The 228,779-nt window shown below is 39.7% G+C and overlaps 9 protein-coding genes across 11 annotated transcripts in view; 5 read left to right on the forward strand and 4 right to left on the reverse strand.

The window, feature by feature from the left end:
- Positions 1-4,938, forward strand: part of LOC135475127 (trifunctional purine biosynthetic protein adenosine-3-like) — a 22,236-nt gene extending 17,298 nt beyond the window's left edge. For both annotated transcript variants that reach the window (XM_064754885.1, XM_064754887.1), the window contains exons 17-21: positions 407-514; positions 2,059-2,195; positions 2,488-2,605; positions 3,457-3,596; positions 4,311-4,938. In XM_064754885.1, coding sequence (XP_064610955.1) covers positions 407-514; positions 2,059-2,195; positions 2,488-2,605; positions 3,457-3,596; positions 4,311-4,496 — 689 coding nt within the window. In that variant the 3' untranslated portion in view covers positions 4,497-4,938. The remainder of the gene's footprint in view (positions 1-406; positions 515-2,058; positions 2,196-2,487; positions 2,606-3,456; positions 3,597-4,310) is intronic.
- Positions 4,939-5,350: 412 nt separating this feature from the next.
- Positions 5,351-28,848, reverse strand: LOC135474695 (complement C1r-A subcomponent-like). The gene is given in 19 exon segments (XM_064754252.1): positions 5,351-5,823; positions 5,825-5,883; positions 5,886-6,330; positions 7,100-7,221; positions 8,614-8,746; positions 8,749-8,754; positions 9,454-9,590; positions 10,264-10,463; positions 11,687-11,802; positions 14,745-14,904; positions 16,503-16,560; positions 19,262-19,420; positions 21,423-21,623; positions 22,873-23,052; positions 23,604-23,709; positions 24,343-24,461; positions 24,984-25,177; positions 27,394-27,568; positions 28,326-28,848. Coding segments are annotated over 19 exon segments (2,823 nt in total). The 5' UTR covers positions 28,408-28,848; the 3' UTR covers positions 5,351-5,652.
- A 6,630-nt stretch (positions 28,849-35,478) lies between these two features.
- On the forward strand, positions 35,479-66,090 carry LOC135475602 (ATP-dependent DNA/RNA helicase DHX36-like). The gene is made up of 25 exons (XM_064755529.1): positions 35,479-35,497; positions 35,597-35,775; positions 36,103-36,562; positions 37,345-37,484; positions 39,468-39,542; positions 41,377-41,472; positions 41,792-41,871; positions 42,408-42,482; positions 44,091-44,257; positions 45,889-45,970; positions 48,610-48,735; positions 49,456-49,558; positions 51,514-51,601; positions 54,162-54,282; positions 54,574-54,717; positions 55,466-55,583; positions 57,343-57,441; positions 58,157-58,330; positions 60,569-60,655; positions 60,973-61,050; positions 62,188-62,287; positions 62,512-62,608; positions 64,172-64,295; positions 64,699-64,851; positions 65,063-66,090. The coding sequence occupies exons 1-25, from the start codon at positions 35,479-35,481 to the stop codon at positions 65,240-65,242; spliced, it is 3,165 nt and encodes a 1,054-aa protein (XP_064611599.1). The 3' UTR covers positions 65,243-66,090.
- Positions 66,091-69,485: 3,395 nt separating this feature from the next.
- LOC135474686 (leucine-rich repeat-containing protein 4B-like) lies at positions 69,486-75,573 on the reverse strand. The gene is made up of 2 exons (XM_064754243.1): positions 75,495-75,573; positions 69,486-73,171 (listed from the first exon to the last, which is right to left on the reverse strand). Exon 2 carries the CDS (start codon positions 73,131-73,133, stop codon positions 71,199-71,201), a length of 1,935 nt encoding a protein of 644 aa, XP_064610313.1. The 5' UTR covers positions 73,134-73,171; positions 75,495-75,573; the 3' UTR covers positions 69,486-71,198.
- Positions 75,574-75,827: 254 nt separating this feature from the next.
- Positions 75,828-111,402, forward strand: LOC135475603 (calsyntenin-1-like). The gene is made up of 18 exons (XM_064755530.1): positions 75,828-76,015; positions 80,398-80,547; positions 97,620-97,821; positions 98,877-99,085; positions 99,391-99,531; positions 99,923-100,114; positions 101,367-101,642; positions 101,908-102,107; positions 102,407-102,536; positions 103,037-103,191; positions 103,677-103,828; positions 104,267-104,300; positions 104,495-104,749; positions 105,131-105,338; positions 105,876-106,021; positions 107,673-107,805; positions 108,321-108,523; positions 108,780-111,402. The coding sequence occupies exons 1-18, from the start codon at positions 75,946-75,948 to the stop codon at positions 108,948-108,950; spliced, it is 3,027 nt and encodes a 1,008-aa protein (XP_064611600.1). The 5' UTR covers positions 75,828-75,945; the 3' UTR covers positions 108,951-111,402.
- A 2,485-nt stretch (positions 111,403-113,887) lies between these two features.
- On the reverse strand, positions 113,888-165,544 carry LOC135475604 (multidrug resistance-associated protein 1-like). Its single transcript, XM_064755532.1, has 30 exons — positions 165,422-165,544; positions 157,691-157,873; positions 156,610-156,735; positions 154,960-155,088; positions 154,162-154,281; positions 153,665-153,726; positions 149,580-149,717; positions 148,075-148,359; positions 147,471-147,648; positions 146,221-146,541; positions 144,489-144,626; positions 143,981-144,127; positions 142,324-142,408; positions 140,486-140,552; positions 137,659-137,785; positions 135,778-135,954; positions 134,838-135,005; positions 134,468-134,660; positions 133,635-133,725; positions 133,167-133,347; positions 132,405-132,636; positions 129,886-130,196; positions 128,748-128,947; positions 126,853-126,979; positions 125,724-125,825; positions 124,667-124,813; positions 123,955-124,113; positions 121,697-121,863; positions 118,517-118,711; positions 113,888-116,558 (listed from the first exon to the last, which is right to left on the reverse strand). The coding sequence occupies exons 1-30, from the start codon at positions 165,461-165,463 to the stop codon at positions 116,447-116,449; spliced, it is 4,710 nt and encodes a 1,569-aa protein (XP_064611602.1). The 5' UTR covers positions 165,464-165,544; the 3' UTR covers positions 113,888-116,446.
- Positions 165,545-173,031: 7,487 nt separating this feature from the next.
- Positions 173,032-178,751, reverse strand: LOC135474694 (pre-mRNA-splicing factor SPF27-like). The gene is made up of 7 exons (XM_064754251.1): positions 178,673-178,751; positions 178,295-178,387; positions 177,653-177,723; positions 177,012-177,113; positions 174,861-174,971; positions 173,482-173,562; positions 173,032-173,264 (listed from the first exon to the last, which is right to left on the reverse strand). The coding sequence occupies exons 1-7, from the start codon at positions 178,748-178,750 to the stop codon at positions 173,069-173,071; spliced, it is 732 nt and encodes a 243-aa protein (XP_064610321.1). The 5' UTR covers position 178,751; the 3' UTR covers positions 173,032-173,068.
- Positions 178,752-182,909: 4,158 nt separating this feature from the next.
- LOC135474689 (uncharacterized) lies at positions 182,910-201,967 on the forward strand. 2 transcript variants are annotated; one of them, XM_064754246.1, is made up of 9 exons: positions 182,910-183,175; positions 184,149-184,308; positions 185,065-185,204; positions 185,816-186,001; positions 187,493-187,609; positions 188,293-188,379; positions 188,848-188,865; positions 189,730-189,868; positions 200,780-201,967. In XM_064754246.1, the coding sequence occupies exons 1-9, from the start codon at positions 183,083-183,085 to the stop codon at positions 200,869-200,871; spliced, it is 1,032 nt and encodes a 343-aa protein (XP_064610316.1). In that variant the 5' UTR covers positions 182,910-183,082; the 3' UTR covers positions 200,872-201,967. The 2 variants fall into 2 exon arrangements, with proteins under 2 accessions (XP_064610316.1, XP_064610317.1); XM_064754247.1 differs by lacking the exon at positions 188,848-188,865 and having other exon boundaries at positions 182,912-183,175.
- An 8,302-nt stretch (positions 201,968-210,269) lies between these two features.
- LOC135474687 (6-phosphogluconate dehydrogenase, decarboxylating-like) lies at positions 210,270-223,341 on the forward strand. The gene is made up of 14 exons (XM_064754244.1): positions 210,270-210,342; positions 213,788-213,863; positions 214,212-214,391; positions 215,468-215,533; positions 215,991-216,109; positions 216,595-216,661; positions 216,870-217,004; positions 217,329-217,451; positions 218,118-218,181; positions 219,188-219,318; positions 220,221-220,354; positions 221,690-221,789; positions 221,985-222,107; positions 222,860-223,341. Exons 1-14 carry the CDS (start codon positions 210,329-210,331, stop codon positions 222,977-222,979), a joined length of 1,452 nt encoding a protein of 483 aa, XP_064610314.1. The 5' UTR covers positions 210,270-210,328; the 3' UTR covers positions 222,980-223,341.
- Positions 223,342-228,779: the final 5,438 nt, after the last annotated feature.

Below are 228,779 nucleotides of genomic sequence, written 5' to 3' on the forward strand. Positions count from 1 at the left end.
TGTGGGATAGGTAGTGGATCATAGTCTCAGTGGTTAAAGTGCTTGCTTTTTCTGTCACTAGGACTCAGGAGGTGGGTGTTCAAACCTGGCATTGCACATTGAATTTGTGGATTCTCAGCTCTCACTTCATGTGTAAAACGTGGGAAAGTTTGTCAGTAACTTGCCAAAGGTCAGCGGTTTAACCCAGGCACTCTCGTTAAAGGGTTAATGGGTATTATCTCTGTGTCAGCCGGTCTGTCCAGCAATAAAATGCCATGTAGGTCCTGCCTCAAAGCCAGCAGCATTTGAGAGATGTTCACACCAACCAACATGCATTAACATCCAAAGCCTTTAGTTGTTGTTGTTGAAGAATTACGATGTATTTTTGTGTTAACTTTTATAAGACTCCCACTTCTTATTTCTGTAGGAGAGACAAAAGTGAGAATTCAACACCTGAAGGAAGCTTTGGAGGGAGCATGGCCTAGCGAACAACCAGTCAGGAAGAAACGTGTAGGGGTACTGATCTCTGGGTCAGGTAAGTCTTAGGGTCAGGCAATAGAGCATGGCCTAGCGAGCAACCATTCAGGAAGAAACATGTAGGGGTACTGATCTCTGGGTCAGGTAAGTCTTAGGGTCAGGCAATAGAGTGACCAGGGATGCATCCCTAACCAGGTCATACCGAGTCTGAAAATAGTAATTAGTGGTCCAGGTGTCATTTCTGGTGTGTTATTCACAGTGCTTGTATGAAGCAGGAGACAGAAATACAGTGTCTTGATATTTATTTTATTTTATTTTTTTTGTACTGGGAACAAACCAACCAGTAACTGTTGCACATGCATATAGCCCTGATTTGACCCAGTCGGCTTCACTGTGCCTAGTGTACAGGTCAGATTGAGGTATATTGTACTGTTTTGGTGGTCATCTTTATGGGGAGTCATCGTAAGATTTTCCGCATGTTTTCAATGATAACCGCTTTATAGCCGGTAAACATTTACAGATAAATGAACATTTCTTGTGACTCATGAGACACAAATTCATGGAAATTTTTTTTAGAATGCTGTAGCTAAAGAGAAATCAACAAAATCAGAAAAAGTGTATATAGAGCATCCATTTTATTGATGGATTAGGATTGTGTAATTCAGAAATCAGAAGGTATAAGATGGGAACATAAGATGGAAGCGTCACCGTGAAGACTTCAAGATCGATTATGTTTACTTACTGCAGTTGAATTCAACTTCAAACTGAGTAAACTACTTACACGTTTCTTTTGGTACATGAAAATATAACTTATATTTAAGTATGCAATAGTGGGAACAGCTGTAGGGTGGCTAGGCTGATGGGCTGCTTTTTTCTAATGTTTTTGGGCTAACCTACATGTACTCAAAACATGAAAACAGATAACTTGACTGAAATTACAGAAGGTGAAGTACTAGTATTTGGAAAATATTATTGTCCAAAAATATTAGAGTCAGCAACAGGGAATGTAATGTCAAACAAAATGTTAGGGGTGGTATCTTAAAAAGTACTGCTGCAGGTATTGAACTTGGGGTTTGTACACATGTAGAGCACAATAATACAAGGGGGATAATCCAGACTTGATTCTGTGTGTTCATATTAAATACTGTAAATTACCAAATCCCTAACTACTGTATTGTGTATTAATATCAAAGTTAAACAAAATGTTATGGGTGGTATCTCAAAAAGTACATGTATTGACCTAAAGTTTTACATGCATATAAAGCACAATGACACAAGGAGGATGTTCCATCACTGATGCTCTGTGTGCATGTTAATTACCATAAATTACCAAATTCACAATTTCAGTACGTTATTTATTGAGCTGAAGGTTTGCATTCATGTGTCTCCTACAGTCGAACTGTTTCCTACCATTCTAAATTTTGATGGATCTGAGAGTCCATTGGCTATGATATGAGAAATTAGTAAACCCTTCCCCAATAAACATGTTACGTCTTGTTATTTAAATGGAATAACCAAAGTTAAAAACAAAACTAAACTTATAGTTTAATTAATGAGAATTTACATGTAGCACCAAATCTTATGAAGCATCGTTTCCACCAGGTACAAACTTACAGGCATTGATAGACCACGTCAAATCCGCTGGGAGTGAGGCAGCGGCTGAGATTGCCCTTGTCATCTCCAACAAGGCTGGAGTGGCTGGCCTGGATAGGGCAGAGAGAGCAGGCATTCCCACACAGGTGAGCAGGCATACACACAGGTGAACATCCATTGCCACTCAGGTGAGCTGGCATTTCCTCAAAAAGTGAACAGGTGAATCTGCTGAGAGTGAGAGGGTGGTGTGAGGTGTGGAGATGTAACCTGACATGTATGATGACCAGGTAGTGATCTAAAGTCATCGCACTGCTGGCAAAAATTTTCGGGCAAATGACATTCTAGAATGCCTACAGTACTGCTCATGAATGTCACACTGAGTTCTCCTCGGTGTCACTTGTAGTCTTTATTCTCATTGTCTTATCATGATTTGTTCAGGTGATCAGTCATAAGTCCTATGAGTCGCGCGAAGCCTTTGACAGAGCGGTAGACAAAACATTGCGGGATGCAGACGTTGAAATTGTGTGTTTGGCAGGGTTTATGCGAATTTTGTCAGGTAAGTTTTGCTGTGATTATCAAAGACTTATTTGCAAATGTTGCCTTATTGTTTCCTTAAGGGATACATGAAATGCTTTGGTTTTCTTTCTTAATGTGCAGGTTATCACGTGTAATAACATATAACAGTACAAACAAAGTTTTCACATTTTGCTTTTGGGGGTGAACAAGGCTGCAGAGTACAGTTTTCTGAAGGCCCCAGCAGTCAGTCCGGAAATTAAGTATCTTGCAGAGTTGATGTCAACAATGATCCCTGTTTAAAAAGAACTGGGGTGGACAGACTCAATGGGTCTGGCCGAATTGGGGCGAGGCTATGGTAAACAGACAGAATGGGGGCGAGGCTATGGTAAACAGACAGAATGGGGGCGAGGCTATGGTAGACAGACAGAATGGGGGCAGGTGTAGGGGCACAGAGGGCGTTAAGCGGGCCCAAGGAAGCCATGCAGAATCTTTGTACATGTCATCTTGCCCACAATGCAACCACTCAGTTCACTAGGCTCGGGTCACCTCAAGGTTACCAAAATCCAAAATTAAATTTTTTTAGCAAAAATTCTGGGGCATAATTTTCTTCGTTTGGCATAGAAACATAATCATTGTTTTGTAGTTCCTTTTCATGTAACCTTTAAATGCTTTTTTGCTGGTGGTCTATACTTGGTAAATTTTGAGAGTTCTCACACCATACGGTGGCTCACTCTCAAAGTTGCCATCCCGTGACAAGTAGATGGACAAGAAAATGCTGGAACCAAACCCAGAATGATGGTAACATTTTATGTGGTTTTCTCCTTGACTCTCTTATTTACTGTTATTGTTTATTATATATGTAAAGCTCTGTTTGATTGGAAATATTTTCAGGTGAATTTGTGGGGAAGTGGCGTGGACGGATGTTGAATATTCACCCTTCTCTCCTACCCTCCTTCAAAGGGGGTCATGCACACAGAGACGTTCTGGCCGCAGGTGTCCGCATTTCAGGATGTACTGTTCATTTTGTGGCTGTAAGTTTTGGGTTTATCGTAGAACTGTGCTTTAATCCTCAGAACATTGCCAGTTTGATATTTGTGGCGTTTGTGGCGTTTGTGGCGTTTCATATTTTCATAAACAGATACGTTAATCAGATGGGTTGAAGACTGTGTTGGTGTTGAAGTCTCTTAACGCGTGGTATCAGGTTGTATCATTAGTTTCTTTATGGTGGTCAGAAGATAGCCTATTTAAATTCTGTCAGCGTTTTAAAAATGCATATAAAGTTGAAGATTATCTACAGTAACTTCACGTGGAAATTTTCTTTACAGTCACAAATTTTTCTTCCTTTGTTGTCTACTCTGTGTTATCTCTGGACATCAGTGTCCTTAGAGGTTTAGGCTTGATATGAGTACATACCAGGCGCAAGGTATTATTGATCTATACTCATTCAGTATTTATGCTATATGTAGCTGCCATGGCAATAATAATTGGAACCCCACTACTATGACAGTGTTCTAGACGTGCATTCATTGCGGCGGTCTTTTTTTCATACAGGTGAAATCTTATCCAGTGATTTCATTGTATCCATGATGTCACACTTTGTGTATTTGGTATTTTGTATTCTCTGCAGACTTGATCTCCCCCACAGTGGTAGCAGGGTCTGTATATGACAACAGGGATAAACGGGCATATACATCGGCCAATCAGCTTTCACAACAGGTGCAAGCTTAATTTATTTGTTGTTTCAGGAGGAGGTGGACGCCGGCGCTATTGTGGCTCAAGACTCAGTACCGGTGTACCCGACTGACACAGAGGAGAGCTTAGCCGAAAGGGTGAAGACTATAGAACATGTCGTGTACCCTCGAGCCCTCGATCTAGTGGTCAGGGAACAGGCTGTTTTGGGACCTGACAATAAGATTATCTGGAAAAGTTGAAACTTTTCATTTTTTCATGGATCATCTATCATTGGAACTGGAATACTCCTCAGTCGGTTGACAGAAGCTGAATGTGTTCATGATGGAAGTGTTTTTACCCTACTGAAGTCACTGAGGAATAGAACCAGAATATATTCTCAATCGACCAACCATGTTTTTTGTCTCATCCAGCCACCAATTAGAATTTCTGTTGTATCTTACTTTGGGCATGCGGAGAAACACCCAGATGAAAAAGTATTGTCAGTATGGCGGTCCAAAAGTGACTCTTCGTCTGTGTGTGTGTGTATTTCTGCACAAGTCTTGCTGTAGAATGTAATGCGAGGGTGATACACGTATTCGCTGTTCTTCAAGGCCTCCAGGGCTAACACGCTGACATATTGGTACCTTATATGCTCACGCAATGGTACATATATCTTCTTTGCTTGAATTAAATGCTGTGTTCTCCCGGTTTAATATCTGAGTTATTATTCGGCATTAGTGTCGTTTTCCAAGTCTCTTATAGAAAGACAATCCTAGTCTGCGAAAGTATGGCATACAACGACCCTAGTTAAATTATGAGGTTCCGTCTAACTTCACAGTAAAGCAAGATTCACAAGAAACGATTTGCCCGATAGACTTGACGAATTCATTCGATTCCCAACGTGAGAACGGTCACTTGAATTAAGTCAAGAACTGCAAATAATATAAAATAAGGAGAGCTTCTCTTCTCTTCGGTCGACCTGTCGATAGGACAGCCACTCCGTGTGAGCAAGGCTGAAGGAGAAGGAAGTCGTTCACACGTCCATTATCGTTGAAGTCCTTATAATGGAATTTGCCCTACTGAAAACAGTCCATGAAACAATGATGTGGCACAATTACAATCAGTACAATTTATTAGACCATGTGGGAAGGTATCCAATAGAGATTCTGAGGATGAGTAAAGATAAGGGCCACTTGCGTATACTGGTGTGGTGTACTGGTTGAAAATCTTGAAACCATACCAGACTGTCATGATGCTTTATTCTTTATAATGTAAATTCGGTACTTGTTTTATAAGTACAGTTTTTCTACCAGTCTTGTTCTTGCTTTGCTTTGATTACAGTGAAAAAGAGTTCCAGTACCGAGCTCCAAACTGGTATCGTAAAGACGAACGGAGCACCCATAGAGACTGGAACAACTAGTCAATTATTTCGTGAATCCACTTGAAGTATCTACCGACGTTTGTGTAGTAGCCATAAGACTGGGCCCTGTCACAACCAATGCCCCAGGACACGATGCCCACAAGGGAGAACTGGTTACCGGACTTGACTACAAATCCACCCCCGCTGTCACCAGTGCATGAGTCCCCCACGGTTAGCGGTAGGGTAACCAGCGCAAATCATGTTGTCCGCCAACGAACTATTCTTGGCGTTTTTGTGCACAAGGTTTTTTCACGAATGGGCAGCTTGACTTCTAGCAAATACAAAGGCTTGAGGCCGGTCTCTGAGATCAGTCCGCACCCAGCCACGTACCCCGACCCTTGTACCCTTATGAACCGAGTCTCCAGGAAGGATAAGGGCTGAAGACATATTGGCATGATCTGGGAGTTGAAGCGAATCTTCTCTTTCACCTTGATCAGGGCTATGTCGTTGTTGAATGTCTCCGTGGCATGGTCGTATTCTGGATGGACGATGACCTCATCCACGGACATCTCCACGCCCCCAGATCCGCGGCAGTGGTTGGTGCCCAGGAAGATCTTCGTCGTGTCTTTCCCAAACAGAGGTTTGTTTGTGTACTGAGATAGAGACTGGATGCAGTGGGCAGCGGTGAGAATCCACTTCTCGTCAATGATCGAACCCCCACAAAACGCGGTAGGCTGCAAAACGACCAAATTTCGTACTTACATCAAGTAACTGTGCAGTTAAACATGTTGATGAGCAGTATACCCCTATACAACATATGAGTCCTTGAAGCATTATACATTCCATTAACAAAATACTAGTCTAGATATACTCCATTGCTGTATTGTGATGTCATTTAATATACTAACACATTAAAACAGTGCAATGGTACAAGGCCTCAAGGATGCTTAGTCCACCAGCAGAATCTCGGTTTATACAGGAATACGGTATCATAAAAGACTTAAAGCACTGAGAGTGAAACCAGAGCAGCGACGATATTGTGACGGAAAATGGCCACACGCAACCGGTGAAATACGGCATCTTCTCAATTACTTATCACCACCGTCATTAACATTACATTTTTCATGAGGCGTTCGCTTCGAACCTAGCTTTTCCTTCGGGTTTTAATCAAGGAATTTATAGCCCTGATTTTCGCACTACATGTACATGGTTATACTTCAAAGCTGTCATTTACTTGTGTTTGTACAGCGTCGTCGGGTTATGTACAAATACATCGCGGGTACCAGGAGCAGGATATAAACATAGCAAAGGTGAATTGGGATAAATACACGAAATTGAGAAAGATAGTATTTGGAACGGAATTATTCCTTAGTAAATCCTGTCATCTTGTGACGCCCCAAAACGTATTTACGAATCAAAGAGCTCTTGTTAAGTTTCTGAAGGTTGACAAGTGCAGGACGAACGTATCCAGAATCCGCGCATAAGTGCTTCAGTAGTACTTACAGTTACTGTATCGTAGAGGAGGGCAAACCAAGGGTAAGAACCATCAAGCGCCCGCCGTCCGCTTGTGATCCTGGGGCCCACTTGTACCCCTCCAGGCAAGGCAAACTTTGGCCGACCACAGGCTGCAGGACAAGCAAAAATATAAGGCATCATCACTAATTTTATGCTAACTGACCCTCTGTAAGTTTCAAGACTAAGATAATTTTTACATCCGGCATTATTAGCAATTGGTTAGTTTTTGATTATTCTTTGTCTCTTCACTAAAATATACACTGACAAATATTATTTCTCGTACACAGAGTTTGGTCAGCTGCAGCCTTTTCATGTCACGAAGTAACATTGTCCAGACCTCATATTCATGACAAAAATGCCAGTGGCCAGTCACAGCCTTCATGACAGAAAGTAAAATTGGCCATTTGTCGTTCTCGTGACAAGAATTAGCATTGGCCAGTCGCCCTCTTGTGACAAAAAGTAACAGCCAATTCTAAAACCGCAGTCGAATCAGCGAAGTGTGGATTAGATGTCACAAAGGCATGTCGCCCGAGTTCCCTTTATTGTTCCATTTATTGTAGCATAGATTAAGTACATTATAATAAAAGGTACAAAGTGATGATTTTGGCAAATTACTGACTTTCAAAAATTTAGTTATTTCAGCATAGATTAAGTACCGTATAATACCCTTTACATGGACCCAACAACTTTCTATTTTGGAGGATTTATTAAATGTAAATAACAAAGATCGGACATCGCTTAAAATAAACAGTGAGCATATAAACAGTGAGCATATATGTGATTTTAAAAGAAATGACATCAGACCAGATACACTAATAAGTATCCCACATATACATGTAGCTTAATAAACAACCGTTTCATTTCTATCATATCTCATACTCAAGATATCGCAGTTCAAAGTAAAGCAAAATCGCGCATATAAGAAAATCGAAAACGGTTCCATGTTATCACTTTTAACGTTGATCGAGTTATTTCTATAGCCGACAAGCAGGACGTTGCGCGAACCATTTTGCTTTATTTATCTTGTAGGCATATATATTAGCGTGAGTTACGTTTGACGCGACATCGTGTTTCCTGTTCAAAATATCTTGTAATATCTCAAGGCCTCGTAAAAAATTTCGGATTAAAAGTTGATTTTTAGTGTTACCCAGCAAGTCAGAACCAACAGGTCGTGGAAGTATAGGTTTCCTTGCACCACTATCGAAACACCTAGGTTATATCGTTGGTTGTCTTTTTCGGAAACATTGGGGATAACTGGGAACATTGCCCGCCTGAAGCAAACAAAGAGGTAGTCCAAAAGAACTGCACCTTAAAGGCTGCAGAGAAACGTGTGTTTTTCACAGTCTGGAACCGGCCTTTGTTGGTGGGAAGTGTTCAGCAATTACGTCCGAACTTACACTGAAAGTTAAGTGTCAATGTATGAAACTTAATACATGGTACAACGATTAATGCACGTTGAACAACCGACTCTGCTCTTCAAAAATAATATTCTGCTATCTTACTGGCGATCACTGCTGATCCGATGACGTCGAGCCAAGCCGACCTTCGCTGCACACAGTTAACTCCCCTTACGGACGCACGTGTACTTGCCACTGTCGGACGTCTCCAGGAAGGACACTTGAAGATAGGTTGTTCACCAGTGTCTGAAATACAGAATGTAGCGTTAAAACAGACATTCGTATGTCAACCGTCGACCAATAAGGATGTTCCAGGTCAATAATCGCAAAGCCAATTTCCAAAACGATGTATAACATAAACCATTAAAAACTAATGAAGTATATGAAGTACGAAAATAGGACGGAATCATGCAAAGATAACAGTCAGCAGTTTTTAATGATGTTGGAAACACGCAAGGTATTTTCTAGGTGAGTTAACGAAATCAGTATTCAAGGACTAAGGGCGCACTATGACAAAACCTGGGCGGGGAGGGTGGTTGTGGTTCAGCCCTTGCACAACTTGCATAAGTTCCCCATGTATGTTTTGCGAATGTTTCCGGGTTTCAGGAAACATTACTTATTGTCAACTGTACAATATTAATTTCTAATTCAATAACGATTTCCTTTGTTCTTGTTTTTCTGTTGTTTTTTGTTGTTTTTTTGCATCATCCCGCTTAACTGGTTCCGCCAGCCTATACACGCCTCTGTATGAGATACATCTGATCATGGTAACCATCATTATCTCAATCATCGATAATAATAATTCATTTATATTGCCTACGAATATCATAAGGTAGACCTTCATTAATTGACTAGAAAATATAACCACACTGATAACCATATAACACAATGAAAATTTTTGGATTTAAACCCACAGAGAGTCAAGCGAACTAGGAAAATGCTTACCTGGAAACGCTTACTGTCTTGAATTGGAACGTCATCCTTTTCCCAGTGATATGCTCTTCCACCATTAGCCTTACAAGCGAACAAATGACTGTTTTTTCCAGCTCTTTCTGAGGAACTTTGGGGTGCAGCGGTGAATTCTACAACATTCGAGGAGCGTTTAAATGTGATATTCCATACGGAATTCAGCATCACAAGTTAATTACCAAAGACAAGATGTTAAGTACTGCAAAGCTATCATGATATCTGTCAGCAAGCGGGTTAAGTTTACATTATATTACACAGTGCACGAAGCCATTTCTAACTGAACCCAGTCATAAACTTTTATCACTGGAAATTGCAATTTTAACACATTTGTGTTAACATTTTTCAAGTGGTCAAAATCTTCTTTTCTAGGGCACCAATATAACCTCTCAACTCATATTTGAAATTTTTACTTGTGTGAGAAAAAGACTGTGTGGAATGGGCCTAACGAAATCGTGACAAATCCCAATGGTGGAACATCCTTGGAACATAGGTGTAAATTCACAGCTACTTAATTTATATTCCATATTTTCATTATGTTCACATCCATTAGTATCACTAGCACTTCATCTTGCCACAGCGTTTCTGTTACCAAGGAAGAATAAAAAGTGAAAGGCACTCAGGAAGCGGTAACCTGCGGAAAGGCTAATTTCGAAATTCCCACACTTCAGACAATCAGACAATATTGCGTATTTCTGTCCTCTCTACCAATGACCACGAAGAGTAAAAAAAAAATATTCTGGATAAATCCAATACGGATGAGCGCTCTAAAGTGTTGGATAGACTGACCCAGGAAGCACGGCGCATCTGTTGTCACCCAAGCGTCATGGTGGACATTTTCAATACCGTCATCAGCCACACAGGTGTATTTGCCAGCGTTGTCCTCCGTTAGGTGTGGAATCACGAGTACACCACCATCGTGGACGTCAATATTCAAGTTCCTGGTGCTCACCCCAGACGAAATTAGAGGTGTATCTTCGTTAAAAAACCTGCAACGAAGAGAATTCATGATCTTTGCCAAGTTTGTACGATATTCCTGAAGTCCAACCATGACCCATTAGATCCATTTTGATGTGGTGGCATTCAAATATCTGAGAACCAGCAAACCAGGTAGGTCCTATTTTTTAACGGGTGGTAATGCTTTCATTTAAGGTAGTTGTGGCATAAATGAACAGAGGTCAGTTAATGACTTTCATAACAAGAACAATTTCTTCTTTTTTAATCATACTGGGCTTTAACGCCGTTGTCCAGAAGTGTTCACTTGTATGACATCGGTTAAGTTTTGTGGGTGGAGGAAACCGGAGAGTCCGGAGTAAACCACTGCCATGCACCAGGTATCGGTTAAACCGTCTGACATGTACTGAACATAAAGTCCGCCACAAAATCTGAAGTAATCCCCACAGTAGTTTTCCAAAGGTGTTCCAAAAATGCTTAAAAAATTCTCTAATTAACAACAGGATAAATAGCAAATGGTCGTCACTACCTTGCCACTCATTTGGTGACGCCATAACCAAAGCAACTAACCTAAGACCTATATAACCAAAACAATTGTCGTGAGACCTTTACAGGCAAACAAGACGGCTCTCCTATGAAAATAATCATGATCTGTCGGAAATATAGCAGGTTTATGTCCGCAGTTTAATGTTCCTGGTTAGTGCTGCATGAGGAGGCTGGTCTACAAGTGGATATGATCTAACAACACGCCCAAATACTCCCCCCCCCCCCAAATTTAAGTTTTGTTCTTTTGATCGTGCGTTACACACAACAAGGGAACCACTTATTGAAAATTGTTGATTGATGATTTTTGTAAACATGTATGTTTTCAGACCTAATGTGATATATGTACACCATAAGGCGCCGAGATAGCGCATCCAACCCAACTTGATGTACAACAGCGTATGAAGAGTTCCAACGAAGGGACAAAATTCTGTACAAGATGAAAAGATGAAAGATGAAAGAACTATATGCTCTTGTGTCCTATCTGGCATAGGTGAAGAATTTTTTTGCAAACTTGTTGGATTTGGATTCACATCCGAATCACCATATGACAAATGTAATCGGTTGGTGGTTTAGTTTTGCAATGCTACGCCTGGGATCTATAGGTCATCTTGCCAATTCTTATTGAAATTGATACATTTCGCATCCACCCAAACTGTGCAGTATCCTGCTGATACCATGTTGTAAATCACGCCAAATATTTTGTCTTACTCACCAGCGAATGTCAGCTTCCTCTCTATTCACCTGACACTGTAACGTGACTGTGGTGTCAGTGGGCAAGCCGGTGCGGTTTTGAGGAGCATGGATAAATCGGAGTCGCTCTTCTTCTCCCTGCAACGTATGAATGGATATATGTAATACTAAACCTTATTCAGGGCCGGACGTCAACCGGAAAATCCATGGCGAATCTTACTCGTCCAGGATATTGGGACAACCTAATTGTTAATGTGGTAGTCACCGGAATATTTTTACAATTTATTAGAACATTTTAGCAGTTGACTTCGTTACTATGCTCCGCTTACATAAGGTATCGTGATATTTACTGGGTATATATATGCCTTTGACATAGTGTGCTTATGTTTTCTCGTAACGTCTTACCAAAGATGGCAAAGGTAAATTAACTAAAAAGGCAAATAGCCGTAACTGGGTGAGGTAAGGATCTTTCTCTCTCAACATGCCGTGAGTGGGTGAGGTAAGAAGCTTCCTCCCTTAACATGCTGTGACTGGGTGAGGTAAGAAGCTTCCTCTTTCGACATGCCGTGACTGGGTGAGGTAAGAAGCTTCCTCTTTCGACATGCCTTAACTGGGTGAGGTAAGAAGCTTCCTCTTTCGACATGCCGTGACTGGATGAGGTAAGAAGCTTCCTCTCTCAACATGCAATGACTGGGTGAGGTAAGAAGCTTCCTCTCTCAACATGCCATGACTGGATGAGGTAAGAAGCTTCCACACTCAGCGTGCCATGACTGGGTGAGGGTAAGAAGCTTCTTCTAGCTCTCAACATGCTGTGACTGGGTGAGGTAAGAAGCTTCCTCTCTCAACAAGCCGTGACTGGGTGGGAAAAGAAACTTCCTCTATCAGCATGCCGTGTCTGGATGAGGTAAGAATCTTCTTCCTGGAAGTACAGTAACTGGTGAGGTAAGAAGCTTCCTCCTCAACATACCGTGACTGGGTGAGGGTAAGAAGCTTCCTCTCTCACAATGACGTGACTGGATGAGGTGAGAAGCTTCCTCTCTCAACATGCCGTGACTGGGTGATCCTACAAGCTCCCTCTCTCAACATACCGTGACTGGATGAGGTAAGACGCTCCCTCTCTCAGCATACCGTGAGTGGGTGAGGTAAGAAGAAGCTTCCTATCTCGACATGCCGTGACTGGGTGATTTATTTATTTATTTGAATGGTGTTTTACGCCGTACCGGTACTCAAGAACATTTCACTCATACCACGGCGGCCAGCATTATGGTGGAGGTAAGAAGCTTCCTCTTTCAACATGCCGCGACCGGGTGAGGGTAAGAAGCTTCCTCTCTCAACATGCCGAGACTGGGTGAGGGTAAGAAGCTTCCTCTCTCAACATGCCGAGACTGGGTGAGGGTAAGAAGCTTCCTCTCTCACAATGACGTGACTGGATGAGGTGAGAAGCTTCCTCTTTCAACATGCCGCGACCGGGTGAGGGTAAGAAGCTTCCTCTCTCAACATGCCGAGACTGGGTGATTTATTTATTTATTTGAATGGTGTTTTACGCCGTACCGGTACTCAAGAACATTTCACTCATACCACGGCGGCCAGCATTATGATGGAGGTAAGAAGCTTCCTCTTTCAACATGCCGCGACCGGGTGAGGGTAAGAAGCTTCCTCTCTCAACATGCCGAGACTGGGTGAGGGTAAGAAGCTTCCTCTCTCAACATGGCGTGAGTGGGTGAGGTAAGAAGCTTCCTCTTTCAACATACCGTGACCGGGTGAGGGTAAGAAGCTTCCTCTCTCAACATGGCGCGAGTGGGTGAGGTAAGAAGCTTCCTCTCTCAACATGCCGTGAGTGGGTGAGGTAAGAAGCTTCCTCTCTCAACATGCCGTGAGTGGGTGAGGTAAGAAGCTTCCTCTTTCAACAAGCCGTGAGTGGGTGAGGTAAGAAGCTTCCTCTCTCAACATGCCGTGAGTGGGTGAGGTAAGAAGCTTTCTCTCTCAACATGCCGTGAGTGGGTGAGGGTAAGAAGCTTCCTCTTTCAACAAGCCGTGAGTGGGTGAGGTAAGAAGCTTCCTCTCTCAACATGCCGTGAGTGGGTGAGGTAAGAAGCTTCCTCTTTCAACAAGCCGTGAGTGGGTGAGGTAAGAAGCTTCCTCTCTCAACATGCCGTGACTGGGGGAGGTAAGAAGCTTCCTGTCTCAACATGCTGCGACTAGGTGAGGTAAGAAGCTTCCTCTTTCAACAAGCCGTGACCGGGTGAGGGTAAGAAGCTTCCTCTCAACATGGCGTGACTGGATGAAGTAAAAAGCTTCCTCTCTTATCATGCCATTACTGGTTGAAACAGCAAGTTTCCTCTCTCAACATGCCGTGACTGGATGAGGTAAGAAGCTTCCTGTCTCAACATGCCGTGACTGGGTGAGGTAAGAAGCTTCCTCTCTCAACATGCCGCGACCGGGTGAGGGTAAGAAGCTTCCTCTCTCAACATGGCGTGACTGGATGAAGTAAAAAGCTTCCTCTCTTATCATGCCATTACTGGTTGAAACAGCAAGTTTCCTCTCTCAACATGCCGTGACTGGGTGAGGTAAGAAGCTTCCTCTCTCAACATGCCGTGACTGGATGAAGTAAGAATTTAGCTTTCTCTCTCAACATGCCGTGACTGGGGGAGGTAAGAAGCTTCCTCACTCAACAAGCCGTGACTGGGTGAGGGTAAGAAGCTTCCTCTCTCAACATGACGTGACTGGATGAAGTAAAAAGCTTCCTCTCTTATCATGCCATTACTGGTTGAAACAACAAGTTTCCTCTCTCAACATGCCGTGACTGGGTGAGGTAAGAAGCTTCCTCTTTCGACATGCCGTGACTGGATGAAGTAAGAATTTAGCTTGCTCTCCCAACATGCCGTGACTAGGTCAGGCAACAAGCCCCCTCTCTAAATATGCCGTTACTGGGTGAAGTAAGAAGCTTCCTCTCTCAACATGCCCTGACTGGGTGAGGTAAGAGACTTCCTCTCTCAATATGCCGTGACTGGGTGAGGTAAGAAGCGTTGCGTGCGCTGTAAGGAGTATGTAGGATTATGGATATAACTCTTTTCACAAACCCTTTCATCACAATACAGGCCCGCGAACTCTGGCAGACAACTACAGAAAAACATTTCGGGCAGCTGGTTACAGGTGCCTCCGTTAAGACAGGGATCTGCACTACAGTCTGCCGGCTTCTTTTCACATCTCGGTCCTGAGTAGGGTGGAGGACAGTCACACCTACAGAAATATATGCTACCAGGTGAGTATCGCCACATCTTCTATACGTTATTTCCACATGGATTAACTAAAACCTTTATAAAATATGTCTTTGATTCATGCCAATGTGTCTCTTTAAAACGAACAGTAAGTTATTTAGTCAAATTAAAGTGAATTCTCGAGAAATCTCACTAAATAGACGCGAGATCCGCCTTAATTTACTACAATGTTTTTTTTAGAGTCTCAATATCAACACGCAAATTGTCTTCGCAATATTGCTGTATTAGCTATATTTTGTGACCTAAATTTGCTTAGTTTTAAAATAACATCCCCATGAGTCTAAAAACAAACTGAAAGCGAATGCTTACTGCACTTTAATAGCAAGGGAATATTGATCAAATGTTTAGTAAAACAAAATTTAGCCCTTGGTGCGGATATCGCCAATATCGGGATTATTTTCTGGGTATCCAATTTAACTAAACTTAATACAAGGTATGAGAGAGAATGAAGACAGTTATTATCAATGCCATTTGATCAGCAAAGCAGTATATCTGTACGCTTGAGAGACAAACTAATGATATGTTCTATAAAGGGGTCCTTGCATGAGGAGTGAGGTGGCATGTTCAGCTCTCGCCACTGGGCTGCGGATGTAACTAAAGCTTTGTTCTCACTGAGACGACAATCTCCGACCAGCTTTTCCTGACCCCCCCCCCCCCCCCCGGCTTTTCATGCGCAAACCCACTTGCCCCCCCCCCCCCAATCCCCACAGTCCGCCTGTCCAGCATGAGCTGGACTTCAGCTCACAGCGACCGCATCGGTGGGTCATTGCGCCGTGCTTGAGTGCTAATCCCCTCGATCACGAAAGCCCCTATTGTATTAGATTAAATATATGGGCAACGTTTAAAGACTGTAGTCATCTTGATGAACTGACTAGACATGCATCATGTACAGACTTATAGGCCTACTGACACCATGTAGATGTCTAAACATGTAGACATCACGTGAATGTAAAGACATGTACACACACCATATAGACGTATAGACATGTACCGACATCATTTAGATGCATGGACATGTACAGATATCATGTAGATGTATGGACATGCACAGACACCATGTAGATGTATATACATGTACAAACATCATGTAGATGTATACACATGTACAGATATCATGTAGATGTATAGACATGTACAGACATCATGTAGCTGTATAGACATTACAGACATCATGTAGATAAGAGACATGCACAGAAATCATGTGGATGTATGGACATGTCCAGACACCATGTAAATGTTTAGACATGTGCTGACATCATGCAGATGTACAGACATGTACAGACACCATGTAGATGTATAGACATTGACAGACATCGTTTAGATGTATAGACATGTAAAGAGGTTATGTAGATGTATAGACCTGCACAAGCATCATGTAGATATATAGACATGTACTGACACCATGCAGATGTACAGACACGTACAGACATCATGTAGATGTATAGACATGTACAGACATCGCGTAAATGTACATACATCATGTAGATGTATAAGATTTACAGACATCATGCAGATGTATAGACATATACAGACATTATGTAGATGTATAGCACCACTTACATCGGTCCCTTGATTTGCTGTGTGCATTTGCCGCCATTTTCACACTCCAAGTAGCATTCTAAAAATAATATAAAATCCATTTAGTTGTTGATGAAGCAGTCAGAGAGGTTTCTCACTTCTAGATGACGGATCCTCTTCATTTCTCAAAGAAACTCCCTAGTTCATTTTTGTGCTATTGCGTGGTTAAGGCTAACCTTATCTAAACCAACTGACTTAAAAGATTCGGAAATGTAAATTCAAAAGTTTCGTGAAAAGTAGGCTTAAACTGACTTGGCCATCAACTTCGATATCAACGGCTTGAAACGATCATTTCTAAAGCTTCCACTTAATGTTTTAATGTTGCCTTTTACACATAATAAAATAACCTACTGACATAAGATTTTGCTTGCGCTCACAACCGAGGCAAGCAGGTACATACAGCCATTATCTCCTGCTCTAAAAGATTACAGTGCAGGTACCTGTCAACTGGTTTAAGTCAGACAGGGTATTAGTCAAGAGCTCCCTCATTGTGGTCATTGTACACAACATGAAATTTTCATCTGAACAAGTACACAAGTCTGCATGTACACTTACTGATGAAACCCGTCTCATCTGTTCATGCACTTACTGATGAAACCCGTCTCATCTGTTCATGCACTTACTGATGAAACCCGTCTCATCTGTTCATGCACTTACTGATGAAACCCGTCTCATCTGTTCATGCACTTACTGATGGAATCTGTCTCATCTGTTCATGCACTTACTGATGGAATCTGTCTTGTGTATTCAAACAGTTACTGATGGAATCTGTCTCGTCTGTTCATACACTTACTGATGAAACCCGTCTCATCTGTTCATGCACTTACTGATGGAATCTGTCTTGTGTATTCAAACAGTTACTGATGGAATCTGTCTCGTCTGTTCATACACTTACTGATGAAACCCGTCTCATCTGTTCATGCACTTACTGATGGAATCTGTCTTGTGTATTCAAACAGATCACTTCATACCTTTACACATGGAATTTGTCTGTTATGTTCATACACTTACTGATGGATACTGTGTCGTCTGTTCATACACTTACTGATGGAATCTCTCTCGTCTATTCATACACTTACAGATGGAATCTGTCTTGTGTATTCAAACACTTACTGATGGCATCTGTTAGATCAGTTCATACCTTTACACATGGAATTTGTCTGTTATGTTTATACACTTACTGATGGAATCTCTCTCGCCTGTTCATACACTTACTGATGGAATCTGTCTCGTCTATTCATACACTTACTGATGAAATCTGTCTTGTGTATTCAAACACTTACTGATGGCATCTGTTAGATCAGTTCACACCTTTACACATGGAATTTGTCTGTTATGTTTATACACTTACTGATGGAATCTCTCTCGTCTGTTCATACACTTACAGATGGAATCTGTCTTGTGTATTCAAACACTTACTGATGGCATCTGTTGGATCAGTTCATACCTTTACACATGGAATTTGTCTGTTATGTTTATACACTTACTGATGGAATCTCTCTCGTCTGTTCATACACTTACAGATGGAATCTGTCTTGTGTATTCAAACACTTACTGATGGCATCTGTTAGATCAGTTCACACCTTTACACATGGAATTTGTCTGTTATGTTTATACACTTACTGATGGAATCTCTCTCGTCTGTTCATACACTTACAGATGGAATCTGTCTTGTGTATTCAAACACTTACTGATGGCATCTGTTGGATCAGTTCATACCTTTACACATGGAATTTGTCTGTTATGTTCATACACTTACTGATGGAATCTCTCGTCTATTCATACACTTACTGATGGATACTGTGTCGTCTGTTCATACACTTACTGATGGATACTGTGTCGACTGTTCATACACTTACTAATGGAATCTCTCGTCTATTCATACACTTACTGATGGATACTGTGTCGTCTGTTCATACACTTACTGATGGATACTGTGTCGTCCGTTCATACACTTACTGATGGATACTGTGTCGTCTGTTCATACACTTACTGATGGAATCTCTCTCGTCTGTTCATACACTTACTGGTGGATACTGTGTCGTCTGTTCATACACTTACTGATGGAATCTGTCTTGTGTATTCAAACACTTACTGATGGCATCTGTTAGATCAGTTCACACCTTTACACATGGAATTTGTCTGTTATGTTCATACACTTACTGATGGATACTGTGTCGTCTGTTCATACACTTACTGATGGATACTGTGTCGTCTGTTCATACACTTACTGATGGAATCTCTCTCGTCTGTTCATACACTTACTGATGGATACTGTGTCGTCTGTTCATACACTTACTGATGGATACTGTGTCGTCTGTTCATACACTTACTGATGGAATCTCTCTCGTCTGTTCATACACTTACTGATGGATACTGTGTCGTCTGTTCATACACTTACAGATGGAATCTGTCTTGTGTATTCAAACACTTACTGATGGCATCTGTTAGATCAGTTCATACCTTTACACATGGAATTTGTCTGTTATGTTTATACACTTACTGATGGAATCTCTCTCGTCTATTCATACACTTACTGATGGAATCTCTCTCGTCTATTCATACACTTACTGATGGAATCTCTCTCGTCTATTCATACACTTACTGATGGATACTGTGTCGTCTGTTCATATACTTACTGATGGAATCTCTCTCGTCTGTTCATACACTTACTGATGGAATCTGTCTCGTCTGTTCATACACTTACAGATGGAATCTGTCTCATATTCTCGTGTACTTACTGATGGAATCTGTTTCGCTTACGAAACTATACGTCACTGCAAAACCGACATCTGAGACAGTCATGTCAGAGATAAACCTGATGATGACGGTGTTCCCTGCCGACGTAATGGACGTGTTCGATGCCATCTGTTGACCGCAGAAGCTCCCCAAGGGGAAATCTGAAAGAAACGATGTCAATAGAACCCTTCATTAACTAAGCAAACATTAACCTTTACAATGGTAAGACAACAATGTGTGATGTTTATCTAAAATCATCATTAACAGATTAAAGTGTTAATAGTCAACTGCTTTAGTGCTAACAGTGGTAAGTGTGTGATGTCTATCTATCATTACCAGATTAAAGTGCTAACGGTGGTTAGTGTGTGATGTTGATTTAATATCATCATTACCAGATTAAAGTGCTAACAGTGGTTAGTGTGTAATGTTGATCTAACATCATCATTACCAGACTAAAGTGCTAACAATGGTTAGTGTGTGATGTTTATCTAACATCATCATTACCAGATTAAAGTGCTAACGGTGGTTAGTGTGTAATGTTGATCTAACATCACCATTACCAGACTAAAGTGCTAACAGTGGATAGTGTGTGATGTTGATCTAACATCATCATTACCAGATTAAAGTGCTAACAGTGGTTAGTGTGTGATGTTGATCTAACATCATCATTACCAGACTAAAGTGCTAACAGTGAATAGTGTGTGATGTTGATCTAACATCATCATTACCAGACTAAAGTGCTAACGCTGGTTAATGTGTGATGTTGATCTAACATCATCATTACCAGGCTAAAGTGCTAACGGTGGTTAGTGTGTGATGTTGATTTAACATCACCATTACCAGACTAAAGTGCTAACAGTGGATAGTGTGTGATGTTGATGTAACATCATCATTACCAGACTAAAGTGCTAACGCTGGTTAGTGTGTGATGTTGATCTAACATCGTCATTACCAGACTAAAGTGCTAACAGTGGTTAGTGTGTGATGTTGACCTAACATCATCATTACCAGATTAAAGTGCTAACGGTGGTTAGTGTGTAATGTTGATCTAACATCATCATTACCAGACTAAAGTGCTAACAGTGGTTAGTGTGTGATGTTGATCTAACATTGTCATTACCAGATTAAAGTGCTAACGGTGGTTAGTATGTGATGTTGATCTAACATCATCATTACCAGATTAAAGTGCTAACTGTGGTTAGTGTGCGATGTTGATCTAACATCGTCATTACCAGACTAAAGTGCTAACAGTGGTTAGTGTGTGATGTTGATCTAACATCATCATTAACAGACTAAAGTGCTAACAGTGGTTAGTGTGTGATGTTGATCTAACATCATCATTACCAGACTAAAGTGCTAACTGTGGTTAGTGTGTGATGTTGATCTAACATCATCATTATCAGACTAAAGTGCTAACAGAGGTAAGTGTGTGTTGTTTATCTGAAATTACCATTAATAGGCTAAAGTGCTAATTAACAGTGGTAATTGTGTGATACTGACCCAAAATTGTAATTAACATACTACAGAGCTAAGAGTGGTAATTGCGTGTCGTTTATCTAAAATCATCATTAACAGACTAAAATGCTAACAGTGGTAATAGTGTGATACTGATCCAAAATTATAATTAACATACTACAGAGCTAACAGTGGTAATTGCGTGTCGTTTATCTAAAATCATCATTAACAGACTAAAATGCTAACAGTGGTAATAGTGTGATACTGATCCAAAATTATAATTAACATACTACAGAGCTAACAGTGGTAATTGTGTGTTGTTTATCTAGATCATCATTAACAGACTAAAGTGCTAACAGTAGTAATTGTGTGAAGTTGATCCAAAATTATCATTAACATACTACAGAGCTAACAGTAGTAATTGTGTGTTGTTTATCTAGATCATCATTAACAGACTAAAGTGCTAACAGTAGTAATTGTGTGATGTTGATCCAAAATTATCATTAACATACTACAGAGCTAACAGTAGTAAGTGTGACGTGATAGTTATCTAAAACCCTCCTTAACTGAGAAAGACCTTCAGAGTGGTATTATAACAGTGCATGATATTTATTTAATACATCGTTAATAGGTAAACTTTTACATAATAAAAACTACACACATCTTATGACACGCCTTTAGTGAGCCGAAATTGCTTCTCGATCTTACCGTCTGTGGCGCCGTCGTAAATTATTAGAGAATCATATACACAATTCTCACTCTTCTCCAAGTGGAACTCATCAAAGACAAGCTGGACGAACTTGCCCGGGGGTGCTCGGATCACGTACACACACATCTTGTTGTGAAGGTAAAGGCTGGGGTACCCTGGGGAGGTCAAGATACCCTCGCTCTCCAACGTCCGACTACAGTCTGTAGGGTCAGAGAGTAGTGTTCGTCTAAACAAAGTGAGTGACAGCAATACAGCTGCTATGTAATATACACGACATGGCCTGGATCAAGATGAAAAGTGTCTAACCTGTACTAGAAGTGTCCCGAGAGTTTTACTTGAGGAATTTACTTCATTACCATACATGCACAATACACTCATAGTCTGTAATAAAATTTAGGTTCACATGTACAATCTTCAAAGACGCCTCAACTGCGATTTCAGGGCACTCTCTGGATACTATCAGTTTAACCCAGCCTTATGTTTACCATGGGTACTATTGGCTTAAGGCATTTGACAATACAGCGAGAAGCTGTCGGTTAAAATGTTTGGCAATACTTATTATGAAATGCAATGAACTCAACCGGCATCACATATAGGAGCCTACACTGTCAGTTAGGTCTGTCAGTTAGGATGATTTGACAACTGCTGTTGTCCGATTTCTGCCAACTCCCAGCATAAGGTGATAACACAACAATGAGCTTCATACCTGGGTCGGGGCCAGCACGGCGCAATGGCGTAGGAGCCTCTCACCACTGCGGTCGCGGTGAGTTCAAATCCAGCTCGTGCTGGCTTCCTCTCCAGCCCTACGTGGAAGGTATGACAGCAATCTGCAAATGGTCGTGGATTTCCCCCGGGCACTGTCCGGTGTTCTCTCACAATAAAGCTGGCCGCCTTCATACAAGTGAAATTTTCTTGACTACGGCATAAAACACCAATCAAATAAATAAATAAAGCATACCTGAGTCACTTACGCAACACAATTGTCTTCTGCCCTCCAATTATACAGTAAGGGCCTGTAAATTTGGGCAAGCATAGCTGTCGCTGTAACACATACTGAAGTTAAATAACTGTCGCTGTAACACATACTGAAGTTACGTAATTGTCATTGTAACATACTGAAGTTACAGAACTGTCGCTTTAACGCATACTGAAGTTACATAACTGTCGTTGTAACACATACACAGGCGATACATTGTCGAAAGAGTTGTGCCTATCATTACGTCACGCACGCTGGTAGAACGGGTCCCTTCTGGTAACTTCTGTCGTCTTGCTCAACACGCAAGGACTACGTGAAAGGACCCTGAAACTATCACCTTAATTAAATACGTTCCAGCTCCGACCATACGCGACGAAACTTACCCGTGTCGCCTTGTACAACACCCAAGGGCGCCGTGAATAAGATGTAGACATGGAACTGTACGTGATCCGATCATGCGCCAGAAAACTTACCCTTATCCCCTTGTGCCACACCCAGAAGCGCCGTGGACGGGTCCAGGAAGTTGTAGGAGACGTTGAAGCCGTTTTGAGTGTACGTTGCGTCAGTGGTGTACACCAGGAGCAAATCTCGCCCGGTAGAACGTGTGACTGAGGGACGGCTTGACCCACAAAACACACCAATGTTCCCACTCTCTGATCAAAAAACCCAGAAAAAGAAGCGTTCATATTAATAACGCCAGTCGTTCAAATGGCTTCTGAAGGCAAAGGTACGTACAACATTCGATCAGTTTGTTCAGTTAGCAGGATACCTTTTCTCTCTGTACAGACAGATAACTAAATGTGTTTAGCTCACAATCTCTGTACGGTATAGGATAACACCATATACAGAGGTTATTGCCTGGTAAGGTTGAAGTAACAACAAACACGTCCTTCAACAAAATCACCAGAAGCAGTGAATATATTGTTTCGCTCTTTGTCAGTGTAGTCATTTTTAACCAACAAATGTATAAGCCTTTAAGGAACACCCTGTTCTGTCTGTTAACACTACTCCAGATATGGGAGCAAAAGCCAAAAGCAATCAGACAGGCGCGGTTTTAGATAAATCCATACCCAGCTCCATATCACTGTTCTTCGGGTCTCGTACACAATGCTGTGGAAATCAGCAGATCGTAAAGGCGTTTTATCATCATACTACGACAAACATGAACCCATATTGCTTTGTGAAAAGGCCTTGATTTGCAAACCTTTGGTGGGCCCATCGAAGATCTCCACACTGTCGTACTGGCAGTAACTGGATGGCTCCACGTGGAAGAAGGTAAACATCAGTTCAACTACCTTACCCTCAGGGGCCTGTTCAGGGGGAAACATTTCGTCACGTAGTATACATTAGATTTACAACCTTCAAGAAACGTTTGTGTTACAAGAATTTTAAAATTGTTATTTCCATACTCACATTTCCATGCATGTATAAAGCAAGAACATATGGGGAAACCGATGTAGAGTGAATGTTTAATGAAGGTGTTTACAATTCGTTCAAGAATATTAAATTAAACATCAGTTTACTGGTATTTACATATACGTCGAGGAAAGATAATTTAAAGAAACAATACCTTATTTTTGCCTTGGGAGCATATTACTACAAAATATCTTTGCCTTCAATCTCAGGATGAGTACGACGCAAAACACCAATCAAATCAATCTATCTCAAGACGATGGCTGGTTTTGTTACGTGATTCCAGATTGTAATATCTTATCTCTGTGAGGTGCTGTGAGGGTGTTCAGCTACACGACATTTTCTTTTAAAGCGTTTTGGAATATTTGTTATCAGCAGAAAGCTATTTCTACATACATGACACTTTCTCTTAAAGCGTTTTGGAATATCTGTTATCAGCAGAAAACTATTTCTAAGTTCCTTTGGGGTTGTCCCCTGGTACAGTATGAGTGACATTTTCTATTTTCTCGTTTACTGTGGGATCAACTTGCCGTAAATTTGTAGGTGCAGTAAGTATTCGCGTTTGCCGGTAATGGGAAGTTCGGACTGATCAGGTATCCGGGGACCGTGGATACTGTCCGGTTACAATCTGAGCCGCGATCAATCCGCGCTGAAACAGAGAACATCGACATTTAGACAAGGTCAATGATCAAGCAGTACTACGCTAGCTCCCTTCTTCTTGTGTAAGTAAAAAAACGGACTGTAGAATTGTTTTTCAAGTATTCATGGTGCTTTTTCCATGAAGTTATGTTGTGGTAAATGGCTCTTTGGCCAAAAGATACTTTATGAGGGATCTTGCCAGACGAAATCTCACTAAAGGAAGCAAAATTAGAATAAAGGATTTTGCTTAACCCATTTGATTTCCTGTCGTAACATAAAGTACTTGGGTTTGACTGGAAAACAAGCATTGAGCGTAAACATATGAACCTTGCAATGGGCTGTCAATATTGCGCGCAATTTAGTCTTAGTCAATGATTCATCTAAAAGAACAAATAGACATAATTCTTTTATTGTTTTCAATGTTTTCAAATGATTATTACATGAAGTTTAAACATGCCACAAAAAAGCCATAGATAGTTTCTTAAACATTTTTCACTATATTACTATAGTTAATAAAACTAAACACTCTTACACTTAATCTGCTTCGGACCTGTCAGCGTTGAGTACGCCAGTTCAAACCCCAACCCGCCATAGGAAGCGTCTGAGCTGAAGACAACTAGCGCCTGGTTGCCTGACGTCTCTACCGCAAACCGACTTGTGCCACAGAATCTCCCCAGGGTCTGTCCGTCAGGCTGTCCCCCATCGTATATAAGGACGTGATCAAACCTGTCATAAAACCAAGGACCCTACATGTAAGGCAATGCTCTACCAAAATCCATACTTTGATCATTATCTATAATAATCCTAAATAAGGCTTTTGTCTTGTCTACATGTTTATATGCGATGTACAAACCGACAACATAATGTTGAATTTTTACACACACCTACACAGGTGTATATTTCCCACAATGATCACGAATTTACACAACTGTAAATATACTGCCCCACATGCATGAGTTAATGAGATGCAGTTAAAATTCTGAGAAAGTCATATCGGCTGATTCAGCCGGTGAGTTTTAACGTCCAAAGCAAATCTCAGTAGAACGGGTGTCACAGTTCATGTAAAGCGAAATCTCGCTTCTAAACGTGAACTGTCTTCAAAATGATAGGGATAACACGTGAACACAGGTCTGTCTGGTAACACAGAAATCTCGCTCTAGAGGGTGATTTCACCATACTTAAAATTCACGTCCACAATCGTTTCCTACACCCATATGATGAAAAGAACCACCCTCATAGAAATGAAATATTCTTCCCTTGATGTCCACTTACGAAGACGGACACACTGAAGACAAGTACGTCATGGCACCATGGTCAAGTGCGTCTTTTTGCATGGCTCATTCACGTAAAGTACCCTCTGTATTTGTCGGAGATGCGCCATTGACCATTACTGAGATAAACCAGCAGCAAAATCAAGCTATAAATACAACATTACGTAAATAACACCCAAATTTGTGTGGTTTTGCACAACAGCAAGCTGAAAATTTGAAGATTCGCGAAAGGAACCGAAACTGATTAAATGCACATCCTTGTCCACTGTGACGTTGCAGAACATTTGTAGCGGTACCGTGTCTTGTTCGCAGTTCTTCTCATTTATTGAACCGTATCAAAATGTTTCAGTGTTCATTGAATTTCTCATTAATAACATCTATGTGAAATTCGTATATGGTATAGGTATTCCAATGGGTATAAATTATGACCCCCTTGTGCCCTCTGTATATCGTCTTATATACAACAGAAACTATTAAGGAGTAATCCTCACCAGGCCCGTTCTCATTTACTGATAAAACAGTATGTTGATATTAAAATCATCCATATATAGCAAAGGCAAAGACATTTACTCAGCTTCGCTGTATTTAAAGGAAACCACAGACTCTCCATATGGTATGTCTTATCTGGACCGATATTTGTACCAAGACCAAAACGGTTTTCTCTCTCGCAGACTTTAGGACAAGACCCACATCTGTAGCTTCAATTCTGACTGTGAAAATTATCTTTACTTGGACAGCAATATACTGAAGGCCCTGCATATAGCGTGTGCAAATCCTGTGTGTTGTGTCACAATTTTAACCCACGATGGTTATTCCATCACACGCCTTCACTCTAATCTTCGTAAGTTGTACAATAAATATATATCTCTTGTAAGTAAATATGGAATGAGCGTCCATGCAGAATCTCTGGCGCTCCTTGTGTCTGTGTTTGTGTTTAATTCCACTTAACCCGGGTGAGGGGGCTGTCTGTTTATCGTGTTGAATTAGAACGCCACGTTAAATATACGAACAGTTGCAATCAAAGCACATCTGAGATCGACATTTTATAATCGACAACTCATTTACTAGCATGGTATACAATTTGAATGCTTATTTCACTCATTCGCCTAAAACATACCTTGCGTCTGTACAACATCACTGAAAACTGAAAGCTGACTGCTTTCATGATCTTTCATGATTCTTTTCATGATTTCGTCCTAATTTCGTACTTTATATACAGTCATAATTTTTTGGCAGCTTGTTTCTAACGTCATTTTGGGAATTGACCTTGCGATTATTGACCTGATACGTTAATCCTGACTGAGGATTGGTATTCGAATGTCTGTTTGAACGCATAGTTTTATAACATTATAACTCGAAAATTAGCGATGAGAAAATAAATTTACGACGCTTTGTGAACATCTTCCAACCTGAAGTTATTTTGTGAGCGCAGAAAAGGAACATTTAAATAATGGCAGTTGGTTAATTCTGGAAAGAAAACGAGCATTGTCCATAACTGTGCAATGCGTGGTGGGCCTACTTACACACGTGGTGCTTTCAGGCGTGTTACTTACATGCGTGGTAGATAAACGCGTGGTACTTACACACGTGGTACTCTCAGGCGTGGTACTTACATGCGTGGTACATAAACCCGTGGGTCTTACACGTGATACTTAAACGCATGGTACTTACACACATCCCAGGGTTTCCTCTACTTGGATTATCACTGAGGTGATGTTTATACGGGAACCAGAGGGTGCCGTTAGCCTCCACCTGCAGGTGACGTTGGCGGGGTATATCACAGGGTAGGAAGGACTGGTAAACGTACCACTGCCCACCTGGATGTCGACAATTGATGAGGGACACGCTGAAAGGAAAGACGTCATGGAATCGTGCATTGTGAGGTGTATCTGACACAACAAACAGACTCTCGCCTAGGCCATCATCGCCATAGCAAGCCAGTCCCTGACCAAAAAAGTCACTAGCTCTATTCAAGCTAACGCTATTAAGGTTATGGCTATAAGTCACGAAGTTTGTCAGAAGAATGGCGATGGACAGTGGATTTTCCCAGACTCTTCTCTCTTCCCTGCATCCATACTACTGCCTGAAGTCATATAAGGGAAGAAGCCTACTAGGTAAAGCCCCAAACTGTTAATTCCGTTAATACCGTTAATTCCTTGGTACATACACGTATGCTCAATAGATGGGTTGCAATGGCAGCCATCTTGGAGCCATACTCTAACAGTAGACACCCAGTGAGCAATACTCAGTCTTACATCAAAGATGGCTGTCATTGCAAGACACCTATAGGATAGAGCCAAAACTCTTGACCTGTAGATCCTGTTAGGGTTTAGACAATAAGTTGGAGTTGTTCCTACAGTCCTGTTGTAACTATAAAGCAACGTTCGCGTGATGACATTTGACGAATGCTATAATTGCATGAAATAACGCGTGTCCTATAATTCTATTCGACTTTTTGAGTCAAAAATCGCAACTTGTGAACGCGGTTTTATTCTGAGAACATTGAAATCGAAACCATCTATGTAAATATACACAGGGCCCTACATAATCAGCTGAACTTGGAACTCAGTATAAGTTAAATAGTAGTTTAAATAATTGTTTACCTGCTTTTGCGGATGGGTTGCCAATGACAGTAAAGACGAATGAAGAACAGAGCAGCAACACATGTAACATCGGTATCTCCATCTTGTAAACTAATACAAGAGGGTAAAATAACATAGGGGTGTCAGCTGTGTCAATAGATACTACCTCGGCCTTTTCCGGTAACTGCGCTGGTGGCCAGTAGGATAAACTTGAAAATCAACGGACTCCATTTTGCACAGTTATAGATCTAAGCTATAATCAAAACAGACATCAGTGTTAGGTGAATGTCAAAACAGCCACCGCTGGCATCACATTGCTTTTTCACAGAAATTCACAGAGTAACATGAGCCATATATTTTTTTTTATAAGGACAGACATATATACACTTCCTTGCCGTAGATGTACCTTTTCCGCACGTGAACATCCCCTTTGGAAGTCAGTGGCTAATTTAGTGGCTTAAACCATCCTTGTCTCTTAGTTGACGAGATGCTATAATGTGTCGTATTTTTGTACGGTGTGGAACTGTCAGTAATCTATTAGACATAAAACAAACCTCATTAATCTAAGTAAAAGGTCAGACTGAAGTGTATTGTCTTGGTGTGGGCATATGTACAGATCCTGTTTATGAGCTTACTTCCTATACGGATATTAACGTACTTAATTGCCCTTATAGGTCACACCGTTACCAGAGCTGACATGTGCGCAATTCGTCGTCATCTTGTTGAGCTGCTGTTACAATGGTCGATCGACAAATGATTTCAGTTTTGGCCGTATATTATAAATCTGCGACATTACTGTTCTAATGATTGGTCTTTCACTTCAGACATTTCACATGTTTGCACCTTAAGCTTCACGGTCAAGCCCTAGTTCAAGACTACGTTTTTAGTCTATTGCTGACCGGCTTCTGAGATATCTCTGGCACAAATCACAATTTAGGGTATAACCGTAGATGCACGGGATCACTTTCACGATGCAGTATATGGGCGAAATAGATCTGCATGAACCTTAATCTAATTAAGTTGTTAAAAAAAGACTTATCTGCTGCAGTTCACAAACAATGATTAAATTTATTAATCGTACATGACTACAAATACACGATGTTATACATCTTTTCCAATTGCGTCCCGCCATATCTCTGTTAAACAAAACAAAACGCATCTAACTTAAACTGGAGAACTTTAGAAACTATACAAATCACCCACAACCCCTCACCCCCAACCCCTCCGCAAATTCGGCCTACGGTATTCAAACAAATGCACCGGTACAATATTTCCCAAAATGACAGTGGAGCTTTTGATCCAGAGTAAAGTGAAGTTCATCACTACCACCACACACACAGTTTAAAGTCCTCATCCTGTTCGGAATAAGAGGACAGAGTGCTTTCCCTTCCAAACCCAGATCGGATTATAGTTCCGGTAACTGGATACAACCTTTTATTCACATGCTGTCCCGCATTGCACTATCAACTGCACCCCCCTCCCCCATTTCCTCCACTTTCCCCCTATGCTCCCCACCTCCCATCCCTCCAGACATCCCGCGACTTCGACCATTGTTGTTACATAACACCAAGCTTGTACACATGCGTATTGGATGCTGTGCGAGTTACTAACTAATATGACAGATTCCTAGATACTAATGCCTGTATGTTATGGGCTACATTTTATGCATCATTATGTAAATGATGTTCAATACGTGAAATAAATCAGAGTTCCACCCCACCCCCAACTCATTCAGCTGGTTAATGTGACGCAGTAGCACTGTCGATTGGTCCTTGAAGAAGATTTGAATCCAGTGTTCGAAAGGGTTTTATCGTATTTAGTCCGTCATCACGCCAGCTTATTCTGTTAAATATAGCAAATACATTCTAGTCCTGAAACACAAAGATTGCATTCGGGACCTCCGTTGTCGAGTAGCCTCCCACCAATGCCAGTCCTCTTTCTATAGGCTTCCACTACGGCCTTACGTGGGAACTTCTGCCAGCAACCTGTAACCTGTTGTGGGATTCCCACCGGATTCTCATCGGCTTTGCCGGGTTTCCTCCCACCATAATGCTGGCCGCCGTCGCTTAAATGCAATATTCTTGAGTTCGGAGTAAAACACCAATCAAATACATAAAAGATTGTATTAGACTCACTGGATATTATGCTGAATATGACAGGATTATGTTTTAATAACAGAATACATTCTTAAATGACAGATATAACACACTTTCTGCTAAACTTCACAGATTATATTTTGAATGTATCCGTTGACCTCTAATTGAGAGCCGACGTATGCGCGATAAATTCTGGACAATGCTTTAATCAGTATTCGAATAAAATAATAAAATAAATGGAAACCTAATTCCATTTTAGAAATGTCGAAGTGGTTGGCTAAAAATCTCATTTTATAACTATTCGAGTATCACCGTGGAGGTGTAGACAGACATACATGTAACATCTTCAACATCTCTTACGGTAAGGCAATATAGGCTACAAGCATAAGACGGATAGAAAAGAGCATTTTACAATTACACATGTATACGCCAAACCAATCAAGGATAGTGTTGTTATTTTGGGCGAAATTATCTCATAGATGATTGGTACAAATAAATTTTGTCATTCCAAATGATGAACAGTGCGCGGTCAATTCAGAACCGTGCATGCGTTCTTTAAACTTTCTAGCCAACTGCAGGCATGGACACGTCTACATGCGCCAATCTTGTATTTTTATAGGAAGAGAGTTAATGTATTGGTCTAGTGTTTGGTACCGAACTAAAAGTACCAAAACACCAGTTGTCTGTATGCATAGCTCCGCCGTGGGCCATAGGGCAGTGCCATAATTACGTCTCTATGGTTAGCTTTAGGTAGACAAACTCATCCATGTTCCGATTCTTATACATAGATCTTCAGCAAACAGCTGTGCCCTGATTGCATCAGTGGTTAAGCATGTATTACACTTACAGGTTATTAACGATCTCGGAGTTATACGCAGATTCACACACCGGTAATTCTCGACTTAAAAAAAAAACGGAAATTCCTCGAAGCAGAATTAAATGGGCATAGATGTGGAAATAATCTAGCTTCATCTGAGTGTATTCGTATCTCTATCTGACAAGTTGAGTCAAACAATCAGTGCCAGTTCATCACAATTAGACAACCTTCAGAGCGGATAAAGTGAACTGAATGGTTAATTTTCCTACCAGCTGTCCTTATTAACATGATGATAAAGTCTGTGAAATCATATCGTGAGCTATGAATATTTTTTTATTTATGTGATTTTTGTGTTACGCCTCATCTACTCAAGAATATTTCACGCACTTTTACGATTGCGCCCAGTTTTATCGGTCCAAAAACAATAACAAAAACGGAGTAGGCCTACTTGGGGGTAGGCCTAGTTAAACCATCGACCTTAAGCAAGTTACTGACGAACTTTGTCACGTGTAATGTACAGATATCCACAGCACTTTAGTGCTAAGACTAGCCGCTGGTTTTCAACGAACGAAAACGCCCCCTGGACATTCAGACTTCCCCACCAATAAAAAGGACGCAGTTATACAGGCCAAAGTTCCTTGTGTAGGTTGAGGCTATATCGGCCTACATATAAGTGAAAATATTCTTGAGTACGGCGTAAAACACCAAACAAAAAAAAGGAAATAATAAACTAAGTATCGTTAAACATTGAGGATCCGGTCTTTTGTCGAACAATAGTTGTGGAATTGGGTAAAGTTGTCAGTCGAGCAACTCTGTTGCGAGAGATATGGAGAGAAACAGCGCCAAATGCCATAGCCTCATTAGCTTCGCCGAGTCTCAAAACGGGTTAGGCTACTATTTTTAATTACAAAGATCATTCCGTAAAACTTAGAACTGCGTGTTACTCGTAGAGTTAACTGTAGAGTTAGTACCCTACTCCGCAACTACATAAACATAGTATAACACCATATACTGGACCTATAGGTACAATGTAAAGACAAACTTCTTCGATATACTTTTCGTAAATGTTTTCGTAAATCACGTCACCTTATGGTACTATAACCCAAATAACATTATTAATGAAACAGTGACGGAAAATTTGATTTATGAAATTTTGGTGAGGGTGAAAACCTGGCCAAATTATCTGCCCTTGCTGAGAGCTCTTCGGTATTCGGGGTACATTTAGGACTTCTCGAAAGTGAAATCTCGACCATGAGAATTCCTTCTTAATAATCCCAGACGTCAAGCTGAATGATTTCGCAGCTTGGAGGATATCGTAGGCTGAATTTAGCAATTTCTGTGTCAGGTAGTTTTTCCTTTTCTGAGATTCTTACTGTTTAATTATGTGCTTTTGTCTTCCACACTTAGTACTTACTCACGAAATTTGGCATCGGGATGGTTGATTCATATTTACTTTAGTTTAGGCAGATAAATATCAGAAATTGTTGAAAGTAGACCTCCAGGTTTAATTTAATTGCATTTACAGTACAGTAGTTAAAATATCACGATCACTCCTAGCATGCCGAGGAAACCATCGAGCCGGAGTTTTGATGTTTGTCTTTGGGTTTCTTTCTACAAGGTAGTTCAACGAGCACACATTGTGTGGGTTTTACTAAGGATACATGTTGGAACATTCATAGCATATGTTTGATGGAGGGCTCCAAACGGTCAATGTATTCTCCCCTACGGCCAGGCGAAAGCACGTTGTGGTAGGGCTAGTCTAGACGTAGAATTGAGCTACATGTAGATTACAAGTGTAATTGATACTCATTAAGTGTGGCAGAATTTTGTTTGGCAAAGGATGGCCCTGTAACCAATGTCAGAGTGGGCTTCGTTTCAAAACCTGATGCAGCTACCTGTCCGTGTTAAATATGTAGAGACTGCCAGTACAGTCGTTCACTTTAAGCATCACAAAGGAATCTCGGATCCATGCGACCGTGGAAATAACAGGTCAACGGAAGTCACGTGTAACAGAAGTCTCTGCAACCTTAAGGCATATGTATTTGATAGATAATTTTTCAGCCAAATGCCGTGGCGCAGTGCCACGGACACTGCATCAAATTTTTCCATGAATCACACTCTGGAGTTGGTTTGGGGCCATTCTTAGCCGAACAAAATGTCATGGCAATCTTGAACTACAAATCTGACAGACCAAACAAAGGAGATAACCCAGTGAAAACAGCTTCCCAGATCAGCATTAGTGATAAGTTTTTCGGACATTCAAGAAATAGGCCAGAAATGTAATTAGATTGCCTAGTATTGTATATTTCTGGATAGCTTGATTGTGATTGATGTCCACATAGTAGTTTCTGTGTTGTGGTCACTGTGTACATGTAGCTGACTCCTCTGAATACCTGTCTATATACCCATCCAGTCTGTCGTTCCCGTCTTTAGACCGGCCCGTTTTGAATCAAAAACTTAACTTTGTAACCATGTCATTTGAGGAGAATTGCTGTGGAACATCCTTAGTTTGCAACCTGAAACTGATTTGAAAGCTGATATTTAATGCATGCACAGTCGATCTTAATGAACTCTTAATGAATATTTTTAATATTCGACGATCATAGTGTTAGTGTCAAAATAAACAGTGGACCAGACATTGCAATAATTTTCCATTGAATAATGTTACAGTTTAAAGAGTAAAATGGACAAGACAGGATTAAAATCATACATGTATAATTCAGTACAGTTGAACAATAGTTGTTGTTCTTTTAAACTGACATGTATTATTGTCAACTTGCCCTAACATTTAAGATTCTAATTCGCTTTCCAAAAATGGAATTTTGTTCACGACAGGCCACATTTGGGTACCTCACTTACCCGCAGCAATGGCAGCAGATGCCAGAGTGAAAGATAACAGGGGAAGGTATAGGTGAATGAACAACAAATTAGTGGATGATGCTCTGAGAACTGTACCTGAAAATAAGTGGAATTCAGGTGACAACAACAACAATGTGCACAGTGGTTGAGACTTTCTTGGTATCAAATCAAGTGTATTGTGGCAAGAGTTGTGAAATTGCCAACTTACATCCAGCTGTATGTTGGTTTTTCTTTGATTATCTGTATCAAACAGTATGTTGTCATTTAATGTCACTTTACTGCTGAATGAGAACATTTCAGTGGCCTAATCATTAGAGATCAGGTTCAAACCCAGGTTGGGTCATACCAAAGACTAAAAAAGGCACTTGTTGCTGCCTCACTTGGCACTCATCTCTGAGAGGTTAGAGCAGGGAAACAGGGCTGGTTGGCCCAGTGTCAGTATAAAATGTGACTGGGTGGGGTGTTATGTCTGGTGTCTGGCATGATACTGCAGTTGGGGCAGCCCTTTGGAGCATGTACTCGTCTAGGCATGCTAGATGTGTAGTATCAAAAGTAATATCTAACTGAGCCAGTGAGATATGTATTTTTATCAGTGAGGGAAATCCTAATATTTCACCTTTATATAAATTATAAATTACATTATTTAATATTGAAAGTACATTGATATGCTTTCAAAATGTATTTACAGATTGGCTTGTGATGTCATTCAGGGGTGGTGGTCGTCGAGGCCATGGAGGAGGGGGTAGAGGGTATCACCGTCACGGAGGCTCCAGGTGGGGGGAGGAGGAGGACCATCACTCTCATGCAGATCACCGTGGTAAATCTGCAGATACAAATGTGTTCTAATTACTAGATGAACTGTCATCTGTCATCTAATGTGGAAAACAGATAATAAAACCTCTCAAGGCTGATTTGTTTATAATGATAAGAACATGAGATTGCTGCTGATGCACATAGTACCTCTGCTTAATATACAGTTTCCATGGAGGAGAAAATAATAATAATATCTTAATTTATCAAAGGTAGCTTGGCCAGTTTACAATGAAACTGTTCTTCCCCAAGGCCTTCACAGAGAAAACAAATATATAGGATACATGTACTTCAGAGTCCAATCAAAATTACATCAGTATATATAAAACAAGTTAAAGCACCGTGCAGTTTGAAAAGAGAAGCTATATACATTCATACATTCAAAAACATCAATACCAATAGTGCTGTCCTTGCAACTGTGCCAACCAGTAGAAGAAGTAAGGTAGTGGGAGACGGTCCATTACTGATCCTTTCCTACCCCCTCTGCTGGCTGGAACCCCCAACACACATGTACAGAGAAACAAACCAAGTGACTGTGAAATGGGATTTCTTTTTTCCTATCTGTTTAGTTGACAACAGTAATTTTATTTAAATGTTGGCATTCAGCTTCAGTAAAAATTGCTCACTTCTTGCTTTTTTATTCTATTACGAGCTATGATCTTATTTGAACTATTCCCTTCCATACCTTCACAATCTGCTTCTTGTCACAGGGGGCTGGAGAGGTTCAAGGAGAGGGTATACCAGGGGTCATGACAGAGGTGAGGGGTCAGGGGGTCATTCAGGAAGAGGTCGTGGCCATGGGCCACCTCCAGGGCTGAAGGGAAGGGAGATTGGTATGTGGTACGCCAGGCGTGGGAAAGTTCGCAAGGAAGAAAAAGAACTAGCAGAGGTATGAACCAGTCTGAAAGTTGTGACTTTAAATTAGGCTTAAAATTCCATCTTAACCAATTAGACTTAGTCATGGATCTTCATGGATGACCCATCTCGCAGCTAATTGGCCAGTTTCTGGACAAATTTTGTTTTGTCAGGAAAGATGTAGCATTTTGTGCTTTTCAGGACTTAACTTTTATGAAAAGATTTTGTGATTTAAAAAAAGAAAGAAAGAAAAACAACAGCAGGCTTCTTCTGTATTGTAAGTGCTACGGTTGGCATACTTGCAGTACTGGTGACAAATACTGTTTGGACAAGTAACATATTATGTCTTTGGTCTTTGCAGAGGCAGTTTGTCCCGCTGGATGACCACAGGGAACAACATATCCGCCGACTTTTACACGATATTCAGACTTCAGAATCTGTTCCTCCTCAGCCACAAAGGTCCTATAAAGATATCACTTCCGACTGCAGCAAATCATACTCAGGCAGTTTTCCTCAAGGTACAACTAGGAGTTCAAAACCTGAGGTGGCCGATCACAGGTCTGTCCCAGACTCCTGGTGGGATGATAAAGAAGACATGGAACTATTGGCTGATAGTGACAAAACCCAAAGCCAGTCAAGCATAAAGAGAGAAGATGTGCAAACTGCAGCAATAGAATCACAGCACAAAGCTGAAACATCTGAGATGAAGACAGAAAACCAAGAAGATGTGGACATGGAGGCTGACTCTGAAATCTCCAAAGTTTACAGATTTATCAAAGACGAAGACTTCATACCTCTGAACACTGGTTCAGAGGATATAGGTATTTATGATCTGTCAAATGTTGACTGTCACTATATTTGTAATGACTTTCACCAACTGCTTTTTTAATGGTGTGTAATCTTCACTCTGAATATTGATTCATTCACTGATTGATTTATTTACTTATGTTTTACATTGTACCCAAGAATATTTCACTTATACGATGACAGACAGCATTATGGTGGGAGGAAAACCGGGCAGAGCCTGGTGGAAACTCACGACCATCCGCAGGTTGCTGGTAGACCTTCCCATTTATGGCAGGAGAGGGAGCCAGCATGAGCTTCAGAGCGATCGCATTGGTGAGAGTCTCCTGGGTCATTACGCTGCTCTAACCAACTAAGCCACGGAGCACCCCCTTTTACTGATTGAGTATTATTGCTTCTTGTCAAATCATTGTATTAAGTATTGTTTTGGGAAGAGAAAGCACTAATTTAAATCCACTGTATTACTTCTAATCAGTACCTCTGTACATGTACATATTAAAATCAACAGTTGTACATTTACCCAACTTAAGGTTTGGAATTGTATTTTCTGAAATATTAAGTAATGGTAATTAGGTTGGGGTGCTTTGTTTTTGTATATAGAACAGTTTTTTTCTCTTTGATATATTTTGCTTTCATGCAGAGCTAATGGATGCTGATATTTATCTATAAGTGTTTACATTCATATTTATGTGGATGTTTGACCTTTTTTCACCTTAACCCTTGATGCAAATTATGATTAGTGGAACTTTTCACATCAGTATGTGTTGTGCTTTTTTTATTTTTTGACAATTTCTCCCAGAAATGGACCAGTTTACTATCACAAGAGACCCATATATCGACCAGAAATTGTTGAAGGATATTGAAGAAAGCCGACAGAGCTCTCGTTATCAGAGAATGTTGGAGTTCAGGAAAAAGCTTCCATCATTCTCCATGAGAGAGGTAATAAAAAAGAGATAGGAAGATCTGATGTATGTTGACATAATTCTAAGATTTTACTGGAGATTTGTTGCAATCATTGAAAAACCAGCTGAATTTTTGCTTTTATTTTAAATTAGCGCAAATAATTAGCTTTCACAAATATCAACTTTGCCTATGCAAGTGTTACTGTCAAACAGTTTGCAGTAAAGTTGGTGAAATTAATAAAATGTGACTGGGTTTCAGCATTTCTCAAAATTTAGAATCATTTTAACAATATAAATAATACAGGTGCAAATTTTCTGAAACGTAATAGTTTGATCTATTCTTGAAAATTTTAATTTTGTTAGCAAAGAAGGATGTTTTGCCAAACGTGCTCACTCCCTCAGCAGTGATGGCACATTCTGACTTTTAATTTCTTTTTACCTTACCTTCATCCTTATTCATCCTTATATGTTACATGTCATAGTTACCGCCTGAGGTGTGCAAGCTAGATGATCACCCAGTCAAGGCTGTCTTTTGTCACAGAGGTAGCGAAGTGACCAAGGTGACAAAAGACGGTCAAGAATGGGTGATCATTTATCTTGGAAACCAAAACCATAGGTGGTAACTGACTTACACAGTGGTTTCATTGTTTGGCAAGTGATGCGTTTCATGAAATTGCCGTTTTAGCGACTAAAGCAGGACAAATTTTTCTAAAGGTTAATAAAATTCACCTTAATTAATACCTATGCAGCGCACATGTATGGGCCTGTGAAACTATGTATTTCACTAGTATATTAGCAATGTTGATGTGGTCTTATATGAAGCTCTTAAGATGTTGTCCATTACACATTGTGCCATGACAAACTACATAGGTTCACCACATACTTTTACTTCGTATTATCATTTATGTTAGCATTAACCAACTTAATGTAAGTTTTTCAAACAGAGTTTAAAGGTACCCATTAAGTTAACGTACCTTAGCCTGAAAGAATGCTGCAGATTTCTGTGTTTATATAGACTTCAAACACTTTTTACCAGCAGAGCTTGATCCATTGAAGAATTCAAGGAAAATGATATTTCTCAACATGGGAATTTCTCTGAATAAACACCACAGGCCAAAAAAAAATCCCCAGCAATGTAGTATGTACTGCTTTAAACATATGAACTTGTGCAGATACATGAAACAACTCATTTAGAAGCTTTAATAGATGTGTTATGCTCAATGGAGTGTTGTTGTTGTTGAAAAGTGTCAGTACCAAGAAAAAATAGTACAGTGGTATAATGATGGCCTTTCCTGGCTTCCTTAGAAGGGTGTAACGGAACCAGCTTTCTGGCGCTTATACTGGCAGTAGCAAACAAGGAATTCCCAACAGCTCAGATGTTAGTGAGCTGGACTACAGTCATAAAGATCCCATTTCAAATCCCGATGAATGAAGCAGCCAATTTTTAAATGGAATGTTTGAAATTAGTACGTCACTTGAACATCTGGTATGCATCACTTGAACACCCAGTACACATCACTTGAACACCCAGTACACATCACTTGAACACCCAGTACACATCACTTGAACACCCGGCATACATCACTTGAACACCCAGTACACATCACTTGAACACCCAGTACACATCACTTGAACACCCAGTACACATCACTTGAACACCCAGTACACATCACTTGAACACCCGGCATACATCACTTGAACACCCAGTACACATCACTTGAACACCCAATACACATCACTTGAACACCCAGTACACATCACTTGAACACCCGGCATACATCACTTGAACACCCAGTACACATCACTTGAACACCCAGTACACATCACTTGAACACCCAGTACACATCACTTGAACACCCGGCATACATCACTTGAACATTTGTGATCAGCTAGCAAATTGGTGGATACGCAGGATGAATGACCCGTGGCGAACAATGAAGCCAGTGTGTAGTGTTTTAAAACGTCTCATTTGTTTTCTCCTGAGTTACCTCTTTAAAACATTGCTATTCATTCATTTCAGAAAATTTTGGAAGTTGTTTGTGGAAGCCAGGTAACTGTGATCAGTGGAGAAACAGGGTGTGGGAAAACCACTCAGGTAAAGTGTCGTCATGATTTTCTTGAATCCCTGTGTTTGTTAGTGTACTTGTGAAGTGTGGTTCCCCCGAGTTACATGTATCATGTTTACATTGTACTTAGTTATCACAGTAAAGTATATTGTGCTTAGTTATCACAGTAAAGTATATTGTACTTAGTTATCACAGTAAAGTATATTGTGCTAGCTATCACAGTACAGTACAATTGCACTTAGTTATCACAGTAAAACACATTGTGCTTAGTTATCACAGTAAAGTACATTGTGCTTAGTTATCACAGTAAAGTATATTGTGCTTAGTTATCACAGTAAAGTATATTGTGGTAGCCATCACAATAAAGTACATTGTGGTAGCTGTCACAGTAAAATACATTGCGCTTAGTTATCACAGTAAAATACATTGTGCTTAGTTATCACAGTAAAGTACATTGTGCTTAGTTATCACAGTAAAGTAGGTTGTACTTAATTATCACAGGAAAGAACATTTTGCTTAGTTATCACAGTAAAGTACATTGTGCTAGCTATCACAGTAAAGTACATTGTGCTAGCTATCACGGTAAAGTACAGTAAATTACATTGTGCTAGCTATCACAGTAAAGTACAGTAAAGTACATTGTGCTAGCTATCACAGTAAAGTACAATGTGCTTATTTATCACAGTAATGTACATTGTGCTTAGTTATCACAGTAAAATACATTGTGCATAGTTATCACAGTAAAAGTACACTGCTTAGTTTTCACAGTAAACAACATTGTGCTTAGTTATCACAGTAAAGTACATTGCACTTAGTTATCACAGTAAAGTTCATTGCACTTAGTTATCACAGTAAAGTACATTGCACTTAGTTATCACAGTAAAGTACACTGTGCTTAGTTATCACAGTAAAGTGCACTGTGCTAAGTTATCACAGTAAAGTACATTGTGCTTAGTTATTACAGTAAAGTACAATGTGCTTAGTTATCACAGTAAAGTATATTGTGCTTAGTTATCACAGTAAAAGTTGAGAAATTCCTCTGCCCTCTAAAACAAGGATGAAAACGAATGCTCCATCTTCCCTATTTAACACTTTAAGGTAAATATTGTAGAAGACTGTTGTGAATATTGCTTCACTGTTGTGAAGATTAAATGGTTTACACATATGCACATACCTCTGGAAATTTATGCTGATACATGTACATTTATTTTATTTACTTACTCAATTGGTGTTTTACGCCATACTCAAGAATAATTCACTGATATGACAGCGACCAGCATTAATATTGGGAGGAAACCGGGCAGAGCCTGGAGGAAACCCACAACCATCTGTTGATTGCTGGCAGACCTTCACACGTTGAAAATAAATTATGGGTGAGGAATATTTATCCATGGTAACATTATCTCTACATTTTTTCTACAGTTTCTCTCTGTTTTCACTATAATATTTCCTTGTTTTCGTTACATTTTCACTTCTGTGTCTCCACCTTTTCACTATGGTATCACTTCACATTTATTACATTTTCACTACCGGGTCTGTACATTTTCACTACCGGGTCTGTACATTTTTACTACATTGTCTCTACATTTTCATTACAGTGTCTCTACATTTTCATTATGGTGTCTCTATTTTTGCTAAAATAACTCTACATTTTCACACAAAGTATTTCAATGCATTTTCACTTCAGTATTTCTGTTTTTCCTACATGTTTACAACAGTATCTCTACATTTTCATTTCAATGTTTCTATATTTTCAATGCGTTATCTCTACAGTTTTACCAAAGTGTCAGCACAAGTTTGCTACATTATCTCTACAATTTCTGTGAACTTTGCCTATGTCTGTGTCTACTGCTTTGTTCCCAGGTAGCACAGTTCATTCTGGATGATTTCATAGACAAGGGGAAGGGGTCTGCCTGCCATGTTGTATGTACCCAGCCCAGGAGAATCAGTGCCGTCTCTGTAAGTGTACTATGTCAGACATACATAAACAACCTATACATGTGGTATCACTGGAGTAGTTCTGTGTGTAAGCATACACGTACTGGATTAGTCCCATACATGTGATATCACTAGAGTGGTTCTCTCCCAAATTATATGTGTGTTGGAGGAGACCTATACATGTGATATCACTGGAGTAATTGCATAGACCCATACATGTACATTTTGCATTGTACATGTAATATCACTGGAGTATTCACAAAGGGCTATCTGCTGGGATTGCCGCCACAGTAAACAATGTAGTTGTTTCTTGCTTGACTAGAGGCTTGCCCTGTTTTAGGTGGCTGAGCGTGTAGCTGATGAGAGAGCCGAAGCCTGTGGTAACAAAAACAGTGTTGGCTATCAGATCAGACTGGAAAGGTGAGCAAGGCTAAGTTTGTTCACATTGGAATCATTTCTTCTATTTTAATGTACCTCAGATAATGCTGAACTTTAAATCTCAAACAGACTGTAAATGTATATTTATGTGATTGTTGTTTTGAGCCATATGCAAGAATAGCTTAGTTATCTTTTAGTCAGGAGGTGTATTCTTGAATATGGCATAAACACCAGTGAAATTAAAGTGGAGAAAAAATATGAAGTATAGAAACACCAGTGAAACTGAAGAAATTAGAGAAATGAAATAATGTGAAGTATTATTACAGAAAAAGTAGAAAAGGCTGTTTTGGGTGTAGGCATGGTGGCAGTGTGTAGTGCCAAGGGTCAGGCCTATCCAGACAGGTTCTTTGTTTTATTCACGGCTGAACCACACTCAATCCTAAGCAGAAATTTCTGTCTATTGCACAATGTCACCTGCCCATATGTACTGTACATTGCATCCCCTCATAGCTAATTATTCTTATACAAGTTTTAGTAATGTTAATCATATTATCATTTGCTACACGATCTCTTTTCAGTAAGATGCCACGAGCACAAGGCTCTATACTGTACTGCACAACGGGTATTCTGCTGAAGTGGCTGGAGAGTGATCCGTAAGTGTTTTGTTCTTGTGTGAACAGTATCCACTCAGCTCACTATGAGTATTCTGCTGAAGTGGCAGGAGAGTGATCTGTAAGTGTTTTGTTCTTGTGTAAACAGTGTCCACTCAGATTACGACTTGTATTCTGCTGAAGTGGCTGGAGAGTGATCCGTAAGTGTTTTGTTCTTGTGTAAACAGTGTCCACTCAGATTACGACTTGTATTCTGCTGAAGTGGCTGGAGAGTGATCCGTAAGTGTTTTGTTCTTGTGTGAACAGTGTCCACTCAGATGACGACTTGTATTCTGCTGAAGTGGCTGGAGACTGATCCGTAAGTGTTTTGTTCTTGTGTGAACAGTATCCACTCAGCTCACTATGAGTATTCTGCTGAAGTGGCAGGAGAGTGATCTGTAAGTGTTTTGTTCTTGTGTGAACAGTATCCACTCAGATGACGACTTGTATTCTGCTGAAGTGGCTGGAGAGTGATCCGTAAGTGTTTTGTTCTTGTGTGAACAGTGTCCACTCAGATGACGACTTGTATTCTGCTGAAGTGGCTGGAGAGTGATCCGTAAGTGTTTTGTTCTTGTGTAAACAGTATCCACTCAGATCACGACTTGTATTGTGCTGAAGTGGCTGGAGAGTGATCCGTAAGTGTTTTGTTCTTGTGTAAACAGTATCCACTCAGATCACGACTTGTATTCTGTTGAAGTGGCTGGAGAGTGATCCGTAAGTGTTTTGTTCTTGTGTAAACAGTGTCCACTCAGATGACGACTTGTATTGTGCTGAAGTGGCTGGAGAGTGATCCGTAAGTGTTTTGTTCTTGTGTAAACAGTATCCACTCAGATCACGACGGGTATTCTGTTGAAGTGGCTGGAGAGTGATCCGTAAGTGTTTTGTTCTTGTGTAAACAGTGTCCACTCAGATCACGACTTGTATTCTGTTGAAGTGGCTGGAGAGTGATCTGTAAGTGTTTTGTTCTTGTGTAAACAGTGTCCACTCAGATCACGACTTGTATTCTGCTGAAGTGGCTGGAGAGTGATCCGTAAGTGTTTTGTTCTTGTGTAAACAGTGTCCACTCAGATCACTATGGGTATTGTGCTGAAGTGGCTGGAGAGTGATCCGTAAGTGTTTTGTTCTTGTGTAAACAGTGTCCACTCAGATCACTATGGGTATTGTGCTGAAGTGGCTGGAGAGTGATCCGTAAGTGTTTTGTTCTTGTGTAAACAGTGTCCACTCAGATCACTATGGGTATTGTGCTGAAGTGGCTAGAGAGTGATCTGTAAGTGTTTTGTTCTTGTGTGAACAGTGTCCTCTCAGATGACGACTTGTATTCTGCTGAAGTGGCTGGAGAGTGATCCGTAAGTGTTTTGTTCTTGTGTAAACAGTATCCACTCAGATCACGACGGGTATTCTGCTGAAGTGGCTGGAGAGTGATCTGTAAGTGTTTTGTTCTTGTGTGTCACATATATTTTCACACCTGAAAGTTCAAGGGTCATTTGTTGACAGGTGTTGAGGTTTCAGCCTGGACTGAATCCAGTTGTTCTACATAAGGATGAATAGAGTTAATCTTGCATACACCTAGCTCAGTATTGTGAGACAACCTGGATTGTTTTTTTTTTGTAGACTGCTTCTGCGAGCAAGTCACATTGTGCTGGATGAGATCCACGAGAGAGATTTGCTGTCTGACTTCCTCATCATCATTCTCAAGGACATCCTTCCGCGGCGATCAGACTTGAAACTTGTTCTTATGAGCGCTACTCTGAATGCTGAGATGTTCTCACAATACTTCGGTGAGTTCTGTATTTCGTCATCTTATGGTCTCTTGATACTTTAATAATGATGGTCTTAGTCGAGAGTAAAATAATAGGGCTGCACCAAATTACTTCCCTTGAGGCCACCTGGTTTTATGGGAGTAAGTTGTGGTTAGGTGAGACCTAAAAAATGGATCGTGGCAACTTTCGGAGTTAGAGTGGTGTAGTCCGTCAAATACCTGTATTGTACCAAAGGTGACTAAACATCAACTTCTCTCAACATTTGTGCAAGGCTCAATGGCTGATGTTTTTTCACATTCTGTCGCCTAGAAAATATTTCACTCCTATGACATAACCTACATACAGCACATGCTTTACTAGACAAGGTCCCACTTCTGGCCGTTTCATGCCTCAAAACTTAATCTCGTGTTACATCTTAGTCCCTGTCATGTAACAAGGGAGATAATTCAGAGCAGGCCCATTGAGACTTAAGGCCAGGCTAAAATCTGGGCCAAGTTTGCATGTAGTAACTGTTATTCAATACACTTATGAATATCTTAGCCCTTGTGTTTTATTGATTTCAGGGTACATACTGAAGGTGAATTATTTGCTTTCAACCTAGTGAACTATTGAAAGGTTTTTAATGTGACCGGGGGAATTTGGTGACATCACATTTCATCATTGCCCTCCTGTTTCTTCATTGTGTTCAAACATGAGGCATTGGGTTCACAAAGCGATCTTTTATAGAAGAAAGTCAAAATTTCAAATCACTTGAAAAGTGTTATTTCTGATGCCGGAAACTCAAAATATCGCAGGACAAGTTATTGAACAACAAATTTCAGCTAAAATGTAAACAGAAAGGAACATACCAAGTTTAATGATGAAAATTATGACTTAAGTCTAAGATCGCTTTGTCATCCTGGGTCCAGAGGCCCACCTTGACTCAAATGGTTAATGTGCTAGCTCTTTGTGACTTACAAGCCCTTTGCCCAGTAAGGCCGCATGCTCAAATCAAGCTCTCGCTTTTTCGGCCACAGTTGTAAGCAGGGGTGTTAATAAGGTACCTGACCAAGATCAGTGGTTAACACCCGTTTCCTCCACCTATAAATGTTACCTCCATCATATACATGTAAGTGAAACATTCCTGAGCCTGGCACTAAGCACTGATAAATCAAATCAAATCAATCAATCAATCAGCCAGTTTTTAGTGAAACATTCCTGAGCTTGGCATTATGCACTATAAAACAAATCAAACCAATCGATCAATCAGCCAGTTTTTAGTGAAACGTTCCTGAGCCTGGCACTAAGCACTGATAAATCAAATCAATCAATCAATCAGCCGGTTTTCAGTGAAACATTCCTGAGCTTGGCATTATGCACTATAAAACAAATCAAACCAATCGATCAATCAGCCAGTTTTTAGCGAAACGTTTCTGAGCCTGGCATTAAGCACCAATAAATCAAATCAATCAATCCATCAGTCAGCCAGTTTTCAGTGAAACATTCCTGAGCCTGGCATTAAGCACTGATTAATCAAATCAAATCAATCAATCAGTCAGCCAGTTTTTAGTGAAACATTCCTGAGTCTGGCATTAAGCACCAATAAATCAAATCAAATCAATCAATCAATCAATCAGTCAGTCTTCAGTTAAGTTGTGCTCTACTTATAGGTAACTGTCCCATGCTGAACATCCCAGGCTTTACTTATCCTGTACAAGAGCTGTATTTGGAAGACATCTTGGAAGTCACCAGGTAATGTATACATGTCCTTGATTATCTCTGGCTGCAAGGGCATTATGTGTGAAGCTTGGAATGTTATGAAATTTTGCCCTGAAATGAAAGATAGTTTGATGATTTTTCAGACTGGCACATTTACATCTGCACATGAGCAAGTCATGAACTGTTAAAAGATCATTGACCAAAATGTGGTGTAAAAGCCTATGTTAGAATTCACAAACGCAGAAGGGGTCTTGAAAATGCTGTGGTCTTTCAGTTCATCCTGTCTGCCTTTGTGAATGTGATATCTAACAGGCCATTTTAATAAGTCTTCCAGAGACCTGCTGATGGTTGTGGGTTTCCCCTAGGCTCTTCCCGGTTTCCCTCACCATAATGTGATTGTGTCATGTAGCTCTCGGTGATTAAAGAAAGCTGTCATCACCCATCTTAACTTTTGTTCATCTCTCTACGACTTCTCCCGGCTGTGAATTCTGTGTAGTCTTTCAGACATGCACCTTGTTAGGAGACCTGCTATCTACTCAGCTTACGTTGTGTTTTGTTGTTGTTAATGTTGTTGTTTTTTTCTGTTTTGTCATTTTTATTCACTTAAAAAGTGGTGTATGCATGTTCTTTCTGTCTTTTTTATCCTGAGCTGTTTGATTAACAGCTGATATAACAAAAAGCATGTATAACAGAAAGGTATGCCTCTTTGAGTATTTCTCTGCCTTTGGCAACCAAACATCTCTGGCAACCTACATACATGTAATTGGGCTTGCCATCATACAACTTCTTATAATACAACTTCTTATAATACGTATGCTATGAGTTATGTAAGTGGCATGGAGTATATGGGTCATTTTGATCACATTTTTCTACATGTATGTAGGCTAATAAAAGCTAATCCATCCAGTTCGATTGTCACCAAGATCAAATCCTGAATATACAGGCAGATATTAAAGCTTTCCTCAGGCTTGAAATAGCCACATGATTTTCACCAGTGACAGGCAAATAGTAAACTTACTGCTGGGGGACAAGTAAACCATGCCTGAGCAAATTACCATACTAAATCATGAAACATGCACTGGAGTTTGATACCCATTGATTAAACCTTCTGTTTGGGGAAATCAGTATTTTGCATGTTCCTAACTTGACAATAACTCAGACATTCTCTGCAGGCTGAATATGTCCAACTCTTGATACACCCGACTCACACGATTGATGGATAAGCTAGATGAAATTACTGAATTCTCCATAGTAAATCAGTTTTCAGATACTATATGTTATTGCAAAGGCACATGTACCACCACCCACAGCTGTGGAGAATTCTTATATTGTGATCATTCATCATCTCAGTATTTTGTAGTTTTTCACCATAAAATAGACATAGCAAGGGCTGCTGTCATTTTGCTTACTGTCACCAGTTGTGCTAACACTGCCTTACCAAATATTGTTCTAATATAGCTCTCTCTCTCTTTCAACTCCACGGATATCTTTGAAGTCTGCAATGTTGAAGGTGTCACGTAGGATCCAGTTTCTGTCACATGCAGACTTTGTCATTTCATAAAGAGAGAAGCTAATGCAATAAAATGCAGATATCACTATAATAAAACAAGCCACATTTGACACTCATACATATTTCAGATTTATACTTTGAATGTATGTGAACAAAGAATGAAAAAATGCGATTTGTACAGGTATAATTCAGTGAAGACAGGTGAAAAAATATTTTACTTGTCACCTAAGACAGGTAAAATTTTTTAAACATTTTGAGCCCTGTTTCCTTGTTGTATACAAAGATTTTATAGTTATAGCTATCTAGAATGACTTCACAAACCTAGGAGCTCTACCCTACCATTGGTATTAAACAATGTGACTACAAGCGTTGTGTGTTAGCAGCCCTGCTCATCCTCATCCTGCATGGGTGTAAGCATTTGGCCGAGCTGGCTGTACAGACTTCCGGGAATTTGCCAAACATAGCAGGACCTTCTGATTTTAAGAGACTCTGTCATTCAGATTGTGAGAAGATATTTTCATAATAAATCTGACTTTGTTAAGGAAGAATAATGCAAAATCACAATATTTGTTTTCAAGCAATGACGCTCAAGCAATAATTCCAAGTTACTGCAGTTTCCTGCCCAACATGTACGCATTGTGACATGGGCAGCCGTTTTCACCTCCCTGCTCACAAATGTGTGGTCCAAAATGTATCAGTTTAACACTTAAACTAACCACAAAATCCAATTTAGTGCATCATTATCTGACTATCCAGTATAAGAAACCACACTGACAAGCGAGAGGTTTTTTGATGTGACAGCTAGTTATCATGTGATGCTTTCAGCGCTAGTGATTGGCCAAGTTCATAAGGGCTTCTACAACATGGCTACTTGAAATGTCTGTCAGTGCCATATTCCTGATGCTGAACTTTATCATCGCAGGTTGAAAAACTTTGTAGATTTTTTACACATTTTTCTGTGATAATTGTGTACTTTGTATATACAGTGGCAGACTTTATGTTCACTTTAATTTGGATAGATTTTGTACAAAGAGCATACAATATCCTGTCCACATTGGTTAATTTTCTCACAATAGAAAGAATACAATAGTGTAAGTCTTGTACACAAGTTGATGAGATGGAGAATTGGTAATTTTTTTTATTTCTTTATACAATTGTTCAGCTACCAACCCAACATGGCATCTCAACCACAACGGAGGTCATATAGCAGAAAGGCGAGAGAAATGCGTCTGCAGGAAGACGATGAGAAGATGGAGCTTGAGGACTGGTTTTATTCCTTAAAAGGGAAGTGAGTTGTCTTCTTTGTATGACTGAGATGAGATGCCTAGATGTTTTAGCACGTCAACCAATCAGGAAAAAAATGTTTCAGCAAGGAATTGTTGAATAAGTTTATATATTAAATAGTTTATTTCTTAATATTAAGCAAGCTGCATGGAAGACAAACCTTGACTCAAATTTCTGTAACTTTTCTCCTGATAAGCATTGTGAATTTTGCTCTGTGTAGGAGTGTTTGTAGATTTTCAATGTTAAGCATCTATGTACACATGCATGTCATTTGAGAAATAATGACTCTTTATTGAGTTGTGGTTAATTTTAGACTGGTAAATGTGGGAGAGTTGAAATTTTAGAATGTGGCACTGCAAAAATAACTATTAGTTTATTTTATTATTTATTTATTTTATTTATTTGACACAAAATGACGCAAAAAACGTAGGGCAAATTGCACAAACCTTCCTCCCCCATTTCCAAGTATGACCTGAAGCATGCATCGCTGATTTTAGACCCATTGACGTTCAGTATTGCATGTAGTAGGAAAATCCAAAATATAATAGAATGCTGGTTCAATCAGTTAAAACAAAAAGTTAATTGACCACAGACCAATGAAGTCACAGTCTTGGTTTGTAAACACATGTATATCTGGAGGTTAAATTGTCTAAGCTTGTTGATTTTCTCCAGACCCTCCTCCACTCATGAATCTGACCGTCCAATAATGCTTGTTTGTTTTCAGTTATTCTTTCAGCACCCTGGAGGCATTGATGAACATGGATTACAAGAAGATTGATTTAGATCTGATCATGACACTTATTGATCATATCTGTACACATAAAGGGGTAAGTACAAAAGTTACTTTGATTGATCACTTCAAACACTGATTGATCACTTCTTTATCTGAAATTTTACTTAGTTACTTAATCCAAGGTGGGGCACTCCAGCATGGAGCAATGACCCAGGATCCTCCCACCAAGGCGGTTGCTGAGTGTTCAAGTCCAGCTCATGCTGGCTTCCTCTCCGACTGCACGTGGGAAGGTCTGCCAGCAGTCTGCAAATTGTCGTGGGTTTCCCACATGTTCTACTCGGTTTCCTCCCACCTTAATGCTGGCTGCTGTTGTATAAGTGAAACATTCTTGAGTATGGTGTAAAAATCAATTATTATCAAATAAATTTATAAATGAATTTGAAAACTCCAGGAAATTCCTACATATGAGAAATGCTTAAATTATTGTAATTTAGCATGATAAAAAGGTCACGAGAACAGTAATGACAGAATGGTCAACTCAACCAAAGTTGTGTAATAACACTGAATGATCAGCTCAGCAAGAGTAACGTAAACTGTAGTGTGTACTAAACCTGAAAGATCAACTTAAGTAGAGTGACATAAACGGTTGTGTGTACTAAACCAGAAAGCTCAACCTAAGTAGAGTGATATAAACAGTTGCGTGTACCAAACCTGAAGGATCAACCTAAGTAGAGTGACATGAACATTTGTGTGTACTAAACCTGAAGGATCGACCTAAGTAGGGTGACATGAACTGTTGTTTGTACTAAACTTGAAGGATCAACCTAAGTAGAGTGACATGAACAGTTGTGTGTACTAAACCTGAAGGATCAACCTAAGTAGAGTGACATGAACAGTTGTGTGTACTAAACCTGAAGGATCAACCTAAGTAGAGTGACATGAACAGTTGTGTGTACTAAACCTGAAGGATCAACCCAAGTAGAGTGAAATGAACAGCTTTGTGTACTAAACCTGAAGGATCAACCTAAGTAGAGTGACACAGACGGTTGTGTGTACTAAACCTGAAGGATCAACTTAAGTAGAGTGATATGAACAGTTGTACTAAACCTGAAGGATCAACCTAAGTAGACTGACATAAACAGTTGTGTGTACTAAACCTGAAGGATCAACTTAAGTAGAGTGACATGAACAGTTGTGTGTACTAAACCTGAAGGATCAACCTAAGTAGAGTGACATAAACAGTTGTGTGTACTAAACCTGAAGGATCAACCTAAGTAGACTGACATAAACAGTTGTGTGTACTAAACCTGAAGGATCAACTTAAGTAGAGTGACATGAACAGTTGTGTGTACTAAACCTGAAGGATCAACCTAAGTAGAGTGACATGAACAGTTGTGTGTACTAAACCTGGAGGATCAACTTAAGTAGAGTGACATGAACAGTTGTGTGTACTAAACCTGAAGGATCAACCTAAGTAGAGTGACATGAACAGTTGTGTGTACTAAACCTGAAGGATCAACCTAAGAAAAGTGACATGAACAGTTGTGTGTACTAAACCTGAAGGATCAACCTAAGTAAAGTGACATGAACAGTTGTGTGTACTAAACCTGAAGGATCAACCTAAGTAGAGTGACATGAACAGTTGTGTGTACTAAACCTGGAGGATCAACTTAAGTAGAGTGACATGAACAGTTGTGTGTACTAAACCTGAAGGATCAACCTAAGTAGAGTGACATGAACGGTTGTGTGTACTAAACCTGAAGGATCAACCTAAGAAAAGTGACATGAACAGTTGTGTGTACTAAACCTGAAGGATCAACCTAAGTAAAGTGACATGAACAGTTGTGTGTACTAAACCTGAAGGATCAACCTAATTAGAGTGACATGAACTGTTGTGTGTACTAAACCTGATGGATCAACCTAAGTAGAGTGACATGAATGGTTGTGTGTAATAAAAATGAATGGTCCACTAAGCACTGGTTGTGTAAACAGTGCTAAATAATCATGTAGACCATAGTGTGTAATTAAAAACCATGCTTGTTTTTACAGGATGGGGCAATCCTGATCTTTGTTCCTGGTTGGGATGAGATCAGTAAACTGAATGATCAACTAAGCAGGAGTCCAAAATATTGCTCAGGTACAGGTACTTAAAGTGAATGACAGCATCTGGCTAATGTTTATGTCCACTGAAAGACTACCTTTTAGAATATCTGAAACAGACAATAAATATTTTGTTAGATATTTTTTCAACCCAGAAAAAGTTCAGTGAAGCTTCGTCTTTACACAGCTTCAAGCACATCTCCATTATCGAGAGCAAGGTGATGTCAAGTTTACTCTAGGACTCTAACGTCAAAGGTAATTTCCATACAGTAGTCAAAGCAGCAGCCTATGGCAGATAAATGTTGTGAACTTCGGCGATAAAGGTTCAAGTTATAAATATAGTTTTCTGGGAAATTTGACATTTTGGAAGAATATTTCTTCCACTGGTTGAACTGTTGATACAGTAGGAACTCCAGTGACCCTGTTTAAAAAGCCTAGCCGCAGATGCACAGCCGGGATAAGCACCACTGAGGCTGATCTAGACATTTGATTTTCGCTTTATTTTATGCTCCAGTTTTGTAGCGATGGCTTCTAAGATAAAAGCAGTTCTGACCCAGTTATTGCAGACATCATTGCGGAGAAAATACCTCGGCTTGAACATTGAACATGGTATTTCAATAATTTTATTGTATTTTATAAAAGAAATTAGATTGAAAACATCCCTTGTGTGCGAGAAAGATGAAGGAGCAAAATTTATATTCTTCAAGCAGTTGTAATAAATTCAGAGAAAAAAAAATGATATCATAAGACTTTGGTAATTTTAAGGGTTGTCTGGTGAGATGCCGCCTTCAACATTGCTACTGAAATTTGCACTGACTCTGATATTTGTTATTTAGAAACTGCTGACTTAAAAAATACTAACAGGAGCGACATAAAATGTATTTTAGGGAGATGAATTTGGGTTGTGACAGTATGCTGCTGTTTGACATAATTTCACAAGGCATGAATGACCAGGTGTAATCAAGTATTTTCTCCTGTCCTCTTTTACACATAGATTCAACAAGGCATGAATGACCAGGTGTAATTAAGTATTTTCTCCTGTCCACATTTACACAGATTCCACAAGGCATGAATGACCAGGTGTAATCAAGTATTTTCTCCTGTCCTGTTTTACACATAGATTCCAGAAGGCATGAATGACCAGGTGTAATCAAGTATTTTCTCCTGTCCTCTTTTGCACAGATTCAACAAGGCATGAATGACCAGGTGTAATCAAGTATTTTCTCCTGTCCTCTTTTACACAGATACCACAAGGCATGAATGACCAGGTGTAATCAAGTATTTTCTCCTGTCCACTTTTACACATAGATTCCACAAGGCATGAATGACCAGGTGTAATCAAGTATTTTCTCCTGTCCACATTTACACAGATTCCACAAGGCATGAATGACTAGGTGTAATCAAGTATTTTCTCCTGTCCACATTTACAGAGATTCCACAAGGCATGAATGACCAGGTGTAATCAAGTATTTTCTCCTGTCCACATTTACACAGATTCAACAAGGCATGAATGACCAGGTGTAATCAAGTATTTTCTCCTGTCCACATTTACACAGATTCCACAAGGCATGAATGACCAGGTGTAATCAAGTATTTTCTCCCGTCCTCTTTTACACATAGATTCCAGAAGGTATGAATGACCAGGTGTAATCAAGTATTTTCTCCTGTCCTCTTTTACACATAGATTCCACAAGGCATGAATGACCAGGTGTAATCAAGTATTTTCTCCTGTCCACATTTACAGAGATTCCACAAGGCATGAATGACCAGGTGTAATCAAGTATTTTCTCCTGTCCACATTTACACAGATTCCACAATGCATGAATGACGAGGTGTAATCGACCAGGTGTAATCAAGTATTTTCTCCTGTCCACATTTACACAGATTCCACAAGGCATGAATGACCAGGTGTAATCAAGTATTTTCTCATGTCCACATTTACACAGATTCCACAAGGCATGAATGACCAGGTGTAATCAAGTATTTTCTCCTGTCCTCTTTTGCACAGATTCAACAAGGCATGAATGACCAGGTGTAATCAAGTATTTTCTCCTGTCCTCTTTTGCACAGATTCCACAAGGCATGAATGACCAGGTGTAATCAAGTGTTTTCTCCTGTCCACATTTACACAGATTCCACAAGGCATGAATGACGAGGTGTAATCAAACATGTTCTTCTCTTCTCGTCTACAACTACCCTAAATGACCTAAAATTACACCCACAAAAGTGCATTTCTTGAGGCTAATAAATGTCACGAAATATTATTTTTTGTGCTGAAGCTTTTCCATTAAAATATTATACCGTGTTCCAAGCATACTTTAAAACATCTTTCTAAAAATAATAGAACTCTCAGAATGACGAAAAATGGGCAAGTTAGCCTTGAATGAGATTTATGGTCATTTAGGATAGATTTTGCAAGGCATAAAGGACCAGATGTGATCAAGCAATCTTTTTTCTTCTCTTTAAAAGTTACATATTGCAAGGCATAAACAAAGATGTGTAATTAATCATTTTTTCTGTCCTCATGTAAATCCAGATTTGGCAAGGGCGTACATGACGAACTGAAATGAAGCATTTTCTTCTCTCCTTGTTTTCAGATTGGTTTTGCATCATACCTTTACATTCACTGATGCCAACAGCTAATCAGAGAAAAGTATTTGACCGGCCGCCGCAAGGTGTAAGAAAAATTGTCATAGCCACGAACATTGCTGAGACCAGGTGAGTTGTTCAGCTGAACAAACCTCTCAGAGAAGGTATGAAAGCAGCATCTCAGATATCACAAACATGTTTCCAGATCTGTTTCCATTACACCTGGGTGATTATGGTTAAATATGGCTGTGTGAAGTATGTCCATAACAAAAAGGCAAATGATTGATTTTGGTTATGTATGGTTTGTTCAATACCGTCTGTGATGAAAAGGTAAATGTACCAATATTTCACAATATCAAGCAGTTCCTCTACGATGGCGACATGTATATTGCAATATGATCTGTTCAATTTGTTTTCCAGTATCACCATCGATGATGTTGTCTATGTAATAGACTGTGGGAAAATAAAGGTGAAGAATTTTGTGCCGGAGTCTAACCTGACAACGCTGGAGCCTCACTGGGTATCTGTCGCTAATGCTCGTCAGAGGCGGGGCAGGGCAGGCAGGTAGGTAATGGGGGCACAAATATGGGTAGAGGACATGTAGATGGTATATGGTATATAGATATGGTGTGTATACAAGATACTGTAGACAGAAGTCAATATGGTATAGAGTGGTAAACAGTGACACAAGTAGTCATCATAAGAAAGGGGAACAACTCATTGTTGTCATGTTAGTCACACTCCTGTTACATCGTGTACACGTAGCTGGGGGTAGTTTACAGTTTCACTGCTAACCATGGAAGACTAGCATTATTTAAGAGTCTTCCTCTCCAGACACTCAAAAGAACAATATTAATGCTGTTTATTGACGAATACTTCATCTCCACATATGTGTAGTAAGCTAAATGTAGAGATGACGGACATCTAAAATTTTACTGTCGGGAACCATGTTTGCTCAGACTGGTTAAACGTCTGTGTCATCACTGATCATCAGGGTATTGATGTATGACGTATCAAAATTGTAGGTATGTATGCTTGGTGTTTAATGTTCAAAATTGTGCATATCCTATGTATAAGGAAAAGTTAATATGTAAATGTATTCAAATCATTGATCATTTATTTTACGTTCACAATTGGCAACTGTATGTGCAGGTAGTCTTTAAATTGAACTTTCATAATTTATAATATTGCATTGAAATTTTACTGAATAAATGGGTAATACCAGTATTTATAATGACGTCATAGTTGGGTTATGCCAGTATATGTGTGGAGTTGAGTAATTTTGTTAGTTGTCACTGGTGGATGTTGACAGGGTACAGCCTGGAGAGTGTTATCACATGTTCACCAGACTGAAACTCTCACAGATGGAGGAATATCTGAAACCTGAGATACTGAGAACCAGGCTGGAGGAAATTTGTCTACAGATAAAGGTAAGTGGTTTTACACCAAAATGCATTTCTGACCCCTAGAATGCCTTCTTCTTCTCAACAATATTTCCAAAACCAGAATGTATTCATGAACCAGAATGTGCCCTCTAACCCCTGCTCGAATTCCATCTCCTTACCAAGAATCTATTTCCACAACCAGAATCTATCCTTGTGCCAGAATGGGTTCCGCGCCAGAGTGTCTTCTTATCAGTGTCTTCTGCCTCCCTTCCCAGAATCTATTTCCCCGACAAGAATTTGTTACTTGGTCGTACACTGTACAGTCAAACCTGTACTTACGGGAACCAGTATTTAGTATCTAGCTGTCCTAAGTGGTCATTCTCTGCCGCGACCGAACCAATTTCCGTGTTAAACAACCTGTGATATGCCTTTCGTCTCCCTTCGCTGGCCATACTGGGTTGACTGTATATAGAGAAGGTAATGCTGAAATTATGTGAATTTTCAGTCATTCACAAAATTCATGTGCTTTATAAATGTGACGTGGGAAATGAACGAAACACACACACAACTTGTGGTGGCGAGGTCTTCATGTGTATAATTTTATACACTGGTCCCGTGAATAACCCTGTGAACATAAACACAGAATGTGACATAAGTAATGTTACACAGATATGTTCATTTCAAACAAATGCAACAAAGAATTCGTGTAGATTAGAGAATAATGCATATTTAAGTATCTTTACCCCAGAGCCCTGGTTATTAGTTATTATTGTATATACAGTTACTATTATACACAGTCTCATATACACAGTTGTACACAGTAAATGTTGGCAAAGTGTGCGCACCATTATATTTTGTCAACACAAACTATAAAGCCGAACACATAAAAGTATAGCAATATTGTTGTAAACGATATGATAAAGAAATTATCAGACAAATCATGATAAACTTAATTACCCCTGTTGACCAGGAACACACCAGGAGATACACAGTGTGTCCAGCCCAGAATACCGGTACATGACACAGTCAAGACATCTGTGTCTACCTAAATACACAAACATTAATTGTGTAAAGCAAAGTAACCATTAAATGGTACTAGAGACAAGAAATCCTAATTGGGCAATTTTGATATGAATCACGACAGCTGAATTAACAGATATATGTGGTAAGTCAGCTATAATTGTACGACAGTTCAGTTAAACATATCATCACATAGCTGCATTGAAAACTACATGTCCAATAGTGGTAATACCAAGTCATGACGAAATTCAAGATAGAACGAACCATTTATTGCGATGAAAGTAATAGAAAAGTCTACAGAATAACATAACGTTATGATGCAGAAATAGGTAAATGACATTGAACATGTCATGATCACCCGTGCAACTTGTGCACCGGTTTGAACTTTCCGCCAGCAGTAGCCATGTTATTCGGTGGTAGCCATCTTTACCTAGCACAAGCGAAATGTTGTCACACTAACTGTTATAAATAACACACAAATGCAGCTTATCAGGACTACACAAGAACGCTAACGAACACTAACTAAAGCTCATCATTATATGGACAGAATCATGTAAACAATATGGTTTCTACTTAGAAGATATGGCTTAGAACTTGGCAGTAAAATAATATAAAGCACTCCTTTCAGAATAGCTGCAGACGATAGAGTGGTGAGGAGTGACGTCATACAAACAGCATCATAACATCAATTTTCTGCTCTGCACTGTCGTGACTATTTAAAAGGCAAGTGACAGACTATGATTTTACATTTTGATACTACCAATGTATATATGATGTTTTTCAGCTATTGAAGCTGGGTAAAATTGAACCCTTCATCAGTAAAGCCTTGGAACCACCATCTATGGAAGCTCTTCACTCTGCCCTGATCAATCTTGAGGAGCTGGTAAGTCATTGTCCTCTGATTGGCACATGCAGAACTCTGATAGGCCCTGACATTCACACAGAACTTTATGATAGGCTCTGATAGGGACAAACAACATTCTTTGGTAGGCACAGACAGAGCTGTCTGATAGGCACAGACAGAACTGTATGATAGGCACAGACAGAACTGTCTGATATGCACACACAGAATTGTCTGATAGGCACACACAGAATTGTCTGATAGGCACACACAGAACTGTCTGATAGGCACACACAGAACTGTCTGTTTGGCACACGCAGAACTTTCTGATTGGCTCTGATTAATACAGACATGCATAAGACATGACGTGTGATAGCCTCTGATTGACATACCTAGAACTCTTTTCATTGGTAAACAGGCCTTAGTTAAGACTTACAGACAAACCTACAGTCTGTAATGAGTCATTAATTTCAGCAAAGATGTATCTTATTTTTTGTGGCACTCATTTTTTCTTATTTCTCATGGGTTATCCTAAATAACTACAAGCCCTTCAAATCACTATTGTCAATCGATACATTTTTTTATGCATATATATTAAGAAATGTATACCATAAAGCTCAGATATAATCCTCATTAAAATCCCAGTTTGTGTATGCTGAAATGTCAGAATATCGTCATATAATGTTACTAAAGTTTAATGATGTATGAAAAGCCAGTAGAGCCAGTCATCTTCATTGTGCTGATCATTTCCCTTCAGAATGCCTTGGACCATGAGGAGAACCTGTTACCCCTGGGGTACCACCTTGCTCGTATGCCCGTCGACCCCCATGTGGGCAAGATGATTCTGTTTGGGGCAATGTTCTGTTGCTTGGACCCTGTATTGACCGTGGCTGCCAGTCTGGGTTTTAAGGATGCCTTCACGATTCCACTGGTCTGTTAATAGTCTGAAATTATACTGTATACATGTGCGTATCATTACCTTGCATTCTCACATGTGTTTTTGTGAGAAAAGGAAAAACAGATGATTCTGTTTGAGGCGATGTTCTGCTGCTTGGACCCTATATTGACTGTGGCTGCCAGTCTGGGTTTTAAGGATGCCTTCACGATTCCACTGGTCTGTTAATAGTCTGAAATTATACTGTATACATGTGCGTATCATTACCTTGCATTCTCACATGTGTTTTTGTGAGAAAAGGAAAAACAGATGATTCTGTTTGGGGCGATGTTCTGCTGCTTGGACCCTGTATTGACCGTGGCTGCCAGTCTGGGTTTTAAAGATGCCTTCACGATTCCACTGGTCTGTTAATAGTCTGAAATTATACTGTATACATGTGCGTATCATTACCTTGTATTCTCACATGTGTTTTTGTGAGAAAAGGAAAAACAGATGATTCTGTTTGGGGTGATGTTCTGCTGCTTGGACCCTGTATTGACCGTGACTGCCAGTCTGGGTTTTAAAGATGCCTTCACGATTCCACTGGTCTGTTAATAGTCTGAAATTATACTGTATACATGTGCGTATCATTACCTTGCATTCTCACATGTGTTTTTGTGAGAAAAGGAAAAACAGATGATTCTGTTTGGGGCAATGTTCTGCTGCTTGGACCCTGTATTGACCGTGGCTGCCAGTCTGGGTTTTAAGGATGCCTTCACGATTCCACTGGTCTGTTAATAGTCTGAAATTATACTGTATACATGTGCGTATCATTACCTTGCATTCTCACATGTGTTTTTGTGAGAAAAGGAAAAACAGATGATTCTGTTTGGGGCGATGTTCTGCTGCTTGGACCCTGTATTGACCGTGGCTGCCAGTCTGGGTTTTAAGGATGCCTTCACGATTCCACTGGTCTGTTAATAGTCTGAAATTATACTGTATACATGTGCGTATCATTACCTTGCATTCTCACATGTGTTTTTGTGAGAAAAGGAAAAACAGATGATTCTGTTTGGGGCGATGTTCTGTTGCTTGGACCCTGTATTGACCGTGGCTGCCAGTCTGGGTTTTAAAGATGCCTTCACGATTCCACTGGTCTGTTAATAGTCTGAAATTATACTGTATACATGTGCGTATCATTACCTTGCATTCTCACATGTGTTTTTGTGAGAAAAGGAAAAACAGATGATTCTGTTTGGGGTGATGTTCTGCTGCTTGGACCCTGCATTGACCGTGGCTGCCAGTCTGGGTTTTAAAGATGCCTTCACGATTCCACTGGTCTGTTAATAGTCTGAAATTATACTGTATACATGTGCGTATCATTACCTTGCATTCTCACATGTGTTTTTGTGAGAAAAGGAAAAACAGATGATTCTGTTTGGGGTGATGTTCTGTTGCTTGGACCCTGTATTGACCGTGGCTGCCAGTCTGGGTTTTAAAGATGCCTTCACGATTCCACTGGTCTGTTAATAGTCTGAAATTATACTGTATACATGTGCGTATCATTACCTTGCATTCTCACATGTGTTTTTGTGAGAAAAGGAAAAACAGATGATTCTGTTTGGGGCGATGTTCTGCTGCTTGGACCCTGTATTGACTGTGGCTGCCAGTCTGGGTTTTAAAGATGCCTTCACGATTCCACTGGTCTGTTAATAGTCTGAAATTACACTGTATACATGTACGTATCATTACCTTGCATTCTCACATGTGTTTTTGTGAGAAAAGGAAAAACAGATGATTCTGTTTGGGACGATGTTCTGCTGCTTGGACCCTGTATTGACTGTGGCTGCCAGTCTGGGTTTTAAAGATGCCTTCACGATTCCACTGGTCTGTTAATAGTCTGAAATTATACTGTATACACGTGCATATCATTACCTTGCATTCTCACATGTGTTTTTGTGAGAAAAGGAATGAAGAATGGAGGGTACTTGAGGTATGAGGTTACTTAATACAGTGAAATCCTCATATTTCCTGATCATTTAACTGCTCACAACAACTGCATTGATATTTGTTCTTCAGAGATATTGAACGTCACAAGATGCATAATTCTAAGTTTTTCTTGAGTGCCTAAACTGCTATAGTATAAAAGATGTATTAGGTAGAGATATTGAGCCAGAAAACAGCCTCCTGACGCTACACAAGGAGAATTGCCTGTGTTGTCCAAACTGGTAAAGAGCATATTAGGATAATGGTACATATTCTCATGAGGTTGAACTGTGTACATTGATTTCCCAGGGCAAAGAGAAGGAAGCAGATAGAAGGAGAAAAGAGCTGTCCAAAGACAGTAAAAGTGATCACATCCTCCTCATTAATGCTTTTCAGGTAAGCTGACGAATCAGTATGTTAAAGCTTGGGTGCACATACACTTATCTGGATGTTTTGTGGCAGCTCAGTATGTAAATCATTTGTTACCATGGTACGTGTATTTACGTGTTCATGTAATGTTACTCAGGGTTCGTGAAAAAATTCTTGATTTACCAATACCTATATCCTGTTGAAATGTTTATGTAATTTTGGTACCCATCTAAATTTAAGCTTATTTCCACACTTTACAGGCATGTACAATTTAACATGTAAAGCTTGTAAGTAAAAGTCAGGTAGGTTGAAGACTTGAAATCATGATATGCTTGTGTATTCAGGGTTGGGAGAGGGCGAAATCGAGGGGGACAGATCGCCAGTACTGCTGGGACAACTTCCTGTCAGCTAACACATTACGAGTAAGTCACTAAGTACTGTGGACAGAGGAGCCCACGTGAATCACAGGATCTCATTGGCTGAACTGTCTGTATGGTATCTGGTGGGACCACTAACCCATTACCAGTGAGGTTGTATGTTTGTAGCCAGCTCCAGAGCCTGTTACCGGGGAGGTTGTATGTTTGTAGCCAGCTCCAGAGCCTGTTACCGGGAGGTTGCATGTTTGTAGCCAGCTCCAGAGCCTGTTACCGGGGAGGTTGCATGTTTGTAGCCAGCTCCAGAGCCTGTTACCGGGGAGGTTGCATGTTTGTAGCCAGCTCCAGAGCCTGTAACCAAGGAGGTTGTATGTTTGTAGCCAGCTCCAGAGCCTGTAACCAAGGAGGTTGTATGTTTTTAGCCAGCTCCAGAGCCTGTAACCGGGGAGGTTGTATGTTTGTAGCCAGCTCCAGAGCCTGTAACTGGGGAGGTTGTATGTTTGTAGCCAGCACCAGAGCCTGTTACCGGGGAGGTTGTATGTTTGTAGCCAGCTCCAGAGCCTGTTACCGGGGAGGTTGCATGTTTGTAGTCAGCTCCAGAGCCTGTTACCGGGGAGGTTGCATGTTTGTCGCCAGCTCCAGAGCCTGTTACCGGGGAGGTTGCATGTTTGTAGCCAGCTCCAGAGCCTGTAACCAAGGAGGTGGTATGTTTGTAGCCAGCTCCAGAGCCTGTAACCAAGGAGGTTGTATGTTTTTAGCCAGCTCCAGAGCCTGTAACCGGGGAGGTTGTATGTTTGTAGCCAGCACCAGAGCCTGTAACCGGGGAGGTTGTATGTTTGTAGCCAGCACCAGAGCCTGTTACCGGGGAGGTTGTATGTTTGTAGCCAGCTCCAGAGCTTGTTACCGGGGAGGTTGTATGTTTGTAGCCAGCTCTAGATCCTGTTACCACAGAGGTTGTGTGTTTGTAGCCAGCTCCAGAGCCTGTTGTCAGCGAGGTTGTGTGTTTGACAGTCAGAGGCTGCTCCTAGAATTTCCAAGATATAGAATTTGATGTAGTGTATTTCTCTTAAAGACATTTGTTTGTTTGGAATCGTTTACATTTAATCAACTTTATTATATACACAAATTTTGGGCATATTTTTTGCTATCGTATATTTTTCTTTAAGGTGTATATTATCATTGTAGATGCTTGGTGACATGAAGAAACAGTTTATGGAGCTTCTGAAGGATTTAGGCTTTGTAAATAGTCGTAGTCCTAAAGAAGAAACCAGCAATATTAACTCAGGTATGACAAGAGCTGCATTCCTGTGCTTTTGTAAGAAAAAAATCAGAAAGCAGTACTTTCCAATAATAAATTGGAAAAAAACTGAATTTACTATCGATGTTTAACTGTAGATTTAACTTGTTGTAAAATGTAAATGTTAGATGTACTCTGCATTTTTACAGGTTATTGAGTGTAGAGGAGTTCTGCTTTTGCATGGTGCTGAAGCTTTTGATTGTTGTCTTCAGGTAATTATGGCCTAATTAAGGCTGTGATTTGTGCTGGACTCTACCCAAATGTGGCCAAAATCTCAAAGTCTCCCAATCCTCATTCTAAAGGCTTCAGGTATGTCATGCGTATCTTCAGATGTATTTAGAGATTTTTGTCCCAAGATAACATTAACATTCCAAACTGCATAAATAGATACTGGGTGATTTCCATCACGAAAAACCATGGAAATAAGAAAACTTACTCCTACATCTTATATCCTAATACACCAACTCACCAATGCTTTCTCATTGGTGTATATTGAATGTATATTCAATCTGTACAAATCTTTTTGATATGTTCACTAGTGAAGATAACGATACATATTTGTGGTAGGCCAAGATTTAGGCCTGAGTCATGCCATACCTACATGTAAGACCTAGAAGTCTGCAATGTTGGTACAATAGACTCTCTGTAAACCAACCGCACTCGGGACAGAACAGAAATGTCGGTTTAGACAAAATGTCGGTGTATTAAACATGGGCAAGAAGCATACAACAACAACATGTGTATTGTACATACACATACGTTTAATTAAATTTGTTAAGAGCACAGTGATGCAACAAACTATGGAGAGAACCTGATCTGTACTATACTTTAGTACGTACGCATAATTATCTTACAAAAAATCGATCCAGGATAGATTGTTGCATCTTCATGCGCTGGCAGACTATCATCTCTTCAGTGAAGGAGATAATGATTGGGATGTGACCCAACAACCGCTGGTCTTTTGCTGCAGAAAAATTCCTCAGCATTCGTAAATTTATGTTTGAATGTTTTGTAAGCTTGGATAAGTTGAACTTAATCACTCAAGTTCATTTCCACATGGTGACGCTTCGCTGGTCTGCAGGCCATGGTCGGATGTTGTCAGGGCATTAGCAGGGGAAATTGTGACGGCAACTGTTGTTTGAGACATTTTTATTCAGTCACTGAGCTACTTAGTGTCGGACTCATCTTTCACTCAAAGTGTGGCTAAACTCTGGTACTCCTGTACAGTAAAAAGACAGGAGATCACCACCTGCTGAAGTAGGCAGAGTTCACATAAGCAGATTATCTCCCTTCCCACTGATTTTCAGTCACCTGGCCAGCAGGCAAGTTCAAGCCAAACTCGGACTCCATCAGACGTCATGTGACACACTGCGTCGGATTAGACAAGACAGATTAACACACACTGGAAATGTTTGTGCTACAAACCACTGTCAGTGTTCAGAATAGACAAAGAGTCGGTTTATTGAAGGCAATTAACATTATACTCAAATGGAGCAGAAGACGGACCACAAAATGTTGTCAATTTTGACAAGATGTCAGTTAATTAAGATGTCATTGTCCACTGTACATCTTAGGCTTGGTGTGCATCATAAGCAGATGGACAGGTCTATATCCACATTTTAAATGTACAACGTGGTGGGATGTTATGTCTGGTGTCTTCTATATTGTATTCTACTGAGGCAGCACCATACAGATTTCGGGATGGGAAAAAGTCTGCTTCATTGTCATGATTTGACAGAAATTTTGCTGAATGTAATGTTTAATAATCTGTTAAAAAAAAACAGATGTAAATCATAGATAAAAGAATGATGTAAGGTGGTGACTACAATTCTGTAATCTGAATAATGTTGATGTTTGTTTCTTTCTTCCTAGACCAACACTTTTTTGTACCAAAACTGACAGAAGAGTTACTCTCCATCCTAAATCTGTAAATGCCAATGAGAAAGTGTTTGAATCAAAATGGTTCATATTTCATCAAAAGTTGAAAACAAATTCGGTAAGTGAATGACTGGTAAGAATAAAGCTGGACTAAGTCACTGGTTTATTGCATATACTTTGTAGAGTCTGGCACACTTCTGTGATGCCGTGTTCTACTGATCTGAAGTTTCATACATGTGCATGCATGCTCAAGCTTCGGAACATCAAAGTTTGCACCACTTATCATGACATGACCTTTAATGTATGCACGTGTAAAAGAAATGGTGAGGGAAAGGAAATTGTTGACTATAAAATTCTGTTGAATTATAAGGCTTAATAATGCTCATATTGAATTGGTGTGCTATTAATGACATGTACAATAATTCACAAAGACATTCATGATAAAAGAAAAATTTTGATATTGGAAGGGTTCTTCTATCGGATTAATGATATTAAATTCACTGTACATTTTACTTTCACAGATAAACCTTCATGACTGCTCGATGGTAGCACCTTACCCTCTCCTGTTCTTTGGGGGTGACATTGACATCCGCAGGGACCGAGAACAAGACTGCGTTGCAGTGGACGACTGGATACTGTTCAGAGCTTCACCTAGCATAGCCAAGCTTGTCATTGTAAGTAACTGTACATGCATACAAAGACAGATGACAAAAGTAGCAGGGTTTATTGCCTTCATTTTATCATTATATTTTATCTTTATATTTTAAATGTCATGCATTTGAATTCTTTGAAACCTGAAATATGAAAGATTTAGTGATACAGTGAACGTTATCACATTGATATTTTTGGAAAATTTAATTTGACATTGAGTTGTTTATTTTCCAGGACTTAAGACGTGAACTCGACCGTGTGCTGGAAGAAAAGATTTCTAAACCAGGCCCAACAACATGGGATAAAAAGACTAAAGAGGGAGCTGTGATGAGGGCGATTGTTGACCTGATCTCCATGGAGGATGATCTCTATCTCCAGGGAGGGTCAAGTGGAGGGGGCGCCAACTGGAGATAATGAACGAGTGGTATATAGGCACTGGACTGTGCAGGATTGTGACATCTTCAGAATAGGGCCAACGTCAGCAAAATGTAGACATGTAGGCTGGAAGAGTGAATGGAAAAGCTTTAGACTGCCAGGTGGTCAAAGAATTGATGAATGAATATGCTTCTGATGGCTACCTTGATTGCAGCTTTGAAATCTGACAAGGAACTGGAGTGACAGCAGATTAACTGGACCTTCATAGACAGGAGTTCTGTTCCAGCTTCAGCTTTGGTGCACCTGGATTGTCTGCTCCAGTCTATGATGAATTAAACCCGAACCTACAAGTCCCAAGTTTAATTTAGTTGCTTCTTGTTGTCCCACCAAAGGGAACCTGTAGGTTATGGAAGGGTTAGCGTCATCCGTCATGCAGAAGTTGTGTTGACAACAATTTGACTACACCTCAACCAATTACATGTACCTGCAGTCATTGCCTCCTGTTGCTCTCACAAGACCATGAAACACAGAACAGTTGGAATGGCCTGTCAGGATTGTGGTTATTCAGTATTGGTGCTGTGCATTATCTACGTACATTCTAGCAGGGGGTGGAAACAGACCAAATCGGCCATAAACATTTGTTTTCATGTGCGTGAATCAACCTTTAATCTGGAATGGGATGGGCCATGTTTGAGAGGCCCACAAATACGATGTTACGCCACTCACACTTCACGTTCATATGTTCAGTGACTGCACTGCACAGCACGTAACTCGCTGTACAACAGTCATATTCAACCTGCATATTCTTGTCTTGACAGTTTAATACTTGTGCGGTATTTATTACTTCTTAGAATACAATAAAGCAAATCAACACAATATTTATGAAATGCTGTCATCAGGACTTAAATCATTCATTCAGTGCATGTAAAAACGAGCTTCACTTCATCGTTGTGAAAGAATACTCTTTCAGTTTGAATGTACAGGATGTGGAATGGAATTAATCGTGTCTACTTTCATGAAGGTTCATCTACCTTATGAAATTGACACTCAAAAAAGATTGGTTTTATTGCTTACTTACATTAGGCTTGATGTAACTTTTGACAGGGGCTCATGGACCCAGTCTTGGTATGTACAGGTATATATAGCTATGCCTGACTGAATGACACCAGACACAATACCCAAGGGTATAGTATGAAGTCTGACACCAACTCGACCACTGCTTAGCATACATATTCTCTTCTGCTGAACCTCACGTCTGTTAGGGAAGTTCCATGGCTCGGATGTTTGGGTATTGGGTATGGCCAGACTGGGGATTGAACCCTATACAAGGCTCACACGTTACCACTTGACAGCATTCTGTTGCTTTACCAGCTCCACCAACAACCTCTGAGAATAAGTCACCATATGTTGTTACAGCTTGTCACAGACCCTGTCCTTCAAAGATTTTTTCACACCAAATGTGCTAATAGAAGATCCATTATGCCATATACAAGACGAGGCCTTAGGTTTGCTTGCAAAGCGAAAATGCTAACAGTAGAAATCCTGCAATGCATGTACAGCCAATGATTGCCAGGAATGATGATCAATATTATTACTTTTCTGGATTGGTCTTCACAGTTAATTCATCTTTTCGCCCCGCAAGTGATACCCCAAGCTTAATGAAAAATGTTGTCAAATGTGAAGCAGACTTTGCCAAAGGATAGTTTTATTAATTCGCCTGTGTCTTTTTTTTTTTTTGTGTCAATCATGTACTCAAGAATTTTCCACATGCGATATAGAAGATGGCATTCAGTCTTAAGGATAGGATGGAGGAAACTGGTGTACATGGGGTAAATCTCTGACCGTCAACATGTTATTGACACACTTTTCTACAGAATTACGTACACACCTATATACCATATATAATCAACTGCTTATTATTATTATGAACACTTGGCAAACAGAGATGTGAGAATATAAAAATTCTCTGTTCAAGTCAGGTATTGAACCCACACTTTGGGTATCTGCAGTTTGTAAGTCACACACATCACAATTGAGCCCTGCAATACTCCCCTGAGCATACATCTACAGTTAGTTTCAAGCAAAACATGCCATGAGACAATATTTTCTTGGGTCATTGTTTTTTTTTTTCACGTATAAACATACAAAGTTTTGAAAGCAGGGATGGATTTACATATGTTTAATGTAACACATACATACATATGCAGTCCAGTCTACAACTTCTAGGTCTATACTGTAGTAGAAAAAGTAGTGTGAATTTTTATGCATAATCAGTTCATTTTCAAGCAAGTTTACAAGACCTGTGGCTCACTTGTCTTTGGTGCTCAGTGAAGCACCACTAGATAAAAGAGCAGTGGAAATTCATCCTGCAACAGGAGGCACATTACATGCACTCTAAGGACTCCTTTATCGTCATGTGGCTGAAAAATTGTTAAGTATGACATTAAACCCTAAGCACTCACTCACTCACTCACAAGACCAGTTTCACCTTAGCAGTCTAGTCCTTTGATACCGAGACAATCTAATGCATCTACTTGGACTGAAAATCAAGAACCTGAGTCATTGGCTTATGTCTAGTATTTCAAGCAGTATTTCACATACATGTATATGCAATTGCAGGTACTCGTAGATGTACATGCAACTTCAACGTACATGTACATGCATATAGAAAGTGTCTAATATATATACCATAGTTCCGAGAAGCACTTCAAAAAATTTTGATCCGATAACAAGGCTACCAAAGAACCTGCCTGTAGAAGTCACACAAATATCAGACATGATTGTGGTGAACCAAGAAAATAGCTGAAATTTACTATCATAGCCCAAAAAGGCCGGGGTCCAAGGGCCGCCTAGGCGCCGGAAGCTAGAAAAATCTGCGGAAAACAGGTAAATTAATCGAAACTGAACAAAGAAAAAGCGGAATTCCGCTAAAAAGCGGAAAAAAAATCATGTCTGAAATATGAAACTTCAGCTTGATACATAAAGTACTTTCAATTCAATAAGGATTTTAATACAAAAACAAAAAAAAAAAAAAAGATGCGAGTCAGGAATCTTGTATTTATGATAATTAATATGCACACAACTGAAGCATCGATGATGGAACATTCCCTTTGTCATGTTTGTGTCATTGTGCTTTACATGTATGTACAATACTCAATAACTCAGTACATGCAATAGGCCTACTTTTGAAGATACCAGCCTTAACATTCACCTTACAATGGTTCCAATACACAAGTTCGGAATTTTGTCATTAACATTAATTAATATGAACACAGAGCATCAAAACTATAAAACATCCCCCTTGTGCCCTTATGCTTTACATGTATACAAAACCTGAGCTCAATATATGCAGTACATTTAAGAAACTACCCATAACGTTTACCTTAACATTGCCTAAGATGTTACTGTATACTGACGCTAATGCTAGCGATATGGCATAACCTGAGCCTGTACTTTGTACTGGCTCACTGCCTAAGCCAGAAAGGCCTGTCTCCTTAAAATGAACCGCACAGAAAGATTTATGAAAGTACACCTTTCAAACTAAAAATTAAATGTTAGTGATACATTACTACATATTAATTAATACAGATCCATCTTGTATAATGTGAGGCTCACCAAGACCTTGATTATATATACCCATAGTCCTATAGGGGTTCCATCCAAGAGCTTGAATAAAAAAGGCAAATTTTTTTTTACGTCAATAAGAAAATTTAACAACTAATATGTGCATAGCACAACATACAATTCTTTATGTCAATATTCCCGATTAGAAATTCCTATGAGTCTTATATCTCATTCAGCACATTAAACGCATAAACTGTTAGCAATAAAAAAGGCTTGTTAAAGACAAAGACAGAAACAACTACATGCCTGTATCAAAAATATTTGTGAATTTAAAAAAAGCATCATGATTGCACTCACTAACTAATGCACACCACAAGCCAGATAAAGCTTGAATTAAAGTCATGGGGTCAGTTATTGTGTGGAGGTTATTACATGTACCAATGAACCAGAACTCTCTCTGGTATCAAAGACATCAAATCACTTCAAAATCCTTTCATTCAAAACAGGAAATGGCAGACTTTAGCTATCACATGGAAGATTAAAAAAGTAAGGCACATGAAGCATAGCCAATGACAAAATGACAGTTACATTAGTGGTTGTATAAAGACGTCTTTTTTTCGACAAGCTGCAGAAATAAATGTTGGTTTGAAATATTCAGAAGTGAAATTCTTTAGTTTTAAACCTTTAAGGTTATGAATACCTCAAAAACAGCAGGGACCCGAGAGCCCATGTAATCACATAATAGTAATTTCCACAGGCACAATATATATTTGTGGAACATTTCATATATATTTATGGTGTGTTGTCTATCACTGTCAACAGCGCCATACTCGTACGTGTCTGATTCAGGTACACCTGTGTGACATCACAGTGAAACCATTATCACATGTATATGATGCACAACAGGTGACATCATTTGAGCAGTTTCATCATGTGTTGATGTCATTGTGTAGCAATCATTACAATTCATATCAAAAGAGAGTTCACAACTTTCACCTGCACAATTGATGGCACTTGTACGCCAGTAGAATATTTACAGTCATACATCTCAATACTCTCATCCTAACAACTCAGGTAGACCACATGTACATGCTAAACTACATCATCAAAAATATACACTTTTACATTCTGTGATATATGGTGGGTTGAAATAATATATACTCTTTACATTACTTACACTATAGGTCAAATTTAGAAATGCATTTAAATACCTATGTTGCACCTTGAATTCTGAACTCATCTGATAGCAGAACATGTCATCAAAGTCTTTGGTCTAAAGTATGTATATACCATACTACATATAGGTACAAGAAAACTACCCTATATGACGACAAATTTCGTCCATGACAAGCTTGCCCATTTTCCTGATTCTGAAAGTTCTATTGATTTTAGAAAGGTGTTTTGAGGTTTGCTTGGGACGTGGGATGATATTCAAGTGGAGAATTGTAAGTTTCAGCACCAAAAATAATAAATTTTTGCGTGCGAAATTTGAAGTCATTTAGGATATTCAAACTATCACATATATATCTATTAGAGCCTTTATGTACATGAAGATATATTTTTGAATTGGACATTCTGAAGTTGAGCAGCCAAGAGAATGCATTTTATGTTCAAAAATCATACTATTTTTCAGGCATATTTTAAAGTACTAAATATACACGTAACCTTAATTCTGTCACTGCTAGACATCTTGCTTACACAGTCACATATTGGCCTCCTATGATTTATTGTATTACAGAGAATAAAAAATATAATCTTTTGTACAGGCATTTTTCCCAGTGCATAGGTAAAAGTTCACAGACCTCAAATAATGTATTCAATATTTTAGCATATATTTCACTGAAAAATTACATCTTCCACTTGTTATGGATACGTCCTTTCATCGTATCATTCATATAAAGATCAAGACAGCCAATGAAAAGCAAGTTGCTTATCAGGAAAATCGTCTCTAAAAATACATGTTTGATACTGGTCCGCTTCGAACCTTTGACCTTAGTTGCGAGAGTGAAAATTATTTTAGTATATATGGTGAAGAACACTTTCACTGAAGCTTAACACTGTACTCCAGATTATGTCACTTATATGACGGCTGTCCAATTTCCAGATGGAGGTAAACACAGTCCAGAGAGACCACCTTCCCTTTTGTAGATGCCTTCAAGCTGTTAATTTGGTGCCCAATCAGAGCCTTAATTAAGTACATACTGCCACTGATCAAAGTCCCCAGCAGAATGGGCCAGTCATACTGCTGAGGGCTTCATTGGTGCTTCTTAATTGTGAACTTTATTTTACTCCATAGATATACATATACAGCTGCAGTTACATACCATATGTGGTAGAAAACCACCAGAGCCCAGCATTAAACGTAGGGAACTGATGATCAGATACTAGACATTGGAACGTGTAACATGGCCTACATAAGCATGGTGGAATGTTAGACAAAAGTTATAGTTTTAACTGTTTCGGTAGACTCTTGAGTGTCCACATCTGTAGAGACGGAGATGGTCGATATCGTCTGAGCTCCCATGTCACCTGTCCCACAGAACTCCTTAATCGACTGTACCCCACATTTCACCTGTTCCATCCCCATGACAACCCCAGCTCGGACACGATTTGCTGCGTTACTGCTCGATGATCGAATGGTATCAATGTATTGTGACCCAGATGATTTAATTGTCATGACCTGATGACGAACACGCTCAATGTTGCGCTCAACTCCATGTCTTAGGCGCCAGCGCACGTCATCCAAAGTTTCCCGAATGTTCTCAGGGAATTCCGCAGCAAATTTGTCATAATCCTCGCCAGTAGGTGTGCGACACTTGCCTGGCGATGTCCCTGTAGATAACAGTGGTGATGTGCCAGGGACCTGTGAATCATCATCCTCATCTCCATCTAAATTATCATCAAAATCTCTCACAGTAGAGGTGCCCTCACTTTCTACATCCATCACCTCTGATGCACCCTTGTTCTCATCAGTTTCATCAACAGACTTTTTCTCTGTTTGACTGCGACATCTGTTAACAATGTATGAAATAAGGCCAATGAAAAATCCACACACAATGAAAGCACTTGTTAGCTCTGCTGAAAACAGAAGACTCCCGGAATAGGCGACAGGCAGTCCAGTGTGTACAGACACTGTGACATGGACAGTGTCATTTCCAGCAGGGTTTATAGCAGTACATGTGTAGTTCCCACTTAGAGCTCCTCGCATTCCATTCACAGTGATTTGCCCATGAACAGGTGATGTCACATGGGTGCGCTGCAAATGATCACTAAAAACATACAAGTTATCTGAAAAAACTTGAACAAGCTCAGACTGATCTAGAAGGTGATAATCCGACGGGTGACCAAAGAAGTCACCAACAGGTAATGTCCACAGGATGGCTGGTTTGGGGAAACCCTCTGCCTGACAGGTCAAGCTGAATTTAGAGTTGTAAATAACATCTACAGATTCTGACACTGATATAATAACAGGCACTGAGCAGTTCACTGCATCCATGGACAATTCCGTCAAAACTTTGCTTCTGTATTTCTGTGGAGACCGGCACAGTGGTGGGCTTTGCATAGATGGTGCAGATGATGTATGAAGCAGTCTGACTAATGGTCCCACAGAACAAGAACAATCCCAGGGATTACTATGAAGATTAACATTTTTAAGCCTTGCAAAATCAGCTACTACTTCTTCAGGCACAGCCTTGAGGTTGTTATTTGAGACATCTAAACTTTCCAGAGCACTGAGATTCACAAACTGTTCATGATGGAGAAAAGAGATTTTGTTATCACAGAGATTAAGCAGCTTCAACTTGCCTTGTCCAGAGAATAACTCCAAGGGTAAATTTTTGATCAAGTTTTCTTGCAACATTACAGATTCTAAACTATGTAACTGAGCAAACAACTGAGATGGCATCTTGTGAATCTGATTGCCACTGAGATCAAGATGACGAAGAGCTGATAACTCGGAGAAGAAATCTTCCACAAATGTCTGAATACCATTGTTTGAAAGACTGAGGTAACTTAGATTTGTATTTCGATAAAAGGGAAGGTTCTTCTGTGATACAGCTGGTATAAAATAGCGATGAATTTCTAGGTGAATCAGTCCCTCAAAATGAATGAGCAGTGAAAGCTCTTCAGAGCTGCCTTTGCTAATCTTCAGGCATTTCTCATCTGGTGAAAACTGTCTAGGCCCCAGAATGCCATGCCCTGAGGGGACCAGACCCCTCGGGCAGATTGTACAACTATCTGTCACATTACAGCCACATTTTAAATTCTCTCCACAGAATGGAGCACATTTACTTCCAGGCAGCAGCCACAATATCACTGCAGCAAGCAAGGCCTCTCCAAGGGAGGTCACCAAAAACTTCATCATCATTGGTAACTTCCCTTTGCTGTCTCCACTCCTTTTACATTCTGAAATGAAATGGAAAATATCTTGACAAATATGTATGAAGGTAAAATACTGAGATTTTAAATTATTATTTTTGGCTGCTACTAGCATGCATGGCTACATATTTTACAAGTATCATCGTGGTCACAACAACTAAGCCTACAACTGATATATGGAACATGGCCTCAGAATGTTAAAGCTCCGTTTAAGTTGACCCATGTCAAACAGTTCTATCTGCTTAGTACATGTAATATATGTGCATGTGGTTTTGGGTAACCTGATCTGAATTCAACTTGACTAAGTGACTGACTGCTTGGTATTACATGCCACTTTCAACATTACTGCCATCATATTACAATAGTGTCTCCCATAACACGATAATATCGATAAATGCAGACTGATCCCAATTCCAAAATTTCTCTTTCTGACACTGGACATCATCACTTGTAACTGAACATTGCCAATATACTATGCACATGGCCATTAAGTACCAGTACTTTAATTTTATTGATTTATTTTGTGTTTTACAGCATACTTAAGCATATTTCATTTAATTTTATTGATTTATGTGGTGTTTTACAGCATACTTAAGAATATTTTATTTACACAATGGTGACCAGCATTATGGTGAGAGGAAACCGAGCAGAACAGCCAGCATGAGCTGGGCTTGAACTCACAGTGGTCACACTGGTGAGAGATCCTGGGTCCTTGCGTCATGTTGGCATGCTAACCCCTTTGACCAGCTAATTTTAAGTTTATTTTACCGTTTCAGTGTACTGAACCTAGGTATCCTGATAATATGGTGAAAGCTTTAATTTTTTAGCCACTGCATTGGTTTTGTTCAAGTTAAATAAACATTTAAAATCTCTGTACTTAACCTACTGGTCTGCTGTCAGCTCATGGTCTAAGATCTATTCACAATTAAGATTGCAATATATTTTAGTTTAATGATAAAACCATGTGATTTGATTTGACTGATGTTTTTTTTATTATTCTTGGGTAAAGTACCATACTAATTGTAGGCCTAATGACTGGTGGCTAGGCAGCAGGCAATGTTGTCAGACAAAAGGGTCTGGGATTTGAATGAATGAAGATGCAGAGAACCTTTCAATGTGACCATCACTGAACATGGAAAACTTTCCTCGGATGACCAAACTTTTGAATTGTCCCTTAATACCTCAACAATGTACTCGACATGGTTTCACTCCTAGGATGGCCGTCAGTTTGACAAGTGGAAGACGCCAGAATGCCTGGTACTTGGCAGGTAAAACCACCAGCATTTGGAACGTAAATACAAGCCTTTCCACATGTGACACATAATTTTCACCTGCAGGGCAAGTTCAGTTTATGTATACCACACATACCTTGTTGGTAGAAGGCAAGTGATCTCTTGAATTTACATAAGACCACCTAACTAACTCTATGAATGCTGATAACCTCTGACCCAGAGAATTGTGGTAGCAGAGAACAATTCTCTGACCGAGACTGGGACTAGAGCGAGTACTACCTTGATCCTTAAATTCATGTCTTTTACTGGCACAAGGCTTGTTCGATGACAAAGCATTTGGCCTATACCTTCACCGAGTACAAATTTAATATTGTATTTTATTTATTTATTTATTTGATTGATGTCTTACACCATACTCAAGAATATTTCACTTATACGACGGGGCCAGCATTATGGTGGGTACGGCCGTAGAGGAAGCCAGCATGAGCTGGACTTGAACTCACAGCGACCGCATTGGTGAGAGACTGCTGGGTCATTACGCTGCGCTAGTGCGCTAACCAACTGAGCCACGGAGGACCCCTTTAATATTGTAAGCATCAAGACTCCAACAATGCTACGCCTGTATAAGACAGAGCGTTGAAGTCTTTAGGGATAAATACAAATCAGTCTGATTAATATGTGCAACTCTGAGTAGCACAAGTTCCAGTATTGGCCTTTCGTTTTATATTAGAGCATGTTTGTACATGGCTTTTAACCAAAATTATCTTCGGGTAACAAGTTTCATGAAACTGTCTGATCACACGATACAAATCAACACCATTTACGAGAACCATTATCCCCAAACATACAGAAAGCTGACAAAATAGTACTATTGGGTATTTCCCATCGTTTTACAACAGTAAAATCGGAATTTGTCAATTTTTGACAGGTCATTTCTCCTGTGTTGTTGGTGTAATGGACAAGTTTTTCTTACTGCAAAAGTCAATGCATTATACAGGAACAAACATTATTTTTCAATGTTCGCTTGATTCGCTTTCTTATTGGAATGTGTGTTACGGTGTTGAAAAAAAAAACCCGAAGGGTTGGCATGTTTCTAGTGAAAACAAAGAATCCCCCACCTGTTGTATAGCATCATCATCCACTTTGTCACCTGAAATACCGGAACTTGCGCACCAATGTATCGGAGTTTCTTCCGGCTGTTACATCTAGTGAACGTGTCTCCACCACCAGGTGTCAAATGGATTGACATGGGAAAGCAGAAGAATAAATTAGTAAACTACCTCTTTTCTTCACAAATGCTGCACCCCTAAATAGTTTTAACACGTGTTTTGTAGCACAAGTCGGGTAGTAGTGAACGCAGTGGGCGCACCCGTTTGTCATTTGGTGAGACCCCGCCTGGAATATATCGGAATAGCGGAAGAGCAAATTAACATATTCTCGACCATCACGAAATTTGTCGGCCATATTGTGAGGGAATTTGATACATCAACTGGGTTAGCAGGAGCTGGTTTTACTACCAAGAGGATATCGCAGACTCTCAGAAGCGCATTTACCACAACTGGTGGCAACATGTTTAGAATAGGGATAGGAGTGTGTTGGATTTTTATAGTTTATGTCGGAAATTCTCAAGGAATCTCGGGTAAGTCGGTCGGCTCTGTTCATATCAAAGGCGCAGGTGTTCGTCAAATCGGCGACTGTTTTTGTGTGTTGTTGTTGAAATTATGTCTCGATAATCTATTTTTCCCCTAAACTGTCTATCAGATCCTGTTTTATTCAAACACAAACAAATACTGTATCACTCGTTTCGTACTGCTTCTTATGGTCCCACGTTGTGAACTCTAATACAACGATATTTTCAAGAGTCGAACTAAAACGTATTCATGTGTCAACAAGCGTGTCTGGAAATTTTTTTTTTTTTACATTTCATTATTATTTTGGGGGTACATCCTTTTGTTATGGGCGTAGTTAAGTGTCCGGAGACCCTCTTGAGATCCGTTTTGTTTTATATTTGCTCTTTTCTCGTTGATTGAAGGAAAGAAAGCATCCAGATGTATGTATTGTAATCTTTTGTGACAAATATTAAATTTACGGATCTGTTACAATGTCTGGTTATTGTGTGGTTCTGCTGAGTTAACAAAGTTCATAAAACAAAATGCTGTTAATTCCTATGTTGGGTAGAAATCTGCTATTTAGTGGTGACAGTTTGCAGGCATGTATCACTTTACAGTCCTTTTATGGATGACTCTTATACCTCTTGATTATTATTTATATATAATAATATTTTTGATATTTGATATATTTGATGTAAATATAGGGCCTATGAGAGACACAACTTCACGGTAGTTCTGAGTGAGGGCAGTAGCACATATACTGGAAGTTGGGGTTAGAACTCTTCCAGTAGACAGCCTTGGCACATGAGCGTTGGACGAAGGAAGCATTTTCTGACCCCAACTCCTACCTTACAAATTCGTGTAGACAATGAGAGAAGGAAGATGATTTTTTTTTTTTCAAATTTTACTTAATAAATGCAAAGTAAACTAAAGTAGCCAGCCTTCCCATAATCTGTTTTTCCTAATGCAAAACATTTTGTGGCCCTCGCAAGATTTCCACTAGTCTGAGTACATTGACTGTTGCCTCCAGGCCATGACCTACTTGGACTAGATTTCCATATGAATTTTGCCTATTTAGAGTCAAACTATACCACATTGTTCAGTGAATCCAGAAATACAAATGAAATTCCCATCTACAGCCTTATGTGAGAAACAGATGGTATTGTAATGAGTGATCAACATGATTAACAGAAAATCAATGAACATCTAGCTATCAAAGTACATGTCATCCATTGTGAAACAACATTTTCCATTGAAAAATTTCCTAATGAATGATGGTTTCATATTTGAGAAGTAAGTTGTTTGAATGGTTTGATATTTCTATGAACAAGGCAAAAAGTATGTTATGTGTGAAGTTGTCAGTTAAGATGGTGATATAACTGAACAGATTTATGTGGTGGTGTTTTTCTTTGTTTTGTAATGTTGTGTCGTCAGGGTTTACCATGCTTTTTAATTGATATATGTAAATCATTATTTTTGGAGGGTGAATTGAGAAAATACACTTAGTCTGCCACTTCAATGAACCATTCTTCCCAGAGTCTTTAGACACAAATGCACTGTGATTTAGATCAGCTATAATAACTACATGTATGTTCAGGATTTGATACTTAAGTTAATACTTACATTTGTATTTAGGTTATATTTAGGGCTAACTAAAAAAGTGCTTAGCAAACATGTTGATGGCTTGAGTATACTACGGTGAGGTAGGACAGACTGGTGGTAAATTACATTGACCCATTCTTCTACCTGTCCAGTAGCTAAAACCACCCTTAACCAGCTTAACATGGTAAATGGATTAACTGGCCATTGTAAGACTGTTTATGTTAACCCCAGGTGACCGTCTCAGTGTGACACAGGGCAGTTGAATTGGGACCAACTCATACAGCTATTGTCCTCCAGAATAAGATCGTAAATCGTATTAGATCTCATATGTTCATCTGGTGCAAAATCTTGGGCACACCATTGAACAGCTTAATCATAAGATTAATACATAGTGAACGACAAGGTGTTTCTTGGATAGGTTTTATTCAGTTGTCAGTGTTAAAGGATGATTAGTGTTCAGTAATAATCTATAAGGTATCATATTTGTATTTTTGATAATATGCTGAAGAAAATTTCATTTTTTGGACATAGAAATGTTTATTGTTGTAATGAAATATAGAAAACAGGTTGGTGATTTGAATCGTGACTTAAGTATTTAATGGTTTACTGATAATATACAAATGTACTTATTATTCAGAGACTTTTGTTCAGTTTTGGGCTTTGCCCTACTAGAATGCTTTTTCTCATTTAAACACATCTATCAAAATAGCTGATTTTTCATTTTTTCAAGCGAATTTTGTTTTACATTATGATGCTGGCGAATGTGCCTTGCATTTAGATTAACTGACCTTACAACCTAAACTGTGACACAAGGATTCAAGTTTAGAATTTTATTTCTTTATTTGCTTTTTTCATTTTGTGATTATTAATTACTGAGCAGTTACTGGTGTTTATTCATTACAAACTTGTTCATGGTTTTTTATATCTTTTGTTTCATTTTGAATAAGTAGGCATTTATATTTATTCCATGTTTACTTTAAACTGAAGTTGATATATAATCAACATTGCAAGTGCAGTATATTAATCTCTTCCTTATTAATGTGTAGACTCTGATGATATGTGTATGAATTTGAATCATAATGTATGTCACATGTCGTTGACCAAATTAGAAAAAGAATTAACCTTATGAATTGTATAGTTTCAACACTCCTGTATAAACTTTTTGTCGCCTAAATGGTGATATTTTGTGTCGTGTGGATTTACGAGATTCCCCAAATGAAAATTTATTAGAAAGATATGAAGGCGGTAAAGTAAGACATCAGATCATTTTTCTGAGACTGGAGAACCACTGCTTGTGAAAAGCTGTATTGAAATATTATTGTGTCATGATAGGCATGTTTTTTCGCTAATTTACACAGCAAGACTGGAAGTAATTTTCCCCATACCCACAATATTAAAAATGTTGTGACCTGTGCAAAACAGTTGTACTGTTACAGAATACTGAATGTGGTTAACATGGTAATAGGCATGACAAGGAACTTGTTATTTTTTTAATATTTTAAGGAAGAGTACTGAAAATGTCCCCATAAACTGTGTAATTAGGTGATCAGTGAAGCAGTGTAATAAGTTGTAGTGTAAAATGGTGGCAGTTTTAGTGTTGAAGACTAATGCAGTTCATACTTTTAAATGTATGCACTGTATTTTTAGATGTACATGTATATGTAACATGAATGTGTGTTGAATGTGACATACTAGTTTCTAAGGCGATGGGCAAGCTTTTTTGGAAGGCATTTATTTATCTGTATGAAGAATGGATCAAAATATTCTGTGTACGTGTAGTTTACACATCAACAGGAAAAGATAGGAGAAACCATAAAAATTCCCCATGGAAGTTTGTACTTGTCAGATTATATTTCATTTGTCATGATGTCATTATTACGATAATAAACTAAATTTTCTATGTCATGTAAGGCGAATCTGGGTGCTATGAAAAAATGTATAGTGGAACAAGATTTCTGATTGTAGAGATCATGAGCAGGATGTGTTGTTATTTCTGTCACAGAAAGTCCTGTAATGTTTGGCCTTGTATGGCATTTAAAGGTGCAGCTTTGATATGCATCATGAGCACATATTTTTTTTTTTTTACCCTGTGGATAGGGAAAGAGAAACACCCAAAAAGTATTATGTGGCATCTGTGTAATGAGTGACATGAAAATCAGATACAAGTAATTAAGGTCTTTTGTATATTTGTAGTATGCTTAGCTAAGCATGACGAAGAAATGTTATTGTAGAAATCCTGGCATCATTGTGATTTTGTATTAACACCTACACACATCTTATTTAGAAATAGAACCTAGAGAAATTAGCTGAAGCTGATGACATACATGAAGACCAGCTGTTCATCAACATACATGTACTTAATTAGAATTGAATGAAGTGACTGTCATCTGTCGGGAAGCACAAAGCCGAGTGTACGATATCTTATTAATTCAGGATACAAATTAATGAGTTGTCTTTGTCTTCCATCCTTATCATGAATAACTTTTACCGTAAGTAACCAGGTGTAAAGGTGAAGGTTCTGAATGTGTTAGTGGAAAGGGTCATCTGGATTAAAATTAACACAAATGCATGCTGTTATTTCCACGGCCTGTTGCAAATTTAAAATAATCTCAAACATTAATTGTCATACATATAAATGCACTGTGGTACACACATTACATGATATATAATGGGGTGTGTAATACATTTATTTTTTATAATACAGATGTGTAATTGATTTTCTTATTGATTTAGAAGTACTTTATGGCTGCAGCAAATTTTTTTGATGACACCCACAAAGATATAATTTAGCGTGATTTTGTAATTTCAGAGGCTAACCGTTTTGACCCACGCATAATCTCAAAAAATGTTGATGAGAGAGGGGCTCCGCTGTTTCACGGGGTGATAGGAGAGAATGAGAAGGTTGTGGTGCTGGATGAACCCTTAACGGCCAAGGATGACGATGAAATGGGCGAAGCAAGTAAGTATTCACAAGAATACAGTGGACATGTCATAGAAGACATTGCAGTGCACATAATGTGTTCTGACTTTTGACTTACTGATTAACCATGTTAACGTGGTGCGTCAAATTGACTTTGTTGAATGAAAATATCACCAATGCAATTTATGGAATTTGCAAAATGCGACAAATATCAGCATGTGAACACCACTTACAAAATAGAATAAAATGTAATACTATTTTGACAAGGCGATTCTACTTGTAAATGCGCTCTATCCGTTAGTTCTACCAAAGTTAACTTTTAAGATTTTAAAAGAAAAATTAAACTTGCCCAGGAGTCAGTGTTTGGTTCTGTTTTTCTAGTGATAATGAATCTCCACTTGTACATTGTAAATGAATATGTATGATGTAGCCTTCTGCTACATGGACCGGTAAGTGATGGAGAGATACATACAGAACACATATGCGTATGTATGGGAGCAGTCTCATTTACAAAATCCTGTAGACTTGTCAGAGCCACGGTGGGTGAATGTAGATGTACAGGGATGGGGAGTTTGTAGGATGTCAGAACATGCAACTTAAGCAACTTTTTTTGTAGTCTGTTTAACTGTATATGTATGCAGGATGTGTATGTTGAAGTAAAAAAGCTGGAGGTTGGACAGAAGTAGGCCAGCTTGACATTCATCAGGCCATCCCAGTCTGGTCTGGCCAGTAATTCAACTCAGACAAACCTGTATTTACGTATGTAATGTAAATACCTGCTTTCGTTACCACATGGTGGTGAACAGACTTAAAGTCAGGTAGTCTGTGCTAGACTAGGCCGTTTACATGCAAGCCTTTAACATCTCCCCATTTATGGACTTTACAAAGTTTGAATGCTTGATGCTATTGACAGCATTGATTTATACCTGTACATGTATGTCCTGTTTTTTTTTAACCTTCATTATTTGAGAGAAATAGATGTACACCTATCTAGTTGCTGATGACATTATATTCTCCAACCAAATCAGCTGTTTATCAACATCCTATGTATGTATGTGTGTATATATATATATATATGCATGTTTTAGTGGATCCATTGTCACATCCTTTTCATCTTTCTAGAGACTTGATCATACATGTTACACAGGATAAGAATCATTTTACGCGTACAAGATACATGTATGAGATACATGTGTACAGTTGTATATCATCTGGTTGTAATGAATGGAATGGCGAGGAGTGTATATGTAAATCATTTCAACAGGTGTGTCTTCCAGTGATTGTTAAACTGACAGTAATATCAAGCAAAAACCTTGAAGAAAATACATATACATGCATTTGACCTTTGAAACATTGCTGTGATCTGGGTGACATATGATACGAATGTTTTCATGTATCACCTACATGTTTATGTACTGTAATAATTGTGGAGCAACAGCTTTAGTGATGGAGCAGGTGCACTATCCCCGCGCGGCAATTGCAGGTGTGCTCTCCAGACTTCCAAACACCTGACACATCAAACTTTATCTTTGCTTACGAAATAAACAGTGTCTTTCTGTGACATTTTGTAGTCTATGTTGCATTGTTAATGTCAATATTCTGTTCTAACACCTCACCATTTGTCCACATTTTAAGAACCGTAAGTTCAGGGGAAAAAAAATGTTAAAAATCACCTTCATGATGTAGGTCCTTGGATGCTTTAGGTACATGTAAATTTTAGGGGGGAGACCATTCCTACTGAGGGAGAAAAAGAATCTAAAACATACACGCAGTCCTACATATTCAAGGTGCCAGATGGTTTTGTTCCTTTCACCATTATCTATGTATCCCCACAAAGTTTATCATTCTTGGCCAGTTGATAAATCCATTTTCTACACAAAAGGGGTCAGTATTGTAGGCAGATGATAGCTGTTGGCTTCCATTAACCCTACCTGTACTGTAATGTATATGATACACAGGTTACAGGGTTCAGGATGTTTGGTCCTTCATTTGTTTTTAAGACCTCGCAATAAAGTTGGTATCATTTGACACCTTTACTTCGTACATGTATTTGATGACTGTATTTTTTGTTAAGGTCATCACTTTAAGAACTCAAAATAAGGAACATTTAGATCCCTGGGTTATCATTTTTGTGTGAAGAGATTTGTACATGTAATCACACCCTCCTCACAGATGTGACCCTAGCAGCACAAAAAGTTTGCTGGACCATGCAGAATTAACATGACACATACAGTGTATCTGTCATCCAGACTGGATTCACAAGAGAAAGAACCTTACTGCCTGAAGACATTATGTAATAGGCAGGATAACTCAGATGTGGGATTGGACAAGCCGCTGCGCCAAACTGAACTGAACCGAACAGATCGGGGGAACAAAATATGTCTTCACATTCAGATGTACACTATATGCAAAAATTTGACAGAGCTACTAGACCTCAGTATAAACTGGAAAGATAAAAGGGTCAGCTCAGCATGTGCAAAGTAAAATGAACTCTTGCTTGTTTTATCTTATGTAATGGACCCCTTAAGTGGCCTCTGACTTATATAGCTTACTGACTGTAGTGGTTCCCGGTCCATACCACATATATAGATCTATCTGTGTGGTTCACTTCTCAAGCATTTCCTGTACTACTGAGATTTGTGGGCTCCCCTCCACAACGACCAAGTATCCCTAGTGTAGCATTCTGTTTTCAGTTCACATGTACTCACAAGTTGCTACTTCAGGGAGTGAAGCAGTGCTCCAGCCAGTAGTCAGCATTACCAAATATTTTGTACTTTACATTGTCAAATTAGATTGTTTATTAGGTGTGTACTTTTCGAATTAATTATGAAAAAGACATTGAAAGGAACAAAACAAATGACATTATGGTAAAACTTATTAATACTTGCATTGACCCACGCTGTATAGTGAAGTGTAAATGTGTAAATGTAGTAATTTCAAAAAGGAGGCCAAATTGTTGAATGGCTATTTAGCTGAAGTGGGTTTCACCCAGTCTCTGCCCAGTTTCCTCCCACCATAATGCTGGCTGCAAAATATATCTTTGAGTATGGCATAAAACATCAATAAAATGAATAAGTAAACCATTTGGCTTTTCAAGAGAAATTGAAAATAACTTTGTCTAATTAATTCTAATTCATGCCGTGGTCCTGCAGTGTAAATGCAGCAGGCAAGAATCTGTTTTTGGTTAGCTTTAACACAGGAAACATGGTGTCAGAGAGCATTAGCATCAAGTGAATTTGTAGATAAGGCAGAGTGGACACATGTGATTGTATTGCGAGGCTTGGGCATTTGCCAAGCTGTTTCTGGGGCATATTTCTGGTTTGGTCAGATTAGCACAACCTGCCACATATGGGAATGATACTCTCAACCTATTACTTGTAATAACACGCAAAAATAATAAATGATATTATTTATTCAGGCTTTTGTCTGGTGTGTGTCCGGCTAACAATTGTGGTGGTAAGGAAGAGTGGTGAAAGTGTTTCGTGTCTCTGGGTTTCACGCATGTCAGTACACGTGAGTGGATATTAGCCACCATTAGATAGAGTGTAGGACATTCTGGTATGTCAGACAAATGTACCTGGTGCATGCATGAGCAGTTTCATACATTTTCCTGTGAGCTATGGGCAGTTTCATACATGTTCCTGTGAGCCATGAACAGATTTGTAACATTTTAGTTAGTTATTAATGGTCAGACTTAGATAAAAAATGCAGAAGAAAGGTTTATTTTTCTGTTGAAATATTTTATTAAAAAAAGAAGTGTTCTTTAGTATCACTGGAACTCTATCAGAATACTTTGTGTGATTTGATATTTTAGTGTACTTAATACTCTTTGTAAAATGTAGCATTTTTTATGGGATTCGCAGATTTCTTTTTAAAATATTTTCCATTCTTAGACAATAAACTGTTGGGTATTGCATTGCTGTAGCTTCTCAACATATTATTTTCATGAAGCATTGTCCATGCCCATTTACCTTTTATTCATTCCTGAACATAAGTCATTCCTCAGTCCTGCGCAGATTCCTCACTAAAGCTCAAATTCTTCTGTTCAAATTACATAAATGTACTGTAGATGTTATTTTATTACTTTTTTAAGTTCTGTGCATGGTCTCAATCCCTCTGTACACATACATGTTTAAGTACACACGAGTGAAACAAATGATAGTGATGATATACAGTAAATGACAAAAAGAAAAAGAAATTATAAAAATTCACACATGGAACAGTTGCACATTTGCCTGATTCGGAGAGGACTTTCAAGATTTGTTAGGAAGGTTGAATGATATCCTGCTGAAAAAATGGAGTTTCAGTACCAAATTGAGAAGTAATATTTTATGACATTTATTTGCCTCTAAATATTAGGTCATTTACTGTACATGTGTGACTGACACAGCCTTAAGTGAGGAGAGATCTACAGGTGTAAGTGATAGTCACAGCTGCTCAGGTCACATCAAGTGACCGGGAAGGAATCGCGCACGGCATTGCAGGCCTTATTTCTTTTATGCAAATAGTGATTCGGTTTATGTGAAGGCTGCGGAAACAGTGTTTCACACGACCGGTTGCAGGTCGCAAAAGCGAATGATTCATGTGAAACAATAAGCGATGGTTACATACTTTCTTTACAGCACACTATTTTCAGCCACTAAACAGTGACTACCGAAAATATCATGGCTGTCAATAGTTTGCCTAACTTGGATTCCACAACTGCTGGCTGTCCTGTGTGACTGGTGCCTGCTTCCGCTTGCGCTTTATTTCACACGTGGAATGAGAGGATAATGTCAGCTAACTTTACTGTTAGATTACATCATATTACATCAACTTTACATCGATTTTACTGTTCACTTGGGCAGAAAGTAGGGCTTCGCCAAGTTTAATTATATTTGTTGGTTTACATGTATGAAAAGCATAAAGATAAATTGCATGTACACCTCAAATAAGAAAAGAGTTACTGGCTGAGACATTTGCGTACATTTTAGAACCATTGACACATGCACCTTTGTAGGATAATTCCCCAGAAAACAACATATTGACTCTTTGACCAGCTGATGTTTTATCACATCAAATGTTGCTGTGACAGTTGTGAGTAGGGCACCAAGGCAGGATTTCTTGGAATTGCCACTTGTATATATCGCAGAGTGAGTTAAAAGTTATCAAAGCTGTCAGCGAATGTTATTTACCAGATCTGTGTTTATGACAGGTAAGTTTTGGCAGGTATTTTCGTTCTGCCAAGTTACTCGGAAGACTGTTGAAATACAGAAATGGACATCATGTTGACTCTGAATAACATGTTACTCAACATTAAAAGTTCACACGCAATTCTTGGCCATGTAGAGATGCGAGTCATTTATGCAAACTGTTAAAGCTAACGAACCATGGGATTACAAGTGGTTTAAATTTTGCAAAATACAGCCTGGACGAGTGGCTTGGTGCTTACATGTATGGCACAACTGACTATTATTGGGTATGTCTACATACATGCATCAGTGCCCTGATCAACAGATTAAAGGAAAGGCCTTATATACAGGCCCAGAAGTCGCGCACCATCCAGGTTGAGGTTGAATGCTTGAGCTACCCGATCTCTTCCAAACATAAAAAGCAATTCATCTCTTTCTTGTACTGTTAATTTATCAACCATAATTAATTCTAAAAGAGAGAAAAAAATTTAAAATCGGTATTAAATCTGAAACACAGAAAAATAAAATAAAATGAAAATCAGGATGGTGCACGACTTCTGGGACACCCTGTATTTTGCTTTGTCAAATATGGAATGTTCGTTTTCATAACACACAGTGCATTAATTTTTTTTTTAATTTTTTTATTATTATAATACAATTTGCCTTTCAGCTCTATGAATGTCTGCTTTGGATGCGGCCTGCTTAATATACCATAGTGATACGAGAAAAGAATGTTAAGTGCAGCCTGGACAAACAAATTACTCTGAAGTACTTAGTTTTCGCGTGGTACTAGTTTTCATGGATTTTGCGGTTTACCGCGAAACGTAATTTCAGTGAATAAAAATATCCAATATCGAATCATATTCTACAGGTAGTAGTAATAATGAAATAATGAAGTGAAATCTTTGCTAGGCTGACGGGAGTTGTGATAAGAAAGCCCAACGGGCGAGCTAAATTTTTTAACAGTAGGGAAGGGAAATTGTGGTTTAAATATATACAAACTCTGGTGCTAAGGCTAGGTGGGTATAAAACAAAGTGGGACTTTATTCGTCTTTAGTTTGATCAATCTTTGCTATGCCCGTAAAGTGAAAGAAAAGTAGATATTAGCACGTGCTGGCTTCCAATGAATGTCGCTCTTATACATGCTATCCCATTTGCTGTATCTGTCCTGTGGTCCAATGAGTGAGCTTCTAACGAACTGTGACGTGTGTACAACAACACAGTGGTCGTTTTACAGCTACGGCAATGTTTGCGGTTTCTGACCTGCTACAAAAAACAATGCAAAATTTACCGTGTTACTTGATGAGTGACTGGCGGTGATAATGGTGAATTGATATGTTTCGTGTTGAACTGCTGAAAAGGTGACAGGTCAGTTTGCCAGGTGTTTACAAGTACTCGTCAATGATTCGAAAAGAAGTGACACCTGTTTGAGTACTGCTCATGGTAGGTACGAAAGTAATCTTCTTACGTTGTGATAATCCATCCCCCAATGTTTTAACCTCTGATCCAGATCATGAGGATTAGTGACACCGCAGGAAACAAAGGAGGATTAAAGGCACCCATGATGATACCAGTTTGATGTGCTCGAATCTTATTATATTATTATATCTTGGAAAATTTTAATATTTTAAGATTTGTTTTTCTGAATTCTCTTAATGGTGCGAAAATTAAGTCCCGCAAAGATATTTTTGGAGAAAATCTGTGAAAAAAAATTTCAGCGAATAATAAGTACTTTACAGTATATTTTTTGGCTTTAAAGCAGAACCCCCTATGTGTGTGTGTACTCACATTCATGTTTATTGAACTAGATTTGTGAATAAGACACATATAAAGACACATGTACATTTAGGAAAAACTTGTATGCCTTCAGGTAGATGAAACATTCAGTAGTAGACGATTCACTGTGCAAATTCACTCTCATTTTTATGTATAGGATTGGGATGGATTTTGTTCTATACCCCTGTACTAAATATTGTGATGTAAATAGATTCTCTGCATGATAAATCTCCAGCTCGAAGTTGGATTTCAGTAAACCCGGGACAATATTGACCACACGAAAGGGAACAGGAGATCTGTTTCAATCTCATTTCTACATTTGATCCAAAGCTTGAAGTGTGAAAACCTCATGTCTTCCCACATCATACCATAGTGTAGGTTCTTCCATTCTTGGTACCTATGAACATGGAGTGTGCTCTGTAAACAGAAACATTACATATGATGGGTCTGGTGTCTCTTGTTCATCAGGCAGGTTTGACAGTGGCTGTGGTGATACAGGTTGGAGTATGCAGATCAAGACGCAGCAAATGTACCATTAATAGTTAAAACCATTTCTCTGCTGGCATTCATGTACATTTTCCTCTTGCATTTCTGGACAGAAAATTTTTGAGGGTAAGGCTATAACAGAAATGTCCTCATTCAGAGGCCTCGGAACAGGATCTATGATAGGGTAACTGTCAAGTGACAACACTCAAGGTTTATTGTTAAACTGGCCTGGTAGTGAGGTAGTCAAGGCATAATGGTAGAGAAGAATGGAGGTAAAAACCCAGCCCCTGTGACTATTGTCTGTGCCTGTAAGATAGACCCTAGAGGGAGAGCCTGTAATCTCAGCAGAAGGTGAATAGGTCAACATCTCAGGTAGACATAGGTATATCCTCTTTCACCTCTTTGCTTGGATAAACTTTAAACCTGGCACAGTCTACCCTAGAGTTTGGCATAGTTTTCCTCCCACTGTATATTCCAGTATTAAAATGAAGGATTTCTGCTCTACGAAACTTAATAAAAAGATCTCCCAGGCATCTTAGTTTCTTAAGACATGAAAGAGATATTATGTACAATAATATTTTGTTATGTGAAAAAAGGAAGTTCTAGTACAAAAGTATAGCACTTATTTGTTGTAGTCTTTGATGTTCATGTGGCGTGACTGCTGTAGGTATATTTATAGCTAGCTGTTGGCTAGTATTTCTTGCCCCATGGTAATATCATTCCGGAACATACCAGATAAATTCCATTTAGTCATGTATTTATTTCACCACTCCTACATCATTAACTCATAACTGACATTGATTCTTCACACTCTGCAGGCTTTTAGTATCACCATATGTTAATGGATTTGTTAACATGAAAAGAAATTTAACAGGTGTGTGTGATTATATTGACATTGTATATTTCAGATATTAAGTAGGCAAGTTACATTGTACACATGCTTTCCTTCCCTCTTCAACTTGGGAGAAGTTAGTTTGTCATAGTGCCAGGCTGTGGCCTTGGCTGTATGAGCTGCCCAGGTTTTCAGCTTTACAAGAGTAAGGACTTAACCAGCCCTGATGTTTGAATATATGAAGCATAAAGTGAAATTTCACATCAAGTAATTCAGCTGAAAAATATAGCTCTGTTCAGAAACATATACAAACCAGAATGTACCAACGTACATGTAGGTAATGTTCACAGTGTAAACAAATACATGTCTGCTACTGTTCTGAGATCCAGTATAATATCCCTCAAAATTAGTTTTACTTCTCACAATTTGTATGTACATGTATTCAAACATGAAAAATAATTTCCATGTACTATCTTCATTGTCATTTTTATTAAGATTATGAAAAGATGAGTACAGATAAATGGTTTGTTGCACTTACTGGTGAAATGGCCACAATATTCAAAATAAGTAAGAGTGTATGGCTGGCTCTGTGTAGTCTGCCACTATGTGAACGCTCAATTTTTTGAACTACAAGATTATTAATTCCTTCCTTACTTCATTTATTTAATACAATCTCTAATGTTTTCTGCCTTCGTGTTCCGTCTCCATTATTGTGTTAGATTCCTGGAATCATCATTTAGCCATTTGTCATTTACATTTACATACATGACTGGAGGCTGAAGGCTTGACTTTACCCACCAGTGGAGCAGAAAACTACACCAAATGCGTGCCAGAGATCTGTGAATAAAGATGTTGCTTAGGCGGTGTTAGTGCCACAAGTTTATATCCTTTACATGTCTGTTTAAGATGCTACTGGGGAAATGGAATGAGCAAATCAATACAGAGCCAGAGGAACATGTTAGATACTGAGCTTCATTATGTGGTGTGTAGGTTAATACACCAGTTCAAGTGTGGGCCGGTTAAACAGTCAGATATCTGGACCTCGTCTTGAAGCGGTTGATGCCATGAAGAACTGATACAGACAAAAGTAAAAGGAGTCTAAGTTTGATAATTTGCTGCATGTCCATGTACAATGTACAACTGTACATGCTACTGACTGCATGCACATTATATAGCGCTGTGGACAAGGTGGCATTTCCCTCGTCTACATTATCAGTTTTATTCCAGTCAGTTCTGTTATCATTTACATAAGTTTACATACATGTAGTTACCTTGTCCAAATTGCAAGATCTTATTTTAATTCCCACAAACAGTGGGCCAAACAGTGTGATACATTTATTCACATGTTGAAACCATGCATACAGATTGTTTCATGCATTTTCAAGCTGATATTTGAACATGAGGACTGTATGAAATGTATTCTTTTTTCTCCTCATGCCAATATTGTTAAGGCATTGGAGCACTTCGTCATTCAAATTCTCACACATTGATGGCTGGGTTAGGGAAGGCGTTAGTCATGCTGTGACATAACAGTGCCTAGACCGAAAAGGAGGCGGCTTGTAACTCCTACAGTGGTTTGCCAGGTCCATGACAATGGTGTGAAAAAGTTCTGCGCAGTGTGCAATTTTTATGATGAGAGAAACTGACACATGTAAAATGGCTACACATCATACTTTGTACAGCACGTGCTGATATCTACGCTCACTTAACAACACTACCTACAATAGACAAGCTTGACCTTTGGATGCTATGCAACACACCTTGGCTTGTTTAGGCTTAGCCTCACCACTGAGGTCCTCATGTGAACTATTTCAGGAACATTCAGCAGTAAAATCATTCCAGGTGTTGGTTAAAATCACGCTTTAGATAAAAAGAATGCACATGTATCGAGTATAAGAGACAAAGGTTGAGACAGTGTTTGTGTTTTCTGATATCACTTCCTGTCTCTTTACAGCGACCCCAGTGACCTGTGCGTTGTTCAAGATTTCTGTACAAATTTTGCTAGTGGTGGCAGTGATGTAAAGAGATTTCTGTTTTATGTTTGCTAGTGGTGGCAGTGATGTAAGGTAAACAAGAAAGTGGTGCCAACACTGTAATGAGTATGTATACACACATTTATTGATGACAACCATAATTTGTTTTCATAATATTTTGAAGAATGGCAGAACTTGCAGACACCCAACTGTGATTGTTTTGTTTTCTAAAGGTTAAAGGCTAACCTGTTCACATGTATTGCCGCATGGCTGGTACATGAGGTGTTTTTAAGGAGTGGTGTGATGACCACCTGCCTCTGTACAGCCGATGCGTCTGTTTCCATACTCTTACTTATTGTAGCGGGATTTAAGGAAGCAGGATTTAAGAAGTAAATTCAATGTAGGGAGGTTTCATGTATTCATGTTTTAATGAATTTTCACGAAAATTTTGTTAAGATAGTTATCTGAAGCCATACTAGTTAATTGATGAAGTCAATATTTGCCAATATAGTGTTTATTTATTCTTGTAGGAAGTTTTAAACTTACGTTTATCTGTTTCTGTGGTGGTGGTGGTATTGTATTGGCGTTCCTACATATTTGGGATAATTATAAGTATTTTTCAGCAGTGTAGTGATAATAATGTAGAAATTACAAAATTCTATGATATTGTCTTATCTCAAGAACCTTTACCTTATATTTTCGTTCTTGTTTCACACAGTAAAATGACATTTATTGTCCTCAGTTAAACCTTGAAATCAGAAGTTTGTGTTGCCGCCATTTTTGTACATTTATGGTAATTAGAACCTGCACTTATAGGCTTTTAGAAATCGGACCAGGATTTTCCCACCACAGTTTGAAAAGGAATTTATCATTCATTACCCTTATGTGGAAATTGGTTATACTTTTTGAGTAATATGGATAAAAATACTTTAATTGCCTGAAAATGACTTTTCAGACATTTTCAGGCAATTAGATTCTGGCTTCAAGGTAAAGCCATTATTTTGGAGTTCTTGGTTGAGATTGTGATGATATCATTGTGTCATTTGTGCTTACAAATTGTCAAAAATTGCTCTTCTTACCAATCAGTCTCCTAATTTGGTTCACTGCTCCACCCACACCGTGTGGAAATCTATGAATAGGCTGATTTTTCTGCATCCGTAGATGGCCTTGAAATCTGCCAGGAGGAGACACCAAACTGCTGGTAAACATCCTCAGTAAGTAGATATTTCATTAAGAGTGGGAAAATTCTTGTATGGTGATTTGAGAAACAGTCCCAGTGTCTGAAATAGTGATTTTGATCCAGTTTAAGAATTCAAGAGATAGTTGACACTTGGTGGGAACCAGTCCCAGGAAGCCGAGAATACATAGTCAAAAATCTGTGAATCTTTCCCAGTCCCAAAAATTGTAGTCTCTCCAGTCTCACGAAACCTGAGAATCCAGCTCCAGTCTCGTGCAAGTAGAAATTATCTGAGATATCAAAAGTGGACAACAGAGACTATATACCAGAATATGTCAACTGAACTTTGGTACCATAATTTGAGACGAGTCTCATGAGACTTTCTGTGCAATGTATTGTGTTCAACTAGGATTCTGTCCCATATGACACTCAACTGTTTGGTACTTGTCAACTCCCTCATCATAAAAAATATTCATCATCTGATTCACTGACAATTTATTCTTGGAGAACATTATTTCGTATAAGAATCTTGAATCTCCTGTACAAGTGGTACTGGATACCAACCCGAGTTTGGGAAATGTTATGAAATCGGATCCAAATAGTAGCAGTGTCTCCGAGTTCAGGGGAGGGAATCTTGATTGGTTTATTCATTTAACAAGCTTCCCTCGGCATGTGAAATATCAATTAGGATTAAAGTGAGTGAATGGTGTCACATTCATAGGTACATGTACCTGTATACTTGAGAAGACATCATAAGAAACGAAAGCACATAAGACAACTACAATAATTGAACCGCTACATTATCCACCTAGACATGCACTCTGATGGGCAAGATGACCATTACAGACTGATACCAATCAAGCACAAATTCATAAGTACATGTACGTAGGTCAAACCACTAGTATGCCCTCCTGAGGAACTTTATGAGACACTGTATTTACATACATATATATATGACAGATTAGTTTCTAGGCTCTTGATAACAGATATACGTGTACTGCAGTAATGATCATGTGACTATGAATTTAATGTAGGTTGCAATGTAACATGACAGTGGTATGAGAACTTCATTATACCGGTACCAGTTTTACCTTGACATAGCAAATAAAATATTCAGTATTGTCATCCAGATGACTATAATTACATGTAGCAGCATTATAATGGTATTGTGGCAGATACCCGTTAACTACTTACCAAGTTAGCACTATTTAATTAAGAGGCACATGTATCTTGCACTTTACTTTCAACAAAAATGACGAAAATAGACCTGTCATGTGACATAAAGTTAGTCCCTGCATATGTCGGTTGAATCTCACTTACATATAGGATTGTAGCTATAACAACACCATCCACTCCCCACATGGACAAGTACAGTTTCCTGACTTCACATTAACCCATGTAGGATTGGATCAGTGTGAGACAATGAGGACAATATAGTTTATGATGCATATATCCCTATACCTTCTCTGAAATATGAACTCTTGTTTTTATTGCTAACATAATATCATGCCTGTAGAATTGCTGATACCAGTGGACTGTGTTATGTAGAATGTCGGGCACATGTGGAATAAAGTGTGCGAATGAAACTGCAGTCCTTTCACCCACTCATCTCGCAAGGCTAATAGGAAAATGCTGACGCAAATGCTTCGTTGTATGTCATGAGTTGGTTGCTTTATTGTGAGCCGTTTACAGTGTGATGTACAGGATTCAGAGTATATTCTTTGCGGGGACTTAATTTTATGGACTGGCTAACAGTGTATCAGACTTGGTTTAGGTGCAATTTATGTGTTTATCTTAGACTTGGCTTCTTTTACAACATTTGCCACTGACGCAAAGCTTCATGGGAGAAGACAACATATGAAAACTAAGATTTTATTTGCTTGACAACATGGTCAGTTGTAAAACTTCTGGTGCTTATTAAAGTTTAAGCATGTTGTCCCATTCTCCAATCTTATGCTTTGTGGTTCAACTTGGATGTTTCCTGTGTTGTACATGGGTAGAATTTGCGCCTCTTTTCTAGTTATAACTCAGAACCTGTTCAACACAGACTGACAAACTGTAGAGGTATGATGTGTATTCACCTTTATCTTAAGCAGGAAGTGCTGCTATCCTTTATCAGAGTTTACATCCCTGCTTTCAGCATTTTCCTGTTACTGTGATTACTGAATATATGCACCTCAGCATGGCATCTTCACTGTTGGATATTATCCGGTAGACCTACATGTATGTATATCTTGGGTAAAGCTTATTAAATTCCAATGTTCTGGAGTTTCAATATATGCTAGTTTACCAAATTAATGATAGATTTTGTTTCCCTATTCTACACATCTTGGGAATCACTATTCTATTGAAGTACATGTACTGTATTTATGAAATTATGCATTTACAAAGAAGACCCACAACATTATCTGATGCAGCCCATTTCTGAGATTGTTGATTAAAGAGTTAAGTGCATATATATATTATATATATTGCACAGATTTTTTTTATGGTAATCTGCCAAACTTTTATATATCTTTAAAATAGCAGATGTGTGATGCGCATAGAGGGTTTTTTTGGTTTTTTTTTTAAACAGGCTACATGTGTTTCTCATGTGTACCTGTGGGCAGGTTTATCCTTGCGGGTGATAGATCACAATCTATATCTGGGATAGGATGTTATCGGAGACAGGCTGTTATATATAACCCTGACATCTCTTGTTATTACCTGACGTTAGACATAACGTCGCCAGTGGGTGTATTGTAGTCAAACCTTGGTGACGGTAACATTGGGGTGTCATCAGTCTATGTTCGCTTCGGGAGCGGTAGATCCAGGGTCAATCCTGGGTCGAGTCACACCTACGGCCTGAAAAGAGGAAGTTGTAACTTCCTCACTTGACATTCAGCATGAAGGGGATGGTGCCACAACTGGTTGACTCGTATCAGTATAATGGCATGTGCGAGACGGCTTACTTGCCTTCAGTAAGTCGTCTCAGTGAAGCAGCACTAGATAAAAGAGTGGTTGAAATCCGTCCGGCAACAAGGAGGCAGATTACATGCACTCAAAGGATTCCTTCGTCGTCATATTACTGAAAAATTGTTAAGTACAACGTTTAACTCCAAGCACTCACTCACTCATCAGTCTCAAAAAAGAAACAGCTGTTACCATGTACACAGATTTACTTGAAGCCAGACAGTGCACACAGTCGTTGAAACTCCTTGAAAGTGCTTGTAAAATACAATTTCATTTTCAAGTACTTGAAAGCCCTTAAAAAAGACAAATACTCCTGGAAACTCCTTGAAAATCTTAGTTTCCCAGACTTAAATATTGTCTGCTGGTCCCAGAGTCTGTATATCAGGAGCTCGTTGATAATTCTCCCATAATCAGGGCTTCTGCTATCACTCGCCATTGTCACAAATTTAGAACAATTTATTGAAATGGTGATAAAATTTGAAAAAATACGAATGTTTTGGGCAACAAATTTATTTACTTCAGAAAAAATATAAACTTTACACAGAAACAAGTTTTCTGGGGTTTTTAGCAGATTTTCGCAATTTTTCTTATGAAAATAATACACTTTCATTTCAAACTGCCTCATCTCGGTGAAACAACAACAACACAGTTTTATGGCATTTAGTTCACAGAAATCTACATAGGGGGTTCAGCATAGTTGCAAGTTGACTTACTTCAAATAATGCTTGAAATCATTTTGTTAAATAACGAATGAAAATCCGGCATTTTGGGGGATGCCTTTCATAGCCAATTGTCAAAAAAAAAGAAAAAAAAACACTCAAGGGAAATAAATCTAGGTAGAGTTACACCTGTAAATGAAGTCACCTCACATGAAAAATTTAAACTGTTCCGCTTAATAAACTATTTTTTTTTTTTTTGGATGCGAAGTAAATTAAATGTTTCAGAATCTGTACCGTTACATAAGTGTGTACGCCATCTGGTTTTCTCCTCTCAGATTGTGTTACTCCAATGTACTGATCATAATGTTGCATTTAAATGAACTGAAGTTACAAATTAATTTCATAACAAATTTTTCTGATGGAGGAAATGACATTTTTCTAGGATCCTACAAATAGGTTGAAAAAAAGGATTGATTTTTTTTCCCAGAAAACAAAAACATGCTGCCAAGCATTGGTCCATTATTTTGAGGGCAATTGTTCTAAATGTAACTTTTGATAAACTCCAGATATAGCAGGAAGAGACCAAACTGATTCTAGCAGCTACACCAAGGCAGATAAAAACAAATTACAGAAGGAGACCTACAAGAGCCATGACCGCTAAGGAAGTATGGCTAAAAACAAATAGTATTTACTACAAAATCTGATGTGGCAGAAGTGACTGAACCAGAGGAAGCCCTGCATAATGATATATGGCGTTCATTTTTTTTTACTGAGCCAAGGGCGGGTCAAAGAATGTGTCGCATTACAGAGCTGAAGGGCCGATATTTCTTGCAAAAGCAAGCGTACTATTCAATATACATGCATGTAAATTAAAGCATCTATAGTTCAGACTTCAAATATAGTCTATAATTTGCACCATGGTATGTGTAAACTAGCCTTGAAAAGGACAAAAAACTCCTTGAAAACTCCTTGAATTTCATTTTCATATATCTGTATGAACCCTCACATAGTAAGGCAACTGAGATACCCACAGATGATCTATTTATATCTGTATTGTTCTATGCTGAAAATGAAAGAGAAAGAGACTGACATAATTGAGTTCCTTACATGTACAGAGTTGTGTATAATTTGTCAGAAATTAAACTTTCCGTTTACCCCAGGCATGACTGCCATTGTAAACAAGTGAACATTTTTGGAGTATGGCTTCATGCAGCAGTCAAACGAATGATTCACCATTCTTCATCAGAGGTTCATCAGGTGACCTTCACAGTGTGTGATTTTAGTATAAACATTTGCTGTATGTTTTGGTCTTACCCATCCATCTAGTCTTTACCTCTGGCTTACCATTGCTTAAAAGAAATGGGTTATCTCCCCTGGAAGCCTTATCAATCACATGGTGGTTCTGTCAGGCACACACACACTACAGTTGGGTGATGGAGCAGAAGCTCAGTGATGAACTGTGTGGGTTATTGTTACAGACAGTGCAAGGTTGTTAGGCCGGATACAGAGGTTTTTTATCTGGGGTTTATCAACAGTGGTTGCTAGCTTCCAAGTGATTATAGAGCTGACTGGGCATTTTTCTTGTCCTAGGTAATCAGAGGTGATAAGGTCTTGATGTAGAGTTCTGCTTCTGCCTGTCATGCATAGGTCAGGGATTTCCCGTCCTGTTTGTCTGAAAATATGTTTGTGGTTATTTCTCTTACTCTTCTACATATACAAGAGATGATAGAAGCTAGTTTGGATCTCAGAACATCCATAAGACCTGAAGAGATACGTGTACATATGCAAGGCTGGACCTAGAAATGGTTACCAGCTTGCTTCATACATTTCAGAAATTCAAAACAAAAAGTAAGGAAGTAAAAATAAATCTTAAGCATCCAATATTCAAAACAGATTGTCATCTTGGTATACATACATGTACCGTCTGGGTCATTTTCTGTATTTCTGATATCAAACGGAAATCAAGGTTTAGATTATGGAGTTTTGTTTATGTTATCAGTGTTGTACGTGTTCTCCTTGTCGGACATTTAACTATAACTAGTCCTATTTACATGCATTAAACATGACATTCTCTGTGTCTTGCAGAACTGATCTGTGGCTACAAAATTCACAAGAGAGAACATAATCGCATTCCATTTGTGATTCGGGTGACAGACCGTGTGACTGGGTTGGCTACAATCAAACTCAGCGCTAAGGCCAAAAACATCAACTATGAGAAGCGAAAAGAATACAAGTTTTCCATTTCGGCATATGACTGTCCAGATGGAGCTAGGCGGTACTCAGAAAGGTGAGTAAATAATGGCTTGCCCTCAGCCTGCACCTGGTTTTCCATGCCTATAAATGTGCAAAACCTGTGAATGTCTTTAAAAGCAATCAAATATGTGAAAATAGCTTCTCATTCTCTACATTTAAAATTTCTGCCCTGCTACTAAGAATGAAATAAAAGAAAAGTAAGTTAAAAAAGCTGAAAAAGCAGATTTTGAAGTAACTTTTTTTTTTGCATGGAAATTCGTAAATTTTCAGACTAATCTAAGTAAGTACAAGATTTGTTGAGTTTTGATTGTCACGAGGTTGAACTGCCCAGATTTAGATTTGCCTGAAAATTGTCCAATTAGTGGAAAAAGAATTTACCAAGTCTAAATTGTGTTGCGCTGTGCAGTAATTAGAGGCCAGTGAATAACATGTGCTGACATCCCAGAACCAAGGCTTTGAATCAATTACGCTCCAGCAGCACGTGGCCGCCCCTCGTCCTCGCAGCTGTCTGACATGCCTGTCAATGAGACGGTTGCTAATGAAGACGCTGGCGTGTGAGAGCACTTGTCTTGTCATAGTTAGGCAGTATTCAAGAAATAATTGTCAGTAAACTCCCCTGGATAGTTTTGGATACAGAGATTATCTAAGGTACATAGATTTTTACCACAAGCCAAGCAGAAGTCTGGGATGTTGGTAATTGATTGAAATTTCAGTAAAATTGGTTAATTTGTTTTTCACGGAAATTTAGTAAAATGATCAGTTCCTTGCCAAAGGTCGGATGTGCACTAAAAGGACATGTATTCTACTTTCCTCCACCCATAAACCTGATGGTGTTCTAGAAGTGAACTGTATGTATTCTTGAGTGTGGTGCTAAAGCATTCTGCCTCGCCATTTCCGTCTTGCCATTATGAATCGTGTAAGCATCAAAGGCCACAGTGATGATTTAAAGACGCTTTAGACTACAGGCATTGCTATGAAGACCACACCATGATGTTGGCTGCTATTGTATAGGTGAATTACTCTTGAGTACGACGTAAAACACCAGTCAGATAACTAAATAAATACCATGATGACTCGGTATACTTCCAGAGCCTGGGTGATTGTTAGGGTTACAGACAAGGATGAAAGCATACCAAAGTTTGACAAAGATGCTTACATCATTGAGCTGGAGGAGAAGAGAATGTATGACAATGTCCTGAAAGTCAGTGCCCTTGACTTAGATCGCTCTCCAGAGTTTGGGGAAATCTGTGACTACAAGATCCTTACCCCCAATGAACCATTCTCCATTGACAGTACAGGTGAGTACCAGATCCACGTCTTGATTTATCAGTTGTTTTATGTAGTGGCTTTATTGATTCTCCCTTCTGGCCAATGACTTTGTGCACAAATTTGAATTGTGGTGGGTGTCTTGGTGGGTGTCTTGCTGGATGCTGCCTTTTAATCTGTGTGTTGAACTTGTGGAAATTTTCCGCAGTATTTTTTATATACACTTATTTAGTTTCATTCATAAGGCCAATAAAGTATATATTCATGTAAGTATGTCATGTAAGTTACCTTGGATTGTGATGTGCTATGCATTGATTGTGTGTTTTTTACTGGACAGGAACCATCAAGACAACAAGGAAGCTGGATTACTCTAAGCGCACCAATCACATCCTGGCAGTTGTGGCAGAGGACTGTGCCCACCGGCAGTCTGCACCTGTCATGGTCAACATCAAGGTGCTGAAGACGTGTGGCTGGCACGGTAAGAGCTTGTGTAGTATTACCCCAAAACTTCGTCAGTTCTCAGACACGTGCTTTTTGGTTTTGAAATTTCAGGTTCTTGGAAATTTTTTGTGAATATAGTTTTAGCCATGAAATGAGTGCACATATCCAAATACGTATTTAAGAATATAGGGATATTATGTATAATTTATAGTTGTATGGAATTTAAAATTTTGATGTGGCTCAAAGTATTGCCAACACTCATTTTAAACAGTTGCTGAAGAGATAAAAAAAAAACCAGACCTTTAAAGTATTTTTGTTCTCTACCTTTTTTGTAATAATTACAAAATTTCTTTTTGTGAACTTCTTTTGTCAAATGCATTGTACTGAAGTGTACACGTAAGTGACCAAACCTGACCTGATTTGTTCAGGGTTCCCCAGTCATGTGGACTACCTGCCAGGCAGTGGCAGGAAGAAGCTGGCACCTAGCGCAGCCCTGAAGGTTTGTGGGAAGACTTGCAACATCACCAAGGTGGCAGTGAGGATCATTTTAGAGACAAAGCACATTGGGAAGGGCTGTGACAGGGATACCTACTCTATCAAGTCTCAGCGACACCTGTGCAGTAAGTAAATCCTGCTGCCCACAGCCCCTAACCATGGTAACAGACTCATAACCATAGATCTGTCAAAACATTGTCTTCTTCCACCCTTATGGGCTCATATGCCAGCTGTGTGTGTACTTGAGATGAAATCATTTTTCATGTATTTAACTGAAAGTTTGTCATCTGAACCCAAGGGAAGGAGAAACAGGAAGAATTCTGAGTGACGCACTAGTGCTGTTATAAGGTTGAAATGTAAAGGCTGCACGTATTAAGTTTCTGACTGACTGCTGATTTGTTAATATGTTTCTTATGAAGATTGAGTCTTAGGCAAGTTTAGTCTTGGGGCCTACATGTACTTAGCCTGTAGGAGAAATTTACTGGCAGCTTGTGGTATTTATGATGGTCAGCTTATACCAGCCAGTTATGCATAACAGAAGTTCTAAATTTTTCCACTTCAAAGGAAATAGAGTTACTCCAGGTATGTCTCTGCTTTGTTGTAAATGATTGTGTTTGTGAAAGTAGAGCTGAGGTAAAGTAGTTGTTTAGAAAATCGGGGGACGAATGTTAGGTATAATTATTTAGGGTATATATTTCAATTGAAACAACTATGCATCTATAATGGTTGATTGATTTGGGCTCATCAGTCATGTATACCCCTATCTGCACACTTCTCCTAAAATGTGTGCTTAACTTCTGACTTGTTACTACACCTACATATATAGGTAGTGGAAGACGCAGGCACCGCATTATTTTGAGGAGTGTTCCTCCCGCCATCAATTGATTTCTGCATAGCGCTAAGGTCTTGTTGTCTGGTAGGGCAGTGGGAACTTTAACCATTGCGTACTTATATGATGGCAGCCAGCAACATAGTGGAAGGAGGGGCCTCGGTGGCTCAGTTGGTTAGCTCGCTAGCACAGCATAATGACCCAGGACCCTCTTACCAATGCAATCGCTGTGAGTTCAAGTCCAGCTCATGCTGGCTTCCTCAGTGGGAAGGTCCTATTCTTGAGTACGGCGTAAAACACCAATCAAATCAAATCAAATCATAGTGGGAGGAAACCAACCAGTGCCTTGGGGGAGGGAATCAAACCTCTTACCAAACCTGTCTATTTGCTGGCAGACCGTCTCACATACAACTAGAGAGGAAGCTATAATTTGTGTATTGGAGATCAGCTTGTGCAAATTGTACATGATACATATTGCAGTTTGTGGGTAAGTTGAACTTTTGAGATTACCATCGTCAGTTCTATATTCCAATCTTCTTCCCACCTAGGTGCTAGTGAGGGTAGCGTTGACCTCCTCCCTTCTCCATCTGATGCCACTTCATGGACCAAGGACCTTCCCACAGACGACGGCCACATGAGTGACCGCATTTTTGGTTTTGATGGGAAGATCAACGCCGTGGAGGTACCCATGGGGCAGTTCAACCACCATTTGAAGGAACATTTCACCATGGCAACCTGGATGAAGCATGAACGTGGTGATGATGATAATCGCTCTCATCATCACCCTGCCAAGGAACATATTCTCTGTATGTCAGATGCTAAAGGTGAGTCCATATCGACTGCAGAGTACAACATGGATCAATTCAAGAGGCAAATTTTTTTTTTTTTTCTGGTTTTTATGAATGGCAATGGACTTTTAAGTTTTTATAGACAAATAAACTGCACCGATTAGTGAGATTGTGTGTCCCAGTATGGATATTTTGATTGATTTATTGCTGTTTGTCAGTCAAAAAGCAAGAGAGAAACTGAGCATGTGGCCTAGGTAATATTTAGTGAGACTTTGAGGTGCTTGCTTTGTCTAATTCACAGCTATGAGCCGCCATCACTATTCCTGGTTTGTGCATGGTGACAAGCTGGTACTTCTGAAGAGACGTGAGGCCAGTGATGCAGACAACCTGGAAGACTTTAAGCCCGCAGAGTGGCGATGGCACATCCCCCAGCTCAACGACAACCAGTGGCATCATTACGCCATCAGCATGGGCAAGGACTCGGCCAAGAACAGGGATGAGGTGGGTACCAGAGTGTTGTAGCCGTGTTGACTTAGTGATTCATAGACCCCTGTCCACATTCAAGTGAACAAACTCATCTGCAATAAAATTTTCTAATCCAGTTCTCTCTGGATCAGCTGTGGAGCTGCAGTACTTCGTTCAGTCACAGTACTTTGTCCGTTTTGCCATCCGTCCTTTAACAAACAACTGGGGTGGATTCCACGGAGCAATATTTCATTGTGTCAAAACTTTATAATCAGCAGTTTATGGCCTGATCACATTCAAATGATATCTGAAAGTTGTGTTTATTCATTGTGTAGGCAAGTTTGTACATTGATGGGAAGATGTTGATTCCTGACGCTAACAACCCTGTGATTGTGGAGGACTGGGCACTGCACCCGACGCACAAGGTCAACTCCACGCGCCTCATGGTCGGGGCTTGCTGGCAAGGTGAGTGGTGAAGCCCAGTAGTAGCTGTTTGTGTGATCTGGACGAAGATGTCGCAGTACAGTCATGCTGCTCATTTGGGATTACTTTTTGGATCTGTATAAACTTTTATTTCATTAGTGAACGTTGACGGCCATAGGCGGCCCTGTCATTAAAAGTCTTGGTCTTCATGTGGATGACAGTTCCCTGAAGGCTTTATGTCAGCAGATTTCTCAGGAACCTGGAATACGGCTGTGGTTTCCACTGGCCTACACCTGGTTTGCAGGTGGAGACCACCATTGTACAAGTGCGGTAGTCGTCAGTACAAGGTGAAACCCCATTCAAATAAGGTTTTGAACTTATGGTAAGAGGAAATCAGATGTCTGAAACAACTGAAAGGGAAAAGGAGACATCTAGTTAGTATCTTCTTCTGCTTGAATGGTGGAACATTAGTGTGACATACATAAGGGTTGTTAAGGTGAGGGGATTCGGAATCTGCTGACTAATCAGTGTGTGTTATTCAGGAGCTGATCAGAAGCTGGACATGTTTTTCCGGGGCTACCTGGCGGGGCTGTACATCCTGAATGGGAAGACGGAGAGTTATCGCGTGATCAAATGTCTGACCAACTGTAAGGAGACGTTGGAATTTCACTCCCTCCAGAAGATGGACTCGGGAATGGTGAGTTCCCCCTCAGTATGTTGTAATGTAGGAAGGATGTGGAGTATTTGGTTGCTCATCGTAAAGAGCCAGGGGTGATAAATCATGAAGGCTGATAAATTCCAAATTTTACTTTCTTTATGGAGAAATGCAACGTTTTAATGTGTTTTTGAATATGTACTTCATCTAACTGTTCCCTGTTAGCCTAGTAGAAAAAAAGAAGGTTTTGTAAATTGACAGCTGTCAAACATGCAGAGTGATTCTCCGGTAACTGATGGCTCTGTACAATACCATGAATACAGTGTGTATCAGTGCCACCACCATTGTGAGCTTACAAGTCAGTGAGCGCAAAGGTACCAACAAACCATGTTCTCTATTATATGTCACCATCAACAAAGAAAATACTGAATGTAAGCTTTGATTACGTAAAAGTTTTGAAGCCCTTACCTTCATATTCAGCATGATCTTGAGTATTTGTGTATGTTTTGTTTTTGTTGATTGTTCAGACTGTGAGTTTTAACTCTGACATGACGGAGGTTAGCATCACTGCTCAGAGCTTGGCTGAGGTGGAGAAGATTGTTAGAGAAGTGAGCTATGTGAATGCCCGTAGCTACCCGACCCCTGGGCGCCGTGCACTCAGGGTGGAGACAGGAGTGGTGTAAGTAGAACCACACTAATACTCTACAAATCCAAGGTTATGTCAGAATTTACCCAAAGTTTTACAAAGACCTACCCAAAATGACCTAAAATTTCGCCCATGACTGAAGTTGCTCATTTTTCCAGATTCTGGGAGTTTTATTTGATTTTTAAAAGATTCTTTGAGAGATTTTTGAAGATAGGATGATATCTTACTGGAAAAATGTAAATTTTAGCACCAGAAGTAATATCTCGTGACATTTATTTGCCTACAAAAATGCTTGTTTGTGGTCAAATTATTAGGTCATGTGGGGTCATATTTGTTGTTAAACCAATGCAGTGTTTCTCGATTTGTGGAAAACATTGTTAAATACGACGTTAATCCTCAAGCACGCACACACTCGATTTGTGAACAGTGGTAGCTGTCCACAATCTAATTTAATCTTTTTTATTTTTTCAGTGCTTTAGTCTTCTGGCGCAATTACGCCAAAACAGTATTTAAATTATGGATGGATCTTTTGAGACATTCCTAAAAATTTTACAACCCATAAATGCATTTACGTCAACATTTGCATTGTTGATGCAGTGTACTGGTGGCCAGAAGAAAAAAAAAAAAAAAAATCACATCAAGATTGAGTTGAATTTGACCAGTCTTGCCCATTTCTGTATTGTAATGTTTCTCTTATAGCTGTGCCCCAAAGATGGAGAGCCAACTGCTGCACCATCAGTGGCTGATGTGAACTCGTACGTCATGGTTCTTTCATCTGAGGATCCAGTCATCTCCCTGTCAGCCTATGTCAACAGGGCTTGGTCAGTCGAGGATCTGGCTAAAGGACAGAAAATCTTCTCCACTGTGGAGCTGAAGGCTACCCTGGAACCAGAAGAGGACATGGACAGCAAACTGGAGGAGTATGAAACCAAGAAGCTGAATGCAAAGTCGCTCGTAAGTAGTCAAGGTTTCTAAAAGTCTTCACAAAATAGAGAACAGAGAAAATTGGTAGTGAAGACATCATTACTCGTGTCTGTATCAGTATCAGATGACATGCAAATGGCTGTTTAGTCCTTTCAGAATGGTGTTCAATACCATAAATAAACAACTTTTGGATCTACATAATTTAATTGACCTTGAATGCTTTGTCTTGAAAACCCGAAGTTTAAAATACTGAAAATTGAAACTGATGGTGTAATCTAATGATCCGGTAAGTAGACGTTTTCGTAGAAGTCCTCCAGGATTGTTCGTGTACCAACCTCTTCATGGTTTGGTTATCCTTGGCAATTGTCTAACATGTAGCAGTAAATACTTTTGTAAGAATTTGAACTCCAGTCTTCTGTTGAAATGTTCTCTTTAGAGTCTACAAGTTACAAGTCTGAAGATCCTTTTCTCCTGGACAAATGTACAATCCGTGCGGATCCACCCATGAACCTCAAGGTGGAGCGGCTGACCTTCCCCAATAACCTGATGGACATGCTGAGTATGACAGAGCAACAGAAGATGGACAGCACAGAGACGAATGAGGGCGTTGTAATAACAGGTGGGGCTTCTTTCACAGAATCGTTTTCTTGGTGGTTTTCCCCGGACATTGTTAAGTTTAGACTCCTCTTCAATTTCGCCTTACTATACCCTCCTTATTCCTACTTTTGAAGATAGAATGCTTCCATTGACCAGTTCATTATGTGTTTTAATTTGTCCTGGAGCCTCTCATCAGTACAGTCCCTGTGACCCTCTTCAAGACCAGCTGATACTGGCTTCCTTCTGGCTGTACGTGGTAAGGTCTGTCAGTAACCTGCGGATGGTCATGGGTTTCCCCCAGGCTCTGCCCAATTTCCTTCCAGCATAATGCTTTCCACCGTCGTATAAGTGAAATATTCTTGAGTACGGCGCAAAACAAGTCAAATAAATAAATACATCGAATGACACATTTGGTGTGGTGTCGTAAATGTATCATTCAGGAATGAACTATTCACTTACTGATGTTTTTGCCGTGAAACATTCTTGTCACTTTAGTCCTACAGCACTTTGCCATTTTTCTTCCCTCAAGTATAACATGTTGCTGTCTGTGTTTTTTTAGGCCTGAACAAGATTGAGCACTATGAGTTAGTTCTAAGAGAGATCCACTATTACCATGAAGACGCTGACAAACTGTCAACGCGACATTTCTACGTCAAATGTTCCACACAGGATGATCGGTTCACAAGCAACGAACTCAAAATGACGGTAACTGTTCATTTGTCTGCTCCATAATTTAACTTTTATTGGAAGGGGTGGGTGGGGCAAGGGGAGGTGTTACAGGACTTCTGAGGTCAAATTTGACATCATCCGCATCACGATTCCTGGATCAAGGAACATAATTGTAATTGTAATTCCTAGCAAAGTTTTTTTTGCTGTCTTGTGACTTCTTAGACCACCAGCTACTTCTCAACCTCCTACTGTTTTCCCATCCCTGAGTGCCCCATTGGGGAAATTCTCCTCCCACAGCATTAAACTTACGAAATATTAGTAATTAAACTTGTCAACATACTACCTGTATAGACAAATTAAATATGTATTCTGCCAGGTTTGTTCAGTGTGGGAAATTCCTATGTGTTTAGATATTTGACAACTTAGGAACGTTAATGTAACGAACTTATAATTTTCATGATATTTATGGGGTACTATTTATCCCAAAAAAATTTTACAGATAGAACTCTGTTTAGTCACTAATTATGACAGATTGAGTTTCGTAATATCAGAGTTGATCCATGTGCAAAATCAGTTTAAATATACATTTTTCCCATAACAAAAATTTATATTCAGTGAGAATATCTTCAGACATTGTAGCATGGTAAATATTGGGATTCAGTCGTTGTACTGCCATGTTAAATACACAACATTGTCCTGTGTACGCTTAAAGTAAAGCCAACAAGGGTAACATCATATTAACAGTACGCATGCTTTTAAAACTGTAAAGGGTAAAAAGTGTCACAGCTGACATTTGGTTTGGAAAATTGCCATCTGGGGCTTTCATATTATAAATTAAGATAGGAATAAAGTTGTTTACTTTGGTTTGTATGGGATTTGCCCCCGTGTTGTCTGTCCAGATATGAAGAGATCTGTCTACTGAAGGCTTGTTACAGACAGGGCCAGCTTGGCAACACTGGACGTCACCAGGTTGTGCAGAGGCTGCATTGTGTTGTTGTGAACCCTTTGTGGTGTTTATCTAGCCCTATCTCTTTATCTGTTCTAACAGCTCATGTGCTTAGCTTAGTCAGTGTGGTGGTCCCAGGGAGAATAGGACCATACTGAATCACAGCTTGACCTTTGTCCTATTCTGTCAGCTACACATTTATCAAAGCTAAGAATGCATGTTGTCTTTAGTGATCAGCAGAGATTTATCTATCTACAGTCACATGCGCATATATATTTAGCTGACAGTTATAACTGTGTATGTGGCTGCTTGTCATACATATACCTGTTCAGTGACAGAGTGGACTCAAACCTATGTGAACTGCACTGTCTCAAACTTTAAGGACTAGGATACTTTGCTGAATTGAGATTTCTGCTATAGAGTATCGCATGCAATACTGTCTTCGGATGATTCAGAAAGATAACTGCTTCCAAAGAATTCAGAACGGTGCTAAATTAGGACTGTAAAGACAAGTAACTTCAACAGAGGACAGATTTTGTATTGCTTTGGTCGGGATTTAATCGCCAACCTGAACAAGGTGCACCTGTAAACATTGGGCGAGTTTGACCTTTCCTCTGCAGGACTTACGACAGCCTGTTGGTGACCATCACAGACATGTCAAGAGCTGTAGGTCTTATGAGGTTATGTCTGTGTGTGGCTGTCCTGTATGGTCAGTGTACAATGTCTGTCTCCTTCCCTCAGATCTCTGCCATCCATGAGGAGAAGATCGCCCCTGTACACGTCGCTCATGCCATGAAGGCTGAATCCGTAGAAGTCGCCCGTGCCAGTGTGGCCCATAACCCAGTCCACGCCCTAACAGCAGCGGCTGCACCCAGTAAGTATCTGTTTGACAAGTAAGAAATATTTGGGTATTGCATTCTTCTTGTTATTAGTGAATTGCAGACTTAACATACATGCTCCAAGTCGGGTAGTGCTATAGATACTCCTTGTAGATAATCCTGCAGGTCATGGGCAAAACCCGAGCTGTGACCAGTTTCCACCCACCATATTGCTGGCCGCCATTGTATAAGTGAATATTCTGGAATAAGGAGTAAAACACCAATGGAATATACTCCTGCTGGTTTGTGGTTAAAAATGTTTCTGGTTATCGTTAGTAACTATGGACCGTTGCCCTTCAGTTAAAGGAATCAAGAAATGAGCAAACAGGGTGTAGTGCCAAATTGACCTATATTTCAGCCTTGTTTTCAGGTAATGTATAGAAGCTCTCGTGTCTGCTGAAAATGCATGCCATGTGATATGATACTTCTGTTTTCTGAAATATACATGTATATGGCTGAAATATTGCCGATGTGACGTTAAGCCATAATCATTCATTCATTCTCTTTTCAGGTATGGGTATGGTGGCCATCATTGTGGTCTGTGTTGGCTTTCTCTTGTTCATGATCATCCTGGGTGTGATAAGGATTCGTGCTGCCCACAACCGTACCCGTGTGGTTACTGTGGATGAGAGGCAGGAGGAGATGGAGTGGGATAACACTGCCCTCAATATCACGGTCAACCCGCTGGAGCAGGAAGTTCTCCTCCCTCAACAGGTACACACACAGTTATCACACCACAGTGTGCGGAAGCTCTGAATGTAAAGCTCATATAATAATAGATAATTCTTAAATTGAGGAAAGCAAATCATCCAAAAGTAGCTTTAAATAGTGAATTTTGCAGCTGTAAAATCTACATTCAGAATAAAAAAATATGAAAGGGGAAGAGGAAAACATGGTTAATATTCCAGGGCATACTTGGTCTTTACCAGAGATCTTTTCACTTGGATATGTTTGCTTTCTCCCCTGACAGAATATAGAGTATGACAGAGATGTGGAGGTGATGCACAACCTGAGAGATGATGAGGACGACAGCGATGATGACGGAAGTAGTTTTCATGATGATTTAGAAAGCTCTGAGGAAGAGGCAGAGAAAGTGAAAGATCGTGATTTAGAGTGGGATGACTCCACACTGTCTTTTTAAGGTCACCAATTAGTGGAGTGTGAATCAAGTGCTTGGACGAGATTGTTAATTATTCCAATTTGCATTTCGAGGGTAAGAAGCCCAGTTGGAACTTCACAAAGGAATTGACCAACACAATTTTTTTTTAAATGCATTTTTGAGATGAGCGCCTGTTTAGTAGGGAACTTGAGTGCTGTATGACTTGTGCTGATCTTTTGCTTAATCAACTGGGGACTGTATCCAGTTGGGATTTAATGTTCAACCCAGACAACTGCTCCAGAACTCGTGGTATGGACTGGTGGAAACAGTAGAAGGGAAGGCGCAATAAAAAATGGTTTTAGCTCATTGGAACATGGTCAGAGCGCTTGTCATCCATGTAGCACTAGCTCTACATCACACAACCATCATCTGCTCTTTAGCCACACTGTCATGTCAGGCTGACACATGGCTGCTCTGTTCTTTGTGGTATCTAGACCAGTTGATGAGGAACTGACACTTTCACACACTGCTGGAGTTAGTCCTCCTGAGGGCTAGAACCTCACCAGTTGTATCTATAAACACCTATAGACCCCTCTCTTCTTCATGTAGCAAGGGTATGGGGGGTCTTCAATAGATTCATAATGGTGTTACCCACGTTTATTTACTTTTTAACAATAAGAATGCTGCCAAAGAGTGGCTGTTGATTTGTGTGTTAATGACTGTTTCTGTTGGGATGGGGTGTGAAGGGTTGGGATAGGGTGTTGTTTGGTTTCTAACATTCCATGGATCTCTGGAATGTCAGATTGCCACCTATACCTATTACATGTGAAATTTACATACTTATATACACATATACATGGTTTAGTGATGTTAGGGTGGAAAATATATATATACATATATGTACATGTATGGAAAAATGCAGGTCATTTAGCACAAGTTGTTGCATTTGATTATCACTGATAGTTGCATCCTTGAGTGTTCGTAGTGAGGTTAGTCTTTAGGCATACCTTTTTAACAGCAATCACCCTAGCTGCTTTAAGATTTGAGAACGTCAATTTTAGACTTGTTTTGTTAAGGGGGACAAAACTCATGCTGCACTATATGATATTGGGTTGGGGGTCCTGATACTGAACTGTACATTTTGACAGTTATTTTAGACCATTTGATGTGTTGGCCAACATTTATTCCATCATTTTGTCTTGCATTGTAAGTATTTTGCCTTTCTAGATAAATGCCATGATGTCAGTTTTTCCAGTTGTGGTCTATTATGTCTAATGTGTATATAGATATATATGTATGGTTCTGTCTCCAAATTTTACTGTGAAACTTACACGTCCCAAAAACACTGTCCTGTCGTGAAACACTCTTTCAGGAGTCCACTTTTTCCAGCCAGGTTTGATCTCTCGTTTTTTTCTTTTAAATTTGTTTTAACGTATAAAAAAAACCAAATACCAGCAGTTGAAAACTCCATTTTATGTACTCTGAACTGAATCCAGTTTTCCTCTGCCCCAACCCTACCTTTGTTACACATGTGGTACCATCCTGGAAGAGGAGCTCAGTAACAGATCCAGTCATGACACATGTCACACTTCTGAATATGTCACGTCTAGATTGTCTGGAATTCACCCAAGGGTGTGGAAGCTGGCGGTAGAGACACTTATCACCAGATGCTTCAATCAAAATCATGAGACCATAAAAAATATAATAAAAAAACCAACCTCTGATTTTGTGTTAAACTATTTTTAGACATTTTACCTGCTGGAAACAGTGATGTAATATGTTTAGTGTAGGGCGATTGCTGTTTAGCTTGGTGAGTGATTTACTTTACAGACTACATGAAGATTGTAGGCCAGAGAATGTTAGTGTCTGTGTAACTTTTCCAAAGATGTTCATGTAAGTTTCTTTGTCAAGTGTGGCTAGTTTTGTGTCCAAGTTAATGGTACCTGTACTAAGATGTACACAGTATGTTATCATCTTGGTGAAATGTTTCGGTCATGTAAATGTGATTGTTGTAGTTCAATTCTTATCGTACATTAAACTCTGAACAGTTCAGAGATTCGGATTTGACAACAATTTTAATTTCTAATGTTTATACCGCCCTCTTGTTTACAACCCTCATCACCAGTTTATCATTAATAAATCCCCTGTAGGTTTTCTTTAACATTTTGTTAAAGTTTAGGTGACTAAATACTTTGATTTCTTGGTTCGTCTAATCTCCCTTCTTTCTAAGTTCAGATCCCTCTTCATTTAAAATAATTGTATGACTTTTTTTTTTTTTTTTTTAAACCTTTTATGTTTTCGGCATTTAAGTTATAAAGCATTGTGATTATGACTTGGTTGATTTGATAACCTTTGTGACTACCATTCATTGTCATATGTTAGGCTTTCCTCAAACGATGTAAAAATTTCTTCTTTTATAAACTGTAAATTTAAAAGGGGAATATTTAGTTCAGTTTTGTTTTGTCTTCCTGTTAATAAAACACCATAAATATAATCTGTCTTCTATTTTTTTTTTTCAAACTAGTTTCTTCTAAGGGTCAGACTTCTACATTTTAATGGACCTGCATGGAGTTCATTGAAGCTAATATGGTATACATATGGAGCTGTGTCTGCAAGGGTTAACTTGCGTGTCACATTTTGAAAAGTTTGGTGGTTTACACCTTGAGCGACCATTTGCAACTAGACTAGCACAGCTATTGTTTGATCATATATATATATGCCCAGATTGTTTTTCACATCAACCAATTGGAATCCTATTTACTGACCTGCGTTTTGCCTTTGTTGTCTTCAATTGTGTTGGCTAAGCATCACAATATCAGGTTTTGGTTCTGAAGTAATTACTCCCTTGTGCAAATAATAGATTAAAAAGGCACAGTTAGCACACAAAGTGCAGAAATGACCTCATAAACTGCGTACAGGTAGATTGTGCGGCTTGTCAGGTGCCTGACGAATGGTGAAGCTCATCTGTAGTCTGCTTACCTTGAGCAATGGCAATTAAAACTAAGTTTCATGAAACCAGCCCCTGGAGTGAAGTGCCAAACCCCAACCAAAGAAGCCGATAAAATGATACAGGAGTGTTAGACCATGATTGCTGGACTCTGACATGGCAACCACCAATCATGTTCACCTTGTGCATGGTGTACGTGATGTAGAAAGTACAAGTAACGGTACTTACCTAAAAAAAAGACTTATATTCATGTATGAGTGACCTTCTACACTACTCAAATGCAGTGGACATAAAATGTCCTATTTTATGTGGTGAATTTGGACTACATACATATATATATATCTACTAGGCTGAAAACTTTATTACTGCCCTATATGTAACACATTTGTGAATTTATAATCGGTTGCTGTACACATGCGGGTCATGTTATTTGGATATTTGCGTGCATGTTTCTTGGTTCTCGATGGCAATCTGGGACAGCATCGCTGAAAAAGAAACTACAGTTTGACAAAGGGTGACATCATAACTATCGTTTAACTGGGATAAAACTACACATGTATACATCAACCTGTGGACAAATGTGCAGATAATAGTCTCCCTAACTCCAACCTTGTAACTACCTGTAACAAAACTCTTTCTCCTCTATATTTTGTGATTTGAAGTAGGCAGTTCATTCTTAGGGCAAAAGAAACTAGTGAGAAGTGATGATAGATAGCTCTGATCCAGTTAGCCACAAGTCTATAGGGAGAGCACCTGCTGCAGTGGTATCCAAAGGAAATTAAAAAAAGAGGGGCATATCAGAGTTCATGGGCTGCCCGATCCTAGATTGCCATGGAGACTTGTTATTTTAGAGATGGTAGTCTGAAGATTGAAGAGCCATGAAAGTGTCTTGCTCAGGAAAGAAAAAGTCTATCCCAGCACCTATGTCCAGATTGCCATGGACATACATTATATTCTTGAACCACCATTCAAAGGTAAAGCCATCAAGACACAGTGTTTAAAGGTGGAGAAAATGAAAAAAAGGTTCACATGAAAGAGTACAAAAAGTTATTCCTAAATATAGCCTTCAATATTTTTTCTGATTTTTCCTTACTGAGAAAGACACTCAAAAATAATTTTTGTATGGTCGGTAATTGGGACCACCTATTGGTATTTATAGTCTTTGTTTAATAATGTCATAAATGAGGATGTAAAACAGGTTTAATAAATATTTTTGCATTAGAATTTGTTCTTTTCAGCTAACAAATGTATTAAACCTCAATTTGGATCATATTTATATTTTTAATGTGTTCATAAATATGATCATAATTTAGGTTAAATGCATATAAAATTTAGACATAAACAACAAATTTACGTTCAAATGAATTTAGTCGACAAGCATCACATCCTTATTTAGAACATTATTATGCAACAATGATAAACACCAAAATTTGGTCCCAAATACCCACCATACAAAAATATTTTCAAATACCCTCTTCTCCTGATAAAAAATCCCCCAAAATATTAAAGATCCTATTTGTAAATAATTTTTGACGCCCTTTTATCTGATTTTGGCATCATTTTTATGTTTCTTCTACTTTAAGGAGTAGAGTCATAAAAAAAAGACATGGTTATAAAAAAAATTGTGTGTTTGAATGGGTGGAGGGAGGTGGTGTTGAGGTTATTTGGTGCCTCGGGTCTAAAACAGCATGGAACCGTAAAACAAAGAAAAAAATGTCAGTGCCTCAATCAAGTTTACAACACTCCACTACCAGCATGACAACTGGATGCGACACGAGACTGATATGCTTGCTTCATCATTATCACCACCAGGAGACACAACCCAGGAATTACCTGCCTGTCCTCGCCGGTGGATTCCCTGGTATTGCTACTAATCAGCAAGACAGCACAACTGGAGAATGAAGTAGTTTCATGATTTAAAAAATGATTTAAAACCACAGACCAGATTAAACAGATAAAGAGGGGGGAAAAAAAAAGCACACAGTTTCTTGAAAAAAAAAAAAGCTTTATTTGCAAACATTAGAACGTGTTCAGTTCAGGTAGTAAGCTGCTTGGTAAATTAAGAGTGACCCCTTTGAACATTTATGATTTAACAAGCTGTGCAAAAACAAATGTTTACAAAATATGCAATACTGCACACAAAATTTGTCAACACTATTTTAGCAAAATATAAAGATTACAACAAGTGGATACAATTTGAAATCTTTAACACAGAATAGGGTATACATATACATGTGTATGTGTGTATTCCAGTTACACAATAAAGGCAAGATGACAACTACAATCCTAAGTAGCTACATGCACTAGTGAACATTGGTAAATAAATGAAAAACCTCAACACATTATTCTTTTCTTATTAAACATATATATTTTGATCTGTGTACCTTATGTTTACAATTAATACAGGAGCGTATAGGATTGAATATACATATCTAAAAGGTATACACACCTTAAAAAATGACCATAAAACTCAAAAACAAAAATGTATGGAATGTCAAACTACAAATTAAACTTGAGAGATTTATTTTTCCACAAATATCAGGCTAATGTTACACATTCACTTCCATAAACCATTATAAAATATAAGTGCTAGTAATCTGTTTGCTCTGTTTCTGGCAAGGTACATACTATCACATACTGGTATTAAGTCGAGCATACACATCTGATCGTCTTCTCTCATGATAAACACAATGGTACCAACAATGCTCCTGGACATGGAGCTATAGACAGGTTACGCAATTTACTGTTGCATGTCTGTCACTAACGAATGTAATACAATATTAGATCAGTCTGAGTACATACACAGTACACTGGCCGAATCCTGTATTACTGTAAGTATAAGTACATGCCACTATGACATGTCTATATGATGGTCAAGATCATGTAAGAATGGGCATGGGCAAAGCAGGTACATGTAACTGATGTGGTACATGTAACTGATGCGGTACATGTAACTGATGCGGTACATGTAACTGATGCGGTACATGTAACTGATCCTGTTTATGCACATGTAGGATAAAGAAATTAGTCGATTTAAATATTAAACTAAATTTGAAAAAAAAATACCATAATGTAGTAGAGAGAACGATTCAATGGGTTTTGACCTTTACAGATTTCTGAACAAGCAAGTCCTATCCACAATAGCACTTCACATCAAACAAATAGTGTTCTAAAACTCTCAACATATCCTGTAAAAAAACAATCAATTGAGAGGAAAAGTCACACAGATGAATAATTACAGCACTTCTTGAATTTCCCTTTCACAACCGTGTCTGACAAAGCTAACACCATTCTTACTACATAAAACTAATCATAAATCACCAATTTCTGTATTTTTTTTTTGCTTTTCTTCAGCTGATCTGAGGCACATTCAATCCCCCACTAATCCAGTCTCACATCCTATTGCATTCAATTGTAGAAGAACAGGCTAGGGCAATTAAGGGTACAATGATAAATACATTGTCTAACATTACTCAGAGATTACTAACTTTATGTTCACCATCAGTTTATAGCAAATAAATATAAAAATTGAGTAAAGATTGTAGAAATGCTGAACATACTTAGGGTAAATAAATCCTCAATATTTGATCTTGACCAGTGATCTCATGTTCATACAGACAAATGCAAAAATTTGTTCTCAGGAATATAAATATGCCAATATATCAGACAGAAAATTTGTTATATATGGATATGTGTATATGTAAGGAATTAGATCTTCATTAAAACAGTAGACAGGCACAAGTAAATATTGTCACGAATGCTGACCAATAATACTGGTCAATCAACAATGTATAAACACAGTCAGCGAAACAGTATGTGGTCAATCACAAGAAATCTGCCGTTTTGTACCTGGTTATCATGGTTAAACAAAATATCAATGACTGTGCTATATATATATATAAACTAAGAAATACTGGATCTACTTTTATCAAAACTTGAAAGAACACAGCTGTATTTTCTTGATATATTGCTGTAATTGAATTGTATTTGGACAAAAACCCATCGACCTCGTGGCAGGTCAAAAATATTCAGTCAGACATACATGTATAGTTTTCACATCAAACCAGCTTGAAGAAATATCTGATGAAACGAGCATGATCACAACACAGGTAGATAATTCAAGAAACATATACAGTTTGAGATGGGGTTATGTTTTTTTTTTTTTACAACACCTTTTTACTGACTGTTCATGCTTCCAGACTGGAACAAAAATAGACACAGAGCTACATGCAACCACTGTTCACAATTAATCATACCTGCTTAGTTGGTAGAAACTAGAGAATAATCTGTTACTATGTTAAACATTTGAGCCACTGTACAGCAGTTAGCATTAAGGCCACGTGATTTTAGTGAATGCATAGGTGTGAATATAAAAGTAAACCCCAGCCTGCACACACAAACCCAACAAAAATAACAGATTTTAACAAAAATGTTGCAATAAAAGCTGAAAATAAACAGAAAATACTGTTCAACCACTCTTTAGCAAACAACAATCACAACCCTTATGAACTGGGTTTGAAAATGCGGGGACAATCCAACTGCTGCAGGTGCATCTAATGCTGCCAAGTGAACACTGAAACTTCATGCCAAATTACACTAAACCAGCATCTTTGGCCATTCCAAAGAAAACACTCTGCTTGTTTTTTAGCAGCTCTTCAGGGCTTCCAAACTCCTTCACCAAACCCTGATCCATAACAATGATTCTGGAAAGAAACAAACAGGAAAAATAACACCCAGAAGTATCTGCAGAAGTCATGTGCATCACCATGGGATTTAACATTGATAATAATGGAATCATAACTACAACACATCGTCAGGTCCACTAGTAAGTCCACCATGTTTAATGTTATTGTCAGACCAAAGAAGTTCTCAAAACGTCCTGCAGTTCCAAAAATGCTCGCAAAACGGGCTGTGGTCGGTGCAGAATGTGTAACTTTGGCAAAATGATGTCAAAAATATGATACCCATCAACACATCAAGTCAACGAGTTGGGACGAGTTGGGTCTCTGCCAACGAGGTACAAACAGACCCCATGGGTGTGCACACGTACTGATGCCGGACTGCACCACGTCATAACACGCCCTTAGTAGGATCGGACTATGGCCGTTCCGCTCAGTACGTCCTTCTCATTTTAAGTATGTTTTCACTACGTCTAATTGCAAAACGGGATGGCCGCCAGAAAAGTTTGAGCAAGCTCTAAGTTCTCGAGCCCCCTTTCCGTCCGAGCCAAGGTTCTTAAGGGTTACGCTACTCTGTGCTCTATGCTCTGTCCTGTACAGCATAACTCACCTGTCATAGTCCATGATAGTGTTGAGTCTGTGCTCTATGCTCTGTCCTGTACAGTATAACTCACCTGCCATAGTCCATGATAGTGTTGAGTCTGTGAGCTATGGTCTGTACTGTACAGCATAACTCACCTGTCATAGTCCACAATAGTGTTGACTCTCTAGGCTGTCTGTACTGTACAGCATATCTCACCTGTCATAGTCCATGATAGTGTTGAGTCTGTAAGCTATGGTCTGTCCTGTACACCATAACTCATCTGTCATAGTCCACGATGGTGTTGAGTCTCTAAGCTATGGTCTATCCTGCACAGCATAACTCACATGTCATAGTCCACAATAGTGTTGAGTCTCTAGGCTATGGTCTGTCCTGTACAGCATAACTCTCCTGTCATAGTCCATGATAGTGTTGAGTCTCTAGGCTATGGTCTGTACTGTACAGCATAACTCACCTGTCATAGTCCATGATAGTGTTGAGTCTCTAGGTTATGGTCTGTTCTGTACAGCATAACTCACCTGTCATAGTCCATGATAGTGTTTAGTCTAGGCTATGGTCTGTACTGTACAGCATAACTCACCTGTCAGAGTCCACAATAGTGTTGACTCTCTAGGTTATGGTCTGTACTGTACAGCATAACTCACCTGCCATAGTCCATGATAGTGTTTAGTCTAGGCTATGGTCTGTACTGTACAGCATAGCTCACCTGTCATAGTCCACAATAGTGTTGAGTCTGTAGGCTATGGTCTGTACTGTACAGCATAACTCACCTGTCATAGCCCATGATAGTGTTGAGTCTGTGCTCTATGGTCTGTCCTGTACAGCATAACTCACCTGTCATAGTCCACAATAGTGCTGACTCTCTAGGTTATGGTCTGTACTGTACAGCATAACTCACCTGTCATAGTCCATGATAGTGTTGAGTCTGTGCTCTATGATCTGTACTGTACAGCATAACTCACCTGTCCATGATGGTGTTGAGTCTGTGAGCTATGGTCTGTACTGTACAGCATAACTCACCTGTCATAGTCCATGATAGTGTTTAGTCTGTGAGCTATGGTCTGTACTGTACAGCATAACTCACCTGTCATAGTCCATGATAGTGTTGACTCTCTAGGTTATGGTCTGTACTGTACAGCATAACTCACCTGTCATAGCCCATGTTAGTGTTGAGTCTGTGAGCTATGGCCTGTACTGTACAGCATAACTCATCTGTCTTAGTCCATGACAGTGTTGAGTACAGCATAACTCATCTGTCTTAGTCCATAACAGTGTTGAGTCTCTAGGCTATGGTCTGCACTGTACAGCATAACTCACCTGTCATAGTCCATGATAGTGTTGAGTCTGTGCTCTATGGTCTGTCCTGTACAGCATAACTCACCTGTCATAGTCCATGATAGTGTTGAGTCTGTGCGCTATCGTTAACACTGTGCAATCCTTGAACTCTGTGCGGATAGTTTTCTGGATCAAATCATCAGTTTCCATGTCAACGGCTGCGGTGGCTTCATCGAGGACAAGTATCTTTGTCTTCCTCAGCAATGTACGTGCCAAGCAAACCAACTGTCTCTGACCAACACTGATAATAAAAATATTTTCCTCAAATTTTATTATTATTTTAAATTACCCTAAGTGACCTAAAATTTCGTTCATGACTAAGTCGCTCATTTTTCCAGATTCTGGGAGTTCTATTGATTTTAGAAAGGCGCTGAGATGTCTTTGGAAGATAGGATGATATCTTACTGGAAAAATGTACGTTTTAACACCAGAAGTAGTATCTCATGATATTTATTTACCTCCAAAAATGCTCTTTGCGGTCAAAGTTTTAGGTCAATCAGGGTATATTAAAAAGTCTACACACTAAATTACACTCTTCAGTTAATGTTCACACAATGAAAGTTACAGTACATCTCAGGCTAAAAGTCAAAACCAGACAGGAGATAAGCACAATCCTAGAGGTCTTGTAGATAACCTGTAGATAGACAGTCACCTGCAGAGTCAGTGATCTGTCCATTGTGACTGATCACACACCTGGCTGAGCATTGGTAGGCCTACACACTGGCTGTGGGAAGTTGATGACGACGGAAAATATAGTTCTTTGTTAGAATGATTTAGAAGAGTTTTTAAAGATCAACACAATACATGAAACTGAAGTAAAATATCTGATGTGTGTGTTTTTGATCGCAAAGTGGCAATCATATTTTAAGTAATGATTTACATGCAAAATTTGAGTCCATGCGAAATTTGTAATGGGTCACCACAACTGCTAAAACTAGTTTATTCTTCGTCTCCCATAACAAGTTAAGGATGGGCAAATGTCTTTTGTTTCTTCCGTAGAAGGTTTTCCTTGTTGTGGGAGTCATTTGCCAGTGAAAAATTATCTGCCAGTCAGTGATTTAGAAAGGTAAATTGACACTTTGACACTGACAGGCCGTGCCACAACAGCAACAACAAGGAATTACGGTATGAATTTCACGTACAGAAGTGGTAAAAAATAAAAACACGATATAGGACAAGTTAAATTTTCTCTGTATGACTGTTGAGAATTCGTAGTTTGTACGAAACCGTGCAGCCCGCAAATAGTAAACGCAATCAGGAAAAAAAAATGATTTGTTCGAAAGGCTTTTTGTCAAAGAAAAAGAATAATAACTTCCCATTTGCACCAACATACTTTTTGAGCTTAGCAAGCACAGTGACCATTTTCTGGCTCTCTGCTACTACAAAATGCTTTCATGGAATCCAGTCCACTCTGTTAATTTATGCTTGACAATACATGATTTGCTGCAACACCCAGATCAATTCAGACATCAAAGCGTATTCGTGAACTTGAAGCAAAAAGTACCATGAACAGCTTATACCTGTATCAATAAACATATGATTACCAGTTGTTGTTTTTTTTTTTCTTTTTTCAGTTGGACAGTAATGTTTTGGTGTTTGCTATACTTGTGAGAAAAAATATCATGGGTGTTTAATAGGCAGCAACAGCAAAGCAGATTATTGTAGGCTTAATCTGGGATTAAGATGGGCGTCTGTAAGGTTTTGAAAATCGTAAACAATAGGACTAAATGAATCTCTCAAAACTGCACCCAGTTTTACGGAGGTCTCTTAACATTACAAGCTGGCAATTACCATGACGATGTAATGCCTACAGTACTGGTTGCCATGGTAGTTAAGTGAGCATAACATTATGAGTAATTCGTGAAACTGGGCCCAAGCTGCTGGGGAAGGATTCACTGTTTCTGTGTAAATCCCTGTAGGCTAATCTTGAAAACTTTGTAAACACACCAGTATCCGATTAAAAAGAAATACACCAGCCATTTCGGGTTACTTGTTGAAAACAAGGATTGCTGCGACTAGGCCTACATGTCCGTCAACGGAAAGTAGTGTACAGTGAAAGGTCTGCGGTCTGGTGATGCCTGATTCAGACCTGAACATACGTGTTTTGGGTTCTCTATTTCTTTTTTTAGTTCTTTGACATGAGGCTTACATGATCCTTGCAGTGATAAGAACACATGATGTTATTTATATGTCACCTTTATACATGTGCGACAAATCATAAGACATTATAGGGTGATGGATCATGCAGTGGCACGGCCACACGAGACTTCTGTGTGCCTGTGTTCGGGTGATGTCCTCGAGCGGAAGCGCGCGCTGTTGCACATACTTTATTCGCAAGACAGTTGCATTGGTTTGTAAAATTTATGCAAAGATTTGGCCAGTTTACTATAAAATATCTGTTGCCTGGTTCTATATGGCATAATATAAATATATATCAAAATTAGTGTGCCAAACGTTGACACCAATCATTGACTTTGATCGCATATTTACTTCCTTTTAATCAAGTTGATTTTGTTGTGCAGAGGAAGGTTACATATTGCAAGATAAACTTTCCGCTTTTCACAGCTAGTATATGTTCAAATAGCTGAAACACAGGGACTGCACCTTCACTTGCAAACAAGGATATGCCTGTAGACGGAATTATAGTCACATCTTCTGACGACAATCCTGCGCGCAACAGCAGGTCTCCAACACAGGTTTGTCCCACACCAGTGGAGCCTTATTTAGTATCTTTGGAACGCTATACGAGCAGTAATCAATTGACTGAGGTGTACCGTATGTGTTGATTTCTCTTCATATGAGAATGAGAAAGAAATGTTGCAATGTTAATGTTTGCTTATTTTGCACAGAAAAAGAATATATATTGTTAACAACATTAAAATGTCCTGTTGTCCAGTCACTTTAACAAGTCTTCAGCGTTTTCCTGCATGGGTTTATTTCAAGTAGCAAGTATGCATGAAAACAGAAAGAGAACTTTGATAGTTAATCAAATTGTAAACATTGTTTAGAGATTAATGTAATTCTTCAAACTTTTCAAATGTATGCAAGGTGTTTATTCTGAGAGCATTATACTGTGTTAAAATACTTTTTGTAAAGTTGTGAAAAACCAACCAATGCAGTTTTGTCTCCACAATCCAAATAAAAATGTGCTTAAGTTGGACCGAAAGTTGCTCCTTTATATGCGAAAAGGTTGAGGAATTAGGGTTAAGTGTGTAGGTGTTCTTACCTCAGATTCTGCCCCCCCTCTCCACATTCATGTTCCAGCTTTGCCGGTAGACTATCCACAAACGCCTTCAGGTGTGAGTGTTCTAGTGCGCGCCAAATTTGCGCGTCTGTGTATCTGTCAAATGGGTCCATGTTCATCCGCAGACTGCCTGAGAATAACACTGGATCCTGGGGAGCACAGGGAAGTATAAACCAACAGTTAACACATACAGGTACATATACAGCAATCAGAGAAAAGATGCTTAAAAATCTCCACAGGATACACACAAGCTGTCAACTTCCACCTTTGTCTGAAGCCTGCTTTTTGTTATGTGTTTGTTATCTGCTAATAATTTCTAACATTAATACGTAGCAGTTCTCATGCCGTCTGATTTTGTAATCCATGCACATTCTATAGGTTGTGTGACTCTCGTCCAAGTAAAAGTATCTTCAGTCAAATCCAAGTCTGAAAGAACTAAGTGAGGCTTGGGAGCGTAAGTAACATATTTACTCGAAATGGTTATATATTACTGCATTAAAATGGTTAAATTTCCAGCAGACATCATGTTGTCTCATGGGTGGAGGGATACCTTCTAGAACCTCACCTGTCCTAGGGCTGGAGGTGCCATATGCCCTGTGTGTGGACTGCGTGTGATGGATGAGAGGTCCTTCGGTATGTATACTCACACTTTTCCTCTACAATTTCTGAGCGAGTTTGCTGGAAATCCGGAAAGACATGCCTTCCATCTTTTTTATTAGGTCGAACTTTGCTGTCAACTGAGCAAACTTTGTCTATACTTTCTTTTAAACTGCATGTAGCCATTCACAGCAATTTTAATATACCCCTCCACTCTATGCAGACTGGTAAATTCTTTCAACATAGTATAATAGTGGACTTTGATTGATTCATTTATTTATTTATTTGATAGGTGTTTTACGCCATACTACAGAATACTTCACATACAGCTCAGTATCCAGCAATATGGTGACAGCGTTGAGTGCGCTAAGATGACAAAAGGGCACACTGCACGAATGCAATACTTCATTTGCCTTCAAATACTACTAGAAATAAATTAGAGACTATCATTGTTAATCTATTTAATTATTTTGTAAAATAGTTTCTAAAATCAAATAGTTTTCGGTGAATTGTTGCCAGCCCTCCCGACTAGCCTGTCCACCCTCCCTATTCTTGAGAATGAGATGTTTAATGTGAGTATCTGGCCAAAATAGACATGTGGCCAGTAAAGGGGAGCCTGTGTTGGAGTCGAGCACAGTTGTTTTACCCTCACAGGCGTTTTTGGCAAGCTTTATTCACATGTAGGACAGAGTTATTAAGTGATGAACCGCAATCTTGTGAGTTTACATGACTCACCATGGGAACAAGTGATCGGTAAACTTCGAGACACCCCAGGCGGAGCATTCGATGTAAATCATGTCACATAACAATCGACTCATTGAATATCTTGCATTTTTTGAACCACGTAACTTAAAAGGTGAGAAAGCTACAATAAAAACTGAGTTGTTTGGTATTTAATTTACTGCACTGCCAACTGGTCATGTAGACCTGATAAACCCGGTTAACACAGCTACACGTGTAGGCTGTATCCTGTCAATTCTGATCATTGAAGCATGCAGTTGCCGTGGTCGACACTGCCTGCTGTGCTGGTGGAACTACTTTCGCCAGGCCTGAACTACTGCTCTGTCTACGGCTGTTTCCAATAATTGGCTGCAGGGATCAAAACTAATGAACTCTACACCCAATGCTGGAGTATTTGTTCATTTGATTCGTCTTAACCGAACCCAAAGCTAACAATTTAAGACGACGGTCCCTTGCCTATGCTTATGCTAGTACAAATGTGTGTCCCTTACCTGAAGCAGAATGGTGAGTTTAGACCACAAGTCATGCAGACCAATGTCAATGTGTGTCCTTACCTGAGGCAGAATGGTGAGTCTAGACCGCAAGTCATGCAGACCAATGTCAATGTGTCATGCAGACCAATGTCAATGTGTGGCCCTTACCTGAGGCAGAATGGTGAGTCTAGACCGCAAGTCATGCAGACCAATGTCAATGTGTCATGCAGACCAATGTCAATGTGTGGCCCTTACCTGAGGCAGAATGGTGAGTCTAGACCGCAAGTCATGCAGACCAATGTCAATGTGTCATGCAGACCAATGTCAATGTGTGGCCCTTACCTGAGGCAGAATGGTGAGTCTAGACCGCAAGTCATGCAGGCCAATGTCAATGTGTCATGCAGACCAATGTCAATGTGTGGCCCTTACCTGAGGCAGAATGGTGAGTCTAGACCGCAAGTCATGCAGACCAATGTCACTGATCTTCACTCCATCAATCACAATCGCTCCACCAGCAGCTTCAATCAGACGAAACAAGGCTACAGTCAGAGAGGATTTTCCTGCTCCTGTCCTACCTACAATTCCCACCTGTAACGACAATATGACCAAACACTGAAATGAGTTTTTAGTTCATTTATTTCATCATTGTTTAAAGCAGTACATACATGTAGGATGATTTCCCTTATTTGTTGGGTCATAAGTTTCATGGGTGAAGGGAACGAACAGCAGAGGAAACCAACCTTTGGCAAGTTTCTGACAAACTTTCTTACATACGATATACAAATTTGTACGCCAGATTGATAAAAAAAATGACAATGGCCTGTAAAACTTAAATTAGTTCTGCTCTTCAAAATGTCAAAATAGGTTTCATTATTCCATAAAGATAAAATGTGATTATCTTGACAAGAGCAGTAACTGTGATTTGATATAAATGAAGCTCTACAGTGGTGGTGAGCATTACAATAATCACTCTACTGATATACTTCCTCTCACATATCATAAAAACATGAGGGTTGAAATCATCAGTTATATATCTACATAATATTTCCGCTTAGTGAGAAGGAATTGCCATTGGTGAAAGCTGTATTATCTGGTTTGACGTCTCTCTGCTGCCTACTAAGCCATCACTACCCGTTCTCACCTTCTCTCCTCCATTGACATTACAGGTGATGCCCTTGATTACGAGCTCTAGGCCCGGGCGATAGCGGGTGGTGTAGTCCTGAAACTCTACCACGCCCACTGGGGGCCAGTCATGAGGCGGGGCTCTCTCGGGTTTGTACCAGTCAGCCTAGTGGGAGAGGATAGATACACGGTGAACAAAACATTTAACTTTCCCACAAGACAGTTATAACAAGCACTTTGGAAGTACTGTGAATGTTTCCTTCCAGTCTGACCTGCCATAACCTGAATGTCAAAATCCATAACAGGACAAAAAAGGCAGTAGCCTCACATGTCCCACAGTGCATGTGCTACTCTCTATGCTCACTGTACATCACAGCCACCACTAGGCAAGCTTGACCTTTGGATCCCCAGCAGCGGGCGTAGGCTTGTTTAGGCTTAGCTTCATCACTGCTCTTCTCACACAGAACTATGTAATCAGCATTGATCCATAAAATTGTTTCAGGTGTTAGAATCTTGTCCAAAGTTCAGATAAGGAGAATACATGTGTATATTATTAGAAACAGTGGTAGAGAGCTTTTGTGTTTTCTTGAATCACTTCCTAACTCATCACCATCACCCCAGTGACCTTGGCATTGTCTTTTCTGTATAAAATTTGCTAGCGGTGGCAGTAATGTAAAGGGAACATTGAGAGTGACTCACGCACTATAAAATGCATGCCATAATCTTACCAAATTTCAAATCACTTTGATAAATACGTTTAACTGTTTCATGACAGAATCAATGACCACTGGTAAATATATTGTCCCCTTCAGTATCGGTATCATACATGTAGGTGTTTAAGACAAGGATTAATATAATATAATGCTTTCATTTTCAAATTTTATCATAAGAGGCAGTAGTTCAAGGCATTATAACCCTGACAAAGAGAGTTAAATGACCATATCGCACTGGAAACATCAAACACTGACCCACCTTTCCTGTCTAGCTTTATAATAATTGTAAATAACTTGGTATTTATCAATGTTTACAAGTAAGAAAAGCCAGGGTCACTTCTCCTACATCATGGGATACCGTACCTCAGTGGGTGTCTCTGAGTACTCCTTCACTCTCTCTACAGACACGATGTTTGTCTCCAAGTCTGATGACATTCTCACCATCCAGTTCAGTGAACCTGTCACCTGTCAACATACATATAAAAGTGACAGCACCTGTTCCAAATACAATTCTATGATATAACCACATCCAAAGCAGACTTACAAAACAACAAATGTTAAAATTGCTCCAGGCAGCCTGAAGGTATTGGTAATTACATGTAGAGGGAACTTGCAGAGCACCAACTTGCTCCACCACAGCTAAATGTACAAATCCCCTCACTACACACAAACTTCCTCCACCACAACTAAATGTACAATTCCCCTCACTACACACAAACTTCCTCCACCACAGCTAAATGTACAATTGCCCTCACTACACACAAACTTCCTCCACCACAACTAAATGTACAAATCCCCTCACTACACACAAACTTCCTCCACCACAACTAAATGTACAATTCCCCTCACTACACACAAACTTCCTCCACCACAGCTAAATGTACAATTCCCCTCACTACACACAAACTTCCTCCACCACAGCTAAATGTACAATTCCCCTCACTACACACAAACTTCCTCCACCACAGCTAAATGTACAATTCCCCTCACTACACACAAACTTCCCCCACCACAACTAAATGTACAAATCCCCCCACTACACACAAACTTCCTCCACCACAGCTAAATGTACAATTCCCCTCACTACACACAAACTTCCCCCACCACAGCTAAATGTACAATTCCCCTCACTACACACAAACTTCCTCCACCACAGCCAAATGTACAAATCCCCCTCACTACACACAAACTTCCTCCACCGCAGCTAACAGTTTCCCTCACTACACACAAACGATAAGACTCTGCTGCTGTGTATACTCCACAATGCTGAATAATCATTTAAGCAATTCTTGGAAGCAGATCCTGGTCATCAACTAAACTAAATGAATTGGTGACTGACTCAAGGTCAAAATTTCAGCCAAATCCATTCATAAAATTTTTTCTGTGAAGTTGCTTACCAACACATAAATTCCCACAAAAACATATTAACCTCCATGTGCTTGGCAGATGTAACAAGCAAGCTGGATTTTTTACGCAAGTGTTTCCGGCTTACCTGTAAGGCATAGGAGATGGACAAGCCCACGATGCCTCCACTCAGGGTGTCTCTTCCTGCCACAGCAAACATGGCCGCGGCTAACACGATCAGGTTACCCACCACCTCCAGACGGAAGCCAAGCCACCTATGTAGAGAACAAGGCAAGAGTAAACAATCTAACTTTATTTATTAACAATAATCCAATAATCATCATGCGTACTCTGGTTAGTACATGCATATACATCTACATGTATAAGTGGAACGAGTAAAGTATGTGATATAAAGTCTTGTAATTGTAAATGTGTGTTACAATACCTATTGCTCAGCATGGGCATAACTAACGGGTTTGTTGCTGTCCATTTAACACAACACATAATGATTATTACTGTACGTATTGCTCAGTGTGTCATTACTATATTTCTTACAGAGGGTTTCACACAACAAATTATGTTTATTGCTGGAGGTTTCACACTACACATCATGTTTATTACTGTACCTATTGCTCAGAGTGGTCATCACTATCATCTTTATCACTGGAAGTTTCACATTACACATCATGTTTATTGCTGGAGGTTTCACACTACACATCATGTTTATTACTGGAGGTTTCACACTACACATCATGTTTATTACTGAAAGTTTCACACTAGACACCATGTTTATTACAAGAGGTTCACACTAAACATCACCTTTATTACTGGAGGCTTCACACTACACATCATGTTTATTACTGAAAGTTTCACACTAGACACCATGTTTATTACAGGAGGTTCACACTAAACATCACCTTTATTACTAGAGGTTTCACACTACACATCATGTTTATTACTGAAAGTTTCACACTAGACACCATGTTTATTACAGGCGGTTCACACTAAACATCACCTTTATTACTGGAGGCTTCACACTACACATCATGTTTATTGCTGGAGGTTTCACACTACACATCATGTCTATTACTGGAAGTTTCACACTAGACACCATGTTTATTACAGGAGGTTCACACTAAACATCACCTTTATTACTGGAGGCTTCACACTACACATCATGTTTATTGCTGGAGGTTTCACACTACACATCATGTTTATTACTGTACCTATTACAGGAGGTTCACACTAAACATCACCTTTATTACTGGAGGCTTCACACTACACATCCTGTTTATTGCTGGAGGTTTCACACTACACATCATGTTTATTACTGTACCTATTGCTCAGAGTGGTCATCACTATCATCTTTATTATTGGAGGTTTCACATTACACGTCATGTTTATTACTGTACCTACTGCTCAGAGTGGTCATCACTATCATCTTTATTACTGGAGGTTTCACATAACACATCATGTTTATTGCTGGAGGTTTCACACTACACATCATGTTTATTACTGAAAGTTTCACACTAGACACCATGTTTATTACAGGAGGTTCACACTAAACATCACCTTTATTACTGGAGGCTTCACATTACACATCATGTTTATTACTGAAAGTTTTACACTAGACATCATGTTTATTACAGGAGGTTCACACTAAACATCACCTTTATTACTAGAGGTTTCACACTACACATCATGTTTATTACTGAAAGTTTCACACTAGACACCATGTTTATTACAGGAGGTTCACACTAAACATCACCTTTATTACTGGAGGCTTCACACTACACATCATGTTTATTGCTGGAGGTTTCACACTACACATCAAGTTTATTACTGGAGGTTTCAAACTACACATCATGTTTATTACTGAAAATTTCACACTAGACACCATGTTTATTACAAGAGGTTCACACTAAACATCACCTTTATTACTGGAGGTTTCACACTACACATCATGTTTATTACTAGAGGTTTCACACTACACATCATGTTTATTACTGGAGGTTTCACACTACATTTCATGTTTTTCTGTACCTATTCGAGGCAATCCCAGAGAAGTAAAAGACAAGGTTTTTGTCTACCCTAGCCCGTGACTCATCAGTAAACCTATCTTGCATCCCGTATGCCCGGATGGTGCTGCAGCCTGTGATGCTCTCACTGAAGTGAGTGTAGATCGGGGAGCGTGTGGTGGACTCGAGCCGCTTCAGCTGACGCGAGGTCGGGATGTAAAACCTCTGACAAAATATTCAACATTCTGGTCAATATTGATACAAATGCATGTGCAAATAATAAACCACAAAAATATAATCAACATAAATTAATCAGGGCAAAAGCAAATGGAAAATGTAACAAAGTGGGTAAATTTTTAAGATGAGGTTGCTGTATTGTGGTAGAATGACTAAAAAAAATGCATCAATCTTGTCTTTACAACTGTCCAAAATGACACGTCCTTATGTTCATTGATGCTTAACATTACCTGTTTGAGATATACTCATAGCTTACCTGGAAATGGCCATGTGCCATACTTACAAGTACTGCAAGTGGCCAGCAAGTATGAAGGGTAACACTTGATAGTAAGTCGTCAGTTTGACCAACTCAGCTCCACATTACTAATTCAAATTATATACCTGTGGCATTTATACATTTAAGATTGGTTATCACACTCACTGTATTCCATTCCTGCTGACTCTTAACTATTACTGTTCAAAATGGTCCAGTCATGTACCTGATGTATTACGAGGCACTGAACTATATGACTAGATTCAGCTCTACCCTAAATGTAACAGCCTCACGATATCGTGGCGGGGACTTTCTCAGCCTGTTTTAAAAGCGACTCAGGGTAGTGCCTCTAAAGACACAGAACAGTGAGAGTCAAGCTGGACTGAAGCCAGCCTCTCATATACAGGGAACTTAGAGAACCACCACACTCCCAACACTGCAAATTCGAAAGAGCAGTACTACTCCTGAAGTCTCTGTATAACAGGTTCAGGACTGAACCGCAAAACTCCACAAGCAGAACAAAGGTCCTTACCACCTTAGCTGTACACATCAAGATAGCCAGGGGTACGATGACAGACAGGAAGATGGGGGTACTTACCTCTATATACATGTAAAAGACAAACATCCTAACCACCTTAGCTGTACACATCAATGTAGTGTTTTTGGGGCATACCTGTATAAGGAAGTAGAAGATAGCCAGGGGTAGGATGACAGACAGGAAGATGGGGGTACTTGAGCTGATCACCACCAGGGTGCTGGCCACGCTGAATATTGTGTTCATAAACATACGGATGATCTGAGGCAGGTTGTTGTCAATGGTCTCGATGTCCCGCGAGAATCGATTCACAATACGACCAATAGGGGTCGTGTCAAAGAAGGCCATTGGAGAACGAAGAATGTTGGCAAGCATGCTCAAATGAAGACTGGCTGCAGCCTTGACCTGACTAGTGGCAAAGACAATGGCATACAGGAGGACGAACGCCGCTGAAAGTAAACACAAAAACTCATAAGATACACCATCCATTTACTAAAGCAAATATTTACACTGGTGCATGGCACATATCTGCATCTGACAGACTGGTTTTAGGTACTGTAGCACATGTATCATCCCAGTGTCACCCCAAAGCACTCCAGACACAGACATCTTTGCCACAGACAGTTAAGTGTACCTGTGCATTTCACTGAATAACCATCTGACCATAATGATCTTGGCTCTTGGATCTTGAAATGAAAACTATTTGACTTCAAAGCTAATACTAAGACAATTAAAGACTTGAATGAGAATAAAAATCAAGAACAAGTATATGCTATTCCATATTATATTTCTTGGATGTCAGGATTAATGCATTTTGTTCCTGTAAACACTGACACACTTACGGCTCAATTCTTCCACTCATCATTCGTCTGTCGCTCCAAGGTAGATATGCACCTTTCAGTCATGCTGTACCCTCATACACTCACTCTGTGCCAGCCCCAGCCCGTCATACACTCACCCTGTGCTGGCCCCGGCCCACCATACACTCACCCTGGCCTAGCCTCAGCCGGCCATACTCACCCTGTGCCAGCCCCAGCCCGCCATACACTCACTCTGTGATGTCCCCAGCCCACCATACACTCACCCTGGCCTGGCCTCAGCCGGCCATACTCACCCTGTGCCAGCCCCAGCCCGCCATACACTCACTCTGTGATGTCCCCAGCCCACCATACACTCACCCTGGCCTGGCCTCAGCCGATCATACTCACCCTGTGCCAGCCCCAGCCCGCCATACACTCACCCTGTGCAAGCCTGCCCTGCCATACACTCACCCTGTGCTGGCCCCAGCCCGCCATACAATAACCCTGTGCTGGTGCCAGCCCACCATACACTCACCCTGGCCTAGCCTCAGCCGGCCATACTCACCCTGTGCCAGCCCCAGCCCTCCATACACTCACCCTGTGCAAGCCTGCCCCGCAATGCACTCACCCTGTGCTGGCCCCAGCCCGCCATACAATCACCCTGTGCTGGCGCCAGCCTGCCATACACTCACCCTTGCCTGGCCTCAGCCAGCCATACTCACCCTGTGCCAGCCCCAGCCCGCCATACACTCACCCTGTGCAAGTCTGTCCCGCCATACACTCACCTTGTGCTGGCCTCAGCCCGCCATACAATCACCCTGTGCTGACGCCAACCCGCCATACACTCACCCTGGCCTAGCCTCAGCCGGCCATACTCACCCTGTGCCAGCCCCAGCCCGCCATACACTCACCCTGTGCAAGCCTGCCCCGCCATACACTCACCCTGTGCTGGCCCCAGTCCGCCATACAATCACCCTGTGCTGGTGCCAGCCCACCATACACTCACCCTGGCCTAGCCTCAGCCCACCATACTCACCCTGTGCCAGCCCCAGCCCGCCATACACTCATAGTGCTAGCCTGCCCCGCCATACACTCACTCTGTGCTAGCCTGCCCTGCCATACACTCACCCTGTGCTGGTTCCAGCCTGCCATACATGTACACTCACTCTGTGCTAGCCTGCCCTGCCATACACTCACCCTGTGCTGGCGCCAGCCCACCATACACTCACCCTGGCCTGGCCTCAGCCGGCCATACTCACCCTGTGCCAGCCCCAGCCCGCCATACACTCACCCCGTGCAAGCCTGCCCCGCCATACACTCACCCTGTGCTGGCCCCAGCCCGCCATACAATCACCCTGCGCTGGCGCCAGCCTGCCATACACTCACCCTGGCCTAGCCTCAGCCGGCCATACTCACCCTGTGCCAGCCCCAGCGCGCCATACACTCATAGTGCTAGCCTGCCCCGCCATACACTCACTCTGTGCTAGCCTGCCCTGCCATACACTCACCCTGTGCTGGCCCCAGCCTGCCATACACTCACCCTGGCCTAGCCTCAGCCGGCCATACTCACCCTGTGCTGGCCCCAGCCCGCCATACAATCACCCTGTGCTGGCGCCAGCCCACCATACACTCACCCTGGCCTAGCCTCAGCCCACCATACTCACCCTGTGCCAGCCCCAGCGCGCCATACACTCATAGTGCTAGCCTGCCCCGCCATACACTCACTCTGTGCTAGCCTGCCCTGCCATACACTCACCCTGTGCTGGCCCCAGCCTGCCATACATGTACACTCACCCTGTGCTAGCCTGCCCCGCCATACACTGACACTGTGCTAGCCCCAGCTTGCCATACACTCACCCTGTGCTAGCCCCAGCCCCCCATACACGCCCAGGTAGAGGTTGTTTTTGTCGCTGTACTCTGTGGTGTTCACCAGGCTATTGTTCTTCAGCACCGGGTCCTCTGTCCAGAAGCTCAACCACACATTAGAGTACACACTGCCCACTTGGTACAGTGCAAACAGAAACAGGATGAGCACACTGGCCAGCACTCCAATGGCACGGGCATAGGCAAAATACACAGACAGCTTCACCTACAGTTAGAATACACAGGTACTGTCAGACAAAAAACCAACAGCTTCATGACACAATAAATCCATTTATACCATGATCTGGATTACATAAACAAATCCGTTATTGGTCTAATACTGGTTGTCTATTACATAAACTGATCAGGTGAGATCTGGGATGTGACAAATAGCAGTCTTTATAATAGCATTCCTTGTTATGACAGAATGTATGAATCACTTTCAATTTCAACCATCCTGACAGCTTTTGGCCATGATGAAGTGCTTGTACATTATTTTATTTATCTGAGTATTTGATTCAGGTTTAGCACTGTACTGAAGAACATTTCAGAACATGTCACTGGTCAGGTTTACACCTTTGTGCCGATAATGTTTATCGGAGAAACATTTGGACTTAAATCTGCCGCTGAACCATGCAGCAGTTCAACCATGTCACCATATTGGTCAAGGGCCTCTTCCCTAGTCAATACGAGGTTAGACTATTACTTTTGAAAGGAAACCTGACAAAATGTTCCTGGAACAAATATCATGCTTACTTTTCCTGTTTCAGATTTTTCTATTTCAATCAGCTTATCTCCTGCATTTGGCACTTTTTTTGCTGTAGCTGCTTCTTTAGACATGGAACGTTCCAGTTTTTTGCGAGAGTCCTGCCGTTTTAAACGTCGCTTTTCCACATCACTTTCCCCGTCAGATGTTCTGGAACTGATTCTCCTGATCCTAAACATTAATAAACCACTCATTTGCAATAATCTCATTTTATTTCTCTTTAATCTTCACTTGTTTTCTTAGTTCCTTAACATATTACAAATCTTCCAACCAATAATTACGTTTTACCTGACACGAAGTATTAAACAACAAACACAGACCAGGAAAATCTTCATGGAATGCCCAACATACATGAAAGGCCCTTACTCTAAAATGTCTTGATTGAGTGATGTTTGTAGTTATTTATTTTCATACACTGTGTCAAGCAGCACAGCATCAATGGAATGAATGATTCTGACCTATGTCGCATTCCCTCGTCCCCGGATGTCTTATCCGAATCTGACAACACAGAATCCACCCTCTCTAGCATTCGAGCCTTCAACTCTGCCACTATCAACAGAGATTGAAGAAAACAACCAGACTGAGCTGTTAAATGTACACACTGTGATCATATCAGTGGACATACACGTATTTTACAACAAATATACACAAAATCTAGTAAAATTACTTAAACCTTTAAAGATCCACAATCATTCAACGCCCTCTTTGTACAAAGATAAGTCCACACTAAATCATATTTTTTGATAGAAAAGTTGAAAATCCTTGCTGTACAGGCAAGGATTTTCAATCTATTCTATAAATCAATTTTAGTTCTGATGTTGTGATCTTAGTAACTTTTACCTGAACAACGAAGAAATACACAATCACAGTGTATGCTGTACAACTGGAAGGCATCAGTCATTAGTTTAGCTAAGACCATCATGGGCACTAAAATCACTTTGAAACTCAACATATCCAGGTAGTGTAATTCTTCAACCTTTTTGCATGTTTGCTGGGTCTTTGTCTCAGGCATATTCTGAGGGCAAATATTGGGTGTAGCTGATAAAATTAAACTTCAAGCCCTGAAATTGACTAATCCAACCAATGTGGATTTATCTCCAAAATCAAATTAAAAATGTGCATAAATAAATTGCACTGAAAGTTGCCCTTTCATATGCAAAAAAGTTGAGAAATTTGGGTATATAGATTTTCTTCTCTGATAGATAGATATTGCAATATTTAACAAGCTACTAAATGTACTGTATATACGGTTTTCTCCATGTCTACTAGTCATGGATGCAGAGTTATCTACCTTCTTCATCCTCTTCCTCATCCTCTTCCTCTTCTTCCTGAGTCAGGTATGTGTGGATAAACTGAGCAAACGCTCCATTATGACTCATCAGTTCTTCATACGTTCCTATCTCAGAGATCTCGCCGTCTGTTACCACGGCGATACGGTCGACCATCGGTAACCAGTGGATACCGTGGGTAACCAGAATACGTGTCTACAACAAGTCACAACGAAACTTGACTAAAATAATCATACTCCAATGAAAAGTTAAATGTACCTCGGTGTTGGGGTGGTGAGGTTACAAGGTGGAGAATTCTAAGCGAGCAAGTAACCACATGCACACAAAGATATTCAGTATGACCTGAGTGCCACAAACAAACTTTACAAGTACCTTTTTCTTCAGCAGTCCTTTGGCACCGACGACTTGCTCAAAGATATGTTTACCAACATGTGAGTCGACGGCACTCAGTGGGTCATCCATCAGATAGACGTCTGCATCATTGTACACAGCCCGAGCTAGACTCACTCTTTGTTTTTGACCTCCACTCAGGTTAATACCCTACAACATTGAACGTATGAGAGGTTAAGAGATACCAGCTGCTCACAGCTGTTTCCAAATTTCGTTCCAAAGCTGTACAAAAAATATTCTCATCAGAACTGTTACCGTCAAATGTTTGTAAGCCTTATTCCAAAGCTGTACCCTATATTGCTAGTTAAAGAGCTACACCATTGATATATTAACACAACCGGTACCTTAAACAACCATAAATTTGTCCATGACTAACTTGCCAATTTTTCCTGATTCTGAGAGTTCTACTGATTTTCAAAAAGTGTTTTGAGGCTTGCGTGGAACATGGGATGATATTCTACCGGAATATTGTAAGTTTCAGCACCAAAAATAACATGTTATGACATTTATTTGCTCCGAAAGATGCACATTTGTGGACAAAATTTTAGGTCATTTAGGTTATGTAGGGAAATGTGACATCCATAAAAAAGCAGTTTGACATAAATGTAACAGCAGTGTGATACCAGTTTGAAGTTTCACTCAGTGAGTTGATAATGCCACTTTAAACAAAAATGCATCTTTTCACTAATGCCAAAGTCAATCATGGTCAAATTAATCATGGATTCAGTTTTTTATCGTTAAATAAATTTATTTACGATTATTCTAAATCAGAATTCCACAAAAACATATCACAAGTATCAGCGTGGTTTGACACGATCAGGATCAGAATCAGGAATATGAGCCTCAGAATGCACAGAGCAAGACAGAACATAGAATAGATCATGTGAGAACGACCTAGTAAGCAAATGTCCACATAACTTACCTTTTCTCCGATCTCTGTCATATCTCCGCCAGGTAACATCTCCAGGTCTGGTCCCAGGGCACATGCCTCCACTATCTCTTTGTACCTTCTCTCCATCTTGGGTGCCCCAAACAGGATATTGTCTTGTACAGTGGCATTTTGAATCCAGGCTTGTTGAGGAACATACGCCAAGGAGCCCTGAAAAATAGCAAGACAGGTAAACTGACCAGGTTACAAACAGTGACCAGCAAGACAGGTAAACTGACTTGGTTACAAACAGTGACCAGCAAGACAGGTAAACTGACTTGGTTACAAACAGTGACCAGCAAGACAGGTAAACTGACTAGCATACAAATGGTTTTTAGTCCATGGTTTAAACATTTCATCACAGTATAGGAAGGCACATGCATCAGTCAGTGTCATAGGCTTTAGATGTGGAAAGCTTTCTACAGATACTGTGTTTACCTGATAAAATGGTATACACCAAGATAAATTCTGACACTCTACAAGTCTGGTAAAGTAGCTTGGGAGATAAAAAGCTTATCCAGATAGGTAATTGCATAAGAAACTGTAGCTCTACAAGAAAGGTTTGTAGAAATCCATGTTTACAGGAGAACAGAATGAAGTCAGTCTCAGTGTGTGTCCACAAAACAGGAAAATGGTAAAATTGCCAGAGGGCTCCAATATCCTTCTTGTTCTCCTACATGAAGGCATGTGCATAAAAACTGTAGCCCTACATGAAGCGTTTTTTGTTAACAAAAACGGTAAATCAGGCAAAGTCCACAAATCTCATAAGCAATAAAGTCTCAGACACTCAGCATACAAGAAATGGTTGCCTGGCATGGAGGCTTAATTTCTACAGAACATGTTTACTACAGAAAACAAATTAAAATTTTTATAACTGGACAATTTTTAAATGAAAGTCTATCAATTAAAATCATTAAAAACCATTCACAAAGCCTATAAAACTGAAACACAAACAAAACTTTCTACCACCGCATATTGGAGATCCATGTATGATTGCCCAAAAAGCTTAACCTACCTTCTGAGAATGTGCATTTACACACCATACCTTAAAGCAGGAAGCCCCCCCCCAAAAAAGCCTAACCTTCAATCCATGTGTGATAGCCCTATTTACAAGAGCTAAAAACAAAAGCTTAACCTGCGATACGAGAATGTGCATTTACACACCATACCTTGGACTAGAAAGCTAAACAAAAACACTTAACTTTTCAATCAATCAATGAACACGTACAGGAGCTAAAAGAAAAAGCAAAATCTTCATTGAGAGCCCATAATACAGGAGCTAAAAAAAAAAAAAGCTTAACCGGACAGCGACACTTTTCCGCACTCCCACACTACCTCGCCTTACTTTGTACAGGTGTGGTAAAAAGCATCACTTTTCTCTTGTGAAATTGCACAGCTGGGGTATCGCAGTTCAAAGTAAGTAAAATCACACTGAGAAAATCTAAGCACCGCTATGTTATCTGCTCTTACTAATCCGGCATGAATTATTTCTATAACCTGAGGACATTCTGCTTCCGCTTACGTCACACAAACTGCTTTGTTTTTTAACAGTACATGCATGGAGTACGAGTGACGCAACATTGTGTTCCAGGTTGTTCTAACACGGCACATTCCATGGCCTCTCAAGAATTCCTTATTAGAAGTTAATTCGGTTTATATAGTAAGCAAGCACGTTAGGAAGAACTGTTTTCATCCCTCTCCCTTAATAGCTCAGGTTATATTAGTTGTTCTCTTTTCTTTAAACAATTTTCCAACCTTCTCAGATTCCTTTCATGGCCATGCCTGTATTTGTCCTGAAACAATTCCCTGCAAAAAGCACATTTTCAGGGGGGAAAAAAAGGGTAATAAAATATAAGTTTTGGTGTTGACACTTACCCTGACATTGACATGTCCCTCCAGCTTCTCCATCTCCCCAAGTAACGCTGACATAAGGGAGGATTTCCCTGCACCCACCTGACCTACCACAGCCAACAACTCCCCATCTTTTATCTTCAGGTTTATGCTGAAATAAGGAGCCATCATTTCCTTGATTACACACCAGAAAACAGGTCTGATGTAATTACAAGTATAGCTTTGTTCCCTGAAAAATATCCAACAATATTCTAAATATTTCTTCTGTGCACACAAAATAAAGAGAATAGAAATCCCTTCTTCTGGAAGACAGGGTCAACCAGGTCTAGTAAGTCTTGTTTATCTTCAAACATACACTGTTCCCGTTTCAACTCATGTAACTTATATTTGGTAGCACGCTGTTGCCAAAGAGCTCCTCTGTAGGACACACATGGATGCAAAACTTCAGCTCAATGCATAAAGTACTGAAGTCATGAAACTGGTGATTAATATGCACATGGAGCTTTGGCGATGAATCATCCCCCTTGTGTCATTGTGCTTTACTGGCATGTAAAACTTCAGCTCAATACATGCAATACTTTTTGAGATACCACCCATAAAATTTAACTTAACATTCATTCTAATACACAATATGCTATGCTGTGAATATTGTAACTTATGCTATTTAATATCAACACAGCAAATCAACGATGGTACATCTCCATCATATTAATATGCTCTACACGTGCGCAAAAGCTGAGCTCAATACCTGCAGTATTCTTTTAAGACACCACCCCTAACATTTTGCTTAACATTGATTCTAATACACATTGTTGAGGCAGCAGTATGTTTACATGACATCCTAAGGATGAGACATCCGAGTGTGCATGGTGCTGACCTTGATCAGGAGGACGCTGACCTTGATCAGGAAGATGCTGATCAACACACTATCCCAGGGAATGGAGGCAGCATGCCTACATGCATGAAGTTACTTCTATGGGAGGACCAAACAGACATCCCACAGAGGCAAAATCACAAAGACATTATCTCAAGCTGTATTTCAACAGCGGCGCTGGAGCAGTGGCTTCAGGCAAGAGAGAATGAATGGACCACATAAGTAGAAAGATAGGTCTGTAAATAATAAACTTCACAAAGGCATTAGAACCAGGGTTGAAGCTGGCAGTCTGTGATTTCACTGACTGCCATTTCCTATGTATGTCTGGATTTAATTCTCAAATGTTTATGATTGTAATATTAAACATTTGTTGTTTCATTTTAACTTTTATGACTCCAGATGACCGCGCCTCCTGAATCATGTCGCTGTGCATGGCCAACAGCTGCTCCTGCTCCTCTTCTGCAGATGCCATGTGGGCAAGAATTTCACTTTCAAATACAGTCTACTGCTTGGCCCTGGAGACCACAGCTGATGGCGTCGCCTGTGGCGTTCTGGAGGCATCTGACACATCATGTCCTTAGCTGGTGGCTGTTCACCATCATCAATGAGTTGGAACCAGCTGGTAGATGGTGTAGGCTCTTCATTGGGAGCATCAGCTCTAGCCTTGATGGACACCACATGTCGGCACTAAACTTCTTTGATGTGGAGGCACAGAAGGTTTTGAAGCTCTCATAAATCCATTTGTCCCTCTAGTGAATTCTTTGTTACCCTGTTCTGGCTTGGTCCTCAGCCTTCCAAATTGGTCCTGATTGAGGCCCTGGTCACTCCACAGCTTGATCACTCCACAGCTTGATCACTCCACAGCATGTCCTTCATGGTCTTTTTTGTCAAGTCCCTCAGCTACTTGTTACACCGGCAAGGATTTGCCTGGATGAGCTCGATGAGTTCACTCTCTCCCTCAGGGCTGAGTCGCACATGGAGACGGGCTTTCTTGGTCGAGGGTCCTTCTGTATGCTCATCTTCAGGGGCAACTTGGGATGGTTCCATGTCTACTGACTCAGTATAAAGAAAATCTTGACTACTGCATGAAGATGAAGCTTCCACAATTGGCAGGTATAGTAGGAGTCCAGCATCGCTTTCGACCTCTTCCGCCTTCTTGGTATGATGATTTTTGTGTGGCTTTGAACTATAATGGTAACAGTCCTATTATGATCACCATCTGTTGGCCGAGGTGAATCAGGAGTAAATCGGGAGCTGACTGGATGCTGAGCAGGACCTGAGGGGAATCTGGAAATTGTGAGTTACAACTGGCAACAGTCGGCTTTAAACTTTCACAGCGCAGCAAGGTCGGTATTATAGCGGGAGTAGAGTGGGAGTAGAAAAGATAAAATCATGGCTCCAGCGGGATGGTCTGGAGTGATTTTGGCGCTCACGATATACGCCGCTTCTTTTCACATGCATTTCCTCTGAGATCTTTAGATCGCGGTTCAAAGATTGCTCCTGTTTTATTTGATTATGAAGACCGATTCCAGACCTTTGCTGATTGTTTAAGATCCATTGACGACTCTTGCCGTTTAACTACAGATCAATAAAAGATTCTTGCCAATTTCTGGAAAAAAATAGGTCAGGATTTGATCTTTGCCCAACAAAATGGGGGCAATGTGGTATTTAACATGCACACAGTGAATCCATGATGGAACATCACCCTCATGTTTTATATATGTGTGCAAACCCTGAGCCAAATACATGCAGTACTTTTTAAGATACAACTGCTAAAAAATTTTGTTTAACGTTCCTTTCCCAGTTATTGGGTAGCTTTGTCTCCCTGCATTTAGTCAGACAAACTTCATCACTGAAAGCCAGATTTGAAGATCTGATCCCATTGGTGAGAAGCTATAGATATACTTGCCTTGTGTAAAACACTTAACTCAAATAACTGTTCTGTTCAAATTACGTGATTAAATCAGTGATACATACTTCCTGAGAGTTGCCTTCTCTCCTCGATCCCAGCTGAACGTGCCTTGCTCTACTGTAATGGGATAATCTGTAACAAACAACATATCACATATGTAACAAGCAACACATCGCATCTGAAAAAAGCAACATATCACATCTGTAACAAGCAACACATCGCATCTGAAAAAATCAACATATCACATCTGTAACAAGCAACACATTGCATCTGAAAAAAGCAACATATCACATCTGTAACAAGCAACACATCGCATCTGAAAAAAGCAACACATCACATCTGTAACAAGCAACACATCGCATCTGAAAAAAGCAACATATCACATCTGTAACAAGCAACACATCGCATTTGAAAAAAGCAACATATCACATCTGTAACAAGCAACACATCGCATCTGAAAAAAGCAACATATCACATCTGTAACAAGCAACACATCGCATCTGAAAAAAGCAACATATCACATCTGTAACAAGCAACACATCGCATCTGAAAAAAGCAACATATCACATCTGTAACAAGCAACACATCGCATCTGAAAAAAGCAACATATCACATCTGTAACAAGCAACACATCGCATCTGAAAAAAGCAACATATCACATCTGTAACAAACAACACTTCGCATCTGAAAAAAGCAACATATCACATCTGTAACAAGCAACACTTCGCATCTGAAAAAAGCAACACATCGCATCTGCAACAAGCAAGATTACATCAGTAACAAGCAAATACATTACATCTGTTACAAGCACATGTTAATACACTACAACCATAAAGAAAACTAAACACTTTTATGTGTGTGTGTCCGTGGGTTGCACCTAACATGCTCGCAGGCCTGACGCTGTAATGTAATATCTCATATACAGTAAAATGAAGAAGATCGATCATTAGTAGAAATGAAAGAATAGGCCTATACGTCCGCAGAACAAGTATTTTTGAACAACCTGACAAAAAAAACACACAGTGGCTGACTTTTTTTTCCTGAAGTTATATTTTGCTTTTAAATGCCGGCATATATTAGAAGGAAGACATAAGTAAAGGTAATGGGTAGCCACGCCCATCAATCTCCAGAGAGTTTTCTCCCGAATTCCCTTTCATCATAAAATGGCGATCACAAAACAATCAAGGTGCGCCTTTTGTGAAGTAACCCTTAATTCATTATGATTAAAACTGAGGAAAACATGAACTGTTGGTGGCAGGGGCATAGACCGACTGCCCAGTGAAGCATCAGCTTTTTTATTACATTTGGGAACTATCCATATAACCTCCTGAAAATTGCCGGTGCTCTTCGGCAGTGCCCTGTCAGGAAAAACCACAATTAACACAATACATCATGGGATACATTTTCAAAGTCTGCAAGCTAAACTAAAGGTCATTTACTGTAACCAACAAATCTCCTCTCCTTTTATTTTTGTTTTTATTTTTTTTTTTTTCACCTTGATGGCTTAGAACACTGTATGTAGCTATCTTACATAATAAAATACATTTGTAAAATTATAGAAAATATTTTGGGGCAATTATTTAGTAAATGATCACATATGAACATACATGAGGAAGGATAAAAGGTTTCAGGCCAGTTTCACAAAGCAGCAAATTTTTTTATTGTATATTTGTGCTACGATATTTTGTATGTCATTATTACCGTACCATTGTCCTATATGTGCAATTGCCATACATATATGACATCTTAGTGAAACTGGGCCCAAATAGCTTACGAAGCAGACAAATGATCAGAGTGTAATACTGACACCTCTAACGTGACCAGCAAACTTTCTCTGAATTATTACATGCAACAAAAGACCTAAGAAAGGGACATAAATCTCTCTGTCTACAACTGAACTCACCAGCATTGGGATTATGCTGAACATTATCTGGATCTAGGTCACCATTCTGAAGGAATTTCCCAATACGTCCAATTGACACCTGAGCCTGGAAAAGCACAATACCATTCACAGTTTGTAATGAAAAAGCACAATACCATTCATAGTATAGGAAAAGCATATGATCATTCATTGCAACGAAAAACAATAACATAAAAAAACAAAACTCAATCCAAAAACATTTCACCATGGGGTGTAACACATCAGCTTAATAACAGACTACTTCATCTTACTGCACACTCCTTAATACATGGGTTCATCGACACGAATAGTTGGCTTTTGCTTCTCAAATCTGCCGCTTTTAACATTTTTACATATGCAAATAACACAAAAATATGAACATTTTTTCATTCGGGATTCCAAACTTCTGGCCCTCAAAACCCTTTTTATGGGTTCAAAAATGCCCTGGGTCAGGCCCTGCCTCATGAAGTGTACTTCCAAGTGATGTAAGGTGTGATAAAAGTTAAACTTCAAAATTAAGTCAGTCATTTTTTGAAAGATGAGGATTGTGAATTGTATTAAATTGTGAACTTTTAATAATTTGAAAACAATGACAGAATTCCACAGATAGGTAGACATAATGGAAGGGTATTCAGACACAATGTAACATGTTTCATAAGGCAGATTTTAATCGCAAAGAAAAATTTTTACAAATAGTGCTTAAACAAAACAGTTCACCATCACAGTGTATACTTCGGAAGCATGCAGAACAAGTACAAGTTATTTTATCAAAGACATGATACACGCATATTAACCATATAGCAAGAGATGGAGGATTATGGACAGGTTACCTTACTACAGTACTGATCGCGCCAACAAGACTGACAATTTGTACACAATTTTAAGACAGCTGTCCACTACCACTTTGCGCAGATATGCTGGTGTTGCATAACTTTCTCGAGGGGTACACTAGAATTGAGGAGCCATCATGGCAGTGTGAATATAAATGTCATCAGATCTGTTGAGGCTCAAACTGCACAGAATCGTTGTATTTTAAACTCTTCTTAAAGTGAAGCTGCAGAGCTTCAAACAGTGCCAGCATGAAAAACCAATACATCCAAAAAGGGGGCATAACTGTGAGCTTTAAAATGATGAAACTCATTTTCAATATAGGCTTAGAGATAACAGTGAAGCGCCGAAAGTTTACATACAGACAAATGGACGGACAAACGATACCACACCATATTACTGATTTATTGATTATGTCTCAGCGATGGAGTTTACCACTATAGACTGAACAAACATGTTTTCAGACTAGCACAAGTTCTCAAGTTAGCCTGCAAAATCGTCCTGGAATTTGTAACTGGATGATGTACACGTAGCATGCAACACAGGATGGCAAAGGGTTCTGGTTCTGGATTAGCGGACGAACAGTCAGACTGACGGACAGACAGCCCTTACCTGAACTACCCAGGAAATAATACTAGGCATTGCATTGAGGGGGAAACGGAGTATATTGAATAGAGCTAAGGCCACGAAGGCTGTGCTGGCCTCCAGACGGTGGTCGTCCGAAGTCAAAACAAACGTTGTGAAGGTAACTATGGTAACCTAGGAGAAAAAGAAAGACATCTCAGTTAACTGGTTATGACATGAGTGGATGAGTACATCAGCCATGGCTTACCTGAACAACGTAGGATATTATCATTGGTAGAAGGTTGATGGGAAAACGGAGGATATTAAACAGTGACAGCGCAACAAATGCTTTAGAGGCATCCAATCTGTGGTCTTCTGATGTCAACACATATGTGGCAAAAGTGGCCAGGGTTACCTGATAAAAAGAAATGCAGCTTGAACGGTTAGATGTGAGTCGAAGGGACATTCACTGAGCTGCACACCCTAATATAGATTTAAATAGATTGAAAAGTTTTTGAATCAAAAAACAGTTTTCTCTGCTTTTAGTATTTGAATGCCATGTCATACTGAACGTGTACTGACAAATTGTGCTGTATAACTTTACAACATATAAATAATACTTAATGTCACTGACTCTGGCATACAAAACAATGTTTTTACCTTGAATTTCACAATTTCAGTAATTATATCAGGTTTGTAAGATTTACACAATAGCATCACTGTTAGTACTATTATCATGTATCTACCAAGTAGAACCTTGTTGTGGTGGGAATTACCATAAATGGGGCACAAGTCCAGGCAAAAGTACTGAAAGCCCCCAAGTACGCTATCTTCTTCAGTATGGTCAGTTCCTGATTTCGTATCGCCAATATCTTGTCTTGAAAGGACAATTCCCAGGCATACAGCTTTAGCACCTGAAAGTGTCACGGAAAAAAAACAAATACTGAAATGTACTGTGCCTAGCCAGCTGACAAACCAAAGGGAAACCCATTTTAACTCTTAATACACAGGTACCATGTGCACATATTTTTGAGGCTGCATGCAGCTGGTCAACTCTTAATACAACTCTTCCATAGTTACCGGGCCTTAGTGGTTAGTGGGCATCCGTGGTTAGCGTGCCAGCAGGGCACAACAAACCAGGAGCCGCTCACAAATGGGGCTGGCACAAAAAAGTCCAGCTTAGGACATAAGTGGGAAGGTCTACCTGCAGATGGCCGCCATATAAGTGAAATATTCTTGAGTAAAGCGTAAAGAACCAATCAAATAAACACTTTTATCCATTCTTTCAGAAAGCTTAATCATTCAGAGACCAAAGCTCACCAGCGTCAGACATAATGACACTTGATGTTTTCACAAAATTATGAAATTCGTATATTCATGCTTTTCAAAAAGGTGTTTTTTTTCATATACCTAAAAAGATGGGCTTATTACCCTCACAGAAACCAAAATATCATCAGGAATTGTATCAGATTATATATCTGTGTTAAAAAGTAAAATGAAACAAATCTGGATATAAATGTAGGTCTAATGTCCTTTAAGCTTTCAACAACCAACCTTGAACAACAAGGCAACCAACAAATTGAACAATTTTAAAACCATTCAACAATGTGTTCAACAAACAACCTGGATATCATTCAACAAACAACCTTGACACCATTCAACACTTTGTTTAACAACCAAACCTGACATCATTCAACACTTTGTTCAACAACCACCCTTGACACCATTTCACACTTCATTCAACAACCAACCTTGACACCATTAAACACTTCATTCAACAACCAACCTTGACACCATTCAACAACAACTGACCTTGACACCATTCAACAACAACCGACCTTGACACCATTCACTTTGTTCAACAACCAACCTTAACACCATTCAACACTTTGTTCAACAACCAACCTTAACATCATTCAACACTTTGTTCAACAACCAACCTTGACACCATTCAACGCTTTGTTCAACAACCAACCTTGACACCATTCAACAACAACCAACCTTGACACCATTCAACAACAACCAACCTTGACACCATTCAACACTTCGTTCAACAACCAACCTTGATACCATTCAACAACAACCAACCTTGACACCATTCAACAACAACCGACCTTGACACCATTCACTTTGTTGAACAACCAACTTTGACACCATTCAACACTTTGTTCAACAACCAACCTTGACACCATTCAATAACAACCAACCTTGACACCATTCAACAACAAACAACCTTGACACCATTTAACACTTCGTTCAACAACCAACCTTGATACCATTCAACAACAACCAACCTTGACACCATTCAACAACAGCCGACCTTGACACCATTCACTTTGTTCAACAACCAACCTTAACACCATTCAACACTTTGTTCAACAACCAACCTTGACACCATTCAACAACAACCATCCTTGACACCATTCAACAACAACCGACTTTGACACCATTCACTTTGTTCAACAACCAACCTTAACACCATTCAACACTTTGTTCAAAACAACCAACCTTGACACCATTCAACACTTCGTTCATGAGTTTGATCCTGGAGTCCTTGAGCTTCATCTGAGCCACTTGTAGTTTGCGAGTTTTGACAGCGATGACAGCGTTGATGGGTAACATGAGAACCATGATGGCCAGACCAGCAAAGATGGCGCTGCCCATAGTGCCGTACAGGAGATATAGTGCCAATCCAATCTGTAGCGGTGCAGACCAGAGCATCCAGAGGTATCCGGTGATATCCTGTAAACGCTGTGCGTCTACAGACATCAGATTGACAATCTCCCCAACAGTCGATGTCTTCCTTGCCTCACTGTTCATCGTAAGAGCCTGCACACAGAACACAATGTTGGTTAGGAATTGTAGGATTGGCGACATTGTAGACAAAGTCAAACAACACACTTCCTGGTCAAAACAGACACTCTTCTTTATCATTAATACCATAACTCACCCTGTAATAAATACTCTACATGCAATATGTTTTTCTGTTAGTCAAAAACCGTTCTTAATCCAGCAGGCTGAATACCAACAGTTTCCTACACACCAATTCCCTGACTGAATTACATGTACCTCCCTTACTGTCACTCTGATTTAAACCATTTTTGTCTAGAGAGCACTGTGGAAATGGCAATGCTGTATCATACAATTAATGGCAACATTTTTGAGTTTGGCAAAAAACAAGCATAACCTGAGGACAGATTCGTGCTTGTCCTTGTCATCAGCAGTAAATAAAATATTGAATCAGACCCCCAATGTAATACAACTGACAGCTTTCTCCCTAAACCGAATAACATCAATTTCCACAAAAAACCTGTAACTATTATCCCCTTGGTAGGCGGCATACAAAGTAAGCTTTGCTATTAAAGAATGAATGAATGAATGATTGCTTGGGGTACTTAACAATTTTTCAGTCATATCATCAAGAGGAGTTATCAGGTGTGTGTACATATACTGTGTCTTCTTGTGGCAGGGCAAGTCAATGCTGCCAAAGTACTACCGCCAGGGAACTATCATGCTGCAGGCACTACACATGAAAACCCACCCAGTCATATTATACTGAGACATGGCCAACCAGTCCTGTTTCCTTGCTCAAGCCTCTCAGTGCTGAGTGCCAAGATAGGCTAAGTACCAATTCTACATTTTTGGTATGACCGACCCTGGTTTGATCCTGTGTTTTCTGACTTCAAGGCGAATACTCCTTTAGGCCACCAAAGGGGTCTTTCTATTAAAGACATGCTCAGGTTCAAGCTAGCACTCACCTTTTTGTAGACGGCTGCTATCACAGCAGCCTTGATCCTCATACCCAGTGTCATGCCAATGTGGAACTGCTGGTGGAAGAAACAGGACTGGACAAAAGCGTTCACCAAGAGAGCCACAGCAAAGATGTAGCCTTTCCATGCCTGGATGCGACGATCCTCTGTGAAGCCTATCAGTAACCTGAAAACACAGCCCAATGGCAGGATTACCACATATATGTGCTAAGTGTGCAAATCAAGTCCTCAAAGTGCTGTGTTGGTTAGCCAGGAATAAGATTAATTTTTAGTCCAAATAAACATTTCCAAAATTAAACACTGTGTTATTTCTTGGCCTTCATTGTGAATAGGATACAAACATATATATTTTAGCGCATATTTCATGGGCAAAATGGTGGCTCCTGCGTATTGAGTTGACAGAGTTTTAAATCTCTTTATATCATATGCATCTTTCACAGACGAACCGTCTATATTTGTTTTGTGTCCTGTTCTTCATCAAAAAAGAGGTTTACCATAAACATCACCGAGAACTATCAAGAAAAGTCCATGACCACAAGCACATGTAAGACAAAGAAATCCTCTGATCTAGGTCTAATGACAGGTAACTTACTCTAATATCATAGGACTGACAAACTGTAGTAAGTCATAGATGAACTTGCAGGCCCAGGAGATAAGTAGGGTGGGCAGAAAACACTTAGCCAACACCTTTAGCAAGGAGGCCCCCTTCGTCTTCTCTTTGCTTTGTTGTGATTGGCTGCCATATTTCCCATCCTTTTGGAATGAAACACTTTCGTGAGACAGTGTAGAACCATTCAGAAGAGGTGTCTTCTCACTTAGAACGACTTCATGGGAGTTTCTGAAGTGTGCGGATGGCCCGTGCTTCTCTGAAGCTGCCCTGAAAAAAATAAAACAAGAAAAAACCCCACCAATCAGTGACAAAGGCCACAGAGGCCCCTGTGATACAGGCCACGGAGGCCCCCGTGATACAGGCCACAGAGGCCCCCGTGATACAGGCATGTATTCATTTCAATTCCGTGGCAAATTTCAAAACAGTCCACATGCATTTTCTTACAGCAAGAAAATGGCAACTTTCCGCTGCACTATTTCAGATTAAGTTGAGATCAACTGTTAAGAACATTAATATTGGTAAATACATCTCTAACTATTGTAAAAACAGTTTTACAGTAGTGGGTTGTCATGATGGAACAGTTCAGAATGTCTTATCAACACAGCACCATCACTTTCACCATTGATTTATTTACTTATTTCATTGTTAATTTACGCTGTACTCAAGAATATTTCACTTAAACTACGGCAGCAGGGGAAAACCCACGACCAACTGAAGGTTGCTGCAGACCTTCCCACGCATGGCCGGACAACCAGTAAACTGATATAAGCTGATGTATGTCGCGATGCATTAATGACTGTTATCACGTTTTTCAAAAATTGAGCTAACCTATTTAAAGAAAGGTTTCATTCATTCATTCTTATATCCTCCAAATATGGACCTAAAATGAGGCCTAATATTTCTACAATATGATAAAGTGCTTGCATACTATCTCAAAGTCTTCACAAGGAAATCCAGGCGCACAAAAACTGTGAACGGAAATGTCAAGGGCAACAAAAGACTTGGGGCAGCTTGGTGAAGAAAAAGTTCTCACTTAAGACAGTATTAACATGAAAAAGAATTGACCACCATTAATTAATACATCCAACATCTAAAAGTCCACTTCATACCGTTTCCAAATGTGGTTTTCACTGTCTTGATTGAGATATTTGGACCACGTTGAACTTGCTGAACCACAGTGACAGATTCTATTAAGATGCTAAACTTGCTGTGACTGCAATACATGTACTTCCACATTAAACATGAATAAACATGTAGTAATATAGTATATCCATATTTAATGTGAAAACAGAACAGTTAGAGCGTGTTTAAAGAATGGGTCACATCACTGTGCTTCAGCCTGTTTTTATTCACCATAAAAAAATGTAATAAAATCACAACAACCATTATTTCAAATTAGCATAAAATGGCCTATCAGGTGATGCATACTTCATTTAAAGTGGTCTGAAGTGAAGTACGCATGTTTTGTAATCAAATCACAAACTTACTGTAAACATTTGACTCTGCTGACTTCCTGGCTCCAGGCCTTCTCAAACTGAGGGATAAAGTTTGCCCCTTGGTCCCGTGGGTGTAAGTCCCACAGGTCTGACTCTTCTAAAGACTTCTTGAAGCCAGTTAACACAACCCTACAATCATGACAATGACAGGTTTTCAACTAGAAACAAATAAAATCAAGCTATTGGCACGTTTTAAACTCAGCTACACGTACACCACAAACTGTTACCATACCTGGAAGGTTTAATAAATCACCATAGGAACACTGTTTGAGGAGTTTCCTTACAAGAAAAAGAACATCATACTGTCTCAGAGGCCTGAGGCATTTACTTGGTGACATTAAAAACCATGATCAACAAAACTTCAAACTGAATAAATTATGTACTTTAAAGATATTTCCATGGTTCTGTTTCTCCATGTGCAGAATTTACAAGACATATAAATAGAAATGTTAGTACTCCTTTCATGAATTCAGAACTGATTCCCATTAATTCAAAACTGATTCCCATTAATTCAAAATGGATTCCCATTACTTCACTGCCTCTGATGAATTACATTGTGGACTAGTTTAAGTTAAGAGGTCCATTTCTAATTAATTTTATTGTTGGTACATACATACACTTTTACAAGTATATTATCCTGATCAAAGATATACACTGTATAATAAAACAGTTATATTTATTTATTTCTTTGATTGGTGTTTTACGCCGTACTCAAGAATATTTCACTTATTCGACGGCGGCCAGTATTATGGTGGGAGAATAATGAGCAGAGCCCGGGGAAACCCACAACCATCTGCAGGTTGCTTGCAGACCTTCCCATGTACAGTCAGAGAGGAAGCAAGCATGAGCTGGACTTGAACTCACAACGACCGCATTGGTGAGAGGCTCCTTGGTCATTACGCTGTGCTAGCGCTCTAACCCAACTGAGCCACACAGGCCCCTGAAAAACAGATATAAACTACGGTGACGCATGTTCAGATGCTGGTTGTTACATTAAAGGAAAAAAATTGAACTAACAACATACCAAAAGTAAATGTACAAAATACGGACGTAAGGATTATCCTGCTCAGGCTAGAGGTATATAATGAAACAGTTATAAACCATGCATGTTCACTTGTTGTTTGTTATATTAAGAGAAACAAACAAATATTACATCAAAAAAATAATAATAAGAAATATGCAAAAAAAAAAATAAAGACTGGACTTATCTCGTCAGAGATACATGTATATAACAGTTATAACCATTGTTGGTCGATATATTAAACAAAGAAGCATCAGAAAATCTTCCAGTCCATAGAGGTACATTGCATGCTTGGCTATTGTGAGTGTAAGCACCCAGGGGTGCCTCACCTCAGATAACTGAATAGCTTTGACCTACTTTACATCGCCTGTAAAACACAGGCATGTTGTGTTGCATGTAGGTTCAAGTGAAAATAAAGTCTACCACTATATATACACAGAAAAAATGATATAAGACACAGTTATCACAAAAAATATGTAAAAAATTCTATGAAGTTTTGAAAGCCGAGAGCATGAAGTTCAGCATTGGAGATATCGCATGATGGATAATTCACCCCGAGTACCCATGTTGAAGACGCTCTTGGCCAATCACTAGTGCCGAAAGCATCACGTGATAATTGGCTGTCACATCAAGAAATTTATTACCTCTCCATTGTCAGTGTGGTTTCCTATAGTGGATAGGCAGATACTGATGCAATAAATTGGATTTTGGGGCTATTTTAAGTAATAGGCTGATACATTTTGAATCGCACACTGAAGAGCAGGGAACTGAGAATGGCAGCCCGTGTCACAACATGTACATGTTGAACAGGATACTGCAGTAAATGGTCAGGATGAGCACGCAAGAAAACCCCCTCAGTCATTGTTTGAACAAAAATACTGTGACTTTGCATTATTTTCCTTTAGCAAAGTCAGTTTTTTTGTGATGATATCCTCCCAAAGTCTGAATTGAGTCTGTTATCAATCAGAAGGTCCTGCAATGTTTTGTAAATTGCCTGAAGTTGGTACAGCCAGCAAGGCCAAATGCTTAATACACCCTTGCAGGATGAGAACAAGCAGGGCCGCTAAAACACAACGCTTTGTGTCCCACGAACATCACCCTGACCGGTCACCAAACTAAAAGAAACATTAGTTCTTTGAACATACCAGGATACCAGGCATTTTTTTTTCTCATTGTCATATTGTTTAATACTGATGGTATGGGAGAGCTCCTAGGTTTTGTAACATCACTCAGATAGCTATAACATGGCAAAACAGCATCACCAAATGAGTGGCTTGGTGCTGACGATTGTTTGCTATTTTTTTTTTGATAAGCAATGTAAAATTCTAAAAATATTTTTACAACACTTCTGGAATAATACTTTATTAATCAATTCTGCATTAGTGCCTGAATTTATGCTCACTTTGAGGGTGAAACCTTGTCCTTGTATATGAACTTCCCTGCATGGGTTTGGAACCTGCCTCTTCATGAGCCTCTACTTTTCACATCACAACAATGTATTAGTAAAATGATACATTTTCTATCTAAAGTCTCCTGGGCATTATTGGGTTTGTGACCGTTACTGAAAGCTCAGGGAAATCATGCCAATTACATGATCCCTGACAGGTTTTTGAGAGGAGAAAACTATCCTTACACCTGACTAACCTTTTTGCTTAATATGGGATGTCCTAAGCAGTGCATTTTTCATGCCAAAACAAGGGGCTAAAGTTAGGGCCTCAGGCTGGCAAGAACATAATGTTGAAAACTTGAAATGCCAACTTTAAATGGGGTCACCATTTGGGTTTTTTAGACGACGTAGGTTTGATGCAAAAATTTTTGGTTTTGAGCCCTTTTCTACAAAATTTAAGATTTAAATGAATGAGTTTTAATTTGCCTCAGTGATTACTTGGCCCACAAATACACAACCATTTATTGCTAAACTAATTTACATGCAAATAGTCAATTCACAGAGTAGATTCAGTAATTGATTCAAATTGCTGAGAAAAGAAGGTTATGTGAATAGCATTTTGTGTTAAAAGCATGCTTGGTCTCAAATCTTCTGTAATGGTGGTCCGTGTTTGAAAACTGTAGTGGGGGGGGAGGAGTTTGGCTCCATTTACTCAACCCGTGTTGCCAAAATTAGGCCATCTTTTTTGCCATTTTGGTTGTGAAAATCACAGTTGACCACTTTGGTTTGTCACGGATGCAGCCATTGATGACTGAAGTCAACCCCTCATATTTTACTCATAAATTTTCTAATGCATTTCATTTTTTATCAAAAAATTGGAGTTTTTGTATCAGAAAAACATGGAATTGAGTTTTTTAACCCCAGCATTAAGTTTTTAACTGAATTTTACCACCAAATACCAAGGTCTAAAATCAATGTGTATGAATCGCTGTAGTAATACCATAGCCAGCTACTGTTCTTCCACCTTTCTTCCTCTGCCGAAGATAGAACAAAATGAAGATGAATGAACTCCCACTTTGTTTAACCACCATGCACTCATTAACCACAGTTAGCATACATATTTAAAGCTTAATTTTTTTTTTCTTCTACAGTTAAAATTTAGCTGGCCCACTGGGCATTTTTATCCCAACTCTCGCCAGCCTGCCAAAGATTTCACTATCAGCAGGGGAGCGGTCATTTCAGAACTTGTACACGTCGATTGTCCAGTTTGTATCCAGTCTATTTAACCTTCTCTTTCAGTCAAGAGCTACCTTTAAACATTCCTTGTCCACCTGTCGTTCAAGCCAGTCCCCCTTCCAGACGTTTTTCAGCCCTTTGTCCAATACTCGCGCATCAAAATCCCCATCCAACTAGTTGACGATCCATGCTGTCATTACCACCCCCCCCCCCACCCCCACCCCTGCCAAGTCCTCTTCTTCCTTCAGTGAACATTATATCTTTATTTTTACGAAAGAGATCTGATTTTACAAAAACCTGTATTACAAAGCCTAGAAAAATACTGAAATGTAATGAAATAATCGGAATTAACCTGACAAAAAGCCTAATTCTGCTTCTGAAAAAAAAAGGAATGCTACATAAAGATTTTTGCAGTTCACCATTTCTTCTTACCCGTTTATCCACCAAAATGAGATTCTAGAGATAAAAGAGGCTCGCACTTCTGGGCAGGGTTTCTGAAAAAAAAGACCAAAAAAAGACCAATTTTGTAAAATTGAACAACGTTTTCCAACTGAGGTTAAAGAGAGTTTATCATCATTTCCTCTGGCTTCAAGCTCCTAACACTTAATTACAACAATGTGCATTTTGTGTTATCAACTACATGTATTTATGGAAGCAGAGATGTAGGCAGTACAACTTTGAACATAATACTTGTTTTCCATTCACACACCAACTCCCTCATTCATGGTACATCATCCATTGTCTTCTTCACTGTTTCATAACACTGTACACTATATCCAAAAAGGCATTGCCAGATTACAAGATAAATTCCAACTTTATAAACAATTATTAAAATGGAAATAATGATAAACCTCCCTGTGTAGGTGGCTGATTTCAAAGACAACACAATGACCCATGACCCATCATTATGCAATGAAATATACACTTACTCCATTGGAATTGTAGAAGTAATCAATAGGAAGAGGCTCGGCTTTACAGTGAAGAAAGAACTGGAGCAGTGTGAGGCCAAACTCCACATAGAATGTGGCGTACAGCACTACAGATTCATCCTGAAAAAAACAACAAATAACAGTTACAAGTACAAATGGATACCACCCTAATGATTACAGAATGTACATGATCCTGATGATGACCAAATAAAGGTCCAAATATTTGCCAAGGATGCATTTTAAGTCCTCTCTCAGCGTAAATAATCCCGATGATGACCAAATAAAGGTCAAAATATTGATACAATGTATTTGCCTATGTTGCATTTTAAGTTCTTTCTCTGAGTGACTTGCATACATTACAAAATAATGTATACACCTTGCCACCTTCTTAATATAAATGATCAATATTTAATCATCTTGTTTTCTTAGTTATTTCCATTGATATCTGATGGTGATCAGATGGGAGGAGGAAACTTCACCTGATGAGTTATTGATGACATGATGACAGTTCAATATCAAGGAGGAGGAAATCAGGCAAACTTCTAAACGTTATGCTGATAATCAGATATTTGGGAGGAGGACACCTGGCAAACATCTTAATGTTATGATGAAAGGAAGATATCTACGAGGAAACCCGACAAACTTTCAGAGGCTAGAGTTACAAGCAGATATCAATTTATCTATATAAAATGAATCCAAACAAACATCAATCACTTAATAAAGCAAGTCTTCACTGTTAGTGATTCGATAATACAATACTCAAATTACTGAAATTCAAAGTTATACTACTTTACTCACCTTCAGGATAATATAGGTGTAAAAGGGAATAATGCCAGTGACTGTGAGCAGAAGCCAAAAGATGAACTGAACTCCTGAGGTAATGAATCCAGATATCCTTTCCAACTGAATTAGCACCACAGAGAGTAACTGAGGGAACAAAGAGAACATGAACTATTGCACACCTGGTACACATGTCATTCACAGTGAGCACCACAGAGTAACTGATGGAACAAAAAGAACATGAACTGTTGCACACCTGGTACACATGTCATCCAGTCAGCACCACAGAGTAACTGATACAACAAAGACAACATGAACTACATCTTATCTTGGACACATCATTCACAGTCAGCACCACTGAGAGTAACTGAGGGAAAAAAGAGAACATGAACTACCCCACATCTTGTACACATGTCATTCACAGTCAGCACCACTGAGAGTAACTGAGGGAACAAAGAGAACATGAACTACCCCACACTAGGTACACGTCATCCACAGTCAGCACCACTGAGAGTAAATGAGGGAACAAAGAGAACATGAACTACCCCACACTTGGTACACGTCATCCACAGTCAGCACCACAGAGAGTAACCGAGGGAACAAAAAGAACATGAACTACCCCACATCTGGTACACATGTCATCCACAGTCAGCACCACAGAGAGTAAATGAAGGAACAAAGAGAACATGCACTATTGCACACTTGGTACACATGTCATTCACAGTCAGCACCACTGAGAGTAACTGAGGGAGCAAAGAGAACATGAATTACGGCACATCTGGTAAACATGACATTCAAAGTCCACACCACTAATAGTAACCAGAGGGAACAAAGAGAACATGCACTATTTCACATCTGGTACACGTCCAGATCACCAAAAGTAACTGAGGGAACAAACAGAACATGAACTGTGACACACCTGGTACACATGTCACTCACGGTCAGCACCACCAAGTATCAAATACTACCACGGCTTATCTACAGAAGGGCACCATAGGCATAGGAATTTCCATCAAACATTTCCTATTTGACACACAACAAAGTCATTAACATTTAATGACTGTCACTTTACTTTTACCAAAATTGGAGGTAAATTCAAACAACATTTATATATCAAAGAGTAATGAATATTTAGTATATTGAGAAAGCTGCCTTCGATTGATGTTAACAAATATGATCTCAATGTGGGCAGCAGGCACAATTCTATATTAAAAAGCACCTGTTGCTGATAACTGTAAATAATGCAAAAAAACCTGTTTACACTGATGTTGATGATTATTACTGATACTCATGTTGAATTTGAAAATCAATACAATGTTTAAAAATATCACTGTAATCAAATCAGAATCATTGTTTTCAATAAACAATCAGTGTTGTTAAATACTGAAAGATGGCTGTGTGTTCGTGAACTAGTTGGGACTGAACTGCAGTGATTGTTTCTGTTTATACAGCCAGGTGACCAACATTAATGGAAAAATGTATAAATTTGTGCAAAAAGTAATTTAGTCTCTTGTTTCCAAACCTTTATGATGGAACATTACCAAGCTGAAATTTCATTAACGATTTGCACCAACATATATAAATTTTATGCTATAATACCTGTCCCAATTTTGCATTTGGTTAATGAGAGAACTCCACATCATCATCACCCTCCCTCCATGTACTTACCAAACTGGCAGCCTTGATACTGGGTGTGACATATCGAGATAACGCCACATCGCCATCATCCTCCTGGTCCCCAGCAGCCTGGATGACCTGAACTACAGACAGGATGAACAGCAGCAGGCCACACAACTGTACACACAAACAAATACACATGTATACATCACAGGATGACAGTAGAAAGCACCTGAAGAACATGGATTTGGTAACAGGAATATGTTAAGCTTAGGATTTAAAGTTTTTAAGAACATAAACTGTACGTGGAATATATCAAGCGGCCATAAAAAACTGGGCTGTACTTTGACACTCAATATCTCGGAAATCCTCTTACGTCAGCTTCTTAAAATCCACACGCTCAAAAAGCCATTATGTCCTAAGTATACAGACCAAATAATTTCATCCTTTACGATTTCTGTTCATGGCACCAAAATCACAACAGAGTCAAAAACGCATGTTCAAGGCATTTCAAAATGATATTCTACCTTGTTTTACTTGAAAAGGTGATCAAATGGTCCTCCATCTTCTCGGTAGATGGCGCGCAACCGTTTCTTCCATGAACTGATTGAGTCCCAAATCTCCTTAACAGTAATTTTTTCCCAGCGGTCCTTGATGCGTGTCACACAGGTGCAGCGCGCGCTCTACTCATGACACCTGACAGGTGATGCAATGTGGGTCACCTGAACGAGTGTTTTTGAGGCTATGTTTTCATTTTAACCCTGTGTACAGACTCCTCAAGCTATCACCCTGAAAATTGGTCAGCATATTAACAAAATCATGCCATTTGAATGTCTGAAAAGGTTTGAACAAGGGAAAATGGAGCAATGCAGCATCAAAGTGTGGCCCATTTTTTTATGCCCACCTGATATATGTTTATTACAATGTTACACTAATTTTTCACTTCTACAAAAACAGCCAGTACACTACAGACCCTTGGCAAGTAAATGATGAACTTGGTTCCCATGGGGCATCATTTGAGCTTGCCACGATATATTCTATACTAAACCGAGGATCATTAGAAAACATCATACATATACATCTAATAACTTAAACTGTCAGACAACAATATGGACTTTTTTTTTGTACTCACAGTTTTCCCAATATTGAGCCAGGAGAGCTTGAGTGGTTTCTCTCTCCTGGTTATCATGTAATACAGGTAGAGAGGTAAAGTCAGCCAGAGCCAGCCACACGGCACCCATACCAGCAGGGTGTTCTGGAAACATGACGTGAACTGAGGCCATGTGCTGTTCAGGCCCCATGTTAGAGTCTCGTTCTGCAAGAAAAACAACAACAACACAATAAATCTAGTATAATGTCTCTAAATTTTTCTAGATACCTATCTTACAGAAAATAAATATACTGAAACAACTGATTTACTCCCCTATTGCTCGCTTAAAATGGCAAGAAGGAGTATGGTAAACTGCTCACCAACTATTTTGTATCAGCTGAGGGGCTAAAGCAATTAGCTTTCAAGAACTATACATGTACATGAATGCAGACAACCATGTACAGTGTACAGTGTACATGTACATGCATATCCATGCAATGGGCTACCCGTCCACTGGCCACTGCTTTCTTGTAATACATGAGCACTATGTCACCAGATTGACCAGAAATCGTCAGTGGAGGACTGGGGCCCTTTTCACAAAGGTGTCGTACTTTCATTATATCACACATACAGGACAATGGTCCGTTAACAGCGACGTACAAAATATCCTACGACAAATGTATGATGAAAAAATGTGAAAGGGGCCCCTGATCAATAGAACACACAGCTTGGACCCGAGTTACTTTCAGAGCAAAAGGTTCCGTACATCATCCGTTACATATATACATGTATACGTAAAGGTTTTTGCTCTAGATATTTATTAATAAGTCTATATTCAGCATGGTTTTACCCTCAAATGCAAACCGTGATCAGTGATACACAGTACGTATATAAGTGCATGAATGTGTAGATAGTGACTTCAACCTCATTCATTTCCTAGCCTGATTTGGTATTTTATGCTGTACTTTTAAAGAATGTTTTGCTGAAGTAAATGCATAACGATCGTTTAAGCGTTACATTCTGTACATGGGTTAAGGGAAGCGAGCATATACCTTACCAGCCTTCAATAAAGCTGCAGTATATCACTGGTCAAGGGCTAGTCCTCGCCCAGGTGAAATATGTACAACAGCTCCACCAGCAAACTTTTAATGTATTTAGTTTTGTGTTTTTTATCGCCCTACTTTAGAACTTCTCTCTTATATCATGTATATAAGGGCTGTCAGTTCCACCGTGGAAGGAAAAGCTTTGACATGTCACTGACAAACTTTACCTGTGACTTGTATGCCCTATTGGTGGAAGACAATTATTTCTCAATATGTGTGAGACAGCATGAACGGTCCGAGAAATGTCATCTACTCCTTCTTGTTACCAATAACCCAGGTACAATGAGCACACGGGAATTCAGAAATTGCCTGTTCAAGATGGGTACTGATTCAACACCTCAGGTTAGGAGTCAATCACTGAATGAGCCAGGACCCACTCCCTCCTCCTGAAGCGCATTTCTTGAGATATCTATTTATCAACTCTAAGTCATGATCCTATATACATGTACATGCACTCAGACTGAGATGAACCCTGTTTATATGAAAAGAATGAAATTATCAAGTCTTACACGCTAGGGGTGTACATGCTAAGACTTTTGTGTGTGAAAGGTCCACACTGGGGATGAAGGTGAAGGGATTAAGTGGAGAACACATGCTTATGAATGTCCTACCTTATTCAATGTCAGATTCATTGGAAACCCCTCACCAATAGCTCAGTTGATATGGCATATAATACATGCATACTCACAGGTACATCGGCCACACACTCAGTGAATGTCTAATACATGCATCTGTAGTACTCGACTGGTGTCTAGTTTCTAGTGTCCACTATTATGTGCATGCATCTTCACTTCATTGGTATTCATGGACATATACATGTACATGATGAAGGAGAATATGAAATGTTCACAACCCACTGGATTTATTTCTGCAGCTGACCTGATTTTAAGCAAAAAATTGTATCTTTTGCTGATTCTCCACAGAGGATGAAACTTCATACTGTAATGAACTGGACACAAGAAAGACGAACAGTAAATATGTTGGTTTAAATGTTCACATGCTGGACGATATGAAAGTCTATGATGAACTGATCATATTAATAAAGCATTGCGTTTTTTTAGGTACTACTACATGTACATGAATTATGCTGGTTCAAATGATGAATTGAACATAATAAAACAGTGTGTGAATTAAAGTTATTCAGATGTTTATATCTGGCAGGCAATGGCAAGGAAGTGTATGATAAAAGTCTATCTGATGGCACACACGTATTTGCCCATTCAATTTAACCAAAAAATGCAAAGAGCGAACAGTTACATGTACATGTAAATATACAGGTATACCACATGAAAGTTATCCCTTCCCTGCGTTGTGCCTACATGTACAGCAATGCACATATGGAGATTGTATAAACATATAATCAGTCCAGATGACAACTCTAATAGGTCAGCATGTAGATTCGTTCATTATTTTTTGTTTTATCTAGCACATCTAGTGGCTGACAATTGTAAAATGGACCAGGGCTGAGCAATGACAGATAAGCTTTACAATGTTCATACACCTGTAAGTTTCATGTAACACCTGCAGGCACATTGTACCATGCCAGTGCCTGTGTCCTCATGCACATGACCTGTTACGGAGGCCCACATGTACTTGTACATGTATCTACATGTATACCGTATTATACAAGTATGCTTTGTCTGTCAGTCCAACCAAACTGATGGCATACTGAATCACCGATTAACTAACCACTGCTGTCTTCAAAATTAAATCTTAATAACATAATTCCCTATGACAATCCAAATGCCAGGTACATACACAACTAGTTCAGATTTGTAGATTTCATGTTCCTGCACCTCTAAACCCAGGATGAGTTTCAATATCATGGCCACATATATGGACCACACACTACAGTGTATATGACCTCTGGATTCCTGCATCTGCATTACTTGCTGACACAGCCAAAGATTTCTCAACAAACAAAATTATATGTATTAAATTCAAACATAAACACCTAAAGTATGGATAGGCAATAACTTTGTCTTTCAAAAACAGCTAAGTGCTTCAGTCACGTCAATATTGCAGCAACTGACTTTTGTTTCAAAAAGTGTTTTTTCAATGGCAAGACCAGCAACCTACGGATGGTCGTGGGTTTCCCCCAGGGCTCTGCCCGGTTTCCACCCATCATAATGCTCGCTGCCGTCATATAAGTGAAACATTCTTGAGTATGGCGTGCAGTAACACTGCTTATCTTAGCTACCCTGACATCTCCATGTACACCATTTAACACATGTATAAACCTGTATTGATTTACTTGTAGCTTAAGAGCATAAAATAACACCTCGACAGTTTATGATGTTTATTGTATAGCATACATACATGTACTAGGCTACACAATGTACATATCTAGATCCTCAATCAAAAACACTTTCTAAACATTTTTGTGATCTTTCCATCTATGGGTGCACAAGGCTAAAGATATGCTTTCTATTCCAGACTGGGGGTCATTTATGTTTATCTTAACAGAGTCTGTCAAATGTAAACCATGCCATGTAAACACTGACCTACATGTACACTGTAGATACCAGTATAACTGGGCACATGCCTTCTCTGTCATGATTATGGCAGAATGATCTCAATGTCACTCTCTGGTCAAAATACTGACATCTACATGTACAAGCACCGCAACATGCACCTTACTCACAGTTACTGTACATAACCAGCACCACAACATCCACCTTACTAACAGTTACTGTATAATACCAGCACCACAACATGCACCCTACTCACAGTTACTGTACATAACCAGCACCACAACATGCACCCTACCCACAGTTACTGTACATAACCAGCACCACAACATGCACCCTACTCACAGTTACTGTATAATACCAGCACCACAACATGCACCTTACTCACAGTTACTGAACACCACCAGCACCACAACATGCACCTTACTCACAGTTACTGTACATAACCAGCACCACAACATCCACCTTACTCACAGTTACTGTACAATACCAGCACCACAACATGCACCCTACTCACAGTTACTGTACAATACCAGCACCACAACATCCACCTTACTCACACTTACTGAACACCACCAGCACCACAACATGTACCTTACTCACAGTTACTGTTCATAACCAGCACAACATGCATCCTACTCAGTTACTATACAATACCAGCACCACAACATGCACCCTACTCACAGTTACTGAACACCACCAGCACCACAACATGCACCCTACTCACAGTTACTGTACAATACCAGCACCACAACATGCACCCTACTCACAGTTACTGTACAATACCAGCACCACAACATGCACCCTACTCACACTTACTGAACACCACCAGCACCACAACATGCACCTTACTCACAGTTACTGTACAACACCAGCACCACAACATGCACCTTACTCACAGTTACTGTTCATAACCAGCACAACATGCATCCTACTCAGTTACTATACAATACCAGCACCACAACATGCACCCTACTCACAGTTACTGAACACCACCAGCACCACAACATGCACCCTACTCACAGTTACTGTACATAACCAGCACCACAACATCCACCTTACTCACAGTTACTGTACAATACCAGCACCACAACATGCACCTTACTCACAGTTACTGTTCATAACCAGCACAACATGCATCCTACTCAGTTACTATACAATACCAGCACCACAACATGCACCCTACTCACAGTTACTGAACACCACCAGCACCACAACATGCACCCTACTCACAGTTACTGTACAATACCAGCACCACAACATGCACCCTACTCACAGTTACTGTACAATACCAGCACCACAACATGCACCCTACTCACACTTACTGAACACCACCAGCACCACAACATGCACCCTACTCACAGTTACTGTACAATACCAGCACCACAACATGCACCCTACTCACAGTTACTGTACAATACCTGCACCACAACATGCACCTTACTCACAGTTACTGTACATAACCAGCACCACAACATGCACCCTACTCACAGTTACTGTACATAACCAGCACCACAACATGCACCCTACTCACAGTTACTGTACAATACCAGCACCACAACATGCACCCTACTCACAGTTACTGTACAACACCAGCACCACAACATGCACCCTACTCACAGTTACTGTACAATACCAGCGCCACAACATGCACCCTACTCACAGTTACTGTACAATACCAGCACCACAACATGCACTTTACTCAGTTACTGTACAATACCAGCACCACAACATGCACTTCACTCAGTTAATGTACAATACCAACACCACAACATGCACCAAACTCAGTTACTGTACAATACCAGCACGACAACACGCACCCTTCTCACAGTTACTGTACAATATCAGCACCACAACACCCTACTCAGTTACTGTACAATACCAGCACCACAACATGCACCCTACTCACAGTTACTGTACAATACCAGCACCACAACATACACTTTACTCAGTTACTGTACAATACCAGCACCACAACATGCACCTTACTCACTGTTACTGTACAATTTACAACAACAAGAGTGCAAACCTACATGTACATGTATCCAACAAGAATGTTGCCGCATATGTAAAGATTATTATATTCATGAATATGTAAAGTAATTCACCAATAATTTCACAGTACATGTATTTCACACTAGCTATTACTGATCACCTTGCAGTAAGTTGATGAAATATAATGTGAAATATTATGGGATTAATGTTCAAGAAGAAATCTGTAAGTCGTAACATATGGCTATATCCCAGCTTTCATTCTAATTGTTCATGAAACTTATTAAAGTCTACATGTAGCACTATTAAAGCAAGAATCTAATTGAGCCAAAAATTCACAAGACTAACCCACAATAATAATGGAAGTTACATATACTGATTAGCTCATGACAATTTGTTCCAAATTTTGCTAGCCATGTGATTAGAACAGATAACCTGTTTGTATCACATGACTGTAATGTAGATCTCTATATAATGATCATATCATATGTTCAGGTGTATACTGTCACAGGTTTAGTGCATGTAAATGTAATTTTCATTGTCTTTGTTATCTTGCACTTTTGATAAATCCATTAAAAGTTGCATGTACATGTATGTGTACACCTTCTGGGCCATGATTAAATTTACATGTGTATGAAGTGCCGTTGATTAATAATGCGTTGTACTGGCATACAGCCCAAAGCTAAGCTGAATGTTCCTATATGATAATGCCCAACTTCGATCATGTAGACTTTCATGTGGACAATTTCACTAAAAAAAACGACTCAAACCCAACCTCATTTCTGCTATCCACTGATTCCCTAGCACGCCAGAAATGTAATATGTCAAAGCCAGCATTGGTAAACCATCTATCTAATATCTATCTATCTCACAGTAATCGCCATTTAAACTTTCAAATCAGACAACTCAAACCAATGCCTGTTGTGTTTGGAGTTTTTTTTCAATTTCGGGCAAGGTGATGGGCTGCGAAAATTTTATCCTACCCAATTCTCTTTAAGACTTGCATGCCCTGTAAACAGAATGTTGGGTGGGCTTGCTTTTGGGCTATCTAGCATACAGGTTGTTTATTCATCTGTTAATATACACTGATATCAAGACTATATATTTACGTATACTCTTTTCTTTTAATCCCATGACATGTATCAGGTTTACATACATATATATATATAGTATTCTTTTTAGTGCATTCCTTTGGCATTCCTAATTATTGAAAAAGCAAAAAAAACATCTTGTACTGATGACCATGTAAATGCAGCTTGTGCGCACATGTACATGTATTTTCCACACTGACCTTAACTTAAACTGTTCTACTGTCACTGCATAAACAGCACCCCTTTTTCTCAAGGTGAGTCAAAAGACTTGCTTTGTTTTCACACATCAATGTACCATTAAATCTTAACAATTAAGGATCAGAGACATTTTTAGGCAAGGTAGTACTGAAAGCAATAAAGCCATGACACATTGTTCAGCTGTACTACAGCCAAAACATCTCGTACTGTATGTGCAATGAACCATAAAACTGTACAGCAGTGAGCCTGGCCTACATAAGTACACCTGCATAACTCTATCAGACCATAACAGTTTACCTACAGTACATGTTAGGGCTGTGGAACCTGCACCCTACAAACCCAGTCTATCGTGACAAAATACATGAAAACCTATTTGTCATGTAACTTATAACTTACAACTTATAGCTTATATACAGTAAAATACAGTATTTTAATAGGCCCTATATGCCCAGTACAAAAACGTTTTTTTATTTGAAAAATGTATGGTTTTTTCTTAAAAGAAACATAAACATTAGGGTGATGGAGAAATGTTGCTTAATTGCTAACCATCTGTATGCTTCGTAAATATTTTAATACAAACTTCTGCATGGAAATGTTTCCATGGAACCAGGTAAGGCATTAACCATGATATGGCATATTAATTATTATGTCTGGTGTATATATACTTATTGACATAGATGACAAAATCTGAGTTTTTGATCACTGCAATCTTTCAAACATGTTTGGGCTAGCGCATGTGTTTGGGCCCTTTCTACGGTTCAAAACTAACAACACTGGCCGAAGACACCACTTGTTTTGTAAGATGGAGCAAACCATTCTATCTGACATCCGCCGTCTATCACTGCTATTATCGGTAATGACATTACTGACAAGTCAGCAAGGCAATTTTCATTCAAAAAGTTACTCATAAGAACTTACCCAAAACTGCCCGCCGCAAAAGTCTTCAAATCCTGTTGCCATTTGACTATGCGAGTCACCTGTTCACTCCTCCAGAATAAAAGAGCTCCGACTGTCCCAGCTATTCAACTCTAGCAGTGTTTCATCACGACTGGAAAACTGCGCCGCTTTTCCTTTAATGACACAGCAAATTTGTCACTACGAATACCATTTGTCATTTGTAAACAAGCCCATGTAAGTGAACAGTTGAGGGCATGGATGTTCCAATTCGCCTCGTTTACGTAACCACTGGTTGTAGTCGACCTATTTCTTTCTCCGACTATGAGTTCGATCAGAGAAGTGTATTTGCCCCCCAGTTTACACCAGGCTGCACGTGGTCACTAATTTGGAAGTGGTGGTGGGGGGAGGGGGGGGGGGGGGTCGGCGCGGGGCTCAAGATGGTCAACACGATTGGTGGACCTGTACATACCGTTATAGGCACATACTGCAGCAGGTGTACTTACCGCATATTGTCTTTGGACCAGAACTTATCATTCATCATGCAGATGTGATGTTTTCACAAACAACAAAATTGTCTATTATAAATGACAGCACTATATACGCAAAGGTGCTAGGTTTATGTACTTGTTAACTTGGTGTTCTATGCTGTACTCAAAGATTTTTCACTTATATGACAGCAATTCGTATTATGGCTTTTGGAAACCAGCTAGGGAGCGGCCCTGAATAAACCACTGCCTTTTGGCAAGGAACTAACAAACTTTTCCACATTTGAAACAGGCTTTTTTCCCTGGAGTACCATAGAGATGTGTGGTTAACTTTCATGTCCATCTAAATGTCTAACAAAACAGTGACCTGTTTAGAAATGAGGACACAGAATCAGGAAAACTGCTGACACTCAAGTATACATGTAGAGCTCAGTTAGTTAGCGCGTTAGCGCAGCGTAATGACCCTGGAGCTTTTAACCAATGCGGTTTCTGTGAGTTCAGATACGGCTCCCTCTCCGGCCGTAAGTGGGAAGGTCTGTCAACAACCTGCGGATGGTCGTGGGTTTCCCCAGGGCTCTGCCTGGTTTCATCCCACCATGTTACTGTTTTGTGGAGTGTAATCAGGGTGATTTCTGTCCATGATCTGTTCTTTGTGACGTTTGTATGTATTGTTGTCTGTCTTAACTTCACAGTTAACAGGTCCTTCTCGATTAGTTACAAGTCCTGGTAACCACTTCCTTCCTCTGGAATAATTACGAACTATCACTGGATCACCAACCGTGAATTCTCTCATAGCCTCTTTCCTTTGAAGAATCGCATATGTCTGTGGAGAATATACTCTGCGGTTTATGTCCGAGCGGATTAGATCCAGTCGCGTGCGTAAACTGTCGACAAGAAACAGTTTTGCTGGTGATTTGCCGGTAGTGACAGTGGGGTGAGTTTCGGTACCCCAGCAGGATGTTTGCGAGGTTCCAGTGACATTGTGTAACGGTTTACTTTTGAACTGGACTTCAGTGTTGCAATGAATCGTTCTGCTTGACCGTTGGTGGCAGGATGATACGGTGCTGACCTGACGTGACAAATATCATTTGTCACCATGATGTCATTTGTCACCATGATGTCACGAAATTGGTCTGACATGAACTGTGGACCGTTGTCACTGACCACTTGCTCTGGTACACCGTATCTTGCAATAGTTATTGCAAAAGTTCAACTGCTCTCTCTGTGGTTTTAGAGACAGTGATAAAGGCCTCTGCCTATTTCGAACGTGCATCAACTATTACAAAGCACATTTTGTTTAGAAAAGTCTAAATGAATACTCTTACTCTTTATCAGGAAATGATCATCGGTGTAAAGCAGCTGGGGCTGGGTTATTTCGGATACTAGGGCAGTCCTAACAGTCTTTAGCTAAATTCTCTAGGCCATTGTTTATGTTTGGCCAATATACGCAGCTTCTAGCAATGGTTTTCATTCGCACGATTCCTGATAAAATGCTGTGTAGTTCCTCTAACACTCGTTGTCTCAGTTTGGACGGAACAATCACTCGAATTCCTTACATAAGACATCCTTGATTGATTGATTGATTGAGACTTCGTTACGCCTCGTGTAATACTAACGTAACTCTGGGACATTCAGTGCATCCATTTAGAGATGTCAAGTAAACACAACATAGCATACTGTCCTTCCCAGCAGCCTTTTCTAGCTCTGTAGTGGTAACTAGCAGTGTCTCTTTCCTGGTCAAAGAGAAAACATTTGCTTCTTTGGCTCCGGAACATTCACATCCAGTAGTAAGCGGGATAGTCCATCCGCGTTACAGTGATCCTTCGTCTTCTGTACTCAATGGTGTAGTCATGGTTAGCAAGGATGAGCGCCCAATGAGCGGCTAGTGCAGGTATGCCAGTCTTTGGTCCAACAATTGAAACAAATGGTTTGTGGTCAGTCACAAATGTAAATTGACATCCAAAGAGGTACAGGTAACTGTGAAATTTCTTGACACCATACACATGGCTTAACCCTTCACTTTCAATTTGGGCGTACTTTCTTTCTGCTTTTGATAGTGGAAGCAAAGGCAATAAGTCTTTCATCACCGTTAGGCATAACATGTGATATAACTGCGCCTGTAACATACGCAGAGGCATCACATGCTAATTGTACTGGAAAGCTGTTGTTAAAGTGGACCATAACATTGGTCGAAGAAATCATAACTTTGACCTTCGCAAATGCTGTCTGGCATTCCGTTGTCCACTTCCATTTACTGTCCTTGCCTTGTGTTTGTTTAAGATTTCGTACAATCTAGTTTGTGTGTCTGACGGTCATATTTTATCGTGTTTGCTGTCTGGCCAATTCAGTTTGATGTGTTATAGCCATAAGCAGTCAAACAGTGCGTGCGTGTGCATGTTTACATCAACATCATACAATCTTGACATTTCACACTGACCTTCATACATCACATCAACATCAACCATACCTAGGGGTACTATTTGCTCCCCTGTATATGTACGTAGCTTGATATTACATTTAGTGGGGGGCCTCCGTGGTTGAGTTGGTTAGCGCGCCAGCGCAGCGTAATGACCCAGGAGTCTCTCACCAATGCGGTCGCTGTGAGTTCAAGTCCAGCTCATGCTGGCTTCCTCTCCGGCCGTACGTGGGAAGGTCAGTCAGCAACCTGCGGATGGTCGTGGGTTTCCCCCGGGCTGTGCCCGGTATCCACCCCACCATAATGCTGGCCGCCGTCGTATAAGTGAAAATAGCCTTGAGTACGGTGTAAAATACCAATGAAATAAATAAATAAATATTACATTTACACCGATTCAGATGGCCAATCTTACTACTGTACATATCATAAGACATGATGCGACAGCAGAACCTGTATCTAACTCCATTTTAACTTTCTTGCCTTCAATATTTACCGTTTACCCCATATTACATCATCAACCTTGTTAACATTCCTTCCAATCATGTTAACTGCACATACAGGTTTGTAACCTTCCTTTAGATAATTTACATGGACATCTTCGGTGTCAAATGCACTAACCATTTTGTCAGAGTTAACACATTCATTAACTTTTACATTGCTGTCATTTTCATTTACGGTTGTTTTCTTACACATAACCTTCCTCTGTGATAATTTTAATGCAATTATCCTCGCAACCAACATTACCATTGTTCAACCATTTCATTCCAAAATTTGTATTGGGTGTATCTCTAACAGGTGCATTTGATTTTATTAGTTTTATTATTGTCATCTGCACTTTCTGTATCACTGTCATTGTTCACATAGTAAAATTTCCTTTCAGCTCGTCTTGGACGGCTTTGACCTCCGGTTGTCTTCTTGTTTGTTGTGACAAACAATACAACTGTTTTACACTACATCAGTCACATGTTTTATTTTTGTACCAACAGTCGTCCTTTGAATGAGATTTCCCTGCACAGCATGTGCACTGTTGTTTCATGTTAAAGTTCGGTCTAGTACGCCGCTGACTTCTCCTACTTTGGGTTGACATCTTATTGACATTAGACTGGGCTTTGGATTGAGCTGCACCGCGTCTTGAGCTGCATATTCCATTGACGAGGGAATTTGCACCGCTTTTTTACAGGGAAGTTCCGTTTCAGTTAGTAAGGCTTTTAGAATCACGTCACAACGGAGTCCGCACACTAAAGCGATCGTGTAGAGTCTCAGTAAGAAAAGTTTCAAATTTACAGCGTTCTGTAAGTCCTTTCTATTCATCTATGTAAAAAGAAATTGTCTCCCATTCCCACTCGTTGGCAGAAACGGAAACACTCAGAAATAACTGACAGCTTAGGTGACAAACGCTCTTTCAACATGCCAATAATGCAAGCAAATGTATCAGCAAGCCTCTTCAGTATTTTGTAAGTTTTTGCTCCATCAAACTAATGATAACGGATGTCTGACGTTTCTTCGCTGATGCCATTGGCAAGGAAATACTGTTGCATTCGTTTACATACGAAATCCAGTCCTCATTTCCCTCGTCAAATGGCTCAATATATCCTCTTGATGGAATTGAGTTCATTTGTTCCGTATTACACAGCTGCTTATCTCTTACTGATCACGTTTGTTCCCTTTGGCACTGCTTCAGAATCTGCAATAACCTGCTAAAACATCCCATCCTCGTAGCCAATTTGTTATGCCTCGGTCCGTAACTGGAATGAATATTAGGATGGTAGTAGTTTTCAGCAACACGTGACAACAGTTTTGGAGGCACAAACCGGAAGTGTCTTTATTCCCCCAGAGTTAAAGATAACTTTTGACTCTCAGTTGAATCTACTTATAACCTATATGTAAGACCATGCTAATCTAAACCTAATCAGCAACACATTAGAATCGGCTTTACATCAAATTACTCACTTGTTTTTAGCCACTTTTCCCAAACATGTAAGACTATATTAATGGCATCAAATCAGTTACAAATGTAACACCACCTAAGCTCTGAGTAAGCCAGCCAGGCCCTGAGCAAGTAAAGGTATATTCGAAGGCTTCCCTCACCATGGCTCAGATTGAACCATTACCCGAGGTGTTATTCTTGTAACAAATATCAGTAATTGATGGAAGACATTAACATCTTAAACACCCATGGTTTGGGCCAAAATTAAAAACAGCTTTGTAGAATCAGCTGCACAGACAATGACTTGTGCTTAGGGAAGACTGTGACATTTTGTTCATGCTTGTTCCCTATCTGTAATAATAATATATAGCGGTAGGAACACATACTTGACATATCGCCTTAATATCAGTATTTTAGCTAGTTAGCTTGTGCCAAAAACGGCTTAAGGGTTTAATGCCAATTAATAAATTAAACACTAAAGCCAGACATTATTGCTTAAATTATATTTATCGTCTGCTTGTTCAAGCCCTTCATCAGCATTTTCTCCAATTTTTTGAGGTCGCAGTGGATTATGTACCATTGGTTATGGAGGACAAGCGCTCATATAATCCTTATCTTAAGGTTTCAAGCAAATGGTCTCTTATGCTCCAAGGATACGGCTCATGAGACTTATTCCATGCATATATCTTATGGTTACCTCTCCATCTCCAAGGTTACAGCTCAAGAGATTTATTTCATGGCATATATCTTATTGTTACCTCTCCACCTCCAAGGTTACAGCTCAAGAGACTTATTTCATGACATATATCTTATGGAGGGGACCTCTCCACCTCCAAGGTTACAGCTCAAGAGACTTATTTTATGGTATATATCTTATGGTGGTGACCTCTCCAACTACAACATTACAGCTGAAGAGACTTATTTCATGGTATATATCTTATGGTGACATCTTCATCGAAAAGGTTACAGCTCAGGAGACTTATTTATCTGATGATGACCTCTCCATCTCCAAGGTTACAGCACAACAGACTTATTTCATGACATATATCTTAGGATGTGGTGACCTCTCCAGCTCCAAGGTTACAGCTCAAGAGACTCATTTATCTAATGATGACCTCTCCACCTCCAGGGGTACAGCTCAGGATAAGACTGATTCCATGGCTAATATCTTCACGTTTAGAAGTTAGAGTGACAAAACCAGATTTCCCCATAAGATGAGATAGTTAGTATATGATAATCATATCACATACTAACGTGGGCTTTATTTGCAAGTGGATATTTACAATGAGCAATGACCAGCAGTGCATGTGTGAGCACTGAACAAAAGATAAGGATATTCATATTTTACTGCATTGATTGATTGACTGGAATTTAATGTCAAAATCTATACACCAGTTTTACAGGTAGAAAAAGAAGACTGCCTGGGAGTAAACCATTGGCCTATGGCAAGTATCTGACCAACTCATGTTGACCAACAAGATCCTTAGAAACCCCACAGTCATGACTTGCACCCCCTTTTTCTATTGATTTTCTAGCGTATTAACATGACTTAACTTCTATTTAGCAAGAAGTGCTTACTAAATATTCGCCTACTCAAAGTCTTTTTTGTGAAAAAAAAAAATGTTACAAAGAAAATAAACTTTTCACAAGCAGAATTTAGACAGAAGTAACTTCCAACAATTCATGCTTCCATGTCAACCACCTTCAGCTGACCTCACACTCAGACTCGCTCAAAGATGAAGGTATGTACGTAGCTTGGGTTTTACATCATACTTAACAATTTTTCAGGTGGTCATTAGGTGTGTGGACAATATACTGTGGTCTTCTTGTGGCAGGGCAAGTCCACAGAGACAGAGGTAATGGATGTAATTATAGCATAATCTGACACAGAGTACAATTTTTACTTGAGAATCTTTACAAAATAATCGTGAATAACAATTCCTTCAAAAGTCCAGGCTGGTTAAAGTAAAAGAGAAAGCAGTCATGACAGTCCCTGTCAGTGCGACCCATGCACTACAGTTAACAAGTGTCTTGACCCAAGGCAACAGTTTGATCAAGCTGAACCACTTTAGCAGTAAGGAGTTGACCAGAACCTCTGCTATATCTGTGGTGAGTATGAGCATGCTATTTAGTCCGGAGAAACTGTTCAATGCTAGTGCTGAGGTCCCTCTTCCATGCTGGTGCTGAGGTCCCTCTTCCATGCTGGTGTTGGGGTCCCTCTTCATGCTGGTGTTGGGTCCCTCTTCCATGCTGGTGCTGAGGTCCCTCTTCCATGCTAGTGTTGGGGTCCCTCTTCCATGCCTTGGCCACTTGGCCAACAGTTATCCTGATGGCACATGTAGTTCAGGGGTCACTGTATCACTATATTTCAGGTGGCACTGTATCCTGGAAGTTGTCAGGATAGCAAAACCACTGTAGTCCAGGGGTCCCTGTATTACTGTAGTCCAGGGGTCATAACACCACTGCATTTCAGGGTCACTGTACCAACGTAGTTCCAGGGGTCACTGTATCACTGAAGTTCTGGGGTTAGCCTACCACTGTAGTCCATGTGTCATGGCACCACTGGAGTCACAGCGCCACCATGACCCCAGCACTGAGCTAGATCCACTGAACAAAGCTAGCCACTATACCACTTTCATACCACTTCTGAGCCATGCTCATTTCATAATGGGACACCCGCAACCAGCTCATACTATCTTCTCTTCCAATCACAGTGGATGATCAAGTACTTCACTGAAATGATAATTTCAAACCATGTTACATTCCAGACACCGTCCTTACAGACAACCACTTTAACGTGTGAAAACTGCTCTCAAAAATGTTTAAGATGAACACTTTTTTTAACTTTCAACCCCATAGCTAAAGCCAATGAGAGTTCCCTCAAACAACTGGTCTTGTACCAATTGTCTTCTTTGGTTAATGTTTTCACAGGAATATAGTCTACCTACCTTCTTGAGACCTCCATCTTTTACGTCTTTTTCAAGTTCAGCACAGGCTCGTTCTATTTCGTAATTCTTACTCACAAGTCCCACCCAGCTGAAAAGGGAGACAACAGTCAGCAAAGGGAGGATAACTTTGTTTTTGTTGTGTCTGCTTGAATTCCTTGTAACAGTGAACTGTACTAATGGTTGCCCAGTTATCTTTAATCTTCGACATGATAGATGTCACAGACTTTGTAAACAGTGATGGTAACAAGAAAAAAACAATGTCATCAACAAGCGCATTCTGATACCAAATATACATGTGTCCATACCTGGCTTCCAAATTCTTCAGCTTTTCTCCAGCAGCAGACTGTTCATTCTTTCTCTGCCAATTTATTTCCTGGATGTGCTTGCTAAGGAAAAAACAAACACAATAACATTCATATTTAACTAAGACCTTACCCATCCTCCTAAAATTTTAGATCATTTACTTCACGTGTATGCACGGATCAGCGGGATATTTTACATCGATGGAGTGCATTTATTACAAAGACTGATGCGAACTTTCTTTGATCAGTGCTTTATTCAGCAGTCAACATTAGCAGTCTTAGAGTTGCTTTAAAATGTACATTAAGTCAGCCACATCAGTTCCAAGTCACTCATTTGGCGATGCCATTTTGCTATGTTATAGTTATCTAAAGTGACGTCACAAAACCTAGGACCCCTTCCTTACCATCAGTATTAAACAATGTGACAATGAGAAAATACAAACAAAAACGCCTGATACCCTCCTGTTCCATTTTTGAAGGGCCGATTTTTCTTTTAGTTTCATGCTCGGTCAGGATGATGTTCGTGGACACATGTTTTAACAGCCCTGCTCGTCCCCGTCCTGCATGGGTGTAAGCATTTGGCCTAGCTGGCTGAACCGATTTAAGGCAATTTACCAAGCATAGCAGGACCTTCTGATTAATAACAGACCCTCTCATTCAGATTATGGGAAGATATTTTCGTAATAAATCTGACTTTGCCATGGGAAAATAATGCACAGTCACAATATTTTTCTTCAAGCAATGACTCTCTCGAGGTGGTTTTTTTGCCAGCTCACCGACAAGTTTCTGCAGTATCCTGTCCAACATGTAATGACACGCGCCGCCATTCTCAGTTCCTTGCTCATAAAGGTGTGGTACAAAATGCATCAGTTTAACACATTAACTAACCGCAAAATCCAATTTATTGCATCAATATCTGTCTTTCCACTGTAAAAAACCACACTGACAATCGAGAGCTAATAGGTTTTTTTGACATGACATCCAATTATCATGTGACGCTTTCAGCGCTAGTGATTGGCCAAGTTCATAAGGGCTTCTACAACATGGCTGCTCAGAGTGTATTGTCTGTCAGCACCATATCCCCAATGCTGAACTACATCTTCCCGGCTTCAAAACTTTATAGAATTATATATAGGGCAGACTTCATGTTCACTTTCACCATCAATTTGGTTATATGACATAAGTGTCCTTGTAAAAAGCCTGTCCCCTAACCATAACTCTCCCAGCTGCTTATGGACATTATCAATTTGGCTATTTGACAACAGCCTCTATTAATATAAAAGGTCAGTCCCCTTACTGCAACTCTCCCAGCTGCTTATGGACATTATCAATTTGGCTATATGAAAACAGCCTCTATTAATAGAAAAGGTGAGTCCCCTTACCGCAACTCTCCCAGCTGCTTCTGCGCATTATCCACCATCTGAACGAGTACTGTGATGTGAGCTTTCCACGCCGATGCACCAAACTCAGACATCAGATCCAAATTCAGTATTCTACAGACAAAACATTTATTTATTTATTTTTATTTGATTGGTGTTTTACGCCATACTCAAGAATACTTCACTTATAAGACGGTGGCCAGCATTGTGGTGGAAGGAAACTGAGCAGAGCCCGGGGGAAACCCACAACCATCCACAGATTGCAGGCAGACTTTCCCACACTCGGCCGGAGAGAAAGCCAGCATGAGGTGGGCTTGAACTCACAGCGACCGCATTGATGTGAGGCTCCTGGGTCATTACGCTACACTAGCGCACTAACCAACTGAGCCACGGAGGCCTCTACAGACAAAAGGTAAACTGTGAGCTAGGATGTATGGTAATTATGGTAAATGACCTGAGATTTAACCCCCAAAAATTGGATTTGTGGCAAATAATTTATAAATGTCATAAAACATTACTTTGGTGTTGAAACTTCCAGTCGTATATTATCCTATTTTCCAAACAAGCAATTAAAAGACTTCTCAAAGATCAACAGAACTCTCAAAATCAGGCAAAATGTCCAAATTATGGGTTAACTATGGATACAGCCATGAAGTTTGTGCAAAGTACAAGCATTGGTTGTAGACAGGTTGTAGCCAGGTTCCATAATTTATTAATGTAAAGAACTGGTCAATTTTGCTCACAGGTAAAATAATTAATTTGTGCTGAGACCTAGAACAGCTTGTTCTATAAACCTATGTTATCGAAAGTTTTGTTTTCATATCTGACACAATATTATTGTGAGACAAAAATTTGTTAGAAAAAAAAAGAAACAACCCCTTCCCCCCCACCCCCCACAAAAAAAGGTATATTAACTGTGAACAAAATTTTTCCTGCTGAAGTTGAAATGATTGAAAGCCACTTCTGAGTTCTCAGCTACAATGTACCCTTACCTGAGACAAAGAGCCTCACTGGCGTTCTCAGCTACATTTGGACCATTAAAGCTACAACAATGTTCACAGCTACACTGTACTCCTACCTGAGAGCCACATCAAGTGTTCTTAGCTGCACTGTGCCCTTAACTGAAAGCCACATCAAGTCTTCCCAGCTAAACTGTGCCCATACCTGAAAGCCACATGAGTGTGATCTACTACATTGTACTCCTTCCTGAGAGCCACAACAATGTTCTCAGCTACATTGTACTCCTACCTGAGAGCCACAACAACGTTCTCAGCTACACTGTACTACTACCTCAGAGCCACAACAACATTCTCAGCTACATTGTACTCCTACCTCAGAGCCACAACAATGTTCTCTGCTACACTGTACCCTTACATGAAAGCCACATCAGTGTGCTCAACTACATTGTACTCCTACTTGAGAGCCACAACAATGTTCTCCGCTACATTGTACTCCTACTTGAGAGCCACAACAATGTTCTCAGCTACACTGTACTCCTACCTGAGAGCCACAACAATGTTCTCTGCTACACTGTACCCTTACATGAAAGCCACATCAGTGTGCTCAACTACACTGTACTCCTACTTGAGAGCCACAACAATGTTCTCCGGTACATTGTACTCCTACTTGAGAGCCACAACAATGTTCTCCGGTACATTGTACTCCTACTTGAGAGCCACAACAATGTTCTCAGCTACAGCTACCTAAGAGTCACAACAGTACTCCCAGCTACATTGTACCCTTGCCAGAGAGCCACATCAAGTGGTCTCAACCGGCACCGACAGCACAGCTGGTAAAGCGTCCGGTTCAGGAGCAATAGATCCAGGGTCAATCGTGGGTCAAGTCACCTAAAACCTTAAAAGAGGAAGTTGTAACTTCCTGGCTTGGCGTTCAGCATGAAGGGGATAGTGCAATGACTGGTTGACCCATATCAGTATAATGGCTCGGGTGGGGCGCCTTATTTGCCTTCGGTAAGGCGTCTCAGTGAAGCAGCACTAGATAAAAGAGCAGTGGAAATCTGTCCTGCAACAAAAAGGCACATTACATGCACTCTAAGGATTCCTTTGTAATCATATGACTGAAAAATTGTTAAGTACAACGTTAAACCCTAAGCACTCACTCAATCAAGTGTTCTCAGCTACGCTATACCCTTACCTGAGAGCCTGATGCTCTAACTGAGCCTGGGAATTCTCCAGACACTCTGTCCATGCTGTGATGTCGTTGAGTTTACCTGCCGGGGGCTGTGGCAGCTCGTACCTACAAAACAGTACAGGTAAGTGTTAAATTTCCACATTCATTGTATCTCTACAACAGCATGGAATAGGAATATGAGATACATGAGCTGTCAGCATAAAACCCTGACCAGTGTAAAATTGATGAGTGTCTCTACTTCACCAGTTAGAGTGACCAGACATACATAACCATATGTTTCTCATACTACAAACAGGACTTTTTAAACATTTTGCAATTTTTGGGCTAGGATTGAAGGTGAATTAATTTATGATGTGATTTATTTCTCTGAGTGGTATTTTACACCATGATCAAGAATATTTCCCATATTATTAATAGAATTTTTAGAATACCAAGCAGGTTGCTGGATTAATTTAGTATTCATTTATTAAATTTATTTGATTAGTGTTTTAGGCAGAACTCTAGAATATTTCAATTCTAAGACGATGACCAGCATTATGGTGGAATGAAAGCGAGCAGAGCCTGGGGGAGACTTGTGCCTAAACCAACCACAAATGTAATATCATATCTACACGCTGATTAGTTGAGCGACCGTAACTACTTACCTCTTCATGCTCAACATTTCCATTGGCAGTCGAGCCTGTAACCTCTCAAACTCCGCCTTCATTATATCAGTCTGAAACACAAATGTTAACAGCTACTGGCTATATGTCACAATTAACATACTGATACTGAATACAAGGGGGATGAACAGAAAATACTGGTTAAAGCCAACAACGTAAATAATTTGCCTAAAATTTTGACCACATCTTGGCTTATACATGTGCCTGCACAATTAGAAATTCTTGTACCAATTCATCATAATGATATAATCATTCACATTCAGAGATGAAATTCTTCTTATACACACTGATATTCCAGTAATTTATTACATGTATAATAAACAATCTTATAAATGGGCTTCATTTACATAACTTATGAGTGCTTTAGGCCATAACCAATGGCATCTCATTTTATACACAATGGCATTGACTTTTTGGGGGTAGAGAAAACCAGAATAAATCGATACGCCTCAGTCACTGGCTACTTGATGAACAGAGCAACAGTGCCAAGACCACATAGTGATGTTTACATGCAATACTTTTCTTGATTAATACAAAGTTATATCATTATACTGTGTTCGTCTTCTCTGTCACTTCAATAGCTCTGAGTAGTCAAGTATACCACACAGTTATGGTTATGCCTACCTCAAAGGCATTGTAATTTGGCGGTGGTAAATATTCCAGGTAATTCTTGGTTGGCCTATAACGCCTTGTTTCTTCTTCCACTAATGCTATAGCCTGCAATCAATAAATTGACATTTAATATATTGCCAAAGCCCATACATCACTTTCACAGACACCACAACTAGCATTTACTTTAACATTGCTTTCCTTGTTACTGGATGCCAACGCCTATGCCGACAGTCTAGGTACGACCAATAATAAAACGCTAGCAGTCATCAAGGGCTCAATTGTCGTGGCAAGCCGAGTATTGGCTATGGCGCATCCCCACGACTGTGCGGTGCAAATTTTCAATTTGATATAAATGTTACTTATCACTTATTACAAAAATGTTTTTCTTACCGATTCTCTAACACCAGGTTCGTCATACCCTTGATCATAATACGGCAATGCATCAACCACAACTTCTCGCTCCGCCATGTTTAACATCAAAGGGAAGTAACTGAAAATTCACAGTGAAATTAATTAAGTGCTTCCCCTTGCATCGTGAGAAAAGTTGTGCGGTTTCTATAATTATCTGCTCAATTTTGAAAGTATAGTACTGCATTGATAATTTAGACGAAGTTGGAAGAAAGAGATATACATAAAATCCAAATCCAATAGTTGCTATGTGAAACTTAAAGCTGTTCTGAGGCGGGAAAGTAGGAAAGGAAGAACGATAAGTCTTATGCATAAACTGGACGCTTGTCTTTATTGCCAAATTCCTGTTGCAAATAAATAAGACAGCCTTTGGACAGCAGTAAAATAGAGGCCGTAAAGCTAGCGGTCTGGTGATGACAGTGGAAGGCAGAACAGCTATACAGTTCTAGGGGATCCGATTTTGACGGCCTATAGAGGCGGACCAACTACAGAGACAGCTAGGATACCGTACGTCGGATTATGACGGCCTAGAGACGGACCAGCTATACAGACAGCTAGGGTACCATACCGTCGGATTATGACGGCCTAGAGATGGACGAGCTATACAGACAGCTAGGATACCGTACGTAGGATTATGACGGTCTAGAGGCGAACCAGCTGTACAGACAGCTAGGATACCGTACGTTGGATTATGACGGCCTAGAGATGGACCAGCTATACAGACAACTAAAGCACCGTACGTCGGATTATGACGGTCTAGAGACGGACCAGCTATACAGATAGCTAGGATACCGTACGTTGGATTATGACGGACCAGCTATACAGACAGCTAGGGCAACGTACGTCGGATTATGACGGCCTAGAGAAGGACGAGCTATACAGACAGCTGAGATACCGTACGTCGGATTATGACGGTTTAGAGATGGACGAGCTATACAGACAGCTAAGGCACCGTACGTTGGATTATGACGGTCTAGAGACGGACCAGCTATACAGACAGCTAGAATACCGTACGTCGGATTATGACGGTCTAGAGACAGACCAGCTATACAGACAGCTAGGATACCGTACGCTGGATTATGACGGCCTAGAGACGGACCAGCTATACAGACAGCTAGAATACCGTACGTTGGAGTATGATGGCCTAGAGACGGACCAGCTATACAGACAGCTAGGGCACCGTACATCGGATTATTACGCCTAGAGATGGACGAGTTATACAGACAACTACGGTACCGTACGTCGGATTATGACGGCCTAGAGATGGATGAGCTATACAGACAGCCAGGGTCGGATTATGACAGCCTAGAAACAGGCCAGCTATACAGACAGCTAGGGTACGTCGGATAATGGCGGCTTACAGACGTACCAGCAATACAGACAGTCGGATTATGACGACCTACAGACGAACCGGCTATACACACGGCTAGGGTACGTCGGATTATGACGGCCTACAGATAAACCGGCTATACACACGGCTAAGGTACGTCGGATTATGACGACCTACAGACGAACCGGCTATACACACGGCTAGGGTACGTTAGATTATGACTACCTACAGACGAACCGGCTATACACACGGCTAGGGTACATCGGATTATGACGGCCTACAGACGTACCAGCAATACAGACAGTCGGATTATGACAACCTATACAGACGAACCGGCTATACAAACAGCTAGGGTACGTCGGATTATGACGGCCTACAGACGTACCAGCTATACAGACAGCTAGGGTACGTCGGATTATTACGGTGTAGAGACGTACCAGCCATACAGGCAGCTAGGGTACGTAGGATTATGACGGCCTACATATGTACCAGCTATACAGACAGCTAGGGTACATGGGATTATGACAGCCTAGAGACGGGTCGGCTGTACAGACATCCGGTTATAGGCTCTGATTATGACAGCCTAGAGACGGACCGGCTATAGAAACAGCTAGGGTACGTCGGATTATGGTGGCCTACAGACAGAACGGTTATACAGACAGTTAGGGTCGGATTATAACTGCCTACAGATGGACCAGCTATGCAGTTAGGGTGGGATTATGACGGCCTAGAGATGGACCATCTATGCAGTTAGGGTTGGATTATTACGACCAGCTACCATATAGCTATGGTCGGATTATGATGGCCTATAGAGGCGAACCGGCTATTCGGCTGAGGGCCGGATTATGACGGCCTAGAGAAGGACAAGCTATACAACCAGGGATCGGATTATCACGGCCTAGAGATTGGCCAACTATACACTTAGCGTCGGATTATGACGGCCTATATAGAGACTTGCCGACTGTTCGGCTATGGACCGGATTATGACGGCCTAGAGACGGGCCAGCTGTACAGTTAGGGTCGGATTATGACGGTCTAGAGATGGACCAGCTATACGGTTAAGGTCGGATTATGACGGCCAACAGATGGACCGGCTATGCAGTTAGGATCGGATTATGACAGCGTAGAGATGGACCAGCTATCCAAACAGGGTCGGATTAACACGGCGTAGAAATTAACCAACTATATAGTCAGGGTAGGATTATCTTACCGGCTATTGGGTTATGGAGAGATGGACCAGCTATACAGTTAGGATCGGATTATGACGGCCTATAGACGAACAAGATATACAGCCAGGGGTCGGATTATCACGGCCTAGAGATTGGCCAACTATGCAGTTAGGGTCGGATTATCACGGCCTATATATAGACGAACCGGCTATTCGGCTTGGGGCAGGATTATGACGGCCTAGAGACGGACCAGCTATATAGATAGGATCCGGATCCAGCTATGTACAGCTAGGGGTTCGGATTATGGTGGGCTACAGACGGGCCAGCTATACAGCCACAGGGGTCGGATTATTGATAAAAATTATAGTTTGCAAACTGACTCGGGACGTTTTGGCCATTTTCTTTTTATGAGGCGTCTTGTGTAGGAATACTTTTATTTCTCGCTTATTTTTCAGAATCATGCTTTGGAATTTGGCACAACGTAGTTTTTTACTTAAGCTATAAAACGATCTTACACATTTTTTTACACATGTTTTTGAAAATTTTAATGACTACAGTTAATAAGTTGAAAATCTGTGTGAGTATTTTGTTTAACGGGCACTGTTTTTTATGGCTTAGCATCATATATATGTCCCCTTAAAGAAGGCCTCTACATCTACGACAATAATGTTCTGATGAGTATAATTTTATACTAAAAAACGAATTAGAAAACAGAATACGGGTAGCCTTTAGGTAGGATCTTTAGAACAATGATTAAGTAATAGCATGTAACGAACAACATCCAGTATAGGCCTCCACTGACAAGTGTGATTCGAAATCGATTGATGATTGTAAATGTTTTCAAAGAATTGCACAGCAGGCGTCGTGACCTTAACTCACGTACCGGTGTACCCAGACATTGTTGGCCTAAATGTCATTGTGACCGCATAGGTCTATACGGTTCCCGTGCTGAGCAGGTTAGATGACTGTCAACAACTTAATAGGTCTATCCTGTCATATAAACGTAACCACAGACAAGCAGCCTAGATATGATTACCATACTTATGTGGTGAGACAGAATTGCGGGTTGTTCTCTTCAATAGAATGGCTAACGTACGACCTATATACTACGGAGCCGTAAGAGTGAGTGAGTGCTTGGGGTTTAACGTCGTACTCAACAATTTTTCAGTCATATGACGACGAAAAAAAGAAAGAAAAAGGCCAGGAGGAAAACACTCATGTATGTGATACTGTCACTGGATGATTTTCTTGGGCCCCGACATAACTAAGTCGGGCCCCAAGATAATCAACCAATGGCTGCATTATATCAACTATATATCAACTGCAAACGTTGAAAAAAAAACCAACAAAAAAAACCTACACTTAAAGAAGAGTAAACCGCCATGTCCCTTTCACGGCTCCGTACTATACAAATAATGATACATGTAAGTCTGTTAATGAGGTAGGCTTAAGGCCTACAGGAACCGGGTACGGTAGGCAAACAGAATGTGGACTACCAATGTCAACTGAATGTTTGAGCTCACCATATTGATGTGGTAGGATGGAATTATATTTTGGTCTGTTTGATAAATGGGCTATCGAATAATGTGGGCTACGCAATCGAATTTGTGTCAATTGAACGCTTGTTTAACTTACCCTGATAAGACTTCAGATTAAATTCCCCGCCGTTCATAGTTCAGAAGGCAGCCAATCACAGATAAGGTCAGAGTTCAGGGACGTTTCGCCCACCACCTGTTTGTGTCCGGTCCGCTGATGCTTAGTTCCTTTCACTTTGACATATTCTTCGAAATTTTGGAGTGAATGAGAAAGTTCGGCTATTGTTATCGTCGTAGATGGTAGTGGGAGGATCATAACTATCTGTCAGGCCGGCAGTCTAGGCATGAATTGAGCAATATGGCCTCTGAAACATCGGAAGAGCCGCCGTTGACATATGCAGACTTGGGAATACCGACCAAAGAGCATGTCACCACGGGAATACTCGGCAAGGTAGGTTAGTCAGTGGGAAGTCAGTGATGTTACGACGTATGTAAGCCAGTCATTAAATTTAATTGTTTTAAAATGGATGCATATATAGTCGAGGCATTAACCGACTTAGGAAAAGGGCGCAACTGTACCTTTATTAGTCTGTTATAAATAGAAATCGCACGGTAACGTTAAGTCCAACTTAATCCATCAGCACGTGCTGATAGTATTCAGTCATGCGAACACACCGAAGTATCTCAGCACAGGGGACATTCCTACACACATTTATCCATCATTTAATTGTTTGGCCATCTTTGGAATTTTCAAACTAAGCTCTCCTATGCCTATAACTGGCAAAAGAAATGGCATCCCTCGATTAACTATGACTGACGCCGGTTGACAATAAAATTTAAGTCATTTTCTCCATTGTTCCAAGCATAATCGGCTTGTTGTCAAGTGTGATAGTGAAGGCACATACTTCCTTTTTCTGCTTAATTCTTCCTGATTAACCGGAAATCGTGCTAATTACATGAGGTTTACACTTCCCTGCATACACCGACAGCTGGCATGTAATAAATAATGGCTGTGTGCTTTATCCATTATCCTTATATTTAAAAACTTTTTTTTTTAAAATAAAAAGTTAATGAATTTATTTATTGGGGTGAGTCTTTTAGTCCTTTTAGTAGAATTTAATGGGACATTGTGAAACAATTTTTGAATTTCCAGCTATTTTCCTTGCTATGCTCAACCAGTCAACTGAGAGGATTTCTCCCAGTAATGAGTAGTACCCTTGATCTATGAATGTTCCCTTTTCTATAGTAGGACCCGCACATTTTGTAGGTTAGTACATGAATGACCTGGGTAATTTAACACAACAGTTTATGTCGGCTTCACCTTGATGCCGTGTTGAGTAGGACTCGTCAGTCATTTTAGTCTTGGTGTAACCTACACAAATCAGTTTCTCTAAAAAGTTAATTTTGACATACTTTGCTTTCAGTCAAGGAAGTTGTCGGATTTGGAGAGATGGGAATGGGTGTTTGTGGCAGTGACTGGCCTGGGGCTTCCCGCCACACTCATTCTGAGCCTCTACAAACTGTTCACTACGCCAACTGCAGACCCAGACTTTGTGTTTGCTCTCTTACTCGTCATCAATACTTGTAAGCCATTTAATCATCAACCATGACATTGTTGCATTTTATTTTCATTATTTAATGAACTAATTAACCTGCACATGTATGTTTAAGTAGTACAAGTGTACCCGTCATTACACTGCACTGAGCTACTAGGTCACTCTGCCTTGGGAAGTTATTTTGAAGTGGTGTACAGTTTCATTATTCCTAGATACCTTCATTGAAATTAATATCATCTATAATATTCATTGTTTGTCTCTTTGCTATGAGTTAACCACTTTCATGCGGCTGTGTACACCCTTTTGTAAATTTGGGACAACTATTCTGTAAATTTGTCTCAAACAAGGCAGAATATTGTCACAGCCCTTCTGTACATTTGTCACAGCCAATCCAGAATTGTTTCACAACAATCCTTTAAGTTTCCTTCAAGTGGTAACTCTTCTGTAAATTTGTTGCAACTATTCTGTAAATTTGACACATCTATTTTGTAAATTTGTCACAACCCCTCTTGTAACTTGTGACAACCCTTCTGTAAATTTATCACAACCCCACTTTTAATTTGTGACAACCCTTCTGTAAATTTGTGACAACTCTTCTGTAAATTTGTCACAAGGAATACAGAATTTTGTCACAACCATTCTATAACTTTGTCATATTTGTGTAGATTGTTATTATGCTGTAGGTTTAATTGTCACATTTTCACTGTGGTTTTGTCTCTCAAGATTTGTCAATACCTTGTAGTTGTATATGCCAGCTCTCACCAGTTTTTCTGTTTTGTTGTAGTGTTCTGCATGTACTATGTTTTGCATGGTGTACTACGTGAGCGCCCCTATGAGATTATGATCTTGACACTGGCCACTGGAGTGGTTTTGTTGTACAGCATCCTAAACTATGCCCTGAGTAAGCAGGACACAGTCAAACTGGTGAGATATATCTGTATCGAAAACGTGTCTGTCGAAAATAACATAAGTGATCATTTGTTCTGATTATAATAAAATTCACACGATGTATATTATTCTCTAGTGGGCCTCTGTGCTAGCCCAACATAATGACCCAGGAGCCTCTCACCAATGTGGCCACTGTGAGTTCAAGTCCAGCTCATACTGGCTTCCTTTCCAGCCTTAAGTGGGAAGGTCTACCAGCAGCCTGCGGATGGTTGTGTGTTTCCCCCGTTCACTGCCCGGTTTCCTCCCATAGGTGAAATATTCTTGAGTATGGCATAAAACACCAATCAAATAAATACATAAATATTATTCTGAAAAGCAAGAAATCAGGTGTCATTTTCTTAAGAAGAGGCGTCTCCTCCAAATAATTATATGCTTTCATTTGCTTTGAGAAAGTCAAAGGTCTGTAGAAAAATATTTTTGTCATTTAACTGCCGTGATAAAGTAGCCTTGCTCAGATAAAATGACTGTTGATTATATTGAATCCAAACAGCGTGGGGGGACTAAGGGGACTGAAGGATTCTAATAAACCAGACTGATGTTGATTTGTCGAGTGTTTGCTTGAAAATATGCTACATGTATTATTTCAGGTGCGGCTTATTTTAGCTTGCATCATTGGGCCCTTCATCATTGCCCTCGGGATATATATTTCACGCCAGTATTACCTGTCTGGGAACCTAATTTTCCGCACTGTTGGTGCAAACTCTGCCCTACAAGACATGTGCAAGGCGTTGTATTTCTTCTATGGAGTTTTGAAACTGGACCTTCAACTGGGGGTAAGCCACTTAGTTTGAAACATTTAATAGAGGAGTTCATTAAGACATTATGTTTGGGATTTATTATTAAACATAAATGGTGAAAGTTTGTAAATTTTGTGACATGATAATAATACATTGGCCACATCACATCTTGTCTGTGCTGTTGCTGTTGGCTACTGTGAAAGGTTCCATCATAGGATAGATTTTTATCACCAGGATTTATTGCCCAAGTTTCAGATTATTTTAAACTTGTTATTTCTTTTGTTAGAAGGCCAGCATATATCTTAATGTAAATTCACTTGTACAACAGATTTCAGCTAAAATAACTTACTTTAGGGAACATACCAAATTTAAACATTGAAATTCATAATCCCATGTCTTCAGCTGTAACAGGTAATAAACTAAGAAAGGATTAAAGGTTTTGATGACAGGTTTTCGGTTGGCATAGCTTGAACATAAATGATTACATTTTTATCCCTAAATTAAATGTATGGTTGGCCTAATTGAGGGGAAGTAGAAGACTTATTTGATGAATAATGGCTTACAGTTGTTGTCAGTCCACAAGAGTGTTAATTCATTACTCTCCTGTCTTCAGGGTTCAGTGCAAACAGTGATTTTTGAACATAGGCCTACCTCATAGTATGAGTATAATCAATAAATGTCACATTGATGTGTGCTTGCATCCTGTTACACTATTAAAATATAATGTACAGACATTTTGCATTCTCATGGAACCTTTTTTTTTTTTTTTTTTTTTTTAACTTTCCTCTACTTAATTGCTAATACTAAAAACTAGTAGAACTGCCATGGACTGGAAGGGCTGGGTAGAAATCTGAAATCAGGTCTTTGGGGTAGTGGGTCATGTAAGGTTATATACATTGTTGCTAAAGTGTTCAGGATAAACTTACACATTGTTACAACAGAGCAGTGTTGCTGACATAGTACATGAAATGGGGTACAGGGCTTACAGCAGCACATATTGCACTGAAGGGCAGCTGTTACATCTAGAGTATTGATCTTTTGATATGTTTCAGCATGTGATACTGAAGTATATTGCAATTAAAGGGAGTAAACTGAATCTATTATGATGTTGGAAAGTTGATCTTCAGCATAATTGAAATAGCTTTGAAGAAATAGTATTCTTTCTGACCTTTTCTCTTTCTAACCAACTGTATACAAGGCTAGGGGGGATATAACATAATCTAGGCAGGTCAGGAGGTACACTGCTACCTATAGTTCATGTGAGTTGTTTGGAAGTCCATGTTTGTGTGAATCATATAATCAGTTGTCCTCAGGTCAAACATGGTAGGAACAAAATTAAGGCCCTAGTGTTCTGTATACTAAAATTAGTATTTAAGAATTTAGATATAAACTCAATAATGTTTCATCTTTTTTCACTTCGTTTCATGATTTTCTACTGAGATTGTCCTGTACAGATTGTACATTGCTGGTGAATATGATGTACATTTTATAAATGTAGAACTGCGGATGCAATTGTTCACTTTTCAGATGAGTATGGTTGTGTTAATATTAAGTACCTCCACCAAAGTGGATGCTGAAGACATTGTCGTGCTGAGCGTGGGAGGAGTTTTTGTGATCGTCTGGTTTGTCATTGGCTACTTGGGGGTGAGTTTGGACCACTCCCAGTGAGTGACAGTTGTGTGTAGGATGACCTTTTAGCTGTCTACAGTGTGGTCCTGCTTCCTATTTAAACTGATGTTGTTTCTGTCAAATTTTGATCTGGTTTCGATGGCTAAGAAATTGAAATAGCAAGTTACAGTGTGGTCATGGAAGGTAAACGGCTTCTGATAAGGATGTTAAATTTGGTATGAAGGTGCATAATTAAATGGTGCATGTTTTGATGAGATTTCTGGTTTGCACAGCAACAGAGTGACAGGGGCCAGCTAGTTTGAGTGATGTTAACTGAACACAATAAAAAACATATGGTTTCACTCAGGGATTCCAGTCTTGGTACTCAGATTCTCATTGGGATAGGCCTACATGTATTTGAACTATACATGAGCAGCAGAACCGAGGAGGGTCAGTGGGGCTGGGGGGGGGGGGGGGTTGAGTGGAGAGGCTAAGGCATACTAAGGGATACTACTTCCGCCACATGAACCCCCCACCCCCACCCTTTCCCAAATTTGATAACATTTCGCCACTCTAGCTACAGATACAATCAGATTTCTGGTGTCTAGCAACCAAGTGAAAATAGCAAATTACTATTTCTGAGTTTTGCACATGCAAAGCTGTTAAATCTGTGAGATTGTGTTTGTCACACTGACTTGTTACATTTGCGTTTGCTGTAGGCTCGAATGGAAAATAAAATTCTTACGTACATATTTTTTGGAGGATGTCCGTTGGAGCCAGCCTATATCATTTACAAAGTTGTCAAGGTAGGTTTTCACATTAAAGTACTACAAATGTATGCAATGTACAGAACTGTCATGTATGGACACAGTGTCTGTCTTTGATTTGAGTTGATGTTTTATGGTATACTCAAGAATATTTCACTTATACGACTATGGCCAGCATTATAGAGTCTGTCTTACTCTTTAAACATGTAGATATGTGTTTAAATACAAGAGGGGATTATTGCATCAAGAGAGTTAGCTGTTCCAAGATTGGAGCATGACATTGATGACTAAAATCATGCAAAAACTTATTATCAGCAAATGTATTGGCGTCTTTTTATACGGGCAGTCCAAAACTCAAACGCTGAAAGATCCTGTTTTTAACTGTTAGAAACATAAACCAACTAATTGTTTCTGCTTGTACAAGTTTATCCCCTGTAAAAAATTGTTCTTCTTTTTTTTTTTCCAAAACAAATCACCATATATTTCTTCTGCTTAACTTCCTTGAAGGATTCCTTGTATTTGGCGGTAAGTCCTTTCAAGCCAGTGGGCTGTTGGACATTTGATACATGATTGAATTGCATGAGATTTATCGGTTGTGTTTTTTTTTTGTTCACAACCAATTGTTTATTTGCACCATATTTATGCACCACTATATTCTACTTCATTGTGATTAGGTGGTGGGTTTCCAATTTTGTTATCCTGTTTGATTTATTGACATCGTGTTAACATCCCTCAGTTTTATAACCAAACATCCCTGTATGTTTTTTTCTTGTCACAACTGAAAGCTTGAGACAGTCATCACAAATGTTACCACTGCATGTTGTTTGTTTTATGGTCAGGGATTTGTTTTATTCCTGAAAGTTATCATTGTATGCTGTTAGTGCTGTTTGGGAAATCTTTGGATTTGTGATAGATGGATAAAATTATTTTGAACAATCTGCGAGCAGTGGATCAATTCATTTACATGCAGTCATTTGTTAGGAGATCGGCAGTTTAGGCCATTTTATGTGATTAATCAAACTTATTTTTGAGATATAACCATGGGAAGAAATAAATGTAGATATACACATATGTATCATCTATCTGCAGTGATTGTTGTTTTATGTCCTTAACATTTGACTTTTTTTAATACCTGGCGTGAAATACTTGTAAGGTATAAAAACGTAACAAAGCTTTGTGAGATAGGCCACTACAGCTGGGTTGACTGCCTAAAAATGTGGTATTGTAGAACTCTATATAATCTAGATTTAGATTGGCCTAGAGTGACATATTACTAGCGAAATAGCTGTTGTACAAAATGAGATTTAATCATTTATGTTTCACTTTGATGGCCTGATACATTTTCAGTAACACATGATTAATTTCTTTCTTATTGGCGCTGAATTGCAGTCTGCTCAGAATCATCGCAGTGAATTGTTAGCGACTTGCACATATGTGTGTGCAGGACTTGCTCTCATCGTTCATGTACTTCTCATCATCGCCATGGTGATCGTCTTCAGGAATTATGGGAAGGGACTCAAAGGAAAAGGTCTGTTCTTGTGCTTTATTTATTTTACTTTTTTCTTATTGTTTTATTTAGTTATCCAGCACACAGTGTACGGATAGCAGGCATGTTGTGCTAGGTATGGCATAATTGTGTGGTGAAATGTGTGGTTGTAAGATTGTTTTCAGTTATGACCACATTGAGATGATTTGGTCTCGGTCTTGATCCACAGCTACCCTAAATGACCTAAAATTTCGTCTATGACTAAGCTGCTCATTTTCCCAGATTCTGGGAGTTCTATTGAGTTTAGAAGGTGCTTTGAGAGGTATTTTGGGGCGTAGGGTGGTATCCTACTGGGATGAAATCAAACTTTGCCCCATCCCTGGGCAGCTGAGGATGCATGCAAGTCTAATTAAATTCAAATAAATGGCAGTCTCTTCTGCAGCATGGCTTTTAGCTCACCTGTTCAAAGTAAAGGCATAGCTTATGTTGTACCTGAGCGTGCGCATAGGCGTCCAATACTAGGGAAAGCAATGTTAAACAAAATGTTAGGGGTGGTATCTCAAAAACTCAGAATGGTGTATTGTGTATTAGAAATCAAAGTTAGACAAAATGTTAGGGGTAGCACCTAACATTATGTAGTAACCTGAAGTTTTGTATGAATATAAAGCAGAATGAGACAGGAATGACAGAATATTCCATCGCTGATGCTCTGTGTGCATATTAATGACCGTAAATTACCAAATTCACAATATCAGTACTTTATGTATAGAGCTGAAGTTTTGCATTCATGTGTCTCCTACAGACAAGCTCATTGGTAGCCCTGCTATTACATCAAAGTTCTCTTTAGAATGAAATTGTTGTTGAACCATTCAAAACCTGTCTACATATAGCCTGAAGATAAATAAACTGCTTGCCTGTTAACCATGCTTGCTTACCCCTAGCTGCTAGACTTGGGATTTCTACTTCAGTTTTTTCATCTAATCCTGACTCATGGTGGTTTGACGCAGGACGCCATTCTAAACGCAGTGAGTAGCTAGGCTGCTGGGTGTTGGTGCTTTGATGTCTAGTGTCACTTCACCGCTGACATGCCTAAAAGATTATACTTGCATTTTCTCTGCACTCTACATGGCAGATTTTTAACATGTATTCGGCAGCAAGCAATGTCATATCTTTTTTTCTTTGCTTTTGAAAACAAGACCGCTTGATCATATGAGTTTTACTGTAAGACTTGGAGCAGAAATGGGCATTTAATTTGATTGGTGTATAATTCAATTTCAGGACTTGCGCACCCAGATTTGTGTGTTGAGAAAACATAAGGCAGAACATGCTTGGAAAGAGTATTGCATTAGCTCTCTCTCTTTCAATACATACCATTCTTTTCAGGATTATTTTCTTCAGTAGCAAAAGTTTCGAGATGTTTTTTTTTGTTATTTTATGGAGAGAGATTAATGAACGGCCAATTAGCACTATATTGAGATGAATCGATACTGAATTGGTTAATGGCTGACGTGGACAAGGTAGATCGGTCCTAGGTTAATACTTTTATTTAGAAAATATTGAGTAAATGTTATGTCACTTTGTAGAGGTTTGACCATAATTGACAGACTATGCAACACTGCATCGAGGCAAAGCTGAGATACAATGTTGTATTGCTCAAGTCACTCATTGGGGAACTTATTTAGTACCTCTACTATCAATTTTCAAGTGACAAAGTATTAAAATGAACAAGAAGATCGAAACATGGACCGTGTCATAATAAACCTTAACTTGGTAAAATAGCCGAAGTTTCCTTTCTTTCGAATGACACAATCCTACTTCTGTAGAATGTCTTGTGAAATCTTTTTTACATGAGCCAGATCTTCTTATTGCCTGGCCAGAAATTTTTGTTTGGCATTAAGTTGATATTGTCAGGGGGCTGTGGGAAGATACCATCAAGCAGTCAGAGCAAATAACTTTCCCATTAACCATTGTGTTTTAGTGCTAGGGAGTTACATGCCCCTGTCTGGTATGTCCCTTCATTTGTCTTCTGATAACTTTGCTAAATCCCCTGGGTGTAAATGTAGGGTAGGCTGCACCTGACATAAATGGTAAAGTGCTTAATTCCCCCGGGTGTGGATGTAGGGTTGGGGCATCTGACATAAATGATGAAGTGCTTAATTCCCCGGGTGTGGGTGTAGGGCGGGGTACCCCAGACATAAATGGTAAAGTGCTTAATTCCCCGTGTGTGAATGTAGGGTGAGCTGCACCTGACATAAATGGGAAAGTGCTTAATTCCACAGATGTGAATGTAGGGTGGGCTGCCCCAGACATAAATGGTAAAGTGCTTAATTCCACAGATGTGAATGTAGGGTGGGCTGCACCTGACATAAATGGTAAAGTGCTTAATTCCCCGTGTGTGAATGTAGGGTTGGGCTGCCCCAGACATAAATGGTAAAGTGTTTAATTCCCCCGTGTGTGAATGTAGGGTGGGCTGCACCTGACATAAATGGTAAAGTGCTTAATTCCCCGTGTGTGAATGTAGCGTGGGCTGCACCTGATATAAATGGTAAAGTGCTTAATTCCTTGGATGTGAATGTAGGGTGGGCTGCACCTGACATAAATGGTAAAGTGCTTAATTCCACAGATGTGAATGTAGGGTGGGCTGCCCCAGACATAAATGATAAAGTGCTTAATTCCTTGGATGTGAATGTAGGGTGGGCTGCCCCAGACATAAATGGTAAAGTGCTTAATTCCCCGTGTGTGAATGTAGGGTGGGCTGCCTCAGACATACATGGTAAAGTGCTTAATTCCCCATGTGTGAATGCAGGGTGGGCTGCCCCAGATATAAATGGTAAAGTGCTTAATTCCTTGGATGTGAATGTAGGGTGGGCTGCCCCAGACATAAATGGTAAAGTGCTTAATTCCCCCGTGTGTGAATGTAGGGTGGGCTGCCCCAGACATAAATGGTAAAGTGCTTAATTCCCCGTGTGTGAATGTAGGGTGGGCTGCACCTGACTTAAATGGTAAAGTGCTTAATTCCCCAGATGTGAATGTAGGGTGGACTGCCCCAGACATAAATGGTAAAATGCTTAATTCCCCGTGTGTGAATGTAGGGTGGGCTGCCCCAGACATAAATGGTAAAGTGCTTAATTCCCCATGTGTGAATGTATGGTGGGCTGCCCCAGACATAAATGGTAAAGTGCTTAATTCCCCCGGTGTGTGAATGTAGGGTGGACTGCACCTGACATAAATGGTAAAGTGCTTAATTCCCCGGATGTGAATGTAGGGTGGGCTGCCCCAGACATAAATGGTAAAGTGCTTAATTCCCCGGATGTGAATGTAGGGTGGACTGCCCCCAGACATAAATGGTAAAGTGCTTAATTCCCCCGTGTGTGAATGTAGGGTGGGCTGCCCCAGACACAAATGGTAAAGTGCTTAATTCCCCCGTGTGTGAATGTAGGGTGGGCTGCCCCAGACATAAATGGGAAAGTGCTTAATTCCACAGATGTGAATGTAGGGTGGGCTGCCCCAGACATAAATAGTAAAGTGCTTAATTCCACAGATGTGAATGTAGGGTGGGCTACCTCAGACATAAATGATAAAGTGCTTAATTCCTTGGATGTGAATGTAGGGTGGGCTGCCCCAGACATAAATGGTAAAGTGCTTAATTCCCCGGATGTGAATGTAGGGTGGGCTGCCCCAGACATAAATGGTAAAGTGCTTAATTCCCCGTGTGTGAATGTAGGGTGGGCTGCACCTGACATAAATGGTAAAGTGCTTAATTCCTCGGATGTGAATGTAGGGTGGGCTGCCCCAGACATAAATGGTAAAGTGCTTAATTCCCCATGTGTGAATGTAGGGTGGGCTGCCCCAGACATAAATGGTAAAGTGCTTAATTCCTTGGATGTGAATGTAGGGTGGCTGCCCCAGACATAAATGGTAAAGTGCTTAATTTCTCGGATGTGAAATGTAGGGTGGGCTGCCCCAGACATAAATGGTAAAGTGTTTAATTCCCCGTGTGTGAATGTAGGGTGGGCTGCCCCAGACATAAATGGTAAAGTGCTTAAATCCCCCCTGTGTGAATGTAGGGTGGGCTGCACCTGACATAAATGGTAAAGTGCTTAATTCCCCGCGTGTGAATGTAGCGTGGGCTGCACCTGATATAAATGGTAAAGTGCTTAATTCCACAGATGTGAATGTAGGGTGGGCTGCACCTGACATAAATAGTAAAGTGCTTAATTCCACAGATGTGAATGTAGGGTGGGCTGCCTCAGACATAAATGATAAAGTGCTTAATTCCTTGGATGTGAATGTAGGGTGGGGCTGCCCCAGACATAAATGGTAAAGTGCTTAATTCCCCCGTGTGTGAATGTAGGGTGGGCTGCACCTGACATAAATGGTAAAGTGCTTAATTCCTTGGATGTGAATGTAGGGTGGGCTGCCCCAGACATAAATGGTAAAGTGCTTAATTCCACAGATGTGAATGTAGGGTGGGCTGCACCTGACATAAATGGTAAAGTGCTTAATTCCACAGATGTGAATGTAGGGTGGGCTGCCCCCAGACATAAATGGTAAAGTGCTTAATTTCTCGGATATGAATGTAGGATGGGCTGCCCCAGACATAAATGGTAAAGTGTTTAATTCCTTGGATGTGACTGTATGATGGGCTGCCCCAGACATAAATGGTAAAGTGCTTAATTTCTCGGATGTGAATGTAGGATGGGCTGCCCCAGACATAAATGGTAAAGTGGTTTAATTTCTCGGATGTGAATGTAGGATGGGCTGCCCAGACATAAATGATAAAGTGTTTAATTCCCCGTGTGTGAATGTAGGGTGGGCTGCCCCAGACAAAAATGGTAAAGTGCTTAATTCCCCCGTATGTGAATGTAGGGTGGGCTGCCCCCAGACAAAAATGGTAAAGTGCTTAATTTCTCGGATGTGAATGTAGGCTGGGCTGCCCCAGACATAAATGGTAAAGTGCTTAATTTCTCGGATGTGAATGTAGGATGGGCTGCCCCAGACATAAATGGTAAAGTGTTTAATTCCTCGTGTGTGAATGTAGGGTGGGCTGCCCCAGACATAAATGGTAAAGTGCTTAATTTCTCGGATGTGGAATGTAGGATGGGCTGCCCCAGACATAAATGGTAAAGTGCTTAATTTCTCGGATGTGAATGTAGGATGGGCTGCCCCAGACATAAATGGTAAAGTGTTTAATTCCCCGTGTGTGAATGTAGGGTGGGCTGCCCCAGACATAAATAGTAAATTGCTTAATTCCCCCGTATGTGAATGTAGGGTGGGCTGCACCTGACATAAATGGTAAAGTGCTTAATTCCCTGTGTGTGAATGTAGTGTGGGGCTGCACCTGATATAAATGGTAAAGTGCTTAATTCCACAGGTGTGAATGTAGGGTGGGCTGCACCTGACATAAATAGTAAAGTGCTTAATTCCACAGATGTGAATGTAGGGTGGGCTGCCTCAGACATAAATGATAAAGTGCTTAATTCCTTGGTTGTGAATGTAGGGTGGGCTGCCCCAGACATAAATGGTAAAGTGCTTAATTCCCCGTGTGTGAATGTAGGGTGGGCTGCCCCAGACATAAATGGTAAAGTGCTTAATTCTCCGTGTGTGAATGTAGGGTGGGCTGCACCTGACATAAATGGTAAAGTGCTTAATTCCTCGGATATGAATGTAGGGTGGGCTGCCTCAGACATACATGGTAAAGTGCTTAATTCCCCATGTGTGAATGTAGGGTGGGCTGCCCCAGATATAAATGGTAAAGTGCTTAATTCCTTGGATGTGAATGTAGGGTGGGCTGCCCCAGACATAAATGGTAAAGTGCTTAATTCCCCCGTGTGTGAATGTAGGGTGGGCTGCCCCAGACATAAATGGTAAAGTGCTTAATTCCCCGTGTGTGAATGTAGGGTGGGCTGCCCCAGACATAAATGGTAAAGTGCTTAATTCCACAGATGTGAATGTAGGGTGGGCTGCACCTGACATAAATGGGAAAGTGCTTAATTCCACAGATGTGAATGTAGGGTGGGCTGCCTCAGACATAAATGATAAAGTGCTTAATTCCTTGGATGTGAATGTAGGGTGGGCTGCCCCAGACATAAATGGTAAAGTGCTTAATTCCCCATGTGTGAATGTAGGGTGGGCTGCCCCAGACATAAATGGTAAAGTGCTTAATTCCCCGTGTGTGAATGTAGGGTGGGCTGCCCCAGACATAAATGGTAAAGTGCTTAATTCCTCGGATGTGAATGTAGGGTGGGCTGCCCCAGATAAAAATGATAAAGTGCTGAATTCCCCGTGTGTGAATGTAGGGTGGGCTGCACCTGACATAAATGGTAAAGTGCTTAATTCCACAGATGTGAATGTAGGATGGGCTGCCCCAGACATAAATGGTAAAGTGTTTAATTCCCCATGTGTGAATGTAGGGTGGGCTGCACCTGACATAAATGGTAAAGTGCTTAATTCCTTGGATGTGAATGTAGGGTGGGCTGCCCCAGACATAAATGGTAAACTGCTTAATTTCTCGGATATGAATGTAGGATGGGCTGCCCCAGACATAAATGGTAAAGTGTTTAATTCCTTGGATGTGACTGTATGATGGGCTGCCCCAGACATAAATGGTAAAGTGCTTAATTTCTCGGATGTGAATGTAGGATGGGCTGCCCCAGACATAAATGGTAAAGTGTTTAATTTCTCGGATGTGAATGTAGGATGGACTGCCCCAGACATAAATGATAAAGTGTTTAATTCCCCGTGTGTGAATGTAGGGTGGGCTGCCCCAGACAAAAATGGTAAAGTGCTTAATTCCCCCGTATGTGAATGTAGGGTGGGCTGCCCCAGACATAAATGGTAAAGTGCTTAATTTCTCGGATGTGAATGTAGGCTGGGCTGCCCCAGACATAAATGGTAAAGTGCTTAATTTCTCGGATGTGAATGTAGGATGGGCTGCCCCAGACATAAATGGTAAAGTGTTTAATTCCTCGTGTGTGAATGTAGGGTGGGCTGCCCCAGACATAAATGGTAAAGTGCTTAATTTCTCGGATGTGAATGTAGGATGGGCTGCCCCAGACATAAATGGTAAAGTGCTTAATTTCTCGGATGTGAATGTAGGATGGGCTGCCCCAGACATAAATGGTAAAGTGTTTAATTCCCCGTGTGTGAATGTAGGGTGGGCTGCCCCAGACATAAATAGTAAATTGCTTAATTCCCCCGTATGTGAATGTAGGGTGGGCTGCACCTGACATAATGGTAAAGTGCTTAATTCCCTGTGTGTGAATGTAGCGTGGGCTGCACCTGATATAAATGGTAAAGTGCTTAATTCCACCAGGTGTGAATGTAGGGTGGGCTGCACCTGACATAAATAGTAAAGTGCTTAATTCCACAGATGTGAATATAGGGTGGCCTGCCTCAGACATAAATGATAAAGTGCTTAATTCCTTGGTTGTGAATGTAGGGTGGGCTGCCCCAGACATAAATGGTAAAGTGCTTAATTCCCCGTGTGTGAATGTAGGTGGGCTGCACCTGACATAAATGGTAAAGTGCTTAATTCCCCGGATGTGAATGTAGGGTGGGCTGCCTCAGACATACATGGTAAAGTGCTTAATTTCCCCATGTGTGAATGTAGGGTGGGCTGCCCCAGATATAAATGGTAAAGTGCTTAATTCCTTGGATGTGAATGTAGGGTGGGCTGCCCCCCAGACATAAATGGTAAAGTGCTTAATTCCCCGTGTGTGAATGTAGGGTGGGCTGCCCCAGACATAAATGGTAAAGTGCTTAATTCCCCGTGTGTGAATGTAGGGTGGGCTGCCCAGACATAAATGGTAAAGTGCTGAATTCCTTGGATGTGAATGTAGGGTGGGCTGCACCTGACATAAATGGGAAAGTGCTTAATTCCACAGATGTGAATGTAGGGTGGGCTGCCTCAGACATAAATGATAAAGTGCTTAATCCTTGGATGTGAATGTAGGGTGGGCTGCCCAGACATAAATGGTACAGTGCTTAATTCCCCATGTGTGAATGTAGGGTGGGCTGCCCCAGACATAAATGGTAAAGTGCTTAATTCCCCGTGTGTGAATGTAGGGTGGGCTGCCCCAGACATAAATGGTAAAGTGCTTAATTCCTCGGATGTGAATGTAGGGTGGGCTGCCCCAGATAAAAATGATAAAGTGCTTAATTCCCCCGTGTGTGAATGTAGGGTGGGCTGCACCTGACATAAATGGTAAAGTGCATAATTCCACAGATGTGAATGTAGGATGGGCTGCCCCAGACATAAATGGTAAAGTGCTTAATTCCCCCGTGTGTGAATGTAGGGTGGGCTGCACCTGACATAAATGGTAAATGTGCTTAATTCCACAGATGTGAATGTAGGGTGGACTGCACCTGACATAAATAGTAAAGTGCTTAATTCCACAGATGTGAATGTAGGGTGGGCTGCCCCAGACATAAATGGTAAGTGCTGAGTTCCCTTGGTGTGAATGTAGGGTGGGCTGCCCCAGGACGTAAATAATAAAGTTCTTAATTCCCTGGGGGTGAATGTAGGGTGGGCTGCCCCAGACATAAATGGTAAAATGCTTAGTTCCCCAAGGTGTGGGTGTAAGGTTGGCTGCCCCAGACATAAATGATAAAGTGCTGAATTCCATGGACGTGAATGTAGGGTGGGCTGCCCCAGACATAAATGATAAAGTGCTTATTCCCCCGGGTGTGAATGTAATGTGGGCTGCCCCAGACATAAATGATAAAGTGCTGAATTCCCCGCATGTGAATGTAAGATGGTCTGCCCCAGACATAAATGGTAAAGTGCTGAATTCCTTGGGTGTGAATGTAGGGTGGGGCTGCCCAAGACATAAATAATAGAGTCCTTAATTCCCTGGATGTAAATGTAGGGTGGGCTGCCCCAGACATAAATGGTAAAGTGCTTAATTTCCCCAGATGTGAGTATAGGGTGCGGTCCCCAAGACATAAATGGTAAAGTGCTTAATGTGAGTATAAGGTTGGCTGCTCCAGACCAGCATTATGGTGGGAGGAAACCGGGCAGAGCCCGGAGGAAACCCACAACCATCTGCAGGTTGCTGGAGAACCTTCTCCACGTACTGCCGGAGGGTGGGCTGCCTCAGACATACATGGTAAAAGTGCTTAATTCCCCATGTGTGAATGTAGGGTGGGCTGCCCCAGATATAAATGGTAAAGTGCTTAATTTCCCCAGATGTGAGTATAGGGTGCGGTCCCCAAGACATAAATGGTAAAGTGCTTAATGTGAGTATAAGGTTGGCTGCTCCAGGCCAGCATTATGGTGGGAGGAAACCGGGCAGAGCCCGGAGGAAACCCACAACCATCTGCAGGTTGCTGGAGAACCTTCTCACGTACTGCCGGAGAGGAAGCCAACAAAAGCTGGACTTGAACTCACAGCGACCACATTGGTGAGAGACTCCTGGGTCATTACAGTTGCACTAGTGCGCTAACCAACTGAGCCACGGAGGCCCCCAGGCATAAATGGTAAAATGCTTAATTCCACGGGTGTGAATGTAGGGTGGGCTGCCCCAGACATACATGGTAAAGTGCTCAATTCCCTGGATGTGCAGTGATTAATTTTAATGTTTCAGTGCATGTTGGGCTGTCCCAAAGGTGGTGTGATTTGTATTTTTTCTCACAGCATGGGTTTCAGGGAACTTGAATGCTTTATTTGTTTGATTGTTGTTTATGTCCCGTGAACATTTTACATCTGCTGATTATATCAGAGTGATGGTGGGTCATACCACATGTAAACACACCAGGTATATGTGTTTTGTTTTGCACAGCTGTTGTGTATATTACCTGTACTAACATTTTGCAAATTGAAGGACGATATTTCGTAGTATGTGAGGTTTCATTTAATCTATTAAAACACATTGAAAATAAATCGGAAGTGGTCATATATTCTTACAGCTTTTTGTGTTTCAGGAACAAGGACAAACAATACAGTATTTACTTAATAATTCAGGTTTAGTTAGGACATTGTGATAAAGTGATTTAACCATGGGTCCTGTCATTTAATCAGGCAGAATGGCCAGTTCTGGAATGCAGACATAGCTTATTACTGCTCCCTATCTCATCTCCGTTTGATCAAGTCAGATACTTTTCATAAAGCTATGTTTACTACCATAATCCAATAGGCAGGAACAACAGATCTACTTGACTCAAAAGCTGATATAATATAGTGTATCCAATAAATTAATAGTTTCTTAAATGATTGACAGTAAAGATGAAACAGCTACAACAACCTGATAAGGTAACTGCCTATGACCGATGACAAATAAAATGTGATAACTGAAGCACTTAAAGACAATTTAAGGGACAAAAATGACAGAAACAGTTGGCCCGCCACATTGTTTAGAGCCATAGTGTTTTCAGTGTAGAGAGCATTTAATTGGCGTCTTTGCAAAAATCCTGTGCCAACCTGAGCAGGAATGTATCTGACTGGATAACGATGATGGTCTTTTTAGTTCTGGTAGGCGAAGATAGAGAAGACCTCGGATAAAGGTAGTAAACATTTGAGTGAAATAAAACATAGCGATGTACGGATAGTGTCTGATTTGACTTATTAAAGATTCTTTGTCCAGGTTTAATCTAAATTTGAAAAGTGTTGCTTTCTTCTAGTAGGTATTATTCATGAAAACATAATTAGTCTGGAAATCTGTCGATAAGATTGATCAGAATATGATTTTTGTGGTAAGTAGCAGAATTTTTTGCTAGGAAAGGAAATTTTCTGTAAGCTTCAAGCTGTCTCACTCTAGTTATATTGTATATGAAGATAGACACCTATAATGTACTGGCTTGTAAGTCCTGGTGTCGGGACTCAAAAGCTTAATGTTCAGATGCAACGTTTGTATACACTAGTTACATCCATTAACTGCAACTCTACACATATAAAGGGATATTGAAATGTAATCGATGAAATAATACCAAACAACTGTTATTTGCTGTTTTAGCCCTATGGCACTGGTGAGGCACACTATGTGGACCCCAACAATAGCATCAACAACCAATCAGATGAGGTGGCAGGGCTGCCTGGAGATGCCTAACTGCAGTCTGTGGAGTTTTGTGAAAAAAATGCTTGTCTGTTTAAAAGATAGGTTATTTTTTACATAACGTGTTGTTCTTTTTTTTTTGTCAAATATCTATCTCAAGCATACCCTAGTGCTATATAGTTATACAACTATTAAAATGTAATGCTCAAAAACTGAAGTGTGGTACGTACGCCACATATTACAAGGAGCATCACAGTTTAGCTACAACAGTTGTAAATAAATATATTTTAAGCAATTTTTATAAAACTTTACTGTATAGTTTTAAGCATGTTGATTTGATCTAGCAATGCCATTTGTATATTTTCACCGTCTTTTTATTGTTATGTTGAAATCCCACTCTCATGGTAAAGCAATTTAGGAGCATGCTATATGTGAAATTTTGTGTTAATTGTGAAGAGCTTAATGAGATATTCAGAATAAATCTTTAAAGAGTTCGCAAAATGAAGAAGCATTTACTTTACTGGGTTGTCATTCATCCCGCTTGAGGTGCAGTGATATCCCTTTTGCTTTTGCCACGATACATCACCTCTAAACCTTATACCCTTGGCATAAACAAAATATCAATGCAAGCATCAGTGAAGTAAAAGAATTTATGATGCTTATATTATCAATAGCTTACGTTTCCTTCCCTTTTTCAAAGGACTAAGTTATTCTACACCTGAACATTTTAAACTTTCCTATATACTTTATGATACTGTGTTGTGCATAAATTTCTGTTTTTGTTGTTACAGGATTTCTCCTACATACCTGTACATGTACTATATCACATTCAGCTGTTCTTTGGGGGGTTTTTTTTCTTTGTTTTTTCTTTTTCATTAATGTGCATTTCTGTAGGAAAATTTGTATACAATATGTCCGACCTAATGACTTTATGATGCATTTTTGCTCACCTTGCAGTTGCAGAATTATAAAGTGTATGAAAAACATATACTACAAGCTGAATATTGTTTTCTACCGCCTGGCCTTGTATATTGTATAGTTTTAATCACATAGAAATATTTTCATATATACAGGTCCGAACACATGGAAAGATGGAAATATTACCGTACCTTACTGTCGCACCGTTTTTTTAAATAAAGTTATTATAGTACTTATTTGCATTGACAACTTGTATGTCTCATAGAGTACCTGACTGTACACATAAAGTGACGCTTGCGATTTGTCGTATAGACTGGTAGAATTCTATAAAATCGAAACCTGAATTGTTATTGATTTCAAATTAGTTGAAAGGTGTACAAGTTGTATAAAATACGCCACGCCACAAATCGCTTATTCATTGTGAATGTGGCTCTATACGCCATGGAACGCCCATTTCCAGCATGCTTTGAAAATAAACTGTTTTTTTTTGTTTTTGTTTAAGGAGAACACTTACAAGTACAAATGCATGTGCTCTGTGTTTTATTTACCACTTGTACAACTAGTCAAGACTACATGTATACACTGCATGTTCTGCCAAACATAGAATCAGGCATGATTATAGTTATATGTACAAATTCTCACGCTGGTTCAGAGGATTAAAACTCCTGCTGGCTTCGATTGTCGCGCTCTTGACCAATGAGGTTGCGTTTTCGAATCCCTCTCTGGGTCACTGTGGTTTTCTCCACGCACAAATCTGACTGTCGTCGTATAAATGTAACATTCTTATGTACCCTGTCAGACAACAAGCATAAAGGTAAATATCTTATTCAATCTCAGTTTTATCTTATGGATGGTGTAAAGGCATTTGTTATTGTATATACAACCCAGAGTACAGAGAATTTGACACCAAAACCCTGTGTGAAGCAGAACACTCGGGCATTCTCTCCAAGATTGTAAAATGATGGAGACGCCTTTCAGACTTACTTCTGAATTAACAACTTGTGGCGCAGACTAATGATATAAATGACATAGTATGACAAATTACCTATTGCTTTCTGGGAGACGCTAACTTGCAAATGCCTAATGGCAAAAAAAAGGAAATTACACTGTACAGATACAGATTACAGATAATCGTTAGATTGTGTACACACAGGTAAAGATTATAGATGATGGTGAAATTGTGTACATACAGGTAAAGATTATAGATGATTGTGAAATTGTGTACATACAGGTAACGATTACAAATGATGGTGAAATTGTGTACATATAGGTAAAGATTATAGATGATGGTGAAATTGTGTACATACAGGTGAAGATTAAAGATGATGGTGAAATTGTGTACATACAGGTAAAGATTATAGATGATGGTGAAATTGTGTACAATCAGGTAAAGATTATTGATGATGGTGAAATTGTGTACATACAGGTGAAGATTAAAGATGATGGTGAAATTGTGTACATACAGGTAAAGATTATAGATGATGGTGAAATTGTGTACATACAGGTAAAGATTATTGATGATGGTGAAATTGTGTACATACAGGTAAAGATTATAGATGATGGTGAAATTGTGTACATACAGGTAAAGATTCAAGCAACATGTAGCATCTGATCGAATGAATTGAATGTATCGGCCTTGAAATGGGACTGGTTGAGGTTTAAAGATATGCATGTTAACAATTTCTGCGTTCAGAATCAAAATCATATGAGGAGAGGAATAGACCTACTGAATGAAGAGTAGGGTGTGGGTGGGGGATGTCAGTTTGCTAGCCAAGCTCTATATTTAAAACTCGTGCGTATTGAAACCTCATGGACAGTCAAGGGTTTAGCACACTACAGACGCTGAGACCTTTGTCGCTGCCCCACTCGTTATCCTAGTTTTCAAGAGCTGATAGTATTTTTATGAGTTTTAAAGGTCTCTGTTCTACGTACTTTGGAACCCTCAGAAAAAAAGATTTTTGAAAGATGTTCAGCTTAAACAATGTCAAGGTCACTAGTTATGACATGAATACATCAGGGGCATTTCAAATTTAAATATGTTCTAGCTGTGTAGTCGTGTGAAGTATATGTCATCCAAACACGTAAAGCGTTGGGGGAGTAATTAAACTACTACAGCGATAAGCTGAGCATACTCTGTAGGGATATATTGGGACTTTTGGTGTCATTAGTTTTGGGTCCGTCTGCTACATGGAAACAAAAGTTCACATCGGACGTGAAAATATCTGTGGACTCAGAGATTCCCGGACTCATGTGGACTCATGAGGCACATTTTTGGGCGACAAAGCATCAGATATTCCTGCCTCCATGATCGTCCGGTGATAACGCACAAGACGACATAATGCTATTCCCTGTACTGCAAATAGCGCGTAACTTTGTCAAGGTTACAGATTTCCTCGATTATTTCCCCTTATTCTATAGGCCTGAGATCGTCAGTGGAGTCGGGAAGCGAGGCTGGTAACAGGGGTGTAACCGGCCTGGGAGCTTCCATTATGCCATTCTTGTATACTATAGAGCTTGGTCACTTGGTGTATTATAACTGGATTGTACAAATGTACAATTTGTACAATTAGAAGAAGGGATCAAGCATTGGCCCCCGCGGTGTCATTATAATACATTTGAAAGCAAATGAGAAGTGGGGGATGAACTATGCCAGGCAACGCAGTAAAGGGTCAAGGGCCAAGGACTCTGGGACCTTATGTGGCCCTACACGTATTTGAGCATATTTTACGACGAAAGAAATATTCATCCTCAATGTTATGAGTAAGTCTTAATTTTGGCTAACAAATTTATTTACTATCTATAAATCTACAAGTCATGTTGGCCCACTTACTTTCCATACACCAGCCCCGATAACATAGTTTGTAGCGTTCGATAAAGGATGAATCCTGGATCGAATCACACCCAAGACCTTAAAAGAGGAAGTTGTAACTTTCTGGCTTGGCGTTCAGCATGAAGTGGGTAGTGCAATGACTGGTTGACCCGTATCAGTATAATGTTAGGACGGGGCGGCTTACTTGCCTTTGGTAAGCAGCACTAGATAAAAGAGCGGTGGAAATCCGCCCTGGAGGTACATTACATGAACGCTAAGGATTCCTTCATCGTCATATGACTGAAAAATTGTTAAGTACGACGTTAAACACCATACAACAGAAATAACTCAAACACTGAGTGAGTGAGTGCTTGGGGTTTAACGTCGTACTCAACAATTTTTCAGTCATATGACGACGAAGGAATCATTAGGGTGCATGTACGTGTAATGTGCCTCCTTGTTGCAGGACGGATTTCCACCGCTCTTTTATATAGTGCTGCTTCACTGAGACGACTTACCGAAAGCAAGTAAGCCGCCCCGCCCGAGCCATTATACTGATACGGGTCAACCAGTCGTTGCACTATCCCCTTCATGCTGAACGCCAAGCGAGGAAGTTACAACTTCCTCTTTTAAAGTCTTAGGTGTGACTCGATCAAGGATTGATCCTGGATCTACCGGTCCCGAAGCGGACGCTCTACCAACTGTGCTATCCGGGCTGGTCCTAACTCAAACAGTACATGCAGGTAAACAATGTTTTATTATGCATGCATGCACGTGCAGTAGCTGCTTCTAGAAACAGCGGATAAAAGAGTGTATGTTAAGGGCAAGAGTTCGGAACACCGATACACCGTTCAAAACGCCTTAAAAATCCTTCTTATGCTAATTGGTTTTCTTGCAGTTTCCAAATATAGCATATAGTGTAGGTGTATATACGGTGTAATCAATGAATCACAAAAGGAAATTATTATCAGGCATTATGATTTAATTTATTTATTGATTTCTTTATTGCCTAATGCCTGTTTTGTGGGCGAAGGAAACATATATTGTCTTGGATAGCGTCAATTTTTCACCAATTAACCGCTGTGTGCGTTAATTAAAATCATGTCCTCTGCAAGTTTCGTACCACCGCGGAAGACGAGGAACAACGCCCTCCGCGCCCTTCGTGCCGGGGGTGCAAATAAAGAGGACCTGCGCCTTTCGTATGTTTCGCAATGCTAACACAGGAAACCAGAATGCACGATATAAACCACCCATCTTTGCCAAGTTACTGATGACCATTTCAGCGTATGATTTACATGTACGTACATGCACACCACACTGATTTTCTTCAGTGGACGTTATTCTAATTTTCTGTGGGTTAGGAAATATGCAGGCGTTGCTTATCAAACAACTGGTTTGTTGCATTGCCTTTTGTTGGCGGATCACTTTTGATTTATAACCTGCGTTCGGAGTTTCACGGGCATATTTTACAGTCCCCTCGAATGCTAAGTGATATTGTCACATATTGCAAACTGCAAACTTATTTGAGGCCAAATTTGCACAAAACAACTAAAATAGTCACTGATTAAATTGCAGTGCGTTGATCTTTTTGAACAAATTTAGCAAAACGTTTTAATAATCGACTTTGATTAAACAATCTGTGTGGTGTGTTTATGCCCCTAAGCCCCCCCCCCCCCCCTCCAACCCACGCCAGCCTTTGAATTTGCGGAAGAAGAAGCTCTACTGCTGCAAGCACCCCACCCCGCTTCCTACACCACTGTAATATGATTAAGTGGAGCATCGTGAATGATGTCTTCGGTATGGCGTTCCAGTGAGGCAGCACTGTAAACATATCGGTATACGGTCCCGCCTGCTACAAAGAGACCCCTTCGTAATATAACCGAAAAAATGTTGAAAGCCCCAATTCAATGTGTAAGCAAACTGTATAAACCCCTTTCTCAATCGTAGACCTGAAATAAATCCATATTTGTGTATATGCATTATACAATCTGGATAACTGCTGATAATATACGTCAAACAGAAGCATTTTTACAACATATTCAGGTAAGAAGTCGCGGTTAAGTTGACACAGACGTCTTTCCCGTGCACCTCAATGGTGTTCCATTACAGCTTGACCTCGAAAGGCAATGCATCCTACTCACAGGTCCTCATTTCCCTTTATATATTTTCCTACGTACTTACACTATTTGCATTAACCTAAATCTAGTTTTGGGAAAAATACTATACATGTAATCGGATAGGCTCCCCACTGCAAGAGGACCTTGTGCGTTTGATCAGTGTGGTCCCACATTGGAATCCAACTTCCACTGTTCATAAAGTGGAAGTTCGGGAGTTCATAAATGAGAAGGTTGGTCAGGCCAGGTACACGATTGCAAAGTTTAACGTTTAAACCACTAAGTTTGTCGGCCACATCATGGCGAAGGTCGCAAGTTTAAAAAGGGGGTTTGTCGGACACATCATGGCGAAAGCCGCAAGTTTAAAACAGGAGGTTTGTCGGCCACATTATGGCGAAGGTCGCAAGTTTAAAACAGGAGGTTTGTCTGCTACATCATGGCGATGGTCGCAAATTTAAAACAGGAGGTTTGTTGGACACATATATATACACACATATATACATGTACATACGTAGGCCTACATGTAAATTACATCAGATATAAATATACAAATATACTTAATTGGCATAAATGTCCATTTAAACTGAAGAGCCATGCACATAAGATTCCATGAATGACAAAATGCACTATATATTTTTTGTTCAAATAGTTTCTGAACTTTAAGTTTTCCAAACTTTTCAGACAGTAATTAGGGTGTATATATTTCGGCCCGTTTACAGAATGATTATTAAAAAATTAAACCTGCAGTGCGCAAAAGAGAGACACTGAGTCGGCAACTTTTTCAGTTTGAACGTGTCAAATATATACAATCATTTTTTGTAATGCAATATAGTAATATCCGAGTTTGCGTCCGTGTTGTGACATCGTGTGGCATTCCAGTGAGGCTGCACTGTATTAAGGAGACGCCCCGTTGTAGTATCACTGAAATGGGCGTTGAAATCGACGTCAAACCGTATCGCCTATATTATATGCAGATAGAATACATGTAAATTACATTCACGGTTAGCTTAATTATAGGAATGCTATCTCACATATTGGGAGTTTTCTTATGGTTCAGGTTAAACATTTGAATAGCCATTGACGAATTGAAATATTTTTTACTAAAGTGATCCCTTATGTTTGTGTTCAGATTTAACTAATTTTTCATGGACGAATACATAATCATGTCTTGGTTCATAGAGAATTAACCAGTTGGGGCGTCGTTGAACATCATCAGAATTTTTTCTCAAACTGATCGTGAAAGTCAATCTTTGTTAAAGTCCAAGTTTTATCGGATTATATACCTACTCACACTGTTTGAAGGATCTGGTCAATTCGACCAAACAAATTTTGGTACAGACGCATGAGACCAAATAATGGGGCGACGAAACATGAAAGGGTCAAAACAACCATTACAGTTTTGTTTATAATGTTTGCCATGACACTATTTTGGTGACCAAAGAAAATGCGACCACAGTAAATGAGGCCTCATCATTTTTGGCTGCTTCGACTAAAAGTAATTGTTGTTATGACCGTCTTCTGGTGATCAGAAAATCTGACCAAAGAAGATATCTGGTCATTTCGACCCTTTATTTAGTCGGGCGCGTTTGTACCAAAATTTGCTTGGTTGACTATATCCTTCTAACAGTGCCAGCGAATTAATACAACATAAAATTAGGTTAACATAACAGAATATAAGTCAATGAGATTACCATAATAATGTGGGCCGAAAATATAGTTATATATATTGCTGAGTCAGCAATCATCCACTATAGGCCACGATATATAGACTACATGTACTATAACTCATAATGCGGTGCTGGATTTCAGAAAAGAAGCTGGCTATCTATTTCATCCTCTGTTTTGAGATCATTGATTGGCGACAACCGAGACAGCCATAGAGAGAAACGGACATCCTTTCTTCTCTCTACATGACGTATTTTAAAATATAACGTGCAAGCATTGAACTTAACAAAGTCATGGTGCATTACTCCGATGTGTGAGCTATTTTTTTTTTTCTTCTCCACATCCGCAACTTTTATGGTTCAGTTTAAGGACTCTGTAGAAGAATTGCCTAAATGCATCGGTCGGGAATTTCTCTATACGATGTGCTTCCTGCTGTACGAATAGTACATCTCTAGTGAGCCAGCAATTAACAGCCAAACCGGACGCACTGTACTATACAGTCATCCGCTAATAGAGAAATAGGCCTATTTGTGTGTAGGTTATATCCGCTACATGGGTATTTATTTGTTTATTTATTTGACTGGTGTTGTACGCCGTACTCAAGAATATTTCAGTTATGCGATGGCGGCCAGCATTATGGTGAGAGGAAACCCACGACCATCCGCAGATTGCAGGCAGACCTTCCCACGTACGGCCGGAGAGGATGCTTGAACTCACAGCGACCGCATTCGCATTAGTGAGAGACTCCTGGGTCATTACGCTGCGCTAGCGCGCTAACCTACTGAGCCACGGAAGCCCCCCCCCCCCCCCCCTCCACAGTTACTAGGCCTCTGTACTGAGCTTATAATAACTGATATGCTAAACGTTCCACTTATAGTTTTATTGTTGCGTGATGTAGAATTGTAAAGGTTTACTGTTTATATGTTATGGCGTCCTACTCCTGGGCTCAGATTGGAACGTCTTGAAACTAATGTTTCTTTTTCAACGTCATGACGTCTGGGTGTAAAATATAAAAAATGTAAAAACAAAAGCCATATCTATAAACTGTGCAAAATAACACTTTTAACACTGAAAGAAATTCCGAGAGTTTACCTGTATATAAATCAGGAAGTAACAAGTGAACAAACTCAAATTCTTTTATTTGTAGACTTGAACAGCTTGAAATTACTCGCGGAGGTAAACGTATGGGCCGTTGTGTTGCGTGACACTCGATGTTTGAAAGGTCACCTCTCACCTTCAACATGTATATATGCACACGGGTCGCAACTAACAGCTGGGTAGAGTGCTATATAGCCATAAACCTACATGACCGTCACAATTAACTGAAAATATTAGTATAAAGAAAAATCAAAAGATACTAATAATTAACTATTTGCACAGAGTGGCCTATATTTTGTAGGATGTTTGTGAAGCAAGTGTAGGCACATTATACGCAGATGACTGCAGGCATGTGATCTCCCTTTTGTCTTTGATTTCATTCATTTTGCTTACGACTAGGCCTATTCTAAACTTTAATGGATTTCCGCGTCTTACATAGGCCTACATCGGATTCTGTATATACATATATACTTACTGGCCAATATATTGCCTAATTGGTTTTGAAAGAGCCAAACATAGCCCCGGTGTACACGAATCACGAAAATCGTAAGAAAAAATCTAAGCTAGGCCTATATTAGTCTGGCTTGAACAAACAAGAAAAGAAAATATATATGTATTTACATGCGTTCAAGTTAGGCCTACAGGCCTTGGGGTAAAAATGACTTGCAAATTATTGGTTCGGAAGCATTACATGTGTGCTCTCTACTTTTCGATCGTCATTATTTGGAACCGTTAACAGGTAGCTATCTCCAGGTGAATCACAGTCGGACATCCTGAATTGAATGTCTTTGATTGGTACATAAGTCCAGGTCGCCACCAGGTGGCGCTCTACGGTCCTACTACAAACCCGGATGCTCAGAAGGAAATCCGCATCGGTTCGTCTGCTGCAGACAGTGACTCTTCGAAGATGGCTGAGAAAAGGTGGGTTTATCTTTGGTTCTGCACCATAGCAGTGCCCTTATGCCACATATGTATGTTATCAGATACATATTGTAGCGTACCTGATACATGACAACATTATTGGGACATAAAAGCATCACGATGACAGCGCATTTTGAGTCGTATTCGTAAACTTAGCTTGTTGAAGTCGTACGGGTACCGGCTCAGCTTTGTACTGTGACAGTATGTGTAATCACAGCCCTACAGAGCCAGTCGTACCTGTGCCTTACATGCCTACTGCATTTTGAGTTGTAAAGAATTGGATGCTGCATGTGTTTCTTTCTGATCCACATGAGCGTTCATCATGAAAAGCAGCTCCGTTGAATTCAGTGAAGAAATCAACCACGTGAGAGCACAATAGTCTACAACTCAATCAGTGCTGTACGTAGACCTATATACGTTTAGTGTTAGTAGAGCCTCATATAGGCTGAATTTTAGTTTCTGTTAAATTAAACGGTCTTTTGTGCTGACAGATGATGGCCACATCGATGTAGTAGATTCGTTAAATACATCTCCACCTAATGGTTAGAGCGTCCACTTCAGTGTCGGGGAAATCCCCGGATCAAACCCGGTACAGGTAGAGTACTTGCTTCCTCACTTAGAACTCCGCACAGAGAGGCTAGAACATGGAAACATGACTGGTTGACCTGGTGTCAATAGAATGTGACTGGATACGGTGTCATGTCTGGTGTCCTCGGCATTTTACTTTAGTGGCGGCAGCATTTGGCCCTGCCACAAGAGACACAAGATTTGTACGCACACCTAATGACAATTCTTCGTCATATGACAGAAAAATTGTTAAATATAACATTAAACCAAAAGCACACATACATGCATACAGCTTCATTGCAATAATTAAGTTAAATTAAGGGAAAGGCAGGAGTGGGGCTCAAGGTGTTAACCTTTCAGACACGAGATACAGGTTCATTTGTACTTGTTTGTCAAAGTAACTTGTCAAATAGTGATTTATTCCAGTTTCCACCACCCATAAAAATGACTGCCATTATATCAGTGGAAAATTATTGCTGTAAACAATACTCAAATTAAATAAATTCTATAAAGCAGTTGCACTTGACACATGTCTAGTTTCTCGACCCTTGAACTTGTCTAAAGATGGATGTATTAGTGCAGAATTCACGTCTTTAACACTGGTGTCAGAGACACTTGTCGGGCTTATATGATAGAGGTAGTTGTTATGTAGGTGTAGGAAAAAAGAAAGATATTGGCATATTCAGCAAGCATTCTGCATGGTGCATCGTGATAGAGGCCATATCAAAAAGTGCACGATACTAGTCTAGTACCATATGTATTGAAGCTAGTGTTTTGACGTGAAGGTATATGGTTGCCATGATATGAAAATGAAAATGTCTGAAATTCCATACCTGAGAGTCCTTTTTTCACACAATACTTCTAAATTTAATTTTATGTGTACCAAAAATTTCATGAAAGCTTGAAGTGTTTAATGTTGATTATGTTAACTTCACATACATTTTCCTTAAGCCTGTGTTATTGACTGTGAGGTTTTATTGTTTGAAAGGGAAAAAGACTTACAGCACGTATAGATAAATGTATATAAGGAATACAGTGACTTGCATTTTTCATTTTATTAAGATCATGACGCAATAGATATATCAGTCATAAATTTTAAATGCAACAAAACATGATTTTCTTCAACTACCTTTCATAAAAGGCTAACAAGAAGAATATGTATATGTAGGTAATGAAGCATACCCTGAGCATTCTCAGTAGTCAGTATGAAAAACATGAACATAGCCATTTGTTTAGTCATAACCACTTGTATAACAGCTTCATTGAAATCAGTATGCATTTAAATCAGTCTTTTATGCTACCCTTTCCCTCCTTTTGAATTAATTAGCTACATGTTCTAGATGTAAAAGCGAACAAATAATAAGTTCTTTGGGGGCCTCCGTGACTCAGTCGGTTAGCGCACTAGCGCAGCGTAATGACCCAGAAGCCTCTCACCAATGCAGTCGCTGTGAGTTCAAGACCAGCTCATGCTGCCTTCCTCTCCGGCCGTATGTGGGAAGGTCTGCCAGCAACCTGCGGATGGTTGTGGGTTTCCTCCGGGCTGTGCCTAGTTTCCACCCACCATAATGCTGGCCGCCGTCGTATAAGTGAAATATTCTTGAGTACGGTGTAAAACACCAATCAAAAAAAAAAAAAAATCAAAAAATAAGTCATGTGTGCACATGTATACAGACAACATTATTAAGAATACTTAACCAATGCAACCAATAAGTGTCAAGAACATGGGTGCTTTGTGCACAAGCCATTCATACATGTGGATGATTTCAAATGAAGAGACAGCCCTGGTTGGTGCAATTCTTCTGATAAACATTCATAATACATTTAAAAAAAAAAAAACAGTGGATGGATGCATATCTACAAGTTACTTTATGTCACCATGGTGATTCTTGATTGGTTGTAAAACACATTGAGTCGGTCATAGGAATAACACTACTTTAGTGAACACATAAAAGTATTAATTAACTTTCATCTTTTGTAAAAGTGTTCATAGCCAAAATTATTTTAATTCCTACAGCTCCACTGTTCTTAGTCTTGATTGTGATACATGTTGGAGACCACATACATGTACCTACCATCGTGCTCTGCTGATAAAAGTAAAGGAATGTTTGTCAATGACTATGGCTCAGTGGGGGTTTAAGGTTGACTGGTCTCTAAACATGAATTTAAAAAACATGTACTTACATTTTAAATGCTGATTGACTACAAAACAGTGTTGCATGGATTTTCTTTTGAAAGTGGAAAGAATGTGAAATAATGAAATGTTTTGTGAGTTATTGCACTGTACATGTGAGGTAAGGTCAGCTGAGTGAAGATGCAAAATACATGTTTGTGCAGAATTCAGGTCTTTATTTTTGTCATTCTTTTATCCTAATCCCATAGATATACTTTTCAGATATCGCCCATAATATAACCCTACTTTAGTACCACAGTGCTATTGGTTAAGGTGAAAGTTTTTAATTCTTATATTATATTAAAGGTGAACAGATAACTTAAATGATGAGAAACTTTCATATTCAATTAGCCAAAGGGTGTATGGAACATGTAGATAGGAATTTTGAGAAACATGAGAACATTTGGTCTTTTTGATAGTTACTTTAGTGATTTGATTGTATACATCACTTTGCTATCTGCGATTTGTCATAACCCATTGAAATACAATAGATCAACCATAACTTCCTTGTCTGCACTAGGCTGACCTAACAGTAGAGCTTGTGACCTTGCAAGGATTATCTCCAGCATGTGCTACAGGGCAAAACAAAGGTCTGTTACTCATTTCAACTAAAACTTCTGTGCAGCGATACATTGTCATAATTCTTTTCTAGACTAACCAAGAATATATGTTAAGACTTAACATTCTTTGTTTTGTGTATGTTCACAGTGCTGACATTGCTCTGATTGGACTGGCCGTCATGGGCCAAAATCTTATTCTCAACATGAATGACCATGGCTTTGTGGTAAGTTCATTCTCTCCATCCTGACCTGTCATTGCTTTCAAATATGAACATTCTGTTGAGGGAAATAGTCATCAGGCTTGCTTGAAATGATATCACAATGACCTGCAAACTTCATTGTTGAAACTTGCCCATATGACCTACAAACACACGTCTTTAAGTGGGGCTTTCTAATGTTAGTGATATGCTTTATATACATGTAATTTGTGGTATTGTACCATTTGTTTCTTTTTTTTTTTAATTATTATTTTTTAATTAGTTACCAGTCTAAAATACGTGGTGTTTTATTCCTTGACTAGTGTAATTATGACGTGTTTGTAGTATCAAGGTTGAATAATTTTATCCTTGTAGGTATGTGCTTTTAATCGCACAGTGGAAAAAGTAGACACATTTCTTGCAAATGAAGCTAAAGGAACGAAGGTAATTGGGGCCAAGTCATTGGAGGATATGGTGTCAAAGTTAAAAAAACCACGACGAGTGATGCTGCTAGTGAAGGCTGGCAAAGCAGTTGATGATTTCGTGGACAAATTGGTGAGTACTTCTTCAACTATACGTAAGTAGTAAAAATGGTTAACTTTTAATGTTATAATGATTCATGTGACAGACTTTAATGCTGAGAAAGTATGTAAAATTTATGTTCTAACATTTTTATTTACAAAATCAATGCACTTTCATAAGCAGATATTGGCCTTAAAATGATACTTTTGATGCCAACACTGTAGTAGGTTTTTCAGATAAGAAATGAGTCACAAAAAAGCTCTGAAATGGTACTCTGAAAATCAGAATCAAGCAAAATGTACCCCTTGAAATAGGCTAAGCTTTAGGTGAAATACAGTATTACAGTACACTATAATTTTCCCGACTGCTTCAGTGGCCTACTTGTCAGAGCGTTTGCCTCGAAGTCAGGAGCCCTGGGATCAAACCCGGGTCGCATAATATCAAAGACTTTAAAAATTGTACTTGTTGTTGCCTTGCTTGGCACTCAGCAGAGAGGGGTTAGAACACAGAAACAGGACTGATTGGCCAATGTCAGTATAATGTGACTGGGTGGGGTGGCTTGTCTGGTGTCTATGGCATGAAACTTCTCTTTCGGCAGCTCAGGCTTGGCGTGTCACAAGAATGTAACTTGTATGACTCTTCGTTGTCATAGGACTGAAAAAATTGTTAAATAAGACATAAATCCCAACGCATTTATACATTAATGTTTCAGGTGTTTGCGAGGTGTTTATTTATGCATATTCTGAAGGCATTGTTCTGTGTAGACTGAAAAAATTATACTTTTTGTAAAGCCCTGAAGCCAGCTCATATCATTGCCCATGATATTTAATCTGTAAAATGGTTTTTAAGTAACACATCCAAAGATGGTGCTGTTGTGAAGGTATTTATTTGGACTATTCTAAATTAAAAACAAGAATTTGATAGGATTTGTGCTGATTGTTGTTTTTGCCAAAAATCTGTGCTGTAGTCTCTTTAAAGTACAATGTATAGACCATAGTTCGTTACATGCTGTTACATGTTCATTGCATGTTGCACTGTCTAAGTTGTGTGATGCTTGTCACATGCTCATTCCACTCCCACACTGATAGATACATGATTGTATTTGACAGGTACCTCTCTTGGAGAAAGGAGACATAATCATTGATGGCGGAAACTCTGAGTATGGTGATACTACAGTAAGTGTGACCAAGCACATCTGTACTAAACCAAAAACTCAGTCCCATATTTTCTATCCAGAACATAAATTAAAGACACCTGTATTATAAACAGGTTCTGATAAATTGTATTTCTGTCTAATGTAATGTGTCATTTTATGTGTTTGGTGTAGCATTTTATGGTATGTGGGTATATACTGTCAATGTTGCATTAATTATAAATTGGTGCAGGTACACTTGTACACTTTGCACAATCTGCCCTTGAGACCTTGATCTTTGACCCTTGGATTTTACTCTGTGACCTGACATCCTTGAGGTTGGGTGAATTTTACCTTTACCTAAAATCAAATGAAAGATCTGATAACTCTAACAGGCAAGCTGCCCCAGGTTTTTCAGATCCCTTGTGATATTTGGTGGAGAGGTGCATTTTGGCTGAATATTTCTGGGTGAATTACAGTACATTGTGTTTGTGTTTCAGAGAAGGTGTAAAGATCTAGCACAGAAGGGCATCCACTTTGTGGGTAGTGGAGTGAGCGGAGGTGAAGACGGAGCTAGATATGGCCCGTCGCTGATGCCAGGGGGTACAGAGGCTGCCTGGTAAGTAATCCTAGCATACTGGTACATGAGTTGTCACTGGCTCAGTGGCCTCAAGGGTCACTCTTGTCCCAGCCGGAGATTGCACATTTCTGTTGTGAACTAACCAAATTAAGCTGGTAGAATTTGGTTGTACAGAGAGGGTGGTGGCTCTGTGGGGCCTCTTCTTGGTGTCCTCCATCTATGATACTGAGTGCTGTCATATGAATATGAAATGTTCTTGAGTAGGGCTGTTTGGGTGGTTATGCTTGAAGCTTGTTGAAGATCATGCGCTTATCAGCCACTCATGGAGCCTACACATTGAGCCCACAGGGTCTAGTCAACTAACTGGTCAAGTCCAACCCATCTCTCCCCTCCCTGTACACAGAAAAGATAATTTTCACAATATTTCAGGTAAGTTCCCATTTTAACAAAATATTTCAGTGACTTAGAGCATACATTTATTAACACATATACGTTATGTATGTGCAAACTTTTTCTCATGTCAGGCCCCACATCAAGGAAATTTTTCAAGGAATAGCTGCAAAATCAGGAAAAGAGCCCTGCTGTGATTGGGTAAGTTTGTTCTTTCAAAGTTGATGTATACACCATTACCAAAGTAGTTTTTACACATGCATGTTACTTTCCTCTAGCCAGTCTGCTTTCTTCCAAGCAACATTAATCCACTGATTATCATCAAGTGAAGTAATAGATGATATAGATGAGGCAAAGCAAATATATGTATATTTCAGTCGCATGTTTTTATGTTTAATATGATTGGCAGGTTGGCCCAGAAGGGGCGGGGCATTTTGTGAAGATGGTCCACAATGGCATAGAGTATGGTGACATGCAGCTTATCTGCGAAGCCTACCATCTAATGAAGGATGCCTTAGGCATGCAGCAGGATGAAATGAGCTATGTGAGTTGTCTCCCTTTATATATGCTCCAATATAAAGCTGATAAATACAGGATCTATATTTATGAACCATGATTGAAACATAATTTCTATTATAATCCTTGAAATTTTTGCACGTCACTAAAATTATGATACATAAAGCACTGAATTGATGTGGTGAATGTGGGTTTCAAATGCTTAGGGGATCAAAGACTGAATATGTATATTGGAAAAATGTAAAGTCTACATTAGAAAAAGAACATTATTAATATAAAAGCAATGGTAGGCAATTGGTGTATTTTGCTCATTGCATTTCAAAAGTTACATTTCATTACGTTTTTGTTCTAGGTGCTGGAAGAATGGAACAAAGGTGAACTGGAGTCATTTTTAATCGAGATAACTAGAGATATCTTGAGATATAAAGAGAATGGAGAATATCTTCTGCCTAAGATAAGGGACTCGGCCGGACAGGTGAGCTAGCAGCATGCCTTAATCAATGCCGTGAGTGTTTTAAAGATTCAGTTTTCTAGGTTTTGAAGGATAGACCTAGGTCATGAAGCTGTCTTAGCTAATGCTAAAAGGGGTATAACTAAGGAAGCACACCACCAGACCTCACATTATAGCAGGGGCATTTGGCATGCTCTTTCCCATGCATCTGTCTTCTCATCCTCTTCACATTTTGTTAGTGTATGATGGAATTTGTTAACAACGTTGACATAGTTGATGAACCGTGATACTTATTGGATGTGTATGTGGTGTCTCAAAGTGAGACACTGATGTTTATGCAATTTTCCATGCTTTTTTTGTCTTCCATAAACCTATGTGACCTTTTTGAATTTGAACATGTATTGTAAATTAAGAATTACAGGCGTGTAAATTAAACATTTGAGGTGAAATAGCACTGCCTTAGTACATCTTTTGTTGGTAGAACATTGCTCCCTAAAGGTGCATGCTCTTCACTTCAACACAAAGCCTACTGATAATTGGAGATAATGGTAATCATGACATGTACATTTTCATGCATACATAGTGAAGACAATATGTTTGTTCTCCAAAGTTCAATTGACTAAATGAAATATCAAGAATAAATTAAAATCAAATGTTGTAGTTTGTAATAAATTGTCCAACTCTTTTCAGAAAGGCACAGGGAAATGGACAGCTATATCTGCCTTAGACTATGGGGTACCTGTTACTCTCATAGGTAAGCATTTGTGTGCAGACGCTGGCATGCATTACATCTTTACATACATTTCCTTGAATACCAACCTTGTCTCATTTTGAATATACGGTGCTACCACTGTCTCCTTCGTCTTTGTTTCTGATCTGACATGTTTCAGCCCAGACAGGTGTCATTTGTGTCTGTCTGCAAGGCATAGGTAAAATAATATCAGATATGATGCCAGAAATTCACCCAAGTATCATAACTGAGAGTGTTTTTAGTTTTAACTCTCTGTTATTGGGGTAAATTGGTCAATATGGCAGTGATATTTGTTCAGAAAAAAGGTTCTTACAACTGTGCACTGTGAAACTTGTAAAATGCTTTCTCACCTGGCTTTACTAATGCTCTTCAAAGTATATGCACTCCTTTAGTTCCCGGTATTAATCTTTCTTTGGTACAGTGTAAGGCAGAATTTTTGTACTTGCCTGCTCAAATACACTTTGATGGTAGAAGGTACACAAGTATGGTAGCATTGCAGCAGAAATTAATGTGTTTTTACTATGACTTGAATTTCTGTTTTTGATATTTACAGGTGAGGCAGTGTTTTCTAGCTGTCTGTCCTCTATATCTTCACTCTTGACTGTTTGATATTTCCAGGTGAGGCAGTGTTTTCTAGCTGTCTGTCCCCTGTATCTTCACTCTTGAGTGTTAATTATTTGCAGGTGAGGCAGTGTGTTCGAAGCTGTCTTTCCTCTGTATCTTCACTCTTGACTTTTTGATATTTCCAGGTGAGGCAGTGTTTTCTAGCTGTCTGTCACCTGTATCTTCACTCTTGAGTGTTAATTATTTGCAGGTGAGGCAGTGTGTTCCAGCTGTTTCTCCTCTATATCTTCACTCAAGACTGTTTGATATTTCCAGGTGAGGCAGTGTGTTCTAGCTGTCTGCCTTCTGTATCTTCCCTCTTGACTGTTTGATATTTACAGGTGAGGCAGTGTTTTCTAGCTGTCTGTCCTCTGTATCTTCACTCTTGACTGTTTGATATTTACAGGTGAGGCTGTGTTTGCGCGCTGTCTCTCCTCTCTTCAGCAGGAGCGTGTACAAGCCAGCAAACGCTTCGCAGGGCCAGCCAAGACCAAGTACGAGGGTGATAAGAAGCAGTTCATTCAGGATATCAGACAGGTGTGTGTATATCAGTTACCAAATGTCACTGAAGGATGTGCCAGCTAAACGACGGTGGACTAAAAACTATGATACAGTACACAGTACTTTGTGCACATGTCTGTTATAATCTGCTATTCCTAATCCAGTCATGTATTGTTGGGAATACAAGTGAAAGAGATGATTGACTTGCACAGATTTTCCAGTAAGATAATTTTATATTAGCTGTCTCTTTCTGAAGATTGCATCTGTGTTTCATTGTATATGACTTGGTGATGAGGCAAAATGTACATGACCATGACCTCTACTGAGCTGGTGAAGCTCTGCAGTGGTGGTATAAGGGGAATAACTCTGCTTTTGTGTTGGTGTGCAAATTTGGTTCATACATGTTCATGTATTTATATTTTATTACATGTGTCACATGGCGCCCCTTACCATGTATCTGGTCTGATTAGACCATGCACGTCTTGTTAGGAGCAGCATACTTCTCACAGTTCATATAAATATCTTGGATTTATCAAAACCAGGTTTTCAGTTTGAAATTGTCTGATGACACCACTGCACATGTACATGTGTGTATTATTTCTTTCCTACAAATTTTTTTTGGACTGGATCCTGTAGTAAGACAGAACAAGACGGAAGAACTTATTTATGCTGGACATTTCAGATATTTTGATGACACACTTTTGCTTTCTCTAAAAGCAAATTTTGGAGAAATGTGTTTATGGCCATATTACTTCATGGTAGAATGCATTCTTGACAAAAAAAAAATACTTACAAACAATGTTATAAATAAAAAAGATTATTTAGTACTTTTCAACTCTAACTGATTGATAATTTTGGTGAATTGTGCAAACTGGTGTGAACAAGGCTTGCTTAATATTGATCATAATATATTTACAAGAAGGGTTTTGTATTTTCAGGCGCTGTACGCTTCAAAAATTGTGTCGTATGCTCAAGGGTTTATGTTAATGAGGGAAGCAGCGCGTGAATTTGGCTGGAAGCTGAACTACGGAGCTATTGCTTTGATGTGGAGGGGAGGATGTATCATCAGAAGGTGAGTATTGATATGTGATAACATAGGTGCATGAGGTGGTGAATGGTTTTGTTTGTACTATGTATGTATGCATGTAATAATGTGTAATAAATTGATTTTCCTTCTGGTAACACTTGTTTCTGTAAATTCATTAAACGAGAGTAGTAGTGTTCATTCGTTCCGAGCCTCTGCCAAGAAACAAATGAAAACTATTATTTGAGTTTAACAAATTTGATATCGATGGTGACAAATTTCATATTTTATTTATCCCATAAATGCCTTATTGTAAATTTATAGCGGAAAAAAGTCATTACGATTTAAGCTTTCGGAAACTGCGCTGAAGTCTATCCACGTATTGATATCACACATTTAGGCCAAGTGAAGCGTCATCAGTAAGTGACAAGTACATGGCGGATTATAATATAGTACAGACAAAATTTATTTACATAATGACTTTTTTACACCATAGACATGTCAAAAGATTGTTTTATACAATATATCGTTCAATACGTTAATATTTATGAGAAGAATATTACATTTTACTACAGAAAGAATTACTGTCTGAAAATAGACAAATTTCACTTGCGCTGAGTACACACCATACAACTGTCAAAAACCAACTGACAGTTTAAAATCACAAAGGTTGAACCAGCGAAATAGTCTACAGAGTATTGATTTCTAACAGAATTTAAGTACGGTAGATATTATTGGTTTCATCTGGATAATGTCAAACTTGGCGAAGCACAAAGTTTTAGGCCCATAGAATAATGTTAAGAAAAATAAAATAAGACCTACCTGATGTTTCCGTTCTGGGGATATTAGCTCTGTGGCATTCAATGCCGACGCCTTCCACATTGATTTGATTATCTCTTGTCACATTTATAACTCTGGCGTGTCCTTTTTTTTTTCATTTTTTACCATATCTCCTGGTGGAAAATTGGCCATGTTGACATTTTCAGACGACAAGAAAAAGTTGCAAAAAAAGTAGTGCCTGTACCGTCTAGTTGTAATTTATGATTGGTCGATTTTGATGAATGAAAAGATACACGGACCAATCAAAATGTCAGAATTTATATTACATGTGGTGCATATCAAAACGATATGTCATGTCTCTATTACCTGGAAATCTGAACATGTATGGGATAGATGCTATTATAATTTGTTATTTGTTATGTACATGTGGAAAGTATTTATTACAAAATCTAGTTAAATTATGAAATTTGATCTGATACTTTTAACAGGGAGGCCTACAAAGTTTTGGCTCATGGCAGTTTCCTTTGTCACATTGTAATTATTTTGCTTTTTTTGTTACTGTGTATTTGTGTGTAATATTTGTAATTGTGTTTTTTGTGACAGTGTGTTCCTGGGCAACATCAAGGAAGCCTTTGAGAAGAATCCAGATCTGAGCAATCTCTTGTTGGATGATTTCTTCCACAAAGCCATTGAGAAGTGTCAGGTACACATGAGTTCAGCAGATTATTAAGTGAATAGTAAGAGGATAAAGTTCCTCACATAAACTTGAATTCCATCCATGAAGAAGATCTCCATTATTACCACATAAAGCAATGATGTCGAGGTTTTTAACATTACTAAGTAACAAGTTATACCATTTTTATTGATAAGTAATCCTGGCTGTTCTATCTCATGGCAGGCCTCTTGGAGGAAGGTTGTGTCAACAGCTGTACTCCTGGGTATCCCCACCCCTGCCTTCAGTACTGCCCTCGCCTTCTTTGATGGATACCGCTCAGAGAGACTTCCTGCTAATCTCATACAGGTACAGTGAGACAGATTAAAACTGGTGGGATTATCACTGGACTGGTTAAGTAGTATTTGTCTTGAAAATTCCAGTGACAATGATTGGATAATGGGGAACATTAAACTTGTGAAATTCCTGCCTTTAACAATTCAACATTTCTTTACTGCTTTGCGTCACACTTTTTTAATATGTGGGTGTCCATGAAGCACTTCCGTAGAACTGAAGTGTTTCGACGTACATGTATTTGTATGGCCCATTAGAATCTTCCATTATGTAAAAGACATTCATGTACTTTGTACCATAAAGATGGTTGTAGCAGGTTTCATTGTGTGTATAACAGTACTTGAGTATCTATAATTCTATTCAATATTTTGGCTGTGAGTTCAAGTCCAGCTGGTGCTGGCTTCCTCTCAGGCCATAAGTGAGAAGGTCTGTCAGCAACCTGCGGATAATCGTGGGTTTCCCCTGGACTCTGCCGACCATAATGCTGGCTGCCATCTTATAAGTGAAATATTGTTGAGTATGGCGTAAGAAATACCAATCAGTCAGTCAATCATTCAATATTTTGGTCTTGGTTTTTTTATTTAACTGAAGTTGACTGAAGTTAACTGTTCCAAAGTTAATTATATAAGGAAGTAGACATTGAATTAATCAGGTACCGTGTGTACATTGTCAATTGATATTTCCACAGAAGAGTGAACATTGGAGTGGGAATGGAAATAGGATATACATTTTCATTGTTGACTTACCAAAGTTCTGTTTGTCTTCAGGCTCAGAGGGATTACTTTGGTGCCCATACATATGAGCTCCTGTCTAATCCAGGGAAATTCATCCACACCAACTGGACTGGCCATGGAGGCAACGTGTCCTCCACAACTTACCAGGTGTAATGTAAATCTCACCACATTGTTTGTGTAACTGTCTGTTTCTACTGGCTTGTTTTCACACAGATGAATTATGTCTCTCTGTCTTTATCTGGAAATTCAGTAAATGTAAATGTAAAGCACCCGTCAGAAGTTGTATTAGTGTTATGCAATATGGCATTCGGTCATCATAGAAAATAACCATGTCTAGTGGTACACAAATACATATGTAATCATGGGTAATTCACTTGCACTGTCAATAGTAGAACTATGCTTTTGAGCTATAATCGTGATAATGTGTGAATGGCAGTTCATGTTCGTGAGTATGAATCAGGCACATCAAATCAGAACATTCATAATCTAATGTAAATTTTCAGGAGTACAAATTCTTGTGTCTAACTGGCTGTTTAAAGTCAGTATCTGACTTGATCAGTTCATTGTTGCATGTAGAAGTGATGATTTACCAGCAGTTTGTGATATCATAGCCACAATATGTGGTGAAGTGTAGGATACAAGATAACGTGTCAGCTGTTAGATGTGTCAGGTATCAGGTTATACTTTTCTGAATTAATCTCCGGTACATGATGAGATGCAGTTTAATATTTCACCTTTTGCTGTGCCCAGCTTCATACACGGTTACAAATGATTCATCATTATGTAGATAGACATTATTAGCATTAAACATTCACTCAGCTATTAAGATTTTCAAATTTGTTTTTCTTTAGTAAGCTTGTTGATTTCTCCCTTGTCATAAGATACTTTTTTGGCAATAGACTTTTGATAAAACTACAAGTATTGAGTGCTCTTTCTTGTCTCATACGTTATTACTGCTCTTCAGTAGAATGTGTTTATCGTGAGTACAACCTGCATGGCCAATATATATGTAAGTGATGAAGGTATATTCTTTTATTTGCACACATACATGTACATTACATTAACTCTAGAAAATTTATTTTTGTTTTTGTCTTGCTAATTGTCTTTCATAGAGCATTTCCTGGATATTTATATAAATAGTCGTCAGCTTTTGTGGTCATATTTACATATGCACCTGTACTCACCTAGCCCACACTCCATACATTAGAAGTAATGCATTGATTATAACTAATGCGGTTCACTTGAAAAACACATGTAATTAGTGATAAGTTTCAGGGTGTTGCAAATGAAGACTTGAACTGTTGTGGTAACATAAGCAGTAGGTGTACATTCCGGTCGACTTTATATTAAAATAGTTGCCTTTTGATTGGAGGCTATCATGGCTCTGAAAAAACATTTGTACTTTGTGTAAGCTGACGCAAAAGTTTACAAGTCCTACATAAATCTCTGTAAAGATACTTTTCTCAAGTATGTGATTTTTGCCTTTTGCATCAATGAAGTGCTATTTAATAGGAAAATATATTCGCAAAAGTTTTGAACACTAAAAGAGATTTTTTTATTTATTATTAATCAAGAGTATTGTTCTCCATTGCTGCGTTGATTGGATGAATAAACTAATTAAATTGAACAGAACGATGTGATGTGGTTTTGTCTTGTTTATATCCAGTTTGTCTTTGTAGATTACTAGATATTTGACTAGCTATAGAAGGTTAATCGTTTTTTTTTTTTTTTTTTTTTTTTGTCCTACGTGGCGATCAGATAAAGGTAAGGAGCGCGATACACCGTCCGTCGTTTCGTCAGGTACCAGTGATATCTTGCTTTTTGTTACTGCACGGAACAACAAAATCAATACTGCTTACACATGTTTAAAACGATTGACAAAATCTGGGTACAGTAGACCCACACCAAACCGAGTATTGTAGGCCTATGTGAATGATGGTTTGTGGTTTAGGAACCCAGCTCTATTGTACGTCATCATATAGACCTGAGATTTGCATATGATATATTCATCAGGTTTTTAAAAAAGCTCTTGAAAGAAATCCAGGCAAGTAGAACTCTTATCGAAGTGAATAGATGATAGATTGGAAGTGTTAAATCCATCACTAATTACAGAATTGGCATACAAGGATGAGAAAGTGCCTTTCACTGAATACTTTGCGGGTGGCCATCTCATCTGTAAATCGAGCTACATAGTGGACGAGAAATGGGTCATCACGATATACAGCCATACCTGTGAAGCGGTATGCTCCTACAATGAAATGCTGCACGCCGTAACTTGATACTTATCCTTGTTAAACGTACTGTGTTAAAAACCTGATGATTATTACTTTTTTTTTTTTGTTAATTGTTCCGTACTCAAGAAAACTTCGCTGGTATGGCGGCGTCCAGCATTATGGAGACAGGAAACCTAGCAGAGGTAATGCTCATGAAACGGATACGTTATCAACACGGAATACATCTGCCTCTCAGTACGCATGCCCCAAAGCGTACTGTGAAACCGTTCCTGTTCACGTCTGGAGGGAAATAAAACTGGGGAAAGCAATTTGATTGTTCTGATTGGATAAATTAATCTTTTGGATCACAACTTGTCAAAACGGAAGCCTTACTTTACCTTATAGAACTGGCCAATATACTAGATGTCTTCTGTAAAACAAATCGCAAGAAAATATTTGACAATTATAAAAGTATGCCACCTTTAAGGCTTAGTGAGAGCAGGGGTCGATTTCTCTCAGTCATTTCCGACTGAAATCAAAATTTGAAATACGACCTTAAAGCTTATTTTTGGGGGTTTCAAAATCCAAATTTTGTTTACCTCATCAATATTATGTTAAGACAAATGTGTCTAAATTTCAACTTCCAGTACCAAAAACTAAGCCTTGTGAAGAGGTGTTAAATTTTGACTTTAGTCAAAAATGGCTTTGTGGAATCGGCCCCAGTTTATAAACTTGATTCTAATTTAGAATAGCCCATATTCAGAACTGAGTCCCATTGCTGGGCGAGTATAACTTAGGCATTAAGCCACATCATATACTAAGTGCCCGCCATCCATGCTAAAAACATAGAGCGGCCAGCTGTTGTATTTTCCTTATAAGGCTTTTCCGGCACAGATGCATCCGGGTTTTTTAACGTGCAGCATTAATGGGGAAAATTATCTGTTGAACACAACTTATGCAAAAAATCAGATTTTAAGCACCTGTTGGCCAGGATTACTCCACTGGCAACTTTTTAGGTCTGTATACACAATATGTCATGCATTTAGATGAAATATAACGATTTCATAAGCCGATAAGAGTTGCTTGTCACACTGTTAAATTTACGATTCATTTTTTTTTCCTTTCACAGCAACATCGATGTGTATAAATTACTTTCAGGCAAAACAATGGATAGGATATTAAAGCACCAGGCTTCGAAACAATGATACCCAGTGTATATAGTGAACATTTATTAGGCCCTATATACAACTGTATATTTATTTGTTAAGTCGATGGTTTAGAATACATGCAGGTGACAGCTGGCTCGCTATCTGCTTTTCCTTTTTCTATTACTGAACCATCTCCTGCAGGTCCGAGAGGATATCCTGAAAAAGTTTAAAGAATATACTGTTAATTATTTGTCGAATGCAGTGAGCCTGACAAGGTTAGTGCTTTCTTTATACAATATGGAGGATGACACACATGGTGGTTGTGGTATATTTTTATCGACCTCACGTGTAAATTAGATATTTCCTGTCCAGTGCTACCTGGCAGATCTGCCGTCAGCTGCATATATATGGTCGTGGGTTTCCCCGGAGCTGTGCGCGATTTCCTGCCACCATATTGTGGCTCAGTTGGTTAGCGCGCAAGCATTTTTTTTTTTTTTTTTTTTTTGCGCATTGAGTACATGCTAACTGTTCAAGAAGGAACCAAGCTGACTGGTCAGGTTTCAAAGTATGTCAGGTGTTACTGTAGAACAAGTTTTATTGACGTGGACAGGCAATAGTCAATACTAGGCTATACCTTTGTCAGGGTTCAGGCGTCGTAATTCCAAATGTCAAGCTTTATCGAAGCTTTTCCGTCCACTTCCTTCAGCAGGTAAACTGCTCTACAAACATGAAAAAAGGGAAAAGAGGAATAGAAATCAATCCTATTTTCATGCATTTATACCTGTAGTCAAACACATACCTGTTCTATCCATAATGAATTGTGACTAAAGCAAGTTTCACAAATAGAGTCCTAAGACAAACCATTGAATAAGTTGTTATAGTGTGTCATAAATTTGGAATTTGGGAAGGCTGGGAATATATATATATATTATAATTTATTATAATTTTATTTATATATATATATATATTATAATTTACCACATTAAATTTGCATTAAGTGTGTTGGTTGGAAATCCCCTGCATTCCAGTTTTTTGTAACATGCATAAATGTGGAATCCACAAAGAAAGTTCGTTAGTTTCTTGCTAACAGTAGGTGGTTTGTTCAGAATACTCAGATTTCCACCACCAGCTGACCGCCGTGGAATATATGAACAATTCTTGAGTATATTCGTTACTTCTGTCACCCTTGCATAATGTATGTGTAGTTTTATATTTCATACCGTAACTTAGAACAGCTGATTTCCATATGTTACTATGTTTCCCTCATATCAGGAACACATCTCGACAAACAGTCTCTATTCAGATAAACTTTTGAAGATCTTAGTGTCTCAGTTAATCAGCCAAGTATGAGAAGTAAGTATAATGGCGTCCTTGAAAGTGGAGGAGAACGGGCCAGTTCAACCTACTTGCCGGTAGAAGTTTTCCCGTTTGGACATTCACGTCTGAAGTTCATCCAGATCACAGCAATTTCATCTGTAAATTCCACTAAATCGGACCGTGTTACATCATCAGTGCACACACTAATCTTCGCTAGGTAACCGGGGAATTTCTTCAGATAATCTGGAACAATAATTAGAAAAGCCTCCACAAGGAGCTTGTGCTGTAAACTAAGCTAATACAATTACAGTTAGGAAACTTGCTCAATCGGTAGACAAAAGCCATTAAAATATGGGAAATCAATCCAGTCTGTAGCCAAAACTATTAAAGACATATAGGAGACCGGCAAAGTCTGTAACAAATACAATTAAAGACATAGGAGACCGGTAAAGTCTGTAACAAATACAATTAAAGACATAGGAGACCGGCAAAGTCTGTAACAAATACAATTAAAGACACAGGAGACCGGCAAAGTCTGTAACAAATGCAATAAATGGCATAGGAGATCGCAAAGTCTGTAATAAATACAATTAAAGTTAGGAGAGTTGCTCAGTTGTTAGCCAAACAATACAATTAAATTTATAAAACCGGCTAAAGCCAATACAATGAATGTTGGGAAACCGACATGTAAGGCCTGTAAGTAAACAGGCGTAATTGATTAACATCTGGCATTAATGTTTAAACCCCTTATGCACCTCATAGGACCGTACCGGGAGAAGAAAGAAAAACGGCCATAGCTTTGAATGAACCACCACACCGTGGCCGAGTGGTTAGCGAGCTAGCGCAGCATAATAACTCAGGAGGCTCTCACCAATGCGGTGACTGTGACTTCGTCTAGCTTTGCGGATGGCCGTGGGTTTTCCCTGGACTTTGTCCGATTACATCCCACCCTAATGTTGGCCGCCGTCGTCTATGTGAAATACTAGTACTCTAGATACTGCGTACGGCGTATAACACGTCATGAGAACAAATAAGCCAGGATAACTCCAAGTTAACAGTGACGTTTGTCGCTTATTGTCTTTAACATGAAATCTGTTTATTGTACATTGGTAACAACGTAATGCTGGATGATATATTCAACCCGAAACAGTAATAATTGTAAATCTTAACTTTTCTTTCTTTTCTTAATTTGTTCCTATAAACACTGTCAGACGTGAGTTACTACAGTTCAGCTTAGGGCTTCACAATCTTCAGTTGGAACATAAGGACCGTTTC

The sequence above is a fragment of the Liolophura sinensis genome, chromosome 9 (genome assembly GCF_032854445.1).
Source record: "Liolophura sinensis isolate JHLJ2023 chromosome 9, CUHK_Ljap_v2, whole genome shotgun sequence".
Classification (NCBI taxonomy): Eukaryota; Metazoa; Mollusca; class Polyplacophora; order Chitonida; family Chitonidae; genus Liolophura; species Liolophura sinensis.

What these genes read in the sequence shown, in the direction of transcription:
- LOC135474689 (XM_064754246.1), top strand. Translation starts at nt 183,083, where the DNA reads ATGGCCTCTGAAACATCGGAAGAGCCGCCGTTGACATATGCAGACTTG. An exon ending in CCACGGGAATACTCGGCAAG is followed by an intron (nt 183,176 to 184,148) that starts GTAGGTTAGTCA and finishes CTTTGCTTTCAG; the next exon opens with TCAAGGAAGTTGTCGGATTT. An exon ending in CTTACTCGTCATCAATACTT is followed by an intron (nt 184,309 to 185,064) that starts GTAAGCCATTTA and finishes GTTTTGTTGTAG; the next exon opens with TGTTCTGCATGTACTATGTT.
- LOC135474687 (XM_064754244.1), top strand. An exon ending in TGAATGACCATGGCTTTGTG is followed by an intron (nt 213,864 to 214,211) that starts GTAAGTTCATTC and finishes TTATCCTTGTAG; the next exon opens with GTATGTGCTTTTAATCGCAC. An exon ending in AGCAGGATGAAATGAGCTAT is followed by an intron (nt 217,005 to 217,328) that starts GTGAGTTGTCTC and finishes TTTTTGTTCTAG; the next exon opens with GTGCTGGAAGAATGGAACAA.
- LOC135475604 (XM_064755532.1), bottom strand. Translation starts at nt 165,463, where the DNA reads ATGGCAACAGGATTTGAAGACTTTTGCGGCGGGCAGTTTTGG. An exon ending in TTTGCGGCGGGCAGTTTTGG is followed by an intron (nt 157,874 to 165,421) that starts GTAAGTTCTTAT and finishes TTTTTCTTGCAG; the next exon opens with AACGAGACTCTAACATGGGG. An exon ending in TAGCAGCCGTCTACAAAAAG is followed by an intron (nt 146,542 to 147,470) that starts GTGAGTGCTAGC and finishes TTCTGTGTGCAG; the next exon opens with GCTCTTACGATGAACAGTGA.
- LOC135474686 (XM_064754243.1), bottom strand. Translation starts at nt 73,133, where the DNA reads ATGATGATGAAGTTTTTGGTGACCTCCCTTGGAGAGGCCTTGCTTGCT.
- LOC135474694 (XM_064754251.1), bottom strand. Translation starts at nt 178,750, where the DNA reads ATGGCGGAGCGAGAAGTTGTGGTTGATGCATTGCCGTATTATGATCAA. An exon ending in GAAATGTTGAGCATGAAGAG is followed by an intron (nt 177,114 to 177,652) that starts GTAAGTAGTTAC and finishes ACTGTTTTGTAG; the next exon opens with GTACGAGCTGCCACAGCCCC. An exon ending in TTAGAGCATCAGGCTCTCAG is followed by an intron (nt 174,972 to 177,011) that starts GTAAGGGTATAG and finishes TTTTGTCTGTAG; the next exon opens with AATACTGAATTTGGATCTGA.
- LOC135475603 (XM_064755530.1), top strand. Translation starts at nt 75,946, where the DNA reads ATGTTTAGAATAGGGATAGGAGTGTGTTGGATTTTTATAGTTTATGTC. An exon ending in CGATGAAATGGGCGAAGCAA is followed by an intron (nt 80,548 to 97,619) that starts GTAAGTATTCAC and finishes TGTGTCTTGCAG; the next exon opens with AACTGATCTGTGGCTACAAA. An exon ending in ATTCTCCATTGACAGTACAG is followed by an intron (nt 99,086 to 99,390) that starts GTGAGTACCAGA and finishes TTTACTGGACAG; the next exon opens with GAACCATCAAGACAACAAGG.
- LOC135475602 (XM_064755529.1), top strand. An exon ending in AAGAAAAAGAACTAGCAGAG is followed by an intron (nt 35,776 to 36,102) that starts GTATGAACCAGT and finishes TGGTCTTTGCAG; the next exon opens with AGGCAGTTTGTCCCGCTGGA. An exon ending in ACGAACATTGCTGAGACCAG is followed by an intron (nt 54,283 to 54,573) that starts GTGAGTTGTTCA and finishes TTTGTTTTCCAG; the next exon opens with TATCACCATCGATGATGTTG.